The sequence below is a fragment of the Ambystoma mexicanum genome, chromosome 10 (assembly GCF_040938575.1).
Source record: "Ambystoma mexicanum isolate Mex_15411 chromosome 10, UKY_AmexF1_1, whole genome shotgun sequence".
Taxonomy (NCBI): Eukaryota; Metazoa; Chordata; class Amphibia; order Caudata; family Ambystomatidae; genus Ambystoma; species Ambystoma mexicanum.
In genome coordinates, this window is record NC_090932.1 from 1,520,704,370 (window position 1) to 1,520,992,727 (window position 288,358).

Below are 288,358 nucleotides of genomic sequence, written 5' to 3' on the forward strand. Positions count from 1 at the left end.
CAAAAAGGCAGATATTTTACAAATGTACAAATAAACATACTTTACAGGATTGCAGCAGTGTGGTGGGTTAGAAGTATTAGTGGTCCTTGTTCTTTATCCACTGGATATAGTTGCGTCTAAAGTGTTTATAGGTTTGGGGTGTCCTGATGGATGGTGGTAGGGCGTTCCAGTGTTGGGATGCTTTCACCTGGAAGCTGTTGCCACCCATTTTGGTACGTTTGAACCTGGGAACTATGAGCAGGTTTGCGTTGGAGGTTCTGGTAGGTCTGTTGGGGGTGTATTTGCATATTCTGTCTACTAGGTAACACGGGGCAGCATTGTTCAGGCATTTGTGAGTTAGAGAGGCTACTTTAAGCAGGATTTTGTCTGAGGTGTTGGGCCAGTTATGGGATTTCCCGATGTTGGAGATATGTTCTCTCCTGGGAATGCTGAGCGCTGCTCTAAGAGCGTTGTTTTGTAGCGTCTGAATTTTGTTGGTGACTTGCTTGCATGCTCCTATGTAGAGGGCATTACACTAGTCCAGTTTAGATAATACCAGGGCTCTGGGTAGTGTAATGCAGCTCTGGGTGGATAAGAAGGGTTTGGCTGCTCTTATAAGCTTACATGTGTAGGCCGTGGAGGATGCCATAGAGCTGACCTGTTTGTGGAAGGTTAGGGAGGAGTCGAGGTATATTCCTAAAGTTTTCACTTCTTTGGCTACCTTGATCGGGTTCCCGTCTATGATGAAGTTGGTGTAGTTGTGGTCTAGTTTGGTTAGGTTTGAGGTGGAACCAAGGATGATGAGTTCAGTCTTGTCATCATTCAGGCATGGACTGTGCAAAGCCATCCATGCCTGAATGATGAGGTACACCTTGTTCACCAAGGCCAAATCCTGGTTGTAATCTCCCGTCAGCGGGATAAGGATCTGTGTATCATCAGCGTAGTTGGTGTAGGTGATACCCAGGCCTTCTAGATCATCAAACAGGGGCTTCGTGAACACGTTGTACAGAGTAGGGGAAATGCAGGAGCCCTGTGGGACTCCGCATGTGATGGGGAAGGGGTCGGCAGCAGCAGAGGTGGAGAAGGCATGCATGGATCTGTTGCTGAGGAATGACTCGATCCAGCCTATGGCTTCTTGGGAGAAGTGGGCAGCTGAGTCTAAATGATTACATAGGATTTTGTGGTCAACAAGATCAAATGCCGCGGAGAGGAAAGTAGTAATGCAGTTTTCCCGTTGTCTCTAAGGGTGTCTATTTGGGCTTTCAGATCAATGAGGGCCGTTTCAGTCCCATGTTGGGGTCTGAAGCCTGATTGTCGAACACCTAGGAGGTGGTTTATTTCAAGGTATTTTTGGATTTGTTGGTATGCTGTCTTGTCTAGCATCTTGAGCAGGAATGGGACGGCGGTAATGGGTCTATAATTGGTAGGAATGGAAGGGTCAAGGGAAGGTTTTTTAAGGAGGGGGAGGACCCAAGACTCTTTGATGTTACTGGGGACTGTTCCTAATGAGAAGGAGGCGTTGATGAGTCTGGTGATGAATGGCGAGAGGTCTCTTGCCGCATCTTTAATGATTTGTGGGGGGCAGAGGTCACCCTTACAGTTGGATGGTTTAAGGCTGAGAATGATCTTTTCCACTTCGAGAGTAGAGACTTTGGAGAAGCTGAAGCGAGCGGTGTTGGGTCTGGGGTATGGGGGTGAGGGGCTCGGGGAGGTGTGCGGGGAGATGTTAGTGGGGTTGATTGGTTTGGTAAGGGAGTCTTTCTTGTTTTTAATTCTGGTTTGAAGACCAGTGACTTTGTTGTTTAGTGCATTTTGGACATTAGTGCACCATTGTTTGTCCTTTACACAGGTATCTGGAATTAGCACCGGTGTTTCCAGTTCTTTGATGATTGTAAACAACTCTTTGGTACTGGAGTTGGATTGTGCAATTCTCTGGTTATAGGATTCTTGTTTGGCAGCTATGATTTCTTTTTTGTAATTGGGCGTTATTTTATTGAGCATTAACTTGTTGTGGTCTGTGGGAGACTGTCTCCAGACTTGTTTCAATTTGCGTTTTTTTAATCGAAGCGCTTTAAGATGGCTGGAGAACCACTGGTTGAGGTGCTTTTTCGGCTTGCATTTTCTTAATTTTAGTGGTGCAATGGCATCCAAGGCTATGCGCATGGTATTGTTATAGCCTTCTACGAGGTCGTAGGGGTTGGAAGCGGGGAGTTGGTTAAGCGTTGGGAGGATAAGAGGGATCAGTTTTTCCACTGTAATATTTTTCTTGCTTCTCGTGGAGATGGCTGCGGCTCGCGCCATGTTGGTGATGGGGCTCGAAGATTCGAGGGAAAAGGAGAGGAGATGATGGTCAGACCAGGATTGAGGAGAGTTATTAGTGATAAATGCTGCGCAGTTGTAGTCTGCTACCCAGTCAAGGGTTCTCCCTTTGTTATGGGTGGGGCCGGATACTTTTTGTGTGAAGCCTAGTTCAGACAGAGTGTTGTTGATGAGGGTGGCCTGGTGGTCTTTGGGGTCTTTGTAGCCTAGGTTGAAATCTCCTAGGAGGAGGCATTGTGAGGAGTTTTTTAGGTTGTCGGTGAGGATGGCACTGAGGTCTTCCTCGAAAGATCCTAGGGGTCCAGGCGGTCTGTAGAGTAGGTGAATTGATATCGTTTGGGAGTTAGCAGTGGGCAGCTTAGCTGTGAGTGATTCACATGATGGGAGGTGCGTAGCGGAATCGAGTCTGATGTTAAGGTGAGTTTTGGCAATGACGGCCAGGCCTCCACCTCTAGATTCAGTTCTATCCGCTCGGATGATGGTGTAATAGTTGGGGATGGCTAGCGAGAGGGTTGGGCCTGAGGCTGCAGGGAGCCAGGACTCTGTTATGGCTAAAAAATCTAAGTCTTCAGCTAAAATGAAGTCTGCAATGTCTGTGGCATGGGCAATTATGGAGCGTGCGTTAATGAGGGCACCTTTTATGGGTGGGGCGGTGGCTTTGGTGGGGGTGGGGGTGGTCGCTGTGTTGTGCGCTTTGTTTTTGGTTGTCATAATATTGAGTGGGTTGGGTTTGAGTTTTTTCAACGTGAGTTTAGCGCAGATGCTAATGGTAGTTCGGTTGGTTAGTTTGGATTGGGTGGTGTCCCTGGCTCGGGGCTCATTTAGTTTGGGCAGTCTGGACCGTAGTCTGGTAAGCTTATCCGAAAGGCATGGAGGGGAGAATTGGGGAAGCATGATTGTGACGCTAGGCTCTATGAGGAGGGGTGAGGTGGTGCCTAGGGTGACCGTGCTGAGGGCAGAACTGGGCGGCATGCAGAGTTGATAAAGTGGAGAATAATTCTCAGCAGTATTGAGTAAATACCTGGGAGGAACATTTTGTTGACTAGATTTAGAAATCATTTATGGGGTAAAATGCAGTGTGCAGGTAGATAGTAGCAGTAGTGACAGCCTACCTAGATTCGAAATTCTATACAATGTGCAGGCAGATAACAAATAGTAGCAGATAATGCAGACTACCTAGATTCGAAATTCTAACAATAGGGCAAAATACAATGTGCAGGCAGATAGCAAATAGTAGCAGCTAATGCACCCTACCTAGATTTGAAATTCTAGCAATAGGGCAAAATACAATGTGCAGGCAGATAGCAAATAGTAGCAGCTAGTGCAGTCTACCTAGATTTGAAATTCTAGCAATAGGGCAAAATACAATGTGCAGGCAGATAGCAAATAGTAGCAGCTAGTGCAGTCTACCTAGATTCGAAATTCTAAAAATAGGGCAAAATACAATGTGCAGGCAGATAGCAAATAGTAGCAGCTAATGCATCCTACCTAGATTCGAAATTCTAGTAATAGGGCATAATGCAGTGTGCAGGCAGATAGCAAATAGTAGAAGCTAGTGCAGTCTACCTAGATTCGAAATTCTAGCAATAGGGCAAAATACAGTGTGCAAGTAGATAGCAACAATTGAGTGATCAACAGTTGAGTGAACAAGGTGCACGGCGCAGCAGTGGGTGGCATTCAATGTTTCAGTTTCGGTAGATCCTACGCTTCGCTAAGACATTCAGCTAATCATATATAGGTACAATCAGGAACAACTAATAGCATTGCAAACATCATGCAGCATTGAGACACAGTGAGGGCGTTTAGGAAAGGTGTGCAGCCGTGGGTAGCGTGCAGCGGATCGTGGTGGGTTCAAGTGCAATAGTCACGTGAGGGTTAGGGTTAGTCAGCTGCTGTGGGCTGTGTGGTCATGCCTTATGGGGTGATGCACATAGTAGTGGCATGCAGGTTGCGGTAGTGGTCAGGTCGCTCATGTGTCATGGAGTGCACTGCTGGTGTGCTCGGGGGCTCTTAGGCCAGCGGCAGTAAGGTGAGTGGGGCGGCAACCAGGAGGTATGGTTTAGTATATGGGGGTGGCTATAAGCCGACGTAGTGACTTGGGCGTGTGCAGTATGCTGGTGGCTAGTGACTGGCTTACCCGTTGGTCTCCGGAGCTGGGTGGCAGCGGTGAGTGATTGGTGATTGATTCTAGCATTGGTGATTCCTAAAGGTGACTTGAACATTGGTGAATTTCCAAAAGCAGATGCTCACCTGAGAAAGAAGAGATCTGCTGAGCTACTGAACCAAGTAAAGAGAGAGAACTATTTCTCATCCAAGTCAATAGAAGCTTTTGATTCCATCCCCTATGAATACAGATTGTTCAGTCAGACTTAATCGATATTCATGATAATCTTCATGCCCAGGATGCCGACGGCAGCAAATACCAAATGGTTACAGATAACCAGGTGGGAATTGTTGCAGTTGATTGACACTACCATAAAGGGATTCAATGCTATCAAGGTGTAGCTGAGAGCCATACGATTGATGACTCTTCAGAATAGATATGTCCTGGACATGATCACAGCTATGGAGGGAGGTGTTTGTGCCAGAATCGGAGAATGATTTTGCACATTCATACTGTTATGCTTGGCTCTGAGGGGTTGTCAGGGAAGCCCCACACAGATTATACAACAGCTGTCGTAACCCTGTAGGCCACCTACCTGCCTCTGCAGATCCGATTGCAGATATGAGAAATTCCACTGGTGACCCCTCAATGGCCCGGCTCAAAGACTTGAACAGAGAGAGGCCCCCATGGAATCCTTTGTGGGGGAGAAAACCCTGGGATGAGCTGTTAGAGTGTGCTGACTCCAGTCTTCAGCGGGAGCAGATGGAGTAGAGGACACCGTGCCGGATTGTAGGATGGCGCCTACACTCTCCTATTCAGAAATCATGTGAGACTTGTTAGATATGAAGGATTAGCCAGGCCTCTGACAATCCCTCCCGAAGGAGATATGACCAACACCCAGAGAACTCACCCGGTATCTATCTGATGGTGTTTCCTTCATAGCCAAACAGGCTCGAGAGAGGAAGCGAGTGAAATGAAGCGCTGCAGACAGGCTTTGATTAACAATAGATAAGGGAATGAGAAGGAAAGGAGAAACCATGATGGACGGGAGAGAAGTTGCTGAGGCAGCTTACTGAACGTACCTGGGAAGGAAGGAACCAAAGGTGTTTGTGTCCTGCGCACTGTGGGCTGCCGGGAGTTGTAGTTCCCAGTGGTCTGTCTGGCAACCCTTCACGCCGCCTATGGAAAACGCAGAACATTACACAGGCAGACCCAAACCAAGATTCCCCGTATGATTACTTATCAATACCCCTTGCGTTCGCCTATCTAATGATGTCTGTGGGAGCTCTGTAGACGTGGGCGAATCAGGAGGATCTGAGGAATAGGAATGTCCTAGCACAGGCGCCATCGAGAAAGGAGAAAAAGTGGAAGATAGTAGTATGCGAGATGTCAGAAAGCGATGATTAAATGTCGGGTGGTAGCGCCTGTCACGACTTACTGGCACCGGCGTTCCCTGTGGCAACGCTGGAGATTGCGAGCACTCTCCATTTCCCCCTCTTCCAAGATGGCTCCTCATCCTTTGGGTTACGGTGCAGTGTTTTCACGTTCGCATGGCAGACGTCCTCTGACGTCATCTCGTTCTCTCATGGATTCCGGATATGGCCCAGCAGAGCCGAAGCTCGGTGCGTCGCTACTCTCTACAGACGCTACGTGAGTTCGCATCTAGGGAATTTATTATTCTATACCTTATTCCTATGCTTATCTTTCCTTCCTGCTCTTTCCTACAGCCTTGCCTTTCTGCCCAGCCTTCCCGTTCCGCTATTCACGAGTCTACAGGAAACTCCGGTAGCCTCCCCTTCCAGACACGTTAGGTACATCACCAACCATTACATTGATTCCTCTCGTACCTAGTTCCTTCACTCATCTCTTGTTTACTTATCTAGAATCCGGACTTCGCCGAGATTCTGTGACCAGATCCAGTGAATCCTGTAAACTGCCAGCGGATAAGCAACCGATTTACCTCCACATCCATTCCAGCAGGGTTTTTTCCCCCAGGAGGGTTTCCCTGGGATCCCTCGCACAACCCTTCGTTTCCCTCTCAGGGAGGAGGGAGGTGTTAGGGGCCTCAGGGGACTCTCCATTTGCCTCGTTGATTGCTGCACGAGTCAGGTTAGTGTTGAAACATTACAGCTAGCGACGCCCTAAAAGAAAAAGGCTTAGATACACATCATGGCTACTTTACAGGCAGCCTTAGATCAAGTGCAGCAATTAACGACCGCAGTACAAGGATTGTCCCATGAGGTACAAGCCTTAAAGCATGAAAATGCAATCCTCAAACAGCAAATGTTAATTAAGGCCCCCACTAGTTCAGAGATTCCTCCTGGCCCTCTACCAGGCGGGAAATACGACGGAAACCCGCATTCTTTAAGGGAATTTTTGGATGCATGTACGGTGCAATTTGCTTTTAAGACATCCTTTTTTCCCTCGGACAGAGATAGAGTGGGATATATGATTACTCATCTCACAGGTCCCGCGCTAGCTTGGGCCACGCCTATTGTCACTTCCAACAGTGCCATATTGGATTCTGTGCCCGCTTTTACGGCGAGCCTAAAAGCTATGTTTTCTCGGAGGGAATACAATGGCCCTCATTACGACCCTGGCGGAAAGCGACTGACCGGACCGCCACAGCGTAAATAGCGTTTCCGCCATTGCACGATGGAGCAAAGTGCGGCCCATTCCGACCCATCGGGCACGAGCACCACGCCATGGCGGAAGTGCAAAGTCCGCGATGGCGGAAATGACCCCAAAACGGCCCACACCGCCGCCGTACGGCGCCCTAGGTGCAATACCGCCACCCATCATAGCGGACACCGCAGTGAGCGCCAACCGGAAAGTACGGCGACCGTAAATATACGGAAACGGAAGTAAAAACATGGGCCCGGAACGGGAAACAACACCCCGTACACCTATAAAACCACAAAATACACACAACCACTAAAAACACCACCCTGAGACACATCCCAACCCGTCATCCACCCTAGTGAAACCAAGAAAAATGGGAAAAGTAGCGAAGAAAGCGTGCGACCGCAAGCGGCAGGTCCACTTCTCCCGTGAGGAACTCACCGTGCTAACAGAGACCCTCCAGGAGAATGCCGCCGCCGTCTTCTCCACGCAAATGACCAGGACGGCACTTGCGAACAAGAAGGCCATATGGGCCCTGGTGGCACAGCGGGTAAGTGCGGTGGGGACCGCACCCCGCAACCCACAGCAATGCAGGAAGCGGTGGGACGACCTGCGGATACGCGTCCGTAGCATACTTTCTGCCAACCGCAACATTGCCACAGCCACCGGGGGAGGGTCGGAATCACCCATCAAGCTGACCCCCTGGGAAGAAATCTGTGCCTCCACCATTGGAATGGAGAGCATAGAGGGAGTCGGAGGGATGGAGAAAGGAGTGCAGACATCCGGAGAATCAGGTAGGTGGCCCAAATAAAACAATGCCAAAACCACAATGTACAATCATGTGAAGTACCACGTGCCCACATAGTGCAACAGAAACACATGGCCAGGAGAACGTCCACACACATTGGCCTGATAGCGCACTTTAAAACCACAATAAATACATAAATAATTAAAAACCCAAAAAACACCCACTACACGTGCAGCAGGCACACCCTAACTGCAGGCTGCCAAACAACTGCACCCTCACTCCACACACAAATGAAAGCACCTCCAAGGCCCCGACCCAAATCACCCTCAGGTACCACCCCAATGCATGTGATACATTGCCATTCCAATTCCCACAGACCCATTAATAACGCTCGCCCTCCTTTACTCTACCACAGGGTCCGATCCAAACGACGAGCTCCAGGACACCCCTACCAGCACACCTGCAAAGAGGGCCAAGACCGACGGCCAAAGACCCTCCACCTCAGCTGCACGCATCAAGACACGGCAGCAGCACATATCAAGTGGCAGCACACAGGAGGGAACATCAACAGGCACCCCAGCAGCCAGCATGCCCACAACAGCACCACCACAGGTCCCCCCAATGGATGCCACAGAAGGTACTGCCTCTGGTGGCAGCAGCACCATAGGTGACACCCCATTAATGGCAGCATGCTCCGACACAGAAGACGGGGATGTCGAAGTCAGATCCATCCATGACCTGTCCCAATCCCCCTGTCTGTTCCATCCCGTACACCATGAGGATACCACGCAGGGGCACCCACAAGACGACGACTGGCCATCCCCCACAAGCCCTGTGGCAGGGCAACATGAGGCGAACAGCCCCTCTGTGACACCACCGCAAATGGCCATGGCCCAGCAGAGGCAACAGTCCCTCGACCAGTTAATCGTGCAACAGCAGCAACTGGCCACGCTCCTCAAGGACCATGCCGATGGATTTGGGGGCACTAAGGCAGACATAGAAACATCAACTGAGACACTTAGGGCACAAATCGAGAGTAGCACCGAGAGCCTGAGAGTCCAAATGGAGAGTAGCACCGAGAGCCTGAGAGTCCAAATGGAGAGAAGCACCGAGAGCCTCAGGGGGGAACTGCATGCCATGTCCAAAGACGTATGTGCCGAACTTGCCGCAGTGCGCCGTGTGCTCACTGAGCTCTCACAAACCCTTAGGGACATGCATGGACGTGAGCAGGCAGAGACATCATCCGTTGCAAGTTCCGTCCAGGGCAGCCCCCAACGTAGATCTGGGAGGAACCTGCGCTCCACAGGCAGGGGTGCCCCTGATACCCGCAGAGGGGGCTTGCAATAGCGACTGCCCACTGACAATGAGCATCTTTGGACACTGGTGTTCGGGGGGGAGGTAGGAGGGTGGAGGGGGTGTGTTGGGCTCACTTGGGTGGCGGGTCGATAGGGTGTTCAACATGATATCACATATGCCATAAACAATGCACGATCAAACAATGAGATGTGTGGACAATGATCTTTGTGTACTAGGCCATCATAGGCGTACAGTCCTTTTTGTGCATGTACCAGACACACACAGTGCCACGAGTCCCGTGTCCATGTATCAGCCACCAGGCGTGAGTGCTAGAAGCATGCATCTATGAGATGCTGACGAATTTCACGGCCCTCCTGTGCCTCGCAGACTCCTTGAGGTGCTGCCACATCCCCACCCTCATCATGACCATCTTCAGGTGCTTGCAGTTCTGCGTCAGGGGGCATGGTTGTAGTCCTCCTCATGCTGGTCCCGTGGGTTCCGGACTGGTGTGAGGAGCCATCTCTTCAGTGGATATCTGGCATCACCTGTATGTGGACGATAAACTAATTATGTGGAATGCCATTGCTACGTACGCACCCCCCCCCCCCTTCCTGCCAGGTCATTGCCGCATCACATACCCCACATCATCATGCATGAAATGAGACTCACCGAGTAGCCAGGATCTGTTCCCTGCGTGTCGCTCCATGTAGCGTGGTATTGTAGAGTTCCTCAATCCTCAAGACCATAGAATCATGGGTTGATCCAGGGAATCGGGCACAACAATGTGTAATGATCCTGTTGGAGTCACACACCATTTGTACATTCAGAGAATGAAATTGTTTCCGGTTGCGGTACTGGGCCTCCATGGCATGTGGGACGACCAATTCCACATGGGTGCAGTCGATGGCACCAATGCAACCCGGTATGCCGGCAAGTGCATGGAATCCCACTTTTGTGTTGGTAATTTCCTGCTCCGAGCGTGGTAGAGAGATGTAGTCGTCTGCGTGCTGCAGGAGGGCATCGAGCACTTGCAATAGTGTCGGTGAGAACAGTGGCTGAGAAATGCCATGCAACTGTCCGACTGTGTGCTGGTAGGTGCCTGTGGCCAGGAAGTGGAGTACAGACACCACCTTCAGTAGGGGTGGGATGGCGGTTGGGCTATCTATCATGCTGACAAGGTCAGCCTGTGTCATGTCCACAATGACGGCTATGGTGTCCCGGTCCAAACGGTAGAGGGTGTGGATCTGCTCAGCAGTGAGGTTGAACGGATGTGCTCGGAGGCGTGGGATTGCGGGCTGCCTGCGTGGTGGTAGTGGCTGTGCTGGCAGCCCTTGCTGGCCCTGCCTTGCCCTCCTCCTCCTCCTGCGTCTCCTCCGTGCGGCCGGTTGTAGTTGGTGTTCGTCTTCTTCTTGGAGTTGGAGTACTTGCAGTGCTATCAGGTCCCCCAGGGCCAACATCGCGAGTCCTGCCGGTAGCATTTCGGAGTGGTTGTGGGAGGAGACTGGGCGTGCAATTTATGTGTTTTCAGGCTGTATGGCCTCCACCTGTGGTGATTCATTCCACCTGTGCAAGCTGCTCTCCCCTTTGGGCGAGCACGTCCCGCACACAACGCTGTAATTCGAGGAATGGCATCTTGCTATTACAATCATGTATTAGTACCCGATGGCCGTGTAACATTGGTTGATATGTTCATTCGGCTATGGTCCCATTGTTTCACATGCATTCTTTGCAGTCGCGAACAGACTTGTGAAGGGTCAGTGGAACGTAGTACTCGAGTAACGGTGGGCCCTCATGCATCACTGTACCGAGTTGCACCGACGGGCGGGGCGTCCCATTTGTGGGTGAAGGCAGTTGCCATTTTCACACACAGCCGCACTAGATGGTTTAATTTGTGATTTCAAGCGGCCACAGATGCCTTTTCGACGTGATGTTGCAAATGAGGAATTCGAAGGGCGGCGCTTTCGGTCTTCAGCTAGCGGCGAGGAGATGCCCACAGGTCTGACTGCAAATATAACGTTCTATTGTTCAGTGTCCTTGGGACAGGGGCCATGGCGAGGATGCAATGATTGATATGAATAGTTTGGGATGCGCAATAGCGAAGTGGACAATGAGGCCGGACGTTCCCAAATACATGTTACTTCACAACACTGGAATTACGGGCTGGGGCACAGTGGATTTTGCAGGCTGCATAACGCACAGACTCAATGGAATTCTCACATGTTATGTGAGTATGGTAACAGGCGTTCTCATTACGGGATGAGGGAATGATGAATGGATGCATGGGCAGATGATTTGATACGGTGTTTGCCATGTACAGGGCTTCTTAGAATCTGTCCGCCTCCCCTGCGCTATGTGATGCAGGGCTGCCATAGTGGGACCATCGTCTATCTGGCCTTGTTGAGCCCTCCCTGTCTCGACGCGCCTTCAGACACTTGTGTCCATGCACGTTACCAATCCCATCTGATGGATTCTGTTTTCACAGACGCATGCACAGGTACACTCGTTTGTGATGGTGTTTTCACCTCGATATGGATAGTTATGAGTCGCAAGTGGTTTTGGGGTGGTGATGATCCTTTGGAGTGGGCTTGCATGCATATGGCTGTGGATTTAGTGTGATCATTGAGGTGAGTTGTTCGGATGTAGTTCTGATGGCCATTCTATTCTTTTTCTTTTCTTTTGGTTGACAGGTATCTCCTCCCCTTTTGCCACTGCCATCTGTATGCCACTCCTGCAGATGGCTTTTACTCCCGACACCTGCTGCTTCGTGTTAATCAGTGGAGCAGCATTACGATCTTATGGGATGATCGCAAATGGGCCACATGCCCTTACGCAGTACTAGTGGCTCGGAGCAACATTTCGGCCTTTCAGCTGGACTAGTGCCTCCCTATTGGGACGGCCCTGCGGTTCTAGGCGCTTCCATGTTGCCTTTTCGTACGGAATGTAGCCCCTGTGTACCATGAGGGAACAGGGCGTCACACAGGAAGTAGCTGGTCATTTCTTGCGGATGCAGCCCACAATGGTGAAATGTGTTTTGGAGTTCATGGCCTAATGGCTGTATGGGCTTGGTGAATCTGTTGTGCATTAAATTTCTATTCTGATATGGGCCGTGTAGCGTTCTTCTTTGCAAGTGATGTGGCATATTCCTATTTGGGGAGCGATGTATTGTGAGGAGATCTGCATTGGGTTCCAGCTTCGGAGTATAGTTGCGTGGTACTGTGCTGGGCGCGTTTGCCTACGAAGCCCAGTGAGGTCAGGGGTGAGGGCTGCCAATATGACTGTTTGGATGATGTCATGCTCAGGGGCGGGGGATTAGGTTTTGTGTAACAGATGCCGGTCAGCCAGGTGGATTGGTGGAATGATGTGATTATCGGAATTATGCTGCCTGTGTTTGCGTGCGTTTCTTGGTGGGAGACTGAGGTCATGTCCATTGGTATAGCTTCTGTATTCGTGCCATCTGTGCCCTGCAGCTCCCATTGGCCCCTCTTGTGATTCTTTTGTTCGTTGGCATGCATGGGTGACTTGTACATTTCACTGATTGCATTGTGACTTCGTTGCACCTACGGGGAGTTGTACTATGTGGCCAGGGAGCGGTGTACAGGCACTCAGTGGGGCCGTTTACGGTTGATTCGCGATGCCGTACTTCTCACCATGGCGGAATGGTACTTTCCGCCGTGCTTGATGGCGTTAGGTACATGTCCGCTAGGGTCGGAATTCGCGTACCCTTGCGCCATGGTGCTAATTACGGTTTGGCATGGCGCGCGCGCGCATACTTGGTGCAGTTAGCGTTGGCGTTCACTACGGTGTCGCTAATGGCATCGTACTTTACGGTGACGGGTCATAGTCGCACCGAGCGCTATTCGATGGCGGTATTGCATTTCCGCCATCGTTTTTCGCTTTCCGCCAGGGTCGTAATGAGGGCCAATGTCTCCTCTCAAGAGAAACTTCTAGATTTCAAGCAAGGGTCTTTAGGAATTTTAGAATTCATTACCCGTTTTAAACAAATGGCCCTAGGCACATCATGGGCCGATGATGCGCTTATTACGTTGTTTAGGAGAGGGGTTAATGAGGAGTTGAAAGATGAACTAGCTCCAGTTCCGAGACCAAACACATTAGCTGAACTAATTTCGTTAACCATGCAGCTGGACTATCGGCTGCAAGAAAGGCAAACGGAGAGGAGAAAAGGGAGAAGTCATCGCTCTGCGCCAGAATTAGCATCCTTCCCTAAAACAGTTACTCCGGAAGAACCTATGCAGTTGGGCACTACACGGGGTCCTCTGACTCAAGAGGAACGCGCCCACAGAAGAAACCAGGGACTATGCATGTATTGCGGCTCTTCTGGCCATGCCGTGCACGAGTGCCCAATCGTTCCTCTCAGAAAACCATTTCGTTCGGGAAACGCCAGACCTCAACCGTAAGGGGACATACGGTCGGGGTAACAGATACAGGTTCCCAATCTCCTACAAGGTTGTCTCCCTCGCTGGACATGGTAGTCCTGCGTGTCACTTTTTCTCTGTCAGATGAAAACATTGTTACTGTCCCAGCCTTGGTTGACTGTGGGGCAGCTGGTTTGTTCATGGACGATTTTTGGGCGAGAAAACTGTCATGATCTCTGCTTCCAAAAGGTCAGGGTTTTCCCAACTCCCTTGGAAGCAGATCCATAACCCAGGTTCCGAGTGCCAACCAGTCCCAATTGGGACCTTTTGGACCCAGTCCTGGCGCCAGTGGCACCAGGCTCATAAATATGTCCAGTCCCAGCGCTGGAAGCGCCGGGCTCATAATGCTTGGGTGGACTTACCTTCAGCAGACCATGCTGCTTACTTGCCTGCCAGTTGAGCCTCTGATCCTCTTCTGTTTGGAACTACTTTTCCTGTTGGGTGGGGCTGGAGCCACTCCCTAGATTCAGAACACTGGAACTCTTCTGGAAGGCAGGAACTCTTTTCTTACCAGGAACTCTTTTCTTACTTAGGCGTGGCTGTGGAAGGAGAGACCTAAGCACTACAGGAGGCTATTTAAACCACCCCCGGTGGATGAATCTTGCTTTGCGTTATTCTGCAACCTCTGCAGCAGAACGCTCATCGTGTCTTCTGCATCCGGTCCTGGGCCTAAGGAAAAAGGCTTACCATCCTGAATCCAGTCTTCAGCAACACCTATAAAGACAAGAAAGAACAGGTTAGCATTCCGGCATCTGAAAGGCAAAGGCTTACCATCCTGAATCCAGTCTTCAGCAACACCTATAAAGACAAGAAAGAACAGGTTAGCATTCCGGCATCTGAAAGACAAAAGTTTACCAACTCTTCGCACGCTCCGGAGGCCTTCGGCGCTGCATCCCGCATCTGAAAGACAAAACAAGGTGCGTTTAAAGACATTGGGGAACTTTAATACTCACGTGCCATTACTCCTTTCCACATCTAATCCAGTGGGTATTCCGGCACCCTGCAGCCGCTCCGAACTCGTACCTGCAAAATAAAAAGACAGTTAGAGCGCATAGTGAAGCAGGCAACAAGCGCTTACTTACGTGCTTCCAGGCGCTTCTATTCATCACACGGGCTCCATCTTCAACTCACTTCAGCCCGTCATCCGCCATCGCCGGAACCCTGCAAAACAAGAGACATCATTACTAAAGACTTTAAAGACATTTGAATGACTCGAAACTTACCGTTCGTGCAGTAAACGACGGACAGCAGTCCTCTGAAGTCAAGAGGCCTGCGCTACCTATCCAGTGAAGAAACTGGTTACAGCACCCTGCCCCGAGGCAGATGGAGAGCTCGGCATTCACTTACCTAAGGTGAGAGCGTTAACCTTTGGGGGTCTACAGGAGAGGAGAAGAGGAAAGAGATAGGGACACCCCAATAACCCCAGTTCATTAACCCCATATTTTCTATCTGCAGACATCTTACTCTACACGTCAGGCATACAGTGCACAGAGGTCCAGCCCAAAGAGCCAACCGGGTGCTACACATCACCTTTGAAGATACGGTAGTCGCCCAGTCAAGACCGGCGCCTCTGCGAGAATCAGGTGAGCGTTACAGAACGCAAAGCCTACCGCAAAACTCTCGCCCAAGCGCTATGGAAACCTCGGATACTGACCCCCTAGCCCGGTTACTTGGGGAACTAAGGGCAGAAGTGCATGCAGCTCGTCAGGAAACGAATGCTCTAAGAAGGGAACTAATTATTTCCAAGGAGAGAACAGACAATCTTGCTAGACAAGTGCTACAGTCACAAGCCGGACAGACCCCGTTACCCGCATCAGGGGCAAATCTTCCTTCAACATCCTCTATGAATCCAGTGCAGATCAACCTACCTGGGAATGTACCTCTGGCTCCGCCCGAACGATTTTCTGGTGACCCAAAGAGGTTTGCAGTATTTATCAATCAGTGCCGGTTGCACTTCTTATGCCGGCCAGCAGCCTTTCCAACTGATCAAGCAAAAGTAGCTTTTGTACTTTCGTACCTTAGTGGCAATGCGGCAGACTGGTCGATCCCTCTAGTTAATCAAGATGATCCGGTTCTCCATGATTTTCAAGCCTTTCAGCTTAGTATGGAAAAACTGTTCGCAAGACATTCACAGGGGCAGGCCTTGGACAATGAGCTTCTTTCGTTGCGACAGGGTAATCACGACCTTTTGGCTTATATTGCATCTTTCAATAGACTAATAGTGGAAACTCAATGGCCTGAGGACAAAAGGATTACGCTGTTTTATAGAGGTCTACGTGGAGAGCTCAAAGACGTTTTAGCCCAAGTAGTGAATACCCCACAAGACTGTTCGGATTATATAGACTTGGTCGTTCAAATAGATCACAGGCTGCAGAACAGGAAGGCCGATCGTTCCAAGTTTGATGCTCGAGTATTTTCCAAACCGCCAACTCCTTCCATAGGAGTAGACTCCGGGGAACCCATGCAAATAGGGGGTCTGAAAGGTCCTCTAACACAAAGGGAGCGGGAAAGGAGGAAACAGTTGCAATTATGCCTATATTGCGGAAACTCAGGGCACTTTCTTCGAGACTGTCCGGTGAAACCTGCCAAGAAGGCAGTAGGAGCTGCAGTTACCAAAGTTACAAACTCTGAGCAGGGAAACGACCTCGCCCGACAAGAATAGAGGTCCTCTTGCCGAGCGTGAAAACCAGTTCCGTGACCTCGCATTTCGTGATACCTATGGTCCTCATTAGCCCTGATAATCCGGATCGATTACATGCAATTGAAGCTTACGTCGACAGCGGTGCCATCGGCAATTATGTGGATCATGAAATGGTTTTGAGGATGAATCTAACTCTTTGTCCCAAGGCTGTAAAGGACGTCATTACTACGGTGGATGGTACGGAGATAGCCTCCGGGCCAGTAACGCATACCACTCAAGAGGTGACGCTAGTAAGTCAAGATGGACACCATGAGAAGATCGTGTTCGATGTGATCAAGGCCCCTCAGTTTCAGATTATTCTAGGAATACCTTGGTTAGAGAAACACAATCCTCTGATCGATTGGCGAGCAAGAACGGTCCAGTTTCCAGAATGTGTCTCTACTTGTCACCCTCCACCTGGTGTTGCATTGGCCGCAATTTCTTCAGAGACTCCCCAGTTACCTCCCGAATACCTAGAATACCAAGATGTTTTCCGGAAGGATCAGGCTAACTCTCTACCTCCTCATAGGTCTTATGACTGCCAGATAGACCTGATACCTGGATCTACTCCTCCTTGTAGTAGAATTTATGCCCTCACCGAGCCTGAGAACCTTCACCTTCGACAATACCTGGATCAATACCTGGCAAATGGGTTTATTCGTCCTTCCAAGTCCCCTGCTTCTTCAGCTTTGTTCTTCGTTCCAAAAAAGGAAGGAGACCTTAGAACTTGCATCGATTATCGCTCCCTGAACCAGATCACCGTTAAGAATAGATATCCGTTACCTTTGATCCCTGAACTCCTGGACCAAGTCAGAAAAGCATGCATATATACAAAGCTGGATCTCAGAGGAGCTTACCACTTGGTACGAGTAAAAGAGGGCGATGAATGGAAGACGGCCTTCCGCACCAAGTATGGGCTATTTGAATATCAGGTCATGCCCTTCGGACTTTGCAATGCCCCGGCCGCCTTTCAATATTTTATGAACGATGTCCTCAGAGAGCTCATAGATGTATGTGTTGTTGTTTACATTGACGACATCCTCGTTTATTCTTCATCGGAATCTGAACATCGGAAACACGTGAAAATGGTCCTCGAAAGATTGCGTCAACACAAACTTTTCGCTAAGTTGGAAAAATGTGTTTTCAACGTGACTGAAGTTGAATTCTTGGGATTCATATTATCACCTGGCGGAGTGCGTATGGATTCAAAGAAGGTCGATGCAGTTCTCAAATGGCCATCACCATCCTCCGTAAAAGGTGTGCAAAGCATGTTAGGCTTCGCTAACTTTTACCGCAGGTTTATCCCCGAATTCTCTCGAATAGTCCAGCCCATCACTGCCTTGTTAAAGAAAAACAAACGTTTTGAATGGTCTACCGAGGCGGAACAAGCTTTCCAGGATTTGAAGACTAAATTTATCTCTGCACCAATCTTAAAACACCCTCGCCCCGAACTCCCCTACATCGTGGAAACTGATGCTTCAAGCCTTGCCATGGGGGCAGTTCTATCACAAAAGGACCCGGTAACCAATCAGTTGCATCCCGTGGCATTTTGGTCCCGCAAATTCTCGCCTCCTGAAATCAATTACACGATTACTGACAAGGAACTTCTGGCTATCAAGTCTGCCTTTAAGGCTTGGCGGCATTATCTGCTGGGGGCCCGACACACCGTTACTGTGATTACGGATCACCGAAACCTGCAATATTTGAAGACCGCAAAAGCCCAATCCTCTAGACAACTCCGTTGGGCATTATTCTTTGCCGAGTTTGACTTCATAATTACCTATCGACCTGGTACAAAGAACGGTAAAGCCGATGCCCTTTCTCGGATGGGAGTGGAAGAACACTTGGTCAACCCTAAACCTGTACCAATCATTCCCGAACAAAGAATTCTGGGTGTAATCGCCACAGAATCCATAGAGGAAGTTAAGGATAAAGCCAGGCAACTTGTAACTCCAGCAGACATACAGAATTGGCATCTGCAGGGAAAGGACTTTGCAGTAAAGGACAACTTATTGTATTTCCAAGAACGATTATATCTACCCAGCACAGATTTACAGAAAAAAGTAATCTCTTGTTATCACGACTCTTTAATGGAAGGTCATCCCGGTATAACCAAGACCTCAGAAAAGATCAAGCGCTACTTCTGGTGGCCGTCTTGGAAAAAAGATATCAGAGACTTTATAATGTCCTGTGGAGTATGCGCCCAAAACAAGAGTCAAAAGGAAAGACCAGCAGGCCTCTTACGCCCTATTGACATCCCACCTCGCCCTTGGCATACGCTTTCTATGGACTTCATCACCGATCTACCTCCATGCTCCGGATACAATACGATTCTAGTAATCGTGGACTTATTCTCCAAGATGGCGCATTTCATTCCGCTCAAAGGCTTGCCAACAGCAGCAACTCTGGCCCGAGAATTTCTCGAAAACATCGTCCGACTGCACGGTTTTCCTTCGGTTCTAATTTCGGATCGAGGTAGTCAATTTATTTCTCATTTTTGGCGAAGTTGCTGTCGGTCGGCTCAAATTGATGTGAGACTATCGACCAGTCACCACCCTCAGACCGACGGACAAACCGAGAGGACCAATCAAACTCTGGAACAGTATTTACGCTGCATGCTGCAACAAACTGAAAAAACTTGGAAAGATATCCTTTGGATAGCCGAGTATGCCTACAATAACTCTGTCCATTCGGGAACTGGGAAAACCCCGTTTTTTCTTTTGTACGGCAGTCACCCTCGAACCTCGGAGTTGGATCCCCTCCAAGATCTTGAAACACCAGCAGTAGACTACCTGCATTCTACAATCACCCAAGCCTTTAAGGAAGCTGTTTCTCACCTTCAAAGGGCTAAAGAACAATACAAGAAAGGAGCAGATCAACATCGGAAGGAAGCCCCTCACTATCAAGTAGGGGATCAAGTCTGGTTATCCACCAAATATCTATCTCTAAAAGGGCCACGTACATTCAACCCAAGATACCTTGGTCCCTATTCCATCACTACCATAGTAAACCCAGAAGCGGTCAAGTTGGACTTGCCCCCGCACATGAAGATACATCCGGTCTTCCACGTCTCTCTATTAAAACCCGTGCAACCTGAAACCCGACTAACCAAATCTCCAAAACCTATCCTAGTGGATGGAGAACTCGAGTTTGAAGTCAAAAGCATTCTGGACTCCAAGATCTCCAAATCTAAACTATTCTACCTAATTGACTGGAAAGGCTACGGCCCCCAAGAGAGATCCTGGGAACCTGCTGAATATGTCCACGCTCCTCGCCTTATCAAAAGATTTCACCGAACATTTCCTGACAAGCCAAAACCCCCGGAGAAGCCCGGTTTGGGAGGGGCCTTGAGGGGGGGTACTGTCATGATCTCTGCTTCCAAAAGGTCAGGGTTTTCCCAACTCCCTTGGAAGCAGATCCATAACCCAGGTTCCGAGTGCCAACCAGTCCCAATTGGGACCTTTTGGACCCAGTCCTGGCGCCAGTGGCACCAGGCTCATAAATATGTCCAGTCCCAGCGCTGGAAGCGCCGGGCTCATAATGCTTGGGTGGACTTACCTTCAGCAGACCATGCTTCTTACTTGCCTGCCAGTTGAGCCTCTGATCCTCTTCTGTTTGGAACTACTTTTCCTGTTGGGTGGGGCTGGAGCCACTCCCTAGATTCAGAACACTGGAACTCTTCTGGAAGGCAGGAACTCTTTTCTTACCAGGAACTCTTTTCTTACTTAGGCGTGGCTGTGGAAGGAGAGACCTAAGCACTACAGGAGGCTATTTAAACCACACCCGGTGGATGAATCTTGCTTTGCGTTATTCTGCAACCTCTGCAGCAGAACGCTCATCGTGTCTTCTGCATCCGGTCCTGGGCCTAAGGAAAAAGGCTTACCATCCTGAATCCAGTCTTCAGCAACACCTATAAAGACAAGAAAGAACAGGTTAGCATTCCGGCATCTGAAAGGCAAAGGCTTACCATCCTGAATCCAGTCTTCAGCAACACCTATAAAGACAAGAAAGAACAGGTTAGCATTCCGGCATCTGAAAGACAAAAGTTTACCAACTCTTCGCATGCTCCGGAGGCCTTCGGCGCTGCATCCCGCATCTGAAAGACAAAACAAGGTGCGTTTAAAGACATTGGGGAACTTTAATACTCACGTGCCATTACTCCTTTCCACATCTAATCCAGTGGGTATTCCGGCACCCTGCAGCCGCTCCGAACTCGTACCTGCAAAATAAAAAGACAGTTAGAGCGCATAGTGAAGCAGGCAACAAGCGCTTACTTACGTGCTTCCAGTCGCTTCTATTCATCACACAGGCTCCATCTTCAACTCACTTCAGCCCGTCATCCGCCATCGCCGGAACCCTGCAAAACAAGAGACATCATTACTAAAGACTTTAAAGACATTTGAATGACTCGAAACTTACCGTTCGTGCAGTAAACGACGGACAGCAGTCCTCTGAAGTCAAGAGGCCTGCGCTACCTATCCAGTGAAGAAACTGGTTACAGCACCCTGCCCCGAGGCAGATGGAGAGCTCGGCATTCACTTACCTAAGGTGAGAGCGTTAACCTTTGGGGGTGTACAGGAGAGGAGAAGAGGAAAGAGATAGGGACACCCCAATAACCCCAGTTCATTAACCCCATATTTTCTATCTGCAGACATCTTACTCTACACGTCAGGCATACAGTGCACAGAGGTCCAGCCCAAAGAGCCAACCGGGTGCTACACATCACCTTTGAAGATACGGTAGTCGCCCAGTCAAGACCGGCGCCTCTGCGAGAATCAGGTGAGCGTTACAAAAACTGAATATTCCCCGATCTCCTAAAGCAATCGCTGTACCTGTAGAAGGCGTAGACGGAACCCCACTAATATCGGGACCCATACGAGAACAGACTCACACTTTGAAGATGTTCATTGGATCACACAGGGAGGACGCCGTATTTGATATTATAAAAGCAGCTCACTACCCTGTCATTTTGGGCTTGCCATGGTTAAGACTACATAACCCTTACATAAATTGGACAGCCGGTTCCATTTTTTTAGGATCAGAATACTGTACCCAACACTGTCTTGCTGAAGGATCGGTCGGATTTTGTCCTCCTTCTTCGAATCCTGTTGCCCCTCAAAGGATAGTAGACTTGATTAGTCTTGTTCCTCCTGAGTACGAAGAGTTTCTGGACATTTTCTCCTCTTCCAAATTTTCTGAACTTCCGCCTCATCGTAGAGACGATTGTTGCCTTCGTCTAGACTCCTCTCAGCCACTCCCTTTTGGAAAGATGTACATCCTTTCCAAGAAGGAAAAATCAGTCCTACGACAGTATTTAGAAACCCACCTTAGAAATGGTTTGATTGTGGAATCGACTTCCCCTGCAGGCGCATCGTTATTCTTCATAGCAAAGAAGGACACGGACGAGTTACGTCCCTGCATTGATTATAGGGGTCTTAACAAGATCACAATTCCCGATCGATACCCAATGCCCTTAATACCAGACATCCTAGAAGCAGTAAAAGGGGCAACGATTTACACAAAGTTGGACCTCAGAGGGGCTTATCACCTCATCAGAATCAAAGAAGGGGATGAGTGGAAGACCGCGTTTCGTACCCCCTTTGGTCATTTGGAATACCGGGTGATGCCCTTCGGACTCACGAATGCACCTGCAGTTTTTCAAAGATTCATTGACCATATATTCTCAGACCTCCTTCTTCATACGGTAGTGGTGTATCTTGACGACATATTGGTGTTTTCCAGCAATCCTACAGAACATCACCAACACGTGTGTCAGGTATTACACCGATTACGAAGTAACCACCTCTATTGCAAGCCAGAAAAGTGCAGATTCCATCAGACTACGGTCACGTAACTGGGGTTCGTTCTGTCCCCTACTGGAATTTCCATGGATCCCCGCAAGGTGACCGCTATTCTGGACTGGTCCTCTCCTAGTTCTATCAAGGAACTACAGAGATTTCTGGGATTTTCGAATTTCTATAGGAAATTTATAGCGGGATTTTCCCCAATCGTTCTGCCCCTTACAAGTTTACTCAAGAAAGGAAAGCCTTTTAACTGGACAGAAGACGCCCAGTCAGCCTTTGATACTTTGAAGACTCTTTTTACTTCCGCTCCACTCTTGCGAACCCCAGAACAGAGCTTACCGTTTATTGTTGAAACTGATGCCTCCCATTTTGCTTTGGGTGCAGTACTTAAACAAGCTTTTGCCCAAGGAACAGAATACCCTGTGGCTTTTCTGTCCAAGACTTTTTCTCCCTCTGAGATCAATTACACGGTGTTAGAGAAAGAGTTGCTGGCTATAAAACGGGCCTTTCAAGAATGGAGACATCTTCTTTTGGGCTCCCAACATCCCATTGAGGTCCGCACCGACCATCAGAATCTCAAGAGTTTAAAATACGCTGAGACTCGCAACAGCCGGCAAGCAAGATGGGCCCATTTTTTCTCTCCCTACAATATCACTTTCACTATCATTCCAGGTAAAATCAATCTCCAAGCAGACGCTCTATCTCGAAGAGATCCCGATTGCAAATCTGGTTTTCAGACCGAAAGACTGTTTCCTCATGCTACATTTATATCTATAGTACAGGACTTCCTTCACTCTGTAGCAGCCCAAACTCATGTCTTAATGGACTCCATTAGATTTCAGGCGGATAAATGGGGACTAAGTCTCGAAGACGGATGTTTCTACCGGGGTCATCAGGTGTACATTCCCTCACTCGAGCTTTGAACTGAAGTAATGCACATGTGTCACGATTCTAGTGTAGCAGGTCATCGTGGAATAGCCAGCACCCAGGAGCTCATACTGAGACGTTTCTGGTGGGAAACATTAAGAAGGGACGTGACTGATTACGTCTCTTCCTGTGTGATCTGTCTGCAAGTCAAAGTACCTCGCAGTAAACCATTGGGAAAGCTGGCTCTAGTCCAGATACCTACTCGTCCTTGGCAATTGATTTCTACAGATTTTATTGTTGACTTACCTAAGTCTAAAGATCATACCACCATTATGGTAACGGTGGATTATTTCACCAAATTGGCTCATTTCCAGGCTTTGCCCTCCGTACCGACAGCTCCACAGATGGCCAGACATTTCATAGACTCCATCTTTTCCTGGCATGGTCTCCCTGACAGCATAGTGTCGGATCGGGGTTCCCAATATATTTCCCGATATTGGCAACAAGTGTGCTCTGCCTTAGGCATAAAGAGAGCCTTGAGTTCGGGTTACCATCCTCAAACGAATGGGCAGACGGAACGTTTAAATCAGACTCTGGAAACGTATTTGTGCTGTTTTGTATCAGCGGCACAGGACAACTGGAAGGATTTGTTACCTTTGGCAGAGTTTGCCTACAATAACGCTCCTCATGCTTCTATCAAAACTAGTCCCTTTCCTTGTACCTATGGGTACGATCCTTCCTGCTATTCATCCTCTCTTCTCAGATCTTCGGCCTTTCCAGATGTGGACGCCCTAATGGGCGACATTCAACAGGGACATCTTTTGGCCAGAACCGCATTACTGGAAGCTCAAGAGCATGCTAAACGTTATGCTGACTTGCATCGTTCACCATCTCCAGTGATTGTTCCGGGGGATTTGGTCTGGCTCTCAGCAAAGTTTCTGCCCAGACATCTGGTTCCTTCTAAATTGTCTCCGAAATATTTTGGACCTTTCACGGTATTGAGAGCAAAAGGTTCCTTGGCTTTTGAGTTACGGCTTCCACCTTCTTGGTCCAGAATCTACCCAGTTTTTCACGTTTCACAACTCAAGCTTCACGTATCGGATCGTTTTGGTCGATCTACTAAGGCCTACCCGCCTCCAGTAGCTACTACGGAGGGTCCGGAGTTCGAAGTCTCGGGCATTTGTGATTCCCGTTATCATTGCGGTCGACTGCAGTATTTGATCCATTGGAAGGGTTACTCTGTGGCCGACCGTACATGGGAACCAGCTTCAGCGGTCCACGCCCCCGTACTTGTTCGCCATTTTCACAGGTGTCATCCGGGCAAGCCAGGGGGTGTTACCCTCGGAAGGGGGCATACTGTCACGACTTACTGGCACCGGCGTTCCCTGTGGCAACGCTGGAGATTGCGAGCACTCTCCATTTCCCCCTCTTCCAAGAAGGCTCCTCATCCTTTGGGTTACGGTGCAGTGTTTTCACGTTCGCATGGCAGACGTCCTCTGACGTCATCTCGTTCTCTCATGGATTCCGGATATGGCCCAGCAGAGCCGAAGCTCAGTGCGTCGCTACTCTCTACAGACGCTACGTGAGTTCGCATCTAGGGAATTTATTATTCTATACCTTATTCCTATGCTTATCTTTCCTTCCTGCTCTTTCCTACAGCCTTTCCTTTCTGCCCAGCCTTCCCGTTCCGCTGTTCACGAGTCTACAGGAAACTCCGGTAGCCTCCCCTTCCAGACACGTTAGGTACATCACCAACCATTACATTGATTCCTCTCGTACCTAGTTCCTTCACTCATCTCTTGTTTACTTATCTAGAATCCGGACTTCGCCGAGATTCTGTGACCAGATCCAGTGAATCCTGTAAACTGCCAGCGGATAAGCAACCGATTCACCTCCACATCCGTTCCAGCAGGGTTTTTTCCCCCAGGAGGGTTTCCCTGGGATCCCTCGCACAACCCTTCGTTTCCCTCTCAGGGAGGAGGGAGGTGTTAGGGGCCTCAGGGGACTCTCCATTTGCCTCGTTGATTGCTGCATGAGTCAGGTTAGTGTTGAAACATTACAGCGCCCCAGTATGTAAACGCTAAGATTGAGATTCAAAGAAGGTACAAATTTACGGAGCATCTCTGCACTCTGATGAGAGTAGCAACGTGGAGCGGTGCAGGCGAACAGCCTGGATATGCAGTTTCCGGTGTTGGGGGCATGGCTTGTTCCAGAGGGATGATTGGGTGGAAAGCCAGACTGCTAATGCCAGAACCCGGAGCCAACATACTAGGAGAATGTTCCAACACTGATGACAATTGGTGCCTGAGTCTCCGGGCCTGAATGCATTGAAGAACCGGAGATTCCATCACGGTATGCCCCCTCCTATGGGGGCACATCCCTGGTTTGTCCGGGTGATGACAATGGAAGCGCCGCACCAAACGGGGTGCGTGGACTGCGGTCACAGGCCCCCAAGAACGTTCTGCTGGAGAATATTCCTTCCAGTCCACCAAGTACTGGAGCTTTCGTCTATGGTAACGCGCATATACCGGCCACCTAAAATTCTGGCCCAGAGGAGGTAAGGATTAGAGGGGGAAGTGTTGTTGTCTGAGGGTGAAACTGACTTCGCTTATCCAGTTTCATTTGCAACACATGGAACACTGGATGTATGGCACCCAGGAATCCGGGAGTCGAAGTCTAAATGCAGCTGTACCAATGGAAGCCACAACTCGAAAAGGGCCAAAGTACTTCTGTCAAGGAGTTCCCCCCTTCTCACCTGAGTCCGATCTTTGCTGGATTTCTTGGTCGATGCCTTCTTGCGGACGGATCGGTTCTTGAAAAAGGCTACACGAGTCTCTTCCGACTCCAGCGTGCGTTCAAAGTTCCGGGATGCAATGATCCAGGAATCCGGGAAATTAGGAAAGTGCACTAAACAGCACACGAGTCCAGGAAGCAAGGAAGAAAGGAGAGGGACCTGGGAATGGAGTTAGTAGGGACAGAATCAGGTAAACAATACCACAAGCTACAGAGCACACGTCTGGTTGCTACTTCGCAATAGCATTGAGACGCGCAGAGCCGCGGGGGGCGTGGTCTATTAATAGAACACGCCACGTCCAACGTGTAGAATGAGGAAGGTGTTTCACGCTGGAGGGCCATGTTGGGAGTACCAGGGAGTGTAAGCCCCGTTGAGAGAAGGACCAGGAAGTCCAAAAGGGGTGCGTTCTGTAGGTCCTGACAGCATGCCTCCTCCGAAGACCCGTTCTTCCAGGTTTGCCCGGGTGTATGAGGTGACATTTTCTGAGCAGTCGAGGGGTCTTGAGATTAGAAAGTGGTTCCCAGGTTCTTTCACTAGGAGGATATCCCTTCCATTCAACCAGGTATTGAAGCTGACCCGTTAATACCTGGAGTCGCATATTCGGGACACTTCATATTCCAGTTGGTTGTCGACCAGCAGAGGTGGAGGTCTACAGGATTTCCGGGAGGATTGGATGTAGGGTTTTAATAAGGATGTGTGAAAAACTGGGTGAATTTTCTTCCAGGAGTCTGGTAGTTTGATCCGATATGAGACTGGATTTATAATTTCCTTGATGAGAAATGGACCATAGTACCGAGGTGCCAATTTTTTTGGCCGTAGATGTCGGGTAGTAATTTCGAGGACAACCAGACTTGATCACCAATTGCATAAGAAGGCAACGATCTTCTTTTGTAATCCGCATACCTCTTAGTCTGTGTTCTGGCCTTCTCCAAGTTTTCTTTGGCCTCCAGGTGTACGTTGATGAGGGTTTCGATCCAGGAATCGACAGTAGGTACCGGTGTGGGATGAGGGAGAACAGAGGGTAGAACCGATGGATGGAAACCTTGGCTATAATAGAAGGGACTGGTCTTAAGTGCTGAATGATCGGAATTGTTGTAGGCAAATTCAGCCACAGGTATCAGGAGCGACCAGTCATCCTGATCCATTGGTTTGGGGATGATAACCTGATGAGAGGGCGCGTTGGATTCCCAAAATGCGACAGAGATGTTTCCAGAATTGTGAGACGTATTGAGGTCCTCGATCAGATATGATCTTGGAAGGGAGTCCATGCAGACGGAATATGTGTTCCAGAAAGATTCCAGCAAGTTCGGACGAGGATGGTAGCTTACATAGGGGTGTAAAATGAGCCATATGAGTGAACAAGTCAATGGTAACCATGATGGTCGTGTATCCTCGGGAAGGTGGTAATTCCACAATGAAGTCTGTAGCAATGAATTCCCATGGCCTTGTTGGCAGTGTAGGTTGCAGTAGAAGACCCGCCGGTCTCTTGTTATCATGTTTATTTTGACTACAGATAGCACAAGCTTGGATGTACTGCTGTACGTCGGTCTTCATTCCAGGCCACCAAAACTGTCTTTGTATGAGGCGGAGGGTGTTGGTTACGCCACGATGTCCGGAGTGAAGGGTATCATGACAAAGGTTTATTATTCTTTGTTGTAATTTCTGTGTGGGAATGACCAGTGCATTGTCCTTGAATAAATATCCTTCCTTGACTCTTAGATTCCATTGATTCTTCCTTGAAATATCCTTCCACAGATCAGAGGACTGGGTTTGCACTCGAATTTCTTCCAGGAGATTGACTGCTTGAGCTACAAAGATCGTGTGGGGAAACATCTTAGGGTAGGCTCTATCTTCAGTAGTTACATAGTCAGGATGTCGAGATAAGGCGTCAGCAATCAGTTTTTGTGATCCAGGAACATGAGTGATGTGAAACTGGTACTGGGCAAAGAAGTAGGCCCAACGCGCCTGACGACTGTTCCTACACTCCAATGACTGTAGAATTTGTAGATTCTGATGGTCCGTGCGGACCTGAACTGGATGTCTAGCAACCAAAAGTAGATGTCGCCATTCAGTGAAGGCTTGGCGGATGGCTAACAGTTCCTTTTCCAGGACGGAGTAGTGTGTCTCACTGGGAGTCAGGGTTCATGAAAGGTAAGCAATGGGGTGTTCCAGTTTGTCCTCAAATTCCTGCTTCAACACCGCTCTTATGGCGTAGTTAGAGGCATCCGTTTCCACTAGGAATGGTCGATTTATGTTGGGTTGGGCTAAGATGGGGGCTCGCGTGAACTCTGCCTTTAAACGTTGGAATGCCTTATCTTGCGGTGTAGACCAGATAAAGGGGGTGTCTTTCTTCAAGAGAGCAACGATCGGCTGAACGATCTCGAAAAAGGTGGATATGAACTTCTGGTAGATATTGGCAAGCCCCCGGAAGGATTGAACTTGTTTCACGGACGTGGGAGCGGGCCATGCCAGCATGGCCTTTACCTTGGAAGGGTCCATACCAATTCCATCTGGGCTAAGGATGAATCCTAGGTAGTGAACAGAAGTAACGTGAAACAAGCATTTTTCGGGTTTGGATAAAAGTTTGTGTTCACGGAGTCATTGTAATACTGCCTTTACATGTTCTTCATGCTTCAGAAGGACCTTGGAAAAGATCAATATGTCGTCCAAATAGACAATGACGAAGAGGAATAACATGTCAGAGAACACCCTATCCATGAAATATTGAAAAACTGTGGGGGCATTAGCTAGTTCAAAGGGCATGACTAGATATTCATAGTGACCAAAGGGTGTTCTAAAGTCTGTTTTCTATTTGTCTCCTTCCCGGACATGGATCAAATGGTAGGCACCCCGGAGATCCAACTTTGTGAATATTACGGCGCCTCTCACAGCTTCCAGGATATTGGAGATCAAGGGCAATGGGTACCGGTCTTTGAGGGTGCATTGATTTAAGCCATGATAGTCGAGGCAATGTCTGAGTTCCTTGGTGTCCTTCTTGGGATCAAAGAACAACGAAGCACCCGCTGGAGATTTTGAAGGTTTTATGGTGCCATTTTCAAGGTTGGTATCCAGGTATTCTTGGAGGGCCTTCTTCTCAGGTTCGGAAAGGATGAACATTCTGCCAAAGGGAATCACTGCTGAGGGATCTGTATCTATAGCGCAGTCTTCAGGTCTGTGAGGGGGTAAGGCCTGGACTATGTCAGTTGAAAATACATCAGTATATCCCTGATAGGCCTCAGGGACTTGTATGATATTGGAAACCATGAGTGGTGTTTGCTGGTTTCTTGGTGGTTCTTTAGGGGGTATCAAGGAAGGATCCAGGAATAGACAGTGAGACATACAAAACTCTGAGCCTAGGAATAGTGATCCTGCTGTCCAATTGATGTACGGATTGTGCTTCTGTAACCAGGGCATACCCAATACCATGGGATAATGAGCTGACTTAATCATGTCGAATCTAATCTGCTCTTGGTGATGGTTTATAGAAAGCTGGATATCTTTAGTCTGCAGGCTTATGGGCCTGGAAGTGAGGGGTCTTCCGTCGATTGCTTCCACCGGCTGCATGGTACTTCGTGTCTCGTATGGAATATGATGACTAACAACCCAATCTTGATCAATGAAAATTCCCATAGCTCAGCAGTCTACCAAGGCCAAAATGGAATAGGTCTTATTCTAGGAGGGCGATAAGAAGGCCTGCAGTATCACCAAATTGTTTTCTCCAGGAGAGTTCAAGGATGGAATTGATGTGGAGCAAACATCTTTCTCCCGAAGCTGTGCTCCATCTAGGATCGGGAGCTGGCGTTTCCCGAACACCGAGGAGGGGCTAGAGGACACTCCCTAACCAAGTGTTTATCTGAGGCACAATACATGCATAACCCTGTATGAATCCTTCTCACCCTTTCTTGCGGGGATATTGGTCCACGGAAGGCTCCTATCTGCATGGGTTCTGGTTCAGTGACTGAGCCTGGGTTTGTGTCCATCTTGGTGGTACTCTCAAAGGACAATTTCGGAGGATTTCCTCTGGATTTCTTCTTCTCCGCCTTCCTTTCCTGGATTTGAAAGTCTATTTGCATGGCAAGGTCCATTAGTGCCTGGAATGAGTTTGGGCGAGCCACTCTGGCCAACTCATCCTTAATCTCCTCATTCAGTCCTCTCCTGAAAAGGGTAAAAGTCGCCTCAGGGGACCAATCAGCTTCCTTGGCTAATTGCTTGAATCAGGTTACAAAGGTGAGCATATCCTGGGATCCCTGCTGAAAGTCTAACAGGTGTTCCTGGGCACTATAGACCTGCTCTGGGCGATCAAACATGGTTTTAAGGGCCTGTATGAACCCATCATAGTCATCTAGGAGAGCATCGCTGGAATTAACGAGGGGCGTAGCCCAGGTTAATGCATTTCCTGAAAGGTGAGAAATTATGAAACCCACTTTAGCCCAGGGGGTCGAAAAGTAGTAGGGTTTAAAAGTAAAGTGGACCAAACATGAATCCAGGAATCCATGAAGGGTTTTTGCCGACCCATCGTATTTGTCAACTATGCCGTCCAGCAACACACTTTCTTTTGTGGCATAATCACGGGATAGAACCAATTTTTTTGAGAGCGGCATTTTCCGCCTTGAGATTCTGTACCTCGGTTGATAGTTCTTGCATGCCACACATCAGGTCCTGGACGGCCGCTTCCATGTCCATATCGAGTTCGGTCGGGGGCGTCTCAAACTGTCAAGGAGTTCCCCCCTTCTCACCTGAGTCCGATCTTTGCTGGATTTCTTGGTCTATGCCTTCTTGCGGACGGATCGGGTCTTGAATAAGGCTGCACGAGTCTCTTCCGACTCCAGCGTGCGTTCAAAGTTCCGGGATGCAATGAGCCAGGAATCCGGGAAATTAGGAAAGTGCACTAAACAGCACACAAGTCCAAGAAGCAAGGAAGAAAGGAGAGGGACCTAGGAATGGAGTTAGTAGGGACAGAGTCAGGGAAACAATACCGCGAGCTACGGAGCACACGTCTGGTCGCTACTTCGCAATAGCATTGAGATGCGCAGAGCCACGGGGGGCATGGTCTATTAATAGAACACGCTGTGTCCAACGTATAGAATGAGGAAGGTGTTTCACGCTGGACGGCCATGTTGGGAGTACCAGGGAGTGTAAGCCCCGTTGAGACAAGGACCAGGAAGTCCAAAAGGGGCACGTTCTGTAGTTCATGACAACTTCGGTGACAATTTGGGTGGCACCAGATGCCTCGGGAGGAAACGTGATGACAGCCATACCAGATCTCCTACATTCATAAGAGGAGAGGGAGTTCTGTGCCGGTCGGAAAATCACTTGAGTCTCTCCTGTGCCTCTTGAAGAGTTGTTCGGGTTGCCTTATGGCTTTGTTGAATGTTGTCTATCAGCTGATCCACATCTGGAAACGGGGAAGTCTGAGGGGTCAATGTGGGGAATGAAGCCGGATGAAACCTATAGGAGCAGTAAAACTGGCTCATCTTGATGGAAGAGTGGTGAGAGTTGTTGTATGTATATTCGGCAATAAGTAAGAGGACTATCCAATCATCTTGTGTGGCTGACACATAGCTACGGAGATAGCCTTCGCGTGTCTGATTCAGCCTTTCGGTTTTCCCGTTAGACTGTGGGTGATAGCCAGAACTAAGAGAGCATGAGATTCCTAGAAGATGAAAAACTTATTTCCAATAGCGAGAGGTTTATTGGGACCCTCGGTCCGAGATGATTACTTCTGGTTGTCCATGCAAAGAGAGGATCCATTCTATAATGATGCGAGCCATTTTAGCCACTGACAGTAGACCGGATAGCAGGATGAAATGTGCCATTTTGGAGAACAAGTCTATGGTTATCATGATGGCGGAACAGTTACCAGAGGGTGGTAATTTTACCACAAAATCAGTGGATATGATCTGCCAGGGTCTGAATTGAAGTGGAATTTCGACTAGTTCTCCTAGAGGGGAAGTGCATGGTGTTTTTGACTGAAGGCAGACTGCACATGAACCCACATACTCCTGGACATCCTGGCTCAAAGAAGGCCACCAGAAGTACGGTAGTATCAGTTCCTTGGTGTTTGCTGTTCCTCTATGCCCAGCTGCTTTGGACTCATGGCACATCCCGAGGACTTCCTTCTGTAATGGCCTGGTAGGAACGAACACTATGTGACCATAGAAATAACACCCTCTGTCTTTCATCAACCGTTAGAGATCTAGAACCGAGGCCTGCTGCTTTTGCAGCATGTGAGACTGTTCCTTGATCCGTGCCAGAAAGTCTGACACTGCATGAATCACCACCATTCTGGGAAAGATCAGTTCAAATCTAAATTGGGCGTCCGGTACCCATTCCTTCCTAGACAGGGCATCAGCACGTAGGTTGTTTCTCCCAGGAATAAAGGAAAACATGATCCTGTACAGCCCAGCGTGCCTGACGACTGTTGCGTGTTTGAGCATATTGTAATGCCCGCAGATTGTGATGGTCGGTCCTGACTTCCATGGGGTACTTAGCTCCATGCAATAGATGACGCCACTCCTCCAACACCTTTTTGATTGCTAAGAGCTCTTTTTCAAGAACTGTGCAGTTTAACTCTGCTGGCAACAGGGTTTTGGAAAGGTATGCTACCGGGCGCTCCTGGTCTTGGGCATCTAGCTGGAGCAAAACTTCCCCTAAGGCATACTGTGAAGCGTCGGTCTCCACGATGAATCCATGGTTCTGATCCAGAGTGATTAGGATGGGGGCCTTAGTGAAGAGCTTTTTTAGAGTCTCAATACCCATTGGGTAGCGGTGGACCAAAGAAAGGGGACCCCTTTCTTCAGTAGGGCTTTCATGGGCTGTGTTAAAGACGAAAGGTGAGGAATTAATCGTCTGTAGAAGTTAGCAAACCCCACAAAACGTTGTATGTCCTTAACCGAGGTCGGTGTTGGCCAGTTTAGAACTGCAGAGACCTTCTTGGGATCTATAGATATACCATCTGCAGACAGAACATATCTTAGGTAAACCACCTGTGATTGATGGAAAGTACATTTGTCCATTTTGCAGAATAGATGGTTTTGCTGCAGCCTCCGAACGACTTCTGTCACGTGTTTTTCATGTTCTTGAATGGACAAAGAGTGAACTAGGATATTGTCCAAGTATATTATAACATAATGGAGGAGAATTTCCGCAAACATATGATCCAAAAACCGTTGGAAGATGGCTGGGGCGTTGGGGAGGCCAAAAGACAAAAGGCCAAAAGGCATGACATGATGTTGGTAATTCCCAAAAGGTGTACGGAAAGCCGTCTTCCACTCATCATCCTGTCTGAAACAAATTAAGTGATAGGCCCCCCAGAGATCCAGTTTGTGTATATATCGGCCCCTTTGACTGACTCCAGAATATCCGGTATTAGAGGCATGGGATATCTGTCGGGGATTGTGATTTTATTCAAGCCTCGGAAGTCAATACACGGGCATAGTTCTGAGGTATTCTTATTGGGTATGAAGAAGAGGGACGCAGCTGCCAGAGAAGTGGATTCTGTGATGAGACCGTTTCTCAAATTGGTTTTCAGATATTCTCGGAGGACTTCTTTTTCTGTAGCAGACAGGATGTACATTCTTACGAAATGGTAATGGTTGGTCTGGGATCAACTCAATGACACAGTCATCCCATCTATGAGGGGGTAACTCTGTGTACTCCGAGGTGGAGAAGACCTTGTGAAATTGTCAGTAGGGATCGGGAAGGCCTGCGATCTGGTTGAAAGTGGTCACTGCATTAGGGTCCAGAAGGGCTGCTTTAGGGTCCGGAAAGGGACTTGCTGATTTGGCAGGTCTTACTCTGTGATCCCCTATGCAGTGGTTTAAGCAGTGCTCTGACCCCACGAAGAACGATCCTGCAGTCCAGTTTATAAACGGGTTGTGCCGTCTTAACCATGGCAAACCCAGGATCACTGGGTGATGTGCAGCCTGTATGATGTCAAGGGTAACACTTTCACTATGTGTGGAGATGATCATCTCAAGTGAACAAGTCTGATCCCTAATGGGTCCGGAGACTAATGGGCTTCCATCCACGCTTTCTACAGGAATAGATACAGTCTTAGTAGAACGGAGGAATACCATGTGATATGGCCCATTGGTCGTCGATGAAATTCCCCGCAGCTCCACTATCTACTAGGGCCGGAATGTCTTGTATTAGATGATTTCCCACTGTAAATGACACTTTGAGGACCAACATGTTGGTATCAGTTGGGTCAGCACACTGAAAGGAATGCAATATTAATGAGGAACTTGCAGTCTGTTGTTGGTCCCGAACCGTGGTTCTCCTTACGGTCAGGCGCTGGCATTTCCCTGCCATCTAGGAGGGGCAACAGGGCATTCTCGCACGGAGTTTGTGTTGGCCCCACAATACATACATAGACCTAAGGTCCTTCTCCGGGTCCGTTCCTCTGGTGACAAGAGACCTCTGGCTGCTGCTCCCAACTGCATAGGCTCCTCAGCCAACACGGCCAATCTATCTGCATGACTAGTGCCATTAATTCTGTCAAGGAATGAGGTTGTGGAACGCGAGAGACCGTGTCTTTCAGGTCTTCTGACAATCCTCTCCTAAAGATGGTGGTTAGCGCATCGTCGGGCCAAGTGGTCTCGCTGGCCATCTGCTTGAATCGTGTGATATAAGTGAGGATGTCCTGGTTCCCTTGCTTAAAGTCCAAAAGGTGTTCCTGAGAGAGCACCGCAATCTCCTGTCTCCCAAACATACTGCGTATGCTATTGCAGAATGCGGAATGAGAATCGAGAATGGGGTGCCATCTGTGAAATTATATAGCCTACTCGATCTCTATCTGTGTGAAAGTATACCCCTTTAAACATAAACTGTACCGTACCGTACACAAATCCAGGAATTCCTTCAATTTATGAGGGTTCCCATCCAATTGACCACCTGTTAGCGGGACTTGAGGGACCTCAGAACAATGGGGTGAATGGCCCATCTGCTGTCTCAAAGTGGCATTTTCTTGTTTTAAATGTTGAACCTCGGCAGTCAATGACTGCACGGCCGAGATCAACTGCTGAATCTGCTGACCCATGGCAGTGACTTTCAGTGTCCGACAGCAACAGTAAAGTTTTTGGGCGTTGCTATCTGTTATGCTTGGCTCTGAGGGGTTGTCAGGGAAGCCCCACACAGATTATACAACAGCTGTCGTAACACTGAAGGCCACCTACCTGCCTCTGCGGATCCGATTGCAGATATGAGAAATTCCCCTGGTGAACCCTCAATGGCCCTGCTCAGAGGCTTGAACAGAGAGAGGCCAGAGAGGCCCCCAGGGAAACCCTGGGATGAGCTGCTAGGGTTTGCTGACTCCAGTCTTCAGCGGGAGCAGATGGAGTAGGGGGACACTGGGCCAGATCGTAGGATGGCGCCTACACTCTCTTATTCAGAAATCATATGAGACTTGTTAGATATGATGGATTAGCCAGGTCTCTGACAATCCCTCCCCAAGGAGATATGACCAATACCCAGAGAACTCACCCGGTATCTATCTGGTGGTGATTCCTTCATAGCCAAACAGGATCGAAGGAGGAAGCGAGTGAATGAAGCACTGCAGGCAGCCTTTGATTAACAATAGATAAGGGAATGAGAAGGAAAGGAGAAACCAAGATGGACGGGAGAGAAGTTGCTGAGGCAGCTTACTGAACGTACCTGGGAAGGAATGAACCAAAGGTGTCTGTGTCCTTTTCACTGTGGGCTGCCGGGGGTTGTAGTTCCCAGGGGTCTGTGCGGCAACCCTTCACGCTGCCTAGGAAACCAATTAACGTTATAAGGGCAGACCCAAACCAAGATTCCCTGTATGATTACTTATCAATACCCCTTCCCTTCGCCTACCTAATGATGTCTGTGGGAGCTCAATAGACGTGGGAGAATCAGGAGGATCCGGGGAAATAGGAATGTCCTAGCACGAGCACCGTCGGGAAAGGAGAAAAACTGGAAGATAGTAGAAGGCGAGATGTCAGAAAGCACAGATTAAATGTCGAGTGGAAGCGCCCCAGTATGTAAAGGCTAAGAGTGAGATTCAAAGAAGGCACGAACTTATGGAGCGTCTCTGCACTCTGAAGAAAGTAGCAACGCGGAGCGGTGCCGGCGAACAGCCTGAATATGCAGTTTCCTGTGTTGGGGTCGTGGCTTGGTCCAGAGGGATGACTGGGCAGAAAGCTGGACTGCTAATGCACGAACCCGAAGCCACCAAACTAGGGGGCCGTTCCAACACTGTTGACAGTTGGTGCCTGGGTCTCCGGGCCGGAATGCGTTGAAGAACCAGAGATCCCATCACACATACCTTCTCATGATGTCGAGAATGGCACCTTGACAGAGCAACATTTCGGGCTCGAGATTAAGATGCTCATGCTACAGAAATGAAGAAAATGCAAAGCCATTTTACAATTGTACAGAAGCAGTAACGCAAGTAGACCAAGTATTCCTAAGGCTGGCTATGTAGTAAATAAATTGCGGTGATGCACCAATGTATACTCATACGAATGTATCGAATATGGATCTTCCACAACGCACATTAGCAGCGTCTGGACCCAGTGAACAGAAAGGCTTTTTCAGTGTGGCGCAGTTGTAAAACAGCTTAATGGTGGAGGTGAATTCAAGAAAGGCTTGGCTCGCCCAGCACCGGGAAGTCGAGGCCACCGTGAGCCTGGATGTTCATGCAGTAGCTACAAAATGTGTGAAAAGCACAAACTCCTGGTATCCAGTTAAAGTTTCGAAAACAAAAGGATCGAATGCAAAAGGTGAGAGTGCAATCGACGGAAAACCAAAGGATCGGAAAAAAAATGTAAATGTCTTTTTTTTTGCTCTAGTTTATCTTTAAAAGGGTGTTTTTACACCAAAAAAAACAAAATTGATCCTTTTTTTGGTTGAATTGACTCAACCCTTTTGTCATTCGATCCTTTTAATTCAGTACTATGACCTATAACCCAAAAACCTGTCTGAGGTGAGGTGCAAGAACATTGAAGACGTCAGAGGTTCATCATTTAATAGTATTTTGAATACAAAAAAGCTCTGAAACATGCTCTACAGTCACATGGTCGAATGAAAATAGATACTGAATTGAGTTGCATCGAAACCAAGAGGCAGAGTATGCCTATGCTCCCTTTTATTCTCAGGCACGAAGAACATTTGCAAGGCCATGATCAAAGGACTAATTGACTAGCAGACGGCAAGAGTGATGATAGATGTCAGGCTAATTAGTTGGGAAGCTATGGACAAGACAAGGCAACCAGAACCTGGGTGCCCGCCTGCGTGATGCTAGCATGTGTGGAATATTACAGAGGGGTACGAGGCTGCCAACCAATTATAGAGGGCCAAGTAAAAGAGAGCCCTATAGTTTGTGTATCCAATAGGATATCATATATTTGATGACGTTCATAGTGACTTGTACTAGAGGAGGGCTTAGTTGCCCACCTGATGTTAGATATTGATATTGATATTTTATTTCTATTGCGCTCATACACAAGTGTTTCAGAGTGTGACAAGGCAAGGGAGGGGAACAGGGGAGAACAAAACAACAATCCTACTAGTCCCAGTGACATTGAGAACGTGCAAGTGCATGGGAGAGGGGAGGGGAAAAGTGCATGGAAGGGGGGAGAAGTGGAAAGTGCGGAGCAAAGGAGAAACAGATAAATAATAATAAATAAATAAATAATAAAGGCAACAAACAGTGGTAGTGCAGCCAGCAATTGGCAAGTGCTAGGTTTAAGGCAGCAGAGAGGGTAGGTCGGATACGTGTAGGAAGAAAAAAGGGTGGGGGGCTGTATGGGTACAGATACAGACCCCAGTGTAATGGGTGGCCCAGAGGCTGTGTGGGAGGGTGGCAGGGTGAGCAGGTAACTAGGCCCAGAGGACAGAGGGCGGCCAGGTGCACAGTGCCAAGAGAGAACATATCAGCAGGGGAGAGGGGGGGCGAAGGCAGGAGCAAAGAGGAAGGTCTTGAGGTGCTTCCGGAACCAAAGATGGTTCTCCTCAAGTTTTAGAGTGGCAGGGAGGCTGTTCCAGAGGGAGGCCCCAGCCGAAGACAGAAATCTACCCCCAGCTCCTTTCTTTGAAAATCGACTGACCCTGAGGGAGTTAGAGGTAGATGAGCGAAGAGCTCGAGAGGGGAGGTATTTGCAGAGGGATAGCTGAAGGTATTTTTGACCCAGGCACCAGAAAGCCCTGTGGACAATGCAGAGGGTTTTTAATGTAATCCTTGCATCCACTGGGAGCCACTGGAGAGATTTCAGAGCTGGAGAGATACGATCCCAGGGCTTGAGGCCAAGGACAATTCTTACAGTCATGTTCTGGATTAGTTGCAGAGGGCAGAGAGTAGAGGTAGGTAGATTTATAAAGAGGCTGTTAAAGTAGTCCAACCTAGACAGAACCAGAGCTTGGGAGACCATGAGCTTCTGGGGGAAGAGACGAAAGGCAGAGTACCTCTGAGGAGGTGGAGTAGGAAGTTTCACTTTTTAGAGACATCAGAGATGTGGACGGAGAAGGAAAGTGTGGAGTCGTAGATGACCCCGAGGTTCTTAGCCTTGCAGGTGGGGGTAGGAGGAGGGCCAAGGGAGGCCAGCCAGAGAGTGAGGGGAAAGCATGGTGACGGGGTGCCGATGAGGAGGATCTCCGTCTTGCTGGCATTCAGACAAAGATCATTGGCGGCACACCAATCTTGAATGGCAGTTAGGCAATCAGAGATGAGAGAGGGAGAGGAGGTGGCCGAGGGCAGCCTGAAAATGAGTTGAGTGTCGTCAGCGTAGCACCGGAAATTTGAGAAGAAAATGGCAATGCAGTGGGCGAGAGTTGCCAGGTGTTGGTTAGAGACCCAACCACTTCCCTGACAATTATGGAACATATACCTAGATGTTCCCTCTAAGCCTATCACTTCTCCAAGTAGGTTTTTGTAGTTTGCCATGTAGATTGACGTCAGTGATGACAAATGTTTACTATAAAAGTTGTGTTTTTTATGAAACTTGCTGAGTGAGAAAATCGAGCATATATTCGTCGATTTTCGTTGTACTCCCTGTTTTAAACAATTGCAAATAAAACAGACTCACTTTGCCAGCTTCCTGAGCCAGTCTGATTATTGATGTTTGAGTATATTCTGCATCCCCATCTATCTCAGAGTATTGCTACCTCGTCTTTAAGGGCATGCGTTGGGGACACGAGTTCACCTCTTTGGAACCTAATGCAAAAAAAAGGATAGATTTTGCACAATTCTTTAAAGATCAATGTTCCTCAATTCTTCTACACGCGTTTCACCACTGTAGTGAAGTGGCTCCTCAGGAGGGATCAGGAGGGAGTGAAAGTTAATAATAGGCATCAAAGTGTTTCTGGTGTTGTGACTTTCACATTTTCATAATACATCGAACATGGGTGTATCTAGAGTAAAATAAGATATAAAGGGAGATAAGTGAACGTGACAATAAGATTGATTGTAATAACTAATGGTTTTCATTGGTTAATTGCACAAAAATGCCAACTCATCCTGTGATTCTCTCATATAAGCAATGATAGGAAGAAAAAAAGAACTATTTATTTATTTATTTTTAATTTTTAATTACGCGCCAAATCGCCCGTAGGCCTCAAGGCGCACAAATATGACAAAAAAGAACAAAGACAAGGAAAGTGAGACAGCGTCAGAAACATTGGTGACTAAATCAGTGGCGCCCAAAGAAGAAGGTTTTCACGTTCTTTTTGAAAACAACAAGGAATGTGGATGTTTCAAATCCAGTGGAATAGGATTCCAGGTGGCAGGGGCCAAAACATCAAAGATTGTTTTCCCAAATTTGGCCAAGCGAAATCTGAGCTGGCTAAGTTTGGCCTGGTCGGGAGACCTAAGCGCTCGTGACGGCACACAGCGCTTGATGCGTTCTGACGGATAGACGAGGGGGAGAAAAGCATGCATGCACTGTGCTCTCAGCACACTAGGCGCTGAACACTGTTTTGCTAAATGGGCTTCACCTGTTACCATTGGTGACCTTTGATAGAGCAGGGACTGATTTGGAAAGCCTGGGAAATTACTATTTTTAAGCGATTTCTTTGTTATTAGCAGTGCCTATTCTTATGTAATTGGAGCTTTTATTTATTTATTTATTTATTTATTTATTTATTGTGCAATAGCCAAAATTTGACTTTTAACACATTTCAGCATACAGTACACCAAAATAAAACAGATAAAATCCACCAGCACTTTACATGCTCTAAATACCACAAAAAAAGACAACAAACATCATAAAAAAGAAAATTAAAAAAAGATAATTGGAGTTGTGATGGAACGTTTTCGACTGAAAACTCGCACACAGATCCAGTTACTTACGGAATTTCTTATTAGGCAATGAAAGCGAGCAAAATTTAAACTCCCTTTCCAAAGCTTAGTTTACAGCTATGATATCTGCTAGTCTGATATGCAAAAAAGAAAGTCTCATTTAATATAGATCTGTAAACTTTCTTAATACAATGCATAGCAACAAACTGAAAGTTTGCTTGAAAGGATCTCCAATACACTGCTTTTGCAAAGTGTTTGCTCCTTGGCACATCATGCAATCTCCTTGGGCATTGCCTGCAAACAGGGTGTGCCTAAAAGGGACCTGTGCCCAAGGTGCTGTGCTGAAACGGCCGGCGCCGAAAGCACTGTGCCGGAATTTCCGGCTTGGTAGCTTGGTGAGTAGCTGTCCTTCTTGTTTTTCCATTGAGAGCATTGCTGTTCATGACCTGCACACCTGCAACACTCTGGCAAAGCCTTAACTGATGTGGACCAGATAAGGACATGTGGAAGAAGAGCGCTGGAAAATAAAGGAGGTGGAAAGGAGGGAGGTGCCTTCATCTGGGGGCTTTGCGCTGGTGGTCTTCTACAGGATTCACATGAGTTTTAGGGGATAATGAAGCGCCTCGGCCCGATTCCTCCTACTTTTAAGCGCTGTGTTAATAGGTGATGTTATTACTCAATTTATTGGTTCTAACTTTATCGACCTCGGGTGGATGAAGAGCTGCCCTTCCCCTCCACAGGGAAGCGCTGAACTCATTAGCCTTCCACCTGGGCTGGATGGCGTGAAAGGGGACAAGAGGGGGGCTATGGCTCACCTGAGAGAAAACATCTACCTTCCCTGGGAGAATTAGCTATTTGGAATTATTTAAACTCACTGGGGAGAAAAACACAGTCTTACAAAACATGTCAAATTTAGGAATGTCAGCTTTTAAATGTCACAAAAGGGTTGATATATATGATGTTTGTGACATTTGTCTCGTGCCTGCTACCATTGCTATGGCCTCAAAGTGCTGTCGGTTTTCTGGGATTTCAATAGTCTCATTACGACCCTGGCGGAGGACCAGGGTGCTAATAGCGCTATGGTCCATGCCGGTAACTTACCGACTCCGCCATGGAGGAAGGGGGAATTACCACCCCATTACAAGGTTGGCGGGGCAGTAATTCCCCCTTCCTCCATGGCCCTTCCCCATTCCCATTTTTGCCTGTTAGGGCTCAATGGGAATGGGGAAGGCGCTAAGTACGGTACCGCAAATTGCGGTACCGTAATTAGCACCAAAGTCCCTTTGCGGGTCCATTCCTTAACGGCTGGTAAAGCCAGCCCTTAAGGTGGGAACCCACAGAGGGGCCTCGTAATTAGGCGCTAAGGAATTACTGGTACGGGTACCCTTACCGGTACCGGTAATCCCTTAGCGCCAGGGTCGTAATGATGCCCATAGTCTGTACATTACATGGGGCCTCATTACGACCCTGGCGGTAAGGGGTTAACGCCAGCGTTAGCTGCGCCGACCCCTTACCGCCAACTACAAGGTCCCTTAGCGCCATGGCGCTTTTAACACCTGCTTTTAGCAGGTGTTAAAATCCATGGCGCTAAGGGACCATGGAGTTAATTACGCCACCGTAATTTACGGTGGCGTAATTAACGCCTTCCCCACTCCCATTATGCCCTATGGGGCAAAAATGGGAATGGGGAAGGGTAAATGGGGATTGGGGACTTACCGCCCCGCCGACCTCGGAATGGGGCTGTAAGTCCGCCAACCACCATGGCGTAAACGTAGTTTACGCCATGGTGGTAAAGTCACGGCCCAGGCGGTAACTTACCGCCTGGGTCGTAATGAGGCCCATGGTAAGCTATGTGTATTACATTCCAGGGAAATAACAATTGCTTTGGCAGAGATGACTGGTAGTGAAACATGATATTTAGCAGTTATTATGGAAGTGGAATTGTAGCCTAGAGCTTCTTTCCATGAGCGGTGCACTTTGATCTGCGCAGCGACACCTGTGGAAGACTTGGCGGCCGCAAATCAGCCTTATAAACTTTGGGGCGCGTGGAGGTCGAATTAAATATGGATTTTATCTCATTTATTCCCCACTAATTGGTGCTATTTTAAAAAAAAAACATTGTATGTCCAACATTTGCACTTATAGGCCCTCATTACAACCTTGGCGGAGGACCATGGTGCTATTAGCACCATGGTCCATGCCGCTAAGGTTGCAATTCCGCCATGGTGGATGGTGGAATTACCGCCCCATTCCAAGGTGAGTGGGGCGGTAATTCCCCATTCACCAATGGCCCTTCCCCATTCCCATTTTTGCCCCATAGGGCATAATGGGAATGGGGAAAGGCGATAATTACGGCACCGTAAAGTACGGTGCCGTAATTATCGCCAAGGTCCCTTTGCGCCATGGCTTTTAACGCCTGCAAAAAGCAGGCGTTAAACAGCCATCCCGCAAAGGGAACCTTGTAATCAGGCGTTAAGGGTCGTCGCCGTTTACGGCGCCGTAAACCCCTTAACGCCTGAGTCGGAATGTGGCCCATGATGTCTGTGCATATATTAGCGCGAACCCTAATTGCCTTTTGTAATGTGCAGCACTAAAAGTGTGACAGAAGTGTGCAGCTGAGATGAGTGCAGAAAAAATGAGGACGCAATAGCTTCAAAGAGCTGTTATTTATTTATTTAATTGTTTATTTTTGCATTTGTATGAGCGCACTTAGCCCTGACACGTTTAGGCACTGGCTACAGGCAGGAAAAATCGTACATAAGTAACTAGCAGGTCCCAAGGTGGGGCACTACTTGAACAGGTAGGTTTTCAGCTGTTTCCTGAACAATCTAGGACGTTTCTGCCCTGATGGCCGGAGGGAGTGAGTTCCAAAGCGTGCCCGGCGAGCAGGAAAGCAGGACCCTCCGGCTCTGAGGCAGAGGGCAGTCCAGAGGGCATTGTTTTGTACTGTCTGCAATTTGTTTAGGCTTCTTTCAGAGGTATCGCAGAAGAGTGCATTACAGTAGTCCAGTTTGGAGCCGATAATGGAGCGAGCGATGTTGAGACAGTTATCGGTTGATAGGAAGGGCCACCAGCAGTGATGAGTTTAGTGGCATACGCGGCTGATGAGGCAATGACATTGGGCCTCATTACACGTAGTGCAGTAAGGATTTACCGGTACCGGTAAGGGCACCGGTACCGGTAAACCCTTACCGCCTTACTACGAGGTCCCTTTGCGGGTTGGTACTTTAACGCCTGCTGTTTAGCAGGCGTTAAAAACCAACCCGCAAAGGGACCAGGGTGCTAATTACGGTACCGCAATTTGCGGCACCGTAATTAGCGCCTTCCCCATTTCCATAGAGCCCTATGGGGAAAAAATGGGAATGGGGAAGGGCAATGGGGGAGGGGGGAATTACCGCCCCGCCAACCTTGGAATAGGGCGGTAATTCCCCTTTCCTCCAAGGCGGTGCCGGTATTTTACCGGCATGGACCAAGGTGCTAGTAGCACCTTGTTCCACCGCCTACCATGTAATGAGGCCCATTGACATGGCGCAAAATACTCAGTGTGGTGTCAAAGTGGAGGCTGATGGTTTTGACGACAGGAGAGATGTGGATGGTACGGTTGGCGATAGTGAACGAGTAGGCTGAGCGCAGTTTGGTGAGGTGGGCTGGGTTCCCTATGAGGAGTTCAGTTTTCTCATTGTTGAGGCATAAAAGGTGGTTGGCCATCTAGATTTGGGTGGTTTTGTAGATGGAATTGATTTTCCGTGAGTACAGGTGGTGGTTGCTTGTAAGTGGGATGAGGATCTGAGTGTCAACCACATAGTTCGTATATATTTGATGCCAAAAGAGTCGAGATAGTCAAAGAGAGGCTTATTATAAAAGTTGTAGAGGGTGGGTTAGACAAAGCAGCCTTGGGGAATTCTGCATGTGGAGGCAGTGGAGGTTGAGAAATGGTGGTCAGAGAAAACTCGGGAGGTGCGGTCAGCAAGGAAGGAAACAATCCAGTCCATGGCTGCTGTTGAGAAGGCGGCAGAAGTGACAAGAGGGTGAGAGAGGGTGGTGTGGTCGACAAGGTTGAATAACGTGGATAGTCAAGGATCATGAGGAGGGAGAGGTTGTCAGAGTCTCTGGCATTGTCTAACTGGTTCTTGAAGTCAGTAGTGCTGTTTCCGTAACATGCCTAGGGCAGAAACCGGATTGGCAAGGGCTAAGAATGTGGATTTGCTCGAGGTGTTGCTGGATTTGGAGGTAAGTGGTACAGTCCATGATTTTTAGCAGGAAGGGAAGTGTGACCATGGCCCGGTGGTTGGTTGGCCTGGCTGGATCAAGTGAGGGCTTCTGGAAGAGAGGTGAGATCCGGGACTCTTTTAGCAATGAGGGGACAGAGCAAGAAGCAAAGGAGGCATTGATGGTGTCTGTGATTTGTGGTACTAAGAGATCAGCGCATTCCTTCATGAGTGGTGCAGGGCAGGCATTTCCTCGACAGCAGGAGGGTTTGAGACCTTAGAGGATGTTGGCAACATCCACATCGGTGACTGGGTGGAAGTTGAAGAGGGAAGTATGCTGAAGGTGGGTGGGAGGGTGAAAGAGAGGGGCTGATGGTGGACAGTTTGAGTTGGATTTTGTTTTGTAGCAGGGCGATTTTATGTACACATAGCACTGTGCCCCATTACATTGGGGAGATGCTAGTCCAGTCCTGGTTTTAATTGTGCATTCTAGGACGTGTAGTCCTGTAATCCCCCATGGGCAACCTAGGACTTCAAGTCCAAGATTAAAACGTTAAACCAGAACTGGACTAGCATGTCCTGAATGGAATGGGGCATGTTGGCATGTATGGGTCTGAGCTGCAGCTCAGAGCAACACGTGGCAGAAGAGGCTAGGGGCACCATGCAGGGTGTCCTGGTGTACACACAGACGGATTAATAGGGTTAAAGAAAAACGTGGACCCGACTGACGTCACAGGAGGGATTTGTTGTGATGCACATGCTGCACCATATGAGAGCTCTCAACTTAGTCTATGTACATGGGGTGTAGACCATACAGTCCTGTCTTTTCCCTTTGCACTGTGGGGCCTGTAGTCCTGAATTTGTAATGGTAAAAGATCAACTACAAATTACAGAAAGCAAAGAGTCTTTCTTTCAATTATCGGAGGCGTGGGCGGACCTACGCAGGCGCTTCCCCATCCTAAAGGATGATGTGCACCAGACCCACTAATCATTACTTAGCTTACATAAACTCACAACTCCTCCCGCCGCCCCGTCCACCTGCCCTTCACCCCACTCACCCACCTCTCCTGCCACTCATCCATGACCCGTCTCACCATCACAGCCTTCACCTCATCCACACTCAAAGGCAACCTCACATCAACCGCTCCCCTCCTCATAACCTCACCCGCCGCCAGATCCACCAACTCATTACCCAAAATGCCACTGTGACTGGGGACCCACTCCAACTCCAAATCCATTCCCCCACGCACACACTGATCAATCTTCCTCCTGATATCCAAAATCACATCCTTCCTATCACCATCCCCTGCCACAATCGCCTGCAACCCACTCAATGAATCGCCAATGCAATCGCCACCAACTCAGCCGTACAAATAGACACATCATTCGTCAGTCGCCCCACTTTATCCTCCCCAGTGTTTTCCTAATAATACGCCATACCCACTCTCCCAGACACAGGATCTTTCGAACCGTCCGTGAACACCTTGCATCCTTCCTTCCCTGAGTGAACGCAGCACTGGATTGGCTACACCTGCCTGGCAAGGGGCTAGCTGAGATCTTCGCGAAGGTCGGGGTGGAGAGGCAAGTCCATTGCTGAGTGGGAGTGAGGCAAGGGGAGGAATGCGGGTGATGTTATGCTATGATGGTTGCTTGCATAGCGCTTTAGACTGCTGCCGCTCTCTTTTAAAGAGCTGAGGGTTCAGAAAGGAGAGGTGGGAGCAGTGCAAGATCATGTGTATTGTGTGCGGCACTTTGCACCCGTCTCAGGCTGCATCAAAGTGCTGAGCATCAAGAGAAGAAGGAACATCAGGGGCGAAGACCATCAAATGGAAAGAGACGCTGCGTTGCGTTGTCTGCTTGCCTAGTGCTTTACATAGCTGTTAGGCGGTTTCTAAGCACGGAAGTTGAGGAGAAGGAAAGAGAGAGTAGCAAAGGAACTAGGGCAAAATATTCTTATATTGATGTCTTTTCACAACTGTATCATGACTAGATGCGAATTCTGTACCTCACTTTGCGCTTAGTGTTTGCCATTAGGGTAGCCACATTACCCGGAATCAGTGCTGGAAATGGACAACATTTACTGGGGGAACTCCCCCCCACCTTTGCACGAGGGGGTTGGATTGCCAGTGGTGTAGGCGGGACAGGGGCCGGATTGTCAGTAGTGTGGGCGGGTCTGAGGGCGTAGATACGTGCCCAATGATGTTTGTGTCCTGCATATCGGATACTGGCTGCTTTGCATGAAAGCAAAGTGCAATTTGGGAACAAAAGAATGACCGCCAATTTATCAAACATGCCTGGGCTAGTAATGCAAACGTGCATTCCTTCTGAGCAGGCAATGCACACTTGGTATGGTGCTCATTTCTTCTGTCAGAACAGTCACCCTGACTGTAAAACGTGTGCAAAGCATGAGACATTTATACAGCATTTGACTGTTTTGTTGTTTGAGTTTTGGCTGCAGAGCAAAGGACGATTTTCAAATCCAATCTGTGTTGCATAAAAACACCGAGAGCCTGCTTCATGGAATTTTTTTGCACGGTTCAAAGTGACTTTGCACTGCTGAAAAGTGACTTTGCACTGCCGACACAAGCCCTGATTCATGGAGCTGTTGAATGTGTATTGTTGCAGTGCAAGGTCATTTTTTACTGCAAGAACGGACTTTACGCAGTAAAAATACACTTTGCACAGCTCCATGAATCAGTGTTTGTGTCGGCAGTGCAAAGTCACATTTCAGCAGTGCAAAGTCACTTTGAACCGTGCAAAAAATGTCATTAATTGGGCCCTGTGTCTCTATGCATGCATCCAAGTGGTGATATGCAATGAGCAACCCCAGTAATGGAAGCTCTCGGCCACCGCCTGCTGCTCCGGGCACCCCTCACAATCAGATCCAGCACCATGGAGACTCACTCAGTCCTGCTGTGTTCCGGCCCAATTCCTCCCCTACCTGGGATGTCTGATGATGCATTGGGGCACTACACCCAAGGGAAGCACCAAGCAGGTGTAGCATGCGCGGTAGCAGTGGAGCTGAAATGGGTAGAGGGCAAGTGCTGCTCCCTATTTCCACTCTGCCCACCATTACTTTTAGATCCTGTGCTGCCAGAGTGCCCACCCGTGGTTAGCTCCCTGCCCCTCTATATCTCTGCGTCCCTCCCTGTGTACTTCACCCTATGATACCAGAATAATTATAATAATAACAATAAAGGTGAGGCGTCACAACTCAGGAGTGGGAGAGGTAGGGGTGTGTGGGTGGCCTGTAATTTGCAAAGTCTTGACTATCAGCCACCCGGTGTCATCAGGCAATAGCAACCTGAACTATTGCCCATGATACCTTGCCACGCAGTGTGCCGTGAAGACGTCCCTGGGAGGCACATGCCTGCCTCTTTCTGCGGCATGCTCTTCTTTTGTCAGCAGGTCGTGCCACGTGGCACGAAGTGCGCGCGTCCCTCTCCCAGCTCCAGGGAATGCAGAAAAGCAGGCAGTGCCGTCGGTGGCGTTCATATGGCAGGGTGTCAAGGGTGAGGGAGCTGCGAGCTGCGGGGCCCCTCAGTCACAGAGCTCTGCGGAGGGAGGCAGCTTCTCTGTGTGCATCTACCGCCCCTTTACCAACCGTAAGTACTCCATCCAACATATCCTGGAACTCGGACCGGGCATGCTTCCCATTGACCGTACCCGGGATTTTGAGGCAGGTTTCTCTGTACCAGCCATTCTTTGACACAGCCCCGACCCTGTACAGCAGGGCGGCAATGGACAGTGTTCGGAGGTCTCGGCGAGTCTTCTATACATGCAAGGGTGACAGGACTTCTCAGCACGGCCGTTGTGCTTCAATTGGGCTGTGCAGACTCTTCTCAGCACCGCTGCTGCTGTGCTTCAATTGGGCTGTGCAGACTCTTCTCAGCACAGCTGCTATGCTTCAATTGGGCTGTAAGACTCTTCTCAGTGCGGCTGTTATGCTTCAATTGGGCTGTGCAGCCTCTTCTCGGCACGGCTGCTATGCTCCAATTGGGCTGTAGAGACTCTCAGCACGGCTGCCATGCTTCATTTGGTCTGTAAGACTCTTCTCGGCACGGCTGCTATGCTTCAATTGGACTCTTCTCAGCACGGCTGCTCTACATTTAACTGTCCAGAAGGGGCATTTTCTAACTTCTCGGCAAAACTGCCGTGTTTGTAATGTGCTAGATTCTACCACAGGGTTTTTATATGTTACTCGGACAGCACAGGCACGCTCGTGAAGGTCTGCAATACATTGAAGGGGTACGTGCAATGATTGGCTTTCAGCAAAGCCGCTGTACTTTTAAAGCGACAGTACCCGCACATACCAGCAGGGTTACGTTACGTGCTCTTATCAATGGGGGTTCTACTACCGTGTGTACGGTCTGTGCGGGCCCCTATCACCACTACACATGTTGCGCTCCAGTGCGTGTACTTCCGATTTCAGACCAAAGCTGATGTACTTTAAATGGAACAGTCCCAGGACGCGTCGGGAGGTCTGCTATACTTTTATGGGAGGGTATAGCCATGTCTTATCAGGACTGGGGGGGGGGGGTGTAGCCATGTCTTATCAGGACTGGGGGGGGGGGGTGCTGCTATACTTTCATAGGAGGGTACAGCCATGTCTTATCAGGACTCGGGAGGGGGGGGGGTGCTGCTATACTTTCATGGGAGGATACAGCCATGTCTTATCAGGACTCGGGGGTTGCTGCTATACTTTCATGGGAGGGTACAGCCATGTCTTATCAGGACTCGGGAGGGCTGCTATACTTTTATGGGAGGGTACAGCCATGTCTTATCAGGACTCGGGAGGGCTGCTATACTTTTATGGGAGGGTACAGCCATGTGTTATCAAGACTCGGGAGGGCTGCTATACTTTTATGGGACGGTACACACACATGTCTTATCAGGTCTACTGTACATTTAATGTGACAGTCGCAGAAAGCCTCGGGGGTGGGCGGGGGGCTGCTATACTTTTATCGGAGGGTACATCCATGTCTTATCGGGTCTGCTGTACATTTAATAGTGCAGTCCAGGTGCTCCTAAATTATCAGCAACGCTGCTGTACTTTTAATGTGACTGCACGTGCACATTGCAGCGGGGATATTTACTGTAATGAGACTGATCTCGTCCTCTTTTGGAAGGAAGGGAGGGCTGTGTGTGCGTGAGTGCTTTCAATGTTTCTTTTCAGCAGGACTCGGAAGGGGGGCAATACTAGCTCTTCTGACCATGGCTCACACTGCTTTGAAAGGACAGTACTGGCATTTCTCAGCAGAACTCTGGTGCTTTTGCCGCTGCATTTTTTGACAGGGTTACAGAGCTTCTTCTGCACCCGCGCCTCCACTTCTCCGATGAAATGCTGTCTTCATCACACAGTGTCCAAGCATCTCATCAGGGCGGCGATACCCCTAAAGAATAGTGCCGCTGTTTCTCGGCACGACGGATGTACCTTCAAAAGACACAGTGTGCGCTTTTCGGCAGGACACATACACCTTCACGGGACAGTGTCTGGACTTTTCAGTGTGAAAGCTAGTCCTTCATAGGACAGTGTTTGGACTTTTCAGTAGGCTAGCTGTAACTTTCAAAGGACCGTGTCTGCCCTACTCGGCAGGGCGACTATACCTTCAGGAGGATGTCTGTGCTTGTCAGTATAAAAGCTAGTCCTTCATAGGACAGTGTCTGCCCTTCTCAGTGTGAAAGCTGTATCTTCAAAGGACAGTGTCTGCCCTTCTCAGTGTGAAAGCTGTATCTTCAAAGGACAGTGTCTGCCCTTCTCAGTGTGAAAGCTGTATCTTCAAATGACAGTGCCTGCCCTTCTCTGCAGGGCGACTATACCTTCAGGAGGATGTCTGTGCGTGTCAGTATAAAAGCTAGTCCTTCGTAGGACAGTGTCTGGACTTTTCGGTCTGTTTCTTCAAAGGACAGTGTCTGCCCTTCTCAGTGTGAAATCCGTATCTTCAAAGGACAGTGTCTGCCCTTCTCAGTATGAAAGCCGTATCTTCAAAGGACAGTGTCTGCCCTTCTCAGTGTGAAAGCTGTATCTTCAAAGGACAGTGTCTGCCCTTCTCAGTGTGAAAGCTGTATCTTCAAAGGTCAGTGCCTGCCCTTCTCTGCAGGGCGACTATACCTTCAGGAGGATGTCTGTGCGTGTCAGTATAAAAGCTAGTCCTTCGTAGGACAGTGTCTGGACTTTTCGGTCTGTTTCTTCAAAGGACAGTGTCTGCCCTTCTCGGCAGTGCGACTGTGCCTTCATCGGACACTGTTTTGGCTTCGCAGCATGTATCCTGTGCTGCTGCACATGCAACGATACAGTAATGGCACTAAACAAACACACGTGTTAGTGGGACTTCTATGTGCTTAATGGGACAGTACAGGACCTTCTCAGCAGGACAGATATTCTATTATGTGTCAGTACAGACAGTTTTCAGCAGAGGCTGCTATACATTCAACGGGGCAGTACAGGCACTCCTCGGAAGGATCAATAAACTTCCAATGCGTCAGTGCTGATCATTTACAGCGGGAACTGCAATACATGTAATGGGACAGTACCGGATTTTCACAGAAGGACCTGTACTCTTTAGTGGGTCAGCACTGACAATCTTCAGCACAGGCTGCAATACATGTAACGAGACCGTACCGGGTTTTCACAGAAGGACCTGTACTCTTTAGTGGGTCAGCACAGACAATCTTCAGCACAGGCTGCTATACATGTAACGAGACCGTACCGGGTTTTCACAGAAGGACCTGTACTCTTTAGTGGGTCAGCGCTGACAATCTTCAGCAGAGGCTGCTATACATTTAAGGGGACAGTACCGGATTTTCCCAGAAGGACCTGTACTCTTTAGTGGGTCAGCGCTGACAATCTTCAGCAGAGGCTGATATTCATTTAATGGGACAGTACCGGATTTTCACAGAAGGACCTGTACTCTTTAGTGGGTCAGCGCTGACAATCTTCAGACGAGGCTTCTATACATTTAAGGGGACAGTACCGGATTTTCTCAGAAGGACCTGTACTCTTTAGTGGGTCAACACTGACAATCTTCAGCAGATGCTGCTATACATTTAAGGGGATAGTACCGGCTTTTCGCAGAAAGACCTGTACTCTTTAGTGGGTCAACACTGACAATCCAATCTTCAGCTGAGGCTGCTATACATTTAAGGGGACAGTACCGGATTTTCTCAGAAGGACCTGTACTCTTTAGTGGGTCAGCGCTGACAATCTTCAGCAGAGGCTGCTATACATTTAGGGGGACAGTACCGGATTTTCACAGAAGGACCTGCACTCTTTAGTGGGTCAGCGCTGACAATCTTCAGCAGAGGCTGCTATACATTTAATATGATAAAACCCCCACTTCTCGCAGGACTTCTGCTTGTATCTTTAATGGGAGTGCTGGGTTGGAGCTCTTCTTAGGACGAAGCAGGTACTTTGCAGGAATAGTACAGACACGGGGTCTCGGTACTTCTCACCAAGACCCCGATATTTGTAATGAGGGGAGACAGCCATTTCTCGGCCGTTGTGCACTTTCCAATAAAACTGCCCTGGCACTTCTCAGTAGGCTCGCGGTGCTTCTTTCAAGACTGTGCCTGCACTTCTCAACAGCACTTATGCACTTTCAGAGGACAGTGCCTGCGCTTCACTTGAACGACTGTCCTATTAATGGGACAGCACTTACTGGCACTTCTAGGCAGGTTTGCTGTGCTTCTTTCAAGACTGTGCCTGCGCTTGTCAACAACACGTCTGCACTTTCAGAGGACAGTGCCCGCGCTTCACTTGAACGCCTGTCCTATTAATGGGATAGCACTTACTGGCACTTCTAGGTAGGTTTGCTGTGCTTATTTCAAGACTGTGCCTGCGCTTCTCAACAGCACTTCTGCACTTTCAGGGGACAGTGCCGGCGCTTCTGATCTGCATGTCTGCTCTGTTAATGGGACAGCACTTACTGGCACTTCTCAGTGGGTTTACTGTGCTTCTTTCAAGACCGTGCCTGCGTTTCTCAACAGCACGTCTGTACTTTTAGAAGACAGTGCCTGCGCTTCTCAACAGCACTTCTGTACTGTGCCAGCGCTTCTCATCTGCATGTCTGCTCTGTTAATGGGGAGGACTTATTTCCATTTCTCAGTAGGTTTGCTGTGCTTCTATCAAGACTGTGCCTGCGCTTCTCAACCACACTGCTGTACTTTCAGAGAACAGTACTTGCACTTCTCAACAGCACTCCTGCGCTTCTCACCAGCACGTACTTTCAGAGGACAGTGCCTGAGCTTCTTAACAGCATGTCTGTACTTTAAGAGGACAGTGCCTGCGCTTCTCAACAGCACTTCTGTACTGTGCCAGCGCTTCTCATCTGCATGTCTGCTCTGTTAATGGGGCAGGACTTATTTCCATTTCTTAGTAGGTTTGCTGTGCTTCTATCAAGACTGTGCCTGCGCTTCTCAGCCACACTGCTGTACTTTCAGAGGACAGAGCCTGCGCTTCTTAACAGCACTTCTGTACTTTCAGAGGACAGTGCCTGCGCTTCTCAACCACACTGCTGTACTTTCAGAGGACAGTGCCTGCGCTTCTTAACAACACTTCTGTACTTTCAGAGGACAGTGCCTGCGCTTCTTAACAGCACTTCTGTAGTTTAAGAGAACAGTGCCTGCGCTTCTTAACAGCACTTCTGTACTTTCAGAGGACAGTGCCTGCGCTTTTCAACATCACTTCTGTACTTTCAGAGAACAGTGCCTGCGCTTCTCAACAGCACTCCTGCGCTTCTCACCAGCACGTACTTTCAGACTAGGACAGTGCCTGCGCGTCTCACCAGCACGTACTTTCAGAGGACAGTGCCTGCGCTTCTCAACCACACTGCTGTACTTTCAGAGGACAGTGCCTGCGCTTCTTAACAGCACTTCTGTACTTTCAGAGGACAGTGCCTGCGCTTCTTAACAGCACTTCTGTAGTTTCAGAGAACAGTGCCTGCGCTTCTTAACAGCACTTCTGTACTTTCAGAGGACAGTGCCTGCGCTTCTCAACATCACTTCTGTACTTTCAGAGGACAGTGACTCCGCTTCTCAACATCACTTCTGTACTTTCAGAGAACAGTGCCTGCGCTTCTCAACAGCACTCCTGCGCTTCTCACCAGCACGTACTTTCAGACTAGGACAGTGCCTGCGCGTCTCACCAGCACGTACTTTCAGAGGACAGTGCCTGCGCTTCTCAACCACACTGCTGTACTTTCAGAGGACAGTGCCTGCGCTTCTTAACAGCACTTCTATACTTTCAGAGGACAGTGCCTGCGCTACTTAACAGCACTTCTGTACTTTCAGAGGACAGTGCCTGCGCTTCTTAACAGCACTTCTGTAATTTCAGAGAGCAGTGCCTGCGCTTCTTAACAGCACTTCTGTACTTTCAGAGAACAGTGCCTGCGCTTCTCAGCCACACTGCTGTACTTTCAGAGGACAGTGCCTGCGCTTCTCAACATCACTTCTGTACTTTCAGAGGACAGTGCCTGCGCTTCTCAACAGCACTCCTGCGCTTCTCACCAGCACGTACTTTCAGACTAGGACAGTGCCTGCGCTTCTTAACAGCACTTCTGTACTTTCAGAGGACAGTGCCTGCGCTTCTCAACAGCACGTCTGTACTTTCAGAGGACAGTGCCTGCGCTTCACCTGAACGCCTGTTAATGGGACGGCACTTACTAGCACTTCTCAGTGGGTTTTCTGTGCTTCTATCAAGACTGTGTCTGCGTTTCTCAACCACACTGTTGTACACTAAGAGAACAGTGCAAGCACTTTTCATTTGCGTGTCTCTTCTGCTAATGCGGCAGCACTTACTGGCACTTCTCAGCAGGCTTGTCGTCCGTCTAATGGTGCAGTACCTGCACTTCTCAGCAACACTCCTATGATTTGGGGGAACTTATATCACTTCGAATGGGAACGCCTGTGTTATTAATCGGACAGTACTGGCCCTTCTTTGCAGGGACATCATATCTTAAGAGGTCAGTACTGGCACTTAGAGCCCATGAAAATGGCAAATGCCACGCTGTTCAAACCCCAATGGCATAGCTTAGCATGGTATAATAGGAATACTTAACTTTTAGAGGGCAGTGCCTAGTCCTGTACTTTTATTGAGATAGTACTCTCACTTCTCTAAATGGCTGCAATATCTGCATTTGACAGTACTGGCATCAATTGGGCAGTGCTGCACATCCAGGCCTGTGCTTGTATTGGGATAGTACTGTCACTTCTCTTCAGGACTGCTACATCTTTATAGGACAGTACTGGCATCAAGTGGGCAGTGCTCATCATCCACGCCTGTGCTTGTATTGGGATAGTACTGTCACTTCTCTTCAGGACTGCTACATCTTCAGTTGACAGTAGTGGAATCAAGTGGTCAGCGCTGCACATCCACACCTGTGCTTGTATTGGGATAGTACTGTCACTTCTCTTCAGGACTGCTACATCTTCAGATGACAGTACTGACACCAAGTGGTCAGCGCTGCACATCCACGCCTGTGCTTGTATTGGGATAGTACTGTCACTTCTCTTCAGGACTGCTACATCTTCAGTTGACAGTAGTGGAATCAAGTGGTCAGCGCTGCACATCCACACCTGTGCTTGTATTGGGATAGTACTGTCACTTCTCTTCAGGACTGCTACATCTTCAGGTGACAGTACTGCCACCAAGTGGTCAGCGCTGCACATCCACACCTGTGCTTGTATTGGGATAGTACTGTCACTTCTCTTCAGGACTGCTACATCTTCAGATGACAGTACTGACACCAAGTGGTCAGCGCTGCACATCCACGCCTGTGCTTGTATTGGGATAGTACTGTCACTTCTCTTCAGGACTGCTACATCTTCAGTTGACAGTAGTGGAATCAAGTGGTCAGCGCTGCACATCCACACCTGTGCTTGTATTGGGATAGTACTGTCACTTCTCTTCAGGACTGCTACATCTTCAGGTGACAGTACTGACACCAAGTGGTCAGCGCTGCACATCCACACCTGTGCTTGTATTGGGATAGTACTGTCACTTCTCTTCAGGACTGCTACATCTTCAGATGACAGTACTGACACCAAGTGGTCAGCGCTGCACATCCACGCCTGTGCTTGTATTGGGATAGTACTGTCACTTCTCTTCAGGACTGCTACATCTTCAGTTGACAGTAGTGGAATCAAGTGGTCAGCGCTGCACATCCACACCTGTGCTTGTATTGGGATAGTACTGTCACTTCTCTTCAGGACTGCTACATCTTCAGGTGACAGTACTGACACCAAGTGGTCAGCGCTGCACATCCACACCTGTGCTTGTATTGGGATAGTACTGTCACTTCTCTTCAGGACTGCTACATCTTCAGATGACAGTACTGACACCAAGTGGTCAGCGCTGCACATCCACACCTGTGCTTGTATTGGGATAGTACTGTCACTTCTCTTCAGGACTGCTACATCTTCAGATGACAGTACTGACACCAAGTGGTCAGCGCTGCACATCCACGCCTGTGCTTGTATTGGGATAGTACTGTCACTTCTCTTCAGAACTGCTACATCTTCAGTTGACAGTACTGGCATGAAATGGTCAGTGCTCATCACCCACACTTGTGCTTGTATCGGGATAGTACTGTCACTTCTCTTCAGGACTGATACATCTTCAGATGACAGTACTGGCATGAAATGGTTAGTGCTCATCATCCACACCTGTGCTTTTATCGGGATAGTACTGTCACTTCTCTTCAGGACTGATACATCTTCAGATGACAGTACCGGCATCAAGTGGTCAGTGCTCATCATAATACTGTCACTTCTCTTCAGGACTGCTACATCTTCAGATGACAGTAGTGGAATCAAGTGGTCAGTGCTCATCATCCACACCTGTGCTTGTATTGGGATAGTACTGTCACTTCTCTTCAGGACTACTAAATCTTCAGATGACAGTACTGGCATCAAATGGTCAGTGCTCATCATCCACACCTGTGCTTTTGTTGAGATAGCACTGTCACTTCTCTTCAGGACTGCTACATCTTCAGATGACAGTACTGGCACCAAGAGCTCATGACTGCAGCAGTAAGCATGCTATAAAGACCCAAATGGCATGACATAAATTCACAGGAGATTTTCTAGCCTTAACTCGCAGGACACCAGCTGCACTTATAAGCTTGTGCTTTTAGCGGGAGAGTGTTTGCACTTCTGTGCTGGACCGCCACTGCTTGGACCTTTAAAGTGCTCTAAATGGGCAAGTAATGACATATCTCACAAGGAAAAGGTATATGTTATGCAAATGAGCACCTGCCTTCTCGCAGTTGCATTTTGGATCAGCTCTGCTAGTTGGACCCCAAAGCTCTCCCTTTCAGTTCATTATTGACTTTCCTACTCCTCTGCTGTTGCCTGGTTGCCAGCTCCAAGCACGAGGGTGATACATCGGCCCAGCTGTGAGAGTCCTATCAAGATTGCCAGCAAAACAATGCCTGTGCAAATTGTGTTAGCAAAATAACAATGCAAGCAGCCATTTAGCACACAGTGTTTGTTCTTGTTTTCAGAGAAACTGAAGGGGTGGGGTATTTCCGCTGGGCCCTCTTAAGAGACCTTCCTCCAAAGCTGTTTAGGAGTAATTTAATTAGGTATCAGATGGCTTGGGTTCCCTTCTCCGTTTCCCCACGCTACGTAAATCGTGTGACCCTGGGCAGCTTATTTTATCTCTGTGTGCTTCATTCCACTTACTAAGTGCTATATAAAAACTACACACTCGGTGTTTTGTTCTCACTGGGATTGTTTCGGGGCGGCACGTCGTGTGAGGTTGAAATCTATGCAAGTCTCCTCGCCTAAAAGCTCACTTATAAGCATACCTGCCTAACCTCCGGAATTTTCCGGAGACTCCGGAATTTTAAGCATTTCTCCGGGTCTCAGGAAAAATCCCTTGAATCTCAGGAATTTTGAGATTTTTTCCGGGTCCCGTCATATTCTCCACCTGATTGGCTACCGGTAGCCAATCAGGTGGAGAATATGACGGGACCCGGAAACGGCGCGAAATGTTCGTACCCACTGCCTGCAACACTATAATAATAGTGCTTCCAATCTATGTCATTGGATTGTAAGCAGTATTATTACGGTGGCGGTGCCACGTTCATTTTACTTACCATAGCACTGAAAATCATTCATTCAATGCTATATTCAGCAAAATGAAGGCGGCGCCGCAGCCAAAATAATGCTGCTTTCAATCCATGTCATTTGATAGAAAGCAGCATTATTTCTGCTGCGGGGCCGCATTCATTTTGCTGAATATAGCATTGAATGAATACATGATTTTCAGTGCTTTGGTAAGCAAAATGAACGTGGCAACGCCGCCGTAATAATAGTGCTTTCCATCCAATGACATGGATTGAAAGCACCATTATTTCGGCGGCTCTGCTTACTATAGCATTGAATGAATTATTTTCAATGCTATAGTAAGCAAAATGAAGGCTACAACAATCGGGTTTACCTTTTTGAAAGGTGGGCAGGGCGTGTGGGCGGAGTCTTGTGTAGATGTGGGCGGGGCTTCAATCTCAGGAATTTTGATTTTCAAATGTAGGCAGGTATGCTTATAAGATGTGTAACGAGAAACACGAATGTGCATGGCCAAGGGTTCCAGGGTCTGCACAGGCTGTACAAGGCTGTGGCTGCGAATATTACGGAGCTTCACAAAATACTCAATGAATGCAAATAAGCGATGATCCTTGCGTTTTTTAGGCCACGCCTCATTTATAATGAATTTGGGTGCTGCACCATTATTTTCATAGTGTTCCATTCCTGTGTATTAAGAAAAAACAGGGGGCGTCTTCATCCATCCAGAGAAGGGTGAAAATGGGTTACCGAGCAGTACGCGCAAAGAAGGCAGATTGCGGAGGAAAAGAGGGCGTAGATCCAACACAAGCATAATGCAATGTTAAGATGACCCTGATCTGCTTCAGGGACCCCAAACGCACTTGGGATGCCTGGTCTTCCAGGAGCCCACCAGTCACACTATTGAAACTCTCCCCGAACACTGTAGTTCCACAAGGGTCGAATCTAGATAAAGAACTTCTCATCATTCATAGAAAATAGAACCTTTCCAGCCTGATCTCTAAATATTCCATTTTCCTTGGTCTCTGTGTATTCCCGATGAACTCTTCTGCGCGCTGCTGCCTATGGCTTAGGTTCACACAATAAAAACAAAAGTTCAATAAATAAATAACTACAAACACCTAAAATGGAGTATTGATGGTTTCAGGCGCCCAGTAATGTCAGCCAGGGTGTATTCGGAGTTCCATGGGACCAGATCAGTCCTGTGGGTCCCACAGGATCTAAATCGCTCTTGAAAACTTGTGTACAAGTAATTTTGTGTGCAGAGCCCTCTAAAGTGTTAGAGTACTGTGAAAAGCGTGTACTCACAAGGCCGCTGGTAGATACAGAAGGCGTTTTAACAAATATTGTGTAACCCTCGAGCGATGTGTGTTAACAGCATGTGAGGATATGTGTCAACAGCTTCATAATGACATTGCGATGTGCACATATTTTTCGGTTCTTTTTAGGGGAATTCCATTTATTCTCATGCTGGGGCATTTAAATTCATCACATCTGCTCCCTGGTGTCCCACAGGGGTCCCGCCGCAGGAGTCCCACTGTGTTTTTTGCAGTACGGGATTGTGTATTAACATCACACCACAGGGGATGTTATGTTATTTTTCTGCTCTCTGTTTCCCCCTCATTTATGCTAACGGGACCCGATGATCACTTTCAGCCCCCACGCGTAAACTCACTGTACGCAGACCAACCAAGCTGCTCACACACAGCAATTTAATAACCCTCCCAATCAGTGGTAGAAGTGTAGAGAAAAGTAGTGGAACTGTGACCCTGGGGCGGGGACACGATAGGCAGGAGGGGAGCAACGGTCAACACGATTTTGAAGGGTTGCAGTCATGCTGGTTGACAGCCACTGGAGGTGAAACAGATTTCAGCGTGTCTGTAACTGCTGTTGGAGAAGTGTGCTTTAACTGCACAAACGGTAGTTCCGGAATGATGACAATAGTTGCAAAAAGTAGTAAAAAATGAAAGTAGTGGAACTCCACTCCCGACCGTTCCCACTCACTTCGACCACTGCTCCCAATCGACTTCAAGCAACGGGGGTCTATTCCATTGCAACCAGCCATATCACAATCCCAGCCAGGGGACGATCCTAGCACCCTGGGGGCATGAAGTTCTCCTCTAGGCACACACGCCTCTGTGCACTGGACACAAAACCCCTAGAACGAAACCGCACACAGAGCTCAAGGTACTTCCAGTCTTCATGCATCAACACAACGGCAAAGTTGGCCTGCATTTGTAGTCCCTCCCCACTTAGCTAAGATCACCCCCACATTTCAGTCCCACCAGAGCCCCTTGTGGGCCATGAGCACTGTATATATCCAGTAGCACTGCACGTCTGATTCAAGTCCTATAATGAAAGTCTCACACGTGATATATGTTTAACTACTCAATGGTGCTGTGACAAAGACGCTCAACTTCTCCACTGAGATAATCACAGTAGGGCATGGGACAAAGAAGGAGGGGTGAGGTGGGCGGCAGGTCGGGAATGGCGAGGTTAACAGTGGGAGATATTTCTTCATGGGAATGTTCGTGAATGCTTAGAGCAGGGGTCTGCAATCAGCTGCTCTCCACATGTTTTGGGCACACGAATCCTATGATCCCATACCATTGAGTATGCTCGCTGAGGCTGATGGGACTTGTGGTCCAAAACACCTGGTGAGTCAGAGGCTGCAGACCCCTGGCCTAGAGCTTGAAGGCAAGCTTAAAACCAGTGAAAATAAGTAAGATGCAAAGTTTTGGGTCACCATGGTGATGGTACCAGGGAAACAAGTGTAAAGATGGAGACAGTGTTGCCGCAGGCTCAAAATGCTGATTCTGGATGGGTGGTGACATGACATCAAAGCCTACGTTTCTGAGACTTCAATTGTTGATCATTTGTCCTGCATGCGTCTGATGAACACAAACCAGACTGACCTCATGTTGTCCTCTTAGGCTCGACTTTAAACCTGGAAGTGCTGGTCTTCACAAGCCCAAGGGATTCCATGCTGTATTGTGCACTTTGAAGAATCCATCTTGCCGGGGTGAGGAGCAGCGAGCCCCGTTTTCGGGTGCCCTTTCCTTGGAAGGGGTTGGAGTTCTAGACATGGTCGGCCATCTGCACCTTCAAGGGATGGAAGACGGCCTAAAAGAGAAGAACCGGGAAGGCTTATTGGACAGTCCAGACTCCGGCCTTCCTCCCAGCCCAAGCCCGCCATTCTACTCCATGTCGCCGGGCATCTCTGAAGGCCGATCGGCCGGAAGCAGCGTCACATCCTTCATCGACCACCCAGGACCTGGATATGGCCAGGATATCAGAGGGGGCAAAGTGGTAAGGACTTTATAGCAGTTTTCCAAAATTCATGAAGTTTAAATATCCTGCGGACTTATCCCATTCTGATTTACCCATAGTGATAAAGTGTTGGTTGGTGCTGATTTATTTTTGTTTCTTTAAGTTTAAAAACTACAGGGTCTTTATTTGGTTAACTCCATATTTTTGACTGCCAGCTTTCAAGACCACATGGGTTTCTTCCTCGGGCAGTATAAGAAAGATACCCATATAGTCACAAAAGCCAGTTGACAGAAGATGGAGTTAGCCTAATAACTGCATCATCTCTGCAAGATCCTGTGCAGTTTTTTTTAACCATTTCCTTCAAGTACAGTGACCTTTACTGTTTGCTTGGCTAGCGTGGTATTCCGACATCGCTTAATTGATGCCATGTCTCCCCTTTTTATGCTGTCACTCTCCTACCCAGCGATGAAAGAGTTAATGCTATGTTAGCTCCTCCCAGTGTCTCTTTTCCTCCGTATGCCGGCATAATTACAACCCTACAAAAAGTCATTATCGGGGGTCACTACGAGCATGCCGGTCCTTAAATAAGGTTCAGGTAACAATGTGTACTGGAACCTTTTCCTGACTGGCACACTCCATGTCTGCCGGTAGGGGCCCCGGATTCCCCGGCAGGCCTGACCTTCCAGTAGTTCCGGCCCCTAGCGGCAGTGAATTCACGGAATCACCAGCACATTAGCAGCGGTGCTAGTGAATCAGTGGTTCCCATCCCATGGAGTCGCGGGAATAGGAACTTTCCATTACTCTGCCACCCATAAAATCCCAGTGATACTGGGATATCGGGTGGCGGAAACGGTAAGCCGAGTTTGTCGGTAAGGCAGGGGTACTACCGGCAGTTTACCAGCAAAGTCGCAATGACCCCTATTGCCTAGTGGCTGAATTGTTGCGTATGGAGTCTGCCCCGGGGTCTCATCCCGGCCCTCACCATTTACCCAGTTGGGTTACCCTGGACCCGTCACTTCATCTGTATGTCCCTCAGTTGCCTGATCTGCTAAATTTGGGCGCATTTAGAAGTGGGTCAAAGGTCAATATTAATCACTGCCTCAACGCAAAACATTGTTGTCAGCGTTCATTAGCACAGGCATAGCTTCAGCCTTGCTATATATCCGCCGTTGCTCATACCAGACCAAGGCAGGTGTCAGGCTCACATTTTTCAATCGTTTTGTATTCAAATCTGCTAAGGATGGTTTTCATGTACATTTACACCATACATTCTGCGAAGCCAACACAATGTGGAGTATTTATTTATATATTGTTCATTTATAACACGCTTAATACCAGCGAGCGGTTTCTAAGTGCGGGATGGGACTCGAACCTTGTTGCGCTACGTTGTCTTGTTTCCAAGACAAAAGTGTTGCCCTTGAGCTATCTTTCCTCCCCGAGCATGCAGTACACATTCAATCTGAACACTGAACAAAGCCGAATATGGTCATGTCTGTTCAGTGAATTGCAGTTCAGACAGGAATGCATAATAATGTAACCTTTAGGGCATTTATTGAGTGTGGACCTAGCGCAGGAACTCTTTCCAAGTCATAAGGGATCAATACAAGAAATCACAAGTCGCCTGGGATCAATACAAGGAGGACGGAGCTAGCCATGGGGGCGGGAGAGAGCGGCCAGTCAGGCAGCAAGGGATCTACAAAGAACCAGCGGAGGAAACAGGGGGAGCGCAGATACGCCAGGCTCAGGTTGCATGATGTGTCAAGTGGGAGTGGGCCATTATGCTAGGTTATGGCCCACCTATGTTATCAGGGCCATCTCAAAGGTTTTTGGGGACAGGGCTCCTTCCCAAACCAAAGAAATGACGGGATCCAGGATTCTGTGCTCAGCACCCCACTTTCCTCCCTGAAAACGACCCTTAGCTTGAAGTTCTACCCTGGCAGTGATCAGAGCAAGCATGGCAACTCCTTTGAAGTTCCCTGATGCCCTTCATCCATGCTGGAGTGGTAATAACAGACCAGTGTCATTTCAAGGGCATGATTGGCTGTCTACTGTGTGGGTGCTTGTGTTTTAACATGGACACACGGCGCGTTTTACCAAAGGCTGCCACAGATTATCAGCCATATCAAAATGACGTGCATGCCTCAACAGAAATGCAGAAGTCGGATTAGCAGCATCACAGAATGGACTAGTTCTCACGCAGGGAAACAGGAGGCAGCTTGGAAGCAATAAGAAATATGCACATATCACAGCAAAGGTAGAGGATATGAATTAGAAGGAACCAGGAAGGTGCACATATCATAGCAAAGATAGAGGATATGAATTAGAAGGAACCAGGAAGGTGCATATGAATTAGAAGGAACCAGGAAGGTGCATATGAATTAGAAGGAGCCAGGAAGGTGCACATATCATACATAGGCAGAGGATATGAATTAGAAGGAACCAGGAAGTTGTGCATATCATAGCAGAGACTGGGGATATAAATTAGAAGGAACCAGGAAGGTGCACATATAATAGCAGAGACAGAGAATATGAATTAGAAGGAACCAAAAAGGTGTGCATATCATAGCAAAGACAGAGGATATGAATTAGAAGGAACCAGGAAGGTGCACATATCACAGCATAGACAGAGGATATGCATTAGAAGGTTAGAAGGAACCAGGAAGGTTTGCATATCATAGCAAAGACAGAGGATATGAATCAGAAGGAACCAGTAAGGTGCGCATATCATAGCAAAGACAGAGGATATGAATTAGAAGGAACCAGGAAGGTGCGCATATCATAGCAAAGACAGAGGATATGAATTAGAAGGAACCAGGAAGTTGTGCATATCATAGCATAGACAGAGGATATGCATAAGAAGGTTAGAAGGAACCAGGAAGGTTTGCATATCATAGCAAAGACAGAGGATATGAATTAGAAGGAACCAGGAAGGTGCGCATATCATAGCAAAGACAGAGGATATGAATTAGAAGGAACCAGGAAGGTGCACATATCATAGCATAGACAGAGGATATGCATTAGAAGGTTAGAAGGAACCAGGAAGGTTTGCATATCATAGCAAAGACAGAGGATATGAATTAGAAGGAACCAGGAAGGTGCGCATATCATAGCAAAGACAGGGGATATGAATTAGAAGGAACCAGGAAGGTGCACATATCATAGCAAAGACAGAGGATATGAATTAGAAGGAACCAGGAAGTTGTGCATATCATAGCAGAGACTGGGGATATAAATTAGCAGGAACCGGGAAGGTGCACATATCATAGCAGAGACAGAGGATATGAATTAGAAGGAACCAAAAAGGTGTGCATATCATAGCAAAGACAGAGGATATGAATTAGAAGGAACCAGGAAGGTGCACATATCATAGCATAGACATAGGATATGCATTAGAAGGTTAGAAGGAACCAGGAAGGTTTGCATATCATAGCAAAGACAGAGGATATGAATTAGAAGGAACCAGGAAGGTGCGCATATCATAGCAAAGACAGAGGATATTAATTAGAAGGAACAAGGAAGGTGCGCATATCATAGCAAAGACAGAGGACATGAATTAGAAGGAACCAGGAAGGTGCGCATATCATAGCAAAGACAGAGGACATGAATTAGAAGGAACCAGGAAGGCGCGCATATCCTAGAAAAGACAGAGGCTATGAATTAGAAGGAACCAGGAAGGTGCGCATATCATAGCATAGACAGGACATGAATCAGAAGGGACCATGAAGTAGAGAATATCATAGCATAGAAGGAGGATATAGATTAGAAGGAACCAGGAACGTGCACATATCATAGCATAGACGGAGGATATGAATGTGAATGGACCAGGAAGGTGCACATAGCATAGAAAGAGGATATGAATTAGAAGGAACCAGGAAGGTGCGCATATCATAGCAAAGACAGAGGACATGAATTAGAAGGAACCAGGAAGGTGCGCATATCCTAGAAAAGACAGCGAATATGAATTAGAAGGAACCAGGAAGATGCGCATATCATAGCATAGACAGGACATGAATCAGAAGGGACCATGAAGTAGCGAATATCATAGCATAGAAGGAGGATATAGATTAGAAGGAACCAGGAACGTGCTCATATCATAGCATAGACGGAGGATATGAATGTGAATGGACCAGGAAGGTGCACATAGCATAGAAAGAGGATATGAATTCGAAGGAACCAAGAATTTAGCCATATCATAGCATAGACAGAGGATATGAATTAGAAGGAACCAGGAAATAGCAAATATCATAGCATAGACTGAGAATATGAATTACAAGAAACCAGGAAGGTGCACATATCATATCATAGATGGAGGATATGAATCAAAAGGAACCAGGAAGGTGCACATATCACAGCAAAGATAGAGGATATGAATTAGAAGGAACCAGGAAGGCGCACATATCGTAGCAAAGACAGAGGATATGAAATAGAAGGAACCAGAAGGGTGTGCATATCATAGAAAAAACATAGGATATGAATTAGAAGGAACCGGGATGGTGCGCACATCATACATAGACGGAGCATATGAATAAGAAGGAACCAGAAAGGTGCGCATATCATTGCATAGACAGAGGATATGAATAAGAAGGAACCAGGAAGGCACACATATCATAGCATAGACAGAGGATATGAATTAGAAGGAACCAAAAATGTGTGCATATCATAGCAAAGACAGAGGATATGAATTAGAAGGAACCATAAAGGTGCGCATATCATTGCATAGACAGAGGATATGAATAAGAAGGAACCAGGAAGGCACACATATCATAGCATAGACAGAGGATATGAATTAGAAGGAACCAAAAATGTGTGCATATCATAGCAAAGACAGAGGATATGAATTAGAAGGAACCAGGAAGGTGCACATATCATAGCATAGACATAGGATATGCATTAGAAGGTTAGAAGGAACCAGGAAGGTTTGCATATCATAGCAAAGACAGAGGATATGAATTAGAAGGAACCAGGAAGGTGCACATATCATAGCAAAGACAGAGGACATGAATTAGAAGGAACCAGGAAGGTGCGCATATCATAGCAAAGACAGAGGACATGAATTAGAAGGAACCAGGAAGGTGCGCATATCCTAGAAAAGACAGAGGCTATGAATTAGAAGGAACCAGGAAGGTGCGCATATCATAGCATAGACAGGACATGAATCAGAAGGGACCATGAAGTAGCGAATATCATAGCATAGAAGGAGGATATAGATTAGAAGGAACCAGGAACGTGCACATATCATAGCATAGACGGAGGATATGAATGTGAATGGACCAGGAAGGTGCACATAGCATAGAAAGAGGATATGAATTAGAAGGAACCAGGAAGGTGCGCATATCATAGCAAAGACAGAGGACATGAATTAGAAGGAACCAGGAAGGTGCGCATATCCTAGAAAAGACAGCGGATATGAATTAGAAGGAACCAGGAAGATGCGCATATCATAGCATAGACAGGACATGAATCAGAAGGGACCATGAAGTAGCGAATATCATAGCATAGAAGGAGGATATAGATTAGAAGGAACCAGGAACGTGCACATATCATAGCATAGACGGAGGATATGAATGTGAATGGACCAGGAAGGTGCACATAGAATAGAAAGAGGATATGAATTAGAAGGAACCAGGAAATAGCAAATATCATAGCATAGACTGAGAATATGAATTACAAGAAACCAGGAAGGTGCACATATCATATCATAGATGGAGGATATGAATCAAAAGGAACCAGGAAGGTGCACATATCACAGCAAAGATAGAGGATATGAATTAGAAGGAACCAGGAAGGCGCACATATCGTAGCAAAGACAGAGGATATGAAATAGAAGGAACCAGAAGGGTGTGCATATCATAGAAAAAACATAGGATATGAATTAGAAGGAACCGGGATGGTGCGCACATCATACATAGACGGAGCATATGAATAAGAAGGAACCAGAAAGGTGCACATATCATAGCAAAGACAGAGGATATGAATTAGAAGGAACCATGAAGGTGCGCATATCATTGCATAGACAGAGCATATGAATAAGAAGGAACCAGGAAGGCACACATATCATAGCATAGACAGAGGATATGAATTAGAAGGAACCAGGAAGGTGCGCATATCATACGTAGATGGAGGATATGAATCAGAAGGAACCAGGAAGGTGCACATATCATAGCAAAGACTGAGGATATGAATTAGAAGGAACCAGGAAGGTGTGCATATCATACATAGACGGAGGATATGAATTAGAAGGAACCAGGAAGGTGTGCATATCATCGCATAGACGGAGGATATGAATTAGAAGGAACCATGAAGTGGCGAATATCATAGCATAGACAGAGGATATGGGTTAGAAGGAACCAGGGAGGTGCACATATCATAGCAAAAACGGAGGACATGAATTAGAAGCAACCAGGAAGGTGTACATTTCATAGCAAAGATAGAGAATATGAATTAGAGGGGACCAGGAAGGTGCACATATCATAGCATAGACATAGGATATGAATTAGAAGGAACCAGGAAGTTGTGCATATCATAGCAGAGACTGGGGATATGAATTGGAAGGAACCAGGAAAGTGCACATATCATAGCAAAGAGAGAGGATATTAATTTGAAGGAACCAGGAAGGTGCACATATCATAGCACAGACTGTGAATATTAATTAGAAGGACTCAGGAAGGTGGGCATATCATAGCATAGACGGAGGATATGAATATGAATAAACCAGGAAGGTGCACATATCATAGCATAGAGGGAGGATATCAATTAAGGTGCACATATCATAGCATAGATAGAGGATATTAATTCGAAGGAACCAGGTAGGTGTGCATATCATAGCATAGAAGAGGACAATGGTTTTCAAGGGGTGCTGCCTGGAATGAGCCAAGAAACAAATAACTTAATGGTATGCAATATATCAATGATCACTATTACATGAAGCAACCGCATAGCCATTTAAACCATGAATGAGGGTTTTTGAAAAACATATCCTGAAAACTAAATCACACTTCGAGAATGACCATTATGACATATTATGAACAAGTAGTGTTGAGAATTTACACGCTTTGAGATTGCACGAGTTGTTCACGATCACAAACTTGGTTTAAGGGGTGAAGCTGAGATGTGAGCCCAGTTTGCAATGTTGCCACTTGATCACATTTGTACCTAGTTCTTCTCATACTGTTTGAATTCAAGAATTGAAGCAATACCCTGTTTTTTATTCCTGACTTTTAAAGTGCTGAATACCCACAAGGCCATTTTTGTTTTGAAAGTATAGCATATCACTATGCAAAAGGTGCATGATTGTATCTTTCTTTCCTCCATTCTGAATGGAATCTAGAAGTACCGGATTCCTTACTGTTGTGAGCCGAAAGGAAATTCGCAAGTGAATTTACTACTGTATGTAAATATTTAAAAACACCCAACAGAAGTAACAATGTAATAAGGTCATATGCTTTTAGTTATTGCTTGGCACAGACTTTCAGCATGTTATTTAATCATGTGAAGAAGAACATTTGAAATTCTATAGAACAAAAAACTTTTCTGCGTCAAATACGCAGACTTGAAAGTGTGCTCATCTAAGTCCTCTAATATATGGTTGGCTATCTCCTGTTAAGGGCTCTTCCACTCGAATGGCTTAGATAATAGGAAAGCGCAGGCACTGGGCAAGAAATGCCAAAAGAAAAGTGAGAAGGCAGAGCTTTTCAAAGACGGAAATGCTATAAAGCAAGATAAGATGATCTGCCCAGGATCACAGTATCATCCGTCTGCAAAGCTGAGCTATGAACCATGATACCTTTTTCCACTATCTCCACATTTGCTGCCTAACCACTTCTCCCAAATAACACAGTATGCTTTTCATTGTGGTTTTTTAACTACTCTTTTTTGGAAGGCTCAAATTCTGGATCTGCACCACATTAATGCTAAAATATATTTTATATCTAGCATTATTTGCTGCAGGTACATTGTTTTGAGCACAGTCCGTGTAATTATCATGAAAGATGATATACTCTAGTTTATCAACCTCAGAGAGAGGCAAGGCTTACGTGTCTGTGCCAGCATTTAGTGCTGTGAGCTGGCATTCAAACACAAATCTCTGCAACAAGCGCCTAACACTCTGAGCTATCTTCTTAACAATTGTGCTACTCTATCCTTTGAATATACATTGTAAGTTCGGTTATTGCATTGACTTTTTTCCTTAAGGCTGCCAGGTGATGATCCCTCCCAGGGTGGAGGTGTGAATCCATGGCCTGTTCATCTCCCCATTAAATGGTCTTTGTATGTTATTGTCCATTGAGAAAACTGTTTTTGAATGAGTCACCAATCAGATGAACCTGCTAAAATCAGGAGCAAAGAATCTGGTATGTTGTAATTTCTGTTTTGGCAAACATATGATATAAGGAACATACACATTAAAACTGTGCTGATCTTTAAAATAAATGTAATCCCACCTCTGCCACCAGATGCTCACTTTAATTCCATGTCACAGATATTGGGAGGAATATAGAGGAGCTAAATATTCATGTGCCATGTGGGTATTTGGAGACAGGAGAAGAAACACTGTTACTTTTGCTGTTGGCAAACATATTACATACATGATTTCATGTAGATCCTGCTCTACCTTCAGGGTGTAACCCCACTCTACCACCCAACTGGTGAGACATTTGGGTACACAAGCAATCGTGAGTATCAAACAATCTTTGTCTACTAGGAACAAGTGAGCCTGACTAAGCGTTCACATGCCGTAGTTCAGAGTTGTCCAACTGCAGGCCTCGAGGGCCACAATTCCTCAGGATATCCCTCATTAATGTTCATAAGAACAAATCTGCATACATTTAGAATCATTGTATGCAAATTTATGTCATAAATATTTATGTGGGATTTCCTCAAAGTCCGACATGGTTCCGGACCTCGAGGCCTGAAGTAGGACAACCCTGCTTTAGTTATTTACTGTGCATCCTCTGAGTAGAGAAATGAGAACCACCACGATCTGTAAGGTTACCTTTAACTCTTTAACTCTACATGTTAAATCCAGTCTGCTGGTTAGCACTCTTTACCCAGTAAAGTTGAGTGAAACCTGAAGAGTATATTGACTTAGATAGGAAAGCATATCTGCACATGTATCCACCACACGGTACACAAAGGCCACATCACATCCCAATGGACTATGTGCCAAAACACCTAGAAGCTTAACCCACACTCCGAGCCCAGTTCCTTCTGATCTTCACGCGTCAACACAACAGCACAGCAAACTTGCACTGCAGCTTCTGCTCCTACTGACCAAACCCAACCCATTTCACTGCAGGTCCCAATGCGCCAAGAGGCCTTAAAAATGGCAGAAGTGGGCTATATAAAAAACGAATAACATAACATAGTGGGCTGAACCCACAAAGCCTGCCACTACCCCTTCTCTGGGTCCCTAGTATCCTACCCCTGTTGTATATCCGCTCTGCTGTTGCCTCTGTAAAGCGCTCTTTTATGTATTTGTATTGCTGTATAGCTCTGTAAAGCGCTCCGTTGCTTCTCGAAACTAGGTCTGCGCTCAATAAATATAATAATAATAATAATAATAGTAATAGTGTGGCAACTCTGTGGATTGACAAAGAGCGGAAATAGCGTGTTCTGTGGATCTAGCACTCTCACCCCACTGGTTGCTGGTACCGAAGGGGAAGGGCGGCGAGCAGACAGACGTGCAGTCTGTGCAGAACCCAGCAGGCGACTCCTTTTCCGAAAACACACGGCACCTCGCCCTAGTGCGGTCGACAATTGCTGACATTCATTCCCGGCTCCAAGGAGACATGTGGAAATTGGGCGGTCTGGCCTGCTGAGTCCTTGCGATCTGCCGCTGTGAATTTCCATCACTAACACCCCAAAGGGGCCATGCGTGCCACTGCATCGCGTGGGTATTTTGAAAAGCAGGTGTAGACCTTAAAAAAAGTACTGAAAGGGGCATTACCGGAGGCAGCTTTTTGTGCCGGGGGGGGGGTGGCTAATAGGGTGCCAGAAGGATGCTGAGGGTGCACTGTACACCAGGGGTGAGCCAGGGGAGGCCGTCATCCTCTCTGCCCCACGCCTCTGGCTCTGCAACTAGGAAGGAGTACCGCAGTGGCAGGCTAGTGGTAGGTTGCTGGCCCAGGACCAGGAGTCTTGCGCAGAGGCGTTGCTAGCGGAGGGCTGAGGGGGCTATAGCCCCGGGTCTTCTGCTTGTAGCCCCGGATAGAAGTTCAAGGACTACAACCAAAAGGCTGTAGCTAGCCCCGAAACCCGCTTGTCCCGAAATTAGCTTAGCCCCTGATCTTTTCCAGACCTAGCACCACCCCTGGTCTTGCAGTTTATTGGAGTAAAGATCGGGGCTGTAGTGTGCTGGCTGAGCTGTTACCCCTAGGAGACGAGGATGAGGATTCACGAAGGTGTCTTTGGTATCATTGCAGGGGATATGTTTTAGTGCCTAAGCTGTACACCAAGAAACACAATATCTGAGCTGTATTGGCTCTGCAGATGCTTTGAACTACAACTGCCATCAGCCCATGTCTACCTCAACCACAGGAACAGGAACCCGAACTCTTAGGAGAGCAGACGATGTGGCCTTGGGACCAAACGGTCTGCTCTTGAAGCAGGAAGCTTGTATGTTACCAGGGGAAAGCAGGCTGTGTCATCTTGTGGCTTGCTTGTCACCCCGGAACCTGAGTTTTAGGAGAGGGAGTTCAGATGGTGTGGTGTAGAGGCTAATAGGTAAGCAACCCTAAACATGTGAAACAATTTTATTGGACAGGACGTTTTCTGCCAACCACGGAACCAAGAGATGTGTGTTTTATTTGAATCTGAGAAGGAAGAACCGTTATGGTGACTACTTTGATGGCTTGGTGCTGGGAGACCTGGATTCAAATCCTGGCATTCGCACATAATCAGTTTGTGTGTTCCTGGACAAATCACTTCACCTCCCTGTGTTTCAGTCCCCCAATCGACTAACTACACGGAGAGCCTTAGAATCAAGCGAAGCACCAGTATTGAGCACTGTGGCAAAAAGGGAAGAATGACCTGCATTGTGCTGCGCTGCGCTGCTATGCTATGCTATGCTATGCTGTGAAGCTTTTCTGCTGCATCACTCACCACCATAGTCTGAGAAAATGCTGCATCGTGCCCCTGCCAGGGGTAGTCAGACCGTGGTGTGTGGAGGAAAGGAAAGCAGGGTAACACGTGGGGGTGGGGAGAAGCAGCAATAGGATAGCACATGGCTAACAAAGTGGCAAGACATGATGGCATGGTGGTAGAGAGCATATCACCCGATAAGCAAGGGTGTGTGTGTGTGTGTGTGTGCGTACGTGCATGTGTGTGGGTGTATCAAGCAGGTGTGTGTGTGTGTATCAAGCAGGTGGGTGTGTGTGTGTGCTTGCCTGGGTGTGTATCAAGCAGGTGGGGGTGTGTGTGTGGGTATCAAGCAGGTGTGTGTGTGTATCAAGCAGGTGTGTGTGTGTGTGTGTGTGCCTGGGTGTGTATCAAGCAGGTGTGTGTGTGTGTGTGTGTGTGTGTGTGTGTGTGTGTGTGTGTGTGTGTGTGTGTGTGTGTGTGTGTGTGTGTGTGTGTGTGTGTCAAACAGGTGCGGGTGTGTGTGTGTGTGTATGTGCCTGGGTGTGTATCAAACAGGCGGGGGTGTGTGTGTGTATCAAGCAGGTGTGTGTGTGTGTGTGCCCGGGTGTGTATCAAGCAGGTGTGTGTGTGTGTGTGTGCCTGGGTGTGTATCAAGCAGGTGTGTGTGTGTGTGTGTGTGTGTGTGTGTGTGTATCAAACAGGTGCGGGTGTGTGTGTGTATGTGCCTGGGTGTGTATCAAACAGGCGATGGTGTGTGTGTGTATCAAGCAGGTGGTGTGTGTGTGTGCGTGGGGGTGTATTGAGCAGGTGAGGGTGTGTGTATCAAGCAGGTGGGTGTACATGGGGGTGTATCAAGCAGGTGGGGGAATGTGTGGGGGGGTGTATTGAGCGGGTGGGGGTGTGCGAGGGTGTGTGTGTATGCGTGGGTGTGTATCAAGCAGGTGTGTGTGTGTGTGTGCCCGGGTGTGTATCAAGCAGATGTGTGTGTGTGTGTGTGTGCCTGGGTGTGTATCAAGCAGGTGTGTGTGTGTGTGTGTGTGTGTATCAAACAGGTGCGGGTGTGTGTGTGTATGTGCCTTGGTGTGTATCAAACAGGCGATGGTGTGTGTGTGTATCAAGCAGGTGGTGTGTGTGTGTGCGTGGGGGTGTATTGAGCAGGTGAGGGTGTGTGTATCAAGCAGGTGGGTGTACATGGGGGTGTATCAAGCAGGTGGGGGAATGTGTGGGGGGGTGTATTGAGCGGGTGGGGGTGTGCGTGGGTGTGTGTGTATGCGTGGGTGTGTATCAAGCAGGTGTGTGTGTGTGTGTGTGTGTGCGTGCGCGCCTGGGTGTGTATCAAACAGGCGGGGGTGTGTGTGTGTATCAAGCAGGTGTGTGTGTGTGCCCGGGTGTGTATCAAGCAGGTGTGTGTGTGTGTGTGTGTGTATGTGCCTGGATGTGTATCAAACAGGCGAGGGTGTGTGTGGGTATCAAGCAGGTGTGTGTGTGTATCAAGCAGGTGGTGTGTGTGTGCGTGGGGGTGTATTGAGCAGGTGAGGGTGTGTGTATCAAGCAGGTGGATGTACATGGGGGTGTATCAAGCAGGTGGGGGTGTGTGTGGGGGGTGTATTGAGCGGGTGGGAGTGTGCGTGGGTGTGTGTGTATGCGTGGGTGTGTATCAAGCAGGTTGGTGTGTGTGTGCGCATCGGCGGAATTCTGATCTAGAAAGAGGATACATACGAAAGCTCGTGGTAATGAGCATTCGCCAGTGATGCCTGTTTCTGGTGCTGCGGGACAGGTGCTAGAATGAGGCCTCGTGGTGTGGTGGTGCCATGTGCTCCGGAATCCTTTGAAGTGTGGGGGCCAGAATGGTCATGTGGCGTTCTTCAGGCGCCTGCTGCACATCCCAGGTGTATCATCTGTGTACGCCACGCCCATTGTCTGACGTGGCAGATTTTGCCCTCGGGGCTTTTTTCTACCGCCACCACTTGGCTGAGCTTTTAGGCTCGTATGCGGCGCGCGCAGCGCTGTCACGTGCCGCACGCTGCACGCATGGGCTGTGGCCCAGGGTCGGACAGACAATGGCAGTATTTACAGCCGGAGGAGCTGGCGGAATGTCCCCTCTGACCTTGTGGTCTCTGCCCCAGGAACTCAGTCTCCGTGGCGGAGGCGGTGGCAACCTTCTGTGCATGACCCACGAGTGCTAGACAATGAGTTGAAAAAGGAACAGGAACTCTCGCACACACACGCGCTGATTGGGAGAGTCCCTGTACTGTTCCATTCCATAAGCAGCTTCTGAGCTGTTCCCCATTGAAAAAGTACAGTCGTACTTCTGGAAATCCAATCAGTCACGCATTCAAACAACTGTCACTTTGAGCAGCGTCAGTACTAGCGGATTCAAATGCGGTCCTTCTGAGAAATATCAGTACTGTTGCTTTCCATAGGTATTGCTTTAGAAGGGACAGTACTGTTGCTTTAAAATATGCACTGCTTTCATTCTAACCTTAAAACAAGTACAGCACTAAGGGCCTCATTCCGAGATTGGAAGTAGTAATGGCGCTATTTGCGCCATTACTGCCTCCAATAACGGTACCGGCACCGGTCTCGTTCAATGGGGACTTACCGGTGTAGTCTGACCTTTGCGGGACCGGTAAGTCTGCATTGAAAAAAACATTCCCCATTCTGATTTGAGCCCCTATAGGGCTCAATGGGAAGGGGGAAGTAGCTAATACCGCAATTTGCGGTACCGTTATTGGCTCTGATTTCCCTTAACAGGTCCCGTCCATAAAGCCTGGTCAGCCCAGGCCTTAAAGGAGGGAGCCGCTAAGGGAACTCGTAGTAGGGCGGTAAGAGATTACCGGCACCGGTCTCCTTACCGGTGCCCGTTATCCCTTACCGCCCCACTCGGAATGAGGCCCTATGTCTGAGAAATAACAGTACTGTCCAATTCCAAGAGTACTCCGGTACCCGTAAGAAGCACTAATTCCAGCGCATTAAAGTACTGTAGTCCCAACTGATAAGTGTTACTATTGCTCTTTTAATAATAGAGCAGCATTAATTCGGAAAAATGTCAGAACATTCCTTTGAGAAAAGGATTGCTGTCTTCTGCTAGATCCTTGCACTGTACACAGAGGTACTGGTTTGGCACATTGAAAGTCCTGCCTCAGGTCTGCATGTTGCCAGTACTGTGCCTTCTGAGAAGCCCTCATACGCCACCTTCGATGAAATGGCGCGTCGTCACTCTCGCCCTTTGTACGGGCGTCTGCCTAGGTAGAGGAGCAGGAGGATGAAAGAACGCGGAAAAGTGATGGGCGCAAAGCTTCCTTTCATCTGAGAATTCCTCTTTGCAGCTTCCATTCCATTGTTTTTAGATTGTCTGCGCCATTGCACAAGGCAATCAACCATCAGACAATGAATTGCTCCTTCCTGCATCAGCGACGAGGGATGCCGAGTCTCGGGAGGATAGCTCAGGGGCAACGCGCTTGCCTTGAAAACCAGATGCTGAGGAGCGACACAGGTTCGATCCCCGGGTCCGCGCTTAGAAACCTCTGGGTAATAAGCGCGTTATACGTAACCAATTATATATATGCTATGAGCAACCTCGAACATGTTTTGTTCTCGTGCAACTTAATTCCATAGCTGCGAAGAGCCAGGGACCTGTCTCAGACCAAACAACCCACACAGAGTGCGTGGAAAGCTTTGAATGAATTGGTCCCCTAGGAATTCCTATGCACAGTTCCATCGTTTTTTAGCTCACCTGTGCCATTGCAGACACGTTTATCAGCAACCTGCAAATCTGTCATCCTGCTCTGCCCCCATTCCCCAGGAGAGCAATCCACCCCAAGCTGTTAGGCCATGTCCCATATTCACAGGCACACAAGCAACATCAGCCATGTTTCGGCCTTCTTGGCCTTCATCGGGGAAGTGCAGCTTGAGACTTGAAGTATCACGCACCAAAGGGCCTCGTATGGGCAGCTTCCGTGCCCCCTCCCCCTGCCCCCCGTTTCCAGCTTTCTTCATCTGGCAGTGGGAATGAAAAACCTGTGGTTTCGTGTGGAATGCTAGCCCGAATTCCACCCGGGGTTTCTTCTCCAACGAGAGCCGCTCCGTGCCCGCTTGGAATCAGACGTGAGTCCGCGGGGCCTCGAGCTGCTGCCGGAGCGCATTCTTTGCCATAAACCTGGGATATTCCTTCCCCAGCTGTGGCTTTAATGGCCTGCATCGGATTCCAGTGTGCGGTAGAGGTGGAGGCGACTGCTCGTTCTCACGAGCCCCCCCCGCCCCCCTCCCACCACATAAATAGATCTCTCACTTGCTTGCTCACCCGACACGAGGCGGCCGGGGGCTGTGGAGTTCGGGTATGGACCTCCGTTTTTATTTTTTCGCGTTGAGACCTTTGGGCGATTTCTAGAGAGCCATAATGTGTACATTGTATCTCTTTTTTTGTATTCCTTATGCATTTCTGTAATTGACATGTTATACACTGGAAAACACAGGACTCTGCAACCTGTGACTCTCCAGTTAATTTTGACTACAGCTCCCATGATCTCTCACCATTGTCTATGACTGCTGGGTTAGGTTGGAGTTGTAGTCCAAAAGTTGCTTTAAGGCTATGTGACAGCGGTTAAGTGAGTCTCGGTAGGTTCCCAGGCAGCCATATATTTGTATCAAAATTCCAAAAGGGTGTCGCTGAGATGTGTCTAGTCTTTGCACTGTAACTCTATTGAGGGCAGGCTCATAGATGCAACTTTCCTTGGGCCCTTAGGTCCCACCAGTGTTTTGGTAGGTGACCCCTGACTGACTAGAATCAGCTGGGATTCAAATGTGTGCTCCCTGGGTGCTTACTGTAAGCCCCTTCTGTGTTGCTTTCCAAAACTCTGTCAAATCCTACAGAGAACACAAGCTTCCTTTCCTATTTCCTCCGAAAAAACAAGATTCCTAATGCAGGAAGTGATTTACTTTGATCGCTCTTCATTGACGGTCCCTCTTTAATCAGTGGATAATAGCCACCAGCTGTATTTCAGGAAGCATCTGAGGGGACATTAGGCCTCCTTTGCCCAGCGGGGATTTCTTCTGTGCTGGATGAGCAATAGCACTATACGGTTACACTTGGTACTTCTATAGGGTACGACACTCACATATTTTACAACCCCTCATCACTTTAGCACTCTCAGTATATCGGCACTTCAGAGCGGAACAGTCTCCCGATGGACTTTAGATGAAGATGGATGTGCGCATTCTTTTATGTTATGTGTATTTTCCAGACACTCGTCTCTGTATCACTCTCGGTATATTGACCCTTCTGAGTGGGAAAGTGAGATGGACGGTGTAGGCCGATTTTACCGACAAAAAATGGTCGCAATGACCAAAAGTTCTAAAAATGCTACCACCAAAGGTTCGAACACCAAAGGTTCGAACCTTTGGTGCTAGAACTGTAAAAAAAAAAACTGGGGGCTGCCGAGGTGTCCCCCGCATCGCCCCACTCACTATGCCTCATGGTATAGTGAGCGGGGTACTGCGGGGGACAACCCTGTAGCTTTCCGTTAAAAAAAAAAAAAAGAAAAGAAAAGGACCCTGTGGCGCTGGTTCCCGATCACGAAAGTGAACGGGAACTGGCGCTGCAGGAACCCAGCGTGAAGATCAAGGTAAGTGGGGTTTGTTTATGTTGGGGGTGTGGGTGGGGGTGTGCTGAGGGTGTGGGTGGGGGGGTGTTATGGGTGTGTTGTGCGTGTGGGTGTGAGTATGTATGTGTGTTCGCATGAGAAAGGTGCAAACATTTGGTAGTTCACACCTTTCTCATCCAAACGTTTCAGCCGTGGTAGTTTCAGCCGCGGGCAAATCACTTAGAATTCAGATGGACCACTAATGAAGATGGATCTGTGTGTTCATTCATGGTATGTGTAAATTCCATACACTTGTCACTGGATCACACTCAAAATATTTGCCCTACAGAGCGGGAAAGTCACTCGATGGAACAGAGATGAAGAGGATGTGGCCCTTTCTCTATGTTCTGGATCTAGCCACTAAAGTGGCAAAAAAGCCATATTGATGTTTTTGCCAAAACATAAACACAATGGCAGCTACTTCCTAGAGATGTTGTGAATGTCCTGCGTGGCGCTGTATCTTTGAGGCACACGCTTTTATGTGGGAATGTCTGTTTACATTTAATTCGGAAGTCCTGATGAAGCAGCATGTAAGATACCAAACACATGTTGACTTGTTTCATGTTCTATTGCTTTTATTAGAGTGATACAATTATTTGAACATGGATCGCTGAAAAAAATACAATTTCAAATTGAAAACGTTTCTTATGGATCTATTGGGTATTGACTGGGTCTTGGAAGGAATAGTTCAAGCGTTGGGAGCTTGCATGATGTTTTGAATTGTCCTTGGGTTTCGCCTGCACTGTCCAGTGATCTTTGTACAATAGGGCACAACCTTACACTGAAAATCTCCAGAAAAAAAAATGCACAGGGCAACTAACTCAGGTTTCCATTAAGTTATCTCGGCCTCAATAAGATTGTTTTTTTTAAAAAAAATTTTTAGTTCACTGGCAAACTGTCACTCTCTGGTGAGTAGGATTGTCAGACTAGTAACTTAATAATGTAGCGTAATCACCGAGTGAACAACAATCCAATGAGTGAGTGAGCACTAAATATAGCACACTGTGCAAAGCAAAGTCCTCTAAGCGCTGCACTTGAACCTATCATGGTGCGTTTCTCTGGCTTACCTTACTTAAGCCGCTGCACAGTGTTTGTAGAGGGTTCGAGGCTCTTTTCGGGGTGCTGAAACAGCTTCAGTTTGAAGTAGAATGCCATTTTTTTCTGCAGCATGAGAAAACGTTTAGACAAAGTTGCTTACTTTTGTTTGCCTGGAGCAAAACTTATAAACACGAAGTAGATTGTTTCCGTGTGCAGAGAGGCCCCAGCTGTCTAGGATGCCAGCCAACTCCCTTACTTATAGCGAACCTCGGGGCTGTCTAGTGGGTACATGTAGCACCTGTTTCTAACCAAGTGCCCTGAAACTGGTAGTGCCCCCTGGATGCAGCGTTCGACAGAACACCACATATTGCTATTGTTATTAGTTGTATTGTTATTATTGCGAAGCCCATGAGCGCCCACTGCCCTTCTCTTTAAATGAGTCCATTTCTTTTTGTGAGGAAGTAGGCGCTTAGTGAAGGTCAACCGGTCCTTTGCGCTGAACGCCTCTGCACAGATCTGGTGCAAACTGCAGGGCAGCGGTTTGCACCACGGCGTGGCCGACTCAACATTTCACCTGGACAGGGTTTATAAACAGCACACCACTCCCTTAGATCCCAAATCAACAATTGCATGTGTGTCATTTTATGGCAGCCTATGGAAACCTCTGCCTGGCCCTCTGGGTCATCCAACGTCTGCTAAAAAAAAGCAGGCTGGTTGTGCAGGCCACGTAGCACTTGCATTGCACCTTCTGCTTCCAAGCACTGTAAAAAGACAGGTAGTGACATTACCCCAACACACTGGTACTCCCGTTATACTTCTCCAGAGGCTGCATTTGCATTGCTCTGCTAGGTTACGAGCGGGGCTATGCAGGGTGCTCACATGTTCCTGCAGCAGGCACATGGCTAGTGTTGTCACCTGTCTGAGCTTGACTGAAGATGATTTATTTCTATATAGCACTGTCGCCAAAGCACTATACAGAGAACATTTTTATGCACACCTATTTTCACCCACCCAAAGCTGGTACTCATTTAACAACCACAGAAGTTGACCTGGTCAGGACTTGAACCTCAGCAGCCAAGGCTCAACCCACTGAGCTATCTTATTGGCTTAATTTGTCCCACTTGGATGATAATGTAAGGTCAGAGGGAAAGAGTTGGCAAGTGGCTGTGACCCCCTCCAAACAAATCTCCCTTGTTAGAAAGGAGCACTTCGCAGGTGGGTCTTTGAAGAGGCATCCTCTAACGGCTGGATAGCACAGCAAGTTGAGTGCTTGCTGCTAACTGTGCGCAGACTGCAGTGGCAGGTTCGAATCCCGACACAATCAACTCAGCTTGAGACCTAAGGGAGTGTAGTGCTATATAACAAATAGATATTATTATTATAAGGGGAAATTAAAACCCCAAGTGCCAAAATGCTGTGACCAGAAGTTTCACGTGTGACATGGACTTAACAGCTCTAGAGCACACACACGGCCTATGTTGTGTTCAGTGCAGAAAAGATCTGTGCTCGGTTCAGAGAGTATTTTGGGTTGAGGGGAAGACTTAATACAGCAGTGTTTGGGGTCTGGCTTGGACACATGGTGGCAACAGTATCTAACTCACTGAGCTATCTTTCCAGCTCAGAGAGTCCAGACCTATGATTGACTAGCTCTCAAGCCTCAGTATTTCTTTAACTAGTAGCACATATTTCCTTTCGCCTCCACGTTCTGTACTTAGTCCTACGATCCCACACACCCTGTTTCCAGGAGGGGCCCCCAGCTTGGAGCTCGAGGTCCGCCATACCCCCGGGGTGCACCAGTCCCTTTCCACGGAGTACTGGGATCATTTGGCCCATTCTAGTCCCCAGCGAGGAATAGATACGCTTCTCTTCTGCCCTGACCCACGGAACACTGCTCCTCAGTTCAGCCCTATCTCTCACCCTGGCGCCCTGGGTTTCGCAATGTGTGCAGAGACAGGCAGCCTGGGTCAACAGCCTCCTGCAGCCCGGGCTAGCCCTGTAGCAGGGCACCCTCGCCGCCTTCCCACGAGCTCTGCCGCAGGCCAGGCGTTCACATCAATTCATGAATCCTTCGTGGGGTCAAACTCTACGGCCACCTTGAGTCCCCGGCTGCTCCGGTCAGCCCCTCTCTCCTCGTACAGGTTCTTGGTGCTCCCTGGCCACTCAGCCAGGAATCGCAACCCTTAGCGCCACGAGGCTCCTCACAAGAGGCGGTGGCGCTTTATAAAGCAGTAAATCGCCAAAATAAATGTACTCCTCTCAAGACAGGCCTTTTCTGGTTTCTAACAGGCCCTGGGACTTTGTGAGATAAAGTACGTTGAGAACAAAGCATGTAAGGAGCCCACTCTAAAAGTGTTCTTTTTTCCATGTTTAGGTTTTGACTATCAGATGGTGCGTTCGCGCCACCTATAAGCCAAAACGATTAAATTGGACTCTAAATGGGACGGAGACGGGGCGTTCTCGGGGATGGGGGGATACACAGCTTGTGGGTGTTGTTTGGCCACCTATTGACAGTCCATGATGGCAACGCCTGGCAAAGGCCTATGCCAGGCCTACACACAAGACAAAACTGTGGGCTTTGCCAATGCTTGCTTTTTTGTTTAGGTTGCTCATGTTGAGCCAATTGGCCTCTACACCATCCAGCACTTTCAAGAGCAATCATTATAAGTGTGGTGGAAAATGGCAACAATGTGGTATTTCAAATACTGCTTTTTTTTAAAAATACCTAATTATGAGTTGGCAGACCATGGGATATTTAGTGAGCCATCATTTCCCTCGTTCAGTACATTCTAGGTACACCATGGCATGCTGCATGCAATCCCAAACCATACTGAGGTGGTATTTTACACATAGGAGGTATTGAAACTACCGCATATCTTTACTGGTACATGATGCGATTTCTGGCACGCTCCTTTTATCGACCTCAAATAATGAAAGGTTATGGTTTCCTCGCCAGAATTTAAGCCTTTGTCTGCGGGTGCACAGGGATCCCTGCAGTGGACATTTTAATCCATGGAGCTGTTCTGCCACCGTGGACCCAACATAGCTCCTTTCTCTTTTATCTTATCGACCCTGCTTTGTGTGGGGGCAGAGCAGAGGGTTCCATAATGGGTGTCAACCAAAGCAGGTGCCCCCACCGCCCGCCTGATAAAAAGAAGTCAGAACAAAGAACACGTCACCACTGAGCCTGATGCCTGGGGGCTGTTGACAACTAAATTCAAGAGGATCAATTTATCATGTATAATACGTTCTGTGTTCACTGTGGTTGTGCTTTCCGTGTTTAGTGTGTCCACGTTTCTTTGGGTAACTTACTACTCAGGTGCAATAAGCACATTGAAATCGCATATTGCTAGATTGGAGTTACAGGGCCCAGTTAATTTTCATACCCACAACGCCTTGCTGTTGTGGCTCAGAACTGGAGTAGAACTTCCAGCCATGGCTACTAGGTGGCGTTGTGGAATGTGTGACTTGGCTTAAATGAACTTTGCTACTATATAGTCACTGCTTTTGTAGTTGTAGTTGTCATTTATATAGCGCCTTCTACCATTATTACAGTCTCAATGCGCTGGTTATGGGAATGCCCTCGGGGACCGAAGTCCAGAGTGTTGGCGGTCACGGAGTAAGATGAGAATGCGTGTGTGCATTTGGCCAAATAAGGCTTAGCAGTTCTGGCCAGACCCCAGTAGAGTGATTGTTGAAAGGTGTACCCTCTACACTCCTCGTGTACAGCTAATGCTTCCCTTCACCTGACATGTGTTTATTATTCTGAGTCCAGCAGGGGGGAAGGGGGCCGGTGGCTTCATCATGGTGGCTCCAGGTGCAGGGCAGCCTCTCAAGCTCTGGTTCATGAATGGGTGAAACACAGAATTCTTGCATCCCTTGACTTCTTCTGGGTGAGGGGAATAAGTGAAAGCACCCAAAAAGCCTGGAACATGATTTCAGTTCAACATCAAGGCACCTCCTGGGTAATTCAAAAGGAGAACATTGCTTGATACTATACAGAAATATGTTCTCCCATTAGGACATTATGCGCAGGAAGGGAATTCAGGAGGTACTTAAAGTACCTCCAGAATTCCCTTCCTGCGCATTTCATGTTGCACAGAACTCCTCTGTGACTTCGGATATTCTTTCATTGTGAATTTTGCAGTACCGTGTTTTGTATATTATAATTATTAATCAGGGACGTCATTTCACCAAAATGCCTGGGGTAGCGGGAGTGATATCACACGACAGGAAGTGATGTCATTTGACACCACCCCGAAGTGATATCACAGGAAGCGATGGAACACGACCTTTCACCCATTGACAAAACAGGAAGTAGCATCACATAGCATTGTACACTACGAAAAATATGGTTACGATATCATAATGTGATGCACATTTCATACAAGAATGGATCGCCTTATGCATCGTTAAGATCAGTGTGTATGAGCCCATATTACCAAATTACTGTGAGTGCAAGGAGACATCCATCACCAAATGATAATGATGTGTTATTATATAGGTATTCCTGGTCTTTCTTATTTAGGGTCACTGCTGAAAGTGTTAGACTTGTGGCACTCCTGCTCTTATTTTTCTTCTTTTTTTTAAAGGGGCCTGAACAAGAAAGCCAGCCACTCCAGAAGCAAAGAGCCACATGGTGCTGGCCACAGCCCAGGAGCGGGCATTACAAAAAAAATAATAATAATAATAATTTAATTTAATTTTTTTAGCTGTCGCAAGGGAGACCTCAGAGGTCGCAATTGCGACCTCTGGCGACCCCTAAATGACGTCCCTGTTATTAATATCTTCAAAGGTCCAGAAAAACATACACTTACCAATTCTGTCTTGGTTTAAAAATGCAACCACTACCAAGAAAAGTAGATTTGGCAAAGTTGACCAAAAAAAAAAGAAAATGACTTAAGGGGGCGCTGCTATAACAAACATATCTTCACAGTTTGGCTATTGCAATTTCTTGTGCCGAGTGCCCACAAAAAGAATCCCAGCCTGGCATATCTGCCCATGCCATTCCCTATGCTTCTCGGGAGCGCTGTTAGCAGTGATCGACATGAGCGGGCACGGTCAGGATCGGTGTTCCATTGCTTTTTTTACTGTTTACCATTCCTCTACTTTTTACGACCACATTCACCATTCTTTACAGAGGATCTGTCCATTCCTGTCCCTGTGCAAGTGTAAAGTTGTAATGGGAGCCTTAGTTACTAGTCACTTAGACTATTGGAATGCCCCGGCCGCAACACCTTGTCACATGCTGCACTATGCTTCTGTCTACCCTCGCCCCTGCTGAGACCACAGTTCCACTACTTTTTTCAGTGCACTTCTACCACTGGCTGTTAGTAGGGTGAGAAGTAAGAAAACCACCTGAAATTGGAGCCAGTAAAAACGACTCCATAATTTGCAGTGGGGCTCATGCGTGTGATGGTGTAGGGTAAAACGGATGCGTAAAATGCAGGTGTAAACATTGTACTCATTCATTTTACTCCGGGCGATATTTTCATTCATTTGTTTGGCAGAGAAGGGGGAGAAGGGGCACGGGTCAAAATGTATCACGTCGTCTCCCACTTCCTTTGAGGCGAGACTGGGCACCAGAGAGATATTGGGCTTTGGGTTGGCTAGACAGGGGTTGAGAGGAGCCGGGTGTGGCATTTCACAGAGAGGCTCTGTAGGATATTCCATTGCATCAGTTACCTGTGTTTCTACTGGATCCATTTGCCACACATGCGTTTTTGGAAGCGGGACAAAAAGGCCCTGAGGCAAACAAGTGACATTCTTCTGGTTCAGTTAAAATACCACACAAACCTACAGATACCACGAACCAGATAGAAATGCAACTTGAATCAACTGAAATGTTTTTAGTAGCAGTTCAGTAGACGCCCAGAAACATATATTCCAATATCTGGATCCAGTAGGAATCGTGTGTATCTGGTATCCTGTGTGGGAGGATAACTCAGGCGCAACGTGTTTCTCTTGGAAGCAAGACAACGCAGAACAACACAGGTCCGAAGCCCTGGTAAGCGGGTCTTTCTCCAGGTGGATAATCAGATCATGGAATCCCACATCATCGTCTACATTAATAAAATGTTCAATTTCCTGTAAAGCATGACTTCAATGAAATTCCCGAAAAAAGCAATGTGGGCGAATATGTGTTTATTTGCAAAGTGTATTTTTGCAAAAATGACTACGCACTGACTTTGCACGGACTTTGCAATGCAAAAATACACTTTGCACAGTTCCATGAATCAGGGTTTGCTTCGGCAGTGCAAAGTCACTTTTCAGCAGTGTAAAGTAACTCGGAACCGTGCAAAAAATTCCATGAATCGGGCCCATAGTGTTAATAATAAGGCGACCCTCAAACATTTGCCTAAAAGATGTAAGTTACCCTCAACACCCAAGTACTCCCTTCAAGCCAAGTGTATTTGCACACAGATACGTGCGAGGCACTTCGGGGGAGGTGCCTCCCCACCCCCGCGCCTTCCCTCTCCCCACCCCCGTCTGCTGTCCCCTAGAAACAAGCCCCACCAGTTGCTTTCCAGTGACTGTGATTTCCCAGGCCTTGGAGACAGGTGGAATTTGCATTCCCATTAAAGTGAATGATTAACGCCCTGTGGCCTTGGGCACATTTTTGCATGTTGTAAATCAGGTGACAATGGAGCTCTGTGGGTCACACGTACAGATCGTGTGCACCTGCGTCAACACCAGGAGCTCAGAGCAATGCTCCCAGGGGACCCAGAAGAACATTCAGGGAAATCAGGAAATGTGGTGTTTGCCCTGCGTGCAACGCGAGAGCACTCACGACATTGTTCAGCAGGCTAGTCTCAGAAGTCGTGTTGGCATCTTAGCTATGTGGGTGTTCTCCTCGTGCCTTGCGCAATATCACAATTAGGTAAGGTTCCCGGCGCCTTTTTAGTTCTGGCTAGAGAAAGTGCTGGCTCTTTGATGCAGTCCTAATGGCAAGCTCCTACGAAGGGGGCACACAGGAAGGGCGAAATGCTTTACTTTCCTGCCCTGAATGGAACTCTACATGTACCAGAATACAAAGTAATGTCGGCCTAAACGTTGCAACTGTCGTTTCCAGACTAAGACACATAACACAATTGTGTGAAACGTCAGCTTCCTGTAATCACTGCTTCACACAGGCTTGGAGCTGATTAATGTGCACTGGTTCTAGTGAGCCTAAACCACAAAGGAGCTATCCCCAGTCTTTCAGCAGGCATAAGTGGCAGCAACATGCAGCCCCCCGCCCCCCACTTATCCCGGATGGTGGGAGATTCAGGGAAAAAACGGAAGGACTGTGTGCAATGTGGGCAGCGAGCCTCACGTCTAGGTAAGCATCCCCCTTGCCTAAGACCAGTGTGAAGTCCCACCGCCTCATTCACAAGCTGAACAGTGCATGCCGACTCCATGGCCACTGTGCATATCCCTGACAAGGGGACGGTGGAGTAAAAGAAACTGTCCTGGCAGACTCCTTGCACAGTAAAGGAAAATGCGCCAGGCAAATCCTCTTCCCCACCAGTCTAGTGCATCATCTCCTTCACTTTTCTGGTCTCGGGAGTATAGCTGGGGGGCCACGCGCTCGCCTTGGATGCAAGACGATGCAGAGAAACACGGGTTCCATCCCGGGGTCTGCGCTTAGAATCCTCTGGGTATTAAGCACGTTATAAATTACCAATTATAATAACATGGCTCATGAGTAACAGAGCAATGAGCAAGGTAAGGGATGCTTCAGCCTGTACTTGTCATTTGTATAGCGCCTTTTAACATTATTATAGTGTAAATGTGCTATTAGTAGGAACGCGCTGGGAGGACAGAAGTCCGGAGTCTTGGAAGTCATGGAGTACGATTAGGATGCGTGTGTGCATTTGGCAAAAAAAAAAGGCTTAGCAGGGCCGGCCAGGCTCCGGTAGAGAAGCAACCCATGCAGTCAGGCATGTGGATGGGTGCTGAGAGGAGTAGGGGTGGCATCAACGCTAGAGACTCGCTATGTTTCCAGCTTGACCGAATTTGTCATAGGTCTGTGCTGCATTCTTCTGTCAGAAGTGTTGAGCGTAGTCTGGTGTAAGTAGGCGGAGAATTATGTGAACAGCACAAACAAATGTTGTCATAGTCCTTGCAGTAAACTCATGTGTGTGGATAGCCATGCCTGGGGCCAGCGGAGTGGTGTATTATACGTACTTTGCTGCCATTGATGGTGTTTGGTTGTTAGGGTGCCCGCTCAGGAACTTGGCTTCTTATGTCGGTTGTGGCGGCTGTGATAAGAATGGTTTGCAGCGGCGACAATCAATGCTCCAACTACCTGCCACAGGAGGTGCACAGGTTATGCTTCCAGATTCTTCTAGGCAGGTCGGGTGGCGAGTCTACCCAGATATCCAATGCTTACTAATCATTTTAAGGAGGTGAGGTACCTTACCAAGGGCTGCCATCCTATGGTTTATATTTTTGCGCAATACCTGCCCAGCCCCCCGCCCCCATTCCTTCCAGACTGATACTGAGCTGGTCCTTGATTGCCCCCCTGTGATGTTGCACAGGGGACCCCCACCTGGCCTGCTTGTTTAGGATATGGCCATGGCGGCACGCTTTGCCATGAATTCCCTGCAGTGCATCCCAATTTGTACAATTGCAATGGCGGTGGTTCTATCGCACCACTGTGATTCTACCAGTATTGTGATTTACCTATTTTCCATACATGCGGCGGTGCAGTCATTCATCATTCCTGTGACATTACATATATGCGTGCTATGATTCAGCTAGTGGCGCTTGAGGGGAGGGAGGGTCATGATAGAGTGTGGGGGCCGGCCAGCCGCAAAGCAAGGTGGCCCCGTCAGGTCTTTGGAGGTTGGTAACGCCACAAACGCAGCCACCACCACCTAGGGAGACTGATCATATACTCGGGATTTTAGGTTTTTGGGGTTATCACGATAATGCAGTAAATAGCCAGGTTTTGTGGGCTTTTTTAAAGGAGAGGTAGTTTTCTGTTTGATGTATGTGCATAGGAAGAATGTTCTAGATGGTGGATATTAGGTTAGAGAAAGATGAGCTGCCAACTCTGGTGAAGTGGTGCGATGGAATAGCCAGAAGGAGAGCTGAGCCCAATGTCAATATTTGTATTAATTTTTGCGAAAACACTGGAGCTTAATTAGGCGATAAGCACCGAGCCTGCAGGCCATTACCGCATAAGGTAATGCCCCCGGGGCCCATAATTACAGGCCTGATTGTAGGTACTAATGGTTAGACCGGGGTACTAATGGTGTATTTTCATTCGGCTGCGAGACACGTCGCGTTTTGCAGCCTGAAACATTTTTTTTACAAAATGCCCACCGCAGCCATGAAAACGTCTGTTTTCTCTTTCTGTGGCGGCCATAGTAAACAAAAAAAATGGCTGCCATGGAAGGGGTGAAGGGATTACTGCCATTCAAGTAAACTGAAAATAAGTAAACAAAAAAATGGCCATCATTCAACAGGGAGACGGGACTACATGTAGTCCCTTCCCCTTCCCATGGTGGCCTGAAAAGAAAAAAAAAAACAAGTGAACACCAGCGTGAGGGACGCAAAATAGCATGTGCAGCCTTACTGTTGGGTAAGGCTCACAAACGCACCAATCGTATGCTCAACCTCGCCTTTATGCCATAAGGACTTAGTTACAGGAGAAAGAAAAAAAAGTTTGTGGTATGCAGAGGAGAGAAGAATGGAAACACTGCTCAAATGTGTTATTTTAGGCTTGTATTGTTATAATGCTGCTGAAGGAAAGAAAAAGGCAGAAGACGTAATGCATGTCAGCCCCTATTTTTCATGCCAGCATCTCACTTTTATTAGATCAAGTATGGAAATGGATACGTTACTTTGGTGGGCAAGTTTTTTGCGTCTATTGTATTTTGCCAAACATATTTGGGTAATCTTTCTGATATCTGACCATGGAAATAGAAAAGGGCCTGTTTGGTAAAACTAAACTTCTACTTTGTTTTTGCCAAACTTAAAATGACTTTTTGGTTCATACTTAATGTCTGGCCAGGAAGATAGAAAGGGGACTTAATATCAGTTTATGCATTGTTTGTTGTTTGTCCATGGATACTAAAAAGAGTTTAACTCTTGGTGCAAGACTAAATACATTCTACACCGTTGTAGGAAAAAGAGGTTGTGATAGAGGGATTCATTGACACTTTTTGTGATATTTTTTTAAACAAAAAACAATTCACCAAATAGAGGGTGTATTCTCAGACGTGGGTAGTTTTCAAGTTTTCATATTTCTTTTTTAATTTCATTTACATGTATGGAGTAATGGTTTCATTAATTCGGCTTGGCAATTTGACCTTGTTCTCGATTACACATTTTGTACATTTACATTGTCTGATGTATCGCTTTGTTGTGTACAAGTCAAAGAATGTTTGCATGGAGTTAGACTATAACAAATGTCTTCTAGGCTGCTTATCCAGTAAGCTCCATGCTGGGATCAACTGTGTGTCCAATTCCCACCTCTTGGGAGCATCAGAGAATGGTCAGTTCCTAAGCACTTGATCCAGTAGACAGTTGCCACGTGTGTTGACTATGTTACTGTGTTTGTATTTGCCTGAGATGCTTTGGTTGTTTCCTTTGATTTGATATTGGTTTATGTATTCAGATCAAAGGGTCAGCTGACCCACTGGGATTGCCTGTATTGTGTGTCTTCTGTAAACCTGAGACACGGCTAGTTATGCAGAGTGCAGGGCAGATGAAATATAAGTGACTGTGGATCACCCTTCTATTCAAAGCGTTCCCTGCAACGCTTTTTGTGTTTTTTTAAAGTCCCCCTAAATTGGCCAAATATGCCCGATAAAAGTCCCGTCCTCGTTGTGCCCACATTCCAAGCTGCACTTTCCCTATGAAGCGTAGAGCGGCCGAAACATGTTGGGGGTTGCTTGTGGCCCCATGCTGAAGGGATGCAACCTTGCCATTCTGGCTGGCATGACCCTTTTGTGGTAAGGCCAATACCGATTTGATTATGCTTTTCCCTTTCAGTAAGGATACATGCTGGCAAAATACAACACTGATTTGGAAGGCTGCCCAGAACTATGGGCAGTGGTTATGAGTTGACCTTCATTGGGAGCAATGATGTTATTTTCCCCGTTATCAGCCCCTCAGATAACCACTTGCGATGGAAGGAGTGGAGTCCACTGCACTAATTGCAACATGCTTGGTATTTATGGAAATACTTGTTAACACAGGTAATTAGAACAAACATGTGGCAAGTGACATAAATGCTCTATAAGTATTGTAATACAAAGCATATCACAATGTAACATAAACCAGCATAGCATGACATGATATAAAATGTAACATAACAACATGCCAAAATGAAACCATGACATCACACTGCACCGCTCTGAAGCATCTTGTTTGCAAGCAGTATGATAGAAAATACCACATAAATTAAAACAGCCAACATAACATTAAACACAATAAAACCTACCACACAATTAAACCGTAATGTTGCGTCAAAACATAACAAGAATTGAAAAAAAGAAAATGTAGCATGAAAACATAACAAAAATATATAACAAAACAAAACATTTAAACACAATATAGCACAAATACACAACAAAACATTTCCAAAACCTAGTATTACAAAAACATGAAAAAAATATCTGAACTTAATAAAGGAAAGCATTAACCAAAAACCATAAAATGACAAAATCATGAAGCTGAAAAAACATGGTTAAAAACACATAAACACATAACAACGGTTGAAAACATACACAACATACTAATGCAAACATGTAACAATGACCAGCCTAGCCCAGGCCACCCATGGGCTCAGGTGGTCGAGCTGCACTACCTTCTTTGCTTAAGAAAGGGTCATGCTGCCAGCTCAGTGTCTGTGCTGGGCAGGGTCACCTTCGATCTCCAGTCCCACATTGGTACGGCAGTGAAATTAGTGAAACAGCAGCCTGGGTGCACTACTGTCAGTGCCAAAGGACGCTGATTGTGCACGCTGCGAATCGGATTGCTAAGCAACTTACATGTGCGGTCTATGCCAGGCATATGACGTACTGTTTGTTTGTTTGTTTGTTCGTTTGTTTTATTCACTTATAATGCGCACCAGATCCGAGGGTAAGAGGGCGCAGCAGTAGAGGATATGCGAAGCTTAGGTTACATAGTTACATAATTACACATAATGCTAATAATATATACAGGCCGTAGCAGTAATACACTAAATTATATACAGGATAATATACAGTTTACAGGTAATATATCAGCAGGGTGGTGGGGGGAAAGAGGCACTGGCTAGTTGATCGATTGCTTCAAATGGTTGATGTAATTGGATCTGAATTTAAGGTAGGATTTCTCTTCACGTATAGTGTGGGGCAGTGGGTTCCATACTTGGGCCGCCCGGACGGGGAAGCTGGCGCCTCCGTCCTTGGTCAATTTGAATCTTGGAATGATAAGTGTGTTGGCATTGGAGGATCTTGAGGGTCTGGAGGATCTTCTTTCTACAAATCTATCAGTTTGATAGGGAGGAGCCGCATTGTTCAGGGCTTTGTGTGTGAGGGAGGCAACTTTCAGTAGGATTTTGTCTTGGGTCGACAGCCAGTTGTTATTACGCCTTATCTTAGAAATATGTGATCGTCTAGAGATACCAGAGCTGGTCTCAAGGCATTATTTTGTAGAATTTGTATTCTCTGTGGGATATATTTGTTGACCCCAATATATAAGGCACTGCAGTAATCGAGTCTAGATAGAATGAGAGCTCTAGCTAGAATCATGCAATTGTCGGTAGAGATAAAGTGTTTACCTGCTCTAATGAGCTTACATGTGTAAGCTGTGGCTGAGGCCAGTGACTTCACCTGTTTGCTGAAGGAGAGGGTGGCATCTAGATGGAAACCTAGTCTTCACTTCCTTGGCTACCTTAATAGTATTCCCGTTGATCTGATGGGCAGAGTAATCCTGGGGTAGTTTTTTGAGATTAGAATGTGTGCCCAGTATGATTAACTCTGTTTTATCATTCAGGCATAGACCGTGAGTTGCCATTCATGCCTGGATGATGAGATACACCCCATTTACCAAGGCCAAATCCTTATTGTGATCCCCTGAAAGTGGGAGGAGGATCTGGGTATCATCTGCATAGTTAGTGTAGGGGATACCAAGAAGGTCCAGATCATCAAAAAGGGGCTTAGTAAATATGTTGTATAGTGTCGGAGATACGCAGTAGCCCTGGGGAACGCCGCACAAAATGGGGATCGGGTCTGCTGCATCTGAGGGGGAGAACACCCTCATGGTCCTTTCGCTGAGGAAGGATTCAAACCATATTATGGCTTCTTTAGAGAAGTGTGCAGCAGAGTTTAGGTGGTTACAGAGGACTTTGTGATCTACAAGGTCAAATGCGGCAGAGAGATCCAAGAGTAAGAGGAGGGCTGTTTGACCTTTGTTGCTTAGCTCATCATTTTGAGCTTTCAAATTGATGAGAGCGGTCTCGGTCTCATGTTGAGGACGGAAGCCAGACTGCCTTGCTCCTTGGAGCTTGTGGTATTCTAGGAATTTTTGGATTTGGGTATATGCAATCTTGTCCAGGATTTTTAACAGGAAGGGGACTGTTGTAATGGGGAAGTAGTTAGTAGGGATGAGGGGGTCTAGGGATTGTTTTTTAGGAATGGCAGTGACCATGATTGTTTCAGGTTGGACGGCACAGTGCCTGAGGTGAATGAGGCATTTATGAGTTTAGCTATGAAGGGGAAAAGTTCTCTAGCGACATCTTTTATAAGTTGTGCAGGGTACAAGTCGCCTTGGCAGTTGGGAGGCTTAAGAAAGAGGATGACTTTCTCCACCTCCCGGATAGACGTTTTTGCAAATCCAAATTGGATAGTTGTGTTTTGCTCCATAGAAGGTGGGTTGGCGTTAGATATTGGCGGTTGATTAAGTGCTGCTTTCTTAGCGGCTATTTTCTTTTGAAGCATGGTAACTTCGTTGGCCAGTGCTTGTTGTATCTCTGTGCACCAGACTTTGTCTTTTGTGTATATATCTGGAATGGGAGTAGGCGACTCTAATTCCTTTAGGATGGAAAACAGCTCCCTCATACTCGAGTTGGCCGTAGAGATACGTTTATTATATGAGTTGCGTTTGGCCAGGATAATTTCCTTCTTGTATTGTGAGGAGATTTCTATGAGTTTGTTTTTATGTTCTTCTGATGGGGTAAGTCTCCAAGTGGATTCACAACTTCTTTTAAATTGACGAAGATCTTTCAGTTCAGGGGTGAACCATTTATTAAGGTGGGCTTTAGGTTTGCTTGGTCTAAGTTTTAGAGGGGCTATGCTATCAAGAGTGGTTCGTATAATTTTGTTATACTCTTCAATGAGCATCTCTGGGTCTAGATGTTCATCGAGTTGGTTTAGGATGGGTAGAATAGCAGGAATTACTTTATCCTTAGTGATACTTTTTTTGTTCCTGGTAGGGCATGAGGGGGCCATATTGGGTGCAGGAGGCAGTGGCCTAGTGGTGGATAAATCATAGGTTACCAAGTAGTGGTCCGTCCATAATTGTGGGGAGATGGAGGTAATGGAGGCAGAGCAGTTGTAGTCTGCTAACCAATCGTTCTCCCTCTATTATGGGTAGGTTCCACAATTTTTTGGGTTAGTCCTAATTCAGTAGGGAATTAGCCACATTGAAGGCATGTTTGTCTGATGGGTCATTATAACCTAGATTAAAGTCTCCAAGAATGAGTAGTTGTGTGGAGGTTTTGAGATTAGTAGATAATAGAGAGTTGATGTCTTCTTCGAATGTACTGTATGTCAATTGGTGGCACTTTTTGCAGTATGTGAGGTTACACTTGATATATTATAGTAGCACCCAGACACAAGGCTATAGTGCAAACGTGTGGATGGCGATACTTCACCGGGGGTAACACTGGTCTGGCATTGTTGACACTTGCATGACATCAAAAATATGGTTTTCACCAGGCCGGGGTAGTTTTAAGTCGACATCTGCATGCAAATGTGAAACTGACAAGCTGGAACATTAAGCAGAATTCATGCAAATTTGGAAGCATCTCCTCCGGCAGTTGGCACATTGGCATCCAATTGATAGCAACGCCCTGGAGCATCTTTCAGTCCTTCTTCGCCGGTAGCTTGGCAACGGGTGGTGGCAACCTGTGGATAATTCAGAGTTTATTTTTAATCTTGACTATTTATTGTATTTGTTTACCAGTTTTTACAGGCAGGATCATCTGCATTAAATCTCTTCACACACTATTGAACACTGGTGTAACTTCTACTTGTTCATAATTGGCTTTTGGGAGCATATAATTCCGCTTTTTGGGGTTTTTTGTCCCATTTTTTGGGAGATTCCTAAAGGTTTTCCTTTTTCCTGTTGGTTTTCTGGGATCCTTTGTATTTTTGGCCCGGGCAACTTCCACTGTAGACCCCATGCCATTGCAACAGTGCTTCATGTGCTGTCCTATGGAAGACCACATGGCTCCTGTGCCACACATGATTTCTAAGAACCTCATTTTAGTGCCAGGGTGATCTTATCACCCTACAAGTGTTTTGGGGAGTGGGCCGTTCCAGCTGCCATTTACTGTTGGGTTCATCAGAGGTGCAGCCATTTGTACTGCATTAGTAGCCCAATGTACCCTTATGGTAGGCACTGGGATACTAAAACATGTTAAGTCCTACTCTCTGTCATTTTGTTTTGAGTCAGTGGTGGCTGGTGAATTTTTTTATTGGATGGGTGTAAATATTTCCCACAAATATACCGGAGCGACTGAGCGTAGCAAGTGAGCCTGCACCAAGCAAGGAGGTCTCGGGTGGGATTCCCCTGAGAAGCTTTTTTTGAATAATGGGTTAAAACGGTGCATTCTGTGAAAAACATATTAAAAAGCCAGACAGTTTGCAATTGGTTTTGTAGGGTAAGTCCAATCCAAAAACCCAATAGGTGCAAGTCACCAAAATTGCACAGGAGCATTTCCCAGTGCATTTTCATGCTGCCTTTGCACAGAAAATATGCCAGTATAAAAACATTTCACACTGGCTGTAACCACACATCCCCATGAAGGTTGCACCAATATATGACATTATTCACATATTCTGTTCTGTTTTAGCAGTTTATTTGGATCAAATGTCCATAAACCAAAACTTACATACAAATATGCATAGTCCAATATAAAACACAATACAATATACATAGTACACAGTCTATACTGATGCCCCGCAACGTCCAAAAGCATGCGGCTGACATCCATGTAACGTCGGACATCAAGAATAGAGGGAAAGCACTGGCTTATAAACGGGGTAATTTATGTTAAAATATTCACAATGCGCTTCCTTCTATTCCATGCCTTGCTCAGATATTCTGGTATGCCTGGGCAATGAGCACGGTGTTGTCAGCATATGTAAGCAAAGGGAATGCTTTAGGGAAGTCTGCTTTTGTATTCACATATAAGAACATACTAATTTTTGCTTTGCACATAATGCCAGTAATAATGCTACAAGAAGACATGTCCATGCTGGCTCTGCCAATGTATGGTAGAATACCCATTTAAGAACATACGCCTCTTGGCTTTGCTATTAAAAATGCTATGCCACAATGAGGAAACATGTCCTAACCAGCTGCACAATGTAGTCCAGACATGCAATAACACTTATCATGTTTGCTTTACCCTTGATGCACTGTAAAAAATGACAAGTCACAGTAAGAAATATTTAAACAGTCTGCACCAAAATACCAGTCTAACCATGTAATAACAATGATGATGCTTACTTAATCATAGGTGCTCAAAATAAAATGCCATGACAGTAAGAAATTGCTAGACTGACTGCATCAAAATGGCAGCCTAGCCACATAATCATCCATTCCCACTCCTGTGGTGCCTGATGATAAGGCAGCCATGGGCAGCCACTGAGTGAATGTACTTATCTAGGGGAAACCCCATGCAGTAATTAATTTCTTAACTGAATTGCTGGATGATTCTAGCAAAGAGGGGCTGCTGCATTTGAGAATCTGGGTTGGCCAAACTGGTTAGACCCTAGTTCATCTGTCACTGCACCAGTTTCTTTTTAAGGCTGCTGGAAGTCCTTCTTGGGATTTTCTTCTTCGTCCATCCAGTCGTCCTTGCTGGCTGGAGTTGTGTTCCCATGCTGGGACTATTTCTGGATCATTGCTGTGCGGACCGTCTGGTAAATCGTACTGGACCAAGCAACTTGAGGTGCAGAGGACCTCTGAGGGGCAGAGTAGCTCCATCCTAGAAGAGTAGTGGGCCACGAATGTACATGAAAAAAACAAAGAAAAACAATCGAATGGAGAAATTACAGAATTTTTCTGACCCAAAAACAAAAATTACTTTTTACTATTTGCACTTTTTTTGTTAATAATGCAGGGGAGACACCCCGCCCCCACTCGCTCCATACCTTAACTAATATACTTACCCCACCCCACACCTAACAAATCGTAAAAAAACAAATCGTCCATTTCCTTATTTTTTTTGTATTTGGTTATTTTTATGGATACCGGGGGCCACACCTACTCCAATTCTGCTCCGTCTTGGGCTACACTGGTTGCCTCCCTCTGTCGGTCCCATCATGGCACTTTTTTTGTTGGCTGGCTGTACCTTTTTGCCCCTCTAGTTGCCTGGAACCCGTTGGCTGCGTTCCCCTGTCTTCCTGGTACTTTCTCTGTTGCTGCTTTTGCTTCTGAATGCTTGGTCGACCCACTGGAATCATTATTATTCTATCATTTTCACCTGTCTGAGTCGTCGTTGTTCCAGGGTTCAATATTCCTAAGTATCGTATCCGTCTCCAGCTCTGTAGTCACCGTGTCTCCCGCTGTTTCCGATATGAATCCCTTGTGACTGGCACAGTGAGTACTTGCTACTGTATCCTGGGTTCCTGGTATATTGTTTTGAATCCGATTCAGGAGTCTTCTTGATTTGGGAGTAGTTGGGCTTTGCAGGCCCCCATTGGCCTGAATCCTACTTTTCGTATATGCTTCTCCGGCTGGCTGGGTATCGAACCTGGAACTGGAGCTCGTTCATGGTGTCTCCACTGGTGCCCCTGGGTTTGGCAGCCTCTTTGCCCGCAGTTGTGAGATAAAAATGATATTTACCTGGCTCTAAACCTTTAACAGAAGTTTGCCTATGGACTTTCCCATTTATTCTTTTTGGTCATCTGTCCACAAAATGTTGAACTTGTGCCAAGTGATTAAAAGGGTACATACCTGAAGGTTGACATTTTTCGTTTGCACCCTCAGATCCTTGGAATATCTCCCTAAAGACTGTACTCACCTGTGAATTTTTAGAGAATTATGGCAAAAATGAATAATTCACAAAGGGACTCATCAAGGGTTGGGCGGAGTGGCAAAAATGCAGCGGTAACGCTATTGCCACCACATTACTACTCCACCCAATCCTGAGTTTGGGCGGAAAGCTGGAGATTTGCATCCAGCTTTGAGCTGGAGGTAAATCTTCAGCTCTCTGCACATTTTGGGCGCTATTACTGCTAGCGCTATTACCGCCAGCGGTAATAGTGCTGAAAAGCCCCATAGAGTGCTATGCACTCTTAACAAAATGTGGAATTATAGCCTTACCACAACTCGGGATCCGGTGCCGGACCGAGTTGCGGTAACGCTCTTTGCATTGGTGGTATCACGGCGCAATTATTGCCAGGATACCGCCAAGGCTGTGATGAGACCATAAATCACTACACTGCATCCCAGTCCATAGAGGCATCTTGGGGTACTATATGTACCCCTGGTTATTTGGTTTCCAGTTATTCCTAGGTAGGCTCTATGGAGACTGCTTAGGTCAGTGTAATATGTCTATGTATATTATGACTTGCAGTGACCCTTTGGGCTTTGTTAAAATTGTTTAACCCCTTGAATCCTTGTAAGGACTAACATTAAGTATATGGGCCCTCATTACGACCCTGGCGGAAAGTGACTGACCTGACCGCCATAGCGTAAATAGCGTTTCCGCCATTGCACGACGGAGCAAAGTGCGGCTCATTCCGACCCATCGGGCACGAGCACCACGCCATGGCGGAAGTGCAAAGTCCGCGATGGCGGAAATGACCCCAAAACGGCACACACCGCCGCCGTACGGCGCACTAGGTGCAATTCCGCCACCCATCTTAGCGGTCACCGCAATGAGCGGCAATCGGAAAGTACGGTGACCGTAAATATACGGAAACGGAAGTAAAAACATGGTCCCGGAACGGGAAACATCACGCCGTACACCTATAATAACACAATTTCCACACAACCATTAAAAATACTACCCTGAGACTCATCCCAACCCGTCATCCACCCTAGTGAAACCAAGAAAAATGGGAAAAGTAGCGAAGAAAGCGTGCGACCGCAAGCGGCAGGTCCACTTCTCCCGTGAGGAACTCACCGTGCTCACAGAGACCCTCCAGGAGAATGCTGCCGTCGTCTTCTCGACGCAAATGACCAGGACGGCACTTGCGAACAAGAAGGGCATATGGGCCCTGGTGGCACAGCGGGTAAGTGCGGTGGGGACCGCACCCCGCAACCCACAGCAATGCAGAAAGCGATGGGACGACTTGCGGATACGCGTACGGAGCATACTATCCGCCAACCGCAACATTGCCACAGCTACCGGGGGAGGATCGGAATCACCCATCAAGTTGACCCCCTGGGAAGAAATCTGTGCCTCCACCATTGGAATGGAGAGTATAGAGGGAGTCGGAGGGATGGAGAAAGGAGTGCAGACATCCGAAGAATCAGGTAGGTGGGCCAAATAAAACAATGCCAAATCCACAATGTCCAATCATGTGAAGTACCATGTGTCCACATAGTGCAACAGTAACACATGTCCAGGAGAACGTCCACATACATAGGCCTGATAGCACACTTTAAAAGTCACATTAAATACATAAATAATTAAAAATCCTAAAAACACCCTCTACACGTGCAGCAGGCACACCCTAACTGCAGGCTGCAAAACAACTGCATCCTCAATCCACACAAAAATGAAACCACCTCCAAGGCCCCAACTCAAATCACCCTCAGGTACCACCCCAATGCATGTGATACATTGCCATTCCAATTTCCACAGACCCATTTATAACGCTCGCCCTCCTTTACTCCACCACAGGGTCCGATTCAAACGACGAGCTCCACGACACCCCTACCAGCACACCTGCAAAGAGGGCCAAGACCAACGGCCAAAGACCCTCCACCTCAGCTGCACGCATCAAGACACGGCAGCAGCACAAATCAAGTGGCAGCACACAGGAGGGAACTTCAACAGGCACCCCAGCAGCCAGCATGCCCACAACAGCACCACCACAGGTCCCCCCAATGGATGCCACAGAAGGCACTGCTTCTGGTGGCAGCAGCACCATAGGTGACACTGCATTAATGGCAGCATGCTCCGACACAGAAAACGGGGATGTCGAAGTAAGATCCATCCATGACCTGTATCAATCCCCCTGTCTGTTCCATCCCGTACACCATGAGGATACCACGCAGGGGCACCCACAAGACGACGACTGGCCATCCCCCACAAGCCCTGTGGCAAGGCAACATGAGGTGACCAGCCCCTCTGTGACACCACCGCAAATGGCCATGGCCCAGCAGAGGCAACAGTCCCTCGACCAGGTGATCGTGCAACAGCAGCAACTGGCCACGCTCCTCAAGGACCATGCTGATGAATGTGGGGGCACTAAGGCAGCCATAGAAACATCAACTGAGACACTTAGGGCAGAAATGGAGAGAAGTACAGAGACACTAAGGGCACAAATGGAGAGAAGCACCGAGAGCCTGAGAGTAGAAATGGAGAGAAGCACCGAGAGCCTGAGAGTACAAATGGAGAGAAGCACCGAGAGCCTGAGGGGGGAACTGCATGCGACGTCCAAAGACGTATGTGCTGAACTTGCCGCTGTGCGCCGTGTGCTCACTGAGCTCTCACAAACACTTAGGGACATGCATGGACGTGAGCAGGCAGAGACATCATCCGTTGCAAGTTCCGTCCAGGGCAGCCCCCAACGTAGATCTGGGAGGAACCTGCGCTTCACAGGCAGGGGTGCCCCTGATACCCGGAGAGGGGGCTTGCAATAGCGACTGCCCACTGACAATGAGCATCTTTGGACACTGGTGTTCGGGGGGAGGTAGGAGGGTGGAGGGGGTGTGTTGGGCTCACTTGGGTGGCGGGTCGATGGGGTGTGTAACATGATTTCACATATGCCATAAACAATGCACGATCATCCAATGAGATGTGTGGACATTGATCTTTGTGTACGAGGCCATTATAGGCGTACAGTCCATATTGTGCATGTTCCAGACACACACAGTGCCACAAGTCCCGTGTCCATGTATCAGCCACCAGGCGTGAGTGCTAGAAGCATGCATCTATGATATGCTGACGAATGTCACGGCCCTCCTGTGCCTCGCAGACTCCTTGAGGTGCTGCCACATCCCCACCCTCATCATGGCCATCTTCAGGTGCTTGCAGTTCTGCGTCAGGGGGCATGGGCACATTTCTACATACGCACATGTTGTGTAGCATGACACATGCCATGACCATCTTTGCAACCTTCTCATGGCGGTACAGGAGTGCCCCGCCAGACCTGCTGAGGCAGCGGAAACGAGTCTTCAGTAGGCCGAATGCCTGTTCTATGACTACACGGGTACGTGAGTGGGCATGGTTGTAGTCCTCCTCATGCTGGTCCTGTGGGTTCCGGAGTGGTGTAAGGAGCCATCTCTTCAGTGGATACCCGGCATCACCTGTATGTGGACAATAAAGGATGTTTGTGGAATGACATTGCTACGTACGCACCCCCCCCCCTTCCTGCCAGGTCATTGCCGCATCACATACCCCACATTATCATGCTTGAAATGAGACTCACCGAGTAGCCAGGATCTGTTCCCTGCGTGTCGCTCCATGTAGCGTGGTATTGTAGAGTTCCTCAAGACCATAGAATCATGGGTTGATCCAGGAAATCGGGCACAACAATGTGTAATGATCCTGTTGGAGTCACACACCATTTGTACATTCAGAGAATGAAATTGTTTTCGGTTGCGGTACTGGGCCTCCATGGCATGTGGGACGACCAATTCCACATGGGTGCAGTCGATGGCACCAATGCAACCCGGTATGCCGCCAAGTGCATGGAATCCCACTTTTGCGTTCGTAATTTCCTGCTCCGAGCGTGGTAGAGAGATGTAGTCGTCTGCGTGCCTCAGGAGGGCATCGAGCACTTGCAATAGTGTCCGTGAGAACAGTGGCTGTGAAATGCCATGCAACTGTCCGACTGTGTGCTGGTAGGTGCCTGTGGCCAGGAAGTGGAGTACAGACACCACCTTCAGTAGGGGTGGGATGGCGGTTGGGCTATCTATCATGCTGACAAGGTCAGCCTGTGTCATGTCCACAATGGCGGTTATGGTGTCCCGGTCCAAACGGTAGAGGGTGTGGATCTGCTCAGCAGTGAGGTTGAACGGATTTGCTCGGAGGCGTGGGATTGCGGGCTGCCTGTGTGGTGGTAGTGGCTGTGCTGGCGGCCCTTGCTGGCCCTGCCTTGCCCTCCTCCTCCTCCTCCTGCGTCTCCTCCGTGCGGCCGGTTGTTGTAGTAGTTGGGGTTCGTCTTCTTCTTGAAGTTGGAGTACTTGCAGTGCTATCAGGTCCCCCAGGGCCAACATCGCTAGTCCTGCCGGTAGCATTTCTGAGTGGGTGTGGTTGTGGGAGGGGTTTGGGTGTGCAATTTATGTGTTTTCAGGCTGTGTAGCCTCCACCTGTGGTGATTCATTCCACCTGTGCAAGCTGCAATCCCCTTTGGGCGAGCACGTCCCGCACACAACGCTGCAATTCGACGAATGGCATCTTGCTATTACAATCATGTATTTGTTCCCGATGGCAGTGTAATATTGGTTGATATGTTCATTCTGCTATGGTCCCATTGTTTCACATACTATCTTTGCAGTCGCGAACAGACTTGTGAAGGGTCAGTGGAACGTAGTACTCGAGTAACGGTGGACCCTCATGCAACACTGTACCGAGGTTCACCGACGGGCGGGGCGTCCCATTTGTGAGTGAAGCCAGTTGCCATTTTCACACACAGCCGCACTAGATGGATTAATTTGTGATTTCAAGCGGTCACAGGTGCCTTTTCGACGTGATGTTGCAAATGAGGAATTCGAAGGACGGCGCTTTCGGTTTTCAGCTAGCGGCGAGGAGATGCCCACAGGTCTGACTGCAAATATAACGTTCTATTGTTCAATGTCCTTGGGACAGGGGCCATGGCGAGAATGCAATGATTGATATGAATAGTATGGGATGCGCAATAGCGTAGTGGACGATGAGGCCGGACGTTCCCAAATACATGTTACTTCACAACACTGGAATTACGGGCTGGAGCACAGTGGATTTTGCAGACTGCATAACGCACAGACTCAATGGAAATTTCACATGTTATGTGAGTATGAAATCAGGCGTTTTCATTACGGGATGAGGGAATGATGTATGGATGCATGGACAGATGATTTAATACAGAGTTTGCCATGTACAGGGCTTCTTGGAATCTATCCACCTCCCCTGCGCTATGTGATGCAGTGCTGCCATAGTGGGACCATCGTCTATCTGCCCTTGTTGAACCCTCCCTGTCTCGACGCGCCTTCAAACACTTGTGTCTATGCACGTTACTAATCCCATCTGATGGATTCTGTTTTAACAGACGCATGCACAGGTACACTCGTTTGTGATGGTGTTTTCACCTCGATATATATAGTTATGATTCGCAAGTGGTTTTTGGGTGGAAATAATCCTTTGGAGTGGGCTAGCATGCATATGGCTGTGGATTTAGTGTGATCATTAAAGTGAGTATTTCAAATGAAGTTCGGATGCCCATACTATTCTTTTTCCTTTCATTTGGGTGACAGGTATCTCCTCCCCTTTTGCCACTGCCATCTGTATGCCACTCCTGCAGATGGATTTTACTCCCGACACCTGCTGCTTCGTGTTAATCAGTGGAGCACCATTTCGATCTTATGGGACGATCGCCAATGGGCCACATGCCCTTACGCAGTACTAGTGGCTAGGAGCAACATTTCGGCCTTTCAGCTGGACTAGTGCCTACCTAATGGGACGGCCCTGCGGTTCTAGGCGCTTCCATGTTGCCTTTTTGAACGTGAATGTAGCCCCTGTGTACCATGAAGGAACAGGGCGTCACACAAGAAGAAGCTGGTCATTTATTGCGGATGCAGCCCACAATGATGAAATATATTTTGGAGTTCATGACCTAATGGCTGTATGGGCTTGGTGATTTTGTTGTGCATTAAATTTCTATTCTGATATGAACCGTGTAGCGTTCTTCTTTGCAAGTGATGTAGCATATTCCTATTTGTGGAGCGATGTATTGTGAGGAGATCTGCATTGGGTTCCAGCTTCGGAGTATAGTTGCGTGGTACTGTACTGGGCGCATTTGCCTACGAAGCCCAGTGAGGTCAGGGATAGGGGCTGCCAATATGACTGTTTTAATGATGTCATGCTCAGGGGCGGGGGATTAGCATTTGTGTAACAGATGCCGGTCAGCCAGGTGGATTGGTGGAATGATGTGATTATCAGAATATGGCTGGTCACAGGTGCCTGTGTTTGCGTGCGTTTCTTGGAGGGAGACTGAGGTCATGTCCATTTGGATAGCTTCTGTATTCGTGCCATCTGTGCCCTGCAGCTCCCATTGGCCCCTCTTGAGATGAGCCTGGCTGCTCAGTCACTCTGCCAACTTGTGTGGTACATGCTTATGCTGATGGTTGGTTTGTTTACTGGCAGGAGTTCAGGGCTGGTGCAGTCTCACTCAGGATACTGCTTTGAATGTTGCCTTACACTGGTGTCAGTCGATGGGGGGGCCTGTTTTTGTTTGTCTCATTTTTCTGTTCATGTTGCTGGACTTGAACCTTCACATGCCTGTGCTGCATCAGTGCGGCAATGGTGCCATGGCAAATATGGATGGCCACTCACAAGGCACTTGGAGCCCCTAGATTCATTTGTTCGTTGGCATGCATGGGTGACTTGTACATTTCACTGGTTGCATTGTGTGACTTCATTGCACCTACGAGGAGTTGTACAATGTGGCCAGGGAGTGGTGTACAGGCACTCAGTAGGGCCGTTTACGGTTGGTTCGCGATGCCGTACTTACCACCATGGCGGAATGGTACTTTCCGCCGTGCTTGATGGCGTTAGGTGCATGTCCGCTAGGGTCAGAATTCGCGTACCGTTGCGCCATGGTGGTAATTACGGTTTGGCATGGCGCGCGTGCGCGTACTTGGTGCAGTTAGCGTTGGCGTTCACTACGGTGTCGCTAATGGCATCGTACTTTACGGTGACGGGTCATGATCGCACCGAGCGCTATTCGATGGCGGTATTGCATTTCCGCCATCGTTTTTCGATTTCCGCCAGGGTCGTAATGAGGGCCATGGTCTTTTCTGTGTAATACCTGTTTTGCTGTGTGCTAGAGGCTGTGGGGATTACAGTGACTGCTCATGTATTGGCACTGTGGATTATGAACATGGCTAAGTAAGGCGTGTTGCTTGTATCCAGGGATCCTCTGTTTTTATCCGCACCTCTTAGCAATATAATGTACTGAGTTTACCACTAGGTACATGTCATGCAGTTAAATTAAGAGGCGTGGTGGGTCTTCTTAGGCCCTTTAGTGTGTATCTATCTATCTACACAGAATTAGCAACTTTAGCCAAGTCACACACAGCACAGCGTCCCTCCAGTAGCTATTTCTGGGAGTTCACCTCCATTTCCAGAAGTCTACTAGGTGGTGCTGCACTGTTTGTAACTTGGCTGAAATGACTAATTCTGCTTTCACATTTCAGGTGGAATGGATTTTGCTAAGTCTTTTAAACACACCATAACTTTGCTGGTGTTTATGATAGACAGGCAGACAGGCAGACAGACAGAGAGACAGAGAGAGCTATAGCTATTGTTCTAGTTTGTCCAGCTGAAGTACGTTTGTGTTTTATGTGTAACCCTATAGTAAAGGGTGTCTATGTTTCTGTATTTCTGTGTAGTGGCCTATTTTGTGTAATCTAGTGGGACTAACTGTACCTGTCTGCCAGCCTTCTCCCTTCCCTGTAGGGATGCCTGACTGCTCTGCCATTGCTACCCAAAGGCAGTTTGGTCTATGTTCAGGTTGGCCCTATGCCTTGCCCATGGAATGAATGGCTTCACACACCTGATGGGCACAGACATGACTTTCTGCTGGAAAGTGCATTGTTGCTGACCTGCCTCCTACAGTATTTTAACATTCTGTATGTCTCCCTTACAGAACGATCTGTAAATCCAATCGCATTTTATCCAGCTTTTCACCGAAAATTGTGCTACAAAAGGCCCCATTTCTACCCATCATTTTATAGGATGTTCTTGTGGGCAGACCGCTCCCAAGAATCTCTGGCATGGGTCAGGGAGGGGTGCTTTTGCTCACCTGCGTCAAATAGGCTCTAGTAATTTACACCCGACACTTTGCAAGGCCACCAGCCAACACTGGCAGGGAAGCCTGTGCCAGTCCCCTTCATCCAAAACATACCCCTTCCATTCAGCAAATAGTAGTTCAGCCCTGCTAATTTCTTTGCATTCTGGGACTTATAGTCCTGCATATATAATGGGAAATCCAGGACTACAGGATGGAACCAGCATCTCCCGCACAGAATGGGGCATGGTGGCATACATGGCCTTTGGATTTGTACATGCTCATGTCTGATCCGGGTACGGCCTGTGACTTGTTGCCAGAGTGAAGGCCCCGGAGAGCAGGACGGGTGCAAGGACTTATTCTGTCCCAAACAAAGTGTGATTTTAGCACCCCAGTCCCATGTAATTGAGCTTCCTTTGATGTGCCACCATCTTGGTTGCAGGTGAAAGGAGGGTCCATCTGAATGGGGGTGCACAAGGGGCTGCCCTTCAGTTTGACCCTTTCCATTCATAAAAATGGTTTAGTTGCAGTCCTTTTCAGTCCAAGACAACTTGCAGTGTCTTACATTTCTCTATAGGATTATGACTAGGGCTCCCGTTTTTACTTGCAGTGTCTTACATTTCTCTATAGGATTATGACTAGGGCTCCCGTTTTTACTTGCAGTGTCTTACATTTCTCTATAGGATTATGACTAGGGCTCCCGTTTTTACTTGCAGTGTCTTACATTTCTCTATAGGATTATGACTAGGGCTCCCGTTTTTACTTGCAGTGTCTTACATTTCTCTATAGGATTATGACTAGGGCTCCCGTTTTTAGTGATTTTCACACATAAATACAGACGGAAATCGCTTTGTTAATTTCTGTATTTATTTGTAAAAACGTTAAAAGGGGAAATTCATGTGCCTCGATTAGCTCTTGTCAATTGCAGTCCAAAGGTTTTGCAAAGTAGCATAATTGAGACGCTAAAAAAAATCTTTATTTCCCTATATTTATCATATCGGCATAAGTAGCAGCTGTTTGTTTTCAAATGTGAAAAAAAATCTTGACTTGATGTGCAAGAACCCAGCTCTAGGAGATTCCAGGTTCAGGCGTCAAGGCGCTACATTTGAATTAATGTGGAAAAGCACTGGTTGCAAATTATTTTTTTTTTTTCAGAGCAAATGTACATTTGGATAGATAAAATAAAATTGGTCAAAAAATAAATATGGATCGATACAGATGGAAATTTTGAAAAAATAAATGCAGTAAAACCGGGACCCTTAATTATAAGATATGCTAGGGACCAGCCCAGAGGCATAGGGCCTCATTATGAGACCGGTGGAAGCCATGCCGGTAAAACTGGCCTGGATGCCGCCAGTATCATTTTTTTCCCGGCGCCTGCGAATGGCAATTACCGGGCCATTACGGCCCTGCCGGACCCGGTAATTGCTCATTCGCGGGCGCCGGAAAAAAACTGCTCCTCATTCCCATCTGAGCCCCATAGGCTCAATGGGAATGGGGAGGTCGGATGAACCGGCACCTTCGTGAATGGTGCCAGTGCATCCGATATGCTCTGCTCGTGGGTGCCGGTAAGCCCGCCAGGCGAGTCCTGGTGGGCAGGAAGGCACCCGCGAGCAGAACTCGTAGTTTGCTGGTCCGGTAACAACGGTACGGGCCAGCTTACCAGTTCCGTTGTTACCGGACCGGCAAAATTATAATGAGGCTCACAGACAGGATAGGGCCTGAGCGGGCAAGTCCCTCCCAAAATATGTGACTGCCCACTCAGCAGCGCTGTGCGGGCATTTACAGATGTTAATGTCACTGCAGTGGGCCCAACTACATTAGTGTCATGCCCCACTTGTTAGACAATCCTGGCTACGCCTCCGGACCAGCCTAACTCTTTCCACATAAACCGTAACCTGTTTTGTCTTTTGAAATAAAGTTGGCATGTGGCATTTCATGAGCATTCCTCAAACAGAACGCGCTGTTTCTGCCGAGGCTCGCTGTGTACAGTGCAGGCCAGGCACCCCTTGAAATGTGTGTATCAACTCCCACTAGGAAATGCCCACTTCCGGTGCCAAGCGTCCATCCAGGACAGCGTATGTTCTGAAGCAGCGCCACTATTCCCGTGGCCCCGGAGGGGTTCGGCTGCGGGGCTGGGGGGGTTTAGGGGTTGTCGGAGGTGCATGCCCCTTGGGGTTGTGACTCGCCTGCCGCAGTCTCGTTTCCCAAAACATGCTGTGCGTGGATAGGTTGTCATGTAGAGGGTAGATTTACATACTTGCCAACCATACGGATTTAGGCGGTAGGCTACTGCTTTTTTTGCAGTCTTACCGCCCAACGAGTTGAGGGTCTCATCCTACTGATTTACAGTGGCAGCTTTATGGCTCCACAGGCTGCTGCTGAGGAACAGGCCCAGGACACACAGCTGCTGATTGTGAGTGTCCTGTGGGCTGGTCTGTCAACTTAAGTCATTTGTTTTGATTGATGGGTTGTGACCCTTGCACTCCTGGGACTGACCTGATGTGTCTCTGTCAAACCAGTGTATGGAGTGCAGAGGACATCAGGTTATTAGGGACAGAGCATGGCGTGATACAGCAGTGTCTGAGCTGTTGGTGTCTTCTGTGCAAATCACTGCCCAGGCTGTGCTGATTCACACAGGGTGGCAAACCTTGTGAAAAAGTCGTTTTCTGCCAAGATAATTTACTTGTTCATAGGAATTACATTCACATGCGATCAAATAGATTTGACCATTTGACATTTCTATACGTGGGCGCCTGGGTGCTGGCTGTTGATTTTCACTTTGGGGGTCACATTTCTTACTGCAGTTCACTAACTGAACCCATTCTGTAAAATTATCATGACTTGCACCAACTTGTAAACCTTAACGTGGTTAGTTAAATCATTGGCACCTTTTTAACGTGCTCAAAGGGCATACTGCACAATATGCGTTAATATCACAAAAGTGCAAAGGTGACCCTCCTTGAATTCTAACATACATGAAAGTTGCAGAAAGATCTCTGAGAATCTACATATATGTGTAGATAGCCTCATGGGATGAGCCATTTTGATTAGAAGAGGGAATGTTTTTCCCTTCTGTTGCACAGCAGTAACCTACATGCAAAGTAATCTGAGCAATATCAGAATCCTAAAGGCACCAAAGTTAGAAAAGCAAATCAATCACTGCCCACTTTTTGCCATCTGGAGCCACTACATTATTAACACTCTGGAATATTTAAAATAGGCGGAAACCGCTCTAGAGTAGTTTGCTGCAAACACTGGCTTGTCATGTTGCAATGCTTGTCACCTTAGAAGTGTTAGACTATAAGTACCAGAATGCAACATGATAGAGCCTAACCCGACAGTGCAAAACCTCAGATCGCATTAAAGCATCCTGAAGCTCTTCCTAAGCTCAAAAAGCAGACAATGTTCAGAAAAACTTTTGTGATGCACCCTTCTGCTTGTAAGTCACCATTTGACATAACATGCATCTTTTTATGTAAAGCGTGCATAGCACTTCCACAACATACAATCTGTGTTAGCACTTAAACCAATATGTTTCAGAGGTTATAGCACTCCTGCACATGATGTTTGCTGCAGCACTACTGCCCATTAGTCATCCACCACTGGAAACAGAGTGTGAAACAAAGTATATGCAGTTCAAGAGATCTGCAGGAAGAGCAGCGGGGCACTTCACACCGCCACCCTGGCCCTCCAGATGGGGCCGGCAGTAGCTGGGATAAACCAGCATTGGCAATGCCAGCAGCTTGGACCTTTGTGTAGGTATTTGCCAGGCACTGCAGCAATGATACTAACTAGGCTCTAGTGGCAGCATCTGCAAAATGGTGGGATTACTTGGGAATAGAACAGGGCCTGGCAAATGCCCATCTAAACTGCTGGCTTGGTCAATGCTTGTTTTAAGAGGCCTTCAGTGAATTACATGATTACGGCTCATATCAGGTGGCTGAAGGCACAGTTACATAAGGCATTTTTATTACTCCACAAGCATACGCATACCTCCAACAAAGTCATTAACAATGAGAAGACTGCTTTGCACTTGAAGTGCCTGCCAGTTTTATTTCAAAGTTTGATATTACTGTGTGATAAAACTACCTCAAATAGGTCTCATGAGGATGAGTTTTGTGCAGGTGAAGGTTGACAGCTGGGTGGAAATGGCCATAGGGATAAGCAGGGTCATGGGCAGTCAAATGGGGAGTTTTGGTGGGGGGAGGGTTAATAACCAAACAACAATAACAAGCGTTGTGTCCCTCCTCACATCCCTTCTGTCTCCTAGCTGTTCTCAAGTGCAATAGTTTCTTCTTATGGGTGTAGAGCCAGCTAAAGGTCAATACTGAAAATCCCATAGACAGCTCCAAAATGGCTAATTTCTCGTCATAGTGGCACCTGTGCAGAATTCTCCCTGTAACTTTCAATATCTGCTTGAGGGCAAAATTATGTTCTTATTCCCATTGCTCCAGAATAATAGGGCAGTTGGCACCTTTGCCCCCATATACTCTGTGTCAAAGCTTGTGTGGATTGTAAGCTTCCAGGATGTTAATAAGAGTTGCCATAACCCAAAAGGTTAGGTAAAAAAGTCAAAAACAAACTTTAAATTGCTCTGCTCTCAAGTTTATCCTGGCCATGCGTGAGAAAGCATCCAGTCCTGTTTTTTGCTTGGAATTCTGGGACTTGCAGTTTTCCCAAAATCCAAATGGGTAAGAAAACACTTCCCATTCCAGGATCCAAAGGGAAAAATTGGGACTAGATGGCTTTGTCACCATGGTCACTGGCAACTGGAGAGCTCTGTGCGTTTCGTGCTGTAGTGCAGACTGCAGGGGAACACATAGCTGGTGAAATCTGACCAGTGTTCGGAGGCCACTCATTTAGTAACATGATTTCTCGTGTTGATCTGAGTTAGACCATGCCGGACAGCACTTAATTGCGAATTGTTTAGGGCCATGTTTCAGATATTTTCTGTGATGTCATCAGGTCAAAAGGTGACATGAAGTCATTTCCTACAATATCATTATTCCAATTACTATTTTGAAACTTAAAAAATCCTACATCTTGTTGGTCACAGAATGGTGCCAAGTATGGATTTAGTTTCGCCTGATTGAGGCGCAACCATCAATTGAAACCGGCAGATGGCCGAGTGCAGCGACTGGACTAATTACTGACACCAAACACTTCAATGCTGGATGTATCCTTCCGCGTGCAAAGTAGTGAGCTGCAAAAGGATGCTCACGGAATGCTGCAGAGTGCGTACTCCTCGGGGTAGGCGGATACCAGGGTGTGCCTTTGCAGCATTAATCCTGCTCTTCATGCTCTTCAGCCGGCTGCAGCATTTTTTGGTTTGCCACCCCTTCCCAAGTTCACAGCACCTGACCAATAAGAAGAGTGCTTGGGTATTTGATGGCAGTGGTGTGTTGGCCTGACCTTTTTATGGCAGTAGCTTGCTTTTGAAAGCAATGCCTGTCACGTGATGTGAGTAGCAGAGCAAATCATGCGAGTGACTTGGCATATAATGGCACACGCCGGCAAATGCTGAACGGCTTTCAATTGCCTCTGCAGGGCCTACACTAAAGAAAGATCTATTGGCCGTTTCAATGTTTGTGCATGAGCCTTCCCCGTGATAGGCGTATACAAGAACACAAACCGTTTTCAAATAAACCGGGTTACCTTTAAAAAAAGAGGCATATCGGTGAAGGGACCACTTTAAAAAGCGACTGGTAAAAGTACGTCTTCTACTGCACAGAAGAGGCGGGAGAGAGGCGGTGAAAGGTTGCATTTGAAGCTGGGGGAATGCCGGGTCCAGGGTCGCTGGAATGCCTGTAAATCTCGCACCTCGGTGTGAACACTGACCAGCAGAAAAGGGCCTCACTCTGCTCAGCACATTTCAGGGCAGTGATATGGGAAGTAGCCTCCGTTCCACACAATGACCCCATTCTTCACTACCGTTCAGTGGTGGTGGGTGGGGGCGAGGGCCGGGTGCTGCAGCCTGCGCAAGGAAAGACGTGCCCGCAAAGCCTAGGCCCCAGCAGAGGTGTCGCTGCCGCTCTGCAGCTGCCAAAGGGGAACTGGCCTCTGCAGTGGTGGAAGTGAGCGGGAGCGCTTGGGTGCGGTGCTCCTCTACTTTTCAAAAAAGTTTTACTCTTCCTATACTTTTATTTGAAAAAAGAAACCGTTCCGGAATTGTTTTTGTTTTAAAATAAAAGTGTAGGAAGAAGTTGAAACCTTCACTTTCAGCAGGTGCATGCGTTTTGGGGTTTGTATTGTGTGTGGGAGGGGGCGTGTGGATAGGGTTTGTGGGGATTGGGGGCTTGCCAGCAGGGAACATAGAACAACTACTTCTTTTCGTACACTTCGACCACTGGGCCTCTGGGGAAATGTGGCAGGCTCATGACTCCGAAAGAGCTGGGGAAGAGCCATGCACATGTTTGACTCCTATCCGGAACATTCCTGACACGTGTGTCCTCTCCTGAAGGCCCGAAAGGCAGGGACAGAGCCAGGAACGTACAGGTCAACCAGGAGACGCACTCCCTTCTGCAATGCAGGAGGGGCTCTGTGGTTTGCATATGACGCCTCTGAAAGACCAGAGGGTCCGGGGCAGAGTTGGCACATATAGGGGTGCAAGGAAACCTACATTTCGGGGATAGGGGGGGGCTAAGTGGTGATGGGAGGGGCCACTTCAGAAAATAGGTGGGACAAACTTGGAGGCTCCGCCTCACTGTTCTACCCCCCTGTCCTCTGTGGTCTGACTTGGGGACCAACTATCAAATAGTATATTTTAAAGCGCAATACGCAGAGAATAGCGATGGAAGCCTTTCTTGAAAGTAGAAGCTTTAAAGTTTTACTACGGTTGTTCAAGTACATTTTTTGGGACAAACACAGTAAAACTTTAACGCCGCCAGTTTCAGGGAAAGGCTTCCCTCGCCTCTCCGCTTAACAAAATGCAAGTGTGCACATCCAGGGGTGCACATAGGCTAAAGTTTAGGTGGGGGCTAACCGTTCATATGTTGGGGGAGGCGCTAACTGCAGAGAGGGTGGAGGAGTGGCAAGCTTACCTATTTAGGGGCATCTAACTTCATTACTCATTGTAATGAGTCTATTCTAGCACAGCTTTAATGTTTCAATCAGTTAACTCTCTCCTTTAAGTCTGAAAACACCCATTCTTGCAGATCCTGAAGGTCTTAGGGAGTGTGAAAATGGAAGATCGTGTGCAATGAAAGACTCGATATCATAGCATAACAGAATATTGCAGAGTGTGGGGCAGTACCTGGACGGCCCAAGCCACTTCAGTGGCTGGGAGCAACAGGAGAGAAATGTAATGTTGGTTCAACCAAAGTTAGTCTGCTATACTAGAATCTCTGGTGAACTGACTGGCTGGCGAGACTATGGGCCTCATCACGAGTTGGGCAGTAACGCCGGCGCTATTAGCGCCAGCGCTATCTGCCCTACCGCCAAACCTCCCGGCGCTAATAGCGCCGGATCACGGGTTTGGCAGTAATGGAATTCCCCATTCCCCACTAAGCCCATTCGGGAATGCCCCATTCCCCATTGGGCTCAATGGGAAATTTTCGCGCTCATACCGCCGGCGGATTTCCCGCACACCAATGTGTCACTACACTTATACTAAAACGGTCCTATTGTAAGGGTGTAAACATAATCACTTAAAAGCACTCCAATTTTTGCCGTTGAAGTCAGGGTGAGATTACATTATTTGCCCAGGATCACACTCTTATGCTAAACAATGAAGCACGTATTTTAACACACTCTGCAATTTGGTCACAACCACCGTCTTTCATGTTTTACTTGGAACAAATATTTAAGTTTTGGGTGTGAAGACTTAAAATAATACTGTTCTATAGAGTTTACTTGCAAAATACACAAATTGTATAGTAAAGCATCATGACAATGTCTAAATCCATGTAGCAGTGTGACGGGCCAAAATAATATCAGTGTCCCTTTATTTTCCACATCCTGAACGGAAAACTATAAGATGCAAAACGCAAAATATCTATTTAGCCACTTTATTTTCAGCGCTTTAAGACACACAATAGATTTGTCACAAACCTCTAGCGTGTTGTTAGGTATGGTTTTAAGAACATTCAACTAAGGACATCAAAGCAAACTTTACTTCTTAGCTTATCAAGCTATTAGACATTATGGGTATGAACACATTCTCAAAGGGTGCTTTATTGTGTTGCTCGCTTCAGCTGTTATAGATTTGCAAGGTGAATGGTGTCCAGTTCATTACCACACTGGCTGCAGAGCCCGGGACGCAGCCCGTGTGCCCGGGACGCAGCCCGTGTGTCTCTGGGGGGCTGTGACCCCAGAAACGGGCCGGGCTAGATCATTGGAGGCGAGCGTATAGTAGATTTGCCTCAGAAGAAACAAAATGCACCCATATAGTTGGTTATTTATAACGCGCTAAATACCCGGAGGTTTCTAGGCGCCCACCCGGGGATTGAACCTGTGTTGCTCTACATCTTCTTGCTTCCAAGGCGAGCGGGTTGCCCCTGAGCTATCCTCCCGAGACGAGACCCATTTTCCTGATTCTTTGAACTGGCAAAGGGCATGGAAGACCCACCCCGCAGCTAACATTTCGGGGGGGGGGGGGATTCAGCCCGGTCAGCTCAATGACGTTGCACGGCTGGGCACATGTGAGGCTCACAGAGGGAGCCTGGCTCTTCACGTGAGATTTCCCTGCAAGGGAGTGCTTCTGAAAGGTCGAGCACTACTGGGCAAGTGGTCACTGCCTCTTAAGCTGCAATAAGGAAACGGGAAGCCCCCCTGAAGGACCGGAAAGTCTTATGCCAGATACTATGAGGAAAAAGCCTGTAAGGGCTGAGAACAGTTACTCTTGTCCCTGGCAGTTTCCATTGGAAATTCGAATGCTTGTGGGGGCCTGGCGACCGATGACACCTGGCTTGCTCCCGGAACTGCCCGGTGTACAGAGCAAGCAGCAGACACATCCCTCATCCAGCCTAGTGCTTTGCTGTTGACAGCCCTGCCGTGATCCTGTGATTTCAGACGGCTCTGCTTGACCCCCCCCTTGTCGGTGTGGTGAGCTGTGGATTGATGTCTCACTGCAGTCCATCACAACAGTTCACAGAAAGTCCAGCTGGTCATCCACCCCACGATGACAGGTGTTCTGCAATCGATCAGACCCAGGATGTCAAGGCTTTCAGTGCTGGAAATGGAAAAAATGTACTGGTGGAACCTGCTCATCCTTGGAGGTGCGGGGCTGTGGGGAAGAGGGGGCGGGCCAAAGGACGTGGCCCCAGGCCGGGTCACGCAATACAGTATCTCTTCATAGAACCCAATCCTGGCGATTTGCATAAAAGCAATGAGCATTATGCGAACATAAGAAGGTCCACAATTTTGTATTCGAAACCTGTTTCATAGTGATTCAGAAAGAAGCCCTTTTGAGCGAATAATGGAAGCTGGGCTCTGCAGTTTTGATTGGCCGCACTACTCACCCTAAGAAAAAAATGTATATTGAAAGATGTAAATACCAAGTTTAGACAGCTGTCACAAGTAGGTGAGGTGTAGGCTGTTTCTGTATTCAGTTTCCAGTGGGGAGTATCGCGTTGTGAAGCCGAACTATCGCATGCATAAGCCGACTGCTTCGTAAATTAAGCCGACGCATAACGTAACCCGTAAAAATAAAACAATGTCCACCAGTTTGATGCAGACAACTTTCGGCTGCAGGTTTTATGCTTGTGGGCACCGTGGTCAGAAAGAGAAAGCCCACCTCCTGCCGCAGTTTACAATCCTCATATCAGAAACTCCAAGTACAGGCCAGTGCTTGGGTTCTCCGGCTAACGTTCGGGTTTCCCACCATGCTCCTCTTAAGCAAGCCGGACCTGGCGTACATAGGTTTTACATGTTTCCGCCTTTTCTTAGGTGGCAGGTGGGCTCCTCTGTCCTTGCCGGTGCCGCCACTTCTTTGCCTGCAACATTCTTTTTTTTCTTCGCCACTCTTCTCTGCTACTCCCTTTTAGAGTGGGTGGGCGGGGAACTATCAACCTTTCTTTCTCAACCTGCTTCTGTGAGGTGGCGCAATTAAGGAAGGAATTGCGGTGTGTAGCTCTGCAGCTACTTTCATACCCAGAAAAGCACCTAGGGCACAGCCTTTGGACACCAAGATGTGTATTGGGGCGCATCCCACCTGGCCTGTCCGTGCCCCTGAGGACCGCTTCTATTCTATCTACGCCCCCACCCATTCACTCCCATTCCTACCTTTTGTCGACCCACCTTTGATGCCCTGAATTAAAGGCTAAACACCCCCCCCCCCCCAGCGAAAAGTCATACTGTCTTCCTGCCTCGCCTGCTGAATGTCTTGGACTCTCACTTCCACTGCATGATGGCCCTTCTGGGGCCACGATTAGAAGACTCTGCAGCGCTGCAGAGTCTTCTGAAAACCGCCTGCTCGTTGAAGCGCGGGTTGCACGTCTGCGGCTTCAGAGCCGATCCCTGAGTATCCCGGGCAAGTCCCTGGGTTTGGGAACAGGGCAGCGCTCCATCTTGTTATGGTATGATATGATAGTTTATTTATATAGCGCCTATAAACAATGTGTTTCAAAGCGCTTCAAGGCAAGGGAGGGAACAAGGGAAAATACAATTACATTCTTACAGGCCATGTAAGGATGTGAAATTAACTATCGTACTCGCTTGATGACATTTCAGATAGTGCAAGAGCTAAGATAAGGAAGGGAGAGTGTGAAGCAAATGGAAACAGACCGGCGATTACCGTACTAGGCCTGACAACATTTCTGGTAGAGCCAGAGACAACAAATGGTGAGGGAAAGGAGAAACAAAACAAGCGACTAGGCCTGATGACATTTCAGATAGTGCTGGAGGGGGGCGGTGGGGCAGGGAACAACTAAGGAGAGGGGGTAGGAGACAGATGAGGTTGCTATCATACTAGGTCCAGGGACAATTCTCATAGAGTAAGTGCATAGAAGAAAGTAAGGGGAGGAGATAGGAAAAGGTAGAAAGGGAGAGGAGGAGAGAACAGAGAATAAGCATTCAAAAAGAGTGGCGAAGCAAGAGGGGAGAGTGAATACAATTTCAGAAGTCAGTAGTAACACTTAATGTTGCAAGCCAGGATACAAGATGAAGATGGGAACAGCATGATTCAGGGCCACCATGAGTACAAGATGCAAAGGAAGTCCAGCATGAGAGTTGAGAAAGTGTGACACACAGTGAGTCAATGAAGTCCATAAAAGTCAAATCCAGCATTGGCCACAAGACGGTGATGGTGAAACCAGAATGTTTCAGGACAGACTCCTGCAGAAGTAGACTCGAGGGGGGTTAGGGGGGAGCAGAGTAGAAGAATCAAGCAAAACAGGCAACACCTGTGTGCAAGAGGGGGGGCACAAGGGAACATCACAGGGGGACCAAAGGGGTGGGAATGGCCTGTGGGGGCAGAGGGAGAAAACACATGTTGGTGCATGCTTATCTGCTGTCTGAGCAGAGGTTGGGGCCCTGGATCCTCCTGATTTGAACAGGTCCAAACAGGAATTGCCTTTTTCTTTGTCTGCCCTTCACTTCGGACGCCCAGGCGAGAGACACCCTTGATCTAAGAGTTAAGAGCAGGAAGGAAGAGGCAGGGCTAAGAAGGTGGGTGGTGCTTAGATAAGACTGAACTCCTCCTGGTAGGCTCCACCGACACACTAAGAAATCTAGACTCCCAATTCAGTCACTTCACCATCGACACCATCAAAATACCTGTCTCTGACTCAGTCAAAACCCTTGGAGTCTATTTGGATTCCAACCTATCCATGGAGAGACAAGTCAATGCAATAGCCTCCTCAGCTGCATATCACGCTAAACTAATCAACGCAGTCAGGCCCTTTCTCTCCAAAGAGAACTGCACAAACATAGCCAGAGCCATCACTGGCTCCAGGCTAGACTACTGCAACGTACTCTTCCTAGGAACCTCCAACAAAAATCTGGAAAGGTTACAAGTCATACAGAACAGTGCTCTCCGTGCAGCCCAAGGCATTGCTAAAAGAGAACACATCTCGGAGGCCAGAAAACTAGCCCACTGGCTCCCAATTAAGGAAAGAATCGTCTTCAAAGCTCTTACACTGACCCACAAGTGCATTCACCTCACTGCTCCCGCTTACCTCTCCGAAAGGATCCACCCTGTCTCCTCCACAAGGCCAACCAGATCACCCTATACCAACATGCTCTATGTGCCACTAGTAAAAAGAGCCAGAGCGGGGGGTTCCAGCTTCCCATATCTTGCACCCACACACTGGAATGCCCTACCTCCCACTATCCGAGGTGAGGCCTCCCTCATCGCCTTCCGTAAAGCTATGAAAACCATCCTCTTCACATAAGGTCCCTCACATCAGCATGAATACTATACATTTTGACCCACTGCATAAGCTGGAATGTAATGACCAATCGCAGAAGCTGTAAGTATTGTATTATGTCTGTAATACTTATAATGTACCAACAACTGCTACCATTCCTGTACCTCTGTAACTAAGCTCTCACAAGTAACAGCGCCTCAATGCCCGTGGGCTGCTTGCGCGCTATATAAATCTAAATAAATAAATAAATAAATAAATAAATAAATAAATTAGACCAGGTAACCTAGATCCACTTGCACCTGTTCCCCAGCTGCAAAGGAAAAGAGGCTGGTGGGCTTCTTAAGTAGGCAAAAGAGCTGTAACCATGAAGGCACCAGGTGGGCGGGGCTTAGGCCAGGTGACCAAGATCCACTTGCACCTGCTCCCCATTTGCAAAGGAAAAGAGGCTGGAGGGCTCCTGAAGTAGAGAAAAGATCAGCAACCAGGAAGGCACCAGGTGGGCGGGGCTTGCTAAGTGGGGAAAAAAGCGGCAACCAGGAAGGCTCCTGGTGGGCGGGGCTTAGGCCAGGTGACCAAGATCCACTTGCACCTGCTCCCCAACTGCAAAGGAAAAGAGGCTGGAGGGCTCCTTAAGTAGGTAAAAAGAGCAGCAACCAGGAAGGCACCAGATGGGTGGGGCTTGCTAAGTGGGGAAAAAGAGCGGCAACCAGGAAGGCACCTGTTCGGCAGTGCTTAGGCCAGGTGACCAAGATCCACTTGCACCTGCTCCCCATCTGCAAGGGAAAAGAGGCTGGCGGGCTCCTTAAGTAGGGAAAAGAGTGGCAACCAGGAAGGCACCTGGTGGGTGAGGCTTGCTAAGTGGGGAAAAAGAGTGGCAATCAGGAAGGCACCAGCAGGACGCGGCTTAGGCCAGGTGACCAAGAACCACTTTCACCTGCTCCCCATCTGCAAAGGAAACGAGGCTGGAGGGCTCCTGAAGTAGAGAAAAGATCGGCAACCAGGAAGGCACCAGGTGGGCGGGGCTTGCTAAGTGGGGAAAAAAAGCGGCAATTAGGAAGGCACCAGGAGGGCGGGGTTTAGGCTAGTGACCAATATCCACTTGTTCCAGCCCATTTCCTGTGATAAGGGCTCAGATGGAATGCGAGGGATCGCGTGTATGTTAATGATGCCGGCACCCATCAAAAGTTAAGAGATTACAGTGGGTCAATGCTTCTGCTGTGGGGATCTGTCTAAATTCAAATAAATAAATCTAAAAAACCAACAATCATTAGCTTCTTGCTTCAAAGGGAGCACAAAGCTCACGCATAAATATGCCTAATATCAGGTTTTCTAGAGTGCTTCATGCCAGATTCCTCCCACTTATAAGCCTTGTAATAGCGGTTATTCTAGCCCAATAATACAAAACTATGAGTTTTCTTATAAGGGGGGAGTTGTATAATGATAATGATTTGTTATTTTTATAGTGCTTTTGCCAAAGCACTGTACAGAGAACATATTCATATAAAAATGATCACCCAACCGAAGTTGGTGCTCATTTATTGACCTCAGAAGGATCAAAGGCTGAGTTGGCCTTGCCAGGATTTGAAGTATGTGGAGTGGGGGGCTGGGGGGGTGGTAAATATAATTATAATTGTTCTTTTATAACGCGCTTAATACCGGAGACTAGCTTCTAAGCGCAAGACTGCAATGGGGCTGGCTAGGTCCTACTGTGGCATGACATTTTCAGAATGGTGAGTATTCTTACATTGAGGAGGGCATGATTCCTTACTGTGGCATGGCATTTTCAGCATGGTGGGTGTTCTTACATTGAGGAGGGCATGATTCCTTACTGTGGCATGGCATTTTCAGCATAGTGAGTGTTCTTACATTGAGGAGGGCATGATTCCTTACTGTGGCATGGCATTTTCAGCATAGTGAGTGTTCTTACATTGAGGAGGGCATGATTCCTTACTGTGGCATGGTATTTTCAGCATGGTGAGTGTTCTTACATTGAGGAGGGCATGATTCCTTACTGTGGCATGGCATTTTCAGCATGGTGGGTGTTCTTACATTGAGGAGGGCATGATTCCTTACTGTGGCATGGCATTTTCAGCATGGTGGGTGTTCTTACATTGAGGAGGGCATGATTCCTTACTGTGGCATGGCATTTTCAACATGATGAGTGTTCTTACATTGAGGTGGGCATGATTCCTTACTGTGGCATGGCATTGTTTTACTGGTGTTAAAGTCAAAGTCAACATGATAAAGTGTTCTTGCATAGGGAGGGGATGGGGCAGCCCGCAATGCTATCCTTTCTTACTGCAGCATAACATTCTTTACTGATGTTAGGGGGCAAATACAACATGAGGAGTGTTCTTATATGGGGGAGTTGTGTAATGATAATGATTTTTTATTTTTATAGCGTGTTCACCAAAGCACTATACAGAGAACATATTTATATGAAATGAACACCCAACTGAAGTTGGTAGGTATTTATTGAACTCTTAAGCATGAAAGGCTGGGTTGGCCTTGCCAGGATTTGAAGCTGAGACCTGCGGATCACTCAGATTGCAGCAGCAACTCCCGAAGCTGCTGAGCTATCGTAGCAGCGAGTCAGCAAGGGCATGTTTTCTTACTGGCATCAAGGCAAAGCCAACAGGAGCGTGTTCTTACGTGGGGATGCGGCATGTATGGCAGAGTCAGCATGAACGTGTTTTGTTATAGTATCATTACTGGCATCATGGGCAAAGCAAACATGAGTATTTTCTGATGTTGGAATACTGGCATATATAAGTTCACCAGAAAGGACATGTTTGGGCGCAATTAGTATGAACTTGTTTTTTACACTTGCAGAGTACTGGCACACAGTGGGCAAAGGAGTTCTGAACATGTTTTTGAAAATGCTCCTGTGCATTGTTGATGACTTAGAGAGGAATGAGTGGGCACCACTGAGTGAAAAGTCTTCCAGAATGGATTCATGCAATGCGGTCACGTGTTTTATAAAAGGATCGCTGCCCCGGCAATGGTTGTACACGGAGGTCGGAGACTCTGCTCGGGTGCGCATGGATGCACACTGACGACCCGTGTTACTCATGGTATGTTTGTAGCCCATCTGGGTCTCACTGAATTTCACATACACAATCCCCCACTAATCACGTTCTTATCCTGCATTGCAGCCGCAGGATTAACGGCATTTGTCCGCCCAAACCGCATTGGGCACCCGTTATGAACGCCTTTTTCATCCCCGCATCACTTTTGTACAAAGTTTGCCACTACATACAGGTAATGGACCCCTCATATATTACTTCTTGGTGTAAACGAAGAGTCCACTCATTATGTTTATTTATTTATTTTTTTCTGGCATTTTACCCACAGAAATTTCAACTGAATGGTATGTGCTACGTTTGATCTTTATGACAATTATGTGTTTTCTCGTTTGTGCTCGTTTCATTTATTCTTGCTGTAATTTTCTTAACGATTATGATGAAACTATGCTGTGTATTGAACTTATCTGCAATATAACAGACTTGCCCTGAAGAAGGAAATTGCTTTCTGAAATGCATAGGCATATTAAGTCTGACCTATTAACGAGCTGTGGCAACTGCTTCCTCACTAAGAATGTATTAGTGATAGCTCCATTTTGAGTTTTTCCGATAAATCATTACTTTTGAAAAGCAACAACAGACTCTCTCATTTGAACAGGTGCACTACCTTGGATACATGATTGAATTTTCTCTAATTTATGATAACTCCTCACCCAGGTTGGGTCTAACGGAGAGCGGCTGTGTGACCTAGTACCTTTACTCGGTCTCTAGCTTTACATTGTTGATGACTTGGCATCTAATGGGCTTTGCTTCATGTCTTACCCTACAGAGCTGATTGTAAACTGTATGGTTTTTTACCTAATGTATCACAGAAAGTGTACTGTAAAATTCACCATTTTCACCCCTTACTTAAACATTCTTCTTGGGGTAGAATCCCTCCGAACCCACCTTGGTTGGTTCGCTCTCCCCCTCTATGCTCGGTAGCTGCTGTAGATTCGGCCTGGGGCAGATCAAGTCCAGTTCCCGCCTCGGCTCCCCTTAGGGTGAGCGCTACGAGATTAGCCGCAGGCCCCACTTGTTACACAATCTGGGCTACGCCTCTGGTGAGTTGGGGGTGAAAGATGCATCTAATGGGCCACGGGAAGACATCATATCCATCCAGCCTCCTGGGCTCCGGGATTGGTCACTTCTTGTCTGCAGCAGGACCTATGTCAGGTGACAAATCATGAAACACACATAGATACATTCATGTTATTGAATTGCTGCACTATGCTCAATATGCTCAGTTCCGTGTCGCAATATCTGGTTTGTAGTTAAATACTATGCACCAGCACTGAAGTGCAAATAGTTTTGTGTGCGGTTTAAATGTTACACATGAATGTACCACAATTCTATGTTTTGTCTCGAATGCACAAATATGTTCAAGAAAAATACTTGCTAAAATTGCTAAAAGGTTAAGAGCATAGAAAGAAAACTGCCTCAGATTAATGCAAGATAGCAGTCTACCAATGTATTAGCACATGGAAACAGTAATAATAGTGATTCGGTCAACTTCAGAAAGTCTACTTGCATGAAATTTGGTGCAAGGTACATCTCTACTTGGATAACAGTATCCACCTAACACTATGCTTTCGAAGGGTTTTGTAGGGCTGACTCATTCCAGCCACCCTTATGAAGAGTTATTCCATACATGACTTACAGTATGTTAAATTGACATGTGACAGGACGCCTTTAATTCCATATCCAGGTGGGGATCAACAGCAGAATAGGTTTAATGGCCCCACTCACTGCCAGCTTTCAGAATTGCCATCCATCTCCTCCTCCAAATGTTGTGGCTGGCTGTGCCCCTGATGCCACTCTTGTAAGACCGCATGCTATTTACTTCTTTCTAAATTCAAGTGTATGTTGTTGTAGACACAGACTCAAAGCACGTGCAGTGAGGTTCACCATCCAGGGTGGCTAGGTGGGCCCTATCCCTGTTCCCTGACTGTGGAGGGGCAGTGCCCGTGGCCCACAAAACAAAAGCAGTGACTCAGGGAAGTGCACAGGAGCTCCCTCTGTCCCTGCATAAGTCCCAGAGCTGCCACCCATGCCCAATGGTCCATGAGAGGCTGGGGCCTACAGCTCCCCCGCCGGACGTGGCCCACTGCGAATGATGGCTACTCCCTGCACAGAGAGGGCATACTTGCAAGACACTCCTTTAAATCCCAGTAGAACTGACTCAGCCTTTCAACCGCCTAGGTCGACAAAATCAGGACCATTGCGTTGCCTTTTGTAATGTAATGGAAGCGGTCTTGTATAGCCCCTGTCTGACACTATTGCTGGCCTCGCTGTGCTTGGCTCTGTGAGGGGAAAAAGGAGATGGGGTTCATTAGTGGGACAAACAGAGGCGAAACCTGTGGTGTTGATGGGTGCAGGTCGGAAGTACCCAACTCCTGAATGCCAATCTGCTTTCTATGGGTTTGGCTGGAGAAACTTGCGAGTATGTTATAATACACTTTGTAACGAGTCAAATCACAGGCCAATAACATATGATGCCATAGAATGTAATAGAAGTGGCACACCGAACAGTGAAGATATGAGGACAGGCAGTGCCTTAAGTGGCACTACAAATCAAGCCGGGGCCCATCGAGGGGGCGTGGCCTAACAACGGGGTCTTGATGGGCCGTTAGGCCACGCCCCCTTGACGAGCCCCAACTCAATGGGCTACTGGCACCCCTGCCAGGCAGCCTTTTGTAGAGATTAGCACCCTCTCCCCTATGGGGGAGAGGGTGCTGATCTCTGCATTTATTTTGTATAGGCTTGCCTGGCAGGGGACAGCGCCTCGCCTATTCAGCCTTAATGGCGGTGCTGCCCCTCGCCAGCTGGGGAGGGGCAGCGTCACCATTAAGGCTGAAAGGGTGAGGCCACTGGAAGCAGAGGCCTTTTCCTAAAGACTGAAACTCCCGCGAATCCGTGGGAGCTTCAGTATTTAGAAAGCAAGGCCTCTGCTTCCAGCGGCCTCACGTTTCTCCATAATGGTGGCGCCGGCCCACGTGCATCCCTTGATTAAAGGGATGCCTCGCAGGTGCGGCGCTACCATTATAGCTGAAAGGCATTTTTTTCTGAAGCCTGAAGCCCTCGCACACGAGCGAGAGCTTCAGGCTGTAGAAAAAAATGCCCTTTTGTGTAGTGGCCGGGGCTGCCCGGGGAGATTAGTGGGCCCCGGCAGGGCCCTGCCTCAAAACGAAATTTCGGAGCCTGCCGGGGCCCAGCCCCGGCAGGCCCCGGCCCACTTAAAGCCCTGAGGACAGGGACAGAGCAAAGCATCCCATGCGAATGTGTCAGTTTTCTTTCATTTCGAAAGTCTGCCCAGCACTAAACGCTATGCCCAATTAATGATCGCTTTAGAACACCTATTATCATATATTGCACACCGCCAGGCTCGGAATGGCCTATAGGGCAAAAAGGCAATGCCGAAGTGCAGGCCTGACATGAGCCAGTTTTATGACAAACAGGGTCAGTTTGAGGAGTTACTTCACTGTGCAGCTAGTGGTTGCAACCAGTGTTACTGAACAAATATTCTTTAAAATGCATAATTCGTATAATTGTAACCTATTTAACAGAAACGCTCCCATTTGGTTCTACTCAAAGTCTGTCACAAAAGGAATGAATTGCAGTTGGTGACTGCAGGCAACTTTTTCATCGATGCCTGAGCAATTGGATGCCCCCGTCCGACCCTGCATGTGGTACATATGAGCCACCTCAAGGTGTTGCTGATTTACCCCACAAAATTCAATAAAATTTCCAGAATCATGGACTATAAGAAGACATTACAAAACAACTGCATGAGAGGGGCGTGACACCGCCACCCAATACAATAAAACTGCATGAGGCGCGTGACACTGCCACCCAATACAAAACCACTGCATGAGAGGGGCGCGACACAGCCACCCAATACAAAACAACTGCATGAGAGGGGCGCGACACTGCCTCCCAATACAAAACAACTACATGAGAGGGGCGCGACATAGCCACCCAATACAAAACAACTGCACGAGAGGGGCCCGACACTGCCACCCAATAAAAAACAACTGCATGAGAGGGGCGCGACACTGCCACCCAATACAAACCAACTGCATGAGAGGGGTGTAACACAGCCACCCAATACAAAGCAACTGCATGAGAGGGGCGCGACACTGCCATCCAATACAAAACAACTGCATGAGAGGTGTGCGACACATCCACCCAATACAAAACCACTGCATGAGAGGGGCGTGACACTGCCACCCAATACAAAACCACTGCATGAGAGGGGCGGGACACAGCCACCCAATACAAACCAACTGCATGAGAGGGGCACGACATTGCCACCCAATACAAAACAACTGCATGAGAGGGGCGCGACACAGCCACCCAATACAAAACCACTGCATGAGAGGGGCGCGACACTGCCACCCAATACAAAACCACTGCATGAGAGGGGCGCGACACAGCCACCCAATACAAAACCACTGCATGAGAGGGGCGCGACACAGCCACCCAATACAAACCAACTGCATGAGAGGGGCGCGACACAGCCACCCAATACAAACCAACTGCATGAGAGGGGCGCGACACAACCACATCCAAGGTTTAAATCGTTTGCACAAACAAATGAAAGGTGGAGTAGTCAGCGAATAACGGGGACCCCGGTTCAACAGACGAGACCGCACCAATCGCCAGCAGGCCAGGGCAGCAGGGCCATATTGGGCACCAGGGGTGAGATTATACCCAAGCAGAGTTTACCTTTGGCAGCAGGGCAAATACAGTGCCAATCTATCTGCACTGACACTAATGGGATTGCGCATACGTGGGGATGGCGGACTGCACAGACCCCGGAGGAGACAAGGAAATCCTGGGGACCTTCCTAGTGGCACAATCCGCCCAAACATAACCCAAGCTTCTGTAAAGCTGAGCATTGAAGACGTCAGCGCCCCATAAACATGTATATTGTCATTGCAATAACCGCAGCATTGTTGTAGTTTGACCCCTTATTCAACAGTCTGTGTAAAGGCTTTTAAACAAAAGCTTGTGGCACCTCGAGCCGGTTCGCTCTGCAGGCGCCTCCCTCACTTTCCTGGTGGCCTTTACTCAAGACGGCAGAAAAGACCCCTCCCCCACGCTGCGAGCGGGATATTAACGACATTCTCACGTGTGCACAACTCGCGTCATGCTCGTCACCTGACAGCAGGGGAAAAGGGATTGGGGAGGAATGCAACATCACGCGCTCTACTCCGTGGAGCCACGCCACCCAGGGGTGGAGACTGGCCTTGAGGGAACTCTGGAGATTTCCTGCGAGGCCTCTGCACCCTGGGCCTCTTTTACCACATTCTCTCATAGGGAAAGGCTTGGGCTTGCTGAAAATGGGCAATCTGGGTCTGGGGCCAATTTCAACATTAGCTCCAGGGCCTCGTTTGGTCCCCAGTCCACCCCTGGCCACACTCCAGAGCATGAGCAGCCAATGTTGGCAATACAGATTACACAATGGAACTCACACCACCCGAAGACAGGTCCTATACTAAAAGTCCATATAAAGCACACTAACACGACTCTCCACACTCCTTAAACACCACTCTGACAGACACCAAAGGCAAGCACACAAACATTTACATCAGCAACCTGGAGCAAACGTCAACCATTTCGCTCCATCACGTGGCTCGTTTACGCTGATGATCTGGTATTAGTGGATCAGACTCTGGTTGGTTTGCAGCGACTAGTGGACAAAATAATTATTTATATCTCTGGCAATAAGTAAGAAATCAACATTCAAAAGTCTAAAAAAAACTGATATTTTGAAAAAAGAGAAACTTATATCTGTCCTTTAAATGGAGACTGGGAAATGAGGCTGTTGTGGTAGTAAACGTGTTTAAATATCTGGGTGTTTTCTTCTATACCAGTGCAACAACTCGCAACATGAGGCGTAGGGCAGCCATTAGGATAACTCCCAATGTACCAGCAATAAAGGGTTTTAACCAAAAATACGGGGGCGGGGGTTCATTGATCTTGTTAAGAAAGTTTTTCAGACAAACAATAGTCCCACAAGTAAAATATAAAGAAACCGCTGAGGCTACTTTACCAAGCTGGATCTAAATAATTAAATCCATATATTGGAAATCAGTATTAAATGTGCCGGGCTCTTGCCCTTTACTCCAAATCAGAACTGGATTTGGATTAACCTCTCTTAGAACCCTAGTAGAAGAATCAAGATTGAGGTCCTTTATGAAAATGAAGGTAGCAAAGGACAATGATGATTTGGTATGGAACACACTCCATGGTCAGAACATAAACATTTCTTGTGTGACACTGATTCATTCTCTTAATTCCTTCCTTCACAAACTTGCTTTGTTTCTAAGAAAATGATTGCAAGTCTAAGAACATTTTTGCAAGTTAATTTAGCATTATAATTGTTGCTTGTTCATAGTTTCTATAAGAGAAAAAGAAAATAAATAATATTTTCACAAGATCCTTAAATTAATAGGGTGGTCTGAGATTGATTGATCCAAAAAATATCAGATGAATACATTGGTTTAAGTGAATACATAAAAAGTCAAGAATCTAATTACTACTTGTAGCAACGTTTGTATCTTGAGGTTTGAGTTTCCCAGCTACCAGCAGACGTGGTATCCCCTCCAGTTCATTTATTGATCTGAGCCAATCACATACAGAAGTAACCGACCAAGTTGGCTTATAAGAATGAAAAATAGCAATGGGTGGGACTGGAATAGGAATTACAAGATATTCGCAGGAAAAAGATTTTTTTTAAATCCCAAAGAAAATGGGTACCATAAAGTCTTATATTGAAAAAAATCCAGAACAAAAACTTTCATAGGACAAATATGATTTGAATGAATCCCCACAAGAGAAGCGTTGGCTGCTAGAGACAAGTTATACATGCAGATGGTCTAAGAAACCAGACCCGCGTGGAACATTGGGTACTAGACTGCAAGGCCCTTGTTGAGAAAAGATGTGACTATTGTACAAAATGTGTGCATAACCCGAAAGGTATTTTGACTGAGAGGTGCTGGGAAAGTGGCACTTTGCTCTTTTTGTATGTAGCATCTCAGATGAATTTTGTACATTGAAGTGTTCATATGCATTTTTAGACATTTTATTATGTGATTAATTGGAACGCAATATCATTTTAGGAAATGGTGGTAAAAAATGAAATGTAATTGTTTTTTCGTTTTGTTAATTGTTCTGAACAAATTTGATGCATTATGAATGACAAGAATTATTTTACACTGTATATTTGCTGAAGGTTATCTATTAAGCAATAGCAATAAAATACATGTTTGAAAAATAGCCACTGCTCCAGACATCGCACAAAATCTCTACAAACATACCTACCGCTGGAAGCCCTATGTTTTCACATCTGCACATATAGACATTCCACAAAGCAGCCTTGTCTTGCTCCCCTACTTCTACCGTAGTCCCCCGCCCCAACTCCTGCAGGTCACAAAGCTCCGAGAAGCAGTGAAAACAGCAGATTGTGTGCAGTGTAAGAATAAATAACATAACATAACGAGGCAAACCCAAGAGTTTCACTCGGCCGCCGGCGTGGCTGTACTTTGGATGGTCCAAGCAACTTTGGTGATTTGCAGCAACAGAGGAGGACATTCATGTTTGTTCTGTCACAGTCAGCCCACTATATCAGCACTTTGGGTGCACTGAGTGACTAGTGATGCTATCTGCCTGTCAATTCAAGTGTTATGGGGAGGAGGGAGAGCCAGGGCAACAATAGCTCAATTCGAGGTTACGGTCGCTGGGGGCAATAACAAAGACATACAAAAGGACACCAACTGTCTCCAAAATCATTAAATCTGCCCCATTGTAATGGAGTGGTTCTTTTTTACCTCCAGTTTTTGCAGCACAGTCACAGTGCAATGAAATGATTTTTCTCAGGGTCACACACTTTAGTTAAGCAGTGAAGCCAGAGTTTTAATGTAGTCAGAAATGTAGACACTTGCCCACATACCAAGATGTAATTTTTACAAATATTTATGTTTTAGCTTTCAAAGACTCCAGTAAAACTGTCTAATAGTAATTACATGCAAAATTCACAAATCAAATTATAAAGTAAACTGACAATACATAAATCCTAATAGAAACATGTTAAACCAAAAGCATTTGCTTTGGATTTAATTCCACGTCCTGGATAGAAAACAAATGCAAAATAAAGAATGTTTTTAAAAAATCCTGATTTACAATAGTTTACTTTTAGCACACACTAAAATAAATTGTGTGGTAAGTCTAAAGAGTATAGAGATTGTTTAGCACAAACTTCCAGCTTGCTGTTATGCATGATGTTATGAACACCTGACTATTCACATAAACGCATGTAAAGCTAGTAGGCATCATGGATATAACTGAATCTTGAAAAGGACGCTTTTTTGGGTTACTTTATGTAATTGTCTTGCTAGCAGACCCAGATTTAGTAGGTAACCTAAGACATCTAGGAGTATTAAATATGGAAATGTCCCATCATTGTGTCGATTGACAAATCACTCATGCCTAAGAAAAGGTCTGCTAAGAAAATATATGTTTATAAGGAAATTGAGAGGCAGTTTTGGCATCTGCAATTTGTCCTCATCATGACAGCTCTGAAGGAGAGCAGGTTCCTTCAACAAATGCCCAAAATGGGATGGGGTGGCTGCAGCCATTAAGGTAAACTGCTGTCCAGTGCTTAATTTGTGTGGCTTTTTGCCAGGACTTATTTCAGACCCCCGGCACTTATTTTTTCAGACTCAGTGTGATGTTAATGTCGTGTGTTGGCAACTTTATTATGAAATATCATTCAGCATATGTCACACAACAAGCAACAACAGTGTGCACTGGCCACATTCTCTTCACCCTGTGTCGGTGCATCTTAATTCATTAACTTGATGGCCCACGTAGACAGCAGAGTGGTAGTTATCCATTTTCATTGATAACAATGAATTGGAAGGTGGCATTGCTGGGTTCTTGTGCTGGCGACGCCCACACACTGCTCCAATCCTCCTGCATAACATTGGAGTTCCTCAGCCACTGCAATGCACGCCAACACTGCAACATTACTGTAGGTTGGCAAGGAGAGCCACCAGCCAGCAGCACCAACACAGGGGAAAGGCCAGGGAAAAGCCACTGTCTAAGAGGAGTACCTTCCATGAATGTCAGCCTATACACAAAGGTTTTACTGCTATGTTTGGCAGACACGTTTAACAGTTCAGTAATCATGTTTCTTGCATTTGTCAATCAATTAAACTTTTTCTGTGGATAGATGGTCAACAGGATCCAATTGCCACATATACAATCCGAGCAAAATGTTAACAATGTTGACGTGTTTAAAGAAGCACTTATACATTTGTCTTAACCCAGTATGTTATGTTATTGTATGTTGTTTGGCATCTGTAAATTGCACATCTGCCATGGCCAGTGCATCCATCACCTAAAATAGCCTGTGGGAGTTGCAGCGTTAACCCTTAACATGCAGGCCCTGTGGGGACACAGTCCTGAGTGTTGGCAGCAGTGGCCTGGAGTTGCCCGACCAATGTCTCCCAGGTGTGCTAGAAAATATATGGGCCCTGCCACTTATTTTTAAAAACAAATTAAGCACTGCCGCTATCCATTAATAGGGCATTGTTAAAAACAAAGACAAGTGTGAAAACGTAGCTGCCCGGGACTGCAGAAGAGTGAGCGGTCAGGAATCTTTCTCCCAGCCATCAGACGAGGCCGCAGCTGAGGGAAAGGTCCCAAACCACCCCAAAATGTCCCGGTTTTCTGCCCTGTGTAGCCCCGTGGCAATGGGTGGGGAGCGCCAAGCTGCCCATCTCTCCACCCCGCCCAGTATGGCACTGCGTCCAAGAACCATCGGCCCACATTGTAAGGGTGGGAGATGAAAGCAGACTTCACCTGGGACAACGAAATCCTTCCACCGTCCCCGCATCCAGATGAGCAGGAGTGGAGTCCGGGCAGCCTGCCAAGGTGGAGTTGCAGAAATCCAAGTCAGTGGAAGAGCTTTGTTTTTCATGAACCCCAATCCTCAGGAGGAGGGTGGACGAGGCAGAAACTCTACAAGGGAAGTCTTTCTTCAGGGCTGCAGGTTTGGTTTCTTGACTCATTTACATATACACATACTTAACAACATGACCCGTTCCGATCTGTAGGTGCTTATCCAGTCCTGGCTTTTTCTTTGCATTCTGAGGCTTGTAGTCCAAGTTTTAAATATACGATAGGTAAAGTGGAACTACAAGTCCCAGAATGCAGAGAAAAAAACGTGGACAGGATAAGCACCTACAGATTGGAATAGGTAATGTTGGCAGTATGTATACAAGTGGCGTCGGTCTATGGCTATGATTTATACTGTTTCTTTAAAATACTCCTCCCAATGACAGATCCAATACTCAATAGCGCCCTTTTACTCCTGGGTCTGGAGCGCTATACAAAATAAATAAACAAACAGACAAACAAACAATATATGTGCACCGCTTACATATCCATTTTATTTCTAAGGAAAAAGTAAATTAATGCATGACTTTTTTACATGCATGACGTGAGGCCCTCAGAGCTGTTCTTTGTCTTTCCTTGGCTTGTGTTCAGACTTCGTTCACGAAGCACCAGTGTTGCGCTGGAAAGACCACCACTCCCTTGCCGTCCAGCAGGCATTAGATCCATTCAGTTAGTGTCATGTCATGATAAAGGCATTGTATAATGCACCCATCCCCACTGTAGTGGTCTTAAAGCACCTCGCCGTGTAGGAACGCTGGCAAGCTGTGCACCCCACCCACTATGGGTGAACCAGCCCAGGGTCGGTTGGGAAGGAATAAGAAAGGGGGCGGGAGAGGAAAAAGGCGTAATCCGACAAACAGATGACCAAGGGCCTGAAAATGCTCACAGTCACAATTATGTTATGGAATTATGTTTGGAATGTTTCTTGTATTTCTATAGTGCCTCCAGCCATTTGTTATGGCACTGAAGCGCTGTAGGTAGGATGGTCCTTCCAGGGACCGTATTGTGAGAAGATGAGAGAAAGGAGCAGAGCAGTGCATTCAGCAGTAACAGAGCGGTCTAGTGTAGGTATGTTGGAAGACAAAGGGTGGATAGAGAAGAGATGCAGATTCTATTGAAAAGGATTATATATTTTTTTTATAACGCGCATCATGCCAGCCTCCAGCTTCTAAGCGCGGGACCAGGTATAAAATCTGTGCTGCTCAGCACTGTCTTATTTCCAAGACAAGGATGTTGCCCCTGAGCATTCCTCCCGGCCCAGAGTCACGACTTTGTGACAGCTGGACTGAATATTTTGTTGTACTCGGATGTATGCTATGGACCGCCACGCTTTAAGAGGAAAGGTAGTGGGAATAAGAGACGCATGGACCCCGACGGCAACTGTCTACAGTTGAGGGCTCTGCTATACTTTACATGCAGTATACATTTATATGGTAGGGATTATGTGACAGGTGGACAGAATGTTTCATGGGACTCAGCTGTATGCTAAGCGTGCAGTGCTACAGGCGGTAAGGTAGCAGGGGTAAAATATATGAACCCTAGAGCAACTGTCTACAGTTGAGGGCTCTGCTACATTTTAAATGCAGCAGACAAGCAGAGTGAATGGTGTACACACACATAACACACACACACACACTAATTAATTGTAGAAAGTCAGGAACCCAGATGAAGCAATTTTGCTTGGCAATACATTTTTTTTAAAATTCAGTTGAGAGGCATTAGGGTCTGGAGTAGATGTTTGCTCCTGGGGCACATACTTGTTAATGATGCACCCGGGCATAGGAGTGTGCCCACGTACAATACATGCACATAGCAGACTGAGGGGCATGGCCCGTTGCTACCACCGAATGGCAGAAGACTCCCACATGTTTATTATAGGAACAAGCCTAGGACCTGTTCCTCAGGAGTCACCTTAATTCAGGGGTTGCAATCATTTTTTTTTACTGAGCCCCCTTTCAGTACAAATAATGTTCCACCAAATTTTAGAACTGCTTATATTTTCTATTAAAAGCAATCACCATCCACCCTTTGAAAAGATCCTGCCCCTCCCCCATTTCTGGACATTGTCTACGCCCCGCCTAGAGGGGACGGCTTTAGAGTTTGACGACCACGGCCTGAAGGAGAACTTGCATTTTCTTCTTCTGATTTTAATGGCCAAGATGAAAAATAAGAGGCTGTTCTACTAAGAGGCGTCCAATCCCAGGGTGGCAGGGTCTGGTCCTTCCAGGAAGCTGGCTTTCGTGGTTCATGATGGGATCATTCGAATGATCATGGCTTGCGCAGTGTCCGGAAGGAAATGACCTGCTGGAGCGCAGGAACTTGCTATCAATTGCCTGCCCTGGAGCTGTGCGCCCAAATCATCGTCATTTCAAGGGAAGAAAAGAGTAGGTTTAAGTGCTGGAAAATGACTCGTTTGGTTCTTTTTGTGAATAACCTTTAAATTTGGCAGTCTAAAAGAAATGTCCTGAATCACATGTTCAATAGTCGATATTTGATTAGCTGTTTCCTGGTTTTCCTATGGGACCTTTGTTAGAAAGGCCATCTTTGCAAACCTTTACCCTTTCAAAGATGTTCACAGTTCAATTTACACAATGAATTCACACCTAGTATATTGACTGGGGATTCGTATCTTGCATTTTCAGTTTTGGGCTATACTGCCGCTGGGCCACTACCTGCCTCTCTTCATCCAAAACACATCATCCTGATATTTCTTTGAGCCTGCTCTATCAAGCAGTAACATCAACCGCTGTGCCGCATAGGGCATGCTAGTGTTATTTCTAAACAGTCTCCAGATAGATAATGCCTTAATTGCATCTGTGAATGCACTTCTGGTGAAATAAAAAGCTGTTAAGCAAGTGTGCCTTCAGCCACTTGGTTTTTAAGCAGTATGTGTGTACTCCAATTTTTTCATTGCGATGAAGTCCTGTTAAAAGCAAGCATTAGCAAATGCTTATGTATGGGCATTGGGGATTTTCCAGGCTCTGCCATCATATGCTCAGTTATTCGAACAATTTTCCAGCTGTTCCCTTCTTATGGCTGGGAAGCTTCATTATGATAATCCCAAGCCTTCACAAAAACCAAAACTGTTCGCTTTATAAATGCTTGCAGTGGAGTAACTTTGCTGAAAATGTTGGGGGGGGACAGGACATCTGAAGAAAAGGTGCCCCACCCAAATGAATGAGGACAAAATGGTGTGCCATGAAAGTTGGGGGGGGACAAACACCCCTGCTCCCCCCCCCCTAAAATTACGCCCATGAATGCTTGGTTTTGAAAGGAGCGACTGCGGTGAAAGTAAACAAATCCAGTTCTCTTTACCCAAGCCTGCAGCAGCACTATCAAGCCTGCAGCAGCACTATCAAGCCTGCAGCAGCACTATCAAGCCTGCAGCAGCACTATCAAGCCTGCAGCAGCACTATCAAGCCTGCAGCAGCACTATCAAGCCTGCAGCAGCACTATCAAGCCTGCAGCAGCACTATCAAGCCTGCAGCAGCACTATCAAGCCTGCAGCAGCCCTATCAAGCCTGCAGCAGCACTATCAAGCCTGCAGCAGCCCTATCAAGCCTGCAGCAGCACTATTAAGCCTGCAGCAGCCCTATCAAGCCTGCAGCAGCACTATTAAGCCTGCAGCAGCACTATCAAGCCTGCAGCAGCACTATCAAGCCTGCAGCAGCACTATCAAGCCTGCAGAAGCACTATTAAGCCTGCAGCAGCACCATTAAGCCTGCAGCAGCACTATCAAGCCTGCAGAAGCACTATTAAGCCTGCAGCAGCACCATTAAGCCTGCAGCAGCACTATCAAGCCTGCAGCAGCACTATCAAGCCTGCAGCAGCACCATCAAGCCTGCAGCAGCACTATCAAGCCTGCAGCAGCACTATCAAGCCTGCAGCAGCACTATCAAGCCTGCAGAAGGACTATCTTTTGCGGAAGGGTTTTTTGCTTTCTGGCTGTATTTTGAAACTTCTTTTGATGCCATTCACTAGATTATCACTTTAAATATTGTTATATGTATTTATTGTGATTTGGTTTATAAACTAAACCTTACACAACTCATAACCTTTCATTCTACAAACAATACATTAAATCAAACATAAAAGGTAAAAATATCAATATTCGTAAATACTACTGTTAATAATCCTTACATACTAAAAATAATCGAATTTCTCATCTAAAAATTAATGAATTATGATGTTTCTATTTAATTATTTTATAGTTCGTTCACAAATCCATAACTTAAATACAATATATTACAGTGACAAAAAAATTCAGAATTCCTATTTGTGCAATAACTAATTAACAGGAAATGTATTTTATCATCAAAGTCATAAAATCCTATCCAGTTGTCTTCCATAATTTGTTTAGATTAATATTATTGTATGCTAATATTATACATGGTTAATGCAATCAATCACATCTATTCTCTATATTAATAATAAAAAGATAATTCATAATTTCTGTCCTACATGCTCTATAATTACCATAAAACTTTAAAAGGCCAAACAAAATAATCTCATATTTTCATCATCAAAAATGGCCAACAAGTCATTAGCTTCTTGCTATACCTTGCACAAGAGATTTCGTGAGTTAATTCATCCAGAGACCAATAACCGACATTATCAAAGGGATGAGTGTAACTAACTTTAAACGCTGTCAAAAGGCTCTAGACTCGATCAATTCCAATTCACAAACCTATCGACTAAATGTCTGTTCTCTAAGCTTTCTTGTTTCTGGACTTTCGACATATTAACGTTGAAGAGTTTCAACTTCAGACTTACCTAGTCATCTTGTCACTGCTTAATCAATATCTTAGTTCCTGACATAATTCTATGCCAAAAAATCTTGGTGGCGATAAAATACGAGTTATTTGCAAAATGGCTGAAATCTAAACAAAGTGTATTTTGGTCCCTTTAAAGGGAGCTATCTAGTGAAAAGAAACATTTGCAGTTGCCTGTGCCCAATATTGCGCCATCAATAATCACCATAGCAAGGATTCTAGAATAGCAAAGGGCTAAGTATAAACCTCTTCTCATCCTCTTCAAAACTGTCCATGGACTTGCCCCTCCCTACCTATCTCCTCATCTCACTCCCTAGTCTCCTCCTGGCTCGTCAAGGTGATTCTTGGCTCACCTCCTTGCCACCGCTCGGACCCCCTGCGCTCCCTTTCGTTTCAGCTCGCTCTCGCCTCGCTGCCCTACTCTGGAATGCTCTCCCTCTTGGTACTACTCCAACTTTAACACTCTTTAAGTCCAACCTCAAAGCCTTCCTCCTTTCTGAAGAACCTGTTTCCTAGCACTCCATGCTACTGCATTACCCTGTTTGCTTCTCTACTCCATCCTTAATTTAGCACTTCCTCCACCATCTCGTTCCTATGTTATTCTGTCCTGGCTTTGGCTCCGTTTTTTGTTTCCACCGGTATCCTCTGGTTGCAATACTGGAAATGACTTCAAAGTAATCTACTTTGAAGTGATTACTTCGAATTACCTCGAAATATATATAGTTGTGGATTAAGGGCAAAAAAGAAGTGGGGGAGGGTTTGGGGTAGGGATAGTAGTGAAGGGGAAGGAGGGACATGGGGGATTCCCCCAAATAAAATTAAAAAAAATGAAAGTAACATTTCAAAGTAATCACTTCAAAGTAAATTTCCTCGAAGTAATTTTTTTCTGCAAAATAACATGGAACCATTTCCACCTTCCCCTGAAAATCTGGTCTTCAAGTCACATTCTCCCACCCCACTGTAAAGGACCCAGGTCCTCCCCTCTGTTATCAATGCTAAATTCTGCAGGCGTTCTTGTGCCAAAAATGCATTGCTTTACCTGTGATTTTTATACATAAATAAATGTCCATTTGTTTAATGGTTTCTGGTTGGGTATTATGACAGTATTGACTGGAGAGACCCTTTAAGTTCTATTGGTTGAATTAAACAGTTTCCACTTCTTCTCCCCCTGCCCACATCACCACAAACCACCAGCAATAAGGAGTCCAGTATCCCCCTTTATGAGATGAGCTCTGGTGGGGGTTTGAGAGCTTGCGTTTGGACAGAATCCATCTGCCCAATTGATGAATGCATTAGAAAACCATGGCCCTGCTTCTCCTGCCTGGCACCCACGCCACGCTCTGACACATGAGGACGTGCGTGTTCATTTCAGAGATCTGGAAGAATTATGTGCACGTCAATGTACATTGAGATCTGTCTCATGATATTAACAATTGTTAGCCAATCGCTGTTTTGTACTTTCTGATTGGCCAGTTGAGTATTATAAACCTTCAAAAATGAGTGGCCCGCCTTGTCCAGATACTAATATTAAGGCGATATTTCCTATTTTCCCTAAAGCCCTTGTGCTCACCATTGCGCCTAGAAACACTTGTGTACAGGCGCGTTATAAATGACACATCATATCATATCATCGTGACTCGTGCAGCAGCACAAGGCTGAAGCAGGTCCACCCACTTCTCCACCGTGAAGGACAGCAAAACAATGCAATGTTCACAACCTCGAAATGGCAATTTCGTGGAAAAAAAGGGAGTCATTGTGACTTGAAACCTGAGTTGCCACGAGAGGAACACTTCCCTTTGCACGTAAGTGCAAAAATTCCACACTGTGCAATTTTCAAATTTTGCCCCACGACGCGTAGCCGAAAAGTAAAGAGTAAAACACAGACGAAATTGCCTTTATTCGCTGGTAGAAAAGTGTAAAGTCCTCCCACTATTAACAATTGCAGAAGGCAATTAGAAAGAATTCCTGACAAATCTGCCAGCTTTTACACAAAGAATAATTCAGGCGGACACCTCAGAACACCATTGCATTACTGGCAGCCAGAAAATCACATGCTGGAGGTTCGGATGTATACAAATTGCTCTAATCACAATTGATTGCGGGAGAATTGCTCGTGGGAAAACTGATCTAATTTATTAGGTCACATATGTGCAGTGGGAAACCTCCTGCAACCCCCCACCCAATCCAAAACTCCCACAAACCCCCATCCAATCCCCTTATATAATTTATTATCCCAAACCCACCCCACACATATATAAAATAACTAAGATACAGGTAAAAGTCAGTTGTGAAGAAGGTCAATTAGGACCACAATTATTAGCCCAATTAGGACAAAAGGTCAATTTGAAATGGTCAATTTGGGTAATACCGGCGGTAATGCAGGCAGGGCCGGAAAAGCAGGCTGACATGTAAAGCCTGTCGCGCTCCCGAACTCCGCCTGACAAATGAAAGACAATCCTGTGGATCGGTAAACATGGCAGTAAAAGTGTACCACCACTTTCACCGCCAGCAGGACCCGCAACATGACCACCTAGGCGGTGTATTTCTGGCAACTGATGTCGTTTTCAAAGGAGTTGTACACACATTCTGTATTTCCCAGAGGTCTCTGTTTTGCTGACCTTGGAATGTCACTTTGTTCTCCCTGGAGGATGGCTGTCTCTTGCAGAATGCAGACTGAAATCAGAAGCGACTTCCAAATTGCTGGTTCCTTCTGAGTAAGTGACATGTGAATGGGGGAGGGAGCCCTCGATGGATTCCTCTGTTTAGACTACGGGAAAGAGTGGGGCGACCCGGGCTCTCAGTGCCCGAGGGGGAGACACGCACGCCAGGGTCGACAGGAACAAAAATGCAGTCTGACGAGAACTGGCTGCAAAAAGCTTTTGTGTGGGAGCAGCCAATATGCTTAGCTGTACCCGCAGGGGGGCTTGGCTATCGGGTGTTCTGGAGATTTCTTAGAAGGCCAGGTGACAGGTAGGGCGGGGGGGGGGGTGGAGGGGACTAGAGACACGTGTTAGGCAAGTGACTCCGAGACAGTTAGGGCTGCTGGGAGGTAGACACACGTCTGGCCAGTGCCTACAGACGGCAGGTGGGGCTGGGGAGAGCTAGGCGCTCATCAGGTGTGAACAGGCCAGTGCCCCGAAATACAGGTAGGGTTGGGAGAAGTTAGGCGTGTGTCAGGCATGACCAAGCGAGTGACTACAGGTAGGACTAGTGGAAGCTACGTTCATGTCAGGCATGAGCAGCTCAGTGCCTCCAAAAGACAGTTAGGGCTGGAGGAAGCTAGGTTCTCATCAGGCATGAGCAGGCCAGTGCCTCCAAAAGACAGGCAGGGCTGGAGGAAGCTAGGCTCTCGTCAGGCATGAGCAGGCCAGTGCCTCCAAAAGACAGGTGGGGTTCGAGGAAGCTAGGCACATGTCGGGCATGAGCAGGCCAGTGCCCCCAAAAGACAGGTAGGGCTGGAGGAAGCTAGGCTCTCATCAGGCATGAGAAGGCCAGTGCCTCCAAAAGACAGGTAGGGCTGAAGGAAGCTAGGCTGTCACCAGGCATGAGAGGCCAGTGCCTCCAAAAGACAGGTAGGGCTGGAGGAAGCTAGGCTCTCATCAGGCATGAGCAGGCCAGTGCCTCCAAAAGACAGGGCAGACTGGAGGAAGCTAGGCAAATGTCAGGCATGAACAGGCCAGTGCCTCCAAATCACAGGCAGGGTCGAAGGAAGTTAGGCATATGTCAGACATGAGCAGGCCAATGCCCCCAAATCACAAGCAGGGTCAAAAGAAGTTAGGCATATGTCAGACATGAGCAGGCCAATGCCCCCAAAAGACAGGTAGGGCTGGTGTAAGCTAGGCTCTCATCAGGCATGAGGAGGCCAGTGCCTCCAAAATACAGCTAGAGCTGGAGGAAGCTAGGTTCCCATCAAGCATGAACAGGCCAGTGCCTCCAAAAGACAGGTAGGGCTGGAGGAAGCTAGGTTCTCACCAGGCATGAGAGGCCAGTGCCTCCAAAAGACAGGTAGGGCTGGAGGAAGCGACCCTCTCATCAGGCATAAGCAGGCCAGTGCCTCCAAAAGACAGGTAGGGCTGGAGGAAGCTAGGCACATGTCAGGCATGACCAGGCCAGTGCCCCCAAAGACATGTGGGGCTGGAGGAAGCTAGGCTCTCATCAGGCATGAGCAGGCCAGTGCCTCCAAAAGACAGGGCGGACTGGAGGAAGCTAGGCTTTCATCAAGCATGGACAGGCCAGTGCCTCCAAAAGACAGGTAGGGCTGGAGGAAGCTAGGCACATGCCAGGCATGAGCTGGCCAGTGCCTCCAAATGACAGGTAGGGCTGGAGGAAGCTAGGGTCCCATCAGGCATGAACAGGTCAGTGCCTCCAAAAGACAGGTAGGGCTGGAGGAAGCTTGGCTCTCACCAGGCATGAGAGGCCAGTGCCTCCAAAAGACAGGTAAAGCTGGAGGAAGCTACCCTCTCATCAGGCATGAGCAGGCCAGTGCCTCCAAAAGACAGGTAGGGCTGGTGGAAGCTAGGCTCTCATCAGGCATGTGCAGGCCAGTGCCTCCAAAAGACAGGGCGAACTGGAGGAAGCTAGGCTTTCATCAAACATGGACAGGCCAGTGCCTCCAAATGACAGGTAGAGCTGGAGGAAGCTAGGCTCCCATCAGGCACGAGGAGGCTAGTGCCTCCAACAGACAGGTAGGGCTGGAGGAAGCTAGGCTGTCACCAGGCATGAGAGGCCAGTGCCTCCAAAAGACAGGTAGGGCTGGAGGAAGCTAGGCTCTCATCAGGCATGAGCAGGCCAGTGCCTCCAAAAGACAGGTAGGGCTGGAGGAAGCTAGGCACATGTCAGGCATGAGCGGGCCAGTGCCCCCAAAAGACAGGTAGGTCTGGAGGAAGCTAGGCACATGTCAGGCATGAGCAGGCCAGTGCCCCCAAAAGACAGTTAGGGCTGGAGGAAGCTAGGCTCTCATCAGGCATGAGCAGGCCAGTGCCTCCAAAAGACAGGGCGGACTGGAGGAAGCTAGGCACATGTCAGGCATGAACAGGCCAGTGCATCCAAATCACAGGCAGGGTCGAAGGAAGTTAGGCATATGTCAGACATGAGCAGGCCATTGCCCCCAAAAGACAGGTAGGGCTGGAGGAAGCTAGGCTTTCATCAAGCATGGACAGGCCAGTGCCTCCAAATGACAGGTAGGGCTGGAGGAAGCTAGGCTTTCATCAGGCATGAGGAGGCCAGTGCCTCCAAAAGACAGGTAGAGCTGGAGAAAGCTAGGTTCCCATCAGGCATGAATAGGCCAGTGCCTCCAAAAGACAGGTAGGGCTGGAGGAAGCTAGGCTCTCACCAGGCATGAGAGGCCAGTGCCTCCAAAAGACAGGTAGAGCTGGAGGAAGCTAGGCACATGTCAGGCATGAGCAGGCCAGTGCCCCCAAAGACAGGTAGGGCTGGAGGAAGCTAGGCTCTCATCAAGCATGGACAGGCCAGTGCCTCCAAAAGACAGGGCGGACTGGAGGAAGCTAGGCTCTCACCAGGCATGAGAGGCCAGTGCCTCCAAAAGACTGGTAGGGCTGGAGGAATCTACCCTCTCATCAGGCATGAGCAGGCCAGTGCCTCCAAAAGACAAGTAGGGCTGGAGAAAGCTAGGCTCTCATCAGGCATGAGAGGCCAGGGCCTCCAAAAGACAGGTAGGGCTGGAGGAAGCTAGGCTCTCATCAGGCATATTACATCTCTTAGAAGGGTCAACATGTATCGTACAAATGTGATGCTATTATATTAGAATTATTTGGCTAGGTACCTCCGAAAGAATGATAAGGCGGGCATGTAACTGGCACCAACCCCATCATGTCAGCAAAACCTCTCATTGCCTAGATGCCTGGGGCGACCAGGTCACATAAAGCAGGACGGCCGACTGCTCCACACTATGCGATACAATTAAGGGCTGCGCCTGGATATTAAAGCAAGACAAACTGGCAGCAGGGCACTTGTGTTTTTGTGATGCAGCATTCATGCGAACATACCACGTGCCCTTCAAGGGATGCTCATCTAATCCTGCTTTTTATTTACAAAACTACATGTTCCAGAATGCAAAGCAAAAAGGACTGCAGGGCCATCTCCCAATGTTAGGGGTCATGTTGTCATGTCTTTAAGATGCCGTGTGCAAAGTGTGCCCTCTGCTGACCACCTCCCTCTAGTCTAGGATATAGTGTGTTGATGCTGAAAAGGTCACGTGGAGCATGCATGTCACCAAGGAAAAGAGACCACTGTAGGGACCCCCTCTCGCGGCAACAAGGTCCTTATGAACGAAAGGGAGGCAGTGCAAGTAAGGAGTCCCTCACGCAGGGCTTTTGCTTCTCAGTGATGTTGCAAAGAAAGCGGGAAAGGAAAAGAGAGCGAGAGAGATGGTCAGTGCAAATGTCAGCAAGAACATGTCTAGCTTGCCTCTTTTCCTGCCCCTCTTTCAAGCTTTTCTCTTACGGGGAGCCTGGAAAAAGTCTACCTCCCAGAAGTGTCCCGGGAAATCTGGAAAGTCTTGTTACCCTACACAGGCCAGTCATCATCTCGCGCATTGAGTACCTCACTCCAGACCACACATGTTAGTGAAACCCTTTCATGCTTGTTCTTCCGATGTGTCACACAAACAGCATGGCAACATTAGCGATGCAATCGTGTTTGCAGAATTTAAGCTGCCGTTCCACAGTATGGGAACGATGTAGCTGTAATCTCACCAAGTCAGCGCTTCGTCCCAGTGTCTAAAATCATGATCACAAACAGTTAACTGTCAGGATGAGTGTTATTAAAAATGAAACGAGCGTCAAGCCAGTTGTGTGCGATGTACATAGTGAATCAAGCATACTATCCTATTGTGACCGATATATTTGTCAGATATAAAGCAAATAGAAAGGTCTATTTTATTTACAGCAGCCAGGAACCCTTATTGGTGCTATTTGTCCTCTTCACCTATCTCATTTGCATCTTGTCTCGGGAGGATAGCTCGGGTCAACGTGCTCGCCTTGGAAGCAAGACGACAAGGAGCAACACAGGTTCAATCCCCGGGTCCGCGCTTAGAAATTGTCTCGGGAGGATAGCTTAGGGACAACATGCTCGCCTTGAAGCAAGATGACATGGGACAATACTGGTTCAATCCCAGGGTCCACGCTTAGAAACCTCTGGGTATTACGCGCGTTACAAATAACCTATCATATTTTAAAACAGTAAAAGACACGTGTACTAGACTGTCTATCTTGGAATGATAACCTTCTATCAGAAAAAAATGTACATGGATAGGTTTTCATAATGTACTTTGCCCAGTAATACAAGTGTAATACCCATATTACAACTGCAATCTATACTGGACGTGATAGTCAAATATGAACATTAGGACATTTTGTAAATTGCCATTTTTCAACGTTACTATAACTTATCTGCTCCCTCTCAGCTCCCCTTGTATGGACTATGCACCCTCATTGACGTCATTTAGGAGTCCTCAGGGGTCACAAATGCGATCCCTGATGTCTCCCTTGCTATCCCTGTGGTCTCCCTGCCTACCCCTTGTTTTGTTTTTTACATGGGGCCCATGGTCTGTCGCCAGCAGCATGTTGTTCTGTGTCTCTTGAGTGGCTGGTTTTCTGATGGCTATAACCGGTAAGATAGCTCAGTGGGTTGAGCACTGGCTGCTGCAATGTGTGTGTGATCTGCAGGTTGCAGGTTTGACTCACAGCAAGGTCAACTCAGCCTTTCATCCTGCTGAGGTTGATAAATGAGTAGCAACACAGGTTGGGTGATATTGTATGTATATTTGTTCTATATGAAGCGCTTGAGTGCTATATAATAACACATCATTATCATTTGGCCTTGGATGTCTGCTTGCATTTACAGTGATTTGGTAATATGAGCCTATACGCACTGATATTAACGATACTATGGTGATCCATTCGCGTATAAAATGTACATCACTTCACAGTGATATCGTAACCATATTTTTCGCGTTGTGTACTCAGAAACAATGCTATGTGATGCCACTTCCTGTTTTGTTGTGGGGTGAAAGCTCATGTTCCATCGCTTCCCGTGATGTCACTTCAGCGTAGGGTCAAATGACATCACTTCTGTGATGTCATCAGAGATCAAGGGTCGTGTGATGTCACTTCCGCTACGCCTGATATTTTGGTGAAATGACGTCCCTGTGCACCCTCAGTGTAATGGCTATAGTTCTGTAGGAATCAGGCGATGACAATAAATATCTCCAGATAACAGACCCTTCCCATCTTCGAGGGATGGCTCGGTTGCTCCTGCTCTCATTAGAAATACTCCCCCTCCATTCCTCTCCTTCAAGGGATCTGTGCATTTTCTCTGGTGGGCTACTCGCAGCAACAGCAGGGGTGGCTCTAGAAGACACACGCCTGACAAGGTGACGCTCACCCAAAAAGAGGGAGTGAGAAAGCGACTCAGAGTGAGACAGAGAGAGATAGAAAGCGAAAGAGAGTGGTAGGCGAGAGAGTTCAAAGCACAAGATGAGAGTACGATACAGCTGGTAAACCCCTATGGAAAATGTCTGGGGGCGCCACTGTGAAGAGGGTGTTGGAGGTTTCGTTACTGATCGACAGAGGAGGACAGTTCCAAAGTATGCGGGCAGTGACTGCGAAGCTGATGCCTCCCGCTCTGGACTTTTTGAATCTTGGAATAGTAAGCAAAGCACTTTTAGATGAGCCGAGAGCACGTGCATGGTTTTTTAGGGTTAGTCTATGGTTCACGCAGCTGGGAGCCATGTTGTAGATGCAATGGTGCACCAGTGTCAGGGTTTTAAACTTGATGCAAGCTTTAATTGGAAGCCAATGGGCTTGACGGATGGAGGCCATGCTGTGATCAGAGCGGCGCGGACCCAAGGCTGCACAAAGGGCTTTGTTTTGGAGGATCTGCACCTTAGCTAGGTGTGTTGAAGAAGTGCCAGAGGGGAGGACTTTGTAGTAATCGAGTGTGCTGCTAACAAGAGCTCTCGCGAGTGTGACACAGTTGGAAGGGGAGAAGAGTTGTCTACTCAGTGCTAGGAGTTTGCCAGTATAAGCAGTGGATGAGGCTAAGTCACTGTCGAATATTTTGAGCAGGAAGGGTGCAGCAGTGATGGGGCGGTAGTTAGTGGGTATGGTGCGGTCAAGTGCATGTTATTTCATGAGGGGGTGATCCAGGCGGCTTTAATGCTTTTGGTAGCAACAGAGGCATTGAAGGAGGCATTAACAAAGTCGATAATAATTGGAGCTACATTAGGCGCACACATTTCTATGGTGTGTGGTGGACAGGAGTCACCTTTGCATTTAGAGGGTTTGAGGAATAAGATAGTTTTCAGTACTTGCACCACAGAGACTTGCTAGAAGGAGAAAGGTATAATGTCGGTGGGGGAGGAGCAATGCTGGGGGGGGGTGGTGGCAGTTGCTTTGGAGGCAAGTTGGATGTTCTTGGTATTGATTTACTCTGAAGTAGATTCATTTTGTTGGCGAGGGCGTCCTGAATGGTTGTACACCAAACTTTGTTGGATCGTACGTTTGTGTGGGGACTGGCAGGGTTCTCTAGCTCTCGTAGAATGGTGAACAGTTCTTTTGAGTCAGAGCTAGGATTGGCAATCCTCATATTGTAGGAGTTAGCCTTGTGGGAAAAGACAGGTTTTTTTGTAGGTTTTGGCCGCTGAGAGAAGGTTATCGTGATTGGTTTGGGAGGGGTTTTTACGATAGAGATGATGGCAGGATCGCGCAGGATGTTCGGCGGAGAGCGACTCGCTCATCTGAGAACCAAGGGGTTGTGGGATTGTGCAGTTTGGGGGTTCTGGATTTGAGTGGGGCATGTTCATTGATCATTAGGAGGAGGATCTGCTGATAGTGGTGAGCTAGGGCTTCTGGGGTGTTATGAGATTGCACAGGGGAGGAGAGCAGGAAGGAGAGGGTGAGCATGAGCAGCCCATGAGTGGGTTTTCGAGTGTTGCAGAACCAGGATTGGGTTGGGAGCTGGAGTGGTCATGGTAGGAGGGGTGGGAAGACGCAAATTCAATGAGGAAGTGGTCGGACCAGGTCACTTCCTGATGATAGTCACCAACCAATCGAGCATGCAAGGTTTACAAATTGCAGTTCGAATGCTGATCAGGACAGTTAACAAGTTTGTCCCTTTTCATTCCCTAAGCCATGAGTCTGAAACCATTGGCTATTCATATTGATATTCATATTTTATTTCTTTTGCGCTCGTACACAAGTGTTTCAGAGTGTGGGATTTGTAGTCCAACAGATGTGTTGGACTACAACTCCCATCAGCCGCAGCCAGCATAGTTAATGGTAAGGGTTCATGAGCATTGTAGTACAATCCATAGCTATGACTGCAGATGCCTACCATAGGCTGAACAACCGACTGAAACACAAACACCATACGATTCACTGCCAGGAATTTCTGGAGCTGTGAAGCTATTATTCGTTATGATTTTACAAGTGGAGGCAGCGTGTCACTCGTACCATAGTATCCTGACTCAGCTCTGTCTACATTGGCTTTTTTAATGGTGCTGTGTTAGCCACACAGAGGAACTGGCAAGACATGATCATTGGTCTGAAGTTAGTTAAGAGTAGGGAAGAGCAGTTATTGACGAGCGTGATTTCAAAGACGATATGCCACCACTCTGCGCCACTTGCGATGATTCTTGGCATGCCTGACTAAAGCTCACAGAAGCGCTGCGTTGCATGCAGGGGCCATTGCACGGCCGTATTGTTGCATTGCCCTGCGCACTGAACTAGCAATGTACCCCGCCATTAAACCTCAGTGAGCCCAGAACTCTTCCGCTCACTCCCTTCCTGGACTGTGGAAACCTGCTGACCATATCACCCACGACTCTTAAGACGCAGACCTGGCTCCTGATTAGGGCGTCACCCAGGATTCAGAATCTCTACCTTGACGGGCCAGCTATACGTCGAAGGGTTCTAGGCCATCCCTTCAATCTCATTCGTACCTATCGGCCAACCAGATGTCTATGGTCGACTCCCAGGAGCGTAGAAGTCATCCACCATGATAGCGTCAAACTAGAGGGGATCGATCTCACTACTCTCAAAAACCCCACCCTCCCTCTTGCCCTCCTTCCCAGGTTTAGAAACAAAACCTGGCTCCCGATTATGGTGTGATCCAGGAATCTCTACCTTGATGGCTCACCTATATGTCAAAGACTTCTAGGCCATCTCTTCAATCTCACCCGTTCCTATCGGCCAACCAGATGTCTACGGTCTACTCCCAGGAGCCTAGAAGTCATCCACCATGATAGCTTGAAACTAGAGGGGAGCGATCACACTACTCTCAAAAACTCCCCCAACCCTCTTCCCTTCCTTCCCAGGTTTAGAAACAAAACCTGGCTCCCGATTAGGGTGTGATCCAGAAATCTCTACCTTGACGGCCCAGCTATACATCGTAGGGTTCTAGGCCATCTCTTCAATCTCATCTGTCCCTATCCACCATGATAGCTTCAAACTAGAGGGGATTGTTCTCACCACCCTTCCTCTTGCCCTCCTTCCCAGGTTTAGAAACAAAACCTGGCTCCAGATTAGGGTGTGATCCAGGAATCTCTACCTTGACGGCCCAGCTATACGTCGAAGGGTTCTAGGCCATCTCTTCAATCTCATCTACCCCTATCGGCCAACCAGATGTCTACGGTCTACTCCCAGGAGCGTAGAAGTCATCCACCATGATAGCTTCAAACTAGAGGGGAGCGGTCTCACTACTCTCAAAAACTCCATCTTCCATCTTCCCCTCCTTCCCAGGTTTAGAAACAAATGTCCTTGGCAATTATCCTTAACTATGACCTTGACACCACTCCGATGAAGTCTGGAAATCACCACACCTCGCGTGGCCTGCACACCACACCTCACAAGGCCTGCTCCCCACACCTCGCGTGGCCTGCTCACCAAACCTCACATCGTGTGGCCTGCTCACCACACCTCACAAGGCCTGCTCACCACACCTCACTTGGCCTGCTCACCACACCTCACAAGGCCTGCTCACCACACCTTGCTTGGCCTGCTCACCACACCTCGCTCGGCCTGCTATACAAGTCTTACATTTATAACAGGCACAACCCCGTGGACTGCAAATCATCTGTCCACTTTTAAATTCGCCTTCCTCAAGAAGCGCTATGAAGCAGCTGTAAGGTGCCATGTGCGCTGTAGAAAAACATTCACTAAGTAGAGAAAGACATATTGGTGGGCAGAGGCGTTTCCTTGAAAGAGGGGGATTCATTTTTACTTGGGATGTGGAGTTCTCTCCAATGCTGTTTAAATTACATTACAGCACATTTTCCTCTCATTAGTCAATCAGAATATGTAGAATGCAGGCTCTAACCACCAGTAGAAGCCTCCAGTCCATACTTCTCCTTTGTTCGCAGTGGGTCCAGGTGTCCAGCCCATCATTAAGCTTGGAATACGGGCTCTAACCACCAGTAGAAGCCTCCATCCCATGATTCTCTTTTGTTCTTCTCACTGTGTCTAGGTCACTAGCCCATCATTAAATGTGGAACACAGGCTCTAACCACCAGTAGAAGCCTCCATCCCATGATTCTCTTTTGTTCTTCTCACTGTGTCTAGGTCACTAGCTCATCATTAAACGTGGAACACAGGCTCTAACCACCAGTAGAAACCTCCATCCCATGATTCTCTTTTGTTCTTCTCACTGTGTCCAGGTGTCCAGCCCATCATTAAGCTTGGAACGCAGGCCCTAACTACCAGTAGAAGCCTCCGTCCCATGCTTCCCTTTTGTTCTTTTGAGTGTGTCCAGGTGTCCAGCTTATCATTAAGCTTGGAACACAGGCCCTGCCCACCAGTAGCAGCCTCCGTGCCATGCTTGTCTTTTGTTCTAACCATCAGTAGACAGAGCCAGCTCAAGCTGCGTTGAGAGGGTGCAGCCGCACAAGCGTGCACTCACAATAAAGGGCGCATTGTCTCCAGCTTAGTTTCATATAAATAGCTGCCATTTTTAAATCACGTCGTGATTCTCTAATAGACGCTATTTACAGGACACTGAGCTGGAGGCAAGGCGCAATTTACAAGAACAGCAGGGGGCTCCGTTCTATTGTTCAGCTGATACTTGTTCTTGTATCAGCGAACAACAGTACTGAGCCCATAATGTTCTACATTTCTGGTGGGTGGGCAGGGAGTGGGGGGTGCACTAATGTTGCACAGGGTCCTGGCAGAACTGGGTCCTACACTGCCAGTAGAAGCCTCCATCCACTGCTTCTCTTGTGTTCTTCTCACTGTGTCCAGGTCTCTAGCCCATCACTAAGCTTGGAACACAGGCTCTAACAACCATTAGCACCCGGGGAGGCACTGTCAACCAATGAGAATGCTCCGAACATCGTCTGCAAACACTAAAGAAAGCCAGCGTTCCCAGCATTTTTATTGGGGTTGTGCGCTTCCATGCACTATTAGTACCCGTGTAAGGATCTACACGGGCGCTAATGCCAATATGCCCCTCAGTGGTGGGCCGACCCTGTGGGTCGGCCCGCCAGTGACAACCTGCCGCCCTTGTTAAGGGACCCTCGCTGTGCTCGGCCCCTTAAATTGGGCAGTGGGCCGCTACCTACAGGGTCGACCCACCACCTCGGTGTATAACGCTGCCGTAGAAGCCGTCCTTCCATATTTCTCCTTTGTTCTTCTCACTGCGTCCAGGTCTCTAGCCAAGCAGCAAGCTTGGAATGCAGGCTCTAACTGCCAGTAAAAGCCGTCTTTCCATGCTTCTCGTTTGTTCTTCTCACTGTTTCCAGGTCTCTAGCCAAGGAGAACGCTTGGAATGCAGGCTCTAGCTGCCTATAAAAGCAAGCATGCTAAGCTTACCTTTGTCCTGTGTGCACACTGGGCACTGGCGCTGAAACACTGACAAGCTGCTCCATGGGATGGCTGAGGTGACTTTCTTTTTTTCCCCATGCGGGAACTCTAATAATGTTACAGCGCTCTCTTTTGTGCCAGGCGACCATTGCCCTTGTTAAAGGCCCTCGCCTTTGGTCATGGACCAGTAACTGGGGTGACACCTACCACATGATAGTGCCTCTGTTTCCAGCTTAAACCCTTCAATACGGCCGCAGGATTAAGTGGGCAAACAGTTCAAGGTGAAAGGGTTATTTTTGTAAGGTGGGATGAAGATGGCCTTTACTATATGAGAGTTGGGCTGATAAGAGCTCTGGGGAAAGAAACCAATCACATAGATTCAGCTGCATGGGGGCCTAAGGACTAACAAACAGAACCAAACGTCACTTCCTGTGAGGAGAAAGACACGACGGGAAGTGGGAGGTAAAGTTTCACTGGCACGCTGGGAATTGTTTCAACAAAGTAAATTACTTTGTGATAATTACTTCGAAAATACTTTGAAATGTATATGTGTTTGTGGGTTAAGGGGTCTAAGGACAGTCGGAAGGGGCTTGGGGTAGGCGTTCTAATGAAGGGTGAAGGTTGAACGTTGGTTTGGGAGCCCTCCCAAATTTGACGAAATATTTCGAACTAATTCCCATGAAGTAAATGATCACAAAGTCATTTATGTCATGCAAATGACATGGAACCAGGCAAAGATGTGCAGAGATCAGCCCTTTATGTTGTTTAAATGTAACAGGACCTCGAAGGTCTCGTGCAAGATTAACAAAGCACTCGTGTGGTTCCTGACAGATAGGACAAGAACATAATAATGATGAACGCGTTTTCTGCATGCATGCTTTTTTGGATTTCTCGGCCAATCTGACCAGGTTAGGTCGGTTGATCCATTTGGTGGCTTTCAGGACGCTCACTGTAGTGTTCACAGCATGTTCCAGAAACCTGGTTTTGTGGTTGGCTTGAAACGAATCTACTACTTCAGTGACCCGGAGGTTGTTGAGGAGCGAGTACTGGTTCCATGTCTTTGCTCTGCAGGTATTAACTATGCGGTTCCTTCGTGCGCAGCAAGTACTTTAGTGGGCTTGCCTTAGCCTCCTGCCACACTGTCCCACCCCAACCACCTTCTTCGAAGTGAGGTCCTCCCATTCACCCCCACCCGTGCCTCATGCTCATAAACAAGGAGGCTTCTTCCACTTGCCCCAACCCCGCACTTGCCTGAATCTCTCAGTGCGTCATGGCTTCCTCCTTGTCTATTCCCTTCCGGGTGGTTCTTCGTAGCCCTACCCCCCATGGCCTCTACCCACCTTCTACCCAACAATACTGCACTGTCTCCCCACCCACTTCCCAAGTTCCAGCTTACCCGTGCCCCCTTTGCGTCGCAGTGAAGATCCTCAATGCAAAGGCATTGAGGTAAAGATCCACGCTACAAAGACAACGGGGTTAAGACACACCGCCATTGTATTTATCTAAGTCAAGAGAAGAGCTCTGTACATAAGGACATATGGGATCGTGGAGCAATTCCATACCTTACCATAGAATGCAATATACGCCTGAGGATGCAACAACCGGGGGGTGGGAGGGATGAGTAGAGCAAGGTGTAGGACATAAAAAAGGGGCGGGACTGACAAACAATGTGCACACATGGACATGCACAGGGACTTCCATTTACGGAACTGACAGGTATATACAGGTGGTGGGTGAACTTGCCGCCAGGAGTGGATATACTACCGGACGACACAAGTGTTCCCTCAAGGAAAAAGAGATGCCCCATGAGGGCTGGATTGAATGTTGATGCAGTGGGATGGACTCGTTGTCAGAGGGTTGGGCATGCCAGTGGTTTTGGGCAAGAACAGAGAAGGAGCAAAAGTAGAAGGGAGCACAGAGAGGACAGGTAACAGATCTATTGTGAAGAGGGAAAACGTCTAACTGTAAACATATGCATATGCAATGGCTGCAGATAGACTTCCCTGCAAGTCATGTGTGTTCAATAGAAAGATGCAAGAAACACATTTTTGGAAAAAAAAGAAAGATTTTATTGATCTTTCACCAGATTTCATCTGGGTGATGATTTTAGGGAAGCATAGGTATCCTTGATTTTAGACATATTGAGCTTTTTAGAATTTATAGGTATAGACTCATGGAATTTTTCATTATGTAAGTTGTAGAATTATTTGATCTTTTTCCTTCTTATCTAAATAATGTTGTGTGAAGGTTTCATGTAAGCAAATGCACTTATAAAATAAAAAATAAAATAAAAATAATCAATACAGCTTCTCATTTCTGGCAAGTTTGGCAGAATTCAATAGTATGCACAACATTGCAGAGCCGTGCAACCGCTTCTAGTAGCTAGGAGAGAAGGGACAGAAGAAGGGGAAGGAAGGAACAGAGGTATGGGGTGGGATAGCGCGGCGGCGCCCAAAGAGGGGGCAGTTCAGAGGTACCTAAGAGAGTGCTTTCTGGACCCTCAGGAATCTTTAGTCTTTTCATTAGGTCTTCTGCTCAATTTTCAACCTATGAATGTAAGATTGTGCATGTGCCATGGTGAGCAGCTGCATGTGAGATGGCTACACGGCATGTCCAAGAAGGGAGTTTCTAGAGCTTTCCTGAACTTGTAAGGCCTTGTTCAGGAAGGTTATTGCACATTTTGGGACCCATGACAGATGCTGCACTGTACTGTGAGAGTGTTGTATGTGTTATCTGATATTGAGCGTGTGGGGGGAGCTGAGAACATATGAATGCTCGGGGAGTAGTGGAGGAGATGTCTAACCGAATTTCAGTGCAACTCAAGAGGCATCTATCTCGGGGATATCCAATGTAACACAAGAGATATCAGAGATGTCCAGTTAAACTCTGATTCCCACAATATGACGCAGAGGGCGAATGTAACAGTGAGAAGGAGAGTACTCAAGAGGTCAGGCTGATGCCAAGAAGTCAATGGTCAATGCACCCTCAGAATGCACTTGAATAAGCAGAATACTCCGTGAATGACATTGCACTGGCTTCAAAATCCCCTAAAACGCTCCTTAGACAATCGCAGGAGAGAGTCGAATGCTGCATCTTGACCAGTGCCCATTTGAAAAGAAATCACAACAGGCTTTTATAATTAAAAGGTTTTCTCCTTAAACTGCCCCACCTGTCTCAGGCAGTTTACCCATTAAAGCCAAAATTGATGAAAACTCCACAGTTGAGATCGGAAAATACCTCTATTGTATAGTCCTACTTTACATTTAAATACAGGATAATATGTTGTTTTCAAACCTAGTAATTTCTGGCCATTGTTTATCAAAATCATTTGGCAACATATCATCCTGCTCCGGCGAAAGAAGGGGGTTTGATCAGTGGCAGCGTGGCATGACATCTCGGTCCTGATGTAGAGTGTGGCCGAGGGCAAAATCCCACGGCTTTACAATGCCGTAATTTACCCTACTTTAAGTTTCCACTAGACCACCTTTACGCAGGTTGCATTTTGCCCCTCCTCTCTGCCATTCAAATCAATGAAAATAAGCTGTTAAATGAACAATAGCATTACGCAAGGCTTTTTACCCCTTTCATTTACATTACGGGTAATTGCCGCTGGTGGAAAGACAGCAGATTTGAGCCTCTGCCATACTTTAAATCAGTCCCCTTTTTCAATAAGGTAAATTCCAATCAGGTTGACTTAAAAACATCTTGAGCAATGGGATACATGGTTAAAAACAAAAAATGCAATGGTTTTGTGTCACGCATGAGCAGTGTAGGAATTGAAACAGCAAAGTATGTCTTTCCAGAGGAACAGGGCATAAGCCCAAAAACACAGCATATTTGTTCTCAAACTGAGAGTGAATGCAGAAACATTCTCATGCTTGTTAGCAGCTGTTTAAATTCTTATATATGTCTTGCCACTTACACAATTATTTTTGTTAGGGTGAGTATTGTGACTAATGAAAACAGCAGAGTCCAACTTCCATTATTCGCTCAAAAGAGTTTCTTGCTGAATCACAATCAGGCTTGTTTCAAATTAAAAATTGTTGCCATTCTTTCGTTCCCATAATGCTCTTTGCTTTAATGCAAATTGCCAGGCTTGGGTTCTAAGAAGAGAACTTGAGTTGCCTGACCTGGGGCCATGCTCTCGGACCCGCCCACTCTTCCCCAAGGTCCCTCCCCACCAAGAAAGAGAGAGTTCCCCAAGTCCATTTTTCTATTTTCAGCAATGGGTAGGAGGGAAAACTCAGGGAGAATAGAGGAAAAAGGGGTCACACCCTGACCTCCATTAGGAAAAAAATAGAAAAATGTGTTGGGTGGACCTTATTACCATGTTTTTCAGAAGGACGTTTTTGCAGAGAACTGTCATCATTTACCTTCCAAAAGAAAATGTGCATGTTATAAGGGACAGGCAGAGACATCTTCCCTCCCACACAGCAGCCTAAGAAAAGCAGGCACAGCGTATCCCAGGCCCCACACTGCATGGACACACTTCTTTATTTCACCATTACACTAAGTGATTCAGACAGTGTCTGTTTTTCCTTTTTAACAATATAGGAAAGGTTTGACCTTTTCCATTTTTTTAGCGAAGAAAATGTCATTCTTCAATTACTCAACAGCAGGGGATTGGGAAAAAGCTACACTTTTCATATTTTCCAATAAAATATGAAACTTGTAAAATACGGTTGGCTCAGCGTTTACTCACCCCCGACATCTGCTACTTTTCTTGCTAACTTCAGCTCTTTTCCATGTGCCAAATTCCGAAATAGAAAATAGAGAAAGGAGAGCTGCAACAGGGACACGTGCAGGATAGAGGTGAAGGAAGAAGGCAAAGAAGTAGGCCGAAAAGAAAAAGGCGCTAGCTTTAAAATTAAAGATATACTGCGGCCTAAAAAATACTCGTAAGTGCACTTTTAACGGATCCACTGAGGCTACCAGAGAAACGTGCAACACAAAAAGGGCCTGCAACCTGCCGCTCTCTAGATGTTTTGCACTACAACTCTCACGATCCCTCAGCATTGACTGTGCTGGCTTTGGTTTGGTGGCTGTTTTGCTCTAAAGCACCTGGAGAGCCAAAGTTTTCAAGAAGCCATCTTGTTTTTATCTTGCAGTGTGCACTGCCACTCCCCCATTTCTGGCTCGCATAAAGCAGGATAAATTGTTCTTTCTTTGGCTTAAGAAACCACATTTGGCTGTAAAAATTCTTAACATGGTCATATAATGTCACACGTTCCTGCCTCCCCTCTCCCCTACACCCCTGCTAAAACACTACCCATTATCCCTGAAAACGCCTAATATCTGACTGCAAAGCATCGCTCACTTGTCCTCAAAGCCTCAAAGATATTTCTCCAGACGAACTCTAACTTGGTATATGATATTTTACCAATTATGACACAAAAGTACTGCAAGTTGTGCCCCAAATTGCCACCAAACTTTCTTCTGAAAAGTTCCTATTTTTGCAGTCTAACACAAAGTTGCCACTTACATGTTCCTAACTTGATCCTCCTTCTGCGCCCGGTGTTCGGGGTGTGGGACGTGCACTTGATAATTAATTCTATTTCGCTGTATTCACACTGCAGCTCGATGCTGCTAGTGTGCCATAGATTGCCAGCCAGTTTTAGGTGCACACAGTTTGCACTGGTGCCTCCACCCACACTTGAGTTCCCAAAAGTGCTGTTCTGTTCTAAAATTCTCTTATGTCCCTTTACACCAGTTTGCCCGGGGTACTTTGGACGTGTATCTATTTATGTATGTGAAGGCACAGAGGGGGGAATGCACCCTCTTATCGGTGCCAGCTCCCCGCTGGCCTTTCACAATTCAGTGCCACAGTGATGAGACCCGGGAGATCAGCAGTGATAATGAAGCAGAGTATCAATGCTTTTTTAGAAGTAAGTTTGATTTTGGATTGTGTTACTCTGAATTCACAAAAGGACTTATGGGTGATTACCAGAAAGAGTTTTGACTGGTATATTTGCTTAATACAAGACCATCAAACATTGATGTTCATAGGGGTGTGTTGGTGAGTTGAGGGTATGTCAATGGGGGTGGTATATGCCCCCAAAACTGTAACTTAGATGTGAATTCACAACACTCAAGTGTTGTCTGGGATGATCAGGCAAGAGGTGAAGGCCTCTGCCCAGGGCTGGGCAGTGCTGGTTGTGAATGGAGGGCTGGTAACTTGGGCCGTGTGCTTCCCAGGGCGAGCAGGGTGTCAGCTTTTTTGGCAGGAGGCCCGGGAGAGCACGGAGCTGATGGTAGGCGGGAGCCTTGCCATGTTTACATATCTCAGATGTCCAACGGAGACTAGGAATCAGGGAAGCCTATTGGCTGGCTACGCAGAGCCTTCACTGTTGATAAACAGCATGTCAGGCCTGATTGCAGTACTGATCCTGCGTGATGGCAATTACTGCCACACAAAAGCAGGTGGGCTTGAAGAGTTTCCGTGCAAACCGTATAGTTTGGCACATCTGTAAGACATGTGTTATTTTCAATTGCTGCGTTTTTTTTCCAATTACTGGCAAACTCAAAATGAGTTCACTTGAGTGTGGAAATGCAGGAAAAATAGCAGAAAAGATTGAATGCAAGATATGCAATTAAACAAGATTAATTAGAAAGTGTGTGGGCTTGTATTTGGTTAAGTTCACTGATATGTTTTTCCAATTTAATTTAGGGTTCAAAATGTATGTGTGCTAACAATTTTGTTTTGTGTTTGCATGCATGCTTTTTGTTTTGTTTGTGTGTGTGGGGTGAGTTGGGCTAAGTTAACTGATATCATGTTCCAATTTAATTTAGAGTTAGAAATGTGTGTGTTTAACGGCGTGTGTGTGTGTGTGTGTGTGCATGATTGTGTGTGAGCATATGCATGCATGCATGCTTGTGTTGTGTGTGCTCATGCGCAACTGTGTGTGTGTGTGTGTGTGATTTACTCTGGTCCTTTCTTTCATGTTCTCACCTGTATTTGCATAATTGCCATTTTAATGGCCAGAGAATGCTAGATGTTAACTAATTTGTGACGAAGAATAATTTGAAAGCATATCTTTTGTTTCTGGGCAAGGAAATACAAAGTATTTCAGGAAATGCATGCTTTGCATTTTTATTTTGTTTCTCACCCAATTACAAATTTGAAAACGGTATCTTTGCTGTGTCTTACAAAAATCATCGAAATGAACTGCCAACACGATGCACATAAAGTGACATGAACTTATTTCTGAAGGCTGCCTGCATCATTTCGAAGGGAAATGTGCAAGAAATGTGTGCCCTTTGCTCTGACAAGTCAGGCAGCTCCGGCTTACTCAATTGCCCACGATCACACATGGCCCTATTGCCGGATGGACCTGCGACTCTCGTTGACGCGACAAGATGAAATAGATGAGTGGGACAACGGTACTTGAACCATGTAATACACTAGGTGCGGTGGAGGAACACGCATGGAACATTTGCACACATGCCTGTGTTCTGCTTGCTGAACTATCTCCATTCATAACTGCTGAACCCATATGCATGCATACTTTGTCCGACCCCATACCACATTGTTTGTCAAGTGTTGGGAATAAAAGGCCATAGGTTTGTATTGTACAGATATGGTTATTGAGATAACAATAATCACATATCATGGTAGTAACATACTTTTGGGCACCGGGTCTTGGGGTTACCCCCCTCTGGCCCGTACCCACCTTCTCATGTCCCAAGACTTGTTGTGGGCACCGCACAGTGCATTGTACTTCTTTTCCTTTGTTCTTCACCCTTATTTGTAGGGTGTGAGGGTTTTGTGGTAAAGAAGCAAAGGTTTGGAAGGCACTGAGTAAACAGTGCACCTCCTGTGTGTTTGGGTCCCGGTTCAGGGTCCACAAACTGTTTTTGTTTTCTCAGAGCATGCTGCTCTGTATTTATAAGACCCAGGGAAGCCCTGGGTCTTTGATATGTGTAGTAGTGGGGGCTGTTATGTTCCAGCCGCCGGCCGGATAGCCGACTATCCGGCCCCCTGGGGGGCAGGTCTTTGAACCTCATCCCTGTCTGTCTGTTGGTTTCCTTAGGTGCTTAGCACCTTGCTGCATGAAGGAAGGGTGAGGTGATTGCTCAAAACTCACCCTTCCTCAGTATTGTGTTGCACAGACTGCGTGTCTCTCCGGCTTGGGGGAAGGAGAGGAGCAGAAAAGAGGGGGAGGTTGGGCTGTCCCTCTCCAGGCCTGCTGATGGTAACAGCAGTTACCCTGCCTCGCTTTGGGCGGCCCTGCAGCATTGCCCATAACTGCTGAACCCATATGCATGCATACTTTTTGCCGACCCCATACCCTCACCAAGAATAAATTGGCTCACACATTGTTTGTCAAGTGTTAGCAATAAAAGGCCGTAGGTTTTTATTGTACAGATATGGTTGTGGAGATAAAAATAATCACATATCATGGTAGTAACATACTTTTGGGCACCAGATCTTGGGGTTACCCCCCTCTGGCCCGTGCTGCCACACGTGGGCAGGTTGTCGGCTGACCACGTTCCCCCGAAAGTATCTCCTATTGCCAACCCCTGGAGGCTAGAGTTGCTGTAATTTCTCGAAAGAAATGTTCCATGCCTTGGTTTGATAGATGGGTGCCGTCTTTGTTAAAAAGGTCCGGGTCACCCAGAGTAATGGCTGAGTGCTTAATGAAGCCCAGTTTTCTAGCCCCCTGTTGAGTTTTCTTCTAGAAATGTCTACAGATTTGTAGCAGTTGGCCCCTTGCCATTTCTTTCTGGGTAGGATGGCTGAGAAGTATATTTCTGTTCCTTTCCAATTGTGTGAGATGCCTGCTAGGGAGGAGCACATGTCCTCGAATACATTTCTCCTTCCAATGGACACTAGGTCATTGCCCCCTAGGTGTATGACCAGAAATTCTGGTGAGTCTCTGTATGCGACCAGTTCTGCTAATGTTTAGTGGATTTCTGCCCATCGTAGGCCTCTGTAACCCCACCATGAGGAAATGGTCTTTCTGAAAGGTGGCCTTTCTTTGGTCTCCTCTGCCCATCGGCCCGTCCTGAAGATAAAAGAGTGGCCAACTATCCATGCTGATTGGAGAGAGTTCCTCCCTTCGCCTGGTGTTTCTGTATGAAGGGGGGAGAAAGAAAAATGAGGTCGGCTGGCTATATTAGCTGTGGTCTGATGTATCTTTTGTAACAATCTGACTTCCAACACCCTATGTATTTTAGTTGTTGAGGAGCTACACCTCCTTGCCATGCTGAAGTGGCGGCACCTATTCTGAAGGAGTGGGTGCCAAAACCTTTGGGGTCCTACCGTGCAAAGTTGATTGCTTTCATCAGCACCCCTTTGAATTGATAGCGGCTTAGTGCTGAGGTGTCTTTGTGGATTGAAAACCTCCCCCCAACCTTGGGTCTTTGCGAGTACTAGAGATAGGTGATACATACCGGGCAGTTTACCGCCTCATCAATGCAACAAATGTCTTTTGGCCCCAGTTTTGGATTGTTGGATTTCTATGCTGACGCTCTTCTGTCTGACCCTGACCTCCATGACGCCCAAACCGTTGGTGGCCTTGGTGCTGAAAGCAATAAGCTCTCCCACCCAGAAAGCCCCGAAGTATGCCAGGAAAAAAAGCTGTTTTGAACAATAAGATCTCGTAAGGATGCCATCATATGGCTTCCAGTTGGTTTGTAATTTATACCAGTTTGTTGAAATCCAGGCGGCGGCGGGTGTCCACTTGGGTGTCCTCTATTCAACCCCAACCTTTCAATGCGTAAGAAATGAAGGCGGTTTGGGTGGTGTCTGAATCACCCTGGATTTTAGAGAAATATGAGATTGCAACTAAGTGTTTTTTCGCCCAATCTCTCTTAAAGCCCTGGTCATGCACCCATTTAAAAAATATTCCTATGTCTTTAATCGTTATTAACTCTACATGGTTTACGCCTGTATCTTTAAATACTGTTTGTAAGCACTTACTGTACTGTGCTGCGGTGGTGCTTGCCAATGCTTTCCCTGCCATCTCTGTGAGGAAGTCTAAGGCGTTGTTGGCACCCGTCTTTGAGGTGCCTGGTTCTTGTTGGACATCCCGGCCTTGGCTCTCTGGCACTGGCGTTGATGTCGTTATTTTGTTGGCACCCATTATTGAGGAGCCTGTTTCTTGTTGGGAATCCCGGCCTGTGCTCTGTGGCGCTGGCGTTGATGCCGTTATTTTGGTTTTCCCATTATTTCCCAGCATTCCACCGGTATTGGCGTCCTCTGTTCCTGGTCGTGCGGCGCTAGCTCCCGGAATCTTGGCCACTGAAAGCAAGATAAAGCATCTGCAATGTTATTATCTGCCCCCGCGATGTGTTTTGCTTTGACCACAATGTTTTCATGTAGTGTGACTGCTGTGATGGCTCGTAGGACTTTAACCACTAAAGGGCATTTGGTAAACCTTCTGTTTATGGAGCCTACTACTGCCATGTTGTCACACCAGGCCAAGAGTTCCCTTTTAGCTAGCTGCCTGCCCCAGATCTGTAATGTTAGCCAGATGGCAAATATTTCTAGGAGGGTGATGTTTTTAGTCCACCCTGCCTGTTGCCATGAGTTGGGCCAGTGTCCTGCCACCCACTCTGTGTCGAGAATGGCTCCAAACCCCTTGCTCCCGGTCACATCGGTGAAAAGGACCCTTTTTGTCCATGTGTTCAAAGGCGTTTGCCAAAGTGAGATCCCGTTGATATCTTTGAGGAAATTCCCCCAAATTTCTAGATCTTGTTTCACCTCTGCGCCTAGTTGGATGTGTAGGTGGGGTTTGGTGTATGATTTGATTTTTAGTTCCAAGCTTCTGGAAAATACCCTCCCTTGGAGGATTATTCTAGCAGCGAAGTTGAGACTCCCTGCTAATGATTGAATTTCTCTAACTGTGCCTTTGTCTTTTGTTATCAAGCCTTGTATTTTCTCCTGGAGCTTTGCGATTTATGTCTTTGGGATCTTGCAAAGGCCCTGTACAGAGTCAATTTCAATACCCAGGAAATTTATGTTGGTGGCAGGTTTGGTCGTTTTATCCTTTGCTAAAGGTATGCCCCACTGTGCGGCCAGTCCTTCTAATTTCGCCAGGGCCTTGTTGCATTAATCAGAATTTGCTAGGCCGATTATCATGAAATCATCAAGGTAGTGTACTACTTTGGTCCCTGGTCTCTGTTTTAGGAAAGCCCATTGAAAAAAGGAGCTGAATTACTCGAATAGGGTGCAGGATACTGCGCCCCCCATGGGGAGGCATCTGTCTACATAGAATTTGTTGTTACAAGTAAAACCTAACCATTGCTGGGAATCTGGGTGGACTGGCAATAGTCTGAAAGCTGATTTGATGTCTAGCTTGGCCATTAGGGCGTTCCTGCCACATTCCTATATGAGTCTTACTGCCTCCTGGAAGTGTGTGTATGATACCGCAGATTCCATGTGTGGAGTGCCATTGTTTAGTGATTGGCCTTTGGTATAGGATAAATGGTGAATTAGCCTCATTTTCCCAGGTTCTTTTTTGGGGACCAGTCCTAGTGGTGATATTATGTAATCTTTGAGGGGCATGTGGTCCCAGGGACCCGCAATCCTCCCTAACAGCAATTCCTTCTTGATTTTGCTCTCCACTATTTGGGGGTTGTGCCTGGCCGACTTAAGGTTCGTTGAGATGTTCTGTGACCCTGTGCCCTTAAAAGGGATGGTAAAACCCTTGGAGAAACCCTGCCAGATTGCCTCGCTGGTTTTCCTGTCTGGGTAATTCATGAGTGCTTCTCTAAAATTGTTTGGGTTGATGGGGGTTCTGCCCGGCGCCAAGACTGTGGTTAAAAGGGAGTGGATGGTGCTAATCTTTTGCATTTTTGGCTGGCAGTCTGGTGCAGTTGCTTGCTGCATGGGCACCAGTGCAGTTTGTGCAAGCGTGTTTGTACCAGCAGTCCTTACCCCAGGTGCACTGTTTTTTTCCAAAATTCCTGCATGGAATGTTGGCTTTTGGAGAGTGGTTTCTGTTCTGCCTGTGGGTATTAGACTTAGCTGCCCATGGCTAGTTCTTCCAAAAGGGCTGTTCCCCCTTTTTATGTTTATCATTATCGTTATTTCTGAGACCCTGTGCATTTTTGCTATTTTTAGAGATGTTCTGTGAGGCCTCTTTTTCCAATGGGGGCTCGGCATTTAATGTGTATAAGTCATTTTGGACCTCATCCCATTCTATGGCTGGCCTTTCTGACATGCTTCTTCTAAAACTGATATCATATGCTAGCCAGGTCTTCCCTTTTTGAGTGATTTTTACTTCTCTTATTTTATCCATGTAAGCCCATAGTTTACTGCCATCATTGGGGAATTTATCTTCGTATATTGTTGCCAAGATGGCGAAGGCCTGTAGCCAGTTGTCCCAATTCTGTTCAACTTGTGCATTTCTGGCTATGGCTTTCTCTTCTATCTTTTTGGGGTCCGTAAAAGTGTCTTTCCCTTTGCGTTTGGCTTCTATAAGTGAAAAGATTTCTATGAACTCTTTGGCCCATATGGCCTCTTTGATTGTGATGTCAATATTCCATGCTAGGCATCTTTTATATCTATTCAGTATTTCAGTCTGGAAGGATTTCATTTTTAATTCTAATTGGGCATTGCAGATCATTGCTATGTCTGTTGGGTTGCTGTTTGTAAAGAAGACCGGTGGGGGGGTCTGTACTTCTGCTCTCTATATGGTAGAGGGGAGGCACAGAGGACCCCAGCCAAGATTCTCTAATACGGTAGCGATGGGCGAGCAATCAAGGCCTAGCTTCTCAGGAGGTGATGCAGGCTGGTTCTTAAGTACAGTGTATCCCCAAGCCCCCACAAAGGAATGTCCACACACTGTATTACTGAAAACACAGTCTTTATATAATTAATATTCAAGGGTTATGTACACTTATCACAATAACGCACTTTGTGCTCAGGAAAATCAGCAATGGTAAATATCTACAATTCTAAAGTGGTACCACTAATATTAGACCTCATTAAAGTGCATTCACAATACTGTTAAAATGGCACACAGATCAATAAGAAGGAAACCAGCAATAGAGAGAGGAGAGATAACAGAGGGTTGAAACAATAGGCAGAATACTGGCCCCTACCACTGGACACAGTTCTGTGTGGAGATCCCCCCACCTGGGCAACCTGTAAAATAAAGGGATATGACACAAGCCCAGTCCATATATTGTTCAACAGTCTTATTCTCTCCTACAATGTTTTTACCCCCCCAATGTACCTGGTGGAGTCGAGTTCTTCGAAGAGGCGTCGACAGATCCTTCTTGAATGACCCCCTTTTAAGCAGGAGTCACGGATCGTCGAGAGGCGTAGAGAAACGTCGAAGACCTCGGGGTTCGGCGACGGGGAATCGACGGCCCTTCTTGAATGCCTTCCCTTTCAAGCGGGAGGCACGGGGCGTCGAACGTCCGTCGACGAACGAGGTAGAACGATGTCGAAGAGGCGGCAGCTTCGTCCGAGCGGTGCTCGTCGGCGTCGGGGCGTCGGCGTCCTGCACGGCGGAGGTGTGCGGGGCACCTCGATGACAATAGTTCTGGACCGCAAAGATTGTAGAGACGGGAGCCCAGCAAGGGCGTCGAGTCGCTCGAGTCTTTGGGATCGTGAGGTGGCGGGAAACCCACCGGCGGATCTCTCCTCGGCGCGTTGGTCGTCCTCGACTTTCTCCGGCAGGATAAGCGGTCGACGATGCGGTCGAGGGAGTCCTTCGATTCAAATGTTCTTAGGCAAGGAGCGGACGGCTCCGGTCGTCGGCGGCACGGCGTCAAGTGGTTCCCACGGCTGGGCAACACAACTTCGACGGGCCTCCAGCGGTTACACAGACCTGCGAACCCTGGTCGACGGCAATGGACTTCGACAGCGTCGAGGTCCGGGTGCTTCACTTCGATCTCCTCGGCGGTCCCGTCTCGGGTCGGCAGCCTTTCGAGGGTCTGACTTCCAGGGCGCTTCGGCGAAGATTCAGCGGTGCTCGATGGTCCCTCGGAGCACGGGAAGAGGGCGCCTACCAGGTCCTCTCTCGGGTCAGTCCTCGACGATTTCGACAACCTTCAGTTCCGTCGAAGCAAATGCCACAGCAAGTCTTCTTCTTCCAGCTGGACGTCGAGGATCAGCAAATCCAGTTACTCTTGAGTGGAGACTCAGCTTCTGAATGCTTCTGAACAATTTCCAGTGGTGAGAGGTCCCCAGATATACTATTCTGTCTCTCATCCACACTGCTGGCACACACACAGCAGCCAATCACACAGAAGGGCATTCATGCAGTCAGTCAGCCAATCAGGCACACAGTGCATTCAGGCCACACTCCTCCCTTTCAGACACTCACAACAAGGAATGTGGATTGGGACAAGTACCCAGCCATTCAACACTACACACTGCATTCAGGCCAGTTTCGGGCAGGGCTGTCTCAGTCTTTGTCTCTCATGCCAGAAACCAGACAACCACAACAAGGAGTGTATATTGGTCACACACTCCATTCACCCAGGTCCCACCCACAGGAGGTACCCATAACATACAGTCACTGGGAAGGCTCCAGTCAGTCTAGCTGGGCCTTCACAACAACACCATATATGGAACTTCCACCCAACAGCCAGTCAGGGGGAAGGGACAGAGTCAGGGCTTCCCAGGACTTTGGGAAAAACAAGATAACAGGCAATAGAAAGCAAGAGGCCACAGGGGCCATCTTGTTTCCTATCAGGAATCAACTGATTCTAATGGCAGGGCCTGGGTATCCCAAAATGGAGGACACCCAGAGCACCTGTCAAATTCAGCATGGAGCTGCCACCAGCCCATACCCTGCTCTGTGGGCCACCCACAGGTGCCCAAAAACATACACTAGGGGCACAGGGTTGTACCCCTACCCATGGGTGCCATAAGGGTATCCCATGGGTCTGTTCACCAAACCAAAAGAGAGCTGCACTGCCAGGAGTCCCTCATGGACTCCTGGGCAGAAAACATGACAGAACACACGGTAAAAACAGAGAAAGGACAAGGATTCAGAGGCCCTGTCCCTCAGATGCATTTCCGGCATCACAGTCGCCCCCCCCAGACTGAGGTGGAGGGTGCCTAATCTCCCACGGGATAGACACCCTCATCCAGACGGTCAACATACCTTCTGGAAAGGCCATCTGCATTATCGTGACTCTTCCCTGGTCTGTGCTCTATGGTGAAGTCTAGCCCTTGTAGGCTAATCGACCACCTGAGCAATTTCGGATTCTCACCCTTCATCTGCATAAGCCACTTCAGGGGCTTATGATCTGTTTGGACCTTGAAGGTGGACCCCGTAAGGTAGGGCCTAAAACGCCTAAGGCTCCAAACTATACTAAAACATTCCTTTTCAACAGTAGCCCACCTAAGTTCTCTACCCTTGAGTTGTCTACTGATGAATATGATAGGATGTTCTCTCCCTTTGTCATCTAACTGGGACAAGACAGCTCCAATTCCGGTGTCGCAGGCATCCGTCTGGACGATAAAGGGTCGGCTGTAGTCAGGCGCACTCAACACAGGTGCCCTACACAGACTTTCTTTCAAGCCATCAAAGGCCCTCTGACAGTCTTCAGTCCAATTAACCTTCCTAGGCTGTTTGGGTGAAGTTAGAGCTGTCAGGGGTGCAGCTATGGTTCCATAGTCTGCCATGAAATTGCGATAGTACCCAGTGAGGCCCAAAAAGGCTCTCACCTGGGTTTGAGTAGTGGGAGTCTCCCAGTTCTGTACGTCCTGTACTTTACTGGAGAGAGGTTGGATTTGACCCCCTCCTACCTCATGACCAAGATAGGTAACTTTCCCCTGAGCTATCTGGCACTTGGTGGCCTTGATAGTGAGGTTAGCCCTTTTCAAGGCCTGCAACACCTTATCCAGATGTGTCAAATGCTCTTCCCAGGTGGAACTGTAGACGGCAATGTCGTCTAAGTAAGCCACACAAAAGGCTTCCAGCCCACTGAGCGCATGGTTGACCAATCTCTGGAAGGTGGCAGGGGCATTCTTCAACCCAAAGGGCATGACCCTAAACTGGTAGAGTCCCTCAGGTGTGGAGAATGCCGTCTTTTCCTTGGCATGGTCCGTCAGAGCTATTTGCCAATAGCCTGAGGTAAGGTCAAAGGTGCTCACAAATTTGGCAGCACCTATAGTGTCCACGAGCTCATCAGCCCTGGGCAATGGGTGCGCGTCAGTTTTGGTGACGGCATTGACTCCTCGGTAGTCCACACAGAACCTCCAATCCTTGGTACCCGCCGGGGAACTTGCCTTGGGGACAAGGACCACTGGACTGGACCAGGGACTGGTGGAGGGTTCAATAACACCCAGATCCAACATCTTGGCGACCTCAGCCTGGATGTGGTTTTTGACGGTATCTGACATACGATAGCTCCTGCTTTTGACAGGCACACTGTCACCAGTGTCAATTTCGTGCTTACACCACGGTGTAAGGCCCGGTGTCAGTGAAAACAGAGGGGCATACTGCTGGAGCAAAGCCCGGCAGGCCCTCTGCTGCTCTGTTGTCAAATCGGGAGAGAGTTGTACTCCCTCCACTGAGCCATCCTGAGGGTTGCTATGCAGCAAATCAGGAAGGGGCTCACTCTCATCCTCTTCTTGCCCTGAAGCTAGCAAGAGACATGAGACCTCTGCTCGCCTGTGGAAAGGCTTGAGCCTGTTGACATGGAATACCTGGGGGGCTACCCCAGAGGCTCCCATGTCCACCAGATAATTGACTTCGCCCATCTTGGAGATGATCCTGAAGGGTCCAGTCCACTTGTCTGCCAAAGCTCTAGGCTTGGTAGGCTCCATCACAAGGATTTCCTGTCCCGGAGTCCAATCCACTTGCGAAGCTTTCAGGTCATGCCAGTACTTATTCAATTCCTGGCTGGCCTTGAGATTTGCTGTTGCCTGACCCATCATTTGTGTCATCCTCCGCCTGAGGCCTAACCCATAGTCCCCCACTTGCTTGGCGGGACCTGGAGGGGTGGCTTCCAAGCCTTCTCGGATCAAGGCGAGGGGCCCCCTCACGGGATGTCCAAAGAGTAACTCAAAGGGGCTGAAACCAACACCCTCTTGAGGTACCTCTCTGTAAGCAAACAGCAGGCATGGCAGGAGGAGATCCCATTTCCTCCTTAGGGGCTCTTCCAAAGCACCTAGCATGCCCTTGAGAGTTTTGTTAAATCTCTCAACCAGACCATTGGTCTGGGGGTGGTAAGAGGTGGAGAACTTGTAGGTTACCCCGCACTCTTTCCACATGGTTTTCATGTAACTAGACATGAAGTTGGATCCTCGGTCAGAGACAACCTCCTTGGGGAATCCAACACGGGTGAAAATGCCCAGGAGAGCCCTGGCAACCACCTTGGCAGTAACAGTCCGAAGGGGTATTGCCTCAGGGTACCTGGTGGCATGATCTACCAAGACCAGGATGAACCGATGTCCACCTGAAGTGGGAGGGTCAAGGGGACCGACGATGTCGATGCCCACCCTCTCAAATGGTGTGCCAACCACTGGTAATGGCTGCAGTGGGGCAATGACCCTGCCTCCAGTCTTGCCAGACAACTGACAAGTTGGGCAGGTCCTGCAGTGGGACTCCACCTCTACTCCCATCCGTGGCCAGTAGAAATGGGCAGAGAGCCTCTGCTTAGTCTTCTTGGTCCCAAGATGACCAGCCAAGGGCACCTCATGCGCCAACTGCAGTAGGAAGGGCCTGTAAACCTGGGGTACCACCAACCTCTTGCGGGCACCAGGTTCGGGCTTAGTGGGCTCACTAACAAGGAGCTCACCCTCCCAATAAATCTTGAATGTCCTAGGCACTTCACCTTGTGCCTGGGACAGGGCCTGTTTCCTCAGGCCCTCGAGAGAGTGGCACTCTCTCTGTCCCTTACAGAAGTCTGCCCGGGAGGGTCCCCCTTCAGCTAACAAGCATTGAAGGTCGGGATGATCCTCCGGGTTGAGAACCTCTCCCACAGGAGAGTCTTCTGTCTCTTCTCCCACAGGAGTTGAGTTTGGGTTTTCCGCTGGACCCAGCCCGTCCGGAGCATGGATCCCATTGGGTGCTGTCGGAACAGCAGGAAGAGAAGGTGTTCCCTCCACAGAGGTGGCCTTCTTGGTCTTCCTTCTTCTTGCCTTAGGCCTCGCCTTTGGCTCGGATACCTGACTCACAGCCAGACCCGGTGTCACCTGTGACCTAGTGACTGCAGCAGCAGTCATGGGAAGACCATCCGAGATCAACCCCAACTCTACTAGATCATTTCCTAACAGAATGTTAGCAGGGACATTGTCCTGAACCAGGACAGGAAGCTTTGCTGTCTTGTCTCCAATCATGAGTGTGACTAGGGCTACAGGCGATAATTTGGGAGGCCCACCAGCTAACCTGGTGGTTTGCAGAGGAGCACCTTCATAGTCCTCTGGCTTGAGCAGGGTCCTGTCCACCACTGTCATGCTTGCCCCAGTGTCTCTCAAACCAGTAGAAGGCTGGCCATTCAAGAGGACACTTCTCAAAAATCTACGGGTGTTCTGTGGGATAGTCGCCAGTACTTCTGCGTACTGGTCCCAGGCCCCAAGGGACACTAAGGAAATCTCTACTGGAGCACCAAATGTGATTCCGGTAGAGGAGGGGAGGACAGTGGCCTCCACCTCAGACACGGGGTAAGGGTAGGTCAGGCTGACAGCCTGTACTCCAAGTGCCTTACCTTTACACTTGGGGTCACCCCTTTTGTGATCCAGAGCCCCACAATCCCAACAAGTGCCAGGAGTGCGGGGTACGGTACTGGAACCACTGGGAACCTGCTTTGCAGCAGGTGGACCACTACTCTTATTCCCACCCACAGAGGACTTATCCCCACTAGATTTTTGGGTCTTAGGAGAGGAAGGTTTTGGTTTACCCGACTGTGACTGCTTTTGGGACTCCTCAGCTTTCTGAGAGGCCCCCTTTTCTTTGTCCTTGTCCTTCCCACTGGAGTCCTTAGGGGACACCCGGTGGGAGACCCACTTGTCAGCCAACCTAGCCAGCTTAAAGGGGTCCAAAATGTTCTGGTCAGCCACATACTGACGCAGCTCTGGTGAACAGGCTTCAGAAAAATGCTCAAAAAACAAGAGGTGGGACAACTCAACAAAAGTTTTCACCTTGTATCCATCAATCCACCCCATCATGTTCATGTGCGCAGTACTCACCCAGTCAACCCAAGACACATTCTCTCTTTTCTTAAATTCCCTGAACCTTTTAAGGTATTGGGCAGGTGTCTTGCCAAACTTGGCAATCAAAGCAGACTTCATACACTCATACTGACCCCTTTCTTCCACACTCAGCTTCAGAATACAGTCATATCCAGTTTGAGGCACTCTGCTTAACAAACACTTAGCCCAATCTCTTTTATCTACATCATGAATTGCACAAGCCATTTCAAACGCTTCAATCCATTGGAGGATATCTGAACCCTCCACAAACACACCAACCAAATCTTTCATAAACTTGGTGGCTGGGGACCTGCCACTCTCAATTGGTCTAGCTGAAGTCTCCACTCTAGCTCTCTCTAGCTGGATTCTCTGACATTCAGTGTCCTTGTCTTTGAGCGCAAGATCCCTATTCTTGAGTTCCACTTGCTGTGCCAGCTCCTCTTTCTTAAGCTCAGCTTCTATTTCCAACTTGCGATATTCAAAGGCCAATTTCATCCTTAATAACTCAAGTTCCATGGAATTGCTGGGGTTTGGAACAGAGGCAGCAGGAATGGTGGCATTCCCAGAAACAGATTCAGCGACAACCCCAGGGGCAGAGTCCTCACTGGTTGCATCCCCCCCTTCATCAAGGGTTTCACCATCAGTCTGGTAGTCCACCAGGGCAGCTATCAGCTCAGCCCTAGACTTATCCACAAAGTCCAACTCCCTGGCTTCACAAGCACTCTGGAGAGCCTCTAAGCTCATCCGAGTCAATTTACCATTTGCAATGGGCTCCATTGCCTGTAATGCAGTTATTTGGTACACACCCAAACCTTAATCTAATAAAGTGCGGATATTTTGTAAGTGGCTCGGTTATACACTGAGTCTTAAAACCATAAGCATCCCACCGCTGCCACCAGCTTTGTAAAGAAGACCGGTGGGGGGGTCTGTACTTCTGCTCTCTATATGGTAGAGGGGAGGCACAGAGGACCCCAGCCAAGATTCTCTAATACGGTAGCGATGGGCGAGCAATCAAGGCCTAGCTTCTCAGGAGGTGATGCAGGCTGGTTCTTAAGTACAGTGTATCCCCAAGCCCCCACAAAGGAATGTCCACACACTGTATTACTGAAAACACAGTCTTTATATAATTAATATTCAAGGGTTATGTACACTTATCACAATAACGCACTTTGTGCTCAGGAAAATCAGCAATGGTAAATATCTACAATTCTAAAGTGGTACCACTAATATTAGACCTCATTAAAGTGCATTCACAATACTGTTAAAATGGCACACAGATCAATAAGAAGGAAACCAGCAATAGAGAGAGGAGAGATAACAGAGGGTTGAAACAATAGGCAGAATACTGGCCCCTACCACTGGACACAGTTCTGTGTGGAGATCCCCCCACCTGGGCAACCTGTAAAATAAAGGGATATGACACAAGCCCAGTCCATATATTGTTCAACAGTCTTATTCTCTCCTACAATGTTTTTACCCCCCCAATGTACCTGGTGGAGTCGAGTTCTTCGAAGAGGCGTCGACAGATCCTTCTTGAATGACCCCCTTTTAAGCAGGAGTCACGGATCGTCGAGAGGCGTAGAGAAACGTCGAAGACCTCGGGGTTCGGCGACGGGGAATCGACGGCCCTTCTTGAATGCCTTCCCTTTCAAGCGGGAGGCACGGGGCGTCGAACGTCCGTCGACGAACGAGGTAGAACGATGTCGAAGAGGCGGCAGCTTCGTCCGAGCGGTGCTCGTCGGCGTCGGGGCGTCGGCGTCCTGCACGGCGGAGGTGTGCGGGGCACCTCGATGACAATAGTTCTGGACCGCAAAGATTGTAGAGACGGGAGCCCAGCAAGGGCGTCGAGTCGCTCGAGTCTTTGGGATCGTGAGGTGGCGGGAAACCCACCGGCGGATCTCTCCTCGGCGCGTTGGTCGTCCTCGACTTTCTCCGGCAGGATAAGCGGTCGACGATGCGGTCGAGGGAGTCCTTCGATTCAAATGTTCTTAGGCAAGGAGCGGACGGCTCCGGTCGTCGGCGGCACGGCGTCAAGTGGTTCCCACGGCTGGGCAACACAACTTCGACGGGCCTCCAGCGGTTACACAGACCTGCGAACCCTGGTCGACGGCAATGGACTTCGACAGCGTCGAGGTCCGGGTGCTTCACTTCGATCTCCTCGGCGGTCCCGTCTCGGGTCGGCAGCCTTTCGAGGGTCTGACTTCCAGGGCGCTTCGGCGAAGATTCAGCGGTGCTCGATGGTCCCTCGGAGCACGGGAAGAGGGCGCCTACCAGGTCCTCTCTCGGGTCAGTCCTCGACGATTTCGACAACCTTCAGTTCCGTCGAAGCAAATGCCACAGCAAGTCTTCTTCTTCCAGCTGGACGTCGAGGATCAGCAAATCCAGTTACTCTTGAGTGGAGACTCAGCTTCTGAATGCTTCTGAACAATTTCCAGTGGTGAGAGGTCCCCAGATATACTATTCTGTCTCTCATCCACACTGCTGGCACACACACAGCAGCCAATCACACAGAAGGGCATTCATGCAGTCAGTCAGCCAATCAGGCACACAGTGCATTCAGGCCACACTCCTCCCTTTCAGACACTCACAACAAGGAATGTGGATTGGGACAAGTACCCAGCCATTCAACACTACACACTGCATTCAGGCCAGTTTCGGGCAGGGCTGTCTCAGTCTTTGTCTCTCATGCCAGAAACCAGACAACCACAACAAGGAGTGTATATTGGTCACACACTCCATTCACCCAGGTCCCACCCACAGGAGGTACCCATAACATACAGTCACTGGGAAGGCTCCAGTCAGTCTAGCTGGGCCTTCACAACAACACCATATATGGAACTTCCACCCAACAGCCAGTCAGGGGGAAGGGACAGAGTCAGGGCTTCCCAGGACTTTGGGAAAAACAAGATAACAGGCAATAGAAAGCAAGAGGCCACAGGGGCCATCTTGTTTCCTATCAGGAATCAACTGATTCTAATGGCAGGGCCTGGGTATCCCAAAATGGAGGACACCCAGAGCACCTGTCAAATTCAGCATGGAGCTGCCACCAGCCCATACCCTGCTCTGTGGGCCACCCACAGGTGCCCAAAAACATACACTAGGGGCACAGGGTTGTACCCCTACCCATGGGTGCCATAAGGGTATCCCATGGGTCTGTTCACCAAACCAAAAGAGAGCTGCACTGCCAGGAGTCCCTCATGGACTCCTGGGCAGAAAACATGACAGAACACACGGTAAAAACAGAGAAAGGACAAGGATTCAGAGGCCCTGTCCCTCAGATGCATTTCCGGCATCACACTGTTGCTTTGCCCTGTCTGTCCCAGTGGTTCTGTACTGGGGGTTGCCCATGATTTTAAAGCACCTGTTGTGTCTGCCATGCTGCAGTTGGTGCAACTGTGCTGGCAGCTGTTGGCGTTGCTGGCACTTGTGGCAGTGGTATGGCTGGGACTGTTGTTGTTTGGATTGCTGCTGGTGCGGGCGGGTCACCAATATGGTAGGTTCTAGGGGAATGTTGTGGTTTGTGGGCCCACGTTCCCCTGTTTGGGGTAATTGATTCCCCCTCATTTCCCGCAATAATTGTTGCATTTCTGACATGTTCTCGCACAATTTCGCCAGTTTTGTGTTACCTTTTCTAGGACCATCTGTCACCTTCTGTCTCTTTGATGGTGTTGTGACGTCATCTTGAATCAGCATGGTTGTCTCTTCCTTTGGTAGGCCGTACATATTCTCCCTGACCCACGCCCAACCGTAGTGTTCTGCTGCCTCGATGGCTGCCAGAAGGTGGGGTGATTTGGGTTTCTGTGCTGGTGTGGTGGGTTCCCGTGATTTCCGTTTGGGACCCATGTTTCCTTTCAGCCTGTTTTGATTAAAAGAGAGACATTTTTGAAAAGGCTGTGTTTGGCCCTGTGGGATTTTGAAACCGTGTCAGCAGTCTCTGCACAGATGTCAAAATGAGATCTCTGCTCGCTGCGCAACTGCACCGGCTATCATGTATCTTTATAGTATTAGTTATATTATTTGTGGGTTTAGAAATGCTGTTTCTCATGCTGGGTAACTGTCTACTGTTGTCCCCAAATTATTTTGATTTAGTTCAGATAAACTGCCATGCAGTGGGAGAAGAATTATTTCTTGTGCCCGGTTCGATTTCTACGTAATACGTTATGCCTTTGTTAACTGTAACTAAATTGCATGTGCCTGTTGTTGGCCTGGGCCTTAAAAATGCCCCAGTTTACAAAGATCGTTGTGCATTAAGAATAATGTTTCCCAGAACGGGGTTTCCCCACGGCCTCTGTGTTTCAAAATTGCGATGCGTTCCGAGTCCGCTGGGGGAGCGGCTGCCTGCGGATATTTACTTTTGTTTACCCGTGATTAGAAAACAGTGTTTCAATTACGTGTTTGGAGCCCAGGCGTGGCGGCTTACCTTGCAATTGCCAGTTTTCCTGAAGACACCGCCTACGCCAGGGTCTTCCTTCGTTCGCGCTGGTCTGGGATCCTGCTTCCTTGTCTGTTTCGTGTTCGCCGCTCGCCTCCCGGCCGTGTAAAAAGGTTTGTGAACAGTACAATGTTCAACAGGGGAAACAAAGACGCTGCAAATGCAGCGAACTTCAGAGTTTGCTAAAGAAGCAAAGGTTTGGAAGGCACTGAGTAAACAGTGCACCTCCTGTGTGTTTGGGTCCCCGTTCAGGGTCCACAAACTGTTTGTGTTTTCTCAGAGCATGCCGCTCTGTATTTATAAGACCTAGGGAAGCCCTGGGTCTTTGATATGTATAGTAGTGGGGGCTGTTATGTTCCAGCCCCCAGCCGGATAGCTGACTATCTGGCCCCCTGGGGGGGCAGGTCTTTGAACCTGATCCCTGCCTGCCTGTTGGTTTCCTTAGGTGCTTAGCACCTTGCTGCATGAAGGAAGGGTGAGGTGATTGCTCACACCTCACCCTTCCTCAGAATTGTCTTGCACAGACTGCGTGTCTCTCCGGCTTGGGGGAAGGAGATGAGCGGAAAAGAGGGGGAGGTTGGGCTGTCCCTCTCCAGGCCTGCTGATGGTAACAGCAGTTACCCTGCCTCGCTTTGGGCGGCCCTGCAGCATTGCCCAGAATTGGTGACAAGTGCCCTACTATCCTGGCTAGTAAGGCAAACTTTTAAATTTTGCACACTGCCTCTAATGATGCCTTGTTTGGTATGACTGGTCAAATATTTACTAATACTTGCAAACCACAATTGTTGCAAATGTTTGAGAGGTTCTGCATTTGACCTTACCGTCTCACCCACGCATGCTTTTTATTAATGCACAAGTAGTAGTAATTTTTGTCACAAGTATAGGGAACTGCAGCCTCCTAATTGGTCACGCCAAGGCAAACCAAACTCGCGTTTGGACTATACGATTGAAAGCACAAGGAGGCAGGTCTTCAAGGAGCTTCTTGGTGAAAGTCAGTGCTTTGTCCAAAAGCTCAGGGGTGAAATGACACTAGGATACAGGGCACACAGAAGTGGGCACAACTTGTTTGTGCATCTGCTCCATTGACTGTGATCTTTCTTTGGCAGGGAATGCTCTGCTTAAAATTAAACACCCTTACATTATGACTTTATTCTGAGCATCTGCTCTGAACTATTGAAGCAAACATGTGCGTGTGGCTCCTTGAAAGATATGCATAGCAATGTTGATTGCTTGTGCAGGACTCTATGAATGGCGACCCACCATGCATTTCCTTTCATCTTTGCATTTCAAACTAATGCACATCCATAATACACCTGTGCGTCTCCCTGTTGTTTGATTTAATTATTCTAAATAGGTCCCGCTTCACCTAATGTCAGAATCTAACAATTCTATATGCTGAGCTCTTTAATCATTTATTGAGCATATATGCTGTGTGAACAAAGTGGATGGCTGAATGGAAAGACTGCTATGCAACGTGCGGGAAATAGGGATAACACATAACGTATATATTATTAACCAAAGCAGAGATTAATCAAATTCCCATGATGCTTTACTACATTTAATTCTATGTGTTTCCATTTTATTTTTTATTTTATTATTGCCTTAGACAATACTGAAAGATATATATTGCATATATATATTCAGGGAACACATTTTAGTAGCAGGAACGTTAAGGTGAGTAATACATTGTAACAAAACCATAGAAATTCAGGCAAAAAACTTTAATTGAAAGAACGTTAAGGTGAGAACTTAACGGAACGAAACCCCTGAAATTCATCTAAAGTCACCTTAACTTCGCGCCTCCTGTTGCACAGCCTATGACCACAATGATGGCATCACAGATGACATCACTGGTGACATCGCTAATGACATCATATATGACATCAATGGTTATTTAACTAATGGCATCAGACATAAGATCACTCTAGGTATTTGCACATATTTTCACCACTCTTTTGTTTCTACATATGTGATGTTTGCATTTTAGAATAGTTTATAATAATGAGTACATTGTTTAAAACAGTTAACAGCCACACATGCGTCATATCACTACCTGTGGAGCTATCCTTAAAAGATGATATCTGAATTATAACTAAGTCATATTTCACAAATATGTTTACTTTCTTTTAATAAAGAAAGAAAAGTGCACTGCTTACAATGTTCCCGTTTGTACCAAATATTTGTAAGACATGTTCACTATAATATAATATGTATATACAGTTACAAAATAAATAGAAAGAGACACATGCTGAACCCTAATTATGTACTACATTTTAAAATAAACATATGTTAATATGCAATTGTCTTATTGGAAGGAACATGTCTGCACGTATCATTTTCAAACTGACATGAGAAGTGCTTTAAAACAAGGGGAAACTATGTATTATGATATATTTCAAGATTTCCATACATGGGTACTGAAAAAAAGTGATTATTACTTTAAATATATATATGTATAGAAAATAAATGACGTTTTAAAATTGAACATTTGCTCAAAAAATGTACATAGATGTATATTTCTTTCTTTGTATTTTGTAAGTGATTAACATGTTAAAATTGAAATAAAACACATAGGGCCTCATTCCGAGTAGGGCGTTAAGGGATACCGGCACCGGTAAGGAGACCGGTGCCGCTAATCCCTTACCGCCCTACTACGAGGTCCCTTAGCGGGTCCCTCCTTTAACGCCTGGTCTGACCAGGCGTTATGGACGGGACCCGCTAAGGGACTTCAGAGATAATAACGGTACCGTTATTAGCACCTTCCCCATTCCCATTGAGCCCTATGGGGGCTCAAATGGGATTGGGGAATGGCTTTTTCAATGGGGACTTACCGGTTCCGCAAAGGTCGGACTCCACCGTTAAGACCCCATTGAAACATACCAGTGCCGGATCCGTTATTGGAGGCAGTCATGGCGCAAATAGCGCCATGACTACCTCCAATCTCGGAATGAGGCCCATAGTGTGCAAAGTAAAAGTAATCTTTAAATAGTAGCCAATTTCTTCATACATTGACTCTTGTGTGTGTCATAGATGATGTTGTTAGTGATGTCACCAGTGATGTCATCTGTGATGTCATCGTTGTGGTCATGGGCTGCACAACAGGAGGCGCGGAGTTAAGGTGGCTTTAGCTGAATTTCAGGGGTTTTGTTGCATTAAGTTCTCACCTTAATGTCCCTGCACCCAACGTTTTTTCTCTGAATTTTAAAGGGTTTGTTATACCATAGTTTATTTCTGCGCCAATGGCCATGGCCTTCGGCCATGACCACTATATATTTTAGTACACTACAAGACCACTATCCATGGCCTTCCGTCATGGCCAGTGGCCACGGCCTTTAGCTGTTTGCACTGTATATTTTAGAACACTAACTACCAGACAACTAGCAATGGCCTATGGCCCATGGGAACAGACCTCGTCCGTGATAACTGTATATTTTAGAAAACTACTAGACCTTTTGTTTACACCATCCTTTTTTCTTCGCGCCACTGGTCATGGCTGCGAGCCAAGGGCAGTGGCCATGAGCCTTCGGCTGTGTGAACTGTATATTTTAGAACACTACCTGACCACTAGCCAAACTAATCACAATTTGGTGATGTAGTAACCCAGGTTACTTATCCAAGTGTACCTTTGTTCTAAAGTGTTCAAATTTCTCTTGTTTAAAACTAATGTGCGAAGTATATGAAAGTTAGTGTAGCAGTCTCTGCTTCTTTTTTTAGTTCTTTCACTTATTCCAGCTCCTCTCCCTGTTCTCTCCCTGTTCTCACTCTAGCTCTAATCTCTCCCGCTCTTCCTCACTCCTTATCCCACTCTCCTTCCCTATCTTGCCTTCTTTCTGTCCTCACCCTTTGCCCTGTGACCTGGCTCGCTTTTCATCTTCAGTTAGGCCACCTCTCCACCGTTTCTAAAGTTAAGCCACTACTCACCTGCATCTTACCCTCCATCAATCTGCCACCTGTGTCCTTTATTGCGTGTCGTCCCTTTTCTGGGAGGTGTGAATGGCATGACCCCTTTCTTCAGGCTTGCATTTGCTTTCAAGGGGCTCTGCAGAGGTTTGCTTTGATATCTGAATGGGAAGGGGGAAGCTTGCTTGAGATTTATGGGGAGAGGTAACGACAGTGATTGGTAGTAAAGGGGCCAGTGGTGGGAAAAAGGAAGGAGACAAGCAAAGGTGTCACACAGAAACATCCATGAACGGGGTCCTTACTTCTGTGCTCACATATTTAAAGGAGGGCATATTTAATTCAGAGTGCCTACACCATAAGATGCTCATCCCTGCTACTGTCATAAGGAGTTCAAGTGGCACAGCGAGTAGAGCGCTGGCTTTGACATCCGTGCAGAGCCTGCTAATGCAGGTTCGAATCCCGGCGGGGCCAAACTCAGCCTTTCATTCTTCCGAGGTCGATAAATGAGCACCACACACCTTGGGAAGTGAAATTATTATTCAGAGGAAAGCATCTATTTAATACACTGAATCTTTAAAGCAACTATTTAAAGGAGTGCATCTTTAATTCAGAATGCCTGCACTGTAAGATCCTTTTCAATAGCTCTATCAGAAGTAGGGATTTGAAAGAAAGCAACTTGCTAGAGTGTCGGTAAGCTGTTTAAGTCTAGGTGATTGATCAGCCAACGATGTGTGAGAGGGATGGTATATGAGGGGGGCATGCATTTTATTGGACATCATTTCCCATAGCTTTGCATAGAAAGTGAAGACATTATTTTCTGTTTTTAAGCAGTGACTATGCACTGGGTATATTCTGGTGCAAAGGTGCCTTGAAAATAAATATTGGGCGGCTCACAGGTTATAATAAGGACTTATTGAGCAGCAGCTAAAATCAGCTTCTGGGTATCTGGCATTGCCCAGTAAGCAGGAGGTAGCACATATCAAATTGCAAGTATACCAAGAGAGGCAGGTTTATAACCGTCTGTCCATTACATATTTCCCATTATGGTTTAACCCCCTTGTAAATAGTTCTACTTATTGTTCTAATGACCTGTTCATGCTTGTATATATGCTTCCCCTTACCCACCCCCTCCATCCCCCCACCTCAAATCCTACACCATTACTCCCTTCTCCTACCCCCTCCTCTACCCTATCACCACCCACCCTTGTAAATAGTCCTACTTATTGCTCTAATGACCTGTTCATGCTTGTATATAGGCTTCTCTCACTTTTGTACCTGTTGTTATATTGTAAAGCACTTTGGCTTAAAGTGCTATATAAATTCAATAAACATAACCTGCATTCTAGATATGCCCAAATACAACCTTAAATGCATTACCAAGCACTTAGCTTTATCGTCGCATTGGTATGTTCATATGGTACCCGTTCAGGGGGGTAGTCAAGAATAGCTTCTGCCAGCTGCTGATGTCAAGCTAACCAGGCATCTCTAGGCTATAAGCAGGAGCTAAAAAGCGCCCAGCTCCTGGCAATTTCAAATCCTGTAGCTCACCTTGGGACACAAATTGAACTGGGGGCACACAAATAAGAGCTAAAAAGGCCAGGTTGGTTTATGAAATCATACATTTTACCATGCAGTTTGTATTTGTGAAAACTATGATGTTTAGCATATTCGAATAGCTTTAAGACTAAAAAGGTCTATTGCAGTAAACCTTACCATTCATTTTACTTTAGAGTTAGGAGACCATCATGGGACATAAGTGATGGACCAATGAGCAAGCTAAGGGACAATTCAGCCCATGCTACACTACATACAAAATAAATATTATTTGTATTACATTTGGATCCATGCGCATTCTAAACTGTGTATGTTTATTTATTTATCTAATTTGTATAGCTCGCTAAACCCAAAGGCATCAAGGCGCTGGTTACAGGCATTCATGTTGCGAGAGTAAGACATAGTATTATAGAAGGTTACAAAGGAGTGTGGGAGCCCCTCTACTGAGAACGAACATGGGGGTCAAATACCCTGTTCTGTGGAATTCCTTCCACTCAGGAGGGTCTACAACCATATTTTAGCTCACTACCTTTGGCCATGGCCAGTGATTTTTCACCCCAACCTCACTGTATATGTCCCAATGACTCATTTCTTTTTTATTTACATAACTTTTTTCTGATAGCCACAGGTATACCCCAGACTGTACCTCAGGTTATACCTGTGGTTATTGGAAAAAACTGCCGAAACAAATAATTCCCTGCCCTCCCAGACTATTGCCAAGTGCCCCCTCATGTGACACTGCCCTCCCCCACTCCCTTGATGGCCTCCTCAGCTGCCCTGCCCTCCCCATTCCTCCCACAACCTTTGTTGTGTCTGTGACGCAGTTTCAGTTGAAATATCAGGTAGCTGTGGTTATACCCCAAGTTATACCCAAGGTATGTGAAAAATGTTTGACCCTGTTTATCCAGATGGCGGCTTTTTCATTTATAAACACCCTAAACACCTGGATATTCAGTGTACCCGCGCAGATATAAGCACCCCCTTCTCTGTCAAATAATTGAAAAAGTACTGGACAGAATAGCCCCAAACCACAAAAGGATTGCGTGTCAATGCTTCATGCCCAGGTCATCTCAAACCTGGTCCAGCAGTTTTGGCTGTGTGGTTGACCAACAATTTACCTATTTTTGTCTATCGGAAAATGAGTGGGGACTAGGCCAAAAGGCCTATTGAGGTGGGTGGGGGGGTGACAAAATTGTCTGCAAAACATCAGCCAAATCGTCACACGAGTCAAACGTTATTAGCGATTCATTGTTTCGATTTCCTATGTAACTCTGACTCACCTTAACTATAGGGCGGTGACCGCCGGCCTATAATATATTCATATACCACATGTGCTTTCTGTATTTACTTAACATGGGCCCTGTACAGCGCGCTGCTGCTTTCGAGCTATGACGGCGCTTTAAACAATAAAATACATTTTTCCAAAATATGAACTCTGTTCCACATTGTTTTCTTATTGATCATGGTTGTCTTGGAATACTGATTTAAGGCCCTGAACAAGCTCCCATGTGGAGAGAAACATGTGTTGGCCTGATAACTTTACATTAATTGCAAACAGTATCATCAATTAAAACATGAATTCTTCTACATTAATTTTCAGGTTTATTTTTGTTCAATATTTTTAGTTTGTGACAATTGCTCACTATTATAACCTATTATTATACAATCCTTTTAAAAATGTACACGACTCATACATATTTTGTGACTGACATTATCCCTCCACACAATCCGATCAAAACAGTGCATGTAGCAATGAAAGTGCACACAAGGGGAAAGAGCACTGACAAAATCACTCCATGTCACCAGGACACCACTTTTACAGTCGTGCACCTTCCTTTGAAATATCATTGGTATCAGGTGCTTTAGCCCAATTCATTAAATTGAAGATCATTAATTAATGTGTTTGTTTGGTTAATGAAATTACAAGATTGGAAAATAGGTTTCCCAACAAAAATGAAGTTGTAAGTCACCCCAAGATAGGGGGTCTCCAATCTATGGCTCTCCTTATGTTTTGAACTACAACTCACAAGAATGCTGACCATTGGCTAAACTGGCTAAAGATCATGGGATTTGTGGTACAAAACATCTGGAGAGCCAAAGGTTTCAGACTCCTGCTCTAAAGAAAGTGTGTTTGACTCAGAATCCCTTTTAGGTCTTGGCTTTTAGGTGGTGCTGTAAGCGCTACCTATGAACCAAAACTATTGTCATGGGAAGTGAAGATGGGCCGGAGATGGGGTGTGAGGAGGTAAACAATATGTTGGTGTTTGTATATTTCCTACCCATTAACCACCCAAGGCTATGTTACTCTATATAGCCATTACCCCCTAATACCAGCAGCCTTTTCCTGCATAAACATACTTCCCACCCAGTGATTTCTTTGTGCTAGCTCTTTGGTTTTAAAGGGATTCCAATGTTATTTCCAAGCAGTCTGGGTAATGACTTAATTCCAGATGTAATCCAGTTTATAGTGAAATCAAAATGTCTTAACAAAGTGTGATTTCAGTCACTTGATTTATAAGAAACATATGTGTCCTTGCATTTTTTCCTTGCATTGAATGCCCAATTAAACAAGCACTGGCAAAGCCAACAGTTTGGCCTTTTATATAGGCATTTTCCAGGCACTACCATGATATGCCCAGGAAATGACACCATTTAGCAGCTGTTGCCATCTCACCACATGTAGTACCATTATGGCGTGCCTACCTAGCCCATGGCCACAGAAAAGCCAAAACTGTTGGGTTTGCCAATGCGTGTCGAGTATTGTTTCATGTGCGTTTGCAGTACAGCACCCACTGCCAGGTATGCATCTCCTAGGAGTGGCAGCAAGCACTTTGTTGAAAGAAGAATACTGTTTCAGTAGCGCTGTATTCAAGGTAGATGTCTGCTGTGAATTCAAGGATGGACGAGTGTTGCAACTGATTCCATTTGCAGAAACCTCGGCTATTGGATGTCTTGCTGTAAAGTGCACTGGCGCGAGGTCCTCTGCTCCTTTCCCGTCTAAACGTCAATGTACTGGCCGCTGTGTACAGGACTTTCTGTAAGAGCACTCAGCTGGCGCCTGCTATGAGTCTGAACTACAGAGGGCCTGATTCGGAACTGCAATAAGAAGTCGTGTGGGAATCCGCCCTGTTCCGCACACATTCTTCCACCACGATTCCGGGGTTGGTGGACTCGGTGGTGGGGGATGTTGTACATTTGTTACCAAAAGACCAGGGCAAAGGTAGTAGTGTTGAGATATCGGCCGTAGATGTCGTGGTCCCCCATTTCAATTCCTTTTTTTAACATGCAGAAGGAGGGTTCTGAAAAGGAACATGGTCTCCGGTGTCTGCCCTGAATTAATGATGGTAATGAAGGCTTAGGTCTGGGTGTAAATCAGGCACATGCAAAAGCAGAGGCGTTGCTGCCCAGCTACCACATTTTTAGTATAACCGAATATGGTGCTCTTAAGAAAAGTGTTGCTCCTCCATGGAACTACACTTTCCTGTTTTTGCACGCAAGTCAGAATTGAGCTCTCATTGTCTGGCCTGCATTCTTGATGGTCACATGGACTGTGGTTAGGCGATAAAACAGAGGCATGCAAGAGTGGGTGCTTTAATGTCAGTAAGCCATATTCTTTCTTCCACTGAATATGATGCTTTTACAAAAAGTGTTGTTCCTCCACAGTATAGCATTTTTAGAATGTTACACTGACCTATTAATTGGGCCCCGAGGACAGGTGATTGGGGCGTCAGGGCTCAGAAGGCTGAGTAACAGCGGACCATAGGCTGCTGGGATAGGCTGAGACATATTCCTGAGAGTTGCAAAGAAGGCTGCAGGTTGATGAAGAAATAAAGGGAGAAAGTGCTCGGCTTGCACAAAAGGATGGTATTTATTACGATACAGAAACAGGAGTAAATGTGACGTTGGCTAAGAAGAATACCCTTGTTTATTACAGGCTACAAATACTCTGGTGATAAGGGCCGTTGCTGTACAGTAAATCAAGGGTGCCACCTCCTTCATAAAATTGGTGCCGTCTTCTGACCCTGCAATTCAACAGAATAATGTGCAAATTAGAAAAGTGGTGTTCTCCAGAACACTTTTCTTATTTTGCAACAACGTCTGATTGGCCCCTGAGTCGGAATGCAGAAGACATATGTTTACCTTTCAAATTCTCACAGGACAACATTATCACAGTGTGTTTAGCATTTACCATGCATTTAGGCACTTATGTATTTATTGCGACTCTTGTTTTGCACCCACTTTTTATGGTGATGTAGAAATAAAAGCATTTGATTGTAATCACAGGCACCTTTGGAAAGATTGTATCACAGTATTTCTTCTAACTTCTTCATTGGGGGGTCTGCCAAGTGTGGTGGCCAAGATCAGGCCCCCTCGGGCAAACTCAGTTTGCAGCATATGAGGAGATCTGGCAGCCGGGTGGTAAATCACGCTTCATGTATTTATATCGCAAATACACAGCATACAGAGTTATCAACAGATTTATCAGCAGGGAAAGCAGCATGCAGCAGGCAAGTGTTCGGGCAGTTGGCACAAGGAGCTCTCCCTAGCGCCCCCACCCTCGAGTTCCGATTTATATAGTATATCATAGACCAACATTAATGTTTCTGTACTTTCACAATGGGGGTGTTACTTGACATGACATTACAGACAATTGGCAAGAACTGTCGACATCTTTCTTGTGACACAGTCCTGTGGGGACATCATGTTGTATTATGAATAAGCGGCATTCGCAGAAACCCCTTCTGATATCTCCCATACATGGGGCTAATGTTAAACCTATAGAGAATATGCGGAAGGGAAGGTCTGGCGTGTCCACTGCCATACAAGGGGTTTGGACCTGTCCGGGGTGTCGTGTAGAGCAGCCCCAGGGAGGCGACATGGAGGGTCTGAGGCCTAACTGTATGGGAGAACCTAATAGAATTGCCTGACATAGCATAGCAATCCTGCATATCCGAGCATAGCATAGCAATCCTGCACATCATAGCATAGCAGAGCAATCCTGAACATCATAGCATAGCAATCCTGCATATCCGAGCATAGCATAGCAATCCTGCACATCATAGCATAGCAGAGCAATCCTGAACATCATAGCATAGCAATCCTGCATATCCGAGCATAGCATAGCAATCCTGCACATCATAGCATAGCAGAGCAATCCTGAACATCATAGCATAGCAATCCTGCGTATCCGAGCATAGCATAGCAATCCTGCACATCATAGCATTGCTGCCACATCACAAGAATCTGATTAGGTCCAGTTGTTCATTGATGGTATAAGTGCAGGTCGACAGTCAGAAAGGGCCAGTGAGTGTCTGTGCTTTTTAGCTGCACCATACTCTCCCTGCGATGCTGCATAGGCATGAAAGATGCAATTTACTACTTCTTTTGTTTGTATATATTTAGTATATACTCAGAGTGCGATGCAACATAAGAATAGAAGGAGCAATTGATCTGAGTTTGTGTAAATATGGTACAAGTTTATGTGCAGTTCTGCCAGAAATCACAATGGCTTGAGGACTGGAGATCTGAGGGTTTCGGATAATGAGTATTCTCAGATGGGAGATTCTGGGACAGATCTCAGAAACAGATGCAAATGAAGAACGATCAGAGGATGGGCCCCTTCTATTTGCGCCTGATAGCTTGAGAATTGCACGGGTGACCTTATTCTGAAAGGTGACCTATGCATCCCAGTGGGGCTGGACAGCAGTGCCAAAGATGCGCTGTCCAGCCTCTTTGCATGCATTACTGTCGGCAGGACGCTGGCGACACTTCTATATGCCTGGCTGCCTGCGCTCTCAAGGTTGCTGAGTGAAACTTTGACAGCAGTGATTAAAACCACTGCTGTCACTCTTTATACAAAAAGCATGAGTTGCACCTCCCTCTGCACTTGTAAGGTTCAGTCGGATGAGAATGTGATCGATCACGTTCCACACATTTAATGCAATTCTCGCTTGTGTATTCAAGATGCGCATTGAAACACCCCCTTATTTGTGGAAAAACCTGGTGTAAAAAGGCATCTGAATGCGTGCATTCAGTCAGCCTTCGTGGATTAGGGTTCACTAGCACATCTCATCACTTATGCCCCCTTCCCTCTTTCACTCCTGCTAACCCCACAGTCGCTGAGATTGACGGCCTGGGCCCTTAAAAGTCCTACTGGGTCCTGGCCTTCTGTCCAATCGCCTACAGCATCCGCCCTCCCGTGCACTTGCCATTCAGACCCACACTGACCTGCGGTGTTTCTCACAGTCAGTGAGATTGGCGGCCTGGGCCCTTAAAAGTCCTACTGGGTCCTGGCCTTCTGTCCAATCGCCTACAGCATCCGCCCTCCCGTGCACTTGCCTTCGGACCCACACTGACCTGCGGTGTTTCTCAGGTCTGCACTTATTGTATTGGCAGGTGACTCTTGCAACAGGCTGTCTGGCCCTTCCAGCTCTGTGGGACTTTCCAACACTTAGCCCTGTCCACCCCTCTACCTGCACGTGCACGCTCCGAATGTCACAAGGCCTAGTAGGACCACTGTTGTCATTTTTTTTCATTGTGATTTTCTATTGCATTGTTTTGTATTGTTTCCCTTGTTCCCTTCCCTTTTGCCTTCTGGGTGCTTTATAACACAATTCTTGCTGTATAAGCGCTTTACCAATGCCCGATAAATAAATAAGAGCGGGACGGGAAGATTCTATCGCAGGAGAATTAGTTGAATGCAAAACCATCACATTTTGTTGACCAATTTTGGCCAAAACTATATGTGGGGGGTGGGTAAGAGTAATAATTAAGATGTAAGGAGGGACTATATCCCTCCGCATATATTGATGGGCAAATGGATTCAAAGAAAAACGAAATTCAATGGTTTTGCATTCAACCAATTCTCCACGATCAAATCACATAGAACCCAACAGAGCAATTAAGACTCGAACATTTTATTTTACACTTACGTGTAACAGGCTCATTCGGATTAGTGTGGATGTGAACAATAACCGCATACATTCTCTGATTTCTTAGCCACACATAAACCTTTTTAGACCCCGCCCGCTTGTAAACTTTGCCCAGGAACCCCACATTGGCGTTCCTGAATGGATTCAACATGCTGCCCGGGATCGCACCATTCAATGCTGACAGTGTTGGTTCATTTCCAGGGATTTCCTGCACAGGCAGGAGCCTGGTCAAATCTGTGGAAAATAATGGGCCACTGGCAGCCGCCGTGTTCAGTATGCTAGCCACCATCAAAGAGGTTATTCCACAGTCCCTGAATGCATCCTTGGCTCCCATGCCCTTCACCCCAACTATGCGGTGAATGCCCGATCCATCGAGTCCATGGTTGCCTCTTCCATCGCCTCCACTGTTACCCCACACCCACAATGCTTTCATCTTTACAGCCACCATCAAAGAGGTTATTCCACAGTCCCTGAATGCATCCTTGGCTCCCATGCCCTTCACCCAAACTATGCGGTGAATGTCCAATCCATCGAGCCCATGGTTGCCTCTTCCATCGCCTCCTCTGTTATCCCCACACCCACAATGCTTTCATGTTTACAGCCACCATCCGAGAGATTATTCCACAGTCCCTGAATGCATCCTTGGCTCCCATGCCCTTCACCCCAACTATGCGGTGAATGCCCGATCCATCGAGCCCATGGTTGCCTCTTCCATCGCCTCCTCTGTTACCCCACACCCACAATGCTTTCATCTTTACAGCCACCATCCCAGAGATTATTCCACAGTCCCTGAATGCATCCTTGGCTCCCATGCCCTTCACCCCAACTATGCGGTGAATGCCCGATCCATCGAGCCCATGGTTGCCTCTTCCATCGCCTCCACTGTTACCCCACACCCACAATGCTTTCATCTTTACAGCCACCATCCCAGAGATTATTCCACAGTCCCTGAATGCATCCTTGGCTCCCATGCCTTTCACCCCACCTATGCGGTGAATGTCTGCTCCATCGAGCCCATGGTTGCCTCTTCCATCGCCTCCTCTGTTACCTCACACCCACAATGCTTTCATCTTTACAGCTACCATCCCAGAGATTATTCCACAGTCCCTAAATGCATCCTTGGCTCCCATGTCCTTCACCCCACCTATGCGGTGAATGTCCAATCCATCGAGCCCATGGTTGCCTCTTCCATCGCCTCCACTGTTACCCCACACCCACAATGCTTTCATCTTTACAGCCACCATCCCAGAGATTATTCCACAGTCCCTGAATGCATCCTTGGCTCCCATGCCTTTCACCCCACCTATGCGGTGAATGTCTGCTCCATCGAGCCCATGGTTGCCTCTTCCATCGCCTCCTCTGTTACCTCACACCCACAATGCTTTCATCTTTACAGCCACCATCCCAGAGATTATTCCACAGTCCCTAAATGCATCCTTGGCTCCCATGTCCTTCACCCCACCTATGCGGTGAATGTCCAATCCATCGAGCCCATGGTTGCCTCTTCCATGCCTCCTCTGTTATCCCCACACCCACAATGCTTTCATCTTTACAGCCACCATCCCAGAGATTATTCCACAGTCCCTGAATGCATCCTTGACACCCATGCCTTTCACCCTACCTGTGCGGTGAATGCATGATCCATCAAGACCATTGTTGCCTCTTCAATTGCCTCCACTGTGACCCCACACCCACAATGCTGTCATCTTTGCCTCTCAATATTTGGATACCCGAGGATATGCAAATGATATCAACCCGTAAGACCTAGGCAATAGGTTACCCCTGGACAAGGCTATGAGATTGGCAAGCAAAGTACTATGAGTGACTGAATTACTGCTGACTTAAGTCAGGAGTAAATCAGCTACTTGCACTCACTTCTTTCTGAATCGAATAGCTCCCTGCATGAGTAAGCCAGGGGCACGTCTGAGTTACTCGTCATGGTAGCTTACTTTTGAAATGGTACACAATGTCCTCTAGTTCTGTTCCCTGGTTCCTATTCTTAACCTTTGACGCCCAGTTTCCTCATTCAAAACAACAATGCTCTTATGTAAAAGGACCTTACAGAGGGACTGCCTCCGCCCTTTGTTACTGCCTCATTTGCAAGTGATTTCTGTTGAAAATGGCTACCAGTTCTTAAATGGATCGAACATCATTCGTGATTGGGTCCCTTAGTGCTCGTCGGCCGACTGGGCCTCCCTCTGCTGCGCCGCGATTGCAAGTGGAATTATGATATGATATTTTATTTATATCGCGCTCATACACAAGTGTTTGAATGAAAGTGAAGCGACCGCCTCTTGTGATATGAGACTGTGGCTAGCATGACCAGTTGTCATCTTTTTCTTTTTGTGTAGACACCTTACCTCCTCCTGAGTTCCTCTGCCTCCGAGACAAGACCTAGAATGTGTCCCGTATTCTTCGGAGAAAGCATTGAAGTCAACCCGGAACCTGTGCAGGAAATAAGGTGAGCCTGCTTTATTCTAGGAATGGCCATCTTTTAAGGGGGGTTTTGGGACTCCCCTCCCTGTTGCATGTTCATTAGCGCATGTGGCATGTCTCCTGGGTGCAGCTGGCTTTTACCAAATGCTCAGGATCACAGTTTGGCCGCTTCCAACCTACGAGACTTAAAAATAGCATATGTATAAAAATGCAATTTAAGTTATAGAGCAGTGAACATTTCTGAAGAAAAAGTGTCCTTTACTCTATGTTAGGGGTTCCATGTCATTTCATCGCGGGATGAAACAACAATGGGTTTTTCTCAGTGGATTTTTCAACGAGAAAACTAATCTTTTTTTATTATTTATTTTTTGGGGGTGGGTTCCCGCCCAAACCCCACCCCTTTAATTATTTAACTATTCCCTAGCACCCACACCATATCTATATATTTTATTAACCCCCCTACAAAATTCGGTGAGTTTTCATGATATCGAATATGTATACTGCATCCATCAGCACCGTAGTGCTCTTACGGCACCTGGCCTTCTCCAAATGGTGGCATATTGTGGCTCTTCACCCTAAGTCTGTGCAAAGGAAGGGGAGGGTTGGGGAGGCGGTGATAGTTGTATGTGCAATGTTGGGGAGCCCACGGTCCCCGATGGGTGGTCCAGATGGTTTGGGTATGTTTGAATGATTTTTTTTTATCGCAGCAAACTGACTGCAATTTATTTGCTTGGGGCCCAATTTAAACGCATTCTTGTTGTTGTTTTTTTGGGCCCCCCGGCTCCAGTTTTAAGGAAGCAGGGGACACCCCTGTACCCTCAAAATTGCAAAATATCAAACATGGGAAGCGGGGGACACCCCTGCAACCCCTGCTCTCCATGGTTGGTATTTTGCAATATATGCAACCAAATTGCCCCGAAGGCCAAATAACCCATGCAAAATTCTACCAAATTGGTCATTAGGTCAAGCGTTTTAAGTCAAATAGGCTAATACCGGTCCAGATGATATGGGACCTCTAGAAGAGATCATATTGATCTTGCTGAGTACTGCTTCTACAAATGAGTGGTCCCTATGCAGCTCTCCCCGATGGTGATTGGTTGAGCACACTATGAGCCATGATCACACCCTTCTGTTGGACACTGTGGGCCCGATTCATAGAATATTTGCCCGCTTCAAATTGAATTTGCACTGCTGAAAAGTGCCTTTGCACTGCCGACACAAACCCTGATTCATGGAACCGTGCAAAGTGTATTTTTGCAGTGCAGAGTCTGGGCAGAGTCAGCGCATTTGTGCAGTACAAAATGACTTGGCCCGGACTTTGCACTGCAAAAATACACTTTGCACAGTTCCATGAATCAGGGTTTGTGTCGGTGGCGCAAAGTCACTTTTCAGCAGCGCAAATTCACTTTGAACCGGGCAAATATTCCATGAATCGGGCCCCATGTGTGGTCGAGGTCCATAGTGACTTCTACAGAACTTGTAATAATCTGGAACACTGCTCCCTAGTGCTCAGACACAACTGTATATGGGTAAAATGAAATAGTGTCAAATAGCTCATTGTACTAACTGGGCTCTTTATTGCCTTTTGAACCCTAAAGAGGATTTAAGTCCCTCCAAATTAGTTAGGGTGTTGCATCTGAAAATCATCGACCTTCATGTAAAATAATTTCCTGGGGAACCTACAATTCACCCACAGGGGATTCTCCTCCAGGCAGCGGTGGGCTGGAAACCAAAAGTGTACCTGGAAATAATGTCCATACACATTTTGAGCAAGCCCACCCCATTTGCCAAAAGAACATTCGGAAATAAAATAGGTAAACACACAAAAGAAGGCTGTGATGCAGGGGCCCACAGGGAAATCTCCAAAGTTCCCCGGAGGCCCGTCCACCCCTGGAGCTGGGGTGACCTGGGGGGTCAGAGGTCCAGTAGATCTAAAGAAAGGGAAATGGGAAGATTCCGTGCACCGAGTTGGTTAAAGAGCAGTACGATTGTGCAGTGGGTAGAGTGGGAGCGCTGACTCTACCTTTCATCCATCAGAGGTTGGTAAAATGAGTACCATTAAACCGGATCAGAATATCACCTATGACATAATATGCAAGATGTGATTCATTCCATGATATGGGCCATGGAAGTGTCAACATTTGAACTTTACCTCTGACACCCAGCTGAGTGGGATAGCGACCACCTGTACCAGAAAACACATTTACCACCAGGCTAAACAACCCCTCTAACTTTCTTACCTTTTTTATCCCTGTTTTTTCAGATGTAATTCGAAGATTAAATATGACTCTGAGAAGCACTACAGTGATCACATCTTCTATGCCCCAATTCCCACCATTACCTCATACAGCGAGACGGTCATCGCGACCCCGAACTGCACGTGGAGGAATTATAAGTCTCAGCTGGTCTTTGAGCCCCGACAGAAACCCCTGCGGTTCCAGAGCACGACCATCATCTTTCCAAAACATGCCAAGAACATTTACAGGACGACCCTGAGCTATACATTCGGTGGCGGGAAGCGATGGTTCGCCTCCAGTGTCCAGCTGGAACAGTGTGAGGAGGCCAGTCCGTGTATGATATACTCAGAGAGCCTGTAGAGCACCCCGTCAGACCACCAGGCCAGCCGGCTTGCAGGTATGGGGCTGAAGAGTCTTACAAACCTGGCAAGGAGACTTTCCAGTTGGCAAAAAGCACTTGCATCCAGGAAGTTGGATCCACACAGGACAGAGCACTAGGACATTTTCACTAGTCACAGTAAACTGCCGGCGTAATACGTTCCTCATTCTCTACCAGTGGCCTTCTAATGTAGGACTTCTTCTTGTGTTTGACTCATGTTTCTTCAAGTGAGATGTACAATTGGTTGGTTTCTTCCTTTCCTTTAAAATGGAATGGCTTAATAGGATCCATTTACCACCAAATGCTGACGCTGTAAGTAACTGCCTTCGTCTACAGGCAAACGGCGTTGCTTGGACTTCTTAAGGATCGGATGTGGACCTCTGAAACAATTGCTCATGGCTGATGGAAAAACTATTGGTGTTCTCCTGACAATAACATTGCGGTAACTGAACGGCCGTAAATAACTGTGAAATGGTATCAGCAACTTCAGTGGCACGGAAGCGGTGTGATGTTATGGGGGCAAGGGCATGGAAATAGAAATAGTCACGCTGTGCCAACAGAAATGAGTCTGGTGTTAGCAGCAGATCGGCTGATGTTGGCCAATTTAGCAAATCAATGATTGTATATCTTAATTGAACACTACAAGCACATTTGTCCCCAAATAACTTCAACGTTAAACCCAAATCCAAACCTTACCTGGCTCCCTCAAATTGTTATGTAATCCAAGGGAAGTAAGAGCATTTAATGTTCCCGAATTGTCCTTTTGCATTAATTCTTCACTTTGTCACAAATATAGCTGAAGGGTTCTTTGAGTAAAATGCCATTGAATCATAGTGAAAACCCCAGCTATAAAACGTTTGTCCCGATAAATTATCTGATGATTTTGACAAAAAGAACATTGCATAAATAAATATATTAAAGTCATCAAGGAAAGAGCCATTACAATATAAGATACACCCTTAATGAAATACATAATAATGGAATTAGAAAAAGAGAAATTCTGCCAGCTCAAAAACGATCAACAAAATGGTTTGGAATGGCCAAAAATCGAGGTTAAAATTGCAAACATTCCCTTTGTGTGACCCTGGGTTTGCACAGAAGTGTAACACATTGGCCTAGTGGACTTAAACAAAGCATGTTTAAACCAGCAATTGTAATAATGCAATATCTGACATGGTAGCGCTCAGTCCAAAGGCAATTTCAGTCAATGCATTCCATTTCCTAGTGCCGTCGGCAGCGTTGCTGCGAATTGTTCCGTTTCCTTAGGGCGGGTATTATTTATCAGTCACCATATTTACAAACATATTCTTCTTTCCCTAAGGAACCTTCTAGTATCTGATCCCAGGAAAAGGGATAAGCTGCAATATTATGAATTGCTTATGGTTCTGCAAATCAAGCGCAACCACATTATTTCTGTTCAAAGATCATACTTTAAATTGTGGCCAATTTGGGCCCAATTCACAGAGAAGTTATTCCAGCTTATTTCTGGCATAAACTGAGAGGGGATTTATGGAGTCACAAAGAAGTTCCTACGAGTGTCTTGGACCTGGGCCCGGCACAGTAATGGTCCTACCGCTCATGATGAGCAAAGTGGAGACTAGTCTCTAATCCAGGTCTTTGATTAGTGAACTAGGGGAGCACTAGAGACGTCATCTGGGCCTGAAATCCCAGAAGCTGTGACAGATCACGGTAAGGTTCTGGGAGAACATTGTCACACTGGGGTTGGCCTAGAATCATGAACTATTATCGTTTATGAAGTGGACCCTTAAATCTTTGTTCAGAGCGGCGGGAAAGGGCAGGAAAGAAGCAATGCGCATGGTCCTCTTGAATGGACACAGCATTCCATGTAGGCTTGGTGTTGGATCTGCTGTTATCTGGTAAACATGTGCAGTTGGAAATTTAGAATCATTTTCTTCTGCACAGTAGGGCAACCATCCAGAATAGAGCGTGTCCTTCTGTATGATTTCCAGTGGTACCCCTGCCATGTTCTCACCTGTTTAACTTCTGTCTCATGTCTTCTGTTCTGTCCGTTTATCTTTCCGCCACAGGTGTGAACGGGATGTAATCAAGAGGAGTGGGTGAACCATGAAAGCAAACTGCAAGTTAACATGTCTAGCAGGCAATATTACAGAGGAACCAATAGGATTGGTCTATTCTCTAGATTACGACATAGAGTTAACAAGGGCAGAGAATAACAGAATGGGCGAATGGGTTAAGTAAAATGGAATACAAGAGTCACGATCCACAGAGAGAAAGGGGGCAATGAGAAGTGAAACTTATAAGAGAGAGATGTGGAACGAAAGTAATGGAATACAAATAAAACAGGAAATGCAGAGGGAAGAGGGGGACCAAGAAGGAAAATAAAGGAAGAGTAGAGATAGAGGGAATACAAAATGAAGAAGGAATATAAAATACAAGTGTGACAAAAAGAAAGAGGTAGAATGAGAAGGGTAAGGAAGGGGGTTAAGAATGCAAGGGGCAATACAGAAAATGAATTTAAGAATAAGAGGGATGGTGGGCACAGTAAAAAGGGGACATACACAATGAAATGGTGATATAAGAAAGGTAAACAGGGTGTAAGAAATAGAGCTGATTGGAAGGAAGATGTGGAATCCTGAAAAATATATTAGAAGTGGGACATAATCATAAAATGTGAGATGGAACAAATTGAGGGGAGTTTTAAGAAAAGTGGGTAATAAGAGCAAAATGAGAAAAAAGGTGGACTATTAGCCAGAAAAGGGGAAAAGAAAAAAGAAATGAGAATGGGAATAAGTAAGAAAAGGGAATAGAAAAGGAAGAAGTTGAAATAACAAATGGAGATGGATTAAAAATGACAAGAGTAGATAACCGAATATTGGATTATTAAAGAAATAGCTTATATTGAGAACAACGGAAGAGAGCAACTAAAGACGAGTAGATCATCAGCCAAGAAAAAATGATGTTATTAATTTATATTGAAAAATAAGTATGTCAGAGTGAGAACATATGATCTATTATAGACGGTTTTATAATTACATAACGAACACCCACTACTCAAAAATGTTATTGCCAACCATTTTCGATAGATATATAAATATAGCTTGAATTTAGAAAGTCACGTTTTTTTTACATTGGATGTCGTATAACTTAACATTCACATGCTGCAGAATGCTCGTATGTTTGCAGGTGAAATTAGATATTTCTGGGTAATCCCCAATTCCTCACAGGGGATAATTGTCTTAAAGGTGTGTGAAACTGGCTGTATACTGTTTATTTTCTTTGAGATTGCGTCTCAGTAGGGTCTATTGAAGATAAAGCACCCTCATGTATGTAACGACTACCAATTGAGAAATATGTCAAATTGATGTACATGTTTTCTGTGTTCATAAGCATATAAAACTCCCTAAAATGGTGATGGGAAGTATTTTCTATTTTTACAACTGCCCTGCCATTAAAAAGTAAATGTGACTCTAAACTTTGTTTCTTTGTAGAATGAAACCTTGTTGCAAGACTGTATATGCGCTTAGTTGATCTCAATGTGTTGTTGCACAACCTTTCTGGCCTATGTAACAATATGTAAAGCATTCTACGGTATGAACTGTGCTATGAAAGCAGTTTTACAGGACGTGGATGGTCAGTGATGGAGGATGCAAGTAGTTCTTGCTTGCAGATGTGGGATATTTTTATTTTTCTAATTTCAGTTGTTTAAGTGCTCATGAAATACTTGTCTTAATGTATAAATAGCGATCGGGGACTTTGCGATACGCTCTTATTTTTGTACATATCTTTCATCATAATACCTTCTGGTACAACTAATAATTTAATGAAAATCCTTTTCTATCTTAATAAAATATTGCAAGGACATTGAAGACTTGTGTGCTTTCTTCTCCAGAATGTTACCAAAATCAAATCAAATATCTGAATATGTCTATAGTTGAGTGGTCCTTTGTTAATGGTGTGTTAACCTAATTTTTCCATAACATGATTGTTCCAAAGTGTTGGCAGCATACCTTATTTAGGTTTGGCCTACTGCCTCAACTGTGTGATGAATTTGCAACTTTTTGGATGTCCTATTGTAATAATCCAATGCCTTTACTACTGCAAAGGACTTGTCCGGACAACTAGAATGAATTGAGCCAAAGAAAAGGTAGCAGTACAAAGGGGTTGAAAGAGAAAAAAGGAATGGCTCTTTAGGAGAATCTCCAAAGCAATCTACATATATATATTTTTGAAAGTGTGTTTGTATGTTCGGGGTTGGCTCCAAGCCCCATAACCGTTGGTGTGCTGAATTTTTGGCCCACAGTCGCCATAGCAGTCTGGGGTGTACTTGCGATAGTGAAAGTTAACCAACCCCACCCATTCTCCCTGCAAAGTGGTGGTGCAAGGTCCGCACCTGTGCTATCGGTAGAGGCAATTTCGGGAGATTGATGATTTCAAAAAATTTCAAAAATAGGAAGTTAGGACACAATAAAACATGCACAATGCTATAGCACACCTCACATGCATATCAGCTACAGCCCCATTCAATGCCGGGTGGTACTGCTAGTACTGAAATATAGGTATTATGTATTCTTGTAAATAAAAACAGACATAAACAGACCTAACAAATTCTACATGAAAGAAAAAAAACTGGAGGAAAACAAGATAGTACAAAAGAAATGTAAGCAAACTTGATATTTTTTTTCTAACAAATGCAGAGAAATGGCAGAAAAACGATGATTAAGAAGGGTACACTGGGAGTTTGTGTGGACACGACTTCTTGATAAAACAAGAACATTTGAATATAACAAAAATAAAAATAAGTCTTGCAAAGAGGAGTTTGAGGGACACGAGGTGAATAAAAAGGAGGAACAAAAAGGAGATAACAATAGTGCTGCATGAGCGTATCCCCTATGAGCAAAGAATTCTGTTTTTTGAAATCAAGAAAAAAGGCAGTAGCTAACTTTTGACATAAAACATGGAATCGGCATGTCATGTGAAATTAGGCATTAAGAAAAGATTGTGCTTGACATGGCAAATGAAATTCCTTCCTGATGCCCTGAACCCATTGAAAAATGTTTGCTATTCAAATTTATACTATTTGAATATAATGCCATGTTACACAATTTCTGGATGAAAAAGTCTCTGTAACTGGTAAAAGACTAACTAAAGAAACTCTAGAAAATGCTAATTAAATCTAGTTCCTGATTGGGAACTTGTGTCTCGAGCATGCAGGCGCTGATGGATCGCAGGGAAATAAACGTGTAAAGCCTCCTATATATCAAGCTAAGTCTCAGTGAGCAATGTTGTTCACCTTAGTTTTATGCATTTTCATTCAATTAGGGATACATGGATTGTATCACATTTTGAGCCACAAAACTAGTATCTTTAGGAGATAACCACGACAAGTAATATTAAAAGGGTCATGATATGTTAAATGTCCAATTATTTAACTGATGTTTGGTACATACTGAGAAAAAGGGTTAGCCATGAAGTACTCCTCTAAAGAGGATAGTTTTGACAGGACATACTGCTAAGCTCATATGAAACAATGCTTGTATAACTACTCAATACGAAGAGCAACTAATTAACACAATTTCATTGTTCATGTTTTCTTTCCAACCTCCCCCCTTTTTTTCCCCTCCGTACCACCCTGTGTCTTCCTCCTCTTTTATGACGACTATTCACCAACTTGCATTGTCTTCTTTTTTTTTTCTCTGACATATTGCATGATATTTGAACCATGTACTATCTTCACCTTTAACAATGCTTTCTGAATGATGTTTAATTTGGACCCCACATTGACGCTGTTCAATTAATATGAAACTGTACATATTGTTTGCATTTCAGAAAGATGCATTGCCTTGAAAAAGACCGAATAGGTCGAAACACCTGTTGGCAATATTAAAAGGCGTAATTACACGAATGAGCAATAAAAGAAACTGAAACACTCAAATACCTCATGTTCATTGACCTATTGTGTGTGACAAGAACCGGATATTTATCAATTAGAGCAAGCACATTAGATACCGGCACAAGTGATTTACTCATTCATATAGGAATTTGCATTCCTTTTATGGCAATCTCAAAAGTCTACCTTTCTATCACAGACATTGAGTTATTTCTGTAGAAATCCAGAGGCTGTATAAATGAAAACATACGATTTCGTATTAGGGTAAGTATTGTGAAAAATTGAATGAGCACAAAGCCATTTCTGCATTGTGTACTTAGCAATTGTAACATACATCCCTTTTATCACAAACATATTTGCCAAATATAAAGGTTTGTGGTCATCCTTATGTTCGCAAAATGATTTTTGTTTTCATGCAAAGCAGCCAAGAAGCCTACTTGGTGCTGTTCGTCCCATTTCCCTTTCCCATTTCAGGAGTATTTCATAAGACTACAATAGGAGTGCATCAGATTGTCCATCTTGGAAGGATAATCTTCTATCAGAAAATAATGAATACAGTCACTAGCAGTAAATGGCATATCATATGGAAATCTGGCTCTCTCTTTCTCTCTCTTTCATTTTCTCTTTCTTTCCATCTCAGAAAAAATAATGTATATGGTTATTCTATGTTTTAATAATGTGCTTTGTTCATTAAAACAATTGTAACATTCGTATTATGACCGCAGACATGATCATTAGAAATGATCATTGTAACATTTTGGAAAGAGCCAGTTTACAATGTTAGTTCAATTATATTATTTCCCTTTTTTAATAACGACGTTTGCCAAAAACACACACTTTCGACCTTCCAAATCACCGTCCTTCTCTGAAAGGGTCACCCTCGGATTTAAAACCAATGATCTGTTTCTTCTGTGTGCTAGAGTGGCTGAGCCAACCCATTTGTTACTGTATGCACAAATACTAATAATTAACAACAAAAATAACAAATCATCTGTAAACATGACCGCCTCAGGTTTGAAGATGCCAAAGGAACAAACCTCTGCCTTCTTTGAGATCAGTTGCATTACTAGTCTTCGTCATTCGTAAAACAAAACTAAGGTGCACGGTCAAACGCCTTTTCTCAGTATGTCCTGCAAAAATTCTCTCCCAATCTCCTTGAGAAGCGAAGAAGGTCATCTTAAATTTTGAAGGGCTTTGGAAACCAGATATTGCAGTTGCAATCTAAACCCTGTTCCATAGTGCTAGGAAGCTATTCATGGCGGTGTCAGTGTACTTAAGAAAACACTGTAATATAATAGAACAAAACAAACCAATCACACATTTAACATGAATCCCCTCTCAAGAGCAATACTCAGACCCATACACTTTCCAATCCATTAGATGATGCAGAGATCCTCTAGATAGTAAATGAATCAAAGAGCTCCTGGATGTCAGGTTTATAAGATTCCCTGGTCCTGTGGATTCTGGAAAAGAATGATTATTTGATTGAGATAGCCTCAACAGAGACATCGAGCGTGACATGGATGCTCCAACGAGGTGCCCTAACCATTGTACAGCCACTGGATACATCACTTTGGAAATGAACCCCAGAATTTGGAGTTTCTCGGTCCTGATCAAAATGAAATCTCTCGCTTGATAAGCTGTGGCAGACTTCCAACTTTATAGGCCTTACATTTTTCTTTGGCAATCTCTCAATGCTCACTGGTTAACTTATAGACCAATTGTAGCTGCTGAGTAACACGTGTAGCTGCCATTCATAGAAAATTCATAATAGCAAAAAGAGGACATCTATGATGACAAGCTTGAAAGCGGCACAATGTAACGCATTGTCATAATTACATTTCGACAGTGGTAACTAATCCAAACAGTTACCTCGTTGAGCATTGCTATGCCATTGTACATATTGCTGCAACATATTATTAGTTATTTCTGTTTGTATATCTGACTGTATATAGAATGCTGAAGAACAAATCAAGTCAATGTTGCACATATCATCAAACGCTGCAAACAAAGGAAATGCAAAAGGTGGTCCTTGATTGCTTGCTAGCATATACACTTTTTAGGAATGCCTGGTCTAATGTGAAGGTTGATATATAAGCAGCCAAGACAATGACATTGGTCATTCAAAATCTTAATTCATAATCATTGTAGTCTTATTCCAAGATACAGTAACACAGGGGGCTCCTGGGATGGGTGTGGTCTTTGGGAGCCCCCTACGCCAGGTTTTCAGGATAATCACTGACTATGTGAATAGCTCCTATATGGAAACTATATAGCACCTCATTACAAGTTTGGGGGTGAGGTAAAATGGGGCTAATTCTGTTTCCACAACTTATTTTGTGCTAACAGAATTATCACCACTTTTACCACACCACTGAATTCTGAGTTTGACCTTGAAGCAGAGGTAAATCTGCCACTTCAAGGTTAAACTCAGAATTAAGTGACCAATAATCAGCAGATTTACCACACAATGTTGCCACTGGCAGTAAATCCACCAAAAATCCCCATGGAGTCCCCATGGATTTACACCCCCATACCACCACTCGTAACTCTGTGGTAATGCCACAGAAATTAGTGGCTGTAGTGGTAAATGATTTTGGCAGTAAATCAGCAGATATTTTACACATTCATTGGCAAACCTATAAGGAAGCACAATTAACTCAAATTAGGCTGATTTACTAACTACGACCTCTTTGTGTATAAGTTACGTGAAAAGCCATTTAGTCGTCTGTTTGTTTTATGTTTGTTTTATTATTTGTAATGCGCACCTAACCCAAGGGTAGCAGGGCGCAAGAGCAACAAGAGGAATGTAGAGCTTAGGTTACAAATGGCGAAATGGATGGAGTCCAGATATGGTTACAGTACTGGACGCATCCGCATCATTGAGAACAGATACAATAAAACAAATTTACAGAAAGTGTAATATACAAAATTTACAAGTTATAGCTGAGCATAAAGGGTAGTAGATGAGAAAAGCAAGTATATTAGTTGTCGTGTTCCTTGATCCAGTGGATAAGATTGGATCTGAATCGTGTGTAAGGAAGGTCTTCCCTTAGGGGGGGCGGTAGAGAGTTCCAATGTTGTGCGGCTTTGACGGGAAAGCTACTCCCCCCGGTCGTAGTACGTTTGAATCTCGGCACCAAGAGGAGGTTTGAATTGACCTTTCTGGAGGGGCGGCAGGAAACTTGTCTGGTGAATCTATTTGTCAGGTAAAGAGGGGCAGAATGGTGGAGACATTTATGGATCAAAGAGACAGATTTAAGGAAGAACTTGTCTGTAGTGGAGAGCCAGTTGACAGATCTTCTAGTGTCTGAAATGTGGGCTTTCTTCGGGAGACTAAGGGCTGCTCTTAAGGCATTATTCTGCAAGATTTGAATCTTGTTTGTGATGTATTTGTTACTGCCTATGTATAGGGCATTACAATAGTCCAACTTGGACAGGATCAAGGCTCTAGCTAGGGTAATGCAATTATTGGAGGAGAGGAAAGGTTTGACTGCTCTGATGAGTTTGCAGGTGTAGGATGTGGCGGAGACCATAGCGTTTACTTGTTTTTTGAACATAAGTGTGGAGTCTAGATGGAAGCCCAGGGTTTTTACCTCCTTAGCCACGGCAACGGTATTATTGTCAATTTCAAATGCAGAGTAATTCTGTCCAAGTTTGTTAAGGTTAGCTGTTGTGCCCTGGATGAGGAGTTCTGTTTTATCATCATTCAGGTATAGACCATGGGGGGCCATCCATGCCTGGATGATGAGGTACACTCTGTTTACAAAAGCCAAATCCTTGTCGCAATCCCCCGTCCGTGGGATGAGGATCTGCATATCATCGGCATAGTTCGTGTAGGTGATACCCAGACCATCAAGATCATCGAAAAGGGGCTTTGTAAAGATATTGTATAGAGTGGGCGAGACACACGAGCCCTGTGGCACACCACAAGTTATAGGTATTAGGTCGGCAGCTGCTAACGGGGAGAAGACTCGCATTGTTCTGTTATTGAGAAAGGACTGAATCCAGTCAATTGCCTCTTGGGAGAAGTGGGCTGCCGTCTCTAAGTGCTTGCAGAGGATCTCATGGTCGACCAAATCGAAAGCTGCTGAGAGATCAAGGAGCAGCAGTAGTGCCGTCTTGCCTTCGTCTCTCAGCACATCAATTTGTGCCTTAAGGTCTACAAGTGCGGTCTCAGTACCATGTTGGGGTCTGAAACCAGACTGTCGGACTCCTTGGAGGTTGTTGTATTCAAGATAGTGTTGGATTTGTAAGTATGCTATTTTATCAAGGATTTTAAGTATGAATGGTACTGTGGTGATAGGACGGTAGTTGGTAGGGATGGAAGGATCTAGATTGTGTTTTTTGAGGAGTAGGAGGACCCAGGATTGTTTCAGGTTATTAGGTATGATACCTGAGGTGAAGGATGCATTTATAAGTTTGGTAATGAAAGGGGAAAGTTCACGAGCTGCATCTTTTATGGGTTGCACTGGGCATAAGTCCACATGGCTGTTTGAAGGCTTAAGAGTAAGGATGACATTTTCAACCTCTATAGTGGATACTTTGCGAAAGTTAAAGTGGGGGATGGCTGCATAGGGTGGAGTGAGGATTGGTAACGGTGCTGTAGTATTAGTGTTGCTGGATTTCGAGTTGGTAAGAAGAGTGTCTGCTTTGTTATTGATCTTGGTTTGTATAGGGTTGTAATTTTATTGGCCAGAGCATTTTGTATGCCCGTGCAGTGTATGTGCAATGTAAGTAAGCTCCAAATCGGCATATTTACCAAGTCAGACAGAAATTCTGCGGATCTCACACTGTGCACAAAATTGGACGTAAGTCAAGTCTGATTCATTAAGAAAAAGCACGTTTGACCAAAAATACCCCATATAACTCTGGTCGGCAGAACCCATGCCACCGTAAGTGAACCTGTCAATGTAAAATGTAGTCAAACATGACGAATATGTTTACATACCACTCGCAAATGTTTCACTCATGCACCTTCTCCAAACATCCCTGCCATCACCATGCCAATCAACAAACATACCTGCATTGTGCGTTATACTTACACCATCAACTGCATGCTTTAATTTACGACATTCTTCACACACCTCCCAACATCCATGTTCGCAAATACATCTAAACATAAATCCTTTGGGTGTCATCAAGACACACTACACCGCTGGGACGCCCAGAAAAACACAGACACACCCACCAGCATGCCCCCAAATGCCTGGACTCTGCCACTGAACCCCCCGAGTGGATGGACACACCCACCGACACACCCACCAAAAACATACACACTTACACGCCCACAATTCACTTGACACAATTGCAGAAACGTCCATACCACATGGCCAGAAAGGGAGAAAGAAGGCAGAAAGCATGCCACCGACGCTTGTCCATTACATACCAGACATCCCGACACAGACATTACGGCACGGAATGGCGGGACATACGCCAGATGTCACATGTATATGAGAACCGATCTGACAATGTCAACATAGTCAACACAATGCAAGAAAGACACAGCACCCACAGGACATACACTTCACACAGCGACAAAGACACATACCAACACGTACCAAGAAACAAACATACAGAACGCACACAACAAGCCCACCACACATGTCACACCATCAAAAACACATACCTCCCACAATCATCAAACAAGCTGCACACTAGGAAAAAGATGCACCTCTGGTCACATGAAAGACACAACACTTGCGCACACACCCAAGCGAAGCAGTACACATGGACAAAACCACAAAAATCAATGTTGCACACATCCCAAACACAGTGAAATGCCTCGACCTCCCCACTTAACTAACTATAAATGCCACATGCATTCACCCAACAAATATATGTCCCACACTCCATGAAGCATTTGGTCACTACCAACTAGTCTGTCGCAACTTGAATGACGCAGAGACATGGTCTGCACACATGTGGGTGGAGTCGGGACTGTGCAAGTGAAGGCCAGGGGAGGAACACACTGTGCGCACGTTTACACATCCACACACTTCCACTGCACATAGGGTATCGCCACATAGGCAAAGGACCACATACCCATCAGTGTCACCAGTAGTTTGCACGCGTTCATCCAACACATCCACACATTGGTCTAGTGACATTGTTGCTGAGCAGCAATGGAGTTACATCCCACAGGTGCCATGCGTAACCGGTACCAGGACCACAATGTGAGTGCAGACATAGGGATGCTGGTCATGCCCCGCATGATACACACACGTGCAAAACACATAATGGATGCATGTGTCATGCATGCACAGACAGACCTATAAGCTGCGTAGATCGGCCAGTCAGATATCCAGCAGGCCAAGCCTCAACAATCCCCCCAGCATCGGACCACACTCAATGGAAAGCTCAGGTATACATACATACATACCCAGTCTGCGTGACATAGCCATCATGTACATGACATTCGCAGATGGATGCGATGCAATCATGGCAGGCATATCCACCAGTGGACAACATCTGCTGCACGACACTCATCATGGACAGGTGACATTTGATGGCACAAGTCACAGTTGCCCATGGCACATGCAGAAACCTCCATGGCACAGTGCATCACACAGGTGAACCTGCATGTACACAGCATTGCATACCTCAAGGGGAGGAGGAAGAAGTCCCTGGCATGTGCACAGGTTGTCCAAGTCATGGCACTGCCCTGTCTTCCCAATATATACAACACCAAACGCCAGATATGCCAACGCATATTTGTGTGCCCGTGGCATGTGTGCATGTGTCCATGCCACCGTCCTTGTGTCAGTGAGTCAAGGCTCCCTGCATGCACCACTCCCGGTACATCAGTGAAGGATGTCAATGCACACAGTCATACGTGCATTGCCCGCCAACACATGCCATAACATCTGGCTCAGCCTGGCATCATGGCAGCAGTGAGCATGCCTAGCAACCATGGCCCTACCACGTCACATAAAGGGTGACCACGCCAATGCATGTTGGTGACACCTGACATGGAAGAGAGCAGGAAATGGTGTGGAGGCAGGGGTATATGATATAAGTCATTTATAACACGCCTGTACACAAGTGTTTCTAGGTACGATTCATTAAGATGCAACAGAACCACTGGAGGCACCCTCTGGTGTGTGCATGAGGGTTAGGAGGAGGAGGTGCTGGTGGCCCAATACGCTGGATGCAGCCACCTCAACTACCAGAGGTGACTAGAATGTGGGAGCCCCACGGGCCAGCAGCACACAGCCAGGCCCACCGGCACCAGTGCGCCCTGTAGAGCACAGCATCAAAATACCGCCCCTGTTGGGGACATTGTGACTATTCCTACACATGAGCACCCCTGAGTCCTAACAAGGAGGAGCGGGAGGATGGGGACCTCCTCTCTCATGATATGATAGTTTATTTATATAGCGTCTATACACAATGTGTTTCAAAGCGCTTCAAGGCAAAGAAGGGAACAAGAGAAAATACATGGGACCGGTGGAGGATCCCAGTGAGGAGCGTGTGCCTGCCGCACTATCAGCCATGACTGCTGCCATCAGGCAGTCAGCGCCACCTACCCTGAGCCCCACCACACTGCAGTGCAATTCCTCACCATCCAGGGATGATCCCTCCCCTCCAGCCCTTGTGTTGCAGAACCACAACTTCAGCCGCCAGGAGGTGGAGGTCTTGGGGCAGAGGTGCTCAGCTGGTATGGGCACCTCACCTGTTGCAACTCGCTGCATACCGAGATGGCAGCACGGGCCAAGTCCAGGGCAAAGTGTGCAAAGCGCATCACTGAGGTCGAGGTCTATCAGTGCAATACCAAGAAGGTGAAGAAGCACTGGGACGACCACAGACTGGTCAATGCCATCAAGGCCCGGAAGCTGCTGGAAGCGGGCACAGACAATCGATCCTGGCCCATGCAGCAGGCCTGTATCAGCCACCTGGAGCTCGGGTCCTATGCAGGATTTACCCGAGAACAACCAGAGGGTCTTGCGCCTCAACAGGCCACAGCGCATGCCCGGTAGGGGTTCCCCACCGTATCGGCCACTCCAGTGTGTCGATGATCACTTCGCATGCCCTTCGCTCTCTGGGTATGTGTGCCACATACATGTCTACACAAAACACCACGCTGGAAAGCATAGACTTCCTGTCCGCATGTGCCAATGTGTCTGTTGTCTTTTACCTATGTAGTCGTCATGTGTGTGCCACATGCCTGTGCTTTATGTCCCTAGGTGCGTGCATTGCCTCATGTGTCCATTTCTCCTCTCTTGAAGGCTCTGTTGCCAATGTGCCCTTCAGGAGTGGGGCCCACAGTGTCCATAGCACCACCAGGACCATCAGTGCTGGCTGCAGTTTGCCCACCTATGAAGGACACTGTCTCTGCCCCAACAACCGCTGCCACTGCACCTTCAGGGGACCGACTGCATGTCACCATGGCTCAGGTCACCACAACTGGAGGTGCCAGTGCCAACATCTATCAACAGTTGCTGGGGGTCCTGCATGAGGTGGCAAGGACGGTGAAGGAAGCAGGGAGAGACAATTGCAAGAGCTCTGAGGGAGGAGGTCACAGGGCTGATGGCTGAATTGAGTGGGCAGATGGCTGAACACGCAGCATGTCCACGACTCGAGGTTAGCCCACAGAGCACCTCTCGAGGGTCCACTTCCATGCCGCTGAAAGAACGAAGCCCGATTGAATTGGCTTCCAATCTCTCCCTGATGCACTGGCTGGCCTGAAAATATAAGAGGATGAAAAGTCTGTGCCAGAAATCATACAGCTGGAGCTGTTTTATACTGGGAAACCATTGTTGCACACGAGGCCGACATCCACCTCAAGATGGCCGCCCCATGAACATCGATTTGCCCGTGATTGTAAACCCACCCCCCAGGCCTGCACTGACGCGGATTGGCTGCGGGTACAGCTACACTAGCCAACAGCACGCCGGCAAGGCGTGAGCCGGCCCACAGGAGCTATGGACCACAGGGACAAGGACAACTGCCTGTCCGTCCCTGTCGCCCTTCCACACTATCCCACGCTGTCCAAGATAGGAGCGGGAGATCTTATAACCACTGCCGGAGCAGTGGCTGCACATGCAGCATGTCCACGATTCGAGGTTAGCCCGCAGAGCACCTCTCGAGGGTCCACTTCCATGCCGCTGAAAGAACGAAGCCCAATTGAATTGGCTTCCAATCTCTCCCTGATGCACTGGCTGGCCTGAAAATACGAGACGACGAAAAGTCTGTGCCAGAAATCATACAGCTGGAGCTGTTTTACACCGGGAAACCATTGTTGCACACAAGGCCGACATCCACCTCAAGATGGCCGCCCCATGAACATCGATTTGCCTGGATTGCAAACCCACCCCCCAGGCCTGCAACGATGCGGATTGGCTGCTGGTACAGCTACACTAGCCAACAGCACGCCAGCAAGGCGTGAGCCGGCTCACAGGAGCTAAGGACAACTGCCTGTCCGTCCCTGTCCAGCCCTTCCAACCGCCATCGCCCTGGACCCCTGAGCAGTCGGACCCCACAACATGGCGTTGTCAGGGTAAGTCGCTGCCACATAGCGCACAGAAAGATCTGCACCCCTCTAAGCTCTATGTAGCGCTGCTACGCCCACTCGACCTACAACCATCCCAAGAGCACGGGCTCACAAAAGCTATCCTACCTTTTACCTACTGTGGTACGTCCCCTACCCATCCCCCCAACAACAACCCTGACCGCACTAAACGCTGTCCTAACGCTAGTCAGGAAGCCTTCATCAGCATACGTCGTGTGCATCTATGCTGAAGTTTCACTATGATCGCTGAACTCCACGTGCATCCCCACACAGTAACGGTCCTCACTGTGCTGGCCTGAGGACCTACTGTAGACATTACTATCACATCCATGTCTCCCTATTGTATACTGTCTGAAATTGCATCACAGTTAATGTGTTATGCGTACCCCTTATCAGGTATACTCACTATATGGCCCACAGTTGCATATGCTTATGCCCCTACATGCCATTGATCTACATTGATGGCTGCATTCAAATATTAAAAATTGCGCTGCCTTCTGAAAGTTGCATTCAGCGTCCCGACGATAACTGTACCAACTACTGTGAAAGTTGCATTTTCAGCCTACTTTAAAAGTTTCATCTAGCTTGCCTATGATAGCTGTACCTAGCCTACTTTAAAAGATGCTTTCAGCCTGCCTATGAAAGTCGCACTCAGCTTGCCACTACACTGTATCTTGATAGTGTTTCCTATCCGAAAAATTGAACTTACCTACTGCTGAATTCCACTGGTATAGTCGATTCAGCCATCCTGTTTTAATTGCACCTGGCCCACTCTATGATATATGTTCCCTGCTTATTAGCAACATACCTTAGCCTCAGAGACCGCAGACGAACAGCACAGCGAACTCACACACAGCATGTACTCCCTACCACTCCACGCATGTCTACTAAGCGCGCTACTCATGGTAATGACCACACCTCACCTCCCTAGCTTAGAGCGCGACCACCACCACCACAACGCCTCCTCTAATACTCTCACTATGGACATCAGGCCCAAGCCCCCACACACTTCACAAAACTTAACAGGCACAATGGTGCCCTACCTCACCCTGAGATTGGTCAGGCTCAGAGCCCGCACCCTCCCCATCCACTACCATGCCACCTTTACTTCACGTTTCTGTTGCCAACTTGTTCCACTTACTCCCTCTGTGCACCACATCTTCACTGTGTATGTTTCATTCACCTGCACTCACCCTTACATGCATATATTCCCTGGACATTTTTGTGTGTACCCTTTTCACCATTGTGGTCAACGCTGTGCTGTGCCATTCAATACACTTCATCTTGTGCCATCCTTTTTTTCATGTGTGTGTACTTTGTGACTATGTAGGTTGTGGTGTGTAGGGCGATGTCTGGGGCTGACCCTGCACATGGTCATGGCGGGTCTGTTCTTTGCTGAGGTATTGGAAGGCATTCACATTTGAACAATGTTTGTTCATTCCCCGAAGTGTGCACATTTGCATGGCTCATCTTTGTGTCTGTGTCATGATATACATGGGAATCCACGTGTATCCGATGTGTTGTCCTGTGCCGGAGGCATTGTGTCCACTCCATCGATGATCTTCCCTTCAGGCCATGTGGTCATTGGCGGTGGTATGCGCAGACATGGTGGGGTCATGCACTTGAAGGGTATATACATTGGGTCTACATCTTCCTACGCATGGTAGAGTCATTATGTGCTGCCACGTCGACTTCCCAAGTAGATGGGTCATGCGTAAGGAATTCCAGGTGGGTGAAGGAGTGGTGTATGGGCAACAGGTCATTTGGTGCCATGCATTCCTCTGTGCATCTATCATTGCCCGCCTACATCCTGGCGAACACACTGACCTTGTACTTGTCTGCTGTGTGGATAAGGTGAATGAGCCCTTGTTTCCGACAACCTTGTGGTTTGTTGGTTGAAAGGCTCTTATGCAAAAGTGATGGACACGCTGTTCACTGCAGCCTAGCGCTACTGATTAGAGTAGAGGGAGTCGTGCATTGGATGGATTCTCAGAATGTCTGGAGGTCAAGAGTCCTTTGCCCGATACCTATGAATATGTGCAACCGGTCCCATCCAGCCAGTTTCCTACCCAGAGAGGGTCTGTAAGGGGTGTACTGTGGACATCAAGCTGTTCTGCATCAGGATACATTCAGAGTTCAGGTTGTTACATTGCGAGTACACATGTACCCATGTGTCCACGGTGCCAAACTGTGTGCATCATGAGCCCATGCAGAGGACAGGGATGTTGTCACAAGTCTATCCATTGGGATCTCTGCATCTGATGTTAGCACACTTCTTTACTGGCATCGCCCCATGCATGTGTGGAGCTGCTGGCTGGATTGGGTCTGACGTCCCATGTACGGATCTGTCTGTGCCTCCCCTCCCCTTATCCCCAGATACATTATTGCAGCCTGTCATCGCCGTTGCAGAATATTTGATCCAGAAGATGGATTTTTTCAGGGAAGTGACAGCCATTCACATTCCATGTGGCAGATCCCTGTTGATCATGTGCAGTGAAGTCAACTGGCTTATTTGCCTGCCTGCCTGCCTGCTGTGCTATGCATGGTGACTGGCACACTCGTGCTATCTTCCCAGTGTGATGTATTGGTTTCGGCACTGGGGAGTGTTTGGATTCTGTGGAACTGTACTGTAGTTGTGTCACGTTTTATTGTGCACAATTTTGGTCATTGTTGTGGTGCAGCATGTAGATGACTGGTCATGTCATGTTGAGTGGATGTGTGGTGATGTGGGTGTATGTGTGAACGCTGATGCAGGATCCTGTCGTGCTGACGGGGAAATGGTGGTTTGAGTGCAGCTGCGTGCAATTCTGATACCTCCCATGTGTATTTTGGCTTGCTATCCAGCACTTTTTTAGCATCAGCTCCTAGCCTTGCCCAGTGGACGAAGTGAGCGGGAGGGGTCGGGAGCGTTGCTCCTCTACTTTTTTTAAATGTTTTACAGCTCCTATACTTTTTTTAAAAAAAGAAACTGTTCCGGAATGGTTTTGTTTTAAAATGAAAGTGTAGGAAGATGTTGCAGCTTGCATTTATTTTCAGTGCACTGCACTGAACATTCCCTTAAACAGCAGGTGAAAGTGTTCGGGGGTTTGTATTTTGTGTGGAAGGGAGCATGGTGATGAGCTATGCGGTGTGTGGTGAGTGGGTGCAGGCCAGCAAGGAACATAGCTCCACTACTTCTTTTCGTACACTTCGACCACTGGCCTTGCCCCCTTAAGAGGTCAAGACCGTCGGCAAGGCCTATGCAGCCATGGTTCTCTAAGGAGCTATGGGCTATGCTCCTGAAACATAAACAACTCGAGCTCCAGTGAAGACTCTCTCATATCCCAGCAGCTAAACCTGTGCTGACTCAGGCCACGCTGCAATATCATTGTGCCACTTCTAATGCCAAGCAGCTGTTCTTTGCTTCGCTGATTGAGACTTCTCTTAACCAGCCTAAAGAACTTTCCATGGTCGTACATGGCCTTTCCTCAATAGCTCCCCATCTGGTTCCTCTCTCGCAGGAACTCTGTGACTCACTGTCTTCTTTCTTTGTTGACAAAATCAAAACTATTAGGTTCAATATCAGTGCAGGGCTACCTCATTTAGCTGCTACTGCCTCCTGATCTGTTCTCCCCTCTTTCTCTTCCACTGATATCGCAGCTGCTATCTGTCATCTTGTCATCCTCCCCCCCAAGATACGATCACACTTAGCATCATTGAAACCATTGCCCCCCATCTCATCCACATGCTAACTATGGCAGAGAATACCTCACTGTCGACCAGGGCGATCCCAGCCCCCCTGAAACATGCTACTGTTATCCCATTATTGAAAAAACCCTCACTTGACCCTTCAATCCCAGCGAATTCTCAGCCTATCTCTCTTCTCCCCATCTTTATGAAGCTTTTGGAATCTCTAGTCTGTCATTTGCTCACCAGTTTTCTCAAAGAATCTTCTTTCTTCCATTCTTCGCAATCTGGTTTTCGTCCAGGGTGGGGAACCGAGAGTGTCCTGGTCTCTGTTATGGATGACCTAGCACAGACCCATGAAAAAGGAGGCATTAGCGCTGTCTTGCTGCTTGATATTTAGGCCGCCTTTGACACCTTCGATCATGGTGTCCTGCTAGGTCGCCTAGTCGGAGCCGGCCTCTCGGACCCCCTCCTGACTTGGTTCACCTCTTTTCTCTGGGATCATCATCAAACTCTCTCACTTCCCCCTTTCCTCTCTGAGGTGGTTAATCTTTCCTGTGTTGCCCCCCAAGGGTCTGAGATCTCCCCAGTCTTTTTCAATGTCAACATTCAACCACTGACCAAATTGATCTTCTCCCACAGCTTCCTCTGCTATTGTTATGCAGACGATACGCAGATCCTGGTGCACCTTGACATTTCCATCCCTGAGTCGGCGGCTAGGTTCTGGGCATGCCTTGAGGCTGTGGAAGAATGGATGCAGAACAACTGCCTCAAGCTGAATGGAGACAAGACAGAGGTGTTGGTGGTAGGCCCTCTCATAGCTTCCTCTCTCTGGACCCCTGATTTCTGGCCTTCCTCTCTTAGCCCTTTTCCGAAACCTGTCACTACTGTTAAAGATCTTGGAGTGAATATCTCTTCCTCCCTGTCTTTGGAACCCCAGGTTAGCGCTGTTTGCCAAAGGGGTCACTTTGACCTCAAACTCCTATGTCGGGTTCTGCCCTTCATTCCTGTGCACTTTCACTCGCCTGTGGTGTCTGCTCTTGTGTCTTCTGCCATCGACTATTGCAATTCTCTCTTTCTGGCTCAACCTGCTTATATCCTGCAGCGTCTCCATGTTCTTCAAAATTCCGCTGCACGGTTAGCCACAGCTACTCCCCGTTGTTGCCATATCCTTCTGATTCTGACCCAACTCCACTGGCTCCCTGTGATAAAGCGCATCCCCTTCAAGTCCCAATGTTTGATTCAACGCGCATTCTATGGATGCAGTGCAGAATATCTACAGGTTGTCATTCCGGCCCTATGTTCCTAGACAGGCCTTACTCTTGGCCAATGCCTGTCTGCTGCCCATTCCACCAGTAAAATATTGCTGCATTGGTGGTCGTGCCTTTTATGTAGCATCAGCTGGCCTTTGGAATGCTCTACCCCATTCTCTCAGAGCTACCACTACACCCCTTGCCTTCCGCAAAGCTCTAAAGATTTGGCTTTTTTAGTCACACTCTCATCCTCTTGCTGGGTTAGCGCCCAGATGCCCTCAGGCGAACGTTGAACTTTATAAATGCCTGTCAAATCAAATCAAATCCCTTCTTACTCCATGTTTATCCCTTATGGGATTTGGGGATGTGCGGTACTAGCGTGGCGGATTGGTTTTATCTATCTGTCCATTGCTTTTTTGTGCAGTGAGGGGCTGTGTGTGTGTATGGAATCGTGCATGTTTCCTATAAGTTTGCATTGCCAGATGTCTGTTCTTTGGATGTCTTAGGCAGGTGAGATTCTCCAGGCCATGCCTGGCACTTGTATTCCTTTCATCATGGACACTGTCTCGGTTACAGTCAGTGTTCCTTTCTGGGAGCATGTATGCTCATGTGAAAAAGCTGTTGACCAGCTTCTCTGTCACTCGGGCTGCTGTTGCACTGGGCTCCCCAAGGGTTGGTGACCTGTCGTGTGGCTCTGGCCTGAAGTATGGTACTAGGTCTGCAAGTACACCTTTCTGCACTGTGATGTTATGCAGGCTGCAACAGGCATGTATGATGTCATACACGATGTGTGGCCTGTAGAGGAGAACACATCCGAGTGTTCCAGGCATCTGAATTGTGACTTCAGGAGACCTATAGACATCTCAATGATGCCACTGGTGGCCCTGTGTGCCGTATTGTACCTTTGCTGCTACGCGGTGGTAGTCCACCTGTAGGGTGTCAGCAAGAAGGACCACAATGGATAACCAGCATCACCTGTGTGAGGAAGGGCATGAATTGTGTTAGTGCACATTGGGTGTTCCTTCTTGTGTGGTGTTGGATGCATGTTAGTTACGTTTATGTGGACCCAGTGATGCTGTGCATGCGTTGAGATGGTCATGTGGCTATACCCCTGTGTGTGGAAGCATAGAGCCGTGTGTGTGGTGGAATGTGATGGAAGTATGTGTGCTTACCTATCAGCCAAATATATCCCCCGTAGTATCTGGCTTCCAACTGTGCACGGATTCTGGAAACCCTGAATGTGTGGCTGTCAGTGGAGCCTGGGAAATTGGCATACACATCCATGAATAGGCCACCAGTGTCACAGATCAGCTGGGTGTTGATGAAGTACCAGCAGTACCAGTTCTGGTACATGTCCACTCAGTCCTGGGGGGGCATAGTGCGACAAGGGTTCAGTCGATGGCACTGGCGACCTGACGAATCAGAGCGCCGCTTAAAATGTGTGAGTCACCTGTCTGTGTTCGTCATGGGTGGAGGGCATGTGGACATGCTGTTGGCTGCATATATGATGCATGCCACAACCTGGTGCAGGGAGTGTGACTGCGTGCCCTGTGAGATGTCTGCATTGATCGCACTGGTCCTCTTGAAGGAGCCAGTGGTGAAGAAGTGCAAGGTGGCCAGGAGCTTCACATGTGCCCCAATGGCATGTGACAACGCAGTGGTGGGGTGAGAAGCACCCTCCCACTCCTGCAACATGTCCATGATGACGTGTGAAGGGAACTTATACCTTCCGTAGACATCTGCGTCGAACATGCGAAAGAGGTTGACCCTATTGCCAAGAACCGTTCCCTCCATCTCCTCCTCCTCAGCTGGAGTGCGGCAGCAGCAGTGACTGCAGTGTCTTGTCATTGCTGCACATAGGGCGCTATCTCCAAATCACAGGGATACATTTCCTAAAATGGGGTGTGGAGTGGCCCAGTGTGTTTCTATATGGGTTTGTGTGGTGTCATGCTTTGCATGCTCATATGCATCGTCGCTGTGGTGGTTGGTTTGTTCTTGCTTGTGTGGGATATTCTGCAGCTATGTGTGTGGGTTTCAGGTGTGCTTTGTTGGTTGGTGTTCTGTGTGTGTTTTGCATGGGGGAATAGTTTGTTTTTGAGCTGGTTGTTTTGGGTGCATGTAGGATGTGGCAGTATGTGTGTTTGATGTGTTCTGTGGTGTGTTGTTGGCGTCTGTTGGGTTTTGTGTGTCCTGTCTCCTCTCTGGTGGCTTGGTTGTGATTGTGAGTGTAGTTGTGTAATTTTTGGTAGTTGTTTTGCATTAATATTGATTTTTGTGTGCTCCTAGGGTTCATTACGCCTTTTTGTCTTTATGTAACTTCTGCCTTTGACTGAAGTTCCACTATAACGTAAGCTCTTTTTGTTGGCTTCAGCATTTCTGTGTTTTTGTCATACAGGCCCTCATTACGACCCTGGCGGAAATCGCGGTGCAAAATGCACCATGGAGCACGGCGGAAAGCTGCCGATAGCGCCATAGGGGTTGGCGGATTTTCCGCCCCATTCCGACCTTGGCGGGGCGGTAAATCCCCATCCCCCATTTTACCCTTCCCCATTCCCATTTTTGCCCCATAGGGTATAATGGGAGTGGGGAAGGCGTTAATTACGCCACCTCAAAATACGGTGGCGTAATTAACGACAAGGTCCCGTAGCGCCATGGATTTCTCCGCCCGGAAAAACCAGGCGGAAAACGCTCCATGGCGCTACGGAAACTCGTAGTAGGGCGGACGGGTCCGCCGCGAATAACGCTGGCGTAAACCCACTCCGCCAGGGTCGTAATGAGGCCCACATTCTTTTCATAAATAAGTGTGTTACCTCCACGTAATTTACGACTCATTATGGGAGTAAGTTGGACTTACAACTCGTTTCTCCCTTGGTAAATCGGGCCCACATATGTTTTGTGTGGATATCCTGAGAACATTGAGCTGCTTTGGCCATTAAAGATTGGACATTGGAATGCCTGCTCTAAAATCACTAATAGAATCCAGCGATAGAGTCTGTAATTTCTCTCACATAATTATAACAGCAATGGCAATCCAAGGGCTTATTGATTGATATAAAATTCCACACTATTGTACTGAATCGTCAATTTACTGATACACAGTTGGCCACCAAGATTAATGCATGATCACATCAATAGTCTTTTGTTTCCAGGATGATCTGCTATCAGATTGTCATTTCCCCTTTGCATGACTTCATGTTATACCTCATTAGCAGCACCACACTTTGTCTCATGCAGCCATAGAAGATTATATTCAACCCACAATTTATGGTATCAGGTAATATTATCCTCACCAATAATATCACCATAGATATATGGTGGTGGGGTAAGGCCATAGGCGATATTATTAGTGAGGATAATTTATGGGGTTAGTCAGTGGGACTGGGGGTTGCGGGGGTGTCCCCCGCTCCATTAAAAAAATGATGGGGGTTGCGGGGGTGTCCCCTGAAGGTTCCTTGGCTTAATATCGCCACAGAAATATGGCTATATTCTTGTATGGCGATATTTTGCGGGGATATTAACACATGCAACCCTATTCATAAGGTCTCCTGTGTATCTATGGCTATGCTTTTTATTGCAAGGACAGTTTTCCAATCTAAGATTCTCAGAAATATCCAGTGTAATTACTGTTAAATGAGAATAGTCTGTCGTTATTTTTGACAAGATGCATGAGTTTCAGTTCCTAGTGCCCAGCAAAAAGGTTAGTACTGAATTAAATCTTGAGCAGCACAGCATCCTCCAGGTCTGTTGTATATTCGCACACTTTACAGTTTTCAAGGACACCAAAGGTTTGTGCTCTGTGATTAGCACAAAGGGTTTTTGCAGTTTGCATTTATATGTATTGAAGACAGCAGAGACCGTGTGCTGAACAAGCAGGGAGTACGTAGGAGAAAGGAAGGTGGCAGCAGTCACATTTCAAGGTGCTTTAGAATTGGAAGAAGTGTTGGGGTTAACAGTGAACAGAACCAATGGAGAGTAGCTGTGTGGACGAGTTGTAGCATTGCAACACTAACACAAGGAAAGGATTGGAGGGAAAGGGACCTAGTTGGGGCAGAAGCAATCAGGTCAGGATAGGGAAGGAAGTAGGCCAACCAGGGCCCCCATGGTATGAGGCAGGGGCTGAGGCAACCAGCACCCACCAGAGGAGGAAGGGAGTTGTAGGGCTCGGGTGAGGGTGTGGGGCGTAGGCAGGACAAGTCAGGACCAACCAGGGGACGAGTGGGACCTTTTAGCGGCAGAGGGGGGAGGATAGGCAGGGACAGAGGGGGGAGGATAGGCAGGGACAACCTAGACCATCAAAGAGAGGAATAGGGGATGGCAGCAAGCAGGTCCGACCAGGAGAACAGGAGAATAAGGTTAGGAAAAGAATGTAGGGAGGGTTGGTTGGGGGGAACTGGTCCCACCAGAGCAGCAAGAGGTAGATTGGTATAATTTTTGCCAAGGGTCCTGGTGAAGGGCGAGGGGATGGAGAGTCTGTTAAACTAGCTGAGGTGATTCCCCCTCTACATGGATGCTTCACCAGGCCACCCAAGCAAGGACCATCTGGTCACAAAGCTCATGAAGGCACTGAGGCGTGGTCAGGTGGGGCTGGGGCAGTCTAATTGGTCAACATCATCCCAGGTGGCACGGGTTTTTCTAGGAGGACCTTTGGGCTGCTTGCATGGTGCTACTGTTCCTTGATGGTATGGGCCACCACCATGATGCATTGGTGTAGAAGGCAGCTGATGGAATCACAGGAACATAATTATTATTTTATAACGTGCTTAATACCAGCGAGACCAGGATTCGAACCTGTGTTGCTATGCGTTGCCCTGCTTCCAAGACTAATGCGTTGCCCCTGAGCTTTCCCCCTGGCCTAAATAGGCAGGTGAGGGAGCTTGGTGACTATAGGGGCAGAAGGAAGAAAAAAAACATGAAGACACTATCAGGCCTGAAGCAGTGTCTCAAGATGGTGCCAGGGAGGTAAGGGGGCAATGGGGAGACGTCATCCCGAGGGGGTTTGGGAATGCTGGGAGGATCTTTCGGCTGCCTGCAGAGTGTCATTGCTCATTGATGATATGTTATAGGCCATGGTTGTGTATTTTATGTTGAATTATGAATTCATAAAAATGAACAGGAATGTTATGCCCTTTAATTTTTAGAAAACATGAAAAACAGTATTCAATTTAGTTTTTTTGGGATGGGGCACGACCACTCACCAGCCACTGAGGTGAGGTGGGTGAAAACGAACAATGCACATGTGGAGATCCCAGCAGATACAGTCACAGGAGGAGGCAGGGCTGAGGAGGCCCGCGTGCATGGGGCACTTCCTGGTAGAAGAACTAAGGACGGCACAGAGAACATTCTGGTACTATGCCGCATGCACGGCTGGAGGGTATACGCAGAGTACAGTAATGGTGAGAAACGTGACTAATGACATGGCAGGCAGGGCGTAGAGTTGCCTGTGTGAGAAGCGGGTTTTGGGAAGGCCACCCCACCATGAGGAAAGGAGTGAAACAGAGACGAAGAAGAGGAGAACGATCAGCGAGAAAGAGAGCAGCCAGCGGTGCAGGGAGGGGTGGAGCAAGTGAACTGACAGAAAACCGAGCACGCGAGTCAATAGGAAAGCTGGACAGGGAATATTGAGGATAAAGGGTGATCACAGGACAATCAGCAAAGATGGGAAGCGGGTTGTGGTGAAAGAAGCGTCATAAATAATGTGTCACAAAGTCAGGAAGCAGGCCCAGACTGAGCCTATAGGGCAATATTACCTGGCCAGGCCAAAAACACAAAATGCTTGTGTGGACCACTTTTTTTGGACAAAGTATGTCACTTTTTTGTCCAATTTCGGCCAGTTTGATCAGTTAATGCACACTGCGGCTAGTAGTTTTGACTAGTGTTGCTGAATAAATATTCTTTAAAATGCACAATTTGCATCACATTTTATCAAAACAATCCACCTTGAGTACTACTGAAACAGTGTCACAAAAGGAATGAATAGCCAATTGCAACTGTGGGCCACTTTTTCATTGGTGCCCGAGACAATTTTGTCACCCAGTCCGACCCTGGCAGGAAGTCACAAATGTAGCAGAGACCCGTTTCTTACTTGTCATTATTTTTGCTAGAGAAAACATTTCTCCTTGAAGGCCCATAATTGATTGCAGGAAGATGTAGAACAGTTGCCTTCCGTATTCAACCGCTTAGAAAAAGGATGCAACAGGATGCGCCCTCTCATCTGAATGAACCCATCAATATATGCCACTAATTCAACATTTGTTTTCAGATCGAACTTTCTAGCACAATCAGTTTGCTGTAGAATAGGATTAGAGTGAAAGCCTCCTACTGTCTCGTAATAGCTTTCTTCTTTTGTGGATAAATTGGAGTATTCCAAATCAAAACGATAAACTCCTCAAATTGTAGGCATAGCCTAGAAAGGAGATGCCCACCCGTAACTATAAGCTTCACGACAAATGAGAGTCCCCTAAAGGGAGGGCCAGATGGAATGGATCAGGAAAATAAAATCACCAGGGGACCAAGCAGGCAGAACAGGGACCACTACCCCTTTGCAACTCTAATAGGAAAGCCCGCTTTTATCTTGGCCATGCTGGTTCTGAGGTCATTCCCAAAGTCACAAAGTTAAAGGGATGGTCTAGTAAAAAATGTTATTTAAAAAATAGATAGGCCACATAAAAAAAAAATACTAGCATCCTCAGTTTTAAAACTTCCTAAGTAAAATTTTGAGCTATTCAAGCTCAAAATTCGAAAAAGCAAGCACAGGGGCGCAGCCATTTTGTGAAATGGAGGCCCTCCTGTGCTGGCTTTTGCTTTTGCGGCACTAATGAAGGAAAAGCCAGCCAGCTGTAGTAAACAAAGGCTACCGCTGGGTGGCTTTCCCTTCATTAGTGCTGTAGGCGGAGGACGGGGACCGGAGACCAGAGCAGGAAAGCTGCAGCTGAATCTCGGTAAGTGCTATTTATTTTTTTTACAAAAAATAAGCACTAGCTGCGTTTTTTTTTCTAAGTTTTCCGGGCTGGAGGAGCCCGGAAAACTTAGAAATAAAACTGCAGCTTTAAAAACGTTGTATTTATGTTTGCGGTCTCTTTTGAAGCGACCGCAAACATAAATACAACGTTATTGTGTTGGAAAACGCTGCGTTTTTTCTTTCCAAGTTTCTCAGGCTCCTCCGGCTCGGAGGAGCCTGAGAAACTTGGAAAGAAAAACCGCAGCGTTTTCCAACACAACCACATTGTGTCTGCCTGAAGCTGCTTTACCATTTGGGGCTCTCGGGCTCCCCACGGGGAGCCCGAGAGCCCCAAATGGGAAAGCAGATTTAGGCAGACAACGCAGCATTTAGCATTTCCCATTTGGGGCTCTCGGGCTCCCCACGGGGAGCCCGAGATCCCCAAATGGGAAATCAGCTGCAGGTAGAAACACTACGCGGCATGTAAACATAACCGCGTGTGTTTCTGCCTGCTGTGGCTATCACTTTGGGTCTCCGGTGCTCCGGGAGCACCGGAGACCCAAAGTGATAGCCACAGCAGGCAGAAACACACGCGGTTGTGTTGGAAAACGCTGCGGTTTTTCTTTCCAAGTTTCTCAGGCTCCTCCGAGCCAGAGGAGCCTGAGAAACTTGGAAAGAAAAACTGCAGTGTTTTCCAACACAATAACGTGGTATTTATGTTTGCGGTCGCTTCAAAAGAGACCGCAAACATAAATACAACGTTTTTAAAGCTGCAGTTTTATTTCTAAGTTTTCCGGGCTCCTCCAGCCCGGAAAACTTAGAAAAAAAAACGCAGCTAGTGCTTATTTTTTGTAAAAAAAATAAATAGCACTTACCGAGATTCAGCTGCAGCTTTCCTGCTCTGGTCTCCGGTCCGCGTCCTCCGAGTCCCGGCACTAATGAAGGGAAAGCCACCCAGCGGTAGACTTTGTTTACTACAGCTGGCTGGCTTTTCCTTCATTAGTGCCGCAAAAGCAAAAGCCAGCACAGGAGGGCCTCCATTTCACAAAATGGCTGCGCCCCTGTGCTTGATTTTTCGAATTTTGAGCTTGAATAGCTCAAAATTTTACATAGGAAGTTTTAAAACGGAGGATGCTAGTATTTTTTTTTTATGTGGCCTATCTATTTTTTAAATAAAAACTTTTACTAGACCATCCCTTTAATCTAAATCCCAAACGGGTAATTTCAATAGCATAACTAAGAGAACCAAAAACATTTGCATCACAAATGATTGATGATATCAATCAATATTAAAACAAATCGTGTTATCGATATACTCCATTCAGAGCGAACGACGGAAGCTGTGTTGAGAAAAATTTTAGCAAATTAATTAGGATCAAAATCCCACAAACAATTTATGTAAAAATCACGGTGACATTAAGAATGGTACATTCACCACATGAACATGGTTTGACCATCAAATTCCAGGATACAGACTGTGGCAGTCCTTCCAGAACTTTCTCACCTCCTTCTGCAAACTCTGGTGTCCTTTTCTCCCTCCACATAATACTGACTCCCAACCTTCGCTCTTCTCCTGCTCATCATTCATCTTTCTCTGCTGTTCCGCCTTTCACAACTATTAGTCCCCACCTCCTTCCTCATCTGACTCCATCCATCTTCACCCACACCTGGCATACGCCAGTGGGTCTCTTTATAGAGGCACCGGGCAAACACACAGGGGCTGTCTCTTCCGAACCTGGCTCAGCGGCGTCCCAGTATTAGTTACGTGCAGGCATTTGCTCTTCCAATTGGAAATTGTTTCCTAAGCTGTTCGCACTTGTTGCTTGTGATTGTCTGCTGGATCGGGGACCGGGCAATGATGAGGGCCATCCACCAACTTGCCTTTCAGATCTGAAGTAGTGAGGCCCGTTCCCGGTGTGGTTGATGACATCTCGGCATGATCCACCACCTCTGCGAACACCCAGTCTCCAGGTTAGCGGAGAAACGTGATACGTTTAGCATGCCGCTGTCTGGTAACTCCTCAAATCCAAATTGTGCTGAATACTCTGGTTTTCCATACTGTGGAAGTTTCTTTCATTTTTTAAGTCTTTGATGGGCACATTTTTTTTGTATAGGTTCGACCATCCATCTCCGGTGCCTCAGTGATAAATTGCTCTTTATAAGCTACAGTTACCACGCGTGTCTGCAGTTGTCAATGAAGGGTTTTGTCGTATTCACCCGTGGTATGGACATGGGTACTCCAGCTGTGGCTCTGACGTGTGGGTTCACTAGACTGTGTCACAAGTCTCTGGAGTTCGGCAGGTTTAAGAGGCACACAAGATTAGGGATGGACTGGAAAACCTGAGGAATCCTCCATTTAGTGTCTTGTCTCCAGGGACTACATAATGTAATGGGTGTTAGTCTCTGGGCCAGATGGTTTCCCCAGTACCATTCTGTAACCTTGAACGTGGCATGTCATCCCATATCTCCTCTCTTTCTAATAATCTCTGCTATGGTAGACTACGGATTGCAGGCTCAAGAAATGTACATTTTCTTATAACTGGAATACCCTGCGGGTGGTGTAACGTGAGAAACCACCCCATATTGTGGGGATTTACTTCCTTGTTTCTTGGTAGCTGAGTGAGGGGAGCCTGGTCAGTTTCAAGTTGAATTGTCAGCCAGTGAGATTGTATTTTAGGGCTTCAATGGCCCATTTTATAGCCAGCTATTCTTAATGATCTGACAGCATTGTTTTTTCCCTCGGTGCAATAACTTTCTGATAAATTACAAGATGAGTCACTCACTTCCATCCTGTTCTTGTGACAGTCTGTCCCTTAAACACCCCTAAGCCCTCAGTTTGTAAGAAGAAGGTTTGGGAAAATTGATTCACAAGAGATTGATGACTTAGAGAATGCTTCATCTACTCAAAAGCCTTTTGGACTCCGCTCAACGCATCTTGGTTGGGTTGGTTGGCAGGTACAGAGATGATCAGTCAGAGATCTGGCATTAGAAAAGGAGCATTAAATGAATCCTCTGTAGATCCTGACCAGGTCCAAAGACTTCCAGAGTTCCTTCTTAGTGATTGTGAGGTATTTCCTGTGTGAACTACACTTTTCCCTGTTGCGGCTGAACCAGGCCTCTCCTGACTTGAACCCCTAGATATTTCACTGCTGACAATGCTGAATGGCATTGTTTTAGGTTGGCTTTCAAGCCAAATTTCTTCCATTTGAGACACAATATACAGGGGGGATGTGTGTTCGCCACACCTGTGCCTGTGTATCACTATTACCCCAGAGAGGCACCTGTATAGGCTTGATGAGGTTGCAGGACTTGGTCCATGAGGTGTTCAAAGGTGGCCTGGGTGCCATGCAACCTAAATGGCAGAACTTTAAATTGGGGCAATGCTTCCAGTGTTGAGAAGTATGTTTTCACTTTTTCCCTCTAGAGCCAATGGGAATTGCAAGTAGCTGTTTGTTAGGTCTACAGTAGAGATGCAGAACGAGGTTCTGATCCTCTCAATCATTTCATCAATTCTCAGCCTGGGATAAGCTAGAAGAAAATATCTTTACATTGCGAAAGTTGATACAAAATCTCCAACTTCTATCTGGTTTGCCCGCAAGTACTGGTGGACGGGCGACTTTGAGAGGGCTTGATGGTATTCAGGTGCAGCATCTTCTTAGCATCTTAAATGATCTGTCAGATGATTTATGGTAACCAATAAGGATGCAGACACAGCAACGTCCCCAGTGGAGTGTGTATCTGATGATAGGAGGATTTTATTCTTCCTGGTTTTTCAGAGAAAACATCACTAAAATGGCCTATGGAGTCAATCAGATCTCTAGGCTTCAAACCTTCAAGGAACATCTTCTAGACCACTTCCTGGGTGGATTCAGTTGTTATACTGATGCCATCTGAGCAAACTTTACCGGGTCATGACTGTCTTTCCGTGCTTTTCGCCAGTGGACACGATACATTTGAGATAGCTTTCTTCAATCAGTTAGGTGAACCCACAATTGCGATTGCTCAATACCTCTGCCAATAGGTAGGGTCTTTACCAGTGGGCTACAAGCTTATTCCCAAAGGTTGACAGTAGCTTCATGACGTTCTTACCCATGCAGAACGTTCAGAGACATGATGGGCTATAATATATTCTTTTGTGATTACCCTGTGCCTACTGCAAGTGTTTACGAACGAATTATTGCATCAACATCATTCTCCCCTTGATTCATTTTACAAACTGGGCAGTATTGAAATTGGTGTATTCCTTGTTCTCCTAACTCTTCTTTATTTTGCCCAATATATCTCTGGGCTCTCTGCCAAATATGTATCTGGATGGCAAGAAACCGGTGGATGCTTATGGAGTCAACGAAGGGCAAGGCCAGCAGATTATGTCAATTCATTGCATCTACACCCACAATCTTTCTGTAAGGATTATTCGTGGTTTGGTTAAAGCGCAGCTATCCGTGTGTGGCTGATATTTGGAAATATGGAGGATTTAAATCTGTTGTAACGTTTTTACTTTTTCTATTAGGTGGGACGTAAAGGTAGAACCCTTGTCACAGATTTTCGTTAGGGCGAAGAGACCAGAAATACACTTTTACCTTTGGCTTTTATTTTGACTTTTTACCCTCTATAAACCCTGAAGAAAGCCTTTGCCTGAGGGATATCAATTTATGCTTAAACACAAAATGTTGTGAGTCAGTGATAACTGTCATCCCTAATTCTACCTCAGAGCATGGATTTAAAAGTACCATGGACGTCTCCACGCCAGCCCCTTTTTTGTTAATGGGAAGATTGTGGATTTAATCAGTGTATATTATTTTATGAGCATGTTCCCATTTACAAGTTATTGGTAACTGCTATGCGGTGGCAGCGATCAGCCCCACAGGGACAGAAGTGGCATGCCCAGCTAACGTGGTGTTTTTTGTGGTTCCTGAAGGAGCGAAGGTGCAGGAAAAACAACAACTCCCAGAACACCATAGCGGCATTCTCCAGCAGTTCACGTGACTGGCGTGGTGTATGTGTTGTGTGCGTGATGTCATGTCCACATTAAGAAGCACCCAGCCGAACAAGGAAGTGCTTCTCAACCTTGCCCGGCATCCCACTAGTTAGTAGCTTCTTTGTTTTCTTGGTCCCTATTGTTTACTTCCCAGATCTGCTTTTTGGCTTGTCTTTGGAATCTCCTGTTCTGTCTTATGTGTTTTGGATTACCTGGTTTTTGAACCTGGCTATCTCCCTCGACTTCTTTTGGATTTCGCTTGATTGAACTCCTGCATCATGTTTTGGTCTCTACTGGCTTTGGACCCTGGACTTGCTTTTGGTCTTATTCTCCAGATACTCCCTGAACTGGTATTTAGATTCTGGTTTTCTTTCCTGCTGGATATTCTGTAGTCTGTGTCCTCGTGCCTGGGTTGGGCCCATTTTGACCGTGTTTCTTTGGTTTTTCTTTATTCCCTTGCTGTGAGGGAATGGGAATGGACTGTTACTCTTCTTGATGTTACGTTACAGTAGGTTTCCTGCTTCTTTCAACAGCATCAATGTAAGTCAATGGCCCTCATTAGGACCCTGGCGGAGAGGGTTTTACGCCGGCGTAGTGCATGGCGTACCTCTCCGCCAGACTACGAGTTCCCGTAGCGCCATGGATGATTTTTACACCTGCTTTTTGCAGGCGGAGAAATCCATGGCGCTACGGGACTTGTTGTTAATTACGCCACCGTAATTTACGGTGGCGTAATTAACGCCTTCCCCACTCCCATTATACCCTATGGGGCAAGAATGGGAATGGGGAAGGGTAAAATGGGGATTGGGGACTTACCGCCCCGCCAAGGTCGGCATGGGGCGGTAAGTCCGCCAACCACCTTGGCGGAGTTGGCAGCTTAGCGCCATGGACCATGGTGCAAATTGCACCATGGTCCTCCGCCAGGGTCCTAATGAGGGCCAATGTAAGTCAGGGGACTGGGGGACTGGGAGAGGGAGGTCGCGGGTAACCTTCTGTGGATCAGGTGTGCTGATCTCTGTTGTGTTTGTTTTCTCTCCTACAGCAAAGGGCGAGCATCCTAGTTGTGCTCCCTCTTCTTTCCGTCCGGCTCCTCCAAATACACGTTTGTTACTTTGTGTTTGGTGTGGTCGGGAGAAAGGGCTGTCACTTTCCTGGATCTGTAACAGTAACAAAGAAAATACTCATTCAACTCTTTTGCTCAGCTACTAGACCATGAAGACTACAGCAATCACAAATGTGTACTTTAAAATATGTTTTAAAAACATGTTAGTTTAATTTACCAGTCTTAAACATTGCCATTCATTAAATCATGCATCAATGCTTTGATGTTCTTCCCAGAAATATGAGCTTAAGCCTTTCACCGTATATACCCCTAAAAGCAGCATCGATTCCAAAACAATGGTTCTCCAATCACTTGCAATTGTAATCATCTCAGAAATAAGACATTCTTGCTAGTTGGGTCTAGATGCAATCAAAACACAACATTCGCTGTCAATCTATATAGAACGGCCCCTTCCTCTAAATAACAATGGGCCTCATTACACGGATGGCGGTAAGGATTTACTGGTACCGGTAAAATACCGGTACCGGTAAATCCTTACCGCCTTACTACGAGGTCCCTTTGCGGGTTGGGGGATTTAACGCCTGCTTTTTGCAGGCGTTAAAAACCAACCCGCAAAGGGACCCAAGAAGCTATTTACGGTACCGCAATTTGCGGTTCCGTAATTAGCGCCTTCCCCATTCCCATTGAGCCCTATGGGCCAAAAATGGGTATGGGGAAGGGCAATGGTGGAAGGGGGAATTACCGCCCCGCCAACCTTGGAATGGGGCGGTAATTCCCCTTTCCGCCTTTCCGCCAAGGCGGTGCCGGTATTTTACCGGCATGAACCATGGCGCTAATAGCGCCATGGTTCTCCGCCATCCGTGTAATGAGGCCCAATATTTCTCAAACGCTATTGCATCAGCTAGTTAACAAATGCATGACACTGGCACTCATTAGGACCCTGGCGCTAAGTGTTTAACGGCGCCGTAAAAGGCTGCGGCGCCGTTAAACACTTAGCGCCTGATTACGAGGTCCCTTTGCGCGACCTGACCTTAACGGCTGGTCTAGACCAGCCGTTAAAGTAGGGACCCGCAAAGGGACCTTGGTGCTAAGTACGGTACCGCAATTTGCGGTACCGTAATTAGCGCCTTCCCCATTACCATTGAGCCCTATGAGGCAAAAATGGGAATGGGGAAGGGCCATGGCGGCATGGGGAATTACCGCCCCACCAACCTCGGAATGGGGTGGTAATTCCCCATTCCGCCATGGCGGACTCCGGCATGGACCATGGTGCTAATAGCACCATGGTTTTCCGCCGTAGTCCTAATGAGGGCCATTGTGAGTTAAATGCTGTGTCATTTCAGATCTGGCCTAGACCATCCCATTAATAAAAAGACAATTCTAATCTAAATACTAACGCAATCTGCATAGCACAATGCATACACTTGTCGCTCAAAAGCATGCTGCGCTTTTAAAGTTACTATCAATTAAAAAGGAGCTTAGGGAATATAAATCCAATTATGTATTATTTGAAACCTGAATAGAGCATCATGGGCCTCATTCTGAGTGTGGCGGTCCGGAAACAAGGGTGTCCGTAAGATCACCGGCACCCTTGTTTCCGGACAGCCACACTTGGGCCTCATTACGAGGTAGGAGGTAGCCATGGTGCTATTAGCACCATGGCTACCCCCTTACCGCATTCCGGGTCCGGGTTCCCGAAATAGGGACTTACCGGGTCATTCCAACCTTGGAGGACCCGGTAAATCCCCATTCCGGGAACCATTCCCGATTCCCATTCGAGCCCCCATAGGGCTCAATGGGAATGGGGATGGAGCTAATAACGGTACCGCAATAGCTCTGAAGTCTCTTAACGGGTCTCTTCCCTAACGCCTGGTAGAACCAGGCGTTAGGGAAGGGACCCGTTAAGGGACCTCGGAATCGAGTGGTAAGGGATTAACGGCACCAGTGTCCTTACCGGTGCCGGTAATCCCTTACCACCTATCTCGTGATGATGAATTTTCCCACCGGGGCCGCTGCGCCGGTAGGCAACTCATCACGGAAGCATCAGCACCATTAGTAACGGTGCCGATGCTTCTGTGAGCCCATCCATGGCAATGGAGACGAACATTTTCCGGCACCCAGCTTCCCGGTCCACCGGGACTTGTAATGTCCCAGTGGCACCGGGAAGTCAGGTGCCGGTAAAATGTTTCTAGTCTGGCGGCAACTCGCCAGAAGCACCAGCAGGGTTACCGCCCCACTCGTAATGAGGCCCACCCTGTGATGACAGAATGTTCTGGCCCTTTAATTCAGATGTAGGATAAACAGAATCACATGCTGTGCCGTTTTCTCTTTGCAATAAAGACGGATACAAAATTATGTGCTACCATGGTTTAATATGACATACCAGAAAACGCATCCAGAATTCCATCTCGGGCCATTTCTGCTGCTCTAAACTGCTATCACCACACACCCACCAGATGACCCTGCAAACGGGACCTCCATTTGCCCAAGTCTCAGCCTATCCCAGAATCTCCTCAGGAATATTCACAATTGAATCTCTTATCTGATCACCATGTGCAGCTTGGACTGGTCATCACGGCTCTGAGGATAGCTCAGCAGCAACCTGCTGCCTTGCAAACAAGACGACAGGAAAAACACAGGTTCGATCCCTGGGTCTGCGCTTAGAAACCGCTGGGTATTAAGCGTTATAAATACGGAACTAAGACATATACCTGTGACAGCGCCTCGAAGCGCCAGGGCTGTGTGAGCGCTTTAAAAATGCAAATAAACAAATAAAATAAATTCACTGGCTCTGCCGAATCGTGTTCAGTGTGCTTAACAAAAGGAGCAAGTTAAGCCCTTCAATTAAAAATGTATAGTATTTGCTGTAGCTACAGCACTTCGACTTGCAGTTCTTTTGGACCTGCCTGGATTTTACAAACTAAATTAGCTACGTAGCTTGCCCATTATGCCGTATGTTTTCTAGTGTGCACTTGAGATACATTGGGCCTCATTACGAGTTTGGAGGCAGCCATGCCCTTACTAAGGGCATGGCTGCCTCCATACCGGGCTCCAATACCGTGTTCCTTCAATGAGGAATAACCGGGTCATTCCGACTTTGGAGGACCCAGTAATTCCTCCTTGAAGGAACCATTCCCCATTCCCATTTGAGCCCCCATAGGGCTCAATGGGAATGGGGAGGGAACTAATAACGGGCATGTTAATAACGGCCCGTTATTAGCTCCCTGTTCCCCTCGCGGGACCCGGAAAGGACGTCTGGTTTTACCAGACGTCTGTTCCTTGTCCCGCGAAGGGAACCTCGTAATAGGCGCTCCCGTAATGAAGGGTGCCGGCCCCGTACCGGCACCCTTCATTACGGGACCGCCAGGGTCGTAATGAGGCCCAGGGCCTCATTACGAATTTGGAGGTAGCGATGGTGCTATTAGCACCATGGCTGCCTCCAAACCGGGCTCCAATACCAATGAGGAATAACCGGGTCATTCCAACATTGGAGGACCCGGTAATTCCTCCTTGAAGGAACCATTCCCCATTCCCATCTGTGCCCCCATAGGGCTCAATGGGAATGGGGAGGGAGGTCATAACGGGCACATTACAAATGGCCCTTTATTTGCTCCCTCTTTCCCTCGCGGGACCCGGAATGGACGTCTGGTTTTACCAGACGTCTGGTCCGGGTCCCGCAAAGGGAACCTCGTAATCGGCGCTCACGTAATGAAGGGTGCCGGTCCCGTACCGGCGCCCTTCATTACGTGAGCACCAGGGTCGTAATGAGGCCCCCATTGTCTTCCACAAGGCCTATCTACCTTTTCTAATAGAGGGCCCGATTCATGGAATTTATTGCGCAGCAAATTGGGACTTTGCACGCCAAACCGTGTGCCAAACCGTGCACCAAACCCCATTTGTCGATTCATGGAATGGACTGCGCAGGGAAAATATGTACTTTGTGGGGTTTTCGCACAGGTCTGGGTCATCCCTAAATGCAGTAGATCGCATTGCGCAAGACACCTCGCAGACCGTGGGCATGGCCTGCGCTGGACCAGAGTAGGGGGCGGACCATGCAAAATGAGGAAGAAAAAACTGCGCAGGTAAAATTGTATTCATGGATCTGACCACCCAACCTCACATCGGGAAAATGACCACGCAATGCAAAGCTCTCGATGTAACCGCCACCCCGAAAGCCGACATACAGACACTTGCGCATAGGAATCACAGCGCAGAGGTAAAATTGCATGTTGGATTTAGGGGTGCATGCGTGCAGTGGGGGTTCAGATAAAAGTTAGGGTTGCGCGTAAGCAGTATAGTGGGGTGCAGGAACGGTTTAGGGGTGTTCACACGCATATTTACTGAAAAATTACAACTTTTACAAGTTATGCATTTAGATGGGGTGCTGGGAATAGTTACAAGGGACCCTACGCAGTGTCGCCGGGGTGCTGCCTTAGTTGTGGGGGTTTGCATGATGTTTTCCGGGGTGCGTTGCTTCACGGTCGAGGAGTGCACAAAGGTCTGTATGCAAGGCTGTAATCGCTATGCGTGGGGGCTTGTCATGGGCTTTCCAGCCGCTCCTTGTGCATAGGGTGGTTTTGCGTGGGAAATTCTGTGAATACATGTAGCGTGCAGATTATCTTAATTGCGCAGGGACATTCAAAGGACTAATCAAGGACTAGTCAAAGCGCCTAGTTCCGTGAATGAGGCCCAGAATTTGTTTTGCCTTTTCAATATCTTCGACATGAGAGCCCAAAGCAAAAATTAACAAAGCAGGCCCACTAACTGCATTCTGTAAAATAGGTCTTTCTCATTTCTGTAAAATACTTATGGTGGCAACAGTAAAGATAAACTGTGTGAATGGGTTGGAAAAGTGCCTAATATAAACCTAAATCTAAGATGGGAGCAAGCTATGACCATCAAATAATAATAAGGCAGTCCTAGTGGCATCTTGTCAAAATAAAATGGCCTATACTAAAAAATAAATATTGCCAATCCTTAGGAAAAGTGTGGGATAAGGTTCTTGAGAAAGAAAGAAGTGTTCACAAATCATAAATCAGGATGTAGTAGCCAGGGTTCTCCCTTCCCCACGGTTTTAGCACGGGACAAGGTGGGATTCAGGAGCGCAGCACACACTTGATCTTTTGTCAGCACAAGCCTACAGTTCCGTTCTCAGATACCAGGACTTCTGGCGATTAATTCTCTTTTCTACAAAAAGTCTCTTGCCTCTGAGGACCTGCTGCATGCAAAATTATAAACAAAGAGTTCCTTTTGGTCTATACGTTGGATGATGACCTTTCACCCCTGGATCCCCCTCTTCCGGACTCAGATCCACAAAGAGTTTCTAAGAGTATCAGGACCTTCCGTAGTTACATATCTTGCTTCTGAGGGCCTGATGTGCCCAAAATAACAAAACAAAAAGTTATTTGTTGATTACACTTGATGCTTCTTCACCTCTGGGTCCCCCTCTTCGAGCTCAGACCCTTCTCTACTGTTTGCTTCCCTCTTTGGGTGATGTTTCTTTACCACTGGATCCCCCTCTTCTGGGCTCAGACCCCTCTTGAATGTTAGCCCCCCCCTCCGCCGGGTTCACTATGGCTTGTATTCCAAGGGATTTTTAAACAATCTTCTCTGTTAGATTCACAATCCTTAATCTCTTTTTAAACAGTTCACAGTGAACCTCTCTTTATCGGGTTCACCCTTGTCAGCACTAATGTTCATTGAGGCATCAGGCTTCACCCCCTTTTATCAGCATCTCTTCGTTGGGTTCACTCTAGCTAATCTTTTCTTTCACCATGCGGGATTCGTTTCCCTTGGCTTTCCATTACTTGCTGGTCAAAGACTTTCGACTGTACAACGGACTTCGCTAGACCTCTGTATGACCACTTTGACACTCTTGTCATGGCCCTTGCATGGCCTTCTGGTATTGGTAGCTTCAACAAAAATGAGGAACCAACTAGAGTCTCTCGCCGTACACCCACGTGGTGCCGGACCCTTTCAGCTGGTTTTCCCCTGACCTTCACAGTTCTTTGAACTTTCCTTAACTTCCAACTTTCATTCAACACAGTTCAGTTTCTTATCGGTTCTCACCTCGACTCACCAGCTATGATGAAACGCTTGGCTTTCATTGTATATGGAATCAAGGACGGTACTACGGTAGCAAGTACCTTCTGTGCTCTTGCTTATCAGTGTAGGTGCGCTCCTTGTACCGTGGACATCTGCTGCAGCCCACGTTAGCTTCTACTTGCGGTCTTACATTTTCTTCCACAGAGGAATCACGGGTGTGGGCCAGAAAGGGCAAGGTTGATTTTCTCCTTGTCACCCCCTTGGTTCTCACCGCCTTATTCCTCCGCTTGAACTGCCGTCCAGGGATAGCTCTCTCGTCGTGCTGTCTGCCTTGCTTGTAGTGTGCTCTCATGCTCCATCTTTTATCCCTATGGGGAAGGCAAAGGGCTGTCAGGTTTGAGTGAATCTCAGCAATTGCCTGCCTTTGCCTGACCCTTGTGTTGAGACATGTCAGGTAAAGGGCCCTAATGTTAGTAATTTGTCCCTTGTGGTATGCGAAAGTGTTTGTGTTAGAAAAGGGGGGGTACAGAGGTTGAGTATCCTATGTAGTAGGATAGGGAAGAGGGGTTATGAGAAGGGGAATACCGCTTCTCACCCATTGGTGTTCCCACTCCACTCCCCGATGACCCCCAATCCTGGTGGTCTCTGGGGTGCATTTAAATGCCCCAAACAGAAGTCCCTTTTACATGAACAGCAGCCATTTAAACACTGCAACCAAAAATGGCCTGGCTTTTGCTTTTATTTTCACATGATTGGCAAGAATTTTAACATTGCAATAAAAAACGGCCTGGCTTTTGCTTTTATTTTCACATGAGTGGCAAGAATTCCAACACTGCAACAAAAACGGCCTGGCTTTTGCTTTTCCTGTCAGTCCAAGAAGACTCCTTAGTTCTCGCAGGGACTTCAAGGAAAAATCATCCCTAGCTGAAGCATGACAAAAAGGTGTGAGCCCTTGTTGCACCCCCTTCAAAAGAGCCCACACCACTTCAAAGAGACATATAAAAAAACTCTGGTCACAGGCTGAGCCCAAGGAAACAGATGGCTGTGCGGGATGAAGCGGCCTCCCATTTGATGAACAGAAACACTCACAATGAATAGTAAAAGACTGTTTCGTTTTAAGCATTTTGCACAGCCATTAGACTAAGAATTGATTTCAATTTTATGCCATTTTTCACCCCATTTTCGGGCGGTTTTGGGGATATAAATTGTATTTACCTATGATTCTGTGAACTGTAATGGCCAGTTAGACTAGGTTTCTGGCTGATCTGACCATGTGACAAGTATGAGAATGGGTGAAAAGATTGAAATTGAAATTAGTTACATGCTTGATAACTTACATATTCATAACTGTTGTACATTTTAGGAAAATGACAAAAATGTGACACATGGCCATGCTACATCGTACGGAGTTGGCGGTCAGCTTATCTAATTCCCCATGATCAACTCAAACAGAATATATGTTTCATATGGCAGCGGCTAGTACAATTATGAAGTTATGATACAAAAAAAGTTTTGCCAATAAGTTGTAAGGAGAACAAAAGGATGATGACAAATGGGAAAAGACAGGTGGTGCTCTCCTCCCCTAAACCTATCCTGACTGGAGCGGAGGGAGGGAGGGTAACTGTCCAATCCTAACGGCAGGGGTAATTACAGGGTACTCCTCCTGGATTGTAAAATTAGTGAGGTAATTTCTGATATATAAGGGGGACTGTACTAGGGCTCAGGACACACACAAAAACCGGGGAAGACAGAAAAAGGAGGACGGAGAGAAGGCTGCTGAAACTTAACATCTTTCAGAGTGCAGTGACCAAACCCTTGCCCTTTCTTTCCAGAGTGTCCTGAGATCCAGCAGGCTTCCCTGAATCTTAAACAAAGGCTTGCTATGTAAGTAACCATAACCCCATCCCTAAATTGCATAAGCCCTTCATTTGTGCAGCAGTGCATCCAATATTTCCCATTGAAAACCCCAACTGCCTGTGTAGTTCCGTCATCTCCCATAGAATAATCTCTTGTTTGCCTTTATATGTTAGCATATCCTCATTGAAAAGCCCCTCGTTTGTCTGTGTAAATCCATAGTATTTTTGTAAGTAAATCAATTAATTCCCCCATTGAATTTCACGGATCGGGATTGTTGGAATTCGAAACCAACCATCCTTGTTTAGTGTTTTTATTTAATTGTTATAAGCGAATTTTCATTTGCCAGTGTCATTCCTATTTGCATCTCTCCTATTAAATCCAAACGTTGTTCCCATTGTGAGTAATCCCTTTGCCCAAAGCTTACCTGTTAGTTGCCCCTGTCATTTTAACTAAAAAACAATTATCCTATGTACCTTTCTCATTGTTGAAAGCGTGTGTGTCATTTTCAAGCCCCAGTAAAATTTAGGTGATTTCAATTTTCGTTTTTCTAAAAATGTCTTTTCATCCTTTAAAAAGCGTTTTCCTAGAGTAGTACCCTTCCTCTATCAGATTCTGAATGCAGATTATGAATCGCATTTCCTTCATTTTTCATTGTTCAGAGCTTGTCCCCCCTGGGCGCCTATGATGCTGAGTGTGCCCCCACACCCCTGGTCGTCTGTGATGCTGAGTGTTCCCCCACCTCTCCTCCCCGTCGCCTGTGATGCTGAGTGTGCCCCCACTCCCCCCTGGTCACCTCTGATGCTGAGTGTGCCCCCCCATGGTTGCCTGGGATGTTACTCTTCCAAGCCTAATAGTGCCCTTTTTAAAAAAAATGTTTGCACCTGCATGCTGCTGCAACCCTCAAACATGGGGTAGTCACCATGTATCTGCCTCTTGCTGGACTTTCTCATTTGTGTGCTGCTGCCGCCCTGCAACATGGGGTAGGCACCATGTATTTGGCTATTGATGGACTTTCGCATCTGTGTGCTGCTTCCGCCCTGTAACATGGGGTAGGCACCATGTATTTGCCTATTGCTGGACTTTCGCATCTGTGTGCTGCTGCCACCCTGCAACATGGGATAGGCACCATGTAATTGCCTATTGCTGGACTTTCGCATCTGTGTGCTGCTGCCGCCCTGTAACATGGGTTTAGGCTCAATGGATGTGATCACCTGTACTTCTCTTCTGCACTTTGCGTATGATGCTTTACCTTTGCACGTTCCACGTTGTTCTAACTCACATATTATGCTTCCTTTTCTGTAACCCAAAGCACTGAAACCTCAGTGTTTTGCACACTATACAAATAAACAAACAAACAAACAAACAGCCCCAGAAGAAACTATGGTGATTTGCCTTTTTTCGTTTTTCTAAAAATGTCTTTTAACCTTGGAAACCTTGTGACCCTAGTTTATATCTCTTCCCCTACTGTACCCTGATCACTGATTCTGAATTGTATTCCCTTTATTTTTTTGATTTTCTTTCTCATGTGCTGCCTGTGTTCAAATCGATTTTCGTAAGTGTGCTAGCTAGTCTGTTTTGAAGCTCGATTTATCCTCTAGTGTAAGCAACCCGAAGTACACTTGTGTGCTGCCACATAGCAGTAGCATTGAATCATTGAAAATCCATTTTTCCATTGTTGCAACGGAGTGCTTAACTGTTGGTGCTATCACTTTGTGGTAAATTGTTCTTTTTCTGTTCTTCCATTTAAAAAAAACGGAATTAACTGTAATAGTATATTTTAACCTGGTGGTTTTGTAGAGATTATTGCATTTTGTGTTGCCACAACTTTGGTGGCTGCTGTATTTTGATTATACTCCTTTACATTGAATATTACATTAATACATTTCTTATTGATACACACTGGCCTGGTTTCTGGTCCATTGTGACATGGGGTGCTTGTGGAGGTTGGGTACGAGATGTGTTGGAGGCCTACTCAAAAGAATCTGTAGTATATTAAAAATAAAAAGTGTTTTATTGTGTGCCACATTTATTGTAGGGGAAGGAGTTCCCTGGCTGGCGTGTGCCGTGTATTAAACCGTGACAGATCCTCCCGCACTGGTCCACCCCCAGGAACTGGATCCAATAGCAATGGCTGTGTCCTGGCCACCTGGATGACAGATCCCCGGGGACTAGTTAGGGAAACACCTTCAGGTTTGTCATTTGCCCTTCCCCTACGCAGGGTGGATATGTCTGTTCTTTGTGCAGGCTCCAATTTGTTCAGACCTGGAAGAGAACAGGGACGAGAGATATCCACAAACTCTTGCATATCACATTGCTTGGCGCTGGTTGGTTTGTGTACAGGTATAGAGGTTTTACTGGTCCCTCTACAGTAGCCTATGAACTGGGGTTTAAGGGTTATCTCTGGTTTTATAGACTGCAGTCTCCCAGTGCCATATTGGAGAACTTTAGGAGTAATAGTTTGCTTGCCAGCTACTCTGGGGTAGAATATCTCCAAATGGAGGTGGGTTTTCCTGTAAGAGATTTGAGAAAGTAGGGAAGTCCCAGCCCAGGATAACTTCTTCAGGGAGCACAGGTATTATGGCTGACAATATTTCACAAGATTTGCGCCGGATATTAATGGGTAAAGGTATTTTGGGGAACATTTTGTTATCGCCATGCACACAGGTGACTCTAACTAGGGATGCATTTTCTAAGTCCTTGCTTGAAACTAAATCGGCTCGGATAGCAGTTTGCTTACTAGCTGATTCGATCAAGGCCCATACTTGTCTTCTGTTTACCCAAGCCTTCTCTTATGTAAAATCTGTAGATGATTGACATAAGCAGATACTAAAGGTTCATCCCATTCTTCACCCTTTAGGCAACCTAATTCCATAGGTCCATCCCATAGATTCTTTGGATAGTATTGAGCCACATGTCTTTTTTCTCTACAGGAAAAACAGACAGGAAGAGGTGGTCTGCTCCCTTTAATTTCCTCCTTTTTGCTTTCATCTTTGCCTTTGGAGTCAATTCTTTTGATGTCTACTCTTTCTCATAGCAGCCAGTCCGTAACCTCTATATTATCCCCCTTGTTTCTCTATGCAGTGAGGTTGAGGTTGGTGGATCGGTCAATGTGGTTTTGGGCGGTTTCAATGGCTGTAGTCAGGGTAAGTCGATTAAACTGTAGAACAGCTTTCTGCAGAAAAGGGGGTAAGGAATTAATAAACTGTTCCAGGGTGATCATTTCGGCTAGCCCGTCTAAGGTTTTACTGTTGACCCATAGAGCCACATTATTTTTAAATAGTTCACCCATTTCTAAGGGCGTTTCTCCAAGATTTAATTTAATAACTCTTAACTTCTGCTGATAAAAATTTCAGGTTTGCCCCACTCTTTTCAACAGCTCCTCTATGATGGATAGAAAGGTGACCCCTTGTGCAAGATTCAATAGTTGATATGAGGTTTGTAGTTCACCTTTCAACAGAGGGCCCAAATAACATCTTTAATGATTCGCTTCACATCATAATTGCGCTGCTAGATGTTCGAAGTTCAGAAAAAAATAATCCTAAATCTTTGCCCTCCAGATACAGTTGGAGTACCCCTTGTGGCAGTAGGGGTCTCGCTTGCAACTCAATTAGTTTAGCCAAAATCTCTTGGAGTCTAACCTCAGCTTACATCTGATGGGCCGCTAACTGGGCAATGACGTTGGTTAGATCGCTCATTTCTTCTGTGGGTGTAAGGTTCCCTTCTGTGGATGGTTCTGAATCAGAAAAAAAACAAGTCTCAATCCCTTCAGATAAAGTCTCAAAATCTTCAGATTCTTCTGAGTCTGAATCAGCCGAAGGAATGGACTTCAGTAGGTTAATCTCCAACCCTGGTGGTCCCCGGCAGATGGTAATTGGGTACCAAAAATAAAGGGTTCAAAGGGAGGAGGGTTCAGGGCGCAAGGTCTAACAAAAGAAAAAACGGGTCGAACTTTCAATATTATTCGGTCCCCATGTTGTATATTTAAGTGTGAGAGAGGAAGGGTGTCTAGTAATACTTGAGTCTTAAAACACAGATCTTGCTGACCAGTCGGGATACGTAATTGTGAGAATAACACCTCTTTGAGCGTGGATACGCAGTCAGAGTCGAGGAGTTCAACTATTCTGTTTACCCCTTCTGGAGGTACCACAATTATCAGCATGGGTTTCAATTGTTATCAATTGAATCACATCCCACACCTGACACCATATGTAAGGAACTCATGCTATCAACAGTAAAGACAAACACAAGTGATCACAGTTCAAGGGTGTTTATTAAACTGTATAAATGGGTTGGAAAAACACCTAATCCAAACTAAATATGAGATGGGAGCAAGCAACGACCATCAATTAATAAAAATGCAGTCCTGGTGGCGTCTTGTCAAAATAAAATGGTCTATACCAAAAAAAGATTGCCAATCCTTACAACTAAATACAGAAACGTGTGGGATAAGGTCCTTGAGAAAGAAAGAAGTGTTCACAAATGATAAGTCAGTATGTAGTAGCCGGAGGTCTTCCTTCCCCACGTTTTTTGGACGGGACAAGGTGGGATTCAGGAGCACAGCTTTTGTCAGCACAAGCCTACAGTTCCGTTCTCAGGTACCAGGACCTCTGGCGGTTAAGTCTCTTTTCTAATAAAAATCTCTTGCCTCCGAGCACCAGCTGCATGCAAAATAATAAACAAAGGGCCTCATTACACGGAAGGCGGTAATGGTTAACGGCCACCGTTAATGGTAACGGTGACCGTTAACCATTACCGCCTTACTACGAAGTCCCTTAGCGGGTTGGTGCTTTAACGCCTGCTTTTTGCAGGCGTTAAATGCCAACCCGCTAAGGGACCTTGGTGCTAATTACGGCACCGCAAAATTGCGGTGCCGTAATTAGCTACTTCCCCATTCCCATTATGCCCTATGGGGCAAAAATGGGAATGGGGACCTTGGTGCTAATTACGGCACCGCAAAATTGCGGTGCCGTAATTAGCTACTTCACCATTCCCATTATGCCCTATGGGGCAAAAATGGGAATGGGGAAGGGCAATGGTGGAAGGGGGAATTACCGCCCCGCCAACCTTGGAATAGGGCGTTAATTCCCCTTTCCACCAAGGCGGTGCCGGTAATTTACCGGCATGGTCCAGGGTGCTAATAGCACCCTGGATTACCGCCTTCTGTGTAATGAGGCCCAAAGAGTTCCTTTCCGTCCATACGTTGGGTGATGACCTTTCACTCCAGGATCCCCCTCCTCTGGGCTCAGATCCACAAAGAGTTTCTAAGAGTATCAAGACCATCAGTGGTTATGTATCTTGCTAAAAATAACAAAACAAAAAGTTCTTTCTTGATTACACTTGGGATGATGCTTCTTCACCCCTGGGTCCCCCTCTTCCGAGCTCATACCCTTCTGTACTGTTTGCTTCCCTCTTTGGGTGATGTTTCTTCACCCCTGGGTCCCCCTCTTCCGAGCTCAGCCCTTCTGTACTGTTTGCTTCCCTCTTTGGGTGATGTTTCTTTAACCCTGGGTACCCCTCTTCTGGGCTCAGACACCTCTTGAAAGTTAGCCCCCCCTCCGCTGGGTTCACTATGGTTTATATTCCAAGGAATTTTTAAACAAACTTCTCCGTTACAATCCCGATTCTTAATCTCGTTTTTAAACAGTTCACAGTGAACCTCTCTTTATCAAGTTCACCCTTGTCAGCATTAATGTTCATTGAGGCATCAGGCTTCGCCTCTTTTTATCGGCATCCCTCCGTTGGGTTCACTCTAGCCAATCTTTTCTTTCACCATGCGGGATTCATTTCCCTTAGCTTTCCATTACTTTCTGGTCAAAGACTTTGGACTGTACAGCGGATTTTGCTACAGCTCTGTATGACCACTTTGGCACTCATCTCACGGCCCTTGCACAGTCTTCTAGTATTGGTAGTTTCAACAAAAATGGGGAACCATCTAGAGTCTCTCGCTGTACACCCAGGTGTGCCGGACCATTTCAGATGGCTTTTCCCTGACCTTCACAGTTCTTTGAACTTTCCTTAACTTCCAACTTTCATTCAACACAGTTCAGTTTCTTATCGTTTCTCCCCTTGAATCACCGGCTGTGATGAACCGCTTGGCTTTCCTTGTATCTGGAGTCCAGGACGGTACCACGGTAGCAAGCGCCTTCTCCTGCGTGCTCCGTGTACCGTGGACATCTGCTTGCAGCACACATTGGGCCTCATTACGACCCAGGCGGTAATCTGCCGACATTACCGCCATGGCGTAATGAGCGTTTATGTCGTGGGCCGATGGCGTAAAGAGCGCCACATTACGACCCATCGCGCACGAGCATTACGCCATGGCGGTAATGTAAATAACACCATGGCAGAAAGGGCCCCTACCGGCATCGTAGGGCGAGCAAGGTGCACTTCCGCCACCGTAAGTAGCGGCCACCGTAATTAGCTGTGGCCGCAATTAGCAGTCACCGTAAAAAGCAGAACCGGAAATAGCGTCATCGCGGCGGAACGGGAAACAGCACGTCGGCCATCTTTAAAAACACAATCCATTGCCATCCTTCCGAACAACACCAGATCCAACCCTGACACCTGTCCCAACCCATCACCCACCCATCCAACCACCCAAAAATGCCTAAAGTTGTTAAGAAGGCATGTGACCGCCAGCGCCAGGAAAGATTTACCCGGGAGGAACTCTGCATGCTTGCGGAGACCCTGCAAGACAATGCAGCTGTCGTGTTCTCGCCGGAAATGACCAGGCCAGCGATAGCAAAAAAGAAGGCCATATGGGCCCTGGTGGCTGAGCGCGTCAGCGCGGTGGGGACCGTACCCCGCACCCCACAGCAGTGCAGGAAGCGTTGGGATGACCTTCGCATACGGGTCAGAGCCGTCATCTCTGCGAACCGCAACCTTGCCCTGGGTACCGGTGGAGGTTCGGAATCCCCACTGAAACTCCAACCGTGGGAGGAAATATGTGCAACCACGATTGGCATGGAAGGCATTGAAGGCGTCGGAGGGATGGAAAGGGGAGTTCCGACATCAGGCGATGAAGGTAGGTGCCTCAAACAAGACATGCCATAGTACTGCAGTCCATTCATGTGTAGCACAATGTTGCCCTAGAGTGTAAATGCAACACATTAGCTCGACACTGCCCATAGCCACATACAAGCTCCACCCTGTATACACTGCTGGCACCCACATACATCCATCCACATTCCACACAAAAAGGAGACAACCTGCATGGCCCTACCTGAAATCTGCCTCATCTACTGACCAGAATCATGTCAATCATTGTCATTCCAAAGTCTGCAGACCCATCAATAACGCCCTCCCTCCTTTGCTCCACCACAGGCACAGAATCACACCCCGAGGACCAGGACACCCCTGCGACGAAGAGAGCCAAGAAGGCCAATAATACCATCCCCGCACCCTCAACCTCAGCTGCAGTGAGGCAGACCCCACAACAAGCAGAATCCACTGCAAGCAAACCGGACGGCTCACCGGCAAGCACCCCAGTAGGCAGCAGGCCAGCAGCAGCAGCACCACCTGTACCAACATTGCCTGCCAAAGAAGGCACCGGGTTTCCGGCCAGCAGCAACATGGGTGAAACAGCTGCAATTGCTGCATGTTCAGACTCTGACATTGAGGAGCACGAAGTCAGAAGCCCCACTGACCTTCTACATTCCCCCTGTTTGTCAAAAGCCAGCCCCCATGAGGATCACACAAAGGGGCACACAGAGGAAGAGGAGTGGCCTTCTACCCCATGCCCAGTTCTCAGTCCACAGGAGGGGAGCAGCCCCTCCATCACACCACCAGCACTGGGCATGGCCCGGCAGGGGCAGCAGTCCCTCGAGGACATCATACAACGGCAGCAACATCTGTCCACGATGCTGACTGAGCATGCTGCGGAATGTGTGGGGGCTAGGGCAACCATTGAACAGGCCACAGAGACCCTAAGGGCCGAAATTGCGCAGAGCACTGCCAACCTGAGGGATGCTATGCAGGCCATGTCTAGGGACATTTGTGGTGAACTTGCCGGGTTGCGTCGTGCGCTCACTGAGCTCACCCACACCCTACAGGACGTGCATGCACGGGAGCAGGCAGGGACATCCTCCGCTGCCAGTTCTGCACAGAGCAGCCCCGTCCGACGTTCCGGACGGAACCTGCGCTCCACAGCCAGGGGTGCCCCGGGGGCCGGGAGAGGGGGCTTGTAACAGCCTGTGGCCACTGTCACAGGCATCTGTTGACACTTACATGGGGTGTGTTGGGGTGTGCAGGGGGGAGGTGGGAGGGTGTGTGTTGGGGTGTGCAGGGGGGAGGGGGAGGTGGGAGGGGGTGTGTTGGGGTGTACAGGGGGAGAGGGGAGGTGGGAGGGGTGTGTTGGGGTGTGCAGGGGGGAGTTGGGAGGGGGTGTGTTGGGGTGTGCAGGGGGGAGGGGGGAGGTGGGAGGGGGTGTGTCACGACGTTTTATGATTGAAATACACTTTTTGCTTTTCCGAAATGAAATGTGTGGACATTTTCAATGCATATGTGTGCTTTATTGGTGTACAGTCCACAGTGTGCATGTCCCAGAGACACACAGTGCCCCAAGTGCAGTCTCCATGTGAAACACACCAGCCGTGTGTGCTAGAAGCAGTGGTCGATGATATTTTGACGCATTTCACGTCCCTCCTGTGCATCGCCTCCTCCATGGGGTGCCGCCCCATCTGCACCCTCCTCATCCTCATCGTCAGGTGGTTGCAGTTCTGCGTCAGGGGGCAGGGGCACATTCCGTCTGACGCACATATTGTGTAGCATGACACATGCCATGACGATCTTTGCCACCTTCTCATGGCGGTACAGGAGTGCCCCACCAGACCTGCTGAGGCATCGGAACCGTGCCTTCAATAGGCCGAATGTCTGCTCTATGACCACACGGGTACGTGTATATGCACGGTTGAAGTCCTCCTCGTGCTGGTTCTGCGGGTTCCGGACTGGTGTAAGGAGCCACCTCTTCAGGGGATAGCCTGCATCACCTGTATGTAGGCGAGAATGTATGTGTCAGTCATGACGTTTGATCAAGAACATGATGTGCCACCATGGCTTGCATCCAACTGTTACTTTGGCTCACTTCTACATGCACTAATTGATTCACACAATGCAACCAGTATATGCTCATGGCTCCCATGGCCTGTTTTGCATGCCATCACCCAATGTATGCAGAGGCGTGGAGTGCATTGTGAGTGCCCATCCACTGTGTCCGTTCATGCCGTTTGTTTAGTTGGCCTGGCACATGTCCTGTGATGGCAATGCGCACATCATTGCAACATTGCTGTGAGCCTCTTCATGACCCCAGTGAGCAATGCTGATGTAGACAGGGACATTTTGGGGGCCCTGCTGTCTGTGTAATGGTGTGTTGATGTTTCTGTCCGTCATGTGCCTCCTTCGTGGGCAGTTATGGGGGACAGGCCTATCGGTTGATGGTGTTTGGTGATGTGCATGTAGGTGCTTTTCATTGTTGACAATGTGGTCTGAATTGGTAGAATGCACTTGCAGATGGTTGTGTCATGGTTGGGACACAACCTCATTCACATGGTAGGGCTGCATACATTGGGTATTGGCTTTACTGGTGTTGGGTGAAGTTTGGGTTGCTTTAGGGTATCATCTGTCTCCGTTCTCTCTGCTACTCACAGCCAATTGGAGTATGCATCATTCCCCCCCCCTTTCAGCCAGGTGGAGTATGCATCATTCCCCCCCTTTCAGCCAGGTGGAGTATGCATCATTCCCCCCCCCTTTCAGCCAGGTGGAGTATGCATCATTCCCCCCCCTTTCAGCCAGGTGGAGTATGCATCATTCCCCCCCTTTCAGCCAGGTGGAGTATGCATTGGTACGTCATTTACCTACCCACTTCACATTTCCATGGTCATGACATTGGACTCACCGAGTAGCCAGGATCTTGGGCCTGCATGTCGCTCCATGTAGCGTGGTATTGTGGAGTTCCTCAGGACCATAGAATCATGGGTTGATCCGGGAAATCAGGCACAACAATGTGTGAGGATCTTGTTGGAGTCACAGACCATTTGCACGTTGATTGAGTGGAACTGTTTCCGGTTGCGGTACGGTACCTCCATGGCACGTGGAACCACCAATTCCACATGGGTGCAGTCGATGGCACCAATGCAACCAGGTATGCCGGCTAGTGCATGGAAACCCACTTTGGTGTTTGCAATCTCCTGGGCAGTCAGTGGTAATGAGATGTGGTCGTCTGTGTGCTTGAAGAGGGCATCGAGCACTTGGATGAGTGTTAGTGAGAATAATGGTTGTGAAATGCCATGCAAGTGCCCCACTGTGTGCTGGTAGGTGCCTGTGGCCAGGAAGTGGAGTACAGATACTAACTTCAGTCGGGGTGGGATGGCGGTTGGAGTTTCTATCATGCTGACGATGTGGTTGTGTGTCATGTCTACGATGGCGGTGATGGTGTTCCGGTCCAAACGGTACAGGGTGTGGATCTGCTCAGCAGTGAGGTTGAATGGATTGGCTCTGATGCGTGGGATTGGGGGCTGCCTGCGTGGTGGCACTGGCTGTGCTGGTGGGGCTTGCTGGGCCTGCCTTCTCCTCCTGCGTCTCCTCTGTGCTGCCTGTTGTTGTTGTTGCTGTTGTAGCACTTGCATTGCTATCAGGTCCTCCAGCCCCAACATTGCTAGTCGTATTGGTATCATTGTGGAGTGTGACTGGGTGTGGGAAGGGGTGGGGTGTGCTCTTTTTGTTCTTCCTGAGTCTGTATTGCCTTCACCTGTGCTGTTTCTGTGCACCTGTGGCAGCTGCATTCACTTTACATGGCCATTTACGGTTGGTTCGCGATGGCGTAATTAGCACCATGGCGGTAAGGTACTTAACGGGCTGGGTGATGGCGTTAGGTGCATGTCCGCTTGGGTCGGCATTCGCGTACCTTTCCGCCATGGCGCTAAGTACGGTGTGGGAGGTCGCGTGCGCGCGCCCTTGGCGCAGTTAGCGGCAGCATTAACTACAATGCCGCTAATGGCATCGTAGTTAACAGTCACGGGTCATGATCGGTCCTAGCGGAAAACGATGGCGGTAACCATTTAACGCCATCGTTTTTCACTTAGCGCCAGGGTCGTAATGAGGCCCATTATCTTTTGCTTGCAGTCTTACATTTTCTTCCACAGAGGAATCGTGGGTCTGGGTCGGAAAGGGCAAGGTTGCTTCTCTCCTTGTCTCCCCCTTGGTTCTCAATGCCTTTCTCCTCCTCTTGAACTGCTGTCCTGGGATGGTTCTCTCGTCTTACTGTCTGCCTTGCTTGTAGTGTGCTCTTGTGCTCCACCTTTTATCCCTGTGGTGAAGGGAAAGAGCCGTCTGGTGTGAGTGATTCTGGTCAATTGCCTGACTTTGTCTGACCCTTGTGTTGGGACATGTCGGGTAATAATAATAATAATAATAATAATAATAAATAGGCATTTATATAGCGCTACGAACCCTCAGGTATCTGAGCGCAGCTTATTATTACCCACGGTGTGTGGTGCTCATTTATCGACCTCGGAAGGATGAAAGGCTGAGTTTGAGTTTGGCCCCGCCAGGATTCGAACCTGCGTTTACAGGCTCTGCACAGATGTCAAAGCGAGCGCTCTACTCGCTGTGCCACTTGACCGGCTTAGGTAAAGGGCCCTAATATTAGTCTGTTGTCTCTCGTGGTGTGCAAAAGTGTTCATGTTAGAAAGGGGGAGGGGTAGAGAGGTTGAGTATCCTTTGTAGTAGGATAGGGAAGAGGGGTTATGAGAAGAGGAATACAGCGTCTCACCCGTCGGTGTTCCCATTCCACTCCCTGTGGATCCCCCCCATCCAGGTGATCCTCTGGCACTGGGCCACACGCAGAAACTGGATCCAACAGCGATGGCAGTTTCCTGACCACCTGGATGATAGAGCCCAGGGGACTAGTTAGGGAGACACCTTCAGGTTTCTCAAAGTTCCTAATGAATAATCCAATATACATTATAGTGTGAGCATCAAGTTCCATAGGAAACCCTTGCTGTTGTGGCTCAGAACTGGAGGTGAACTTCCAGCGATGGCTACTAGGTGGCACTGTGGAATGTGTGGCTTGGCTCAAGCTATCCTACTATATATATATTATAGGGTGGCGGTCGCCGCCCTATAGTTAAGGTGAATCTGAGACACATAGGAACCCCTCAAAACTCTATTGTTAATGACATTTGATTCAAGGAAGGGATTTGGCTGAAATTTTGAAAGTGATTAAACGTCTGCAGGCCCTCCAGACTGCAAAGGGAAAGATTCATTAAAAAATAAAATAATTAAGTGTCAAAATATATATTTTTTTCCAAAAGTGTGGCCTACTTCCCTTTCATTTTTCCATAGACAAAAAGGTACATTTTGCCAAAGCGCACAGCCTAAACAGCTGGACGGATTTGGACCAGGTCCAAAACAACTTGGGCATGAAGCATTGACTCGTGATCCATGCATGGTTATTCAGTGCCATATTTACTTAAAAATCTGACAGAGAAGGGGGTGCCCCTTGTCCCAAAAATTATAGTTATATCTCCATGGTGCATTGCAGGATCATGGTTTTCAGAAATGAAACAACCGTCATCTTGTTTGTCTCTCGATGTGAGAGATATTCACGACTACAGCCGATGGTATGGGAAAATGAAACCCAGTAAAAAGCTATTTGACGGTCAGAAAACATACAAATGCCATCAGGGTAGACAGCTAGAAAGCACTGAGTGAAATTCGGGGGTTGGAGGGGGTCCAGGGACCGAGTTTGCAATATGAAGCTTTCTGTAGCGTTGGCTATAGCCACAAATAGCCGAATCTGAAAGCAAACTGCGTCACAGAAGAAGCATGTGCTCTTGGGTGAAAAGGAGAGGGCAGGAGGCTGCCTGAGGAGTGGGAGTAGTTGGCACAGATGAGGGGAACAGAAAAGCATTTTTGTACCAAGGTTACATTTTTTGTTTTTTTCTAACTATGCTGACAAATCACTGGCTATGCCAAAATGCCATGGTTAGTGACTCAATAGCCATCCAGGTCTCCAATTCATGCAGTAGCCAAGACAGCTATGTTGCCTGATAAATGAACTAAACTTACGAGACCACTTAGAAGAATGGGCCGGCCCTTTTCTTCCCAGTCAATTATAAAAAAACATGAATAGGTATTTTAACAGCAACAGTGGGTTTCCTATCCCTGCAGTAACTGGAACAAACCCTGCTTAGCTTCAAAGTGAGGAAGGGGGTCAGCCCAGTAAGGCCATGTGGCCTAACATATGGGACCCCCCTAGAAGACCACTTAGAGAAACATGGCCTAAGGGGGCTGGATCCTTGCTTGCTTTGAAACTAAGCAGGATTGGTCCCGGTTACTGCATGGATGGCAGACAGTCCACGGTCCTGAATGCTGTGTGTTTTTTAAGTTTTAAATATCTCATAACACACAGCATCCGCGTTTTTATAAAACAGAAAAATGAAATAAAAACAATCACATTTATGCTGAACACTGCTATTAAAAAACCCTGGCCTTAAGGAGTTCGAGACACAGCACTTAACCATTATACTACAATTATGTTATTATATGGATTTTCACAAGTTTCATACCTAGTCTTTTATCATTGAACATATTAAATTATAGGGTAAGTATGAAATGTATGCCCCATGAAACACCAAGCCATTTTGGCCTAGTGGTCAAATGCCAGGCCTCGTACTCTGGCAGACCCTGGTTCAAGGCTGTATGTTTTTTTTAATTTAACTAATTTAATTTAATTAAAAGAAAAGAAAAGCTACACAAGTGGGAGGTGACGGGGTTTGTTGCAGTGCAATCCTGTGACCTTATTTGGCATGAGGGCATTTAGGCGTGGCTGCAATGTCAGCCACGTCCAAACATCCTTCGTGCCCAAATAACAGCACTGGATGGCTTTCGTGCCAAAAAGGGCGTGCCGAAATGGGGGCTGCGGTGGAATGGGCATGCCAAATTGGCCCGTGGCAAAATTATGGCACCAAAAAGGGGTGTACCGCTTGGAGAACACTGCTTAACCAGAGTGTGTGCTCTATGGCAAATAATTTAATCTCACTGCGCATTGCCTAAAAACATTATGAGTTCTCAAAGTTTTAAATGTCTCATAACACACAGCATCCGCATTATTTTTTTTAAACTGTGCTACTGTCAGTCCTTGAAAGTTTTGCAATCAGAGACCATTTTTCTGCCTTTTGCTGAATTGTGTTCTGGTATTTGTAGCCTGACAGTCAAGATGGGGGGAATAATGCCACATTTGTACACTTTTGCCTAACATAGTTCTATAAAGATTTATATATATTTGAATGACACAATGGTATGTGTACTTTTGAAGTTAGCTTAATAAACCAGAGTATTGTTGAAAGACAGACATGGGAGTGAGGAGGGGAAATGATGAGAGGGCAAGTAAGATGAGACGCAGCCAGTTGGGGCAGGGACCTCTCGGCGCAAGGATATTTTGGCATGAGAGGTTGCAATTGGCGTGGCATGAACTTGCAGGCACTTTGCATTTTGTACCTCTTGGCGCAAGGATGTTTTGGCACAAGAGGTCGTAATTGGCATGAACCTGCAGGCACTTTGCATTTTGTAAAATGGATTAAACATGAAAAAGATGTATTTACTGCAACATTATAAACTGCATGCAACTATCCCTCACAAACAATTTCCCACCATGTACAAACATACGCTCACATCAAACACACACACATTGCATGCACACCCTCTGAGATGATATGCACACCCTCACACCACACATTCCTCCTTACACTGCACATATGTTCAAAAGAGGACTGCACCATCTCTGTGTAGCATTATAAAACAGAAAAAATGAAATAAAAAAATCACATTTATGCTAAACACTGCTATCAGAGAACCCTTGCCTTAAGTCGTTCGAGACGCAGCACTTAACCATTATGCTACAAAGAGGTTATTGTTTGAATTTTCACAAGTTTCATACCTAGCCTTTTATCATTGAACATATTAAATTATAGGCTAAGTATGAAATGTACGTCTCCTGAAGCACTGAACCATTGTGGCCTAATGGTTAAATACTGGACTGTGAACTCTGGCAGAAAAGGGGTCAAGGCTGTATGTTTTTTTTAAATTTAATTAATTAAAAGAAAAGCCTGTGTCCAATCTGTCTGCCTGTTTGCTTAAATAAAGTGCTATAAAAAAAAAGAAAAGCACGCAAGTGAGAGGTGGCGAGGTTTGTTGCAGTTCAGCCCTTTGACCTTATTTGGCATGAGGGCATTTAGACAAGGCTGCAATGTCAGCACGATCCAAACATCCCTCCTGCCAAAATGGCTTTCGCACCGAAAAGGGCGCGCTGAAATGCACGTTGCGGCAAAATGGGCAGGCCAAATCGGCAGGCACCAAAATGATGGCCCGGAAAAGCGGTGTACCGCTTGGAGAACGCTGCTTAACCAAAGTGTGTGCTCCATGCCAAATCATTTAATATCACTGCACATTGCCTAAAAGCATTGTGAGTTCTCAAAGCCTGCAATCCAAAGCCATGGCTAGTGGTCTGGTAGCGTTTTAAAATGGACAGTCACTGGCCATGGCCGAAGACGGCGCTAGTCGTCAGGAAGTGTTCTAACAATCTATGGAATAGAAAAAACGTTGAAATACAAGGAAAACACTTTAGGTGCAGGGACGTTAAGGTGAGCAATACATTGTGACAAAATCTTTGAAATTCAAAGAAAAAACATTAGTTGCTGGAATGTTAAGGTGAGAACCTAATGCAACAAAACCCTGGAAATTCAGCTAAAGCCACCTTAACTTCACACCCCCTATTGCGCAGACTATGACCACAATGATGACATCAGAGATCACATCACTGATGACATCACTAATTACATTACAACAGTAAATGACATGAATGGGTACTAGTCATGGCCTTCAGTTGTGGATAGTGGTCACAACTTTCACCTATGTGCACTGAATATTTTGAAACACTAACAAGCTACCAACCATAGATTTTGACCTTTGCCAGTGGAAGCAGCTTTCAACAGTGTCCACTGTATATTATATACACTGAACAGGCACCAGCCATGGACTTTAGCACAATACTGGCCAGTGGCCACAGTCTTTGACTGTGCCCACTATATATTCTAACGTATAAATGGGCCACTATGATGGCCTTTGACCTTGATCAGTTTGTACATCTTTTGGCCATGTCCACTGTACATTATAAAATAATAAAATGCAATAAGCAGTGGCCTTTGGCTGTGCCCACTGTGTATTACACAACTCTAACCAGCCACTAACTATGGCCTTTGACCGTGCCCACTGTATATTATATACACTAACCAGCTGCAAGCATGGTTTTCAACACAATACTAGGCAGTGACCACAGCCTTTGGCTGTGCCGACTGTATATTCTGGGATATTAATGGGCACTAGCTACAGCCTTTAGCCCTGGCCACTGGCTACAGATTTCAACGTTGCCCACTGTTTTATTTTTAAAACAGTGATGGGCTATTAGGCCTGGCTTTTAACCATGCACATTGGTATTTTTGAACACTAACCGACCACTATCTATGGCCTTTGGTGCTGGCCAGTGACCCCAGCCTTTGTCATGGCCAAGTCCATGGCCTAAATTGTTATTAAGGTAATCAAAGTTTTCATGAGCTACCTTATAAATGATGTTATGCCTAATTCCATTATTGATGTAATCAGTTATACAATGCAATTAGTGTTGTCACCAGTGATGGCATCAGTGATGTGATTTGTGATGTCATCAGTGTTCCCATCCAACATGTAATTAGTGATGTCATCAGTGATGTGATCTGTGATGTCAGTGTGGTCATAGTCTGCACAACAGGGGACACGAAGTTAAGGTGGCTTTAGCTGAATTTCCAGGGTTTTGTTGCATTAAGTTCTACCTTAACGTTCCTGCAACTAAAATGTTTTCCTTGAATATTTATATAGCCATATCCTACATCGTTAATATGCTTCTAACTACTATCTTTAAGCTAAACACATATGCAGTTGTCTTATACAGTCCCTACCTTTCTAAGTGTAAGTCTTGCATTGGCAGGCAGTGAAAAATTGAAGTTTCTATGAAGTGCTATGGTACCTCCTGCCCTTCTAAGTACATACAGTTCCTGCCTGTTTTACCACGCACAGTGGGCCTCATTACGGGTTTGGAGGTAGCCATGCCCTTAATGGGTTCCCTGAATGGGGAAATACCAGGCCATTCCGACCTAGGCGGGCCCGGTATTTCCCCATTCAGGGAACCCGAACCCAGTCCATCCCATTTCCCATTTGAGCCCCCATAAGGCTCAATGGGAATGGGGAGCATGCTAGCAAAGGGCCCATTAATGACGGTCCCGTTGTTAGCATGCTGGGCCGCTCGCGGGACCTGCTAAGAACGTCTGGTAAATACAGGCATCCTGAGCGGGTCCCGCAAGCGGACCTCGTAATAGGGCGGGAAGGGGATAACGGCTCTGGCACCTTTACCGGTGCCGTTAACCCCTTACCGCCCCTTCTCGTAATGAGGCCCAGTGACTAAATAACGTTCTAATTCTACTGGTACTTCTAACAGCATTAATGATATTAACCCTACTGTTCAAATAAGGCTTGCGTGACTTACATATAATAAAACAGACCCAGGTATTCTGTATAGTTCCTGCGCTTTAAAGGCAGTATTTAGGGATCTGCATTGACTTACTATTCCGCAAAAATATATGTCACCCGGGTCTGTTAAACTGTCTTCAGAAACCCCACCCATGCAAAATATGGTACCAGATGCGTAAGAACTTATTGTGTGGTGTTAGTCTTTAGTGAAAATGCTTTTGGATGCCGCTTAGCATAGCCAACACCCACTGGGATGTTGTGGTTGCCTGTTTTAAAGGGGATTAAAGGTCCTGTAGTTTCCCTACCTAAACAATGGAAGGGAGCATAATTAAAGGGAATGGCTTACCATGGACAAACCCCACATCAATGCAAGAGGTCTTCTGACATATTGAACAGGCTTTGTAAAAGACGTTTGTCTGCTGGTAAATCACTGCCCAGCCGAGCGACTCAAGGCCTGTTCCTGTGTGTGGTAATGCCTTGATTTCAGGATGTAAGGTGCAAGTGAGCTAGTTCCAAAAGGGTATGTCACAGCGAAGTGGGCACCAATACCTTATACCCGGTTGATTGCCCCCCCATGACCTTATTCTCAGCCATTTACAACATCCACCATCGCCCAATAAAATAGAGACCTTGTCTGGTGGTGTCTTCCACCCTGGTGACTATTTTCTCAAATTAATGACAGAGAGGCATGTCATTATTTGGAACCACTGAAAACTCATGATAAGGCTGGCTCTCTCTCCCTCGGTTGGAGGATACTTTCTTTGCAGCCCTCATCCTCATCTTAACTCCCCTACTTTGTGGTCAACTCGGAGATGGGTAGAGAAAAACCATTTCTCTCCCCGAGCAGTTTGCCCCACCACTGGTACCTCCTCAACCTCTGAAAGGTAGACTAATTCACAGATCAACTGGATAACTGGGCCGTCTATTTGTATGGGAAAATGGAAAGACGCCATTTAATCAACAAAAGTAACACCTCCCTCTCTAGCCTTGGTCAATCATCTCAACTGCCACTTCGACCTCATAGTTCAAAGCTAGAACTGACTAGGGAGCAATAAACCTATACCTTTCCGTACGGAAAGTGTTCCTATAACCCATGTGCACCTTGGTCCATACCTAGGGGAACCTGCTGTATCTTTCAGCAGAATAGACATACCTTGCCGTCCCGTGGTGACTCTCTGGGGAAGTCTGGGAAGTCTAGCTTGGGGTGAGGTTTTCACCACTTTTAGTATTGGAGTTGGTAAGAATTTGAGGGACTTTGGGTCAGGTCCTGTTGATCCCACTTCTGGGACCATATATCACAGCTAAGGAGCCGACAGAACTCCACACCCCTATAGTATTGTTCAATGTGGTTTATTTGACAAAGTAAATGGTGAAACGGTTTAGGATAGACTAAAAGTGTGCATGTGGTCCATTACACAAAATCCAAAATGAGCAATAATAGCTTGTTTGTGGACTGCAGCCTTTCAGTGTATCAATTTCTCCCCTTTAGCTCTGCCATCTGGTGGTCGAGTAAAAGCCACTTACAGTCTTTGAGGTTTAAGTGCCCTGGATGTCTTTCCTGGCTTGGCTGAGTGGTTAATTCTCTGTTGCTGTCATCAGGATGTTGTTCTCCTATAAGGAAAGTTCAACTAGATACAGCCTGAGGGGCCCTTGTGTCCTTGGCCAATATCACAAAGTTGTACCAGACCTCTCTAGGCCTGTGGCTGGCAAGGTACAGACACCAGAGCCTTGCCCCTTGGGCATCCTTTCATTTTCACACTCCCTCCTTCTCCTGGTAGTTCTTTCCTCTCCTGTTTCCATCTCAATGCCCCACAAGGAAAGTTCAACTAGATACAGCCTGAGGGGCCCTTGTGTCCTTGGCCAATATCACAAAGTTGTGCCAGACCTCTCTAGGCCTGTGGCTGGCAAGGTACAGACACCAGAGCCTTGCCCATTGGGCATCCTTTCGTTTTCACACTCCCTCCTTCTCCTGGTAGTTCTTTCCTCTCCTGTTTCCATCTCAATGCCCCACAAGGAAAGTTCAACTAGATACAGCCTGAGGGGCCCTTGTGTCCTTGGCCAATATCACAAAGTTGTGCCAGACCTCTCTAGGCCTGTGGCTGGCAAGGTACAGACACCAAAGCCTTGCCCATTGGGCATCCTTTCGTTTTCACACTCCCTCCTTCTCCTGGTAGTTCTTTCCTCTCCTGTTTCCATCTCAATGCCCCACAAAGATTGTATCATCTTGACCTACCCTTTTGGATTACAGGCCTTCGCACTTCTTCCTCCTCTTCTTCTCTCCAGATGTTTCCACTCCATCCTGCCTCTTGCTTCTTCTCCTCCTCTGTATCCTCCTTCCAGACCTCCTTTCCAGCCTTCTTAAGTCACATTCTCCCAATGTTCCCCCCATCAGCCACTTTCTGTATCAACAACTTTGCTCTGGTCTTCTCTGCCCTTACTATCAGTCTTTTTCTCCCTCTTACTCTCTCCCATCTGTCTGTTATTTTCCAACCTCCTCCTTTCCTCCTGTTAATTTTCTTAACCCTCTTCCTGCTGTTGTCCAGTGATTTTTCTCCAAACACCTCTACTCTTAGTTTATCTCTTGTTTCCCCTTCCCCTTCCTTCTCTGTGCCACGCCTCCCAGAACATTTACACCTGCTTCTTCCAATCTTTGTTCTCCTTGTCTCCTTCTGCCTCCTCTTTCTGTTTCAACAACCTTCGCTCTTCTTCTCCTCTTGCTCTCCCTTCTTCTCTCTCTCTCTGTTCTCCTGTCTCCTTGGCTTCCAGACACCACGTTCCTCCTTTAACACCAACCGCCTTCACACACACTAGCAACTGGGACTCTTTATTCCTGTGCAGACCCCCACCCGTACCTACTTCTACAGAACAACACTCAACTGTCTCCCACTAATTAGCTGAGCATGAGGAAAGGCTCTTCCAAATTAAATTGGCTTCCACAGATGTTCTCATTCATTGTCCATGGTTGTGCGTGTGTTGCTGGACCGATTGCTTATAAGGGCCAAGCACTAATTTGCATTTCGGATATAAAGCAGTGTTACCCCGGCCAGTTGCAGAGCTCTTATTGCTTTGTAGGCATTGTCCTCCTCACACACCAGGTCTCTCCACTCATGTAGAAGCGTGATAGGTTTGCCGTGCTAAGCAACTGACAACTTGAGCCCCCTCAAATAAAACCAGTGCTGAATATTCGATTTTTCCAAACTGGGAGATGCCATTTACTAGCTTGGTCCACTGGATCCCCAAAAATCACAAATAGACATTTATCCCTAAATGGGTGTCGCAAGTGATTTCAGGAAGACATACTGAATTTGTTTCACAATGGAGTTTTAGATTCCGTTTAATGGCAGCCACCAGTGAAATGAAGTCTTCACCTTTCATTAAACTAAAAGTTAAGGAATTAAGCTGTATTCTCCTGTGTGAACTCTACTAATACCAGGATAAACATGGAATCAGCACAACACAAAGTCATGGCCACACTGAAAAGCAAAGCTAGGAAGCCAGTCTTCCCTCTGTTACAGTTCTTAACCTGGAAGTACTTTACAAGGTGTAGAGTTTCATCGCTCTGGATGCTCATCAATGTTGCTTCCACTGAGCATGTTTAATCTACTCGTACTGCTCTTCTACTCATGCTCAATCAAAAAGAAAAGATATCACAACCTATTTGGTCAACAAACGTTGGTGAACTCTTTTTTAACAGATTAGTTCATTTTGATGGAAACCACAATTGTCTAACTCGGATTTATGGCATTCACTTTATATCTATGCGACTGCCTTCTTCTTTGCCACAGCGCAATTTTCTGTTGCTCCTCTCTAAATTGAACTGCAACAGGCACACAGAAAGCTACCTTTTGGAAAACTTGCCCGCACCTCATTATCATCAGGCCGGGCCAGGTTCTCCGACCAGTGACACTGACTAATTGATAATGACAATATTTATACAATGCTCCTAAGTGTCCCCACCGCCGACCTCCAAGGGGACGCATCATGTACACTTCATTGAAATAGTTGACAAGGTGGCGGTCTGCACCTTCTATGTCTTCCACCAAACAATCCCTGACCACAGTCTCCACCATCAATGGTACTTCCTCCCTTCTTCACAGGAGTAGTCTGTAGGTCTGGTTCCTGGGAATTGTTTTAGCGTGAACCTTGCCAGCTAGTTCCTAACCACACAAGTTACATTAACAGCTCTTAGACATTCATGGTTCAAAAATTTCACACACCTGAAATTCAGGGATGGCATCACACATCAGTGCAACAGATCAGAGGTGATCATAACTTGCTGGTATTTATGACAAAACAAGAAATGTAGGAGCAGTAATGCAGGGATGTATTATCTCTTAATTTAGTGGGAGAGGAATGTATCTTTGAAGCACTGACCATAGACTGAAAAATCTCTTGGCACTGATCAACACATTCATCAGCGAGTTTGCCAGCTCTACATGAGGTTTCAAGCATGAGATTGATGGTGAGGCTTTTCCAAAGCTGGGCGCTACAGATGCCAAAGTGACGACAGACAAGCATTTTCTATGCAAAGACAGCTCTGTGAGATGATTATAGAAGATGTTCTGCTGGCACAACCTGGAATGATAAGGCCAGCTGGGTACAGTGGTCCATTTCTGAAGGCTCCCTCGTTGAGACAACAAAGGCCCTCATTACGAGTTCGGCGGTAACCATGCTGCTATTGGCGGCATGCCTGCCGCCGAAATCGCATCGGGATCGGGTCCTCGGAATGAGGACTTACCGGGCCATTCTGAGTTCGGAAGGCCCGGTAATTCCTCCCTCCAAGGACCCGGACATGGTCCTTCCCCATTCCCATTTCAGCCCCCATAGGGCCGAATGGGAGAGGGAGCAAACAACGGGCCATTACGAGATGGCCCGTTGTTTGCTCCCTCTTCCCCTCGCGGGACCCGGTAAGGACGCCTGGTTTTCCCAGGCGTGCTTACCGTGTACCGCGAGGGGAACTCGTAATGCGGCGGTACGGAGTGAACGGCGCTGGCACCTTTTACGGCACCGTTCACTCCGTACCGCCAGGGTCGTAATGAGGCCCAAAGGCTGTTGAACTTTCTTCTGCCAGCCAATGGTAATCAGTAGCAAGAGAGCTTGGCAGCTGCAATATAGTCTATCGTTTAGATGTACAGCCGTGTCCTGGATATTTTGAAAAAGGGTGAAGAGGAAGATTTGTGTACAGAGATATTGCATAATCAGGACAGGATTTGATAGCTGAACCTACCACAAAAGAGTAGCGCTCTACTGGAAAATAACATATGATGGTGCATAGTAAATTTAATTGGAAAGATGCAGTTTTAGGTAGGGCTTTAAATTGACACCATTAGCAACTATATTCAACTGTCGGGCTCCAATCAATTGGGATTGCTGGCTCTGTGCTGGATTGCTGTACCGCTTTCCTGTCCAGGTAAAGTAGAGTCGGTTAGTATCGATTGCTCTGTATTCTTCTGCTACACTGTTGCTGACATGCAGAGTACCTCAGGGGTCAGCTAAACCGAATATTATTAGTATCTGCCTCCTAGCCCTTTTCTCTATCATATGTTCAGTTGGACTGGATTCTTTTGCAGCCACAAGGATGACACCCATATTATCATCAAATTGCATGATTCGAATAAGATCTCTTTGGAATCCTTTCAATCTTACCTGAGACAAATCCATTTTGTAGGACTGAAAACCCATTAAACTCAACCTGATGTAATCTTATTTGGCAATGTCTATAATCATTTGAGTTCTGATTACTGTCTTTCAGCCCAGGGTACAATGCCTTCCTTTAGCACAGAACCCGGGAGTCATCCTTGACCAATAGGCTCTGTTTTGGCCCTCAGATAACTAAGGTGGTCCAAACCTGCTGGCACCACCTTGAAGCCCACAGGTGTTTCTTCCGCCACCTTGATAGAGATCACGATACAACTGCCATGATGGTCAAAGTCCCCTCTAGATTGGCCTATGGCAGCAGTACCTACCTAGGCCTTTTGAGTCATGCTTTGGCTAGAGTCCAGAGTGTGCAGTGTGTTGATGCAAACTTGCTCTTTACCAAACTCTGATCAGTCTCCAGTTCTGATTCTCTTTATGTCTGCCTGGCTGCCTGTGAGCAAGTAAATCCTCTTCAAGTTCTATGCATAATTCACAGGTCAGGCCTGCGCCTGACACCCTCTGTCATTGTATCGATATTCCGATCGTGCACTTTTTATTGGTCCCAACAATTCCATCGGCTCTCTCTTTTAATTTGGAGGTACCGAAGGGCATATGTTCCTAATTTGCAGGACATTCTTTTGCCTACCTGGATGCTATGGCATGTAAAGCCACCCCTCCCACATTCTGAATTGTATATTCTCACACAACATTGAGAACATGTTTGAAAACTTGAAAACCTACCTGTTCATCAGCACCACCTAATAAGTTATGAAATAGCACTAGCCTAATTGACAGTACATTATTACTAATAACATAACTAACATAAAACAAAAATAACATATTTGGAGAGTCATGTTCAGACCAGTGCTCCTGGGTTCCCATTGCTACAAGATTAAACATTTTAAAAATCAAAAATAGGCCAATTAAATTAAGTTTTCTTTTTTATGAGACTATTGATTCAGTGGATTTTAATTGTTGTGCCATATTATTTGTCAAGTTTGATACTCCAAAGACATTCTGTGCCTGATACCCAGAAGCATTTTATAATGGTGCAATCCCGTAGGAAAACACTCTGAATCAGGCCCTTTATGTTTACCATCAGCATACTTCTGAAGTTTTCATCTGAAATATACAAATGGTCAAAAGCATGCACATATGTGTACCTGTTGGTGGAAGGCTTGATGAAAAAAGAATTGGGCAATGGCATCACCAATAAACAAGTCAAACTAGTTCAATGTGTATTAACAAACCATTACAGGTATTTTTCAAAGGTCTCATTTGTTCTCTTTTTGTTTGACAATTGGATCCTGGACAGTACATAAATGGAAATGTTACTTCACCCATACAAAACTACCCAAGGATCTCCCCACTCTTCATAATTGTGTGCTATTATCAGTCAGCAATATTAATGATATCCCTTGACGTGTATCTACACCCTTAAGACACTTTTTTCTGGGAGATCATTGGTCAAATCTGAAAGCACTGTGTACAAAAGCTCATTTCTTCTGGCTATGGGCAATAGTTACACACTCTGTTTATGTGTGGATATATTTGCTTGTGTCCACACTCAATCACATCTTAATGTTATCATACACCAAAACAGGCATGTGGCCAATGTAATAATCTTTTCCCCTTCAATATGCCTTTCTACCAAATCGCCATGTCCCCATTGGAAGAGTCGTGTTCATCTTTCAAGGAATCATTGGCTTCAACCTTATATATATTAGTAGGGGAAAGTATTTGTGCAGAAAATACCTAGACAAAAAGATCCATTTAGGCTTCGTATCATTTAAGTAATTGACTATCTCCAAGTACAACCCAAATTCAAATGACATGTAAGGGTATAAAAAGGTCTGTCAGTATCCTCCCAGCACTGCATTCAGTGGTTGTATGCATCTTTGATGATCGATACTACTCAAGCATTATGAAAATTGTAGAAATGCATTCTGCAACATTTATGCTCTTGAGTGTCTTACGGAAATAAACCCTTAGATGCATTTGTCCATCTATTTGTATCCTACATCTATCTAATTCTCTAAGGGTGTCTATGCATTGGGGACTTGGCATGTGCACCATACTACAAACACACATCCTTTACCTCTCAGTCCCATCTTTTCTAACATTCTGCCAGGTTCCCAGTTTTGACCCCCATAGTGTGCCAGATGTTGCAGCCATTTTATGCTCACATCAAAACACTGAGGCAGTCGAAATAAGTATATATGTATTTTGGTTACAAACGCTTTAAGGGTGACTGCTGTGAAAAATGAATTGATAACCAACCACAGTTTGCATTATGTACTTGGTGACCAAGATGCCACCTTTGTGTCACAGCCATGTTTATCAAATATAAAGATCTGTGGTCATTTGTAGGTTCCCAAAATGTAATTTTATCTTATGCAAAACAGCCAGGAACCCTCATCGGTACTGTTTCACTGCTTCCCAAAAGGGTATTCCAAAAGAGTGCAATAAGAGTGTGCCAGACTCTCTATCTTGTAATGATAACCATCTCTTAAAAATATGTTATCTGATTACTAGCTGCACCCAGCGTATCATACACCAATCTTGTGCTTTCTCCTTCTTTCTTTCTTTCTTTCTCTCTCTCTCTCTCTGACTTGCATTCGCTGTCTCACTCTATGGGGCTGATTCATGGAATTATTTGCGCCGAATTTTTTTTTTTCGTTTGCCATTCTGCCCGCAATTCCCCATTTGTTAAACAGGGATTTGCGGGCAGAATGGTGCACCAATCCCTGTTTTTCGGCGCAAATAATTCCATGAATCAGCCTCTATGTCTCTGTCTTTCACTTTCTGAGCAAGAGTCTTATTGGCAGGTGCATGTATGCTAGAACCCCCAGTCGTTGTTGGTAGCAGCGCAATCAGAGAAGGAAACACAGATACCCTGAAGGTGCTATATTTTGATTGGTTAATAAGAGAAAAAGAGCCACGGTGGCAGTGGGGTCTGGCCTGAAATGTGAAGACCTACATTGCCATTGCATATGTCCTGCAGGAATATCACCACCACACTGAGGAAGAATTGGCCATATGGGGAAGATGTGAGGGACACATAAAGGCTCTTCAGGGGGTCCTGGGATTCTGACATTCTTCATAAGGGGCCAGAGGATCAGACTGCAGGGTTTACAACTGTGCTGTCATGTTCAATTTGTTTTGCTAGTCCAATCCGTGGTCAGCACACACATTAAACATTGCCTTGGTGCTACAGAAGGAACGGATCCTTGGTTTACATCTGAGCATGTCCCTTTAAAAGAAGGGTGGCCAATTTGGGAGACAAAATTGTGTATATTCTCTTAAAATAGTCTGTTTAGAAATTGACTTTATTTAATTGTACTAGCATTGCATAGAATTATACAATGTTCTTGTCTAAGAATCACTTCCAGTATGTATTGTAGGTGGAATAAGAATGTTACACTTGTTTTACTGAGAAAAGCACATTATTAAAACCTTCAATAACTACCTCAATTAATTTCTAAAACAATGTAATCATTCCAAGATGTACTGTCTGGTACACTCACTTTGCACGCTTTCCAAATAATGTAATGGGAAATTTTAAGGGGACAAATAGATAGCACCAATGAGGGTCCCTGGCTGCTTAGTAGAATATCAAAGAGCATTTTGGGAATGTTGACAAAGGTGTGTATGCTTGAATCATCACCACAACATTAAAGTGTTAATAACCATGAACCATGCATACTTATTCAAACAGGTTCAGGATTTGGATATGATGATTAAATAGTAGACCCCTCAGAGTCTTTTCAGATCCACTGATCCTTCAAACTGGCTCTGGTATCACAGTTCACCAACACACTACTGCCCTCCGGAAGTCCCTCAGACTGAGGAAACACAGCCTCCTTTCTACTGCCTGAACCAGGTGCCTACTCCTTGGTTGACAAGGTTGGCAGGTGTTTCATTGGAGTAATCTAATTGGGAGTGAGGATTTGTAGTTCAGACCTGCATGGAGGTGGAGGGGAGGGACATTAAAAGGGATAGTGGACCTTTCAAATGCATGCTATGCTTTATTTGTTTGTTTGCTGAGCAGCCTGTTTCCCTCTTTCCTAACTTGCTGCATTCGTTTTAGATAGAGATGTTCTAATTTCTGGGGCCTGTCGGTTCCCTTTTCTTTACGAATTGTGAGTTGGTATTTCCCATGTGCTCTTAGAACCAGAGAAGTGTTTTGTAAGTAAAAGCCCTCGTGCTGAATGAGGAGGAGGCTGTTTTCCTTCCCCTCCGAGTGGTGCTCAGTGTACCTCGCACCTAGTCTCTGGGGTGCGGGGCTCGTGCTTCCCTTTGAAGAAACATAGTGGGTCCCTGCTGGATACTGAAGTTGTGGGCAGGGTAATTTTCCTGCAGCCTGACTGGGTATGGGCAACTGGGTCTGAGGATGTACCGGTTCCAGACCTTACATGTCTGGAAGTGTGGGACCGGGGTTCTTTTCCCTGGGAGTCATTGCACAATATGTATTTTATGGAGGAAGAGTTCAGGGGGATTGGGACAAGAGGAGGGGCTCCGGGAAATCATCCAGTTACCTCCTCCAGGTTACTCATCACTTCTTGGTTGAGAATGATTGTAAGCTCCAATGTTTTACCCAGCGGTCGATGTGTACGAAAAGAAGTAGTGGAACTATATTCCCTGCTGGCCTGCACCCACTCCCCACAAACCCCATCACCACGTCCCCTCCCACAAACAATACACCCCCCCCAAACACTTGTACCTGCTTTATAAGGGAAAGTTCAGTGCAGTGCACTGAAAGTGCAAGTTTCAACTTGTTCCTACACTTTTATTTTAAAACAAAACCAATGGAGGTGTCTCTCAGTGTTACAGAATTGCTACAGCTCCGCATGAATACAGGGATGAGTGGTGGCTAAACTACCTAACTCTGCCCCACACAACTACCAAACCAGAAGTGACCCCAATCATAGAGGTAAAGCAAAGGGCATACCTTCTTCGCCTTTTGTGGCAACGTAGGGCGAGGATACGCTGCACTGTCACGCTAGTTGTGCTGTGATTACATTAGCAACCCAAACAGAAAATGGTACAGACTCCAAATTAAAATAATGTCCAATGAAGGTTCTATATAAATATATACTTTTTACTACTTCTTTAAAGTTATAATGATGTTGGGTGTGATGCTGCTTGCTCTGATGTCCCTGCCATGTTTGATATCGGTTCAGACATATGGTCAAGTACTGGCACTGTTAGAAAATTGCGTTCTCCGCTGTGTTCTTTTATTCTTACAAAATCCCCCAGAAACCTTCAAAACTCTGGTTTGATGTTCAAGCACTCCATGCAATATTAGATTTCCTCACAATCCAGTTTCCCTCCTCAAACTCTTCCCATATTGCGGGATCGGACTCTTTCAAGACAGTCTGCCCTCATTCCAGAATAATGATGTAAATTTAATGCACAGGAACATACGTGCCACGCCGATGCCGAACATTGCATTCTTCTAAATTAGTGACCCGGAGACCAACAGGAAGGAAGAATCAGTTCATGCATCTATTTAAGAATTTCACTCCACGATTGCAGAGGATGGATAATCGACAATCACCTGTTTTGATCATTTCAAGAAGCACTACAAGCTCATGAGTGAATCATTTGAAACCATTTGTACAACATATTATGCTTGTGCAACCTAGTAGGTGAGAATCAACTGAAATAAACGTGAATAATAAGCGCTAAACTCTGGTCTTGATGATGATTCTATCTATGGATATATGGTAGCATTAGATGATTGTCTTAGCCTTGAAAAATATTTTTTCAAGGTCGAAACACGTGTCAGCTATAGTAGTTCTAAGAAGCCCAGAAACCTTTATGTACACATCACTGAATCTATGTAACCAATCTTAATATGGGACTACCCATTTGAAGGGAGCTCATGCATGTGAACCTACCTTCCAGGCTGAACATTATTGAGGTGGCCTGGGAATAGGCACCCACCCTGTGTCCTTGCAGCAATTCCTGACACATTTTAGATCAAACCGAATCCTTTGAGTACCCAGAACAGCAATAGGTGTGACTATTTTCCCCCTCTTCTGTATCCAACAGTAAAAGAGCCAGTAACCCAAAGTAGAACAATACATACGTCCAGTTTGCAGGACCATAAGACAAATTGAACTCAAAGACATTGTTGAGACATTATACATTTGTACACAGGACATAAGAGACTCATTCATCTAATGTCACAACACATTCTGAACCTTTTCCACAAGTAAGTTTTTTTTTAATCAGATATGTCAAGAAAGTAAAATGAACTGAACGATCTGTTGGGGTAGCAAGTATTGCTGCAAGTTATTTGCTGTAGCACTTCTTGCAGATTTGTATCAAAAATAGTCCCGCTTGGAACACACTCAGACCAAGTCCTTGTTTTCCTATATTAATTTTAGGAGCCTGTAACCATTTTATCACCATCCGTCCTGCTTGCAGATTTTGTGCTGGAAACATTCAAAGTAGTACAATGTGCTATACTTCCCATGAAAAGTCTTCTTCTTGAAGCATAGGCATGTCCAGGGAGTGGCCTGGGATGGCATGTGCTACCCCTGGAATCTGATTGGCCATCCCAGGTACCACCCCATTATTGTGTGTGTGTCTGTGCATGGGTGTGTGTGTGCTCGTACTTCATGCCACCCTGGATCCCTTATGGACACTATCTAAACAGTTAGCACAACTACAACCCACCACAACAGCACACAACACATTAACACAAAAAAAAAACACTTTCACAGACCGAGGCACTAAATCCTACCCATACGGTTACAATGCACAGGGCCTCCAGCACAAACTCCCACATGCAAAACAACACTCACAGACATCAGTTCATCATGGTTCTGAACCTATACTCTCATCCTACCCTCACTAACCTCTCCATCACCCTCCCCTGCAGAGCCACGCGAGCGACTGCAGACTGGCCTTGGGTGGTAGCGGTGCACGGTATAAATCAACATAACATAACACCCCTGCATAAGTCAGTGCCCCACTTGGGCACCCCAGTCAAAAGAGTCTGGACACGCCACTGCTCGAAAGGATTTCAAATCCTTAGCTATTTTGTCAATATCATGTTTCTTAAAAACGGTACCCTTTAGCTCTAGCAGCTTTGGGCCGAAGTGCCATGAAGCAGTGCAGTTTATGTAGTGAACCATTCAGCAGGCTTCTATCATACACATGTATGGACTGTGATTCATCTTTGTCGCGACATACTTGATAACAAGTCATCACAGCTCCATGGAGGTTTCCCTTACCATTAGGTGTGTCCTCATGGAAGTCCAAATTAACTGCCAAACAGTGCATGAACTTCCTTTCACACAGTTCAGTCGTACATATAATCCCCCATTAGGTTCCATGCAGCGTAGAACTTCATGAGCAAAAGCTGTGTCAAGCCAGAGAACTTTATTATAGTCGATCGAGGAACCAAAGACATGAGTGAGTTGCACCAAGAATTTGCTGTGAGTTTTGGAATGTATTGTTAGGTCAACAGCCAGCTGAGTTCAAAGTTCAGGTGTGTCTCTTAATGTTACTGAGGCACCGTATGAGGCCTGCCCTTCTGTTAGACGGTCATACATGAGAGCTTGTGACAAAGCTTAAATGCCACTCAGATTAAAAATTCTTTAGAGGAATTGGGATTCACCCAAAAGATCACAGGTGCCACCCACATCAAAGGCAGAAACCTTGATTGGATTGCCGAGTACAATTTCCCACCAACCGTAACCTCTATAATGCCTCAGCCTTGGTCTGACCATCATCTGATCTCGTTCTCCCGAGAGGCCTCACCTCCCCTGCATGTCGATAGCATAGCGCCAGCTGTCCCCACTAGGAATAAAAGAAACATTACTCCTGAAAATCTCATCCCTTTAATTCTACCCACCTTTAACACTATCTCGGACCAAACTGATCCATTCATCATGGTAGACATGTACAACAAAGTGATGTTATCATCCCTTGATTCCATAGCACCATTGACAATTAGAAAGAGCAAACCCGGAAAACATGTGAATACTTGGTTCTCTCCCCATCTGAAAGCTATCAGACAAGAGAAACGCTGAAGTGAAAAACTTGGAGGCTAGATCCATCAAGAACAACCTGAGTAAACTAGCTACCCTCTACAAAAAACCAATCATCCTAGCCAAACAAACCTCATACAATCTCCGAATTTCTCAAGCCAAGTCTAATACCAAAGAGCTGTTTGCAACCTTGAAAGAGGTAGAATCCCCTATTCAAACCCCAGACTCCTGTCTCAAGGATAAAAAATAGGTGCACGGGTATACAAAACGCCCTGGCCAATAAAATAACAACCCTTCAGACCAAGATCAACAACAAAAAAGACACTCTCCTCACTACTTATAAGTCTAGCAATACCAGTGTGCCAGTGCCTCATACCATCTCGACTCCACCCCACTCGCCTATTCCCCACTTTAACTTTCACAAAGTATCCACCAAAGAGGTTGAAAAAGTTATCCTTACTCTCAAACCTTCAAACTGCCATGGTGACCTATGCCCAGCCCAAATCATAAAAAGACGAAGCCTGTGAACTCTCACCTTTTATCACCAAACTTATAAACGCGTCCTTCATTTCAGGTACTATACCTAACAACCTGAAACACTCCTGGGGCCTCCCACTCCTTAAAAAACAAAATTTAGATCCCTCCATCCCTACCAATTACCGTCCCATCACCACAGTGCCATTTCTACTTAAAATTCTAGACAAAGTAGCATACTACAAATCCAACATTATCTTGAACATAACCACCTTCTTGGAGTCCGACAGTCAGGTTTCAGACCCCAACATGGAACCGAGACTGCGCTCATAGACCTTAAAGCACAAATAGATGCGCTGAGAGATGAGGGTAAGACTGCACTACTGCTGCTCCTTGATCTCTCAACAGCATTCAACTTGGTTGACCATAAGATTCTTTGCAACCATTTAGAGTCTGCAGCCCACTTCTCCCAAGAGGCAGTTGATTGGATTCAATCCTTCCTCAACAACAGAACTATGCAAGTCTTCTCCCCTCTAGCAGCTGTGGACCCTATGCCTATCGCTTGCGGTGTGCCCCTGGGCTACTGTGTTTCTCCAACCTTGTACAACATCATCACAAAGCCCCTTTTTGATGATCTTGATGGCCTTGGTATCACCTACACAAATTATGCTGATGACAACACAGATCCTCATCCCGCTGACGGGGGATTACGACAATATTTGGCCTTTGTAAATAGAGTGTACCTCATCATCCAGGCATGGATAGCCTCACACGGTCTATGCCTGAATGATGGCAAAACGGAACTCCTCATTCTAGGCATCGCTTCTAATCTTAACAAACTAGACCAGAATTATTCTTCATTCAAAATTGATAATAATAACATTCCTGTGGCTAAGGAGGTCAAAACCCTTGGCTTTCATCTAGACTCCACACTATCCTTTAAAAGATAAGTAAATGCTATGGCCTCTGCTACCTCGTACACCTGTAAATTAATCAGAGCAGCCAAACCTTTCCTCTCACCTAACAACTGTATTACTCTTGCTAGAGCCCTGATCTTGTCCAAGCTGGACTATTGTAATGCTCTCTAAGTAGGTAGTAACACATACATCACAAACAAGATTAAAATCCTGCAAAATAATGCCTTAAGAGTAGTCTTAAGTCTCCCAAAGAAAGCTCACACCTCAGATATCAGAAGATCCGTCAACTGGCTACTGATTTACGAAAGACAAGATCTTCCTTAAATCAGTTTCTTTGACTCATAAATGTCTCCATCAATCTGCCCCTCAATACCTCACAGCAAGATTCACTAGACAAGCTTCCGGCCGCCCCTCGAGAAAGGCCAACTCCAACCTTCTACTGGTGCCCAGATTTAAACGCACTATGACTGGTGGGAGCAGCTTTCCCATCAAAGCAGCACAACACTGGAACTCCCTCCCTCCTTAAGGGAAGACCTTCCTTACTTACAATTCAGATCCAACCTCATCCACCGGATCAAGGATCATGACAACTAACCTATATCACTAATGACCTCCTATGTCTCCATTTATACATAACACTTTAGTATGAAACATGTAGATTATAACTATTGTATGTAAATATGACTTACTGCATTTACTCTTACTCTCTAACTATTCTATGTATTTAGCGTTCAATTATACTTAGCGCTTACATCCCTTTGCATTTCTCCTATGCTACATGTTTAATGTTGATGATGTGTACAGCATTGTAACCATAGCTGTACTTTATTTGCTGTGACATATGTAACCTAAGCTGTACAATCCTCTTGATGCCCCTTGTGCCCTGCTTCCTCCGGGTTAGGCGCGCATTACAAAATAATAAAACAAACAAACAAACAAAGCAGGAGCCTTCCGGTTCAAGTGTGCATTTGTAACCTGAAAGTTGTCAAACATGCTTCTCCCACCTAGACACCATTTAACACTTCTTGTGGAATTGCTTTTGCAGCTTTGTCCTGTGTGTTGGAGCTTGTGCCCCTCCACTTGTACTCTGCCAGAATGATTCTCCATGGTACTGCAGTAGCCTGATATCCAGCCATCATATCTGAATTTCGGACTCGCTTTTTCACGTGAAAACACAGCCTCATTGCTTTAGAAGATCGTTCCCGGAGGTAGGATTGCCTAATATTACGTCAATGTCAAAAGAGTCATTTCCAACAAGTGTTTTCAAAAAATTTGTCAATTTCATATCTTCCTCTTTAGCAACTTTTTAGTAACAGGTTTCCTTTTAGTGTTGCTCGGTGCCAGGTATTGTGACAACCAGGCCTTCAAGAAGATCTCCAATAAACAGACAATGAATATTACCGGAACTGCCCATTCCACAGCATTCATGACGTTTCAGAAAAGTTACCTGTACTTTGCAAGATATTGTGGACATTTTTCACATGGAATTATTTGTCATATACATGTAATATGCACGGACATCTTTTGGAGTGATGCACACACTCAACTTCAGCTTCCATTTCCAGCCTCCTAGCTTCAGGTCCATTGCAAAAGAAGCAGGCTTTATTTGTCATTGCAGACTGGTTCTTTGGAATCTTGCACAGGGAAGTTCCTTCCTGCTCACTCAGCTCACACCATCATCTTCATGTTCTTTCTATTGCTTTGTTGTATCTGGCCTCTAGTCTTTTAAGGTTACGTTTATGTGCATGGCAGATGCCACCTTGCATTACAGTGGTTCATTCCCTTTGCAGATGTATCTTCCAAGCGTACTGCAAAGTAGTTATAAGCACTGTGTTCCTGCTCATTTCAAATTCTTACAGCTGCAAGCACTTTCGCAGTAGATTTTGAGCCTTGAACTAAAGCCTAAGTCTAAACCCCTTGAGCGCTTGCGTTTGGATGAAGATGATGATCTTTGGATGAAGATGATGATGGAACTCTCTGCTCTACAATGTCCTTAACTTCCGCCAAACAGTTTACCTGGCAAAGATAATAAAAACATATAGCACTGGTGCTCCACTATAAATATGGCCATGTTTAGGACACCATTGACTTCAGTGCAAATGTTATTAGCACTGCATTTTGAGGCCTAAGGTATCTTTCAAATGAGACCTTAGAAATTTAAATCCCTGCACAAATAACCCAGATTTTATGTACCTTGTTTGTGGCCATCTTGATGACGTCATCAACACTACATGCCATGTTCATTTATAGCTAGTTTATTATGACACGAAACCAGTGCCAACTTTTGCTCAATTAAATTAATTCCCAAAGAGCAGGTTTGTTCTCCTTATGCTCCTGTACTAAAATACCAGTTCTTTCTGCCCTACAGAACTGCCCAAGTATTGAATGAATATGGATTGGGTCCGTGATCTTATTGTGATACAGCGCGCAACGGTATTGGGTGCCAGAAGCGTCATAGTTATGCAAAGACATATTGGAAGCTCTAAAGCCCGCGTGGGAACTTCAGAACTTGAAGTGGTTCCATAATATGGAAAAAGTATTTTGTGCAAATTGAAAAGAAAATTTGTTTATGGAACCAGCTCCAGACCAGATGCTACTAAATCAGAGATCGACTCCGCTTGCAGACAGGTGGGACGAGGGATGGAGGATGCTTCTTCTATTTCAACAGTCATCATGAGTTCCGCTTGCAGACAGGCGGGGCATGGGATGGAGAATGCTTCTCCATGTCAACAGTCATCATGAGATCCGCTTGCAGACAGGCGGGGCATGGGATGGAGGATGGTTCTCCATGTCTCCATGTCAACAGCCATCGTGAGTTTCGCTTGCAGACAGGCGGGGCATGGGATGGAGGATGCTTCTCCATGTCAACAGTCATCATGAGATCCGCTTGCAGACAGGCTGGGCGCGGGATGGAGGATGCTTCTTCATGTCAACAGTCAGCATAAGTTTGGAATGGTTGGCTCCTGCGAGTTCATTACCATATCTTGATCGTGTTCCCAATGTTCTTCAAAGTTAACTCGTTGATTGGTTAAGGCTTCTTATTATTATTTTTATTTACATTTGTAAAGCGCACAAAGCAGCCCTAGGGCATCATGGCGCTGTTACAAGCAAGACTTACTTAGTCACATGAAACATGTGGTAAAGGACAAGCAGAAAAGACAAGAATACAGCCTGTCTGTGGTTCTCAGTTACAGTGAACCGTTTACCAGACAGGCTGCAGTTCAAAAAGTTAAATGTACAATGAAGGAGAGCTTAGGTTAGGAGGCTACATGGGAGCCAGATAGAGCATATGTCTACTGGGTCGGCAACTTTGAGCGATCATTGGTGGGTGGAGGGCAGCGCTTAGTTGAAGAGCATGGTTTTGAGGGCTTTCCAGAAGGACATGTGAGAGGTCTCAGTCCTGAGGGTGTTTGGGAGGGCATTCCATTGTTTAGGAGCAATGAAGGGGAAGCTAGCACCGCCTGCTTTGACCACTTTGATGGTGGGGATGTTCAGCTGGTTGGAATAGTGAGATTGCTTGGGTCTGGCCGAGGTGGCTCTGACAATTTTTTCAGAGAGATAAGAAGGGGCTGTGCGCACTAGGCACTTATGGGTTATGGCTAGCGTCTTGAAGATGATCCGACGTTGACAGGGAGCGAGTGGGCGGGAGATATGTTCTCTCTTGGGGATGTTTAGGGCAGCTCTGAGCGCATTGTTCTGAATAACTTGAAGTCTGTTCAAAGTCTGTTCAAATCTTTGGCAGAGGTACCGGCTAAGAGAACAATGCAATAGTCTAATTTTGCCCCAATGGTGGCTCTGGCTTTAGAGAAGCAGTTCTGCTTAGACAGGTATGGCTTGACTGAGTTAATCAATGTTGTGGGGAATGAGGCTGAGGAGGCAATGGTGCTTAACTGGCGAGTCATGGAAAGGGTGGAGTCAAGGTACACCCCCAGAGTCTTTACTGAAGCTGAGACTGTGATAATTGTGTTTTCTATGGTGAAAGCGCTGTATTGTTTATTGAGTTTGCTGAGTGTTTCCATGGGGCCGACTATGAGGATTTCTCTTTTTGTCCCCATTGAGGCAGAGTCCGTTGGCTGCCATCCATGCTTGGTGGAGTAGATCTTATGCAGTGACTTGCCATCTTTTTCATATGAGCCAGAGAGTGGTAGGAGGACCTTAGTGTCATCGGCATAGTTTGTGTGAGATATGCCAAGAGCGTCCAGCTTGTCGAAAAGAGGTTTGGTGAAAATATTGTACAAAGTGGGTGATGTGCATGAGCTCTGGGGAACTCCGCATTGGATGGTGGTGGGTGCTACACAAGCTTGATCAGAGAATACTTTCATGGCTCTCCCTTCTAGGACGAATTTGATCCAGGTTGTGGCTTCAGCGGTGAATTGTGCTGAATTTGTGTGATGTCTGCAGAGGGTCTTTTGGTCCACAAGGACAAAGGCTGCAGATAAATCAATAAGGAGAAGAAGAGCTGGTTTTCCTTCCTCCATAATTTCAACTGGTTGTTTTTTTAGGTCCAGTAGTGTGGATTCCGTTCCGCGACCTGGGAAGAAACCTGATTGCCTCTTTCATAAGACGCCATTGGGCTCAAGGAAATGCTGAATTTGGGTGTATGCTCCCTTGTCGAGTATTTTTTGCCAGTACAGTGGTTATCGGTTGGTAATTGTTGGGGAGGAGGGGTCTTCTTCTTTAAGGCAAGGTGGGTCAATACCTGATGCGAATGAGGCATTTATGAATGCTGTTAAAAAAAGGTGCGAGGGTGTCAGCACAATCTTTGACAATATTGAACGGACAGCTGTCACCTTTGCAGAGGGTTTTATGTGCTTGAGGAGGGCTTAGACTTCAGTTTCAGATATATCTCTGAAGGAGAAGAGGTTCTTGTCCTGTGAGAGGATGTTATTTGTAGGTGAGGTGGTAAGGTCAGACCTATGCAGGTCTTTGAGGTAAGCTTGGATTTTATTCTGCAAAGGTCTATTTTATTGAGCAAAGCTGATTGAATACTTGAGCACCATGCTTCATCTTTCACGATATTGTGGGCATTAGTGGTGGAGGTAACTAGATCTTTGAAGATGACCAACATTTCTTTAGATTTGGATTTGAGGTTAGTTATTCTGGTGTTGTATTAGATGGCTTTGGCTTGGATAATGGCTTTTTTGTATTGGGTAGATCATTTTTTTAATTCGGCCTTGGTGGCGTCTTGGGGATTAGTTGGCCATTTGGTCCGGTTGTTGCATTTAAGGGTGTGAAGATCCTGGAGTTAATGTGCTTCAACTTTTTAGCTTTTCTTACGTTCTAGCGGAGCAATGGCGACAATTGCTTTTTTGAGGGTGTCATTGTATAATTTGGCTAAGATCCTGGGGTCTTTGGAAAGGATGCTTAAAAGTTGGAACATCTAGAAAGGGTAGGAGGCTGTCTTTAGTTAGTTTGCGTCCCCTTTTATCTAGTGCAGGTGGTGTGGGAAAGTTGGGTTTCATGGATGAGGAGATCGGGATGGTGAATTGAATGAGGTGGTGGTCGGTCCAGGGGCAAAGGGTGTTGGAGTTAATAATGGCTGAGCAGTTATGGTCAGCAACCGAGTCTAGAGTGCGTCCCTTAGAATGCGTGGGGTTTGTGACTCTTTGCACGAATCCCAAGTCATCAAGTTCAGAAGACATTGCTGCAAGAATATTTGGCCTGTTTGCGGGGGAGGCAGTATTTGTGTGATTGTGGCCTGGGGTTGCCAGAAAGCTGCTCTGTCCCCACCACTCCTTGAGGCCAATTGAAGCTCAAATAGCTGGTTCCCATGATCAATGCCACAAGATGCCAGGATTTTAGAGAAGCATTTTATTATTTATTAAATATGGATAATCAATCTATATTTGTGACAGCCTTTGTGAAGATGGTGCTAAAATAAAGAGAGAGTAGGGTATCTAGCAGGCCAATCTAGATGACTTAGGCAATAGTCTACTTTCCCCTGCTGATGAGTTATCCATATGTGCGTTTGAATATTCTTCTATAAAATGAAACTGTTGTGGGGTTTAAGTTGCATAAGGTTTTATAAACAGGAATTCATTTTTAAGGGTTTTTGATTGTTTTAAGGATATATGCTATCCGACAAAATACTTTTATGATGATAATAACAATGTATTCCTTAAATAGTGCTACACACCCATAGATCCCAAAGCACTCAAATAACAGATGACATCATTATCCCACTGAGTGGTACTCATTTTATCAACCTCAGAAGGATGAAAAGCTGCGTTGACACTGCTGGGATTCAAACCTGTCAAATCTGGCTGCACAGAGCTATCAGGGGTGAGCGCTTAGCTCGCTGTGCTATCTGACCAGCTATAATGATGAACTGTCCAAGACGCCTTTCCAAGATTGCAAAGTTTCTTCCTCTACACATTTGTGACGGTGAGAATAAACTTTCTCACGCAGAAGAGTGTAGCAGAACTACTTGTTTTTCCACACTAGAAACCTGCAGATATGATAGACCCTCAGTAAACGGTGCTATTGGGAGTGGCCCGAATGGTACAATTAATGACAGATTTCCGTCTGTGGTCTATCCCTTTCCCAAACACCATATTCTCGGTCAAAACCAAATTCAAGTCAGTGAAGCAGAGTCAATATAAACATAGAGGGTGTGACAGAATCAATTTAATAACTGATTGGACTTAAACATTTTTTTAAAAATTGTTTGTAAGGTCTCTTCTCCAGGGTCAAGTCATCCGTGGTTTATGACTAAGGGCCCGGTTCATGGAATTTTCTGCACGGAAAATAGCATCTTTGCATGCCAAACAGCGTGTGAAATATCATGAAATTGACAAACGGAGCTTACTTTGCGGGGACTTCGCACATGCTTGTTTCTGCATGCAGTCGATCGCCCTGTGCGAGAAACCTCACCTACTATTATGCAATGCCGATGTCCATTTTCTCAACATGGCTGCTTTACTCGTGTAATATTTCCTACCTTAGCAAGCTTCTACATAGTCTTATCTACTGTGCGTTTCTGCATTTATACATCTACTGCATCTCTTGTTACTTATCTTCTAAGTGTATATGGATTTCTTCATATTCGCAAATGTGTTTACTTTGTTTCTTCAGTCACATCTTCATTCTTTAAATATTCATACATCAATTTTGAGTGTGTCTACGTATCTTCTCAGTGGCATCACTTTTCATCTGTCAGACTTCACTTATAATTCTTATATGTCCAGTGGTGTCTGCAGACTCCTATTTACTGCCTCAGTGCGGGGGTACATTCGATACGGTTGTCTAAGTGCATAACGTCTCTCATATCTTTGATGCGGTATTGGGATGGGATGATACCAGGAGTCAAACATAGTGCTTTCTTACTGTTCTTCCAATATGACAGAAGTGAGGGGGTGGGCTCTATGAATGACGTGTATGTCTTCTTCTCTACACCTTCACGGAAGACCTTGCCAACTTCCAACTCACATGGACCGAACACCCCAACCGAACTGCTACTATGCTGGGAGCACTCAAAACCACCCTCTCAGCCTCCACTGACCAACGCTCGCCTATGAAACAACACACTTGTAAACCAAAACCTTCAGCACCCTGGTACACGCAAGAACTCAAACCCAACAAAATAGTCACCAGGAAACAAGAGAAAACCTGGAGCTGCTCCAGGACGGCCTCCAGCATGGCGCTCCTTAACAATCTCCGAACAATCCGCTGACAACTAATCAACACAACTAAGGCATCGTACTATCATAACATCATGGCCGAAGCCAACAACAAAAGCACAGCCCTCTTCAAAGCAGTCAAGCACTGCATCAACCCACTACCTGACCCTATCCTACCATACCACACTCAGTCTAAATATCCACTGCCATCAACACCTTCTTCAACGACAAAATCAGCAAGATCCGTCAGCACATAGACATCAGCTCTGCGCCCACAGACGCAGCTCACGTCCTTCCTTGCGAAATCTCCACACACTGGACAACATTAAAGACACCCTCTACAGAGGACCTGGTAGAAACCCTGGCTGCCCTCAAAGCCACATTGTATACAGACAACATCCTCCCAGCATCCCTCCTCAAACCCCTCCCTGCAGAAGCTCTCCTTCCCTACCTGGAGATCATCAACAGCTCCCAAACTCAAGGCACCTTCCCATGGTCCCTAAAGATAGGACAAATCCTCCCTCTACTAACGAAACCCACTCTGGATCCCGACAACCTAGGTAACTATCGGCCCATCACCCATCTTCACTTCCTTTGTAAGATCATCAAGAAAGCAGTAGCCGCACAACTGCACCAAAACATTGACACCAACAATCTCCTCTAAACCTACCAATCCGGGTTCAGAATCAGATACAACACGGAGATGGACCACACAAGTGTTTGACGATGCCCTCAACATGCTTGATGATGACCACCCATGCCTTCTGGTTCTACTCGACCTCTCAGCCGCTTTTGACACAGTAGACCATCACGCACTCATGGACACCCTACATTGGTGCATGGGGATCAGCGACCCGGTCCTACGCTGGTTAGAATCCTACTTCGATCACCGCCAGCAGTTTGTTCAGATGTACTCCTCAACATCGTCAGTGCATACTTGAAGTTCAACCCCTCCAATGCCGAATTCGTACACCTCACCAACACAGAACACCCAGACATACCGACCTGGCTATTAACAATGAACCATGAGGGCTTCACACCCCAGCTCACCTCCTGCACCAAGTCTCCCAGGTTCCACATCGAAAAACACCTCTCCTTCAAGACACACATAGCTACGAAAACTTGGTATCAGCTCTCTGACCTGTGGAAAGTCAAGCCCTTCCTCCATCCGGACAGCTTTAAATCCATTGTTCAAGCACTGGTCCTATCCCATCTGGATGCGGGCAATGCCCTCCTCAAAGGCCTCTTGTCATCCTCCCTTGTGCCCCTGAGAAGTGTCCTACACACAGCAGCATGCCTCATCAAGGGTCTATGCAGATATGACCGCATCACCATGTTCCTCAGCGACCTTCCTTGGCTCTCACTACATGCATGAATCACCTTCAAGTCTTTCTGCATCATCTATAAGGCAGTCGCCCTCAAGTCACCTATCTACTTCATGGAGAAACTCTGCATCTCTGGCCAACAGCGCACCACCAGAAGCCAGGACGGGTGCAAACTAGAAATCTGCTACCAGAAATAAAGCCTACTCTGCCTATGCCCCAAGACTATGGAACTTCCTCTCAGTCAGCATCAGACTTGCCCCTATGCTCCCACAATTCAGAAAATATTTCAAGACCCACCTGTTCAAGTAGTGCCTCAACACTTAGGCCATCATGTCGACCCCCCTGCACCACCTGGATCGCTAGACGCTGTCCGCCACTATCCTTCCCACCACCCTGTACAGCTGTACCCCTCCTCTGTGCCCTTCTGTATCCTTCCACTGCTGTATATCTGTTTTATTGTTACCTATGAAAAGCGCTCAGCTATGCATCTGTAAAGCGCTCTGTTGTGTATCTGTATTGTTGTATACCTTTGTAAAGCACTCTGTACTTCTCAAAGCTAGGTCTGCGCTCAATAAATACAAGATCCGCGTGGCAAAAGGTATACCTGTTTCAGTCCTCTAACTACATGAGTCATAAGAATATTCTTCGTGTCTACCAGCAATACATCTAAATGTCTGAATAACTTTGTGCAGGTGTGTCTATGTGCTGTATGTCTAGTGCATCTATGTCATGGTGTCAGTTGTGATGTCATTGTTGTTCTTTGAAGCTATAGTCAGTTGACTTGTTCTATTGACTGCAACTGTATCTCTTCAACACGGTCATCCGGATGTGGTCTGAACGGTTGTCTGAGTGATTAGCGCTTCTCACACCTACAATACATCGATGATGGGGAGGAAGGGCCCAGGAACAATGTACACCTCTTGTTTCTCTGTCGCAAAGCTGAGAGCAGGATGGGTGTAATGAGGGCCACATTTTGGAATACCTCTTCAATCCCCCCTCTGATTGATAAATTGATCACACTACCTTCAAAACTTTCTCTATGCACATACAACCTTGGGATCCATACCTTTGCCACTCCTCCCAGGTGTCCATGATATTTGACTTGCTCGTCTAAACTCCAAGTCATATAGCAGCAGTGTCCATCGGGTTTGCACCATATCCATCTTCCCCAATAGTTGCGTGGATCTGGGGGAAAGGAGAACCATGTGACTGCCGGGAACAGAGTACACTGCTTCAGGTGTGATTGCAATACATCGAGAGTCTGGGTTTCTCCGTCTGTTTTCGTCTCTATGTCTAATAGTATTTTCATTCCTATTGTCTATTTGGTAGTCTTTTACATTGTGCTATAGCTACTCTGATAACACAGAAGGCAAATAGTACTAGCACTAGTGCAGCTACCAGCACCATCAGTCCACTAGCCATCCATGATGGTATCCAGGAAAATATGTATGTCAGCCAATCTTCATCTTCTTCTATTGCGTTTGTCACTGCCTCTATTTTAGTGTGTAGGTTCGATAACTACACATATGTACAGCAAGAAGGCCCGATCTGGGTGCAAACTCCTCCTTCGATAGCTGTGAGGTCATCAGTCTGACAGCTCTCAACTCTTCTTTGCTAGCACTGAACCCCTTGACAGTCAGGTTTATTGTCTGCAACAATTCCCATCTGGTGAATTGGAGCCATTTGGCAGTCACGTTGGCTTGAACTCCTGGAAATACTGATGCAAAGAACATCTTGGTTCTGCTGAACAGGCCGTGTTCTGGTGGTATCGCGTCTAATGCGTCTTCCATCCTTGTCGACACATAGTTACCTCTCTTTGCTCTTGTCAGCTCCACAGATATCTTCTTCCTTTGGTGTGTGTTCAATTTGGTGAATCTATCTATGTGTATGTCTTTTCAAGGCACTACCAGTGCTGGTGTGTTCATTTGTACCACAGAGCATATTCCTCCCCAGCTTGGTGGTAGTTGCATATATGACTTGAACCAACAGGCCCTGTAGTGATCCAGTAGCACTGCAGTACTGATCTTCATGCCTGGTATCTTCGATATTCATTTGCATCCGTTGTTCTCTACAATCTTCACTGGACTGTCATTCTGGAGACACAAGAAAGCACTCTAGAGTGGTATGATTGGCATAGGACCTGCTTCATTCTCCACTCAAGTGAGCAGTTTTGCACTAGCTACCCATTCCTTAGGGCAATCGTCATTTTCTTTCTGCACACCTTCAACTAGAATTGACAAGAGTACATGTGCTTTGCACCTGACCATCCCCTCCTTCCATCCTTCACCTGTGAATATTTGTCCGTATACTAGCAGCTGAGGTCTCTTCCAGCATCCTGGGATCCCTCCTATCTTCTTTGTCTTGTCATTGGGCACTGTAGCTCTTTTAGTGTCACTATTCTGGCTTCTCATTTCTTTGGGCCGTCAGGAACGTATGCTATTGTCTTATGAGTGCTCCAGTAGTCAGCTATGATTTCTTGAGTCTTGACATAGATTTCTTCATACGGGAACGTGTTCTGTGACATCCATCTTAGTGTGGCACATCTTCCTTGAAATCAGCCTCTTGTTGTGCAGAGCGATAGGTGCATGAGGCATTGTGCTCTGGCTGTTGGGATTTCTGTAGCTATGAATGTTCTGGAAGGACTCATGCAAAGGGGATGAGAGAGCACACATAGCAGATCTCCTTCATTGCCTTTCTCCCCACCTTGATCATGTGTTGGTACCACATGTTGTTCGACACGTGGGCCGAATCAGCTAGGTATGCTTTTACATGTTCAAAACCTAAATCTGCACTTTGACTGAATCTTTTTACTTCTCGGGCAGTGCTGGTTACTTGCCCAGATATGGCTTCAGTGATAGCAGGAATGGGGGGTTGTGTTTCCAAGTACCATAGTGTGTACATGAGGCAATACAACCTTTTGTAATGCGAAGAGGATAAAGAGGTAGAAACAGCGGAAGACAAAAAATGTCAACACAATAGATCTCACCACAACTTCCATTTCCTGTAAGGCTGCACACCCCCTGCATTGTCCATACTTGTTGGGTCAATCAGGTTCTTCTGTGGTAGTACTGTGCCAGTGCAGCAAGAAACAGTTGTTCCCAAACCAATCTTATTTTGGCACTACTAAGCAATGCAATAGAAAATGTGTTGCCCCATGTTAGTATTTGATAGGTATGGGCTACATAAAGAAGAAAAACATAAAAGAACACCTTAGGTGGTATCATTTGTCCGAATGTGGCTTCTCAATGTTTATGCAGGTATAGAATTATTTGCCGCAATCAGTCCACAGATTCACTATGATTACCCAATGTAAGGAAAGAACAGTGTGCCTAATTTAGCTTTTCATTTTGTTCTAGCTCTAGTCTTTGATTGTGTCTGTATTTTCCACTGTATTTCTTCTTCTTCTTCTTGTTCTTCTTCTTGCATCAACTTGTCTACCTGTTGGGCCAAGGGGGTCTCTCCTCTTCAGGGCTTGATGTCTCCAAAGTAGTTCCAATCCTGTTTCCTGCTAGCTTAACAGCCTTGTCAGTTGCTTGTTCTACAGAATAGGGGCCCTCAAACCTGGGTTTGTACCAGGGCCCGACAAAATTTTGCAGGAGCACTCGGTCTTCCAGATGAAGAAGCGGTTGCTTAAACAGATCAGAGTGTTCTAATAGTGTGTTATCTTCATCATCCTTCTTAGACCTCCCCGCCGGGATTGAAGCTGTCGAGAGATAAAAGAAGCGCTAGTCATCATTGAAGCATGATATTCATGTATTTCATCACCCATGACAGTGGCTGTACTTTGGGCATCTGTCAATGCTCTAGTGGGAGCAGCAAATGGGAGGCGCATGCGTGGTCCTGTCACCACATCATGAGGGGCTAAATGGTGATCGGATCCAGGTTGATTATGCAATGCAAACAATGGGTATCGACCCAAAAGATCGCATCTAGAGTATCGTAGATACGGTTTTGCTGCATTCAGCATAGGTATAAAATATTGAATCCAAAAATACTGATGTAGGTGAGCAGGGGTGGCTGGGGTATCGCCCGCACTCCTACTTCTGTATTTTTATGTTTGCTGGCTTCAGTGTGTCCCCCACATACAAGATAAATAAATAAATTGCAAAATGCGGCAGAGTGGAACCCAGTATTTTACAATTCAAGCTTTTCGTGTACTTTCTTTTTTACATACACCCCAAACAAAGCTGGGGGCAAGCAATGTAACATCCCTTTTATAACATTGCTTTTATTTTGGCAATCTTTTCTTTGAGCAAGCCATTGAGGCATTCAAAGACCCCATTCGCTTGCGGGAGATAAGTGCAGGAAAACGTATGCTTAATCCCCAGCAGGGTTGTGATGTGCTCAACAACTTTATTTACAAAGTGAGGCCCTTTTTATGGACGCAGGACCTCGCACACCCCCCATTGTGGCAACACCTCTCTTATGAGGAATTTCGCTGCACTGAGGGCATCAGGGTGTGAGCATGGACCAGTTACGATCCAGTGAAAAAAAAGGCATACCACTACGATCATATACCTATACCCTTGGCACACTAAAATCATGTCCACCTAATCTATGTGGAGATGTTGGAGGGGCCTATCACAGCGCGTATTGCTCCTCGTACTTTGCGCAATGTGTGAACTGCATTACATTTTTGTACACACTATGCAAGTGTCCATAAAAGTGGCAATATATTCCACCAGGTTGGGAAAAAACCGATCTTTCCCACTATGTGCTGAATCCTTGCAAGGTGAGTAGGATAGTGCAGCTGCGTGAGTGCAATCTGCAACAATACTGAGGGAATCTCTGGCTTTCCCATGCTTTCCTGTTACCACAGTGCATCAGTAGGAGATATTGAACATCCTCTCCTCATCCATAAGTCTTTCTCCTCTGCTGGGCTCATCCATGGAATTCTACTATTTGGATAATGGGTAATGAACTGTACCACTCTCACAATATCATGCTAAGTGTGCACATGCGTGTATTAGGTGCTCATCTATTTCGGTGAAATCTGCTGCTCGCTTTGCTTCTTTGCCTGCCGCTTCGTTGCCGTGGAAGATCGCCTCCTCCCCCCTTGTGTGTGCTTGGCACTTCAGGACTGCTATGGCTGATGGGAGTTGTAAGTCATCTATGAGTCTGGCTAATAGGGACATGTGCTGTACTGGTGTGCCATCAGCACATTGATAGCTCTGCCTCTTCCAACGTGACAGTCCTGCATGAACTGTTGACGTCATGTAGGCGGGAATCATAGTACACAGTGATCTCCTCATCCTCTTGTGCTTCTAATGCCATTTTAAGAGGCACTTATTTAGCCACTTGCGATGAAAAATGCAAAGGCTATCTCACGCTCAACACTATTTCAACTGTCTCACTCGGTTTCATTCAGTTTTACTACTGCCATCCCCATATGTCTCTCCCTTGAAGTCTGGTCTATGATTGAAGATCCGTCAATAAAGAGTACCTCCCTTCCTTCGAGGGCATTCTCTCTTACTCTGGGGATGTTGTCATAGTGTTCTGTATACGTGGTACAGTCGTGTACATATTCTCGCTCCTCTACTGCTTCTACTACGAATGTCGCTGGGTTTACCACTCTGCATCTCACTACTTTTATCGCTGGATTCACCTCATATCCAGACGCTCTCTGTGTGGTCAATGTGTTCTTGGGCTTTTCAAGGGCATGCTCCATTTACAATGTGGTACTACAGCCTATTGTGACATTTGCTGACTTCTCTACTGCGAAGGCAGCAGCAGCCAGTGTTTGTTCGCAAGGGTAATGTCCTCTCATTACTGGGTCTAAATGCCCACTATAGTAAACTATTGGTTTGTGCCCTAAGGTTGTCTTTTGTCTGAGCACCGCCGTCATCACTACTCCATTGGAGTATAAGAACATGTCAAATTCTTCGCTGTAGTCGGGAATCCCTAACACTGGGGCCCTGCATGTTGCCCCTTTTAGTTCCTCAAATGCTTCAGTCATCTCCTGTGTCCAGGTTAGTTGTCAGTCCCCCCTCTGGACCTCCCGGCACCCGCTTAAAAGGGGTCTACTGTATGTGCTATAATCAAACACCCAGGCCCCGCAATAATTACAGAGACCCACAAATTTCCGCATTTCCCTCACAGTCTATGGTGGTGGCCTTCTTAAGATTGCCTCTGCTCTTTCTTGGGTTACCTTCCTACCTTCTTGTGATATTAACTGTCCAATGTGTAAAACCTAGCTTTGGCAATATTGCAGTTTTGACTTTTCCACCTTGTAACCCTTCTCTGCTAATGCGGTCAGCAACTGTACTGAGTTCTTCCGACACTGTCTTTCATACCTGCTTCATACCAAAATGACATCCACGTACTGAATTACTGTGCTGTCCAAATGTATGTTCCCTAGGTCTAGGTCCATTTGGAGGACACTACGAAATATAGATGGTGATTCACAGTACCCTTGGGGAAGCCTGGTGTGTTTCCACTTTCCATTTCTATATAGAAATTACATCAAATCATGTGACTCCTCGTGAAGTTTGATAGAAAACAAAGTGTTATTCAAATCTATCACAGTGAAATGGGTAGCTTCCTGCAGAACACTACATAGTATTGTCGCTGGATTGGGAACTAATGGGAACTCTGCTTCAACAATATTGTTCGATGGGTGCAGGTCCTGAACAAAATGCCACAATCCCCCTGTTGTCTTCTTCACTGGGTACACAGCTGTGTTAAACTGTGATTCTGATGGCATCAAAATCCCTTGCTGCACTAATGCAGAAATTGTCTACAGAAATTCCTTTGTCTGCTTCCCTGGATAAAGGATATGGTTTTATCCTAGGCAAGACTGCCCCTGGCTTGAGCTTGATTTTGACAGTTGCCACACCCTTCAACAAGCCAACATCATACAGGCTGTTGGTCCATAAGATGCTCAGTACTTGTGCTAAGTCTTCCTCAAGAAATAGCGCTGGCACCATTTTCAGCAGGGCCATTCTCTGTGGTACTTCCTATAATTAATTCTCACCCAATAGGTAATGCTCATAAAGAACACTGTCTCCAAATCCAAATAGTCATCACGGAACAACTCTTCGTCCATCAGGTCAGTCAGTCTGTGCACTTCTCCAACCATGATCACTGTTCTCCATGCCCGTCCTGTATCATCGGTCCCATGTAATACTATCCTCTCGTCCCACACTATAACCATCTCTAGTTCTAGTGGAAACACTTGCCCCCCCCTTCTCATCTAAGGGAATCTCTGGTCTGAACAAAAACTAAATGGCCAAACAAAGCAGTTTGCCCTGCATTTCTGGAAGCCATGCTAGTAACACGTCCACTCCATATTGGAATAATTCAGGGTCCACAGGCAGCCCCCTCAATACAGTCTGACCAAAGAATGGCTGGCTGAATTCTCATTCGTTCATTTAGTGAATTCCTGTGGTGCAACATGCTATCTCTTGCTCAGTGAACAAAAATGATCATGTTAAGTCAGCCCATCATATCCCTTCCCATTATGTTGACTGGTGTCTGTTGGGAATATAACAGTGCCATGCTGAGCTCATGTTCCCCAATAGAGATTGGAAGTTTGTCAGTGAAAGGAACCAGAGCTGTAGCCCCAGAGAATCCCTGTGCATTCATGGCAATGCCTGACATTGCGTATCCCCATTCCCTAATACAGGATCTGGTCGCCCCCGTATCCACGAGAAAAGAGACTGTCTTGTCACCTATGGTCACACCTAAATGTGGTTCCTCGTTCGGGTCAGGTCTAACAGATAGGATTGAACACATCAGATCCATCTGTGGGCTGGCCTATTGCGGGTATAAATTCATCCCTGTCCCCATGAAGGGTTTGCTCCCCACCACTGTCACTCCCACTAATTTCGGCATGGTTGTCTGCATCGTGGAGTCTGCGTTTCTCATGGCTACAGCGTTCTGCTGTGCTGGTGCTTGGTGTGCTGTTTGTGGTGGCTGTGTATACCCTTGTGTCTGTGGTGTATACACCATGGGCTATTGTGACAGCCACGGTGCCTGTTGTGTTGGAACCATTTGAGGCACTTGTGTCTGCACCTGTGTGTGATCTTGGGCATAATAGTCGGGCTGCTTGGCCTGATATGTTGGCTGATATGTCATCCCCCACTCTTCCCCTACAGAGTTGCTATATGTGACCTATTCTATCGCACATCCAACATTGTGGTGTATCCCCCATGAGTCCCGGCTGTCCTCTGTAAAATCTGTCTTCTCCCTGCTGCATTAGATATCCAACCCCTCCTCTTCCTCGTGGCCAATAGTTAGCGTCTCCTCTTCCCGCAAAACTCTGCCCTGCCACCAGTAGTCGATTTTGTGCGTTCTAAGTAACTACTCCCTCTCCGCACATCAACATTGCCCCTTCCATTGTATACTGTGATAGCTTCTTCTGTACTAACTTCACCTCCTCCGGTTTTCTTTCCTTGTGTTTCTTTCTTGCAGTTTCTTGCATTAGTCACCAACAATGTACTGTAGTCAACTGAATTTCTGACCATGGCTTTGCCTCCATCCCCACTAATTTCTTTAGTTGCTTCTGTACTTGCTCTGACAACCCTTGGGTTAATATGTGATAAAATAAGCCCACTGTTTTATCTCACGGTTCCTGCATCTCGAGACGCCAAGGCTCCTGTATCCCCTGAATGTATTGAAGTGGGTCTTCATCCTCAGGCATTTTGCGTGCCATAATCAAGCCTATGTCAGATGTGTCTGGGTACTGTACTCTCAGAGCCTGCCATACAGCTTCTCTGCAGTTATTAAACAGAGCACCATCGTGCACCGTGTTCTGTGCTGTCACTCCAGGCCTGTTTCCAAACATTGTCAGCTACCTACCCAAGAATGGCTGAGAGTAAGCTCTGCATGTCATCCACTGCCAATGTTGTTCCTGCCATCAGTCTTTCTAACTCATATATGCATTTCCCAGCTCCTGCAGTCAATGAGGAGTAACTTACACCTCAAATTATCTTTGTCCATCTGTTGCCACAGTACATACGGTGATCGTCCGCCACCCTTTTCTAGCAAAGGAAACTGTGTCAGTTCTACTCCTCTATCATGTTTCCCTATGTCTTTTGTGGTAGTAAATGCTCTTGTCATACTTGCTCTTTTCCATCCCGGTAAGGCTCTCAGCCTCTGTGCATATGGAGTATATACATCTGCGCTATGTGATCTGCCTTTGGGGCTCTCAAGACGTCCTTCAGGTTCTAACTTAGCCTTCTCAATGTCTTCCTCTCTACCCAACAATGTCTCCCTTTTGGGACTAACTTCCCTGGAGAGGCAGTATGGCCTTCTCTATTCGTCATCGTCACTCTCCCCTAGATCATCATCTGACCCCATGGTACGCACACTGTCATCGCTGTCCTTGTCCCCGTCATATTCTAAATGAAGTCTCCACAGTGTATGTTTCCCCTGTCATTTTCCCATTATTCCTTCCATTGGATTGCTCCCCCCTCAATGGGGACCCAGCTATACTCCTGCTTGCCTAAGGGACAGGGGCGCTATCCCTCCTGCTCCTGTAACAGCATCCCTATCATTGTCCATATCCCCACTTCCGCATTGTCATTAAAATTTTTGATCCTGTCATGATGTCCTCTTCCACCTTCGGGTGTCTCTCTCTGCTCTCGCTTTCCCGTTCCTGTCTTCAGTCTTGTTCCTCTTCTCTACGTCAACGCACCTTAATGAGCCTTTCCATTTCCAAATTCCTCTTCTCTCTCTTCACTTGCAACTGCCTCTCTTTTTCTTTCTCATCTTTTCTTCTAACTCCTTCTGCCTTTTCCTCTCTCTTCCCTCGCTTTCCTTTTCTTCTGCTTTCTCTGTCTCCCTTCTCAACTGCTCCTGTTCCTCTCTCTTCCCTCTCTTCTTTTCACTTCCTCCACTATCTATGCCCATTCTCTGTTCTCTTCCTCTTTCCAATTGTGTGTCCGAGCTTCCTTCTCAGTGCTTCTGGGCTCTACTGTATTCCGTCCGTCCAATTTGAGCAGTATCTGTCCTCCTACCCACTCGCTTGGCGCTACTGTCACTTCGTTATCCCCACTATGCCCCAGGGTCCCTCTGTCATTCCCAGTCGGTTTCGCTTGCAGGCCGCTGCGCTCCTTGCATTAATCAATTATAGCCTCTATTTTCTTGTTCGCGCTGTAAGGAAGGCATGGTATCAAACAGTAAAACAGACACAAGTTATCACAGTTCAAGGGTGTTTATTGAACTTTCAAATGGGTTGGTAAAAAACTTATCTAATCCTAAATCCAAAAATGGGAGCAAGCTACGACCATCAAATAATAATACTGCAGTGCTAGTAGAGTCTTGTCAAAATAGAAGGGCCTATACTAATAAATCTATTGCCAATCCTTACATCTAAATACAAATAGTGTGGGAAACAATGCTATGCAAAAGAAAAGTGTTCAAGAAATGATATGTCAGGAAATGTGAGCCTTAGACTCCCCTTCTGCACGTTTTCAGCACGGGACAAGGAGGCACACTCAAGCTTAGCACACACTCTGGCTTCTCTGGCACGAGGATTCAGTTCAAAACCTCAGCATTAGGGCCTTCTGTGCCAAAGTCTCTTTGCCATTCAAAGTCTATTATTTCAGAGGGCCAGATGCGACAAACAAACACCAAAATATCTTTCTTCTGAGTATATCACATGCACATCTTCTCGGGTGATTTACTGCTTACCTCGGGGTCCCCCTCTGCCGGGCTCAAACCCACTTCTCTTAGAACTTTCACATGTACAATTTCTCGGGTGGTTTACTGTTCACCCTGTGTATCCCTCCGCTGGATTCAGACCCACTTTAACACAATGTTCTTAATTGTTCTCCCTCAATCGGGCCTGGACCATTTTATCTCATTTTCCAATCTTTCCTTTTCTATATCAAAAATCAAAGACTTTCGATTGTGTGCAGGATTTTGATAGACCCGCCGCAGGACCACTTCGATTCACAAAATCTTTCTCTTTACAATTCTTTACTTTCACTTCTGCCACCTCTCGGCTGGATACCTTACAGAGACCTTCGATTGAGCACACACACAGTGCTGGACCACTGTGTCAACAATATTGTATCCTTTCAAATTTCAAACATTCATCAACAGTTCAACTCTGCTTGCGTCTTTCATTACACGCCTTTTAACAATGTTTGTTGAAGCGTTCGGTATACAATGTTGCTGCTTGCAACCTTGGCTTCAACACAGACCGGTCTTGTATCGATCTCCCCGAATCACCAAATGTGTTGATTTCTCTGTCGCTACTTTGTTCTTGGAGCCAAGGACGGTACCACGGCAGCTGCTGCTTCTCCCCGACTCGATTAGTCATGTAGGAGGAGCGCAAGTATCTCTGACACACAATGCAGGATTCTTCAGACTTGTCTCCGGGCCTTAAGCTGCCCAATCTCTGGGTCTCTTGAACATAACATTTTCTTTCTGGAAAGGTCAAGGGAATTTCCCTCCTTGCAAACCCCCTTGTAGTTTGCCATCTTTTGTCCCTCATTCAGCTGCCATCTCGAAACTGCCGTTTCCTTGTGTGCTTTGCCTCACTGAGAGTGTGCTTTCGTGCTCAGCCTTTTATCCGTGTGCAGGTAATTGCCTGACCTCGCCTGACCATTGTATTGGGAAACGTCAGGCATACTGCTCGGGTGTTAGTCTGTTTTCTCCCAGAGCGGGCTGTCGGTGTGAATGTGTTAGTGTAGGAAAAGGGTGGAGGTAGTGTTCCTACGTATCCTACCCGGTCGGATCGGGCAAAGGTGTCACAGGGAAGGGGGTACTGCGTCTCACCATCCGGTGTCCCACTCCCACTCCCACTCCCCAAAGACCCCTCACCTAGATGATCCTCCCACAGTGGTCCACCCCCAGGAACTGGATACAAAAACGAGGTCCCTGTCCTGGCCTCCTAAATGACAGATCCCGGGGGACTAGTGGGTGAAAAACCTTCTGGTTTCTCACATACCCTTCCCCTATGCAAATTTAGCCACATCTGGTTCACAGGGAAACTGAGAAAGGAAAACAATGTTCCCCTGGTCTTTACCTTTTCTGTGCTCCACAGTAAAACAGTAGGGTTGCAGGTCTAAGAACCATCGCATGAATTGAGGGTTAAAGTCCTTTTGTTGACTTATTTACATTAATGGTGAGATCTGTGAAGAGTGTGAACTTCCTTCCTAGGAGATAGTATCTTAGATGGGAGATTGCTCACTCGATGGCAAGGACCTCTATTCCAACGCAGAGGGCCTCATTACAAGTTTGGCGGTAGCGTTGCCGGTTAAACTGGCCGGCTGCCGCCAAACTTGCAATATTTTCCGGCACCCGCGAATGGGGCAATTACTGGGGCATTCCGGCCCTACCAGACATGGTAATTGCCCATTTGCGGGTGCCGGAAAAAAGATGCTCCCCATTCCCATTCGCCCCCATAAGGCTGAATGGGAATGGGGAGGTCGGTTGCACCGACACCATTTTTAACGGGGACGGTGCATCTGACATGCTGTGCTTGCGGGTGCCTTTCTGCCCGCCAGGTACAACCTGGCGGGCAGAAAGGCACCCGCAAGCACAGCTCGTAGTTTGCCGCTCTGGGAACTACGGTACCAGCAAGCTTACCGGTACCATAGTTTCCGGGCCAGCAAACTTATAATGAGGCCCATAGTCTTTTCTTTTCACGTAGGAAGTGTTTTCGACTAGTGAATAGGATAGGGTGTTCTAATCCATCACAGATTGATGATGAAACTGCTCCTAACCCTGTAAGGGAGGCATCAGTTTGTAACAAAAAACTCTCTTGAAAAATCTACTACCTTTGGGATCGGGTTCTGGTAGAGGGTTGTTTTTAAGTTGTTGTAACATACATCATCCTCATCAGTCCAATGAACCTTCTGGGGTTCAGCGTTCTTTAATTTGTCTATCAACCTAGCTATCTGTCCGCAAAATTAGGGATAAATCTACGGTAATAGCCAATTAATCCTAAGGATGCTCTGAAGTCCTCTTGGTCTTGGGTGTGGGAGTATCTAGAATGGCTTACACTTTTTCTTGTTGAGGCTGGACACTGCCATTCCTTACAAAGAAGCCGAGGTATGTCACGGATGATTGAACCAGCTTACATTTGGATGGATTGGCTGGTAAGCCGGCTCCTCTGAGGGCTCTCATAATAGTAAAGAGATGGAAAAGATGGTCTTCCCAAGTCTTACTATAAATGACTATGTCATCAATATAGGCCTCGCAGAAATCAGAGTAGGGCTGTAATATCCTAGTCAAAAGCTGTTGGAAAGTGGCAGGGGCCCTGTGTTGGCCAAAAGGGAGACTTTGAACTGGAATAGCCCCAGGGGCATTGAGAAAACTGTCTTTTCCTTATTCCTTATTGGGTCAATGCACTGGGACCTGCCAATAGCCCTTAGTTAATTCTAGGGTTGATAGGAAGGTGGCATTTCAAAGTATATCAATCAATTCGTCGATGCGCGGCATAGGATAGGGATCGAAGTCAGAGATGGCATAGACCTGCCAGGAATCTATGCAAAACCTCCAGGAATGATCAGGTTTAGTCACCAACACAATAGGGGAGGACAATGGGCTTGAAAAGGGTTCGATAATATTTGCCGTTTGCATTTTTTCACTTCCTTGACCACTATCTGCTTAGGGCTTCTGGGAGTCTATATGGTTTCAAATGGACCACTTTGCCCCTTGGAGTTTTGATATAATGATAAGTGCCGTGCACTCTCTCTGGTTTCTCGCAGGATACATCTGGAAATGTTGTGACCACATTTTTTAAGTCTTCTTGCTTTTGTCTAGATAGCTCTTTGGGAATCAACTCAAAACTATCTATTTTCCTCCGGTACCAAAGAAGACAGTGGGCCTCATTACAGGTCTGGCGGTAACCGTGCCGGTGAAACCGGCCGGTTGCCGCTGGACCCATAAATATTTACCAGCGCCTGACTTGCCGGTAACACCAGGGGATTACAACCCTGGCGGCCAGGAAGTCAGGTGCTGGTAAAATATTCCCCATTTCCATAGAATCCCATAGGACTCTATGGGAGTGGGGACCACGGAAACACTGGCACCGATAATAACGGTGCCAGTGATTCTGTGAAACTCTGCAGGCGTTTGCTGGTCCGCCCAGCAGGACAGTCCTGCCGGACAGGAGGGCAGCCGCCCAGCAGAGTTGTAGTGTGTCGGTACAGAAACAACTGTACCGGTAAGCTTACCTGCACCCTTGTTTCCGGACCAGCATGTTTGTAATGAGGCCCAGTATCAAGGAAGGGGCTGCAGAAGGATTTTAATTCCACTCCTTTAAGAGATTTACATGTTAAAGGCGGGTCTTTTGATTCCTATCATGTTGGGCTATTTTATAGGTACAGGTCCCTGTTTGCTCTAGTACCTCATATGGCCCATGCCACTTTGAGACACATTTATTTTCAGAGGAAGGTAAGAAGACTAGTACCTTTTGTCCTACTGAAAAAGATCTTAAGTTTACCTTCTTGTCATAGGTGGACTTTTGTTGGGCTTGGACTTTTTCCATGTGAGTATAGACTAAATTTCGAACAAGTTTCATAGGCTCTCGCAATTGTGTAACTGTTTGTGAGAGAGGAATAGCTGACACTTTTTTCTCTTCCCAGGTCAACCGGAGCATGTCTAGGACATGTCTTGGTTCTCTACCATAAAGCAGTTCAAAAGGAGAGAATCTGGTGGTCGCCTGAGAGGTTTTTCATACTGCAAATATGGCCCAGGGAATCATGCGATCCCAGTCTTTCCCATCCTTGTCTACCAACTTTCACAAGATCATCCTAAGGGTTTTGTTATATCTTTCTACCCATCTGTCCATTCGAGGGTGGTAAACTGAGGTTCTTAAGGTGGAAATTTGGAGCAATTCCTTGACTTCACCCATGAGTTTGCTTTCATGGTGCGTGCTCCAAAACCCCTGGAACTGATGGGCCCACCCCATTCATTGACACCCAATAGGGCTTATCAAGCCCCAAAGGAGCATACCAGAACCTCCTGGACTAATTCCTGGCGCCGTTGGCCCCAGGCTCATAAGATGGTTTGAACCATATGGACTACTTATTCAGCCTAGTGAGGCTGAGCCTTTCTGCATATCCAGGGCATGACCGAGGGACTACTTTACCTGAAAGGCAGGGTGTGGTAAAGGGACTACTTGCCTGGAACTACTTGCAAGGCTAGTTAAGCCACACCCTGTAGGCAGAACACGCTTTGTGTTATTCTGCACCCCTGCAGCGTAACGCTCACCATGTCTGCTCTGTCCTCGAGCTTCTACAGTCACGCCCATTCTGAGATTTCCATCCATGCCTGAAAGAAGAAAGAGAGAAGAACAGATGTTATTACAGCGACAAAGGCCTTACCTGCAATTCTCATCCATCGGTCTCGCCTTCAGCTGATCTTCAGATCGCCGTCCTTGTTGGGAAGAGGGCATCCGCACAGGCCTCCAATACTCACCCACGCATCTGCATTCCTCCGGAATACGTCAGAACTTTTCTTCCATCCATCATCCTGGGGCCGCACCTGCATAGAAAGAACAGAAAACATCAGGTTATTCATGCACAATACAAAAACGAACAATTATTCAGCCATCCAGCGCCACTCACCCGCGCTAATACTCACCTGGAGGTAACCTGCCCAGCATCCTAGGAGAGTCAAATATTCTTCCAAACCTCCGTACGAATCCGCCCCTGCAAGAAAGACAAAACACATTTAAACCTTGGGAAATAAAGACATTGAGCACCTATACCAAGCATCCATTGGCATAGAAATTTACCTGCTTAATCCTGATATTCCAGACACAGCAACAGCCACTCTGGATCAGTGAAGTAACTGTGTCTGGGGAAAGACTGAGCTTACTGCGCCCCTGCTGAAAGTCAAGCAGGACAGAGAGCCAACCTCACAAACTCAAAGGTGAGCCAGAAGAGGAGTTGGGCATCAGGAGGTTGGAGGAGGTGGGACCAATCCAGCCCCACTCAACAGCTAATATCTTGTTTCAACATTACCGACAAACGCCTCCTTGGGTGATAACAGGAGAGAGGACATCATCATACCACCAGAGCTGCGCCAGTGCAGACATAATTCGTACGGCTATGTGCTACGCCCCCGTGGAGACCAGGTGAGCGTAACATTTGCTCATAAAATTGGATCCCTGAACCATTAGAATTTCCTTGGGGAAACGAATCCTGGAAATAAATGGTAATAGGTGTTTTAAAATGTGTTGAGTTGTGTTGTTACGCATGGGGAACGCCTC

At 46.7% G+C, this 288,358-nt stretch overlaps 1 protein-coding gene across 2 annotated transcripts; it reads left to right on the top strand.

Annotated features, from left to right (window-relative positions):
- The first annotated feature begins 47,560 nt into the window (after nt 1-47,560).
- RFLNA (refilin A) lies at nt 47,561-193,314 on the top strand. 2 transcript variants are annotated; one of them, XM_069619700.1, is made up of 4 exons: nt 47,561-47,716; nt 60,107-60,482; nt 186,771-186,880; nt 189,119-193,314. In XM_069619700.1, the coding sequence occupies exons 2-4, from the start codon at nt 60,258-60,260 to the stop codon at nt 189,450-189,452; spliced, it is 669 nt and encodes a 222-aa protein (XP_069475801.1). In that variant the 5' UTR covers nt 47,561-47,716; nt 60,107-60,257; the 3' UTR covers nt 189,453-193,314. The 2 variants fall into 2 exon arrangements, with proteins under 2 accessions (XP_069475801.1, XP_069475800.1); XM_069619699.1 differs by lacking the exon at nt 47,561-47,716 and adding an exon at nt 55,843-56,337.
- The last annotated feature ends 95,044 nt before the right edge of the window (nt 193,315-288,358 follow it).

Excerpts from the sequence above, each read along its gene's own strand:
- RFLNA (XM_069619699.1), top strand. The coding sequence starts at position 56,315 with ATGACATATCTCACAAGGAAAAG. Across the intron at positions 56,338-60,106 it reads ACATATCTCACAAGGAAAAG|GCTCGACTTTAAACCTGGAA; the intron begins GTATATGTTATG and ends TTGTCCTCTTAG. Across the intron at positions 186,881-189,118 it reads GAACCTGTGCAGGAAATAAG|ATGTAATTCGAAGATTAAAT; the intron begins GTGAGCCTGCTT and ends CTGTTTTTTCAG.